The 273,700-nt window shown below is 36.7% G+C and overlaps 2 protein-coding genes and 1 long non-coding RNA gene across 5 annotated transcripts; 1 reads left to right on the forward strand and 2 right to left on the reverse strand.

Moving 5' to 3' along the window:
• Nucleotides 1-34,861: 34,861 nt before the first annotated feature.
• LOC149804689 (cysteine-rich motor neuron 1 protein-like) lies at nt 34,862-175,630 on the forward strand. Of its 3 annotated transcripts, none has more exons than XR_016416460.1 (8): nt 34,862-35,344; nt 81,894-82,145; nt 123,817-123,987; nt 141,059-141,175; nt 151,515-151,769; nt 162,404-162,586; nt 168,257-172,852; nt 172,900-175,630. XR_016416460.1 is itself a non-coding variant. In XM_089943091.1 (7 exons), the coding sequence occupies exons 1-7, from the start codon at nt 35,017-35,019 to the stop codon at nt 168,688-168,690; spliced, it is 1,740 nt and encodes a 579-aa protein (XP_089799217.1). In that variant the 5' UTR covers nt 34,862-35,016; the 3' UTR covers nt 168,691-175,630. The 3 variants fall into 3 exon arrangements, 1 of the variants encoding a protein (XP_089799217.1); XR_016416461.1 differs by having other exon boundaries at nt 172,994-175,630; XM_089943091.1 differs by having other exon boundaries at nt 168,257-175,630.
• LOC149804690 (uncharacterized) lies at nt 70,437-72,572 on the reverse strand. Its single transcript, XR_016416463.1, has 2 exons — nt 71,942-72,572; nt 70,437-70,987 (listed from the first exon to the last, which is right to left on the reverse strand). It is a non-coding gene; the product is annotated as an uncharacterized LOC149804690 (long non-coding RNA).
• An 11,498-nt stretch (nt 175,631-187,128) lies between the features above and the next one.
• LOC149804691 (DDB1- and CUL4-associated factor 5-like) lies at nt 187,129-231,049 on the reverse strand. Its single transcript, XM_089943119.1, has 9 exons — nt 230,717-231,049; nt 224,180-224,323; nt 221,773-221,809; nt 220,601-220,731; nt 217,273-217,402; nt 216,860-217,073; nt 204,295-204,361; nt 197,150-197,268; nt 187,129-192,892 (listed from the first exon to the last, which is right to left on the reverse strand). Exons 1-9 carry the CDS (start codon nt 230,937-230,939, stop codon nt 191,642-191,644), a joined length of 2,316 nt encoding a protein of 771 aa, XP_089799245.1. The 5' UTR covers nt 230,940-231,049; the 3' UTR covers nt 187,129-191,641.
• Between the last annotated feature and the right edge of the window lie 42,651 nt (nt 231,050-273,700).

Genomic DNA, 273,700 nt, shown 5'->3' on the forward strand with positions numbered 1-273,700 from the left:
CTCCACTGAACAAGGAATGCATGAAATTGTTGACGGGAGCTACTGCTTCATCGTCTATAGCACCTCCAGTCTTATCTAGAATTTTGACTTTCAGGTACAAGTAACTGCTGTTCAGATCGATGTAATCTTCGGGCTGTCCTTTGATTTCAAACTCGATGGGAGCGGAATCGGTCAGTGAGGAGACGGGGTGAAATTCCACCCACTGGGATTCTTGCATCGTCATCATCGTGGGGGGCATGGCAAACAGATCCAGTTCCGTCTTGGAACAAGCGCAAGATTCTCGGTGCATCATTTTTTTGTCTCTTTTCTCAATAATCGAAAACGTCTAAGTCTCGAACGGTTCTTCTTTTCTTGGCCTTTCTCGCTTGAAGTCTGGTGAAAGGGTGTTTTCTTCGTCGTCTCTTTCTGCCTTGTCCTTACTGAATGCCTGACTCGGTAGCGTGCATGGCATTTATAGGTGTTTCTCGTTGGCCTAAAATGTCTTTGCCCGTTTGCAGCAAGATATTTTTGCCTGCCCTCATGAAGGCTTCTTTAGGGTTTTGTTTGTCGATGATGACATTTTGGAGAAATTCTTTGCCTTGCGTCAGTGCCGCATCTTTCAAGGCGTGCAATCCGCGTGTCACCATCGGTTTCAACACCGGGGCCACCGAACGAAAGGCCGATTTTAACATATCTCCTAAGCCGTGTCCTCGCTGTCGAGCAACCCCTCGGTACACTGGATACATGACTTAAGAGTCGTGAGAGAACCGTTTTCGAAAATGGAGTTTCACCGTGACTTTTCCTTTGGTGAATGGAATATTTTGTCCCATACCTCCTTTTATAGCAATGTTGACCGTGTCCAAATACGACTTACTGACAGGCAAATAGTGAGGATGTACGAATTCGCGGTGGACGTGGTAAGTGTTTCCACCTTCCTCGTCAGTGTTCGTGGCAGAATCCACTTTGAAAGGAATGACACGCAGTAACGGTACGGAGGTGTGTCCCACCACGTTGTACTCCACCACATCGGAATACACGAACATCAAATTCAGTCCTTGGTTCAGTTCTACCGGGGCACGAAATAACTTGCTAAAAGACTCGTTGTCGTAAACGATGGGTAATTCGTTTTTCTTTAGCATGGCCTTTCTCATGTCCATGTCTCCGCCCAACATGTCAAACAATTCAGGACAAAATAAAATGGATACGATTTTACTTCGTTCAAATTTCATCAAGAAGCGTGTAGCTGTTTTGTGGTACTCCATGGTGACACTTTTGTTGACATGCTCCAAAGCTTTCAGAAACACGACATTAAACCTGGAGGCTATGGTGCTGACCAAATGTTGACCACTAAAATAATAGCCTGGGGGAATGAACAAGTGATAGGTGGTGTACTTTTGTGTACGGGTTTTCTTGTCATATTTGACATTGCTATCCATCCACTGTTGCATTTGCTCGTCATGAACTTCCACATCAAAAAAATTTTGATTGGGAAGGACATTGAGGACTTGGGTCGGGTGAATCATTTCTACTAAAGCCACTTCCCAATGGGCTTCGTGATCTAACTGGATGGCTTGAGGTAATTTGGCCGTGTAACAGCACAACGTGTTGTTGGGAAACACCTCCATGGAACTGTCACTGGGTAAAGTTAAGTAAAATTGGTTTTGGTGACTCATAATTCCAGAGTTCTGTGGCTGTCCGAGGGGATATTACTGGACGTCAGAGGCGTGTCTCCGTCTAAAATGGGGTTCTGATTGTGGTTGAAGTGGTGACTGGCACTGGCACTGGACACAAGGTTCCCGGGGTTCCCGTTCGAGGAGAATTTCAGGGAGGGATTAGGAAGCAGGTAACCGATGCAACTGCTCAATAAAATGGTCCACAATTGTTTGTCTCCTTGTTGCAAACTCAAATTGGCAATGGCTGCCCGATGACACAATACACCACGAAGATTTGGCAGAAAAAGACGATTTGCGTTTTAGGCACACGTTCTCCACACCACACCCACAAGGGTTGTTTTTGTAAATCTTGCACAGAAGAACTAGGTGAAGGAGGAGTGGTCAACGTAGCTGAGTCTGCTGTGTGAAAGGGCATGATGGTCACTTCTTTTTATAGTCGATGACTTGCGAAGCGTCGATCCAAGAATCAAAACTGGGTGGATATCCTTTCCAACGTACTTTGACTTCTTTGACACGTCGTTTGCCCACTTTACGGGTTCTGCGTTCGAGAATGCTTTCGATGTCGTACACGTCGTCTTCTTTTTTGGTGACACGTTGTAACTCGGGTAAGTAAAACGTTCCTTTGAGCACTTCTCCGTTCATGTCTTCCAATTTATAGACGGCAGGATGACGGCCATGCACTCGTCCAGTGACGCGAAACAATTCGGTCGTCCAGTTAGGTAAGTAACCTTTGTCAAAAGTGCGTTTAGTTTTGCCAATGCGCACCCAATCTCCTACGGCCAACATTCCACTTTTCTCGGAGACAGCCCTCGTCGGGGACGTACCAAACAGACGCTCAAACACCAACACTTCGTTGTCGGGAGTCACGTCTTGCGGGGCACGTCCGATGCTTCGATGGTAAGATTGGTTGTACGCTTGCACCAGGTGCGGTAAGATGTCGATGTACTTCAGAGTGTGGTGATGCGTAAAATATTTCCACATGCGTTCTTTCAAAGTGCGTTGAAAACGTTCCACGATGCTGGCTTTGGTTTCGGGATTCTCGGTGGTAAAAAAATGAATGTCGCGTTTCTTTAATTCTTTTTGGAAAGCTTGGTTCAGAAATTCGGTGCCTTTGTCCGTTTGCCATCGAAGAGGGTGACGACCGCTTTGTTTCAACACCCGTTGCAGGGCTCGCACTAACTCGCTGCTCGATTTGGAAGTCAAGGGCACGACCCAGGCAAATTTGAAAAAGACGTCGATGACACAAAACAAATATTTGTAGCCACGATTGTAGCTGGCCAAATGAGAGACATCGGCTAAATCGGCTTGCCATTGATGATCGATGCCTTCCACTCGGGTGCGACTTCTGGCAAACTTGCGTCGAATGGGTTTGTGTAAAGTGTAGGTAGCTTGTTCTTGTAACCATCGTTGCACTTGAGGTAAACGGAGACTTTTCAGTCGCGTTTTGGCAGCACGATACAATTTTTGAACTCCTGCGTAACCTGCAGGATGGGAGGGATCGTAGTAAATGCTGGCTAAGACTTTTTCCATTTTTTTGTGTTGGTTGGTGTGTTAATAAGACACCCACTCTTGGAGGATGCTACTCTTTTTCTCTTTGTGTATTTTCTTGGATTGCAATGCTTTGCGTGTGCGGCCAGCAATAGGTGTCGAAGAGGAGAAGGATGTCTGAGCGGGGGATATCGGTTCTTGTTTCACTTCTGTCTTCACTTCTGTCTTCACTTTCTTTTTCTCTTGTGAGGAAGAAGGGGTGACCATCATCTTTTTAATCCATCCAATTCTGGAGGTAGGTGGTGTTGTTAACTTGCGTACTTTTTCTGGTGGAGTTTGAAACCCTTCCTCTTCTTCTCCTTTTTCTGTCTTGGTCACGGGTACTGGTGGTACTGGTACTGGTACTGGTACTGGTGATGGTGCTGGACTTTTCATCAAGGTCTTAAAATCTTTCAGAGTGGGTAGAGCTGTTTCGTCTAAAGCTTTCTGGTGAAAGAGTTGCAGTCGTTGCAAGAGTTGACCGTACTTTTGCGATTTTTCTGTTTCGGACAAATCTTGGCGATCCATCAAGGACTGCAATTCGTGTTGTAACTGGGACATCTCGCTCAAATTGGGATTGGGAGGCAAATGCGGGGTGTGTTGTTCTTGCCACCGATGGTATTCCATCCATCGTTTGTAAAGCACTAAAGCTAGTTTTCGTCCTTCCATGGGGTTGTCAGGGGTCGATTCTGAGATCTTGGAACTTCCGAGGCCTTTTTATCTTGCTCCCACCAGTCCTCCCAACATGGTTCCCAAGACTCCTTTCAGTATGGGGCCTAACAAGAGAGGTAAAATACCTCCACGTTGCACTAACATCTTCCTTTTTTGACGAATGGGAATTTTCTTTTGAACCATTTGGCGAAGAACGTGACGATGTTTGCCTAAGCATTGTTTCTGGTGTTTGGACAAAGGGATCGTGCCTTTCAAAACGTTCAAACAACATTCGCACCCGGTATTGATGACCTCTTTGGAGGCTGTTTGAATGAGTTTTTTTCGTAGGGGTGGAGAAGCTTTGGACAGGACAGATAACATGTCCCCATGTTTGGCTAAACGTGGTGGCAGTAATTTCCTTTTCTTTCCTTGGGGTTTTCTGGAGGGTGACATCTTTGAGTCTTCAGGAGCACCAAAAAAACACTGATACCGGCTTGGTCACAGGCCTTTTTTATACTGGAACGCGTCGCCACTGATTGTCTTTACGTCGTATTAGTTTGAGGACAGGCATGACACGTCGTGCAGGGGTACGTAACGGACTAAATCGAGCCAGTTCTTGCTTGGACAAATCCAGTAAACTTTGTAACATGCCCGATCTTTCTTGAACTTTGATTTTGGGAGAAGGTACTTTGTGAGCAGCAGCCACTGCCACTAAATTGGAAGGTCTTGCCACTGGGGAAGTTCTTTTGGGGGTCATCAACGGTGAAGTTCTTGGTGTGATCAACGTCTCCAAGTACTCTTCAGTTCTGGGTGTCATTAACGGAGAAGTGGACAAACGTGAAGCTGCCGCGGACGCAGTCACCGCCGTGGCAGGTCGTGGTTTGCGAGTGTAAGGTTGCGTCCTGGCCGAAGTACCTCTCTTGCGACTAGTTTTCTGTGGACTTTTCTTTTTCTGGGGGCTTCTTTTCTTTTTCCGGGGTGGTGGTGGTGTCTGGTCAGAGGAGGGTCCTGCCACTGGAGAAGTTCTCCTTGGGGACCTGGTCTTTTTCTTCTTGGGGCTTCGTTGGACTTTTGTCTTGGGGATAACTTTGGGGGCATTAGGATCCCATCTTAAGAGTGAGCGAATGATGACCCCTCCTAGAGTACCGCTCCCTCCAGGTTTCAAAATGATTTGTTTTTTGGTTTGAGTGTCGATGCGGGGATCGGCCAGTTGGACCAAAGCGACTTTGTTTCGATCGAAAAAGCGTTTGGTTTGATGAGGAATCTGAATGATTCCTTGGAGTAATTGACGTGCCGTCACCGTGAACCATCGTAAGACTTCTTTGAGACTAGCTTCTAAGACACGAGCTCGTGTTTGTGGATCTTTTTCTCGACTGATGCCATACAAGGCACGAATCAATTTGACGGGAAGATGCGACTGAAGGGACGTCATGTTCGCACTGAGAGTGAGACAGACGAAAAAGGGTCTGAGGTTTTTATAGATTTTTTTATGGGGAGTGAAATGAAGTCGAGGACGGAGACGTGTACAGGACAGGCCCTCCGTCTTGGCACCAGTGGTGAAACAAGTGGGTACGAAATCGCAAATCCTCGGGAGTCGTAGGTTTCAAATCGACGAGTAAATAGGCATGTGGAGTTTGAGTGGCATCGTCGTACGCCTGAGTCAACCAAGGCGTTCCTAACTGTTTGGCTAAGACTTGCACTTGCGATTTATCTCGAGGGCTTTTAAACAAGACCACGTAATGCGCATTGAGACTGATGGTGCGATGGGCTTTACTTTGTTGAAACAAATTTTGGGTGATGTAAACGACACTGGCATTACGGTGATGCCCTTTGCGCGTGAACCACAGTTTAATTTCTTCTTCGTCTTCTCCTAACATGTCGTCGAAAATGACCAAATGGGTTTGACGGGAGTCAGAGACGATGCCATCGTCTTCTTTAGGAATGCCTTCCACAAACACGATGGAATCGCCTTGACTTTCTCGCAAGAGGCTGTACGCCGATTGCCACTCTTTGTAACACCACACGATTCGTTGAGGGGGTCGATCGATCAAATGATGTTTATGTTCGATCAAACGTTTGACGAATTCGGTTTTGCCTGAACCGCTAGGTCCAGCAATGAGCATGTTAAAGGGATGGCGAAGATACAAAGCCTCCCAACTGGCACGATCTAAGTGTTCGTCGATGACTTTGACAGTTGAGGAAGAGGGAGCAGAGACAGCAGAGGTAGCCATGGTGTGAGAAATGTCACTTGTGACACGAAAAACAAACAAGACAAGAGTTTATATACTTTTTCAGAACACGTTTATTGAATGTTTTTTTCAAACATGAATACGAAAGACAAAAATACATAAAAGCCAAAGGCTTAAATACAAGAATAAAAGGTACATGATAACCATGAACGTGGAATAAACACAAGTGTCTGTACAACATGTTTTGGGTAAAGTTCTAACCAGTTCTATAGTAGGGGTAAGGTCACACAAGTGTCCTCCCGAAAGGGTCTTTCAGGCCTGTCCACGACAGTCCTGTCCTGGGTGACGGGTTCTTCTGGCACCGTCACTAACACAGGTTGAAAAGTAACTTTTTTCCTTGAATAACTCTCGTGCATACTGGGCCACCTCTTGTGTCCAAGCCTCAAAACCCTGGTCTCGGTGATGTCCAACATTTGACTCCTAACCAATCTGGTTTCTTCTTCGTCAACGACATGGTAAGTTACTTCAATGAACAATGAACTATCGATCTTGCCTAGGGTTCCTTTTCATATACAGACCAATACCGACGTGACCGTACGGTAAGGTGAAGTGATTGGGAAGTCGCACTCGCTTTTGGTATACAATTTGATAGACTTTTTCCAAGGGTCGACTGACGATGTGGTGAGTGGGTAAACGTACAATCTTGTTCGGTTGATAGGTGGTCACTTTAAAGTTTCCATCCTCTCCCGATTGCAAGGCTTCTTTCAATACCCCAAAGTTGACCACTCGACTGGTACGATGATTCAGAGTCAGTCCTTTCACTTTGCACGTCGTATGCACTTCTCCTTGTTTGTCCCGGTATTCGTAGCCGTAATTTTTGGGACCACCACTGACGAAACTTAGAATCTTGTCGTCGGGATGCTCGTCTGTCCAGGCTCCTAAACGGTCTCCTTCGATGTCAGGGTGCTGTTGAATCGGGTGATGGATGTAAATGTAACTGTCCGTGTCAAAGTACAGGACGCGTTCTTCTAACAGTTCTAAAGCTTCGTACAATTTTAAGCGAGCATGAGCTGTCACGTAAGCCGCAATGATGACATTTCCAAAAGAGTCGTCTTATACAAAGTCCAGATCTTCTTCGTAATTGACCAAGATCAAATCCTCTCGAACGACGTCCACGTGTTTCATGTATTTGGTTTTGTCGTGAATCATCTGGAAGTAGCGGGAAGGTTCTGTCAAATATTCCGTCTTGGGTAAACACGGTCGTTGTGCCATTTTACCCCACAAGCAATTTAACATCACTTTGGCAAACGATCGCCTGCCTTCGTTTTTTTCGATGTGGTCTAAAGAGATGCCTTCTTGTAGGTAGTATTTCTCTTTGAATTGTATTTGGTCTTCGGGAGTGTGACACCAGGAAGGATAGCCGCTGGCTTCTTGTTTCAGTTTCAAAAAGGCATCCACGTAGTCGGCGAAAATGCCTTTCTGAGTAGGGTCACCCTTGTGGTACTGTTGTGTCTTGGGAAAGTGGCAAATTTCGTACACTTCTAACAGTTGGTATCCCATGTCTAGAGCTTTGAACAATTCCACGCTGACCCAGGTTCCCGTCAAGGCACGTTCTTCCTGGCTGTGATGGCAAGGTTGGTCCTGGTTGCACGTTTCGGCACAAGTACGGCACAAGGGAAACATCAGTTTGCCTTGACAATGGTGAGGTAAGACGGGATGGTATAGGTTCGTGGGAGGCAAAACTTTACACTTGATCAAGCCTTCGTATTGTCGAATGTTTTTCAGGTCGATGTGTTCCGTGAACAATTGCGGGTGCCCTACAGGAAAGCGACAATATTTGCACACGTAGGGATACAGCGAACACACGTCCAAGTATTTGATTTCTTCTCCTTTCTCTTCGTCGGCTTGGTACAGCAAACAGGTGGCATTGGTCCTTCCTCCGTACAAACTATCCCTCGGGTTCAGCGGGTCCATGAACTGGTAACTTTCCACGAGGCGTTTAAACTCGGGATCGCTTTTCAAACGGTGATCGTACTCGTGTTCCCACATTTCCACCACTTGGTATCCTTGCTGTTCTAACTTTAGGCGTCGCTGACAAGTGTCCTGGTACAAGTCTTCCATGGTTCGTTGCAAAAACTGATTTTTAGTGTCACGGTCAGGGTAACAGATGGGACATCCGTGAAATAAGCAACCGTTAAACTCGTACACGATCTTGGGGTTTTCTAAGTCCCAGCCATCTACCGAATACGTTCCGATGGTCTTTTCGCCTCCTCCGTTGCGGGCATGCTGAATCCATTTGTCTTCCTTGTCGCACAAGTAATGTAACCAACGTAGGGCTTTGACCGAGTATTGACGCTTGACATAGTGGGTCGTTTGAGGACTGATGACAGCCACGGTGTTTTCAGGCATGAATCGTTGGCGGTACACTAAGGAACACGCTTTGGCAATGGTGCAAGCTTCTTTCAAAGGATCGACCCCTCCGTGTTCCATGAACAGTTCTCGAAATTTTCCACAGCAACGTCGTAAAATGTCCACGTCGGAACGACAATACTTTAACATTTCTTCCTGAAAGTCGAAGGGGTCAGAGGCATGAGCCTGGTACCAAGCGTAGAAAGTTTCTCGTTGTTCGGTACGCATGTTGTCGGGGTCGTAATAGTGAGCCTCAGGCAAATGGGGTAGAACGGCGTGTTGATTGGCTTCCGTATTGAAAAAGTGTGGAAAGTACCCTTTAGCCATTTCTGTCATTCCAAACGTTTTAGGCATTCGACTCAAAGGCATGGCCAAGTAACTCATTGAATCTTTAAACTGCACTTGTCCCACTTGCATGAAAATGATTTTGGCTCCGTTCAAAATCACTTTAGGACGTTCGGTGCCATGTTCCGTATAGTACCTCAAAAGAAACTGTCCATCGTATCCGGAGAAATTGTGAGCCATCACCGTGGCATGACGATGACAATCTCCGTAACGTTCGATGTCCTCTTGGCTCCACGTCTTGTCGATGGGGTTTAAGACCCATCGGGCAAAATCGGCTAACGTGTTTGGTCCCCGAAAGATTTTTTCACGCCCTCCGGGAATCTTGCTGCAGTGAGGGCAATGACTGAAGATAGGTTCTTGAATGCACTTCTCGCACGCTCGATGAGCCACGCAGAAATTAGGAATGTGAATGCCGGTCTCTTGCATGCATTCGAAATCGAAAAAGATGAAATTGCCTTTCTTCTTGTGACCGTCCTCTTTCTCTGGTGAGGGTTGGTATTTTTGCACGTAACATTCGTGTTCCAAGTCCACGATGTGGTGACAAATGTGACATTTTTTCTTTCCTCGACATACGTGTGCCTTGGCATTGTTGGTAAGTATGCCTTGTCCACACGTAGGGCACAATCTCAGGAGTTGACAAGCACATTTCTTCTGTGAACCTTGTGTTTTCAAATGTTGCTGGTAACAGGCAGGGCTGACAAACGTGCGCAGACAAGTTGAACAAGGCACTGGTTCTTCGCTCAGACAGGGTGGAGAGGCCAAACGTCCTGGGTATTTCAATCCACAATGCTTTTGTTGCTCTCGATTGTTATAACCATAATCACATCTCTCACAATAATAACTGTATCCCAGGAATCCAGTGATACTGGTAATGGTATCGAAATGGTCATCGTGATAATAAAGGTAAATGTATTTTCCGTCCTTAAAATCCTGGCCTCGAAACAACAGAGACCCGCGCATTTCTTGAGGGTGCACTTTCAAGGTGTAATGTGGAGCTAGGGCATCTTGCAATTTTTGCATCTCAGGAATGCCACAGGGTGTGTCTTTGGACAGGCTAGCTTGTTGCAACAGGAGTTCTGCTTCGTTTCCAGGTTCTTTTCCATTCTGTCGTGTCGTTCTTGTTGGCATAGGTTCGTCCCACCACGATGGCACGGGCTAAACACATCTGGTCATGAGGATTGTGAATTTGGACAAGACTACGCTTAATGCTGCGAAGCTCGTTCACCAATAACATCTTTTTGCGTCCTGTCCCTTGAGGAAGAGAGACGTGGGCCATTTTCAGTGTGGCTTTACCATCGGTGATGTCAAACTGGTCATTAGATTGTTGTACGTGTTGAATCTTGTCCATGATTTTGGAAGGGGTTAGTTCTGCGGGTCTGCTAAACTCGATCCAAACAGGGGATTTCAAACCGTCGTGATCTATGGATAGTGTCAAGCGATCGTCTTCTTTGGGTTGACATTGTCGCTTGAGTGCGGTGAGCAAAGAATCCCACATCTCGGTGATAAACCCTTCTGCTTTCTCCAAGGGTACGTCGGCCTTGAAATCTTTAAACTTCACCGTGTAGGTGTACGCCGTGGTTCTAAATTTTCTAGAGGAGCGCTTTTCCGTCTCTCGAATGGAATAGTACTTTTCAGGGTTGACTAAGGGTGGTGAACTTGGTTTAGAGGGTTCGGATTCTGGTTCACTCATGTCCTCTTCAAAATCACTGGCATGAATTTGTGCCAAGATTTCAGCCCTGGTACGAGGCGATAGATCCGTTTCTGCCTCTTACTTTCTTCTTCTTCTTCTTTCTTCTCGAATGAATGGGATCGTTTCATCTTGAGTGCAAAACGTCAAATGACTCAAGTTTAAACACCATAGACTAATTTATAGTCTTGGCAAACCAGCGTATATAAAAACGGTGTGTCTTGTCCTTTCACTATTCATTTCACTCTCAAACCGAGGAGAACGATGGAAGAGACTACCCAGATGGAACGTTTCGTCAGAGCTTTGCGAGGGGTCATTAGAAAATTCTCTTCAGACCAGCCGACGGACTACTCTCCTTCCTTTCGAGATAAGAGTCAGGATACTTGCTATATCTGTCAGAAGAAAGGGCATTGGTCTTCAGAGTGTCCAGACCGTCAAAAAAGAAAAAAAAACAGGGGCTAAAAAAGACAAAAGTCAAGATACCTGTTATTATTGTAAAGAAAAAGGACATTGGTCTCCAGATTGCCCAAAAAAGAAACAAGAGGAGTCAGAAGAAAAGAAGGATTCTTCAGAAGAAGAGAGGGATTCTTCGAAAGAAGAGAGGGATTCTTCAGAGGAAGAAAGAAGACAATTCTATTTAAAAGAAGCAAAGAAACAGGAGAAGAAAAGAAGGGAAGAAAATGAGGAAAAAACGGTGAAGAAATTCAAAAAACAGAGAGACTAAACAAGGAGAAAGAAGAAGTCAATGAACTTTTAATTAAAGTGTTGTGTTGTGAATTGGATTGTAAAAAATGGATAAAAGAATACATGAATGATATAAGGTAAGTGTCTTTGAGTTTTGATTTTAAAATAAGAAGCTACACTCACGCACTCATACACAGACACGTACTATAAGGGTAAAATGGGTGGGGTTTATTTTTGAGTTATTGGCAAATTGAAATTGTATTTCTTTTCGAGAAATGTGGGTGGCCCTGAAAAGGGCCTTTTTATTTTGGTGTAGGGGTGAGTTTAACCAGTCAACTTTAACTGCCTTAAGCCTTTGCCACGGCCAAGGCCTACTTCTGATGATTGGGTTGAAATCACTAAGGGTGGTACGACAGGCTTAGTCACAGGGTTGGCGTGTTTAGCTCGGGAAGGTCGTATTCTCTTCGGTCGTGATAAAGAAGTCTGATACATTTGTTTCAGACTTCTTAACTCCGCTAAAATGTCCAACAGTACCGTAGCCGTTTGATTTTCACCCTCTTGTTTCTTTGCTGCTACTTCTTCTTGCTGTTGTTGCTGTTGTTTTTTTCTTACCTCTTCTTGTTGCTGTTGCTGTTGCTGTAGGAGAAAAGCTTGTTCCGCTTCCTTTTGTCGTTGCATAAATTTCTCCAATTCTTCTTTCTGTCTCTGTCTAAAATTCTCCACTTGCGGTAATGAAGAAGGTAACGAAGGTTCCGGAACAAATTCTTGCGAGGTAAGAAAATCCACAAAATCCCAATGTACCTCTTCTGAAAGTAAGTCCGGGTTCCCTTGGGCAGTCTCCCCTGCTGGTGCACCCCAATGGATCGTTTTCTGAGTTTCCGTCATGTTGAATCACTGTCGCATAGATTGACTGCACACAAGCGCTAACGAATCTATATAGACCACGTGACGTCACAGGCTGCTCTCTTCGGATTGGATGCGAGCTGACTGAATTTTGTAACGCGTGTTCGGATTGGTGAATGAATTCAATCCGTTTCAATCCTTCCTGTACCTATAAATAAGCGCAGTTCACTTCATTGATTCACTTGTTCTCGTCGCTTCAAGATGTGGACCGATGTGCAATCTTCTACGCTTGTGTCTTCCATGATGTTCCGGACGGACATGCTCATGTATGTCCGATCCAAGTGGACCGTTGTCCACAGGACAAACACCAGCCTGTGGATACGTAGGATCTACGTTGAAAGACAAGGATGCCTGAAAAGAGTGCTGATTTACGGACCAACAGTGAGACGTAGCCTAAGGACAAGAAGAAGACCAATGCGGTACCATTTATGTTAATGAATACATTAACATAAACCCAAAGGCCCTTTTCAGGGCCAGCCATATTTCTCGAAAAGAGATAGCCTTTCCATTGCCTACCCCTTTTTTAAAAAAAAAAAATTTAAAAAAAAAAATCCCATATTCAATTCCCCTTTGTCCCTAAACAACCCCCAAACTCTATTCCCATGTTAAATTCCCCTTGTACGTATATCGGCCCACAATTTTTTCCCATGTTAATTCCCCTTGTACGTATATTAACCCACGATTTTTCGCCATGTTAAATTTCCATTGTACGTATATTCACCCAGGGGTTTCCGTAATGCTAATTTCCATTGTACGTATAGTGCCCCACTTAACTACTTGCAATTTAATTCGTGGATTATTCTTGGATTATTTTTGGATTTGATTCTTGAAACCGTAAGTTCTTCTCCTTTTTCAATTTTACAGAATTTTTCCAGGGAAATATATTATTTGTTAAATTTTAAAAAGCTTGTTGTTTTCACTCTTTCTGTGTTACTGTTTATTCGAGCCTAAACACGTAACAACATATATATATATATATATATATATATATATATATATATATATATATATATATATATAGAGAGAGAGAGAGAGAGAGAGAGAGAGAGAGAGAGAGAGAGAGAGAATTATACATCCATCCATCAATCCATTTTATCATCCACATTCATCATCCATCAATTTCAGTAGATCGACCAATGTATATTTTCGTACATTAGAGATATATCGCTTAAGTGTATCACAAATCTTTTCGGGTTTATCGGAAATAAATGTGTTAGGTAGATTTGCAGTGTGAAATATTTATCGAAATCATTTCACGCCACCAGAGGTACCGTACTTCTTCGCCTAAGTTACTGGCTTGTACTTAAGTATTAAAATCGAGAAGTCTGATTGGCTCATAATTCAAGTTTGAATTTTTTTACGTGGTCTATCAGCTGTCTTGCGTCTAGACGTAACTTCATAACTTGGTCAAAATTTGTCCTGACCCCACTTTAATAAACGTATATATTTTGTCGCTTTATTTGAATTGAAGCAAGATGGCAGATGATATGTCGCCAGCTTTGTTCCTCCTTAAATGTTTTCGCAAACAAAATATGTTTTTATTTGAGTTTATTTGGGTTATAATATGACGTTTGGTTTGAACACCAAAAACATATCAGATCCTTTTTCTTTGGTGCATGTACGAAAAGATAAGTAAGCTCTAATGCACCGCATAACATTTTGTTTGTGCCCCATCTCGCCATCACCTTTCATCTGGACGGTACAGGGACATTGTAATGATGCGCCTAAACATTGCCCTCAGAATCGCGTGAAACCGTCTGAAATCAACCAGTCTTTCTTGCAAACAGACACTTTCAAGCATTCCACAACAGAGTAGCGCCACTCCTATTCACAGTTATCCATTCGCTCCCACTTCCGGTACAACTGATTTTTCTCTTATCCAACCATCGGGGGGACAGGCCTCAAAAGCTTGAGATTTGATGCCAACCATTTACAAAGAACATTACTGTTGAAAGCCATTTCTGATTGGCTGATGGTGGAATTCAAAATCAGGCACAGAGTTTTACAATTCTCAGACCAGGTAAAATTCCTATAAACATTTGTTCTTTATCTCTAACAGTGGAAGAGATGGTATGCATTCAATTCAAACTAATCATAGGACGCAAAAATAGCCTTTCTACTTGCGAAACATGATGCTAATGAATGTGGTTGAATCTATGTTGCCAGTTCCATTTTCGTCGTGAAGATGTGAGAGTACTTGTTTCGTTAATTCACGTTTGTTACAAACTCATAAATACGGTAATACACCTATTTTGACAGGAGCTTTCATTCAGTCGCATCAAAGCTTGAAAAATTAGCTGGCAGCAGGCAGGTGTTGCATTGTGTAAAACTTGATACAGAATAAATACTTGTCTCGCATATCAAAGACGAATTAAATGGTATATCGCCAAATTACCTGAAAGGATAAATATATTATTTGACTTGTTTACTTCACACATCTGACGGAGTGACAGACATAATCTAAATGGATATCAACTGTATGGTGTGGTTAGACGGGCATTCCGATTAACCCCGTCATTCATCCAGCGTTTAAATTGTTAATCATTACTCACTATCTGAAAGCCATTCTCCAAGATACAAAAAATATATTCCAAACCAAAGAATAGATCTCCGTAGAATATAACACCCGCTTCCCCCCCCCCCCCAAAAAAAAATCCAAAACAAACCAAAACACAGACACAAACACACCCTCCATCCACCCAAAAAATCAAACAACATTATCTTTGTCAAACATAGCGTATGCGCATGCGATAAGAACATTCAGTGGCTGAAACTTTAAAAATATTTCGTGTCAAGTAATACTATATATTCTCACCATGATTATCATGTAGTAGATGTTGAAAACAACATTTACGCTATAAAATAATGGCTCTGATATTAACAATTCTCTTTAGAAATTCTAACCTGGCCAGACTGTACTAAGAAATTTCAAACAGAAGACATAAATCTGACGCTTGTCATAAAGACGTCATCTACAATAAAATAAATCTAAGCGAAAGACCTGGACAGTCTCTCTAACACCGATATTTAAATGTCTTCTAATCGTTTTAATATCCACATTTATCACATTGTGCTGTTAAGGTTAATAAAACCCTATCGCTGTCTTCATATTACACACATAGAACGTCACCCTGCAGAGTGACGTTATTACGTCATGTAAAGTAATGACGTAATGTTCGATACATCCAAATATACATTAAAGTTAGTTCGCTACACGTTTTTGGAGTCGTCATTAAATAAAATCTGCTTTTACCCTCTCTCTATGGTTCAACATCCGTCCAGTCCAGTCCGCTCCCTCTGTATGTATTTTTGGAGAGGCACTTAGCTTCTTGTTGTTGTTGTTGTGGGGTTTAACGCCATTTTTCAGCACACGATAGGCTATACATGGCGGCCAGTATTAATGGTGGAGGAAGAACCCGGGAAAACCCCGGAAAGAACCACCGACCCTCGAGAAGCTTTTTCATATACCCACATTGGCTGAATCTTAGACTCGAACCGCCGCAGACAGAGGTGAGATGGCAGTGATCCGTAACGAAGAGCGCTTTAGACCACTTGGCCACTCGGGGCCCCGCACTTAGCTTTTATTTAGTCAGTATGATATATCAAAAATAAAGTGCCTAAACCAAGGAACCAACTTAATGGGATATATGGAATCGTACATCATGTGTGCTAATTTCAAAGAAATTTATTAAACTCGTTAAATAACTTAAATCCTTGCTCACCAAGGCTTGTAAAAGATAAAAATTGTCAATCTCATTTAAAAAATTTCATTGAATTAAGCATTCATGTAATATCCTCTGTGCTGACATCATTGCAGACGTGACCCCCCTTGACCTTTGCTGCGGGTCCCCATGCTATTGTGACCTGCACATTCCATCATATCTTAAAGATCTTCAAGAGAAATCTCTGAGCATCGACTTTTGTGTAGTCATAGTAACGCTTATGTATTTTCACGATTTCTTTGTTCTTTTTAACCTTCCTACATTTGATATTGCAGATAAAGTTTAACGGTGGTCAATATGCTATCCTCTCTTTTCATTCTAATCTGGTGAATAATAATTTCAAAAATGAATTTGATGACATCCCAGAAAGATATATTTAAAATAACCCAAATAAAGTCTGTGTGTGTGTGATTTGGATTTTTAACATAGCTTTCACAATTTTTCATCCTATCGCTACGATGTCTGCAGTGTAGCACTTTATAGGGATGTCTAGCATTGGGACATCATACCACAGACATGTAGCATGATGACCCACCCAGTCACATTATCCTGACACCATGCCGACCAGTCCTAACACTTACCTCTTAGTGCTGAGCGCCTAGCGAGGCAACTGTTAATATCATTTTTATAAGTCGTTGGTATGAATCGGCCGGGGTTCGAATCCCCGACCTATCGCTTCCGGAGAGGACGCTCTAACTAATAGGGTACTAGAGCAGTTCAAAGAAAGTGTATTGGCTGCCAAAATAGTATTTTAGTATTTATGATGGAGTGTGTATGAGAAGATAAGCAATTAAATTACAAACTTAATAGGTTTATTTTTTAAATTTTAAGTTAAGGACAGCAAGGAGAAAAGTAAGAATTCAACCATAACTAATAACACTGAAAAACGGTTTGTTTTTGTGCAGGACACACAAATGACAATTGTATTGAAACTAATAATATGTTCATATGACATAACATGCATTAAGCTATCAACAAAATGGCTTTACTAGAGTATGCGGTAAACTACTTAGTAGAAATTCCATGGTAAATTCAACCTCAGAAAACTTGGTAGCTGACTAGGTTTTACCAACCTATCCAGACCTGAATGTAAATATTTTAACCATCAAACGAAAAACAATCCATTTAGGAGTTGAGACCGCCATAACACAGGAACCATGCAAGTTACCCACTTTGCATGGGGTCAACGGTCTTTGGTAGCGCAGAAGAAGACTCTTGATAATTACCTTTTCTATCTCGAGTCTGTCATGTTTGAGGTTAGTGTTTAACATAACGTTTGGTACAAATCATTCAATGCAAATAAAATTTTAATATACATGGCTAAGCAGGTGTGCGAACAAATTAAGTGTGTTGAAAATAGAAAGTGAACAGCGTCAACAAAACGAATTCATTTCCAATCGCAAATTTCGACTTATCAGGTTCAGCAAAGTTGATTTTTTCGTTTGATTTCAAGTTTTGCTACCAAATTCTATCTGTTTAGGAGATCCAAGTAACACAATCGACGACAAAGCACCCCCTGATAAGTATCATCACAAACTTGTGTGACATTGCCGAATTCGACACAAATCCCATTTTGCTAGCACTAGATACATTATCGTCATTTCTCAGTATAACCTTGTTACAACTATGGATTTCTTAGGTAACAAAGATGATTTGAATTTAACAAGTTTCACAGATCGGACACAATTTCCCCTCTTTAATGTAGGAAACAGTCACTGTATTCAATCGTTACACGAAACACCCATAAACTTTATTTAATGCGTGATTCACTTTGTTATTGTTAGCTCGTCTCTACAACATGGAAGAGATATACTGAGTCAAAGCCGACATCCTCCGCATATAAAAGCATATGCATACATATAACCTCGTTTCATCTGAATCAGTCATTCTGTCTTATAGGACTCACGGTACTAATTCAGTTTCCATAGTAAACCTATGCAAACACCATGATATTAAAAATTTAATCACTTCCAATTGTTTAGTGCTCATGATCAATCCTCTATTTATCAGTATAGATTAAAGCTGGATGTCAGCTTCTGTGTCGAGAAAATGATATGAGCCGCTGCATTTTCTGGACATGCATGTGTTTGAAACGTGCTTTCAATTCCGCACCAAAGAGCCAGGTGCTAATTTTAGTAATGAGTGTTCCAAACTCAAGACCGTTAAAAGACTGAAATTCCATCAATAAAACAATGTCTCTTTTTTTCACTTACAACTGGGATAAGCTCTCAAAAGATTAGTTTTCCTAAAGCATAACTTACATTATTAACCAATCATGGTCAGCCAGACCCATATATACTCTAGTCACCCATTTCCAGGCTGGTTCCCATTAGTACCGTGTGTCCTTAAGCAAACGAGCGTTTGGAGTGGGTTTCATAACACCTACCCATAAGAAGGAGCTAATTCTGTACCTACATATAGAGTATTTGTCTATTCCTGGTTACGTTTTTGAGATTAGCTCAGATGTTTCGCACTCAAAATTTCTTATAAATAGAATCATGAAATTTCGTGAGTGGATCCATCTTGACAATTACAACACCGTTATCACAAAAGTAGGTCATTATGGTGCACATGTCACGCTTAGCATACTTTGCTTAGAATCTTAAAATGTGTGTTATAAGTTTAGCTCTCAAGCTCTGTTCTGTAAGAGTTTTCAAATTAGCATATATATCATACTACACTCTCACAAAATGTCACTGACCAACTTTTCACTTTTGGCTCAATCGTGTTAACATTCTGTAAGACTTTGAATCGTGAACATTGCTTGTGGGATTCATCATTATGATTTGTCACAAAAGTACTTCACTGTAAGCCATAGTTGATGCTTAATGGGTAAATTGCGTGGTTAAGTTTATTTCTCAAGCGCTGTTAATGCTAGAAACTGATTATATCATGTGTTTCTATGAGTGGTACGCCGGTTTTTCTGCACATGTTGGTTGCAAATAAAAGACATTTCGGTCAGTCCTGCAAACATGGAACATAAGTCCTAATAAAAGGTTTTTAGGCCTCGACTTGTCCTAAGCAACATTTTATGAGAAACACAATGACACAGTTGTCTGTTGGAAATAACAATAATGAATAACGAGAATAATTCATTGACATAATTAAGATGATCCACGAGCTTAAAAGTTTATATTTAAAAAATTGAATTTTTACTATTGTCAATAAACACATGCAGCTTTCTATTATACTGGAGTGAAATGCGATGTACAATAAAACTTACTTACTTTCTATTCATGTGATATCTGTTACGTATATTTAATTTAATTATATCTGGTTTAATATATATTTATTTCAATTTAATTGTTTGTCAGTTTTTAAAAAAAAAATTATTTTTCATTACATGATATTTTAATGTAAATTTATTCACTAGAGATGATACTTTTTTCAGAAAATAGTTTGACCCTGACTGTTCGTTTTATAAACACCAGGTGTTGATCTAAATCCTGACCTTGTTTCAAAATTTGTAGCAACCACGTAAACAAATTCTAGTTTTATTTTAAAATGATTGGCTGTTGTCGAGATCATGATGGGACTAAGAGTTTAAGGTGTAAACAATTATTATTTTTATTTCTTATAGTAAAATGATTGGTTTTCGTCAGGGCCACACTGGGTGGACGTGATCACTAACAAGTACCTAATTTCTACGAGCTTCCAGAACATGATCACTGTTTACGTTTTAGAATATGATATATATAACCTTTGTTTTAAAGAATTATTCTCGGTTTAAGCTGTGCTTTTTCTTACACTGGAAGTTGTTTGTTGTGCTGTTTGGAGTTATTTCGAATTATTAAGTTCAAAAGGATTAATTCTTTTTTTCCTGGAAAATACGTGTGCTCATGTGAAATTGTTGAATAAGGACAGCTTTTATATATAAAAAAATGTATTCAGCTTTCCAAAACCTGAGTGATAATTCTTGTTTCTACAAGGAACTGTAGACTTCAAAACTACAGGTTACGGCATACGTCATCGTCTTCCATATTGGATTCTTCGTCGGGATTCGAACTTGAAATCAGTAGAACATTTTGTTATTAGTACTACTAAAATTTTATTCTTGTATTATTCTTGGATTATTTTTGGATTTGATTCTATAAAACCTAAGTTCATATTTTTTCATTTTTACAGAATTTTTCCAGGGAAACAAATTATTGTATTTTTTCAAAGCTTGTTGTTTTTCACTCTTTCTTGTGTTTCTGTTTATTCGAGCGTAAACACGTGACATAAGAATTGGGGACCTCGTCCTAAAGATAATTTTGAATTTTGGATAGAATATTTCAGAAAACTTTGTTTTTTGAAATTTGAATTCCCTAGTTTTTGAAATTTTAGTGAAATCGGCAAGCTTTTTCTAAATTGTCATCAAAAGTAGAAATCTTTCTTTCAAATCCTACCTAGGAACAATTAGACCTTTTCAAAAAAGATGATTTGATTCAACTTGCCAGAAAATACGATCTTTCTGAAGTAAATGCTTCCTTAATGAAATAGGAAATAAGAAGACCGATATGACAGTCTCCATTACATTCCATGTGCGGTGATTCAATTCAATACAGAGCTATTTTTTTTAGAGAGCTCTCAACAGGAAATAGAGACTCAACAATTGTATTAGATAGTTGTATGTATCGATTAGAAAGCGCTATAAATCAACTAGAGTCCTTTCTAATTCAATGAATGTCCTTAATTAGTGATTGTTGCTCTATATACTTAGATTGTAGACCTCTCAAATTCAATTAGAGACTTCTACAAATGAATAAGAGAGAACGTAAATTCAGTTGTAGAGCTCCCAAATAGAATTAGAAACCACTCTAGTTCGACATTGGTCCCACAAATCTGTAAATAAATTAAACAGGTCTTCAGATGATTTAAAGTCCTCTTAAAATCAATTACAGAACCTCTTATTTACTTGAAGAAGTATGTAAGTAATGCTGTCCGATATCCAAGCACAACTTCCTTAAAAGTAAATAATTACTGTTCTCTTTTTTAATTTTATCGCGCTTGAGAGAGAGAGAGAGAGAGAGAGAGAGAGAGAGAGTCATATTGGCGTGCCATTTCTGTCTACGAGTTCATGCAGTAGAACGGCTGATATCATTTTCGAATCGTTTCACCAATACAACATTTTAATCAGTAAAATTACAAGTATCCAGGTGGACTAGATCAAGTCTAAATAAGTTTCACATGTGTACAAACCACAGTAGCAGTTCGGTTGTTTTCCTGATGTTTTCGTCATTAATTAAATTTAAAAAATGCAAACAATATTTGTAAGAGCAATATATTTATGTCCATATGAATCTGACGAGGGTCCGATTGAATCTGAATCTTACATACCCATATCAATCAATCCATAAATCTGAATCGTACATACCCATGCATATCAATCAATCCATGAATCTAACCATCTAGTATACACAAATATTTTATTTTTACATTATTAAATAAATGCAATTAAAAAAGATGTGAAATTAAATGATTTTAATTAAGTAAGTTAATACCATAAATAAATGGATAAATAAAGCCACACAATTTAAGAAAGCTTTAACTTTTGTGTGTGTATATTTGTGTGTGTGTGATTTAGAGTTTTTACATAGCTTTAACAATTTTAGCCAAAAAGCCACTTTATCTGCATTGTGGTAGTTTATATTGTTGCCTAGCACTGGAGCATCATGCCGCAGATATATAGCATCATGTTCCACTCAGCCACAGTATCCTGACAACAGGTCGGCCAGTCCTAACACTAACCACTTAATCCTGAGCCGCAATCGAGGCAGCTGCAAGAACCATTTTTATGTCTTTGTTATGACCCGGCCGGGTTTCGAACCTGCGACCTCCCGTGTCCGAGGCAGAACCTCCAACCATGCAGGCCACTGGAACGGTAGCTTTAATTTATCGCAGCGTCTAAACTATCAAGCATATAGTCGTGATTCCCATAAATAGCATGGGGCGTTCTGGAAGTGAAGAGTACAAGATTGCTCATCTTAAAATGCTGTTGAGAGACCTGACTACATGTATCATTTATATTCCTGACTACATGTATCGTGTATGTCCCTGACTACATGTATCATGTTATCCCTGACTAAATGTATCATGTATATCCTTGACTAATGTATCATGTATATCGCTGACTACATTATCATGTATATCCCTGACTACATGTATTATGTATATCCCTGACTACATGTATCATGTATATTCCTGACTATATGTATCATGTATATCCCTGACTATATGTATCATGTATATTCCTAACTATATCATCATGTATATCCTTGACTAATGTATCATGTATATCGCTGACTACATTATCATGTATATCCTTGACTATATGTATCATGTATATCCCTGGTTAAATGTATCATGTATATCGCTGACTACATCATTATCATGTATATCCTTGACTAAATGTATCATGTATATAGCTGACTACGTCATTATCATGTATATCCCTGATTATATGTATCATGTATATTCCTAACTATGTCATCATATATATCCCTGACTATATGTAGCATGTATATCCCGATAACATGTATCATGTTTATCCCTGACTATATTATCATGTATATCCCTGACTACATGTATTATGTATATCCCTGACTACATGTATCATGTACACGTATATTACTGACTTCGTGTATCATGTATATCCCTGACTACATGTATTATGTATATCCCTGACTACATGTATCATGTACACGTATATCACTGACTTCGTGTATCATGAATATCCCTGACTATACGTATCATGTATATTCCTGACCAAATGCATAAAGTATATCCCTGATTATGAGTTGACCGCATATACGAACAATATAGACCATGATCTGAATGTTTCATGCGCCAGCACGAAAGGGTTTTCACTGATCATTCTATTGATCATTTGTTAATACACTGCAGTAGTATATCTAGCAAAACACTGTTCACAGACAGAAACAAATTATGCAAGTGTGCACAGTAGTTTCCGTTTGGCTTGTGTTTAGTTTCCGTATTACGAAGCCACGAGCTATGTTTTTACTCATTCCGTTCGGTTGTACTGCTTGACGAACATATTTGTAAACTCCTAAAGCATGCCTTTGTAGCAGTAAAGAGACTTTCCACCAACCTTTGCTGTGCTAATACCGTTATCATTTTGTAATCAAATATACATACTTTAGAAGACGAAACGTACAGGTAGAAAAAAATCAACCCTGGAAAATTCATTGGCGATGTCTGTTTTTCCTCTCAAAATCATAAAGTGCATGAAGTCAGTGATATACGTATACATGATACATATAGTCAGGGATATATTTAAGATTCTGATGTTATTTTGCAGTTTTTTAAAAAAAAACAAATTCCTCAGGTGCTCACGGGATATAATCAACCATTTCTTTGGTCCAAAAGAAAGGTCCATTTCGAAATCTTACAAAATAGCCTCTTTTTTCGGTTTGTGTAGCATATTTTTCAACCATCATATTCGAAATGATCCCTTGTTCATGACAAAACATGTGGATCTATATATCTTTTTTCTAAAGCTGTCCCTCTCAATCATGATGTGCAGTTATGTGCCTATTAGTTATGGATTAAAGATTCAAGGTTAGTTGTCGAAAACGAAATTATGATAATGCTAAACGTTAAAATTAGGGGGGTATGAGAAAGAGACAGGGACGAAAGAAAACAGTGGTGGTTTTTATCGCATTAAGTATGAAGAATTTGTTTTTGGACAAAGTTCAATTAAAATTCCAGTACGATAGTGATACTTTGTACCAATGTACCAATTGCTAGAGGAATAACGGGGCGTGCCTGAATCTAACCGAAGGAAAGGGGGTGCATGTGTTTGGTCTGGTCGGTTGTCTTATATAAGGTCGTAAAGGAACATCCACAATGCTCTGTACACATTTATCGAACATTATCAATCGAGTATCAGAGTACTTGAATGGACTAACAACCTAATTTGTTTTGCATATTTGCTGAAACGAACATAAAGGTACTTTAGTTTCACATACGTGTTACGTTCAAACAGGGATTTATTCAAACTTTCGAGTTTATTTTATTTCATTCACATGTATGTGCTTATTTATTATTGAAATTTAGTTCTTAGTAATTTCATTGATGTATAAATTTATATTTCTAACATTGTATTGACCACTTTCTCAGTTTTGTGATACCCATTTAGGGCTGCCACTTACCCTGGCAAGTACTGAACCGGATTATGAACATTACCCTCAAAATATAATCGTTTCTGGCTTTTTATAAAGTAAATGTTAATTCAGATTCATCGAGTCAAAAGGCTTTGTCAGCGTTTCATTCCAGAGGATCAGAAAGTGTAATGGTGCAACATTTTGTAGAATAAGTTCTGAAGTATAACTTCACAATGCTTTCTCTGGTGGTCAGCGTGAAAGGTAAGCATTAACACTGACTTATGGGCTAACCTGCTGATTAATTTGGTAGCTAGTGACAATTAATATTTGGAGCATGAACTAAATTTTAATTAGGACTCTCTCTGTCAACAGTTAGGAACAGATAGAGTTCAATGACAGCGCGAGGTCATAGCGGTAAAACGACCAGAGTAAAGACGAACCAGGAAAGCTCGGGGATATCCAAAACATGTGTCATAAAATTATATTTTCCAGAATAATTATTAATAAAGGCGGACTGGAGAGGATTATTCTAAGTTCGATGGAGTGATAAATAGTTTTGGCGGCTTTTGGCGGGTAAAATAGTAATCCTAACTGAATAAGCTAAGCGAGGGGTTGTATGTTCCCAGACGGAAGACAAGGTTTTCAGATAGTTCCGCTTGTAATATTAATCAGTCTATGTTCGGTGAAATTGCCAAAAAATACAGTAAGTATCTTTTCTTGCTAAAAAGATTGCCTAAAGGACGTATGTCGGAAAATGAGGGACACGAAAAAGAGATTCAGTTATATAACATGAGTGAATCTTGAATACAGCACAAGGTTAGTCTCGAGTGCATGCAATGTATATTCATTAATGTAAGTTTGTAATTATTTGTGAATTTAATCGTTTTAAAATAATACCTCAAATTTTCTTTGAGCTAAAAAATAATCGTGCATGTTATATAATTCATGTGCTATCTGTTGTAAGAATATCATACATTATTTCATACTTGAATGAGTCCGGATTTTAGTTGCTTTGTATGTAAATCACGTAGTGTATGATTGCATGCATTTCTTATGATACACAATTGTATGAATATTTAATATTTATCTTTATGCTGAAAACTGCTTTTCTTCTGTGTTTGGAAATCTGTGACTCTGAATCGCTAATTAGCAAGGTAACGAAGTTAGGACAAGGAATAAAGTCCATTCATTCGTGTGTAATTATGTTGTAAATTTTCTTCAACCAAGAATCGACGGATGTGTGTCGACTGGCGTTGTTCAGCTGGTAAATTTATAATCAAAGCGGGGCAATAATAGTATCAGAGAGGGCTGATTATGTCATAGTTCTCAGATAAGAATGCGAGTAGTGGCTGGCAAGACATCAATCTGTGATAATAGGTTGTTTGTGTATTAAGGGCGGAATGACCATAGCTAGTTCTGCTGAGTTTTGATAGACGAAATCTGATCAATTTTATCCCTAGTTCGTTTTCTATTGTGCGTAAAATACAAAGTGTAAATGTATAGTTCGGTCCTTGCTAATATATTTTCCGCAAACCAGGTTGTACCTGTACATTCCATTTACAGTTTTTAAGTAAATAATATAACAGTTTGCACTTATTTAGTTCTTTACATGAAATTTGGCTATACCATACTCATCCACTCGATGAAACCGGTTTGAAATACCAATAGCACTTCAAGATTGAAAAAACTATCAATATCGGGCTTTTAAGAAGTCTGTTTATATATCACAGGAACCTAAGTTCGTTTTGTTATTGTTTGATGTATATTATGCTCTCTTACAGGGGCCAACGTTTTATTGTCAAGATCACTGTGGTCGGAATTTATTTTTGCTTGATAATTAATGTTTGCTCTGGCTGCTGGAGATTACTAAAAGTTTCGTATAAGTGAGCTATGTGATCTTTGATCCTAGTATAAATTGTTAGTGTCCACGAGTATAGGCTAAGTTACCAAAATATGATGCGTTATTCTCTTGTCTAAAATAATCGCCCATGCCACCTGCGTTGCGCAGATTTAAATAATTAGAGTTAAGACAGTTAATAATCGCTCCGCCAGCTACACTCCAAACTCGTAATTAATTCTACCTATTGAATGTCCATGCTACCTTGCAATATATAAATGGAATAAAGATTTCATACTGATGGGCCAAATCGGATTACATATCCTGGGTGTGGTGGAGATAGGATAGCAGCTAATTAGTGCAGGTTAAGTAATATTAGTTACCACTGAATTCAGAAAGGTGTACTGAATAACAATGTACTTTTATGAATGAAGCTGTAAATAGAAATTATGGAAACAGGAGTACAGCGCTGTTGATGACTTGTGGTGCTACGGTATCGGAGTTGTAAGGAATATGAAACTGCTGGGCGAGTCAAATTAGATTAAAACACGTTATACTGAAAAGTCATACATTGGTATATATAACTATTTTGCAATCAAAATTAAATATCACTAGACTAGCCAGACACGTGTAGCTCAATTAGCAAATAAATAACTAACAACTTTACTAGATTCTGAAGACAATATGTCACCTCTAATTGAAATTTTTGGTACAAAACCAATAAAGACTCCGCGCTACAGATCAAATTTTACTGAAATTAACATAAAATTAGCAATGTCAGTATAGAGAGATAATGCTTATTCGTTTAGAGTTTGGCCGGGATAAACGTCTGGTCAAAGCTAGATGTGTTGAATGATATTGGTTAAGTGAACAAAAGTGTTAACTGGATAACTCCGCATTAAAATGTACACTCCAACGTTTTAGGAAGTGTGCAAATCAACAGATAACATTTTGAGGCGATAACATGCAAAGGTTGCAAAATCCCTGATATCAAGATCTTTGAAAGAATGCAGCATTACGAGAAACTGCATACTTTGTCAAGGTTAATTCCCAAAATAAAAGTGGGCTAAATTAACAGTACACTTTAATGTTGTAGTAAAAGTTATATTGTTCATTGAGAAGGTTTGTTTTCAAAATCAAATTTACTATAAAATAATAAGCTTTAATTATAATCTGTTGGAAGCAAACCCCAAAATTTTCGCCCTCCCCCTTCCAGCTTGCGATCGTACCTTTCGCACTTCGCTAAGACCGCTACTGCCCATATTATTTTATGACAGAGATGGAGACAGAATATCGCAAACAAACAAACCAGATTTTAGATGAAACAAAAACGAAAAAGTTAAGTAACAAAAACAAAAACAAAAAAATAGCAAGGAAACAACCAATTATCCAAACCCCCCCCCAATATTTTTTTTTTTAAAAATGGAGCTGTAGGTAAATATCAAATGTTAATAGGTGGAAAATCAAAGATTGCGGCAGATGTTTATTATTTGTGCAAATACAAATTTGAACCCAGTGTGTGTGTGTGTGTGTGTGTGTGTGTGATTTGGATTTTTAACGCAGCTTTAACATTTTTTCAGTCATATCGCTACCATGTCTGCAGTGTGGCAGCTTAAAGTGATGTCTAGCACTGAGGCATCATGCCGCAGACACGTAGACACCCAGTCACATTATCCTGACACCAGGCCGACCAGTCCTAACACTAACCTCTTAATGCTGAGCGCCAAGCGAGGCAGCTGTTAGTATCATTTTTGTAAGTCTTTTGTATGACTCAGCCGGGGATTGAACCCACGACCTTATGCATCGAGGCGGACGCTCTAACCACTAGGCCACAAAAGCGGCTTTGAACCCAGCATATCCAAAAGATATATCGTCCGCCATAGATGTCATTTTATCAGATGCTTTCAACTGTTCAACGATACCTGCTTCTTATGTATGTATGTATGTATGTATGTATGTATCCATCTGTCTGTCTCTTTGTCTCTCAGTCTCTGTGTCTGTCTGTCTCTGTCTCTATGTCCCTCTCTCTCTCTCTCTCTCACACACAAAATAGCTGGTATGGGTTCCGCAAAATTTCGTGTACAGTGGAATGTGTGCTTGGCCCATTATCAAGTATGTTGGGTTTTTTCCCTTTCGGTATCTTCAAAAATGTTATGGTGGAACTTTCTATTCACAGCAGGTCATATTAAATTGTTTAAAATGAATGCTTTGGTTATTTTTATTTGAATGCATCATCATCATCATCATCATCATCTAAAGGTATCTTATATTCAGATATAAATTTTCGCATATGGAAATAGACAATAAATTTGTGTTTGTTTGAGTAAATTATATTACATTTTTGTCTATTATGATCATTTGGAAATACACCGATGCGATGATACCATCCACACTGCCCGTTTTTGTTAATTTTGCCAAAATATCATTTCACCCATTTATTCCATAAAACTGAATCGCAACACATGGGTGAAGTGGTGCTTTTCTTTGTTTTCTGAATCCGGAAATCTATGATAAGTATTCGCTTTCTTTCCTTTTGTAATTTTCATTTAAACTGTATGCTAAAACAATGTTCTTCTGTACTTCGCATATAAATTTTGCTTTTCTTGCTCGAATGCATTTAGTCTTTATTTAATATTTTTTAACATTCTCGCGTAATTCTATATTCGTTACGTTTCCCCTACAGTGATGCTATTTTACACAATCTTTGCGTCTCTGATATTTTGTATTTCGTTTTTTTTCTTCCCTTTTCTCTATCAGTTGTTTCTCTGTCTTATTAGTGATATTTTACAACTGGTTTCATCTCTGGTACAGATTGCTTCTGAGCCGTTATTTTTTTCAGACACTTCAAAAAGTCATTATACTAGTTATTTCTCTAGTTCAATTCTAATTGCTTCAAATATTAAATTAATAAATTGTGTCTTTAAAGCATTTATCCATACGCCTTTTTTGCGCATGGAACTTTACTACATCCATGTGGTGTAAATAAAACTTCCATATCAACTGATTCTTGTTTAACTTGTACATTTTACACATTTTGTCTTGGACAAATGCGTAATTGATGGTATAGCTTGCATTACTACTCTACCTTTTAAGTGAAATTATGAGTAGTTAAATATTATTTTGATTCGATGGACATTTATGAGGTTTTGATTACCTTTTATTTTATTCATAACCTCGTAGACTAGCTTGTACTCTTTTACATTGTATCTGTTTCCAGACTGATAAAATATAGTTCCATTCAACTTCATATTTTTGGATGTTATTTATTTAATTTTTCCGTGATGCAATTTATTACCCTACGAGTACATTGTTTAGACTGCATTAGCCTTACCACGTGTTTCATGTGAACTATTTTATCGCTTACTGGTGAAGTTGTGCAGATGCAATTTTCTGCTATTTCATCCACTATGCTTGTTTTAATTCCGCCATTATCTCCTCCCCCCCAAAAAAAGTTATCACATTATCGTTATCTTTTACAATCGCAAAATTATATCATTCTAGAATTCGTTATGTTTCACAAACTCAAAATTATCACATTCGAAAGCTCGTTATCTTTCAAAACCTCAAAGGTATCACATTCTAGAGGTCGTTATCTTTTACAAGCCCAGAGTTATCATATTTTAGAACTTGTTATCTTTCACAGACTCAAAGTTATAACATCCTAAATTTCGAAATTCTATCTGTTTCGCCGATTTTCACCTAAATGTTTAAATGTATCAGTTTTCACTCAGTGGAAGAGACATCTCAGTATTTTTTATTGTATTTTCCTACTTGCTTCCTTTAGACTGAATGTTTTTGTTGGTCTGCAACGTGTGCTATTATATACCTCTATCGGAAAATTATCACCCCGTTTTCCTGTTTCATTCTCAGTCAAACACTTCCATATTCGAGCTGTACGATTTTGTTAAACCTTTCCACTATAGATGTCAACTTGTTTGTGTAGGTTGGAAGGTTATCAATGTATTCATATCTAACAAATTCTTACACATTTTGGATATTAGAATTAACTTCATTCATCAAACTATAGGTTTGCTCTTTTTGCAAATTTCTTTAAAACCATAGTATATGTCATCTTTTTTTAACAATTCGATGCCTTTGAATATTTTGAGAACAGATGCATCATTGTTAAAATAAAATTTTATCCATTTTTTGTAAGATTCGTGTAAATGCATGACTACAGTGTGTTCCTTATACGGATGATCCTCTTTGAAACGGAACTTTTCCCCTCTTGCATACTTGTGTAATGTATAGGTAGAATGCTAAGTTATCCACTCTTAAATTCTGCGTATATTCTTTTGTTTTGACCTGTTTGATTTGTTCCCTTAACTGATTGATATTAGTGCAAGCTGCTGGAAGTTGGAGATCTTAGTAAATATATCTTAAATTCTGTCCGACAGAGTGGTATACGTTGTTGTTTTTTTTTTTGCGTCAGTTAAAATGGTATAGAATCGCTACCATAATGCTTTATCCTTGATAATATTTTTTATTGATGTTGTCAGTATGGCGGTGGGATATCCATATAAACAAGAGGCACTTTTATTTTCAATATATTGAAATATATATTCTTTAGTCGTTTGAAACTTAAGTAAAAGTTCAGATTTGTCTTATATTTTGACATATTTATGTTGTATTCAGATTTGTTTTATTAAATTGTTACATATGTTTGTTCGAGTCAGATTTATTTTTTATTTTGACATATTTATGTTAGATTCTAAACTATTTACTTCATATACTCGGTCGTTTTTATCTGACTTCGGTCTCCATAAATTATGTATATGTTCAGACTGAATCGCTATAGATAATTTTGTAAAATTAATGTACTGTGAATTTAGCGGAATACCAAATAAAGTACATATTTTATCCCTTCCTCATACAGCATTGTTTCAACCTCTTGCAATTGGGGATGAAGATGCTTGTTTGATGTTATCATCATTTAAATATAATCTGTAAACCTCGATGTTATCACCATTTAAATGAAATCTGTAAACCAGAATATTTTCTAAAATATTGTAGTTTATATTCTGTAAAGAACGACTTCCAAAAGTCAACATTTGCATTGTCTTGTTTACGTCACTAACCTACGAGTTTCCCATCCAAACCTTTAGGCAAATATTTTATCTCTTGATAGCACGTGGCCGAATAAATACGAATTGTTTTTAACTGTCTAAAAAATAATAAAGCAGGCTCAATTGATGTTAAATAAGTATATAAAATGCTCAACTGCTGCAGAGTTAAATGTATATGTAAAACTTTAAAATATAATCCTGAATACTGGCTATATACCAGATAAAGATGTCATTGTGCCAGTTTATAAAATTAACGGTGACAATACAACATGTCAATTTACAGGCCTATTGTTTTAGTAAGCTGCTTTGGTAAGAAACTTTTTGTTACCCCAATGCTAAATTTAAGATTGTCAGACGAAAATGTTTCAAATGTTATATCAAGTATTTATAACTATATAAATAACGTGTTTGTGTAAATAAACAATTGTCAGTTTTTTTCTTTTTCAGGTGAAAAGGTGTAAGGCAAGGAGAAAATTTCCCTCCATTATCGTTCTTCTTATTCCAAAATTACTCAGAACATTTTTTTCTTCTTCTAATAAACGGATGTAGAGGATGCACTGTACCTTCCAAACATAATGACGTTGTCAATACGTTAAATGCTATGTTGTTTTTACACACTGATGACACTATAGTTGTGGAAGTTAATTTTGCTGATTTGCAATATACTGTTGGTATGTTTAGCAGATATTGCGATAGCTAAACAGAAAACAAAAGTTATCGTATTTTGTTCCAAAAAGAAGCACACATATAAATTTAAGATAAGCAATGCCGATATTGCTATTGTAGATGGATATAAGTACTTAGGTCTTATATTTCACAAGAAAGGAAAGGTCTCCATTGTCCTGAATAGACAAGTATCCATAGCTAATAAATCTATGCACTTACCACAAAAGTGCACACACAATCTAGATTTGATTACTGATTGTCAACTGAAACTGTTCGATCAAATCATTGTACCGATTTTAACATATGCTTGTGAAATCAGGGTATTTGTGAAATTTGATATAGTCGAAAATAAACTCATCTTTATTTCTTCAGAAGCATATTGAACGTAAAAAAAAATGTACCCCTGAATATGTGGTAAACTGCTAGCTTGGTCGTTTCCCCTTAAATATCAACTTTAAAAGTAGGATGATAAACTATTGAGTTAGATCGGTTAGTGGTTGTGAAGAAAGAAAATATATTATCGTATGTATCCTCTCTTATACAGATACCGTGGTGATAATTTCTATTACAACGAATGGTTAGTAGAAAATAAAAGCTATATGAGATGATGTTGGGTTTTGAACTACGTATGGAGAAATCAATGTTTTTTGTTAGTTAAATGATTAATAAATTCGGTAGAACAACGACGCACAGATCAATAAATTAAAGTTTGGGCAGCTAACATCAATACGTCATCAAATGGTCTTAATTACAGGTTATTTAATACTAGTTTGTACGGAGAAAAGATATATTTGTTATTATCAGAAAATATATCATAAAAATGAATTCAGTTTAGAACTGCAGATCATAGATGATAAAAACGTTTTTTTGTTTTTTATTTTACCTCGAAAAACGCGTTTTTTTACGTTTTTTTATTTTTTGCGTTTTTTATATTTGGTACTTCCATTTTTTTTATCGTCGGCCGTACTGGCGGTCCTCTGTCATCCTCTAGATAACAAATATCGATCAATAATGAATCTATGATGCTAGCCTACGATACCTTACGTAAACATGCTACAACATAGTGCTGATATCTGGTAGTGTAGGCCAGGCGTGTATACATTGGAAAATAAGTAAAATATTGATTTTTATGTTGCCTAAAACTACTGGAACGTTTTTTCGTTTTTCATTTATTGAGAAAAAAATGCGTTTTTTTACGTTTTTTTATTTTAATTTTAACGTTTTTAACATCTTTGTTGCAGATCATAGGTTTCCCACTGAAATTTAAGAGATGGGCTAAATTTCCTATAATGAAAAATACTGCACACTCTGTCCGTCGCAAGCAATACGGGATGAATATCATTAAATTCTGTCTTGTTCTTGTTTTCATAATAAAAGACAAATGTATACTTCCTTTTCTATAAGCATAATAAATTAACGAATACGGGTAACGTACGATATTTAAAACAATTTATTTGCTGGATTTTATATTGTGTTAACGAATCCTGTAATACTCAAAGCATTATATAATAATATCACACGCTATGTTCATGTTCTTCTTATATGCCTCATATGTTCTAACCCAGGGGTGGGCAAACTACGGCCTGCGGGCCGCATGCCAAGGGCTTTCATGCGGCCCGCCAAGGGTTTTCATGCAGCCTAGGAACAAGTCATCATTCGCACTGACTCTGTTTATGTTACTCTGTTTGTCAAATAAATGTGCTTCTTTTAAAGTTTAAGTTTTCAAATATTAACAACATATTAACAACTGAAAATTAATTAGATGTTATTTAGAAAAATCTTTTGTTTTTGCTATTTCAAACATTAATTATTTTACTCAATGAACTATGCGGCCCGCGACAAGGTGTAAATTTGTGTATGCGGCACTTGCTCTGGAAAGTTTGCCCACCTCTGTAATCTAACCTGTACAGCCTGAGTGTAATCAAATCTAGTCTTGTCTTGTCCGTTGTGTAAAACTCCTGAAATATTTCCATCGTCTCTTTAAAATCAGGTGAATTTAATACAGTGTAACTTTGTGGCTTAATCATATTGCATAAATGATAAATTTTGAAATTTATGTTGTGTGTTTTACACGAGCAACACAAATCCTGATGAATCTCAAATTTTAATTTCTCGTATACCCTGTAAGGGATTTAAACGAGAGAATTAAAATATATATATATATATATATATATATATATATATATATATATATATATATATATATATATATATATATATATATTTTAGCTCTCTCAGCATAATTATTACCAGTGTGCTATAGCGCACATATTCTCAGCATACTTACTACAAGTATGATATAGCGCACAGATTCTTCACTGGCGTGCCCTGGGTTCGAGTCCAAGGCTCGGCTAGCGCGGGTACGTGGGAAAGCCTGCCAGTAGCTTCTCGTGGGTCGGTGGTTCTTCCCTAGGTTTTCTAGGGTTCTTCCTCCACCAGTTATACTGGCCGCCATGTATAGCCTATCTTGTGCTGAAAAATGGCGTTAAACTCTAGAACAACAACAACAACAACACTGGCGTGCCCATGGTTTTTTTTTTTGTTTTTTTTTTTTAAAGTAAAATTAAATTAGTTACTCCACCTCTTACTGTTTGATGAACCCAATCCCTTGTCTCAGGATGAGTCTGATAAGTCTGCATACCACCTCTTATTGCATCCTATGGTTGACTGGCAGCTATTAAACTGCGAAAGAAGAGTTGCAATGCATTACGCACTTAACGTACGCCATTAATGCAGACAGATTTGATCGCATTTTTCTACAAAACGTACAGAGATTGCCCCCCCCCCCCCGTGGCTCATTAGATACAGAGAAAAACATACGTCTTGAATAGAAGTCTCGAACTTGCATCGGTTTGGGGAAAGCATTGTCAGAAAGCGAAAGTGATGTAACAAGGCTTTAAAACACACACACACACACGCACACACGCGCGCGTCTTCCATCACAAATATGATGTTGCAACCGAATAGTACAGCTACAATAAAGACAACCAGCAATCACCAGACTAGTCGTAACTGGTCTCTGTAGTTCATGTTTAAATATACAAATTCATATGTGCTGTTAGTAAACATTTTTAGAAAGGAAGACTCGCAATATCCTAATACTCGCGAACGTGAGCTTAGTACACGTCTAATTTGTCGAGAGGCATGTTTATTTTATATAGCGTCTAGAGTGCAGGGTGCGACTCATGAATCAAACATTTTCCGCATAGTTGAGGCAAAGCTAGGGTTTCTATTTTTATTGGAACGAAACGTATTATCTTAATAAAGTTATCAGAGTTGATAAGATACGGTATACACGATGAGTGGGCACGATTTATGAAAGTGTTTACTTCATTCAAATCCAGGTCTCTGGCTCCGCCTTCTCACATTTTATTGGCTCCTTCTGATTTTATCTTGTGACATATACGTATAAGCCAATTCATTTCGTTGTAATAGGGGCAGTGTTTGTTTGGAAAGGTGGCGGGGGGAATGTTGGAATTGCGAACCGTAGTCAGTTATCTGCGCGTTTTTAGGGTGTGTGGTATTAAGTAATGATTACATTGCTGGTCTGTGCTGATATTTCTTCATGAAGGCATGACGACTTTTCGCCAAAAAATCCCATCGTCGTTTTATTCTGTCTGGACCAACGTGGGGATATTGTTGCTTGTCACGTTGTTTATGTGGCGGAAATGCAATGCAAAGAATATTTGCACCTCGATAAAATGCCCCGAGGTAACTGCTGATTGCACTAACCAAGTTTTGGTTAACTCGTGCGGCTGTTGTTTAATGTGTGCACGTGGGTTGCACGAGCGATGCGGAGGAAAATGTGACGAGGATGGGGCATGCGGCGATGGCCTCGAGTGTGTCATTCATGCCAAGCCAGGCGATAAGGTCACAGGTCACGAGACGGGCACCTGTCAAAGTAAGTGTCTGCACATATTTTCCGTATATAACTATATGACAGATCTGTTATGCAAACTGTTGTTGCACGTTACATTTGTTAAGTTGCTGCAGTATCTGCACATACATGCCTGTCGTTTTATGGTAATCTGTATAGTTGATTTTTATTTGGACGCACTGTGCGGCAGATCTGCGTTAATATCGCGCTACTTAAGTTAATGTCATTTTCTTACAGATTGTCCTTAACACTGATGGTAATCAAGGACAGGTTTACCGAAAATAAGAGAATCGCATTGGTTCCTATACTATGGAGAGAGAGAGAGAGAGGGAGAGAGAAATTCTGTGAAGAGAGAGGATTTGTTATTTAATTTGTTCATGTTAACACTTGATTCATTGTGCAAACTCTCTTTTAAAAAAAGAAACTTATAAAGTGTGAATAAATGAAAAGTGTTGGTACCAACACTAATCAAATGGTAATTAACAGGAGAAGAAATTTGTGTCCAAAGATATGGTAAAGGATTTATCAGAATGGATCCATATAAAGAGATTATCAAATATGGCCACCTCATTAACTGCTTAGAAGAATGTGACCAATTTGGACAAATAGCATCCTGCCATAAAGTGCCTTTAAATTGATTCATGATGCAAATTTACCATCAGATATGGCTGTTGTAACTAAAAACAGAAATGCTTTTTAAAGATCTTCTGAAGAACAAGCTGTATGATTGTAGCAAATTTGATAGGGCCTGGCATTATGGCATAAAGGTCTTAAATATTTATGCAAACACATGATCTGCCTTAAAATATAGCCACTGTCATTAACTAAAGAATAATATTAAAATGATTTTTCCACAAAAAAACTGCATGATAGAAGTTGAGAAAATTTTACAGAAAACATCCTGGCTTGAAAGCCTTGCATGGTTTTGCAAATGATGCCAATCCAGCATCAGGTATGGCACCCATTTGAAACAGTACAAAATCCTTGAGATTACTTTTCTACTCAGTAGAATTTGATGAAGTTGGCAGAAAGCATCCTGGCTTTATCATTTATACATATTCTGCCAATCCATTATATAATATGGTTCCTATTTGTAAAAATATAAACACATTTAAACAACTTTATTTAAAAAAGTTTATTTAACAGAATTTTACCAATTTTGACAAAGCATCATATTCATTGAGCCACTTCTGTATTGGGCAGATGATGCTGATGTGCCATGGGCACCTGCATATAGACGCAAGGGGTGCTCCCACTCCGCAATTTCACCACTAAACATGATTTGGCCTACATAAAAAATTGAATAGCTGACCACTTCATCATGTTTGCTGCTCCTCCCCTCCAATTATTCTGCAGGCACACGTGTGATGTGCCATCAGATATTATGGATAAAGATACCAAATATAATGAAATGTTGAAATGTTTGTTTTCATAACACACAGTCAATACCAATGGAGTACATTTCTTCAGAAATCATCATACTATGATTTGTTGGTCAGTAAAACACCCCAGACGTTATGTGATCCAGTTGGGCAATCTCTGATCCATATAGGACGTTAAGTGATCCAGTTGGGCAATCTCTGATCCATATAGGACATTATGTGAGCCATGTAGGCCTCTTTTATTTGGCATGCCTTTAATTTTTTCCTATTGAATTAAATTTGTACCTTTTCCCCATGCTTTTGACTGTTTTCATGTCTGTAACAGTAATAATGCTGGTATTTTCAGGTTGTACTTACCTGAATGTTCTCATGTTCCTATAACACCAGTAATATTTGGGCTATAGTTAGAGTTAGGTTGAGTTGCATGTCAGTGAGCAAATGTCTGTTAAATTAACCTCTTCCCTAAACTTGAGCATGTCTCGTATCCTAGGTCTTAACTTGAGACATTTTTTTTAAGTTCATCAGACTTAATGATTAGTAATGAAATGTTGTTACAAAAATATGTCATCATGACCTAATATTGATGTGTAATGTTTGTTTTTGATGCATAGTGTCACAGGTAGTGTAGGAAATTGCATGTGTTGTATTTTATAAACCTAACTTATGTTGGGCATATTATATTATGGTGTATGCTTGTTTCTCCAACTGTGAACATTTTGCTTGGCCAGCCTGTAAATTTGCAAGTCATTTTTCATGCAGAATTACCTGTATTATACATAGTGACTAGATGGCCAGTTGCATATCACTGATTAACTGTGTACCTCCATGATCAAGGTGACATATAGGAAAAGGGTAATTCTTTTACTGTGCTCTTGATTGGGCTGTAATGTGTAAACCACATAACTTTGCTTGGATATATACATTATGACAAAATGGTATATCACATATTACATTCATTACCCTGTCTTAATGTCAAGGTCACAGCAGGGGAAAATGTAACTGTATGGTCTATAAGTTTTGACTACTACAGATACTTTCAAGATATATATATAAAATGCCACAAACCGCTCTGGTGGCCTAGTGGTTAGAGTGTCTGCCTCGGATGTGGAAGGTCGTGGGTTCGATCCCTGGCCGAGTCATACTAGAGACTTACAAAAATGGTACTTTACAACTGCTTCATTTTGGCGTTCAGCATTAAGAGGTTAGTGTTAGGACTGGTCAGCCTGGTGTCAGGATAATGTGACTGGGTGGGACATCATGCTACATGTCTGCGGCATGATGCCCCACTGCTAGACATCACTATAAGCTGCCACATTGCAGACATCGTAGCAATTTTTTTTTAAAGCTACATTAAAAATCAAAATCACATCACATATAATGCCAAAATTACAAGCCTTAATAATGCCACTGTCACACTTACCGAAAACCAAGGACAGGCAAGAAAAAATGTACAGCCAAACAAACAAGAAAGGTGTTTCCAGTTGGCTGACAATCCCAGTTTCTTATTGCCAACCCTAGCACTGTTTTTTTTCCCCATGGTTGGCAAAGCATCATAAAATGTGTACAAATTGGACATCTGTATCTTTTTTCATATTGTGCTCTGTGCCCCAGGTATTAGTCAAATCCACAACATTATCAAGACACATGACTTTATCACTTGGGTGATGTGGCAAGCTTTTCATTGGTCAAGATTACTCTATGTTTTGATAGAACTCATGTGAGCAAATAATAAAGAAGAATGTCTCAATTTTTCACACTAAGTACTGAGGTCCATGGAGGTGATAAATCCTGATCTTATGACATGGCATAGGTACATTGCTTAGAAGTGGAATCTAGCTGCACAGACCATGATCAATGGTCACATCTGAGTCTGAACTGTTTGTTAGAAGTAATTAGTAGAATCAACAACATAGACTTTGATCTGTGATGGTAAATTAGGGTCATTGTTATTTGCTGTTGGACTTATGTGCATGTACATATGGTAGATTCAAGTACTTTGTTTAGTATTTAGAGACCATAGAAAACAGCTGAAGTGAAGTGATTGTTTAGTTTGGTTTTGTGGGGGTGAACACCATAGAAAGCAGTTGAAGGGATTCTTTATTTTGGTTGGGTTTGGTGGGGTTAACACCTCAGAAAGCAGTTGAAGTGAAGCGATTCTTTAATTTTTTAGGTGGTGTTAACACCATAGAAAGCAGTTGAAGTGAAGTGATTGTTTAGTTTGGTTTTGTGGGGTTAACACCATTGTAAGAAAGCAGTTGAAGTGAAGAGTTTGTTAGTTTGGTTTATGGGGTTAACACCACAGAAAGCAATTGAAGTGAAGTGATTCTTTAATTAGGTTTGGTGGAGTTAACACCATAGAAAGCAGTTGAAGTGAAGTGACACATTAATTTGGTTTGGTGGGGTTAACACCACAGAAGGCAATTGAGGTGAAGTGATTCTTTGGTTTGGTGGGGTTTAACACCATAGAAAGCAGTGGAAGTGAAGTTATTGTTTAGTTTGGTTTGATATGGTTAAAACCACAGAAAGCAGTTGAAGTGAATTATTTTGTTTGGTTTACCACCATGTTTCAGCAACTGGCAGGCGTAAAATGCGTAGATCCTAGTACAGTATATTTGAATTGAATTGGAGTACACTTGTTTTCTCCTGAAAATTGAAGGATGAATCAGTTGTACAAAGGAATGAATATACTTTGCACATTCCCATATGCTAATAAAAAATAAAACATGACGTGTTTTGAGTCTCTTTTGTTTGTTTGTTTTCATCCAAATTTTTTCTGAATGCTGAATTTGGTCGAAATATGTTTCACAACATTCTGCTTGACCACTGCATCGGCATAGTGACACATGTCAAACCTGTGATGAAAGGATCATAAATATATATGTAGTATTCATCAGTAATTTGTGCCAGATACAAGGGTTTTGTAAACAAAAGTTATGTTTCCGGACTATTTTGTAAAGAATAATGAATATACAATGTTAATGTCATTAAATTCGTAACAAGATATCCCAGGAAATTCTGTACATTCCTCGCTGATGGAAGCTGCAGACATCATGGTACAGTGAAAAAGTAACACCAGAAAAATACAATAGTAAACCAATATTCCGTTAATACCATTCACATCTAGTAACTATGGTACAAGTAGACACTGTTGTTTTAATTATAATACACACCATGTTGATATTTTTAATTGAATAAGGACCTGTACTAATAATTGATCTAGTATTAATAGGGACCTGTACTAATAATTGATTTAGTATTAATAGGGACCTGTACTAATAATTGATTAGTATTAATAGGGACCTGTATTAATAATTGATTTAATATTAATAGGGACATGTACTAATAATTGAGGGGCCCCGATTGGTCTAAAGCGCTCTCCGTTACAGATCACTGCCATCTCACCTCTGTCTTCGAGGGTTCGAGTCACGGATTCGGCTAATGTGGGTATGTGAGAAAGCTTGCCAGTAGCTTCTCGTGGGTCAGTGGTTCTTTCCGGGGTTTTCCCGATTTCTTCCTCCACCATTAATACTTGCCGCCATGTATAGCCTATTGTGTGCTGAAAAATGGCATTAAACCCAACAACAACAACAACTTATAATTGATTTAGTATTAAAGACAATGACTATATCATTAATGTAAATGAGCTTCATGTTGATGTTCATTATTGTAGTGTAATGGTAAACAATAAGTAAAATAATTGAATGTTTGCAAGGCCTCCATAAATTCAACCAGTTTGACCCTCATGGGACATTTAAGTTTGTCAGAATGTGATGTGACATCACATTTTAACACTTTCATGTACATGGGAAAAGTTCCTTGGCCTGATCCAGTTAATTAAATGCTGAATGTGCCATTCAAAACAAATTATCCAACTCAACTATTATTCCCAATAAGCATAAATCAATCTGTTCTTGATGCAGTTTATGTGTTAAAGAAAAGTTTGTTCATGTGCTTTGCCTCAAATTTGGAGATCTAGACAAAATGTAAATAGAATATTCAGTTAGAATTAAGTTGCAGGGTATACATTGATGCTTTTGTGCCTAATTTTATTATGGAATCCCCAGCTGCATTTACCTGTATTCATCTTCTGTTTAGTTGATGATAAGTTTATATTGGGTTTTCATTGAAGTGCGAGTATGTGTGCGTTTGTCTCTGTTTACCTTCTTTGTATTCATTTTATTGTTATTTCAATATTTTTTTGTTGAAATGAACTTGCAGTGTAGGTTCATCTTGCAATAATAGTTTGTGCCTATACTGTTGGCTGCCTGACCTGGATGGCTGTGATGTACTTTTAAGTGTTTGCTCAATCATGGGTTGAAAGAACTTTCCCAGACTGGAACTCTTTTAACTTTTATTAATATATGTCAGCATGTATTTAGTTCTAAGGTGCTCTCCATTATGGATCACTGCCATCTCATCTGTGTCTGCATGGGTTTGAGTCTTGGATTTGGCTAACGTGGGTATGTGAGAAAGCTTGCCAGTAGCTTTTCGTGGGTCTGTGGTTCTTTCCGGAGTTTTCCCGGGTTCTTCCTCCACCATTAATACTGGCCACCATGTATAGCCTATTGTGTGCTGAAAAATGACATTAAACCCAACAACAACAACAACTTATAATTGATTTAGTATTAAAGACAATGACTATATCATTAATGTAAAGGAGCTTCATGTCGATGTTCATTATTGTAGTGATATGGTAAACAATAAGTAAAATAATTGAATGTTTGCAAGGCCTCCATAAATTCAACCAGTTTGACCCTCATGGGACATTTAAGTTTGTCAGAATGTGATGTGACATCACATTTTAACACTTTCATGTACATGGGAAAGGTTCCTTGGCCTGATCCAGTTAATTAAATGCTGAATGTGCCATTCAAAACAAATCATCCAACTCAACTATTATTCCCAATAAGCATAAATCAATCTGTTCTTGATGCAGTTTATGTGTTAAAGAAAAGTTTGTTCATGTGCTTGCCTCAAATTTGGAGAACTAGTCAAAATATAAATAGAATATTCGGTTAGAATTAAGTTGCAGGGTATACATTGATGCTTTTGTGCCTAATTTTATTATGGAATCCCCAGCTGTATTTACCCGTATTCATCTTCTGTTTAGTTGATGATGAGTTTATATCGGGTTTTCATTGAAGTGTGAGTATGTGTGCGTTTGTCTCTGTTTACCTTCTTTGTAGAGGCAAGTTATTGTTATTTCAATATTTTTTATTGAGATGAACTTGCAGTGTAGGTTCATCTTGCAATAATTGTTTGTGCCTATACTGTTGGCTGTCTGACCTGGATGGCTGTGATGTACTTTTAAGTGTTTGCTCAATCATGGGTTGAAAGAACTTTCCCAGACTGGAACTCTTTTAACTTTTATTAATATATGTCAACATGTATTTAGTTCTAAAGTGCTCTCCGTTATGGATCACTGCCATCTCACCTCTGTCTGCATGGGTTCGAGTCTTGGATTCGGCTAACGTGGGTATGTGAGAAAGCTTGCCAGTAGCTTTTCGTGGGTCTGTGGTTCTTTCTGGGGTTTTCCCGGGTCCTTCCTCCACCATTAATACTGACCGCCATGTATAGCCTATCATGTGCTGAAAAATGGCATTAAACCACACAACAACAACAGCTAAAGTTTTAATGTTGAATGAGCATATGTCCTACATGAAAACTTGATCAATGTGGCCTACTATTCATGATGCTAGCGTCAGTGAACCTTCTTTAAATGTGGACGTTTTCTTAGTGGGGTAAAGTGGTAAGAGAGAGAGAGAGAGTGTGTGTGTCCAGGTATTATATGTTCTTATGGATAACGGCATTCGTGAGTCCTTTTAAACAAGTTTAATGTATTTGTTAATTCAAATTAAATTGTTAATTCAAATTAAATTGTTAATTCAAATTCAAATTGTCCAAATTACTTTTATAGTTTGAAGGATGCATAGAAAATTGGGTCATTTTTAAAGAACTGCTCAATTTGCAAGATGCAAACTCCCATTTAAACAAATGTGCTTTAATCTGGAGCAAGTTTGAATTGGATATCTTTAAAAGCTTTTATTTGTTTCTTAGACGAAACTTGCTATACTTGTGAACTGAATATCCACAGGGTGAACCAAAATGTCCTTCTGGTCTCTTGGTAAAATAAATTGTTTAAGCTGGTCAGAATTTATTTTTTGTTTTCTCATTTTTTCCCCACCTTCCATGTGCCAAAAGGGAACCACAATTGAAGGACCAGTTTAATTTCTTTGAGAGAAAAAAAACTTGCCAGATTTACTCAATAACACGATGCTATACTGTAGATATGCATACTTTATATAATTACTCGAATAAGTCTTTGGTTTGATTTGCTGAATTTAAAGCTGACCACTACTAGTGAACACCATGCAAAGGTGGTATTTCTACCTTGTGTCCAGTAAATGCTTGACATATTGGAAGAAAGGCATCGTTATTACATAATGTATAATATACATAATGTATAATACAGTTGCTTTTGAAGGACGTCAAATCTTATGACAACATTCAGAAAACCTGGAATAAATTTATTTTTTTGGGCAGCAAAAATGTATAGGATCAGTCTAGAAACTGGAAACAGCTATTTTTAGCTTTATTGTTATAGGCCAGAAGAGCTTACGGGATTGTCTGTTGTCCATCCATTGTCCAGCATGCATCCATACATTATCACAAGTTTGTTATCACCTTTTCCCCAAAACTGCTTGGAGGATTACCTTAAAACTTCATACAAACATTCATCCCATGGTCTAGTTGGGCTTAAATAAAAATGGTGCTTCTGGATGTTGATTAAGCCCATCACAGTGGCCATCTTGAGAAGTCTTGTTATTAATCCTCCTGAGTGAATGGTAATATTAGCATGGGGTTTTCATTAAAGGACTTTTAATGATCTTTAGTTTGTCCTAGATGAAAATGATGACCATCTGACATCCAATTTGGCCACCATGGCAGCCACCTTGAAAATCTTGTTTTCACTACTACTTCTCAGTGAATGGTCTTATCAACATGGAGCTTTCACTGAAACACTTCTTATGACATCTGGTTTGTCCTAAATGAAAATGGTGTTGATCTAACATCCAATATGGCCACCACAGTGGCCATCTTGAATATATTTTTATTGCTGCTACCTCTGAATAGATATTCATGTAAACATGGGGTTTCCACTAAGAGACTTCTTACTAGGTCTAGTTAGTTTTCAATGATATGGTACCAATCTGATACCCAATATGGGTGCTGTGATAGTCACTTTGAAAATGTTGCCATTGATACTCCTGAATGGATGGTCTTGTCAGCATGGGGTTTTCGCTAAAAGACTTATTATGATGTTTAGTTGGTCCTAAATGAAAATGCTGCTGATCTGATGTCAAATATGGCCTGATGTTGGTCAGCTTGAAAGTCTTTTTATTGGTGCTACTCATGTGTGGGTAGTCACATAAACATCAGATTTCCATTGAAAGACTTCATGTGAAGTCTGGTTGGTACTAAATAAAATGGTACCAATCTGATGTCCAATATGGCTACCATGGCAGTCATCATGAAAATTGTGTTAGAGCTACCCCTCCTGAATGGATGGTCATATCAGCATGGTGTTTTCACTAAAATACATCTTATGATGTCTAGCTAGTCCTTAATAAAAATGATGCCAATCTGAAATTCAGTATGGCCACCATGTGAGCCATCATAAACATCTTGTTATTGCAACTCTGCTTGGACAGAAGTCATAATATCATGGAGTTTTTTTTGCAACTCTGCTTGGACAGAGGTCATAATATCATGGAGTTTTTGTCAGAAGACTTCTTATGATGTTCAGTTGGTCTAATTGAAAATGGTGCAGATCTAATGTCCATTATGACCACTGCAGTAGCTATCTTGAAAATCTTGTTTTTGCTGCTTCTGATGGAAAATCGTGGATGGCTGTATGAACATGGGATTTTCAACTTCTTAAGATACTTTGCTGGTCCTTAATGAAAATTATGCAAGTAGCTAATTTGAAAATCTTGTTATTGCTGAAGATCATCAGAGATAGTTTCAACATTCAGCAGTTGAAAGGATGATATTGTCTTATTTTGAAATTTTGGAAATTGTTTTTGCCCAGTTGAATGTCAGTCCTTTTAAGGGAGTCTTGTTTCTTGTAGCCTTTGTTGCTTTATATTCTCATAACACATGGAAAATTTTAAATAGCCTGGATCCTAAGATCCAGAGTTGCAAATTGGGTAAGTCCAGGGGACATTCTTTCACCGCAAACTACCATTGTTTCAATAAATTTGACAAATCCACATATCTTGATCATCATAGATGGACAGGGGTAAGTAAAATGTCCCCCTGACAGCTCAGACCCAAAAATTGCACTAGTTTTAAAATTAGGGTAGGCAGGTAGTTTTTAAATGTGTTTTATATATAATTATCAGTATATATTATGTACTAAGCACTTCATGTACAGGGCTAATCCAGCTCAATTCTTAGATGCGCAAATCAATTATGGGAATCTCTGTAAAAAATGTTTTAGTTTTTGTAGAACATCATAGTAATTATAATGATCAGTATAAATAGTGTACTAAGCACTTCAAGTGCTGAACTAAACAGGTTCAGTTATATCCACAAATCAATTTCAGGAGTCTTTCTTTAATTGAATTTTGTAATTTATTTTTTTGCCCTGAAAGAAAACAAGTGCTGTGGTTGGCATTGAAAAATGGGGTGGGTACGTCAACCAGAATCATGCATATTTTTTTGTCTCATCCAAAGTTCTTAAAGCAAAGCTCAGTCTATATGACCTCTACATTAAGATGTTCTCAGTGTGACTACATTTTTAAGTATGTGTATCATAGTACTATGAACTTGGTGAGAATGGAAATATTGACATTATGACATCAGTTTTTTTATAAATAATAAATGAAAAGAAAGAATTCTTGAACAAGTAACAGTTTTGTATCACAGGTAACAGTTTTTACAAGTAACAGTTTTGTATCACAAGTAACAGTTTTTTATCACAAGTAACAAGTAACAGTTTTGTATCACAAGTAACAGTTTTGTTTTACAAGTAACAGTTTTGTATCACAAGTAACAGTTTTGTATTACAAGTAACAGTTCTTAAAAAAGAAAATGATAACTGTCAGTGAAAAGTATACACATTCAAAATATTTCATGAATCCCGATCCTTTATATATTGACCAAGTAGGCTTTCTGTTGTGAAAAATCAGTGTGATTTTAATAATTGTATTATACTGAAAATTTTCACTCACCAACATATACTTATTTGTTCTTGTTTTTGTTAAGAGGCGTCTTAAATCATTAACCTTTAAAATTTGATCCATTTGTAAATACTTCTTGCACTATCATTTGATTTGCAAATTAGTAGCATGTACTTTTCCTATACTTTTTATTGTACTGAGACATACTTGGGGAAAGATCTTGGTTATTGCACAAAAAATATACAAAGGTAAACTTTGTTTTAGTGATTTTTGGATTTCTTGGATCCTTAGCAATGCAAAAATATATTAATTTGTCTTAAAAATTGAACAATTTCAGCATTTCACAAGCAACCATTCTTAACGCACTGGTAGATATGGGTCTTTCCTGTTCCCTAGAAACCACACTTGCAGGAATGGGTCTTTCCAGTTCCCTGAAAATGGCACTGGCAGATATGGGTATTTCCTGTTCCCTAAAATCACACAGGCATGTATGGGTCTTTCCTGTTCCCTAGAAATCACACTGGCAGATATGGGACTTTCCTATTCCCTAGAAATGACACAGGCGGATATGTGTTCTTCTGTTACCCAGAAATCACACAGGTTGATATGAGATGTTGCTGTTTGAGAAATCGTACTGGTAGACATCGGTTCTTGCTCATCACTAGTAATCACATGCTCTTGCTCTTCACTAGAAATTGAACTGGTAGATATAGGTCTTTGCTGTTGAATAGAAGAAATCACACTGGTAGATATGGGTCTTTGCTGTTGAATAGAACTCACACTGGCAGATATGAGTTGTTGCTGTTGAATAGAAATCACACTGCTAGATATGAGTTGTTGCTGTTGAATAGAAATCACACTGGTAGATATGAATTGTTGCTGTTGAATAGAACTCACACTGGCAGATATGAGTTGTTGCTGTTGAATAGAAATCACACTGGTAGATATGAATTGTTGCTGTTGAATAGAACTCACACTGGCAGATATGAGTTGTTGCTGTTGAATAGAAATCACACTGGTAGATATGAATTGTTGCTGTTGAATAGAAATCACACTGGTAGATATGAGTTGTTGCTGTTGAATAGAAATCACACTGGTAGATATGGGTCTTTGCTATTGAATAGAAGAAATCACACTGGTAGATATGAGTCTTTGCTGTTGAATATAAATCACACTGGTAGATATGGGTCTCTCCTGTTTAATAGAAATCACACTGGCAGATATGGGTCTTTCCTGCTCCTTAGAAATCACACTGGCAGATTTGGGTCTTTTCTGTTCCCTAGACATCATACTGGCAGATATGGGTCTTTCTTGTTCTTTAGAAATCACACTGGCAGATATGGGTCTTTCTTGTTCCTTTGAAATCACGCTGCCAGATATGAGTCTGTCCTGTTCCCTAGAAATCACACTGTTGGATATGGGTCTCTCCTCAGTCCTGTTGAATAGAAATCAACTGGTGGATATGGGTCTTGTCGAATAGAAATCACACTGGTAGACAGTGTATCCCCTAGGGTGCAAGACTGAAAGTAAAATATATCCTGTTAGTGTCAGAAATTGGCGGTCAGACTAAGTCTAATACAGCCTTTGATATCAAAACTGAGGGTCAAATTAAAAATATGTGGATCTGTGAAGCACAAATGAGGGTAAAGAGACTTGCCTGACCATATATATGGGTCTTTTTGGCTGAAATGACTCTGGTAGAGATGGGTCTTTGCTGTTTACTAGAAATCACACTGATAGATGTATGGGTTGTTGCTGTTTACTAGAAATCACACTGATAGATGTATGGGTTGTTGCTGTTTAATAGAAATCACACTGATAGATATTTGGATCTTTGCTGTTTACTAAAGTCACTGATATGTTTTTTTTCTGTTTATTAGAAATCACATTGATAGATATATAGGTCTTTGCTGTTGAAAAGAAATCACACTGGTATATATGGATCTTTGCTGTTAAATAGAAATCACACTCAGAAGTATCATCTTTCATCTCCTGTTGCAATATGTGCCATCATATGTGAATCACAATAGTTCGGTTCGGCATTTGAAGTGTGTTAGTTATACTTTCCATTTAAAAATAACTAAAGCTGTAACATTTACCAATTTTATAAACATTCTAAATGGTGTAAAATAACCAAAACAATGGCATTTAATTAAAATGATTAAAACTTCACCTTTCCATGACCTGCATGATAGGCTTATTGTACTAATAACTATTTATATGTAAGTCATTGATTATACACGTGTTGTAGCTCACTCAATTTGCAATTGTTTCATTATCGTTATGCATCTTTAATCTCTTACAATTATGATGGGATTAAGTTTGTAAGGCATGTACTTTTTTAAATATATCTGACAATTTAGGTAAAGCTTCCTTAGGACACACACAAAGAATAAACCCTGCCTTGAAAGACCACTGCTTCATGAGGCCAACTGTCTTTAGACACCATATTCTCAAAAGTACATATTTAATGATTAGATATTGTTATAACTTGTTTTTTGAGACCACCTGTCTTGAGAGACCATATTATCAAAGCAAAAATTGATTGATCATATATTGTTATAACCTGTTATGAGAGACCACCTGTCTTGAGAGACCATACTTTTTTTGGCAGAAGGGTTGATCTTTCAAGACAGGTTCTGCTATGTATATTTATATATAGAATAAAACAGGACTGGACATAACACTGACCCACAGAAAGCTACTGGCAAGCTTTTACACATGTCCATGTTAGTTGAGCTGAGACTCGAACTCAGGTGAGATGTGTGAATGATCTGTTAAGGTGAGTGCCTTAGACCACTCAGCCACCTGAGTAACAACTACCTCTAATACTTTTTTAGACCATATTTGTACCAGTGCAAAAGAAAATGTTTTGGAAGTAATCATTTCAAAGATTGGTATAAGTGACCACTTTGCAATTTTACTAACATGTCAAGATATCTATAAATCCATTACTTGTAGATCTTTTCAGAACTTTGCTACTGTTCAATTCCAGGAAGATATGAAACAGATTCCATGAATACAGTCCAGATCTTTGAAGATATTAATGATGTTTTAGATACTTGGACAGATCTGTTCATCAAAACAGTAAACAAACATGCCCCTTTAAAAACACACAGGATAAAGAAACACCACCAGCCAGGCTGGATCTCCCCAGAATTTTTGAAGCAATAAAGCGAAGAGATGAACTAAAGTCTATAGGAAATCAAGCTGAATATAGAGTTTGGAGGAATAAATTTAATCAAATGACACATCAAGCCATACAACCAAACTGCAAAAAGGGCTGGATGAAAACCAGAATAACCCGAAAGCTATCTGGAAAGTGTTTAGAGTCTGGTGCAGGGAAATGTAAGAGTAAAACTGAAATTTTATCCCTAAATCATGAGGGCATTTATACTGATAATCCAATTGACATGTCAAATATTTTAAATGACTTTTTTGTTCACATTGCTGAAAAATTTAAAGAGTACAGAACTTCATCTGATCAACTGGAACTCAAAACCTTTTGTGCTAAAAATCTCCCAAAAAGTACAAAGTTTGAAATTCCTGAAATTAGTCCTGAACTTATGTTGAAATATATTCAAAAAATGGATGACTGTAAAGCTATAGGACTTGATATGATTGGACCAAGGCTACTAAAGGTAGCTGCTCCGTCAATTGTAGAGAGTATAGCTTTCATTTGCAATGAATGTATTAGTCCTAATAAATTTCCACAAACATGGAAAACTTCCAAGGTTACACCATTGCATAAAGCTGGAACAAAAGATTATGTAAATAACTACAGACCCATCTCTCTCCTTCCTTGGCTTTCCAGATTACTAGAAAAACATGTACATGATTCTCAACTATTGGAACACTTTATTCATGATAATCAGGTTATTCATGATAATCAATCTGGATTTTGACAGAATCACTCCTGTGAAACTGCACTTATATCTTTGATTGATAAATGGCTGAAAGTATTAGATGAAGGAGAAATTGTAGCTACTGTTATGGTTGATTTTCCTAAAGCTTTTGATCTTGTAGACCATGAAATTTTGCTTGAAAAACTAAAAAGCATCAATGCTGTGAAAACTCCCTAAACTGGTTTACTTATTACTTAACCGAGAGTGCAAAAAGTATCATTAAATGGTCAACTTTCTCAGAGTTAAAATATTAATTGTGTACCACAGGGCTCTATCCTATGGCCTCTGTTATTCATTCTATTTACCAATGATTTACCTCTTAAGATTGAACTTCAGTTTCTTCCACTGACCTATATGTAGATGGGTAAAACCAAAATGGTACATGAATACAGAAAAAATGAAATCCCTGCTAATTATAATGCAACGAAAATGAGCAAGGCTAGATGGCGACAAACTCCAGGTTCTATTTGACAATGTGAGCCACAATATGACCTCTCACGATGATGATAAAATTCTTGGTGTATTTGTAGATAACAATCTTACTTGGCCTATTCACATTAAACATGTTTCAAAAAAGGTTAATTCTTCTCTTTGGCTACTGAGGAAAATCAAAATGTACATTCCTCTTCAGTATAGGGTCATCTTTTATAAAAGTATATTGAGCCATATCTGGACTATTGTAATGTAATTTGGGGTAATACCTCTAATTCAAACATAACAGCACTTTTAAGATTCCAAAAGAGGGCTTGCCATTTAATTCTAAATTGGTGTATTGACAGTTTCCAGGATGCAATGAATAATATAACATTTTTAACAATAAATACATGAAAGAATATTTCTTAGAAAGGCCAAATTCATGTATAAAGTATCCAGAAAAGCCATTCCTGTCTATCTAAGCAATATCTTTCACCAAAGAGATGCTGATATTGCTCCAGATTTAAGGTCCAGAAGAAGTAAAAATTACATTATCCCAAGGCCAAAGAAGGAATTGTTAAAAAAAAAAGATTTCAATATACTGGTTCACTGGTATGGAACAACATTCCCAGTGACATAAGGCAGGCTCCTAGCATTTCTTCTTTTCATAATCCATGATTCAAATGGATGAAATCATGAGACATTTGAACAGTTCTAGTAAAATAAATACCACCTGCTTTTCTGTAATTTTGCTTCATTCTCACAGTTGAATTTTTTCAATGCAGGATGATCTTTTATATTTTATATATGTTTATGTGTTCACAGATACCTGTGCATATGTTCCATGCTTGATACTTTGTTTTTTAGAAAACACTTAATTATTTAGTGTCAAGCCACTGATTCTTCACATCATGCTGCATATGCTATAGATATTGTACTAAACAGTAGAAGGCATCAAGGTAGATTAGATCTGTAACTAACTGAGTTACCTTCTTTAAGTAAAGTCTTTATAACATTAATTTTATTATTATTATTTATTATTATTATTATTACCTGGGGCCCCTGATTGAAATTGGCCCGGACTTTATTTGGGTATTTGTTAATAATGCATAATAGACGTCATGTTTATATGTGTAGTTGAGAACATTTTCATGTTAGGCATTGTAATGTTGCCCTCTTAGTAAGAGGGGTGGTTAAGTATATTTGGCTGGCATTATCCAGAGGATGACCTCCCTTGATGTTATAGACCAGTGGGAATGAAAAAGAATAGTTTCAACAGAGAACCAAGCAAGAATACTGGGAATAAATAAAGCAATACGAGCCCCTTTAGACAAGAAAAATAACAAATTTAATCAAAACAAGTTAAATGTGGCAATTCCAATTCAGTCTAAATTATGTCACCAGAATTTAATAGCAGTGTCCAATTTGGATTTATTTCGTCATAATAACGGGTGGTGAAAAGAGCGCAATGTCCACGACTAATTTGCATCACTTTCCTCCTTTGACCATGTATCAGTGTCTTCCTATTTAATCGGCTCCTCTTCTCTATGCGTCGTCCTTTCATGGACATTCTTGTTCTTTATTCAGACCTCATCCTTCTTTTTTTCCTCTGACTTCTGTCTTCAGATTATCTTGTCTCTTTCTCAGAAAGCTTAATGCTGTTCTCTTTCAGAACTTGTGTGTCCTAGCACTAAACCCTGTCTTTTCTTACAAGACAGCTGCCTGGTCCCTTTCTTGTTTAATGAGGAAAGCACTATTCTTTTCAGGTTTCCTTGGAGTCAAAACTCTCTTCCTCTTTCAGGAAATTTTAAGACTAAAGAATTTCGACTATGGTCACTTTAGATTAACATTACTTCTGAAGTGTATGCCTTAATTTATTCTGGCCAGTCATAGGCATTGGTTCCTAAATTTTCCCCTAGATAATAATTCTTTCGTCAGATTTCCTGACAGCATAGAATCTGTGAAGTACGGCATATCAATTTCCCTTTGAAAATGATAATATAACATGGGTTCCTATCAAGCAGTTATGGTTGGTAGCTCAGATGTTTACATTTTCAGGACAGCATAGCAATGCCCCTTGTCAAATCTCACTCAGTCATACAGTTTAGCCTTTCAAGATTTAACACTGACACAGGGAGAAAAGAAGAAAATGTTGAAGTGACCCATCACAAATACTTTTCTGGCTTAAATACAATACAAATTTAATACTCAATGCATTCAACTTTAAAGTTCAATACAATTCAGAATTTGACACTTCACAGGCATGTACATGTTTACAAAGCCAGCAATCCGTTTAAACAATATAAAATGATATAAAATAGAACCTGTCTTGAAAGACCACCTCTTTTGCCAAAAAATATGGTCTCTCAAGACAGATGGTCTTATAACAGGTCACAATGCAATATAATCAGTAAAAACATGCACTGAGAACGTGGTCTGTCAAGACAGGTGGTCTCACATAGCAGTGGTCTGTCAAGACAGGTGGTCTTGCATAGCATTGGTTTGTCAAGGGCCAAATATAACCTATTCTAAAGGATGCTTCTCGTCATGGGCAAAGGCAAGTCACACTGACCTTTCTTTCATGCGTCAGTGATTATGTCAAGCTTATTCGTTTAGCTCTGAAATTTGGCACTTGTACATGCAACCATAAAGGATACATTCATTTATTTCAAAGGAAAGCTCACATCATTGGCAAAAACCGGTCACTCTGACGAACTTTTTACACTCCACCGATCACTTGAAGTTATTGTGTTGAACTCCATTTCTCTGATAGTTTCACAAAGTCATGAATAGAGGATGATGTTATTGTTGTGGGGTTTAACGCCATTTTTTAGCACACGATAGGCTATACATGGCGGCCAGTATTAATGGTGGAGGAAGAACCCGGGAAAACCCCGGAAAGAACCACCGACCCACGAGAAGCTACTGGCAAGCTTTCTCACATACCCACATTGGCTGAATAGAGGATGATAATTTCCTAGCCCATCTAGCCCAGAAAACTGTAAATTAATGTTGGGTAATTTAAATTTCATGACTGAAGTCCAATTTTATATATAAACATGTAGTAAAAAGAACAAAGTCACATTTTTAAAGACCATGTTTTATACATTTTTTATTGCAGTAATTGGTGAAAATTTGAAATCTTTCCCTCTGAATAAGGGCATTCATTTTTTTGTATATCCCCATGTTACATTTTGACCATCTGTAACAAAACTCGTCATTGCTTTCATCTCCTCTCACATTGCTTGAAGAATTTATTTAAAATTTGATAAACCAGATATTTGGCTGGCATAGATATGCAGGAAGATCATACTTCTTTCCGCTGATCCATATTTTGGTACATTTTTTGAAAAAGTGTATAAAAAGTGCATTTTAACATTGACATCTGCTGCCTAGACTTTAAAACCCCTGATTACATTTTGAAAAGTGCAAATGGTGCATGTGTTGAATATAATAATGTGTTTGCATGTGTGTGTTACAGCACATTGAAAATCAAAAGAATAAAGTGAAATAAAGTTACAGAGATGTAAATAATTATGTAAATGTGTGTAAAATTAGTTTGTTTATAGCATTTATTGTTTTAAAACTGTTGATCTTATATAATGCATGAATACATTTGGTCTTTGTAAGGTTTTTATTGGTCTGGCGTACAGGTTTTCATCTCAACTGGTTGACAGGTAGGAAATTCTAAAAAAAGGGTATGTTACTGCATGACATTTGCAGATGTGCAAGAAACAGATCTTTCATTGTACCAAAGATCAAAAAGTTTTGTTTTTGGGTGGGGTGGGGTGGTTGGTTTATTCTGCAAGAGTATGTTCAGACTAACTTGTCTTAAGCGTGGGGATATACAAGTCAGTGACTGTTAAAATTTGGTTAGAACAAATATTTAACTTATAAAATTCAGGTCACAGTGACCAGCTTTTCTTTTTTTTAATGACTTATTCTACAGTAGTTGCACAGAATATTGCATTGGCAGTGAAACTGATCCATTTTTTTGTTGAGTTTTTGTTATTTTTAATACCAAGAAACGGGCTTGTTTGACATAAATACTCCCAAGAGTCTAGAATCTGATAATCAAGTGCAAGTGCAAGTAGCCATGTTGAATCAGTGGTTAGTCTACCAGTCATGTGAGTGAGTGGTGATGGTTTGAAACCTATGATCAGATCAGATCAGGTCAACCACCCTGCAGTGTCCTTGGGGTAAGGCATTTAGCTCCAGTGGCCTTGGCACTAAAGACCTACTAATCAGGTGACAATGACTTTTGTTTACAATTTTATGATAAAATGTCAATGAACCATTGTGGCTACCTTTTATTGGATAAACTCTGAGTGTTAAATATGATTTTCATTACTGTTATATAATCATTTTCATATTGACGGGTAAAATAAGACATTTTAGAAAGGAATCATAAGTAAAACTTATTTTGATGATTGCTGTAGCTTTTTTTTCTCCAGTACAACCACTTGCCAGGCCCTTTTAAATGACAGGTGTAGCATCTCTCCCTCCTAAAGCTAATTGTCAGACATGTGCTTTTGGCTTGCAGACATATATCTGGTATTAAGAAAATCTGGTAATCATGTGTTTGCATTTCCTTCTGATAGAGATATTAGTCATGCTGAAAATTTTTATGGCCTGCCAAGAAGATAGTGTATAACCTGTTTTTGGAGACAGTACAAATAATTACTAACGGTACATGTGTTTGAAATGATGGTATGACCTTGGCAAGCATCTTGGTAGAGACTAGTAGTAAAAACTGACCTAACAGTAACTAATGATGAATCTGGCTCCTTGGCAAATTTGCTGTAAGCTCAGTGTGCTGTATTATTTCTGTATTAATTTTCAGAAGTGTCATGTACTGCAGCTTGGATAAACTCGAAACTGTTGATTTATTGTTTTACTTACATTTTCCCATTTTCACTTGAATATAATTCCATCAATAAGAAATGATTTTTTTAAAACTGTATTCTTTAATTTTTTTGGTAACTTCTAATTATTATTGTTTGAGTCTGTGAATTATTGTATGTACTTTTAAAAATATTTAAATTTCTCACCTGATTTTAAAGGTTAAAAAATGTGCAACTTTGTAGTTAAAATACAAAGTTTTCTGTACACAAAATAAAGCACACATATTTTGTATGATCTTTGTACATTGGAAGGATTAGTGTCGACATTGGAAGGATTAGTGTCGGTATAAATTTTTTCACTATGTACATATATGCAGCAGTAGGAATCAAAATCATGACAATCCTAGGGATGTTTTACTAAAACTGATATATTGAACAAAGTCATGTCTTAACAAACTAAAACCAGCCATAAGGCCAAGTAAAAAAGGCATGTGTTCTGGTTACATAAAAAAAACTTTAGGGCAGGTAGGGCAGAATATACATTTTTTGGTTGAATTTTTGTGTGGGCCCGGATCCAGGATTTCAATGAAGCATAAACTAGAAAAAAAGCATCATTTGTATCCTAAATTTAACTTTGATCCCATTTACATCCCTATGTTAATTGTTTTGTCCAAAAATTATTTCAGTCTTTTTTTCCAATGTTTTTCTGTTTTTGTTTTTTTTTACAAATAATTTAGGGTTGGCATTTAAAGTTGGGGTTTGCTGGGCAACCAGAACCATATAATTTTTGATTTGGCGAAATAACAAACAAAAGATGTACAACAATTAAACAGTTGCAAGCTGAGCAAGGCACCGTGTGCACGTTATACTAGCTGTCAGCTATTCAGTTAGCCTAACAGGTAGATAGGTTGAGTTTCTTATTTTTTGTTATTAAACAGCATCATTTCAGTTAGTGCAAACTGTGTACACATTTTGAAATTTTAATAAATGCTGCAACCATAGTAAAACTTGTCTTTGCCAATGAATGGTGTCATCTCAGTGGATGTCGTCTCTCATTACAACTGAACACATTTTACTGATTAGTTTACTGCATTGAGAGTATGGTCTCTTCAGACAGGTGGACTTTTCATGGTCTCTTCAGACAGGTGGACTTTTCATGGTCTCTTCAGACAGGTGGACCTTTCATGATCTTATCAGACAGGATTTAATGCACTCAAATATTATTGCATTAACTTGGATACAGAATGGGGTGTATGTTCTGTTTGTGTGCATATATTGCAGGAACACAAAAATTCTTTCAGATCAAGTCATTTAATAGGCATTACATAAACAGATGTCTAAACAATGGACGCATTATCCACAAATTTTTCCACGTGTATAAGCAAGCGTTATACTATCTGCACATGCATACATTAGGTTCTGGTGCACTGTATTTTCTTATAGCCCCCCCCCCATGTTTTTCCAGTCGGTTGACCATCCATGTTGTTTGTTGCCAACCCTAGCACTTTTTCCCCTTGGGTAAAAATAAAAAGTTTGTAAAAAAAATTCACAAAATTGATTTGTGCATCTAATTGAGCTGGTTTTGCACAGTACTTGAAGTGCCTAGTACACTAATCATTATACATGTAATATATAATGTTACGCCTACCTACTTACCCAATTTTATAACCAATGCAATAGAAAAACACACACTTTTTGTGTGGCCTTTGTTGTAAATCATTTGCACAGTCTGAAATCTTTGTTGTAAATCATTGGCACGGTCTGAAATCTTTGTTGTAAATCATTGGCACAGTCTGAAATCTTTGTTGTAAATCATTGGCACAGTCTGAAATCTTTGTTGTAAATCATTGGCACAGTCTAAAATCTTTGTTGTAAATCATTGACACAGTCTGAAATCTTTGTTGTAAATCATTGGCATGGTCTGAAATCTTTGTTGTAAATCATTGGCACAGTCTGAAATCTTTGTTGTAAATCATTGGCATGGTCTGAAATCTTTGTTGTAAATCATTGGCACAGTCTGAAATCTTTGTTGTAAATTATTGGCACAGTCTGAAATCTTTAGAAAGATGGTCCAGCTGCAGTTGTAAAATAAACAAATTTCAAAGATGAAGGGTGCAGCAATACCAGAAGCTATGCAGAATTATTTATATGGAGATGCAGTTCTGGTGAAAAAATGCATATATCTGTCTCACCTGATTAATTTTGTGTTGTGGTGCCGTAAATCATGTTTTCTTGATTACATACTTAAACTTGTTTCAGTGAGATAGAAAGGGGGAAAATATTTTTTTTTGGAATAGCATGGAAAACATCTTCATGAGGTAAAATTAATGAAGCACACCCACACAGGATAACTGCATTTTGATTTCTAAGTAATTACCATCTACTGTAGTTTCTTCAAAGAAATTACAATATATACTTTTGTGTTTGTGAGAAAGTTTGTTGTCATTTGATAAGTGTATTTTATCCCACGTTTCTTGTGGAATGCGTGATACAGTATAACATGTTATTTTCTGTCTGTGAGTTTATTTGTGTACCATATATGCTCACTTATAAGATGAGTCCAACTGCAAACTGCACAGACCCAGATCTGATATTGCATAATGCACTGGCAGTTTGTTATGAGTAATGAATAGACCAAAACACAGACCCTTATCTGTAGGCACCTTATGCTAAGGCATTTTTAGATCTGTGTTGTTTGTAGTTTGACTTGTCTTATAAGTGAGTATATATGGCTTTCATCAGAATTTAATTGCTTTTGTTCATTCCACTGAAAATAAATGTCACTATAGTAAACTTAGACAACTTTGCTTGCAAATAATGGGAATCTCTAAATGATTAAAGTTGCGTAAAAGTTTGAAACCTGCTCACAAATGAAAATTTAACTGTTATAGTTATATTTTAAAATATACAGTAAAATTTATGAAAATTAAAGATGCACATTTCTCTAAGTCAGGAATTCGCAAAAATGCGTAAGTGTGGAAACCCCATACAATGTTCACTCCATCACAATTTTTGACATTTTATGTTTTTCTGGCACAACTTGCCTTTGAATGTATGAAACAAACAGACACCAAAGATATGTGTTATGGTTATGTCTTGCTAATTGTGTGACTTAAATACAGATACACAATTACACATCCTGAGCTCTGTAGTGATAGTCTCTGTGACTTTTGCACCACTCTGGTTGACTAGTGGTTAGAGCATCTGCTTCAGATATGGAAGGTCATGGGTTCGAACCCTGACAGAGTCATACCAAAGACTTATAAAAATGGTAGTAACAGTTGCCTTGCAAGGCACTCAGCATTAACAAGTTAGTATTTGGACTGGTCGGCCTAGTGTCCGGATAATTTGACTGGGTGGGACATGGTGCTACATGTCTGCAGCATGATACCCCAGTGCTAGATATCACTATAAACTGTCACATTGCAGATATTCTAGCAGTATGACTGACAAATTGTTAAAATTACATTAAAAATCCAAAATCACACACACACACTTTGTGACTTCCAGATTGTGGTTTAAATGAATGTACTTTGATGTTTCAAAATGAAATCAATATTTTTCAATATGGGTGCATGGGACACCTTGACTGGATCTCCACCTCTCAGTTTTTAAAAATCCTACAGTGATGTTACACAGGTCGAGTACTGTGGGGGATGACTGGATCCTTCTTCCCAATTTTCAAAATCACACATTGTTGTCACAGAGGATGAGTAATACTAATGTGAAAGATATTTGGACCCCCTTTCCCAGTTTTTAAAACTCTATAGCATTGCGACTGAGGATAAGTAATGTCAGTGATGGGTGGACCCCTCTTCCAATTTTTAAAATCCTACAGCATGAGTTTTGTGAAGAAAATAATACGATTGTTGGAGGGACTTTGTTCCAACACATGTAAATTCACAAGACAACATGGAACCACTTCCAGTTGCACGGCGAGTGATACATTCAACCAAGTCTTCAGAGAAGCTGATGAGAAAGTCCTTGGATTTAGCAAAAAGAAGAAAGAAGAATGGATTCAGAAGCCTGGCAAATGATGGCTGAAAGGAAAGATATTAAGGAGATGATCAGCTCAACCAAGTCACCGAGAATCAAAGATCAACTGGAAGGATGATAACAAAGAACTGAACAGAGAGGTAAAATGATGGCATAAGCAGACAAGAATAACTATATAGAAAGTTTAGCAGAAGAGGTAGAAAATGCAGCTGGAAGACAAGACCTAAAGATGCTGTACATAATTACCTAGGTGCTAAATAGAAGGTTCAATAACAATGATGTTTCAGTGAAAGACGAGAAGGGAAGCATCATATCTAGAGATGTGGACAAGAGAGCATGATGGAAAGAACATGTTCAGACCATCCTTAATAGAGCAGAACCCTCCGAAGTTGCAGTGATTGCAGTGGCAGAAGAGGTCTTGGATTAATGTACAAAGAATGAACCCTAGAGTCAAAACAGTAGTCGAGGCAATAAAGAGTGGAAAGGTGCCAGGTTTCAATGGAGCAGCTGCAGAAATGCTAAAAGCTGATGAAAAAGAAAAAAACAGGACTGCTGACAAAAGTATTCAAGGACATATGGAGGAATCAATCAGCTCCAGGAGAATAGAAAACTGGACTTATTATTAAACCATCCAAAAAAAGAGATCTGTCAAATAAAACAACTGGAGAGGCATCACTCTCCTTTCTCCCACGAGAAAGGTCTTCACCAAGATCACCCACAGAAGAGTGGTTTTCATTGGTGCTCAGAGCACATGTTTGTACTGAGACTAATCTCAGAACATGGCCAGGAGTGGTGTGTGTGTGTGTGTGTGTGTGTGTGTGTGTGTGTGTGATTTGGATTTTTAACATAGCTTTAACAATTTTTCAGTCATATCACTACGATGTCTGCAGTGTGACAGTTTATAGTGATGTCTAGCACTGAGGCATCATGCCGCAGAAATGTAGCACAGTCACATTATCCTGACACCAGGCTAACCACTCCTAACACTAACCTCTTAATACTGAGTGCCAAGCGAGGCAGCTGTTAGTACCATTTTTGTAAGTCTTTTGGTATGACTCAGCCGGGGAGCCAGGAGTGGTATGCACCTTTATATAACAATTTTATTGACTTTGGAGAAAGCTTTTGATGGCAAGTATAGTCATGGATTCCAATTTATTATGTGGTAGTAACAAGTATTGTGTCTCATTATAAGGAAGTCTCACCATTGGAGGGCATATATATATATAATTATAACTCTAATAGGATAGTAACAGAGAAGAAAGAAAACCAACAAATTTTGTACAATTCAACAACTAATTTATTTCCTTGAATACAAAGTGAAGATTTAAAAAGAACTTCCAGTAATGTGAATTAAATCACAAATAGTTCTAAATGTTCTCTCACATGTCCAGTTGTAAGTTCCACTTGAATTCCATGGTATCCCAAATATATTCCAATATTTAATGTGTTGCTGTGCCTATAATCTTGAATGTGCTGATGTCCAATGGCCTGGAGTGTGGTGATGTGTTAACAGTCTTTTAATGTATCATAATAATATAATCGAAAATGTCCTTGTCTGAATTCACTATAATTTCAAATTAATGTTTTAGTCCAAGAACATTATGGAACACTTTGTTGTTATTATTATAGGGTTTAATACCATTTTTCAGCACAAGATAGGCTATACATGGCAGCCAGTATTAATGGTGGAGAAAGAACCCGGGAAAACCCCAGAAAGAACCACCGAACCACGAGAAGCTACTGGCAAGCTTTCTCACATATCCACATTGGCTGAGCCTGAGAATCGAACCCATGCAGACAGAGGTGAGATGGCAGTGATCCATGACGGAGAGCGCTTTAGAACACTTGGCCACTCGGGGCCCCGAACACTTTGTAATTCCAGTGAATAATGATTTGAATAAATAAATCCACCCAAAGTGAAAGGATGAATTTTACAATAGGAATGATTCTGCTTTGAATATTAAGACAAAAATGAGTAATTTTTCAAGTTAACAACATTGTTTAAAAAGCTAAGACACAATAATAGAGCCAGGATGTAGGTCAGTCTCCTCTCTAAAACATTCAGAATTGTCAACAAGTTTAGGAATTTGCAAGTGAAAAACAATTATCCTACATCAGATAGAAGTAAACGTATTTACTTCATTGATAATGATTTGAATATTGAATCAGTATCTATAGAGAATTATTAGCTATGTATTGTTTTGTTTATAAAATAAATGGCACTGTTCAGGTGCACCGTTAACTCTATTTTGGACAAAGTTCAATTATAAAATACAGATATACATAACATATAGTCATTGAAAAAACCAACAAACACTATTATTTGTATAAAGTTTAACTGCAGACTGCACTGGCATGTCTGTGTCAATGCATCTAATTTGGAGCATATCAATGTAGCTAATTTGGAGCATTCATTGGAACAAACAAGATGAACCCTGATCTCCAGCACATTATGCAATGGCAGACCTTGGATATATATATATATGAAATTAATTTTATGATTTCTAGACACACACGGAGCTTTATTCTAGTAATAATGCATACAGCAGCATTACTCTATATATGTCTGATGCAGTGTACGATGCAACAGGTGTGGGATTTAGGTATGATGCATTATCTGAGACATGTGGAATTTAGACTGGTATACCACCAGCATCTCAAGGCCCTTCACTGATTAGTTGGATTACTTCCATCTTCTGAGCTGTTTGAAATTAATTAGCAGTACATCTGTAGATACAGGGTCCCAAATTTAGATCAGCATGCAGAAAATTGAGATAAATACTGCAAGGCCATTGAGTATAGAGCAATTAACTTTTTTCATATGCCATTAATTATCAGTTTGTGTTTTTTAGTAAATACAATCGAACTTCGACATGTTGAAGATATGATTTCCAGTGTTAGACGCTCATTTTGTCTTTAATTATGGTCTTAAACTGAGCTATAAACTTATTTCCAATTGTGCAGTTACTGTTAAGTCTGTTCAAGTTGTGAGTCAACCAGGGTTAGAAGCAGACCTCAAAAACCTCAAAAAATCTAAAATTTCATTTTGGTCTCAGAACCTTATAAAAGCTGCAAAAAAACTGAAGAAAAAAAACTAAATAAAAAAGCTTAGATTACAAAAAATGAATAGCTCTACCCTGACCCCAGAATTTAAAAAAAAAAAGATTTTATATTTGGCTATCCTAGCACTGGAGAAAGCACCCAAATTTCTCTCACTTGCAGGTATTTTTGTAAAAAATTATTAATTTTCAATTTATCTGTATTTTCATTTTCTTTAGAAAAATACTAAAATCTTTAAAATACTTTATCAGAGTTGTAATATATGTTAAATGTTTTTCTCACCAGGGAGGTAATCATATAACTTTTGTGTCTTGAATAAAAAAAAAATTAAAACTGTGATAAAACCTAAAACTCCTCAAATTTAAAAATTTCATTTCACTGCTTGCCCTGGGTGACCTTTGAACTCTAGGTTTGTCCAGTTTTTATGCTGTAGACTGCTATTCACTTTGGATGCTAAGTAAAATTGCATACCATATTTACTAGCTTTCAAGTCCATTTAACTGCAGACTTAAACCCTAACCAGTATTACATAATGCACTGGCAGATTAGGGTCTGTTATGTTTTTTTCTGTTGATTACTCCTTACAGACTGCATAGACCCAGATCTGCTGGTGCATTATGCAATGACAAATCTCGGTCTATGAAGTTTGCAGTTATAACTGATTGATAACTGAGTATTAATGGTAAAACTGCAACAAGACTAACTAAAATCAATGTTGGATTGAATCCAAAACAAGGAAAGTGAAGTCAAGGGGTTATGTTATAAGACAATAATATAAAGTAACACTGAAACTGGGATTTCCTTGGCAAAGTGATGCAAAATTCCCTGTTGAGGGGATATTAAATTAATTGTTGTCTGCTGCAAGCCACACAGAAGATAAGTATTGTAAAACTGATTGAGATTTCCTTGCATTTAGGTGTCATATTTCCATCCTGTTTGTTCTCTAAATGGAAGATAATATTGCATCTTTATATATTTCTGTATAAACTAATGTATAAATCAAGTCAAACTGCAAACAGCATATACCCTGATTTGCAGTTGCATAAGGTACTGGCAGGTCACAGTCTATATTTGTTTTTCTGCTGATTACTCAGAACAAACTGCAGAGACCCAGATCAGCTATTGCATCATTTGATAGCAGATCTAAGTGTATGCAGTTTGCAGTTGGATCCGACTTGTAAGCAGGTATATGCTGTACATGAGTCATGTTATTGATTATTAATAATAATAATGGAAATAATGTTGAATACTGTGATGTCATCAAAATGTGTCTTACCGTATTATGTGATGTCATCAAAATGTGTTTTACCATATGTGATTTCATCAAAATGTGTTTTACCATTATGTGATGTCATCAAAATGTGTTATACCATATTATATGATGTTATAAAAATGGGTTTTATCATATTATGTGATATCATCAAAATGGGTTTTGTCATATGTGATGTCATCAGAATGTGTTTTGCCATTATGTGATGTCATCAGAATGTGTTTTACCATATTATATGATGTTATAAAAAGGGTTTACCATATTATGTGATATCATCAAAATGTGTCATACCGTATTATGTGATGTCATCAAAATGTGTTTAACCATATTATGTGATATCATCAAAATGTGTTTTGCCATATGTGATGTCATCAGAATGTCTTTTTTACCATATTATGGGATGTCATCAAAATGTGTTTTACCATATTATATGATGTCATCAAAATGTGTTTTACCATAGTATGTGATGTCATCAGAATGTGTCATAACATATTATGTGATATCATCAGAATGTGTCTTACCATATTATGTGATGTCATCAGAATGTTTTTTTCTCCATATTATGTGATATCATCAAAATGTTTTACCATATTATGTGATATCATCAAAATGTGTTTTACCATATTATGTGATATCATCAGATGTGTTTTACCATATTATGTGATATCATCAAAATGTGTTTTACCATATTATGTGATGTCATCAAAATGTGTTTTACCTTATGTGATGTCATCAAAATGTGTTCTACCATATTATATGATATCATCAGATGTGTTTTACCATATTATATGAGATCATCAAAATGTGTCTTGCCATATTATGTTATGTCATCAAAATGTGTCTTACCATATTATGTGATGTCATCAGAATATGTTTTACCATATTATGTGATGTCATTAAAGTGTGTCTTACCATCAGATATGACAGCAAACTGAAACAACTAGACCAAGATTAGAAAGTATTACTGGCTTTTGTTTCATGGCAGTGAGAAAATGATCGAACACTTAAATTAGACTATTTACTTTGAAGGTCACAACCTGTTTAAGAAAGCCACATGACTCCTATTTCCAGACATAGCTGTGTTAAGGATGTTTGCTCACAACTTCGTAATTACTGTATTGTTATGTCAGTATTATGACATTACCTTTAAGCATAGGCAATTAGCACTAGGATTTGGCATTACTGATTATGTTATCCTGTGTTCAGATGTGTACATGTATATATGTGTATTTAAGGTGGAGATTTTAAACTTTAGGATATGATCAAGGGCGGTCTGCAGGTGTTCATAACAGTTTGAGCATCTGGATCTATCATAGGGTGGTGGAGCTTAATGGGGGCAGGGTAGGGGCACTCATGCAGTGTGTATGCATATGTGTGTGTGTGTGTGTGTGTGTGTGTGTTTATGATGACTGAGAAAACATGGTGATAAGGCAAACTCTTAATTTGACACTGTTGTATTTATTCATGAAAAATAAATATCCCTGCTTAAACAATCTTAAGGAATAGGTAAACATCTTTCTGCTTTAGATTACATGTGTACATGGAAGATATTTTAAAAGGTATTAGATAGTGGAAAAATATATGTTCAAACATTACAGAAAACCATGCATTTTCTACTACTTCTTGCAGTGATTTTTGAAGCATGAAGAAGGCAGTATATTTTCTTATTACTTTTCTCTGTAAGTATCCTTATTACTTTTCTCTAATTATCCTTATTACTTTTCCTTATATGAGTGCTGGCATTTTGCTGAGGCCTGTGTACAATAAAATGGATTTTTATATGCTCACAGTACAGCAGACCATGTTATGTTATGATGTCAATCCATCTGTCTGTTACCACCTTTGCTTCTGTGCAGTAACTAGAGTTGTCCACAATCAAAAGTTGTAAAACTTTGTGGATCTCTTGCAGTTAAGTAACGAATAACCCTATCAGTTAAGGGTCAAAAGGTCAGAGGCCAAGGTGACTGTGACTGAAAAAAGTACTGGTTTATGCATGATAATTTTGAGTTCTCCACCATCATTAATTACAGACGTGGAAGCCACTGAGGTAAGGAAAAACTTGTTGATTTTGATTTCAAAAGTTTATGGTCATCATCATTGAATGAAAGGAAAAAAAACCCAGTTTCTGCACAATAACTGATGTTTTCCACCATCTCCAGTTACCAGACTTTGTTGATGGCACAAACTCAGAGTAAGGAAGAATCTTTTGGATTGTGGGTTCTGTAGAATAATGTAACTTCAGCATATATCTTGGTCAAACTTTGTGGACAGGTTGTACTTAAATTTCAGTCATTAACCATGGACCTACACCAAAGTTTGTGGATGACTTACAGTTTAGGTGAGGAAGAAACCTATTGATTTTGGAGTTCAAAGTTCAAGGTCACTGTGACTAAAGGGGGCGCTCACCAGTTATTATCTACTTTTGAGAGAGTGACATATGTAAGGTGAAGTTGTTTGCATTTAAAACATGCACAGTGGAGAGAATGGTGGCATACCTCTATGCTACATTAATGTAATGTGGATGATATTTCTTTGGGTATTGTACTTTTGAAAATTTTACATGATTTAAACACACTGCTAACTAAGATGAATGCTCCCATGTGCTAAAAAATCAGCCTGAATTAGTCTAAAGTACACTATCCATAGTAGCTATTAAAAAAGGGAAAATGAATTTTGCCAGACTAGACAATACCAGCTTCTGGAAGTCCAATGAATGAATTACCAAATATATAAAATGTAAAAAAAAGTTATCAGCTCTTTTTTTTAATACAATTTATCTGTGAAGTTCAGGAAGTGAAAATGACCAAGTGGAACTAGCACTTTTTTGAAAGGTGCACATCCGGAGTAAGGCCAAGCTGTATACTCTATAACCCATATTACACCCATCAATCATATACCAAAATAAAGGGAATTAAAGGTTCTTTGAATTATACCTAAGATATACAAGGTCTTTTTTAAATAGCGAGTATAACCAGTGAAGAAAGCCAGGGAAATTCTTTTTCTTTAAAATTCTAACCTATGCAAAATACGAAACTGTAGAGCGCCACCAAAGAAGACAAACAGTGTTTGCAAAGAAACTTTAGTTATGGTCCACATACCTTGACTAATGTTTGTGAAGGGCTTGCAAGTAAAGTATGGAATAAAAAGGTCAGGGTCAAGGTCATTGTGTCTTAAAGAAAAATGGCTTTTTCAGGACACCTTTGTTCTATGGTATGTGCCTTGCTCTAACTTAGTGGACCGCTCAGTGGCCTAAGTGGTTAGAACGTCTGCCTCAGATGCGGGAGGTCATGGGTTCGAACCCTGGTCAAGCCATACCAAAGACTTGAAAAAAATGGTACTAAAAGCTGCCTTGCTTGGCACTCGTCATTAAGAGGTAAGTGTTAGGACTGGTTGGCCTGGTGTCAGGATAATGTGATTGGATGGGACATGATGCTAGTAGCTACATGTCTGCAGCATGATACCCCAGTGCTAGACATCACCATCAACTGCCACACTGCATACATCATAGAAATATGACTGAAAAATTGTTAAAGCTACATTAAAAATCCAAATCACATGCACACACAGACACACACACACACACTAACTTTGTGGAATACTTGTACTTAGAGAAAGAAAGAAAGAGTCTCTTTTTTGAAGGTCAGAGGTCAAGATCATTGTTTGTTTACTGGTAATAGTGAAGTTTTAGTTGTCACCAGCTGGCATATATTTATATGTATGCTGTCCTACCTAATTTTCACAAATCTGATCATTCATTGTCAGAGCTAATTGTGTAAATGTCCTTGATTTAATTCCTCCCTAGAGGGTTAAGACAATTGGGATTTTACTTTACATAATAAAATACATGATTCTTTCAATGTTTACCAGATTTGTTAGATTTATAAAGTAAAGTTGTATTTCAAAGACTGTGAACTAGACTTGTTTGCTAACCCACTACTATAGTGCCATGGTCATCTTGTGGACTTGCCAGACCACTGCTATAGTGCCATGGTCATCTTGTGGACTTTTCATATTTAAAATGGATTAGCAATCATGGAGATGCCTGTTTCTGCTCAATGCTTCACAGTGTTTGTACATCTGCTTTAGAAATCCACATGAAGCTGATAATGACATAATGAGTTTTTTTTTCTTCCACCAGTGCTTTCACTGTAGCACACTAGTTACTGCCTGAAAATCTTGTCTGTGGTGTGTGACCAGGGTTAATGGTTTTTTTTATATTATTCAGGATACTGAGGCAGCCTGGTCAATTTTTATTCTAATTAATTTCTTGATAATAATTTTGTATGTGTGTGAATATTTTCAAGTAATTTTGGTAGTTTTCTAGAGCAAGATTTTTTGTACTTCTGGATTATGAATGAAGCTGATATTTAAGAAATATATGGGCCATGTCTGAAACTTGTTTTGTGGGAAGGACAAGTTTTTGAAGATTCAGCAGGACTAGTTCATTCTTAATAGTCCTTTCGGTTACAAGGAAATTAGGTCAGTAATCACAAGTCAACCATACCCTACTGGTACCAACCTGGAGGACAAGTAAACATGGTACGGATTATGTGATGTGCCATTCATGTACTCATGTTTGCATTATTAAAATGATTTGGTTCCAAATAATGCAGAAATTTGGCTTTTACAAATTAGGTCAATAAATGTTATGTGAGTGTTGTTTCCTGAAAACAGGTTTGACTGTATGTGCGTGTAACAAAAATTTGGGAGCCTCCATATAGGGTATATACGTGTGTACCATCGGTTCGATTGTGGACTCGATGTTTGTCTCTCAGATAATGTTTGAAATATATGAATGCACACATTGCAGTGAGTGCTGTTTTTTGCCTGTGATCCCAGAAATGATCAGCCAAGGGTGCATAGAAATTAAAGGTTTTGCATCCAGCATTTGAAATCCAGTACAAAATGTGCATCTAAGCAAAAACTCCAACATTATTTTGAGCCTAATACCAGATTGACAAAACAAGCATGTTATGTCTTTGTGCAGTAATAATTTTGTAATTTATTTGGAGGATGAGGGTGTTTTTATCTTTTGGTACAAAATAATGAGTTATTACAGTATTTCATCTTTGATTAACTCTCACATGGGGTCTGCAGCCAGGTAAATTCTTTGTGACATAGGGGATTTGCTTTATAATTGCATGGACTCGAGGTTGTTTTCTATGGGAGTTTGATTCTGAACAGAGGATGGGGTTTTGCTTGAAATTGCCACCTGACCCAGAAATTTCTTGAAAAGTATTAGTATTTTGACTGGAAAAGTGGGTTGTTGGGTTGGGTGGTTTTGACAATTTTGACTGGAGATGTTATATTTTGACTGAATTTTCCATAACCCAGTCACAATTTAACAGCTAGATCTACCAGTACACTTAAGAAGTCTTTAACAATAAAATTTTTCAACCATTTTATTGGGGGGGGGATGGGTTTCTAGTCAAGATTGAATGTATTCCAAATGAATTATGTGAAATATGATAGATTAGTTTGATTTTGTGAGCGTACTCTTGGATTTTCAACATAGCTTTATACAATTTGAGTCCTATAGATACAATGTCTGCAGTGTGGCAGTTTATAGTCATGTCTTAGCACTGTGGCATCTTGCTGCAGACATCACAGTGGCATAATGTCCCACCCAGTCGCATTATCCTGACACTAGGCTGACCAGTGGTTTGATTTAGAGATGATTTCATAATTGTATTTATTATCTGACTCCGATACTGTGGATTTTGGTGTTCTATATAACACCAATGCAAGTTGGTTATTTAGTGCCAAGGCAGTTGGAGTACAGTGCCCAAGAATACAACATGGTAGCTGACCCAGTCTGGCCTGATTGCAGCATTTGAAGCTGCATCCTTTCGGTCATGAGTCTGGCACACTAACCACTGAGCTACCCCAGTTCTCCTGTATAAAATGGATCACCTTGGGAATAGTTTATTTTAGTAATACGCTAGTGCTTTATTTATCCAAACTGTTCCAAAATATCACTTTATTTATACATCTTGTATTGTGCATTAAGTTTGATAATCTGTAATAGATCAATGAAATCAAAGTCAAAGAACAACAGCATAAAAACTTATCTATTTACTATAAAATAATTGTTTAGGGTTTATAATAAACATGTCATCTGTACAGTAACTTGATCTGGGTGCTTGCGTCGTGTCTCTTTTGATAGAAGGACATTTGGATCCGGCTAGATCTGATGACCACCTGTTATTAAAATTGACAAGATACAGGCACCCAGATCAAGTTACGGATGACCGGTATTTCTTTTACACTTGTCTGTATGTAACTCACAAGAGAGGCCGATATGAAAACTTGTGTCATATGCTCATCTGATAGCGATTTTGATTTCTTGTTGTCAAGGGCGATGTCACCAAACAGTGATTGCATGAAGGAACTGCTACAGTTATGCTATATTTAGATGTAACGTACGGTGTGAATAGATAGATCGAATTAGAGTAAAAGAACAACAACAGCATAAAAAAGTTACATTAATCTTTACCATTGTTTCCCAGATATAACCTAAACTCTTGGAGCCCATATTCAGTTTTCTTGAACATTATTTGTTTCCCCAAATAGTTGGGATAAAAGAAGTTAGCTGTTTTTGTTGTTCCATGAAATGTAATAACTTCATATTAGGAATAAATTAAATCTTTTTCTCAATGATAAATTGTTTGTCTATTTGGATAAATTTCTTATCATATTTTCATTTATTCCTTTCATTTATTCCACTTATTCCAATCTCTTCCTTGCTCAAATTTTTTCTTAACAGTATCAAAAAAGATTGTACATTATTTTTGGGAGCCACAATATCTAATTTGGTTTGAGTGTTTGGACTTGTAAACCATGATTACAGGGTTTGATGTAAATCAAGGCTAGCCCAAGCTGCCTCTGTACACTTCTATGTTTCTAAGCTCCAGATATCCAGTTCGTGATATAGCAGAGATTGGCGGCGCGTCATGTAATGCGTTATGCGTATCACGTGATACACAATAGTGAAAATGTAGGACAAACAATGACAGCGGCTGATAATATAGCATGTGTAAGGAAATACAAAACAATGGTATGGAACTGCATTTTTATTGCTGCTTTTATCTTACAGCCTACAAATATGGAAAATTTATCTCCATAGTGTACAAATAAATATATATATATGTGACAGAAAAAAAGATATAAATAAAATGAAGTAATTGACATGATTCTCTGTTTTGATTTAGTCTATATTGAAGACAGTTTTAATTCGTGTTTTTAGAACATTTTGAAGAGTTAATCAACATGTATCATTTAAAAATAATAAAGTTGTATATTCTTTTAGTGATAATACAGTTGTACACACAAGAAGTTTCAAAACTGATGACAATGTAGAAATGTTTATCATTTAGTAAATAACATGCCATCCTGAAATATTGATGAATCATTTTACTTTTAGATAGAATATCAAAATAAAATCTATTGGTGATGCAACTTATGTCTTTTTTTTTAATGAAGTTTCCATCGTTTTGGAATCATTGTTTTCTTTATATTTTTATTGGCAACCACATCACAGCCATATTAGGTAGTTTGTGTCCCAGCATCACAAACAGGGGTTGCTCTATACATAATGGCCTCTTCTGGTATCTACAAAATGAATCAGAAGACATAAGTAAATATGTTACATATCACAGTTGAATTTTGAATATGTGAGATATATAAGTTTGTTTACTCATATTTTTATTTTTACACTTGAAAAGAAATATCTGAATAAAGGTTCCTACATATTAAATAAGCTGCCATTTGAACAGTAACATTGTCTTACTATGTAATATATAAACTGCACTTTTTGGAAATACATAAATTATGCCTCATGGGCCCCACTACTAGTTTATTTTTTTGTATATAAACATCTTTGTACAGTTTTGTATATGAAGCCTGTAGTAATCTACCATTACTTAGACACCAAGGATAACATTTGAAAATTTATTGTTAAAATATTTTTACGTCTTCTGATATCTGAGTTGATGGTGGGACCCTAAGTACCCCCCCCCCCCCCGGTACTGAAAGGCCTGTATATAATTCTGAAGTATACAAATGAGTGAGGAGGCAGGACTCTCTCCTCTCTCTCTCTCTCTCTATCTATCTATCTATCTATCTATATATATATATATATATATATATATATATATATATATATATATATATATATATATATATATATATATATATATATAACTGGTCTATTATAAACTATGCTATGAAGTTGCTAGTTCAATAAATCTTAAGTGTGTTTTCTTATTTCTGTTGTACATTTGTCTGTGTGTGTGTATGTATATATATATATATATATATATATATATATATATATATATATATATATATATATATATATATATATACTCTTTAAAGTTTGAACTCTTGTGGACTTTTTAAAATTTATTTATTTATCTAGACCCCTCATTTTCATTCTTGGATCTGCCCATGTATCACAGAACTGAAAGGCTTTGCATTACTAGCACATCTATTGATTAAAAACATCCCCCACCCCCGATGTTAATCAAACATGTTCTAGTTTCTAAATAGATGTAAATAACGAACCTGATTTGGTTTAAGCATTGCTGGGATAGGGTCGGGATGATCCGTCGTCAATCTATTCCCACCTGCAAAATGTTTACTGCAGATATATGTCCATCTTGTGATTTTGTCAGTAGTAAAAGTTCCCCTTCCACAAGCATGCACCTAACACCCGCACTTCTCGAGATTTTTTTTGGTTTTGGAAATGGAATCCAAAATACACACGTCATATGTTCACGATCTGAATATCTACTATTGCTGTTACAAGTCCAAAGCAACAATGTCTTGAAGCACTGTAATTTTTTTGCTTTTCAGGGATGGATGCAATCTTTTCAGTGTGTTCTGCTATTTATATTGTAGTACAAAAGCCAGTTTATTTGTCCTATATTCTGCAGCTGAGTCTGCCAGCTATAAAAAGGCATGCTATTTTTAGCAATTAACAGTGTCGGGTCGATCTCTGCTATAGCCTATATTATGTTAAATGTTCCCTAGCCAACAAAACAACCAGCTAACATCATTTCATATGTGCTCAAACTGCTATTTTCTTCATTGGGTGTGTAAATATGGGTTAAGTGCTGTCACCCTACTTTTGTTTATTTAAAGCCCCTGTATTGATTTTTGTTCCCAAAGAAGATAAATGAGCTTTAGGGTTTACATAAAGTTGACCTATCCACAAGGAGTCAAGGACAGAGCAGTACCAGGAAAGTTGTGGGCTGGTTTATTATCTTTGGGACTATCAGGGAAATTAGCAGCAATGCAATCTAATCTATGTATAAATTACCCTGTACCCCAGAAACATACATTTAGGAGGAGTGGGGGATGCAGAGCAATCTATAAGAGTTGCATTCAGTTCATTCTCACTGAAGATTGGAACTCTCAGTGAACTATTGTCAGTACAGACAAATTGTTAACAGGACCCAGAAACTGCATGCAAAACTCATTTTCTCATAGGTTTGCTTCAAAAGAACAAGTACTGAGAATTGATAATGTTGTGCAAGCACATTTATCTGAACTGTGTTTGTTGGAGTGGGGATTGAGTCCAGGCAAGGATCAGACATAGACACCTGGGTTATTTTCACTTAAAACATGACCGAGCTCACACCTTTATATATAAGCTGCCTTTATATAGAAGTCAAATTTCAAAAGACACTTAAACATTTAGTTATGGATGTACATGTACTTGCCATCCTCACCCAGAATTTTGGGATATTATCAGTTTAGTACTTAAACTTTCAGCTGCATGATGTGTAAAGCCTAAATTTTAGTAGGTAAACTTTGATTATAAAGATTAATTAATATGCATATTAGTAAGATGAGCAAATGGTCATGTGACCTCAGGTAGGTGGAGTAATCTTTACACCCAGTGTACTTAACAGAATTTTATTGGATTTTAATGTCACTGATCTGGTGTTTGTATAACAGTGTAACTTTATCATATCTGTTACAAATATGAGTACCTGGGTGGCCAATTTGTCTAAAGCATTTACCTTTACTGATAAGTGCCATCTCTCCACTGTCTGCATGGGCTTGAGTCTCGGGCTCTGAGCTAGTGTGGGGCCAGGGAGAAAGTTTGTAGTTTCCTATGTGTCAGCTTGTAGCTTCCCATGTGTCAGTGGTCTTACCAGGATTTCCTCGTCTTTTCTTCCACCTGTTATATTGACTGCCATGTGTAGTCTATAATGTGCTGAAAAATTGTGTTAAACCCCAAATTAAAACAACAGCAAATGTGAGTAACGGATCAGCCATTTAATGTTTGGCAAGGGGGGTGGGTGGTGGTAGTGGTTTATGTTTTATATATAAAAATCTGGCCTCAAATAGTTTTTTATATATATATTTATAGAAAAAGGTACCTGCTATCCTTTATATACTAGTTAAATTTTTTTAATTATCTTTAAATATAAGAATAACAGTACCTGGCTGAAGAGTAAATCCCAGGTCCCTTTCTCCATAAATAAATGACAGGTCCTTAACATGGGGTCTGTCAAGCAAGAAATACCAATACATTTAAATAACTATACCTGACATTTACTGTATGTTGCAAACAATAAATTCATCTTCTTGCCAAGGCTACTGTAGTTCATGTCAAAATTAATAAAGGTAATGGGCCATTTTCAGACACCAGATTGAACTGTTTGGAAGCAATGTAGCCAGCTAGTTCACAAGTTCCTTGATCTCTGTAGCCTAGGTAATGAGCCGTAAATATTTTTATGCTTTGGATGCTGGATTCAGAGGTAAATGTTCCCTAATCACACTCCCATATCTATAGTTCTTTTCATCTAATTGTACTGTCTGTCATATTGCATTTGTTGCAAGAGGTAAGGAAAATTATTTTATTAGTGTTTTGGGCATGTGTCATCATTTATGTTAATTTAATTTTTGGAATTGCTTGAATATTATTGGTTGTACTCTGCAAACATTAGGTACATCTGGCGGTGACAGGGCTAAGGTGAAGTTGTTTATATTTGTGTAGTAGCGCCTTTCTGATGTCACTGCGCTATGGGGAATTAGTCACAAGCAAGAGGGTTTCTTCTTTTTCTACCTTTAATGATGTATGTTGCCCCTAGTTCTTCATGCTGACTCCCTGCACTATGTTTGACCTGGTTATTTAAACAATCCTAGCGGACTTCAGAGAAAACATTCCCTGAAGACCTATTCTAAACTAATATTCTGGTCTGATTGTGTTAGGTGCAGACCCTTTTTCTAACTCTAATCTACATATCAAAATGCACAGAATCTAAATTTTGTAATCCAAAATAAAGCCATATATGTACTCTCCATACACACTCTTTTCCCACTGATGCTGTGTGTTAGAATTTATAAAAATATTATTTTGAATATGAAATTACTTGTAAACTTTATCCTTTTGAGCAAATTACTTCAAAATTAAACTAAAACTACTCAACTCTATTTTAAGCACCTTATACCTACTAAAAGAGATTCAAATTTCCCTTCAAATGGTCACTAATTTTAATGTTTAAGCATTATGGCAAACTTGCTATAATTGATTTTAATTAGCTTTACAAACACATCTTCCAACTGTTCTACTGACTCCTTTGTTTCAATTTCTCTGGACTGTAACTTGACACCATAGCATTTGAATAGCTGCTGGTAACCTAGTATTGACCCCAAATCTCTGCCTCTAAATCTAACAGTGACTGTAGAGTTACTCCTCTATCCTAGACATACTGTTATTAAATTTATGTAGAGAATTTAGAAAATTTATACACAAATATATCTTTCCTTCTAAAACTAATATAAATACCATAGCACCTGAAATAACTAAATTTAGCCCTATAATATTTGTAACATGTACAGTGAAAAGGATTTTGGCTGTCTCAATAATACTTTCATGTGCTGTGGCTGAAATTTCTTAACATGTTGTAGTTGTGGAAATTGTGCATGACCTAAAAACAACTGATCAGAATGGACGCTCCAATGTGCAGAAAAAATCAGCTTGAACTAGTCCAAAGTAACCGAACTTTAGTAGATATTAAAATAAGGTCAGTTAATTTTGCCAGAGTAAATAATACCGGTTCTGGAAGAACAATGAATGAATTAAAAAATATATAAAAATTATTAAAAAAATATGCTTTTTGTTCTATAATTTACGTTTGAAATTGATGAATTGAAAATGACCATTAAGCGGAACTAGCATTTTTGTTATACATGTACATCTGAATTAAGGTCAAGCTGTATACTCTTTAATCCAAAGTAAACCCATCAATCATACATTAAGCTAAAGGGAATTAAAAGTTCTTTTAATAATACCAAAGATATACATGGTCTTTTTATAAAAAAAATAGCAAGTATAACCAGTGAGGAAAAATTAATCCCTATGAAAAATGTAGAGTGCAGACATGGTCAAGATATAGAGTGGTCTGTAACGATGTAATAAAGACCTTGTCAAAACTCAGATCATGAATTCAGTTTTCAGTAACAATAGACTCCTACTCTTAACGGCCCCTGCTACATTTTTTGCCTGTCCATTACATCTGTTTGCTCTGTACATGACAAATTTAGTTTTTATTCAGTAACACTGGGAGGACTTGATAGAGTATTTTTTATGCTCTCTGACTTGATATCAGCAGGGCCTAAAATTCAACTTTGGTTTTCATCTTTTCCTGAACAAATTCTATTTTCACCACTTTTACTCTCAAAATTTAAGTCTGACATTGATTCAACACATGCATAAGTCAAACTAAGTTTCTACAATGTTACCATATTCAACACTGTTGTAGAAATGAAAATGTGCAGAGGAAATTCCTACTGCCATTTGAGGAAAATGAAAGAACTTCTAAATATAAGAGGGATTTATTTTTAAAAAAAGTAGGGCTTGAATTTGTTGGCAGTTTTCATGCATTCATTTGTTTTTCCATTAGCATGAATTCTGCAGTGTGCATGCAAGAATAGGCCCTGTTTCTTCATTTGGACTTTTTTTTACCAGGACATTTTTCTTGCTGGAGAAACCTGATTTTGGTCCCACATTTTCAAAATTCTGCAGACAGGCCTACTATATTATTTTTCCTATTCTGATATTAAATCTGTTAAAGTAACTGAAGCTGGCAAAAAGCTCTCAACACAAACATTTTTTTAGCATGCATATGCATTAGATAATAATGTTATGGCATTTTGGTGTAGCGGAGGATAAAAACTCAAAATTATTACCAAATTCAGAGAAGAAAAGAATTGCAAATTAACTCCAAATTATCAAAATTACTGACAAAATGTCAACCTATTCTTCAGACAATTACTTGAGAGCAGTTTTTCTACATGTCAAAGGAGAAAAAAAATCAATTACATGCTTGAATTCTTGTGGATCGGTGGTTATTTCTGGGTCCCCCCCCTCCCCGGGGGTTCTTCCTCCACCATTGATACTGGCCTGTACAGCCTATCTTGTGCTGAAAAATGGCATTAAACCCTATAACAACAACAACAACAACAACATCCCTATTTACATTTATATGGTGTAAATTCCACGTTATTTAGTTCATAAGTAATCTTGGTGAACTTAGAGCTGGAAACAGCAGGCATTTGCAGCCTAGATAAAGAGTCATTGTGACATGACTGATACCCCAGTAGGAACAGAATTGACTCCCAGGGGTTTTATCTGTGAAGGGTTTAAACAGCCATTATAACTCTTCTGTTTGACAGTTGAATGGAGGCCTGATTCTAAGACACCCCACTGGGCAACTTGAAAATGAAGTAGTACTGAAAATGTTTAAGTACAGTATAATTGTTCTCTCTTAGTTCATCAGGCAGGTGCCATATATGTTCATTCATACACAAGTCAGATCCAACAGAATGATGCAGATTGCTTGCAGTAATCAGTTGAGCAAACAACATAAACCCTGGATTTCCGAAACATAATGCAATGACAAATCAGGGTCTAACTTGTTTGCATTTGGACTCAGTAAAAGCAAGTATATATATATGGTAATACAGTATACAATCACCTGCTGTATTTAGCTGTATGTTACATGCAACGAAGTGTGAAAAGGCTGGGATGGATGAGTACACCAGTCTGCTGTCCTGGACCTAATCCTTATGTGCAGTAGCATATGATGGATGCAATGGCAGATGGAGGTCCTCATTATTGGTATTTATGGGGTCCTCATTATTGGTATTTATGGGGTCGTCATAATTGGTATTTATGGGGTCGTCATAATTGGTATTTATGGGGTCGTCATTATTGGTATTTATGGGGTCCTCATGATTAGTATTTATGGGGTCGTCATGATTAGTATTTATGGGGTCCTCATGATTGGTATTTATATTTAGGTACAATTTTTACACATTAGAAATGAGCAAATTGAAACATCTTTTTCTTAGAAATTCAACCTGTTCAGGATTAGAAAAGTCAAAATGTATGTTTATATTTGCTCTTGGTGGTTGAGAAAGTGCATTAGACATTTTTTAAGATATTTATTTGATTGGGCAAGGGCATTTTAGGCAGATTGTACAGTGTTGGATGAGTCACACTGTACAGTGCTGGATGAGTCAAACTGTACATTGTAGGATCAGTCAAACTGTAGTGTTGGATGAGTCAAACTATACAATGTTGGTTGAGTCAAACTACAGTGTTGGATGAGCCAAACTGATTCAAGAACATGTAAAAGTTAACATTACTTAGGATGAGTATCCAGGTGGTGGCTCAGTTGGCTCAGTTTTTCTGTGCCCAGTCACTTGGACTTAGAAAAGTTCATGTACATCCAAGACTATCCTTTACATTATCTTAGCAGTAGTGGTATGTACTCCAGGGTGTCAAGAGGTATGTAGTGTGTGTTTGTAGGGATGCTTCAAAGGTATGCCTGAAATATTCATTCAGAACAATTACCAGAATGTGTTGAAAGTCACAGTATCCTTACCCTAAAGTAGTTCCTTTACAGTTTGTTATTGATCCCTTTATATTCCATAACTGTTGGCCTCAGAAATGCCTGTTATGTGCTACCTTTACAGTTGGTGACTGTAATAGGACAATAACAAAACCACTTCCATGCCATTTCCTTTCCTACGTGTAATTTCAACACAGTCCAGTGTTTGCTAATGATGCTGAAAAGATACTTTTTTCAGTCCATCAATAATTTCGATCAGCCAGCTGTTTTAAGTTCCATGGCCATAGATTAAATTCTGTGCACTTGCTGTATTTAAAATCGTACAGTAGTCCCTTAATAGCATTTACTTTAGTTACAATGAGGTGAAATGCAGTCCCAATGCAGTCCATTAACAAATGTTCATAAGCTACATGTTGGGTCAATCCAGTGACATTCTTCCTTAAGTCCAAATGTTTCATATCTTTTTTGACAGTCAAGTGAACAGTCATATACCAGACATGTACAGTCATTATTTGCTGTAACAATATTGAGAATTTAAACATTTACCAATTGAAGAACTCTTGTAATAAAGACAATACTATAATTTGAGCAAATTGCACTAGATCTGTTCGTAGTCTCAATGTGTTTACAAAAATGTACACATATAATTGTGATTTATGATCCAATATACTGAATGTGTGTACATGAAATTTACACATACATTTGTGATTTTAATCCAAAATACTGAATGTGTTTACATAAATGTATACATAATTGTAATTATTATCTAATTTACTGAATGTGTTTATAAATTTACTCAAAATTGTAATTATAATTCAATATACTGAGTGCATGTACATAAATTTACACATAATTGTAATTATAATTCAATATACTGAATGTGTGTACATAAATTTACACATATAATTGTAATTATTATCCAATTTACTGAATGTGTGTACATAAAATTGTGCATATAGTTGTAATTGTGATCCAATATACTGATTGTGTATACGTAAATGTACACATAATAATTATAATCCAGACAACGGAGTACAGTTTGCTATCTCGGTCTTAAGATTAATGCCAAAATGGCAGAATGCTACAATTTATTTGTATTTAACTGTAATTTTAGAGTTAAAATTCTCAGGCAAAGAACATACTTTACTTGTTCCAGAATGGTTATCATTAATAAGCAGACGTACCATCTCCATCCTGAACTAGACTAACTTCAGTGTCTGTGCTACACTGCATATGGGTTAATAAAAGCTGATAAACCCTTCTCTGTTTTTGAATTAGTTGGAACAATCAGCAGTTGTGATGATCATCTTCACTATAGTTAAAATTGTTGTGAACTTTTAGACTGAAGTTCGAGTCGACTACAGCACTAAGATTCAATGAGGATATAGGATTACTGGAAGACATGGTGATATGATTATAAATTTTAAAAACGTTATGGTTTGTAAATATTTATCTGATTGAATTTGCAGTTAGGTATGTAGATGTCATAACTTTGGCTTAATTGTATTAATTTTTCCCCATTTTTTTATATTAATGTACTTCAGTAAACGTGCATACAAGTCTAGCAGACCAGTGCTTGGCTAATTATGTGGGCATGGCAGTGCAAGGTCCTAGTGGTACTGGGTCTGGGGAGTGAAAAACAGATTTGTATGGCTCAGGTTTATGTTACTACAACTCTATTGAAAATTCAGGTTATTTAAAAATAGAAAGTTTTTGAATTGCACAGAACTTTAAGTAAAAATTACTAGTTCACAGAATATTTTTTATAAATGATCATGTGGTCAGTTCAGGAAAAAATGCAGTGGTCTGCAAGGAAAAAAAATACCCATCAGTATTAAATATATAACTTAGATATTGATTTCATTAGTGAACATTAACTTGAGACTTTGTCACAGGAAAACATTTGAATAATATACACTCTGAAGCTAAATTTTTTAAATGAATAGCAAGATTTTTATCAAGCATTTAATTTTAATCACAACTTAATTTACTTAGTTTTCATTGCTTTGTGTCAATTAACAGCATTTAATAATGATACTTACAGTCAAGTCTCATTTATCCAGAAATGTTTTATCTTAAAATGATTTGTCAAAGTCATAAATTTAAACACTTTCTTCAAAGGTTTTTCATAAATAACATGCCCATCTACATGTAACAGTTAAATTTATCAGACTTTTTTAGAGGTAACACTTTGTGTTGTATTAGATTAAATTGGACATTCAATATGGCCACCACAGTGTACCTCTTGAAACCCTGATATCGATACTCCTCCTGAATTTAAACACTTAATGACTTTTTTTGATGTGTAGTTTGTCGCAAATGAAAATGATGCCAATCTGATGTCCAATATGGTGTTGTCTTGAAATTCATGTTATTGTGATGGCAAGTCATATTTTGATATGTAAGTTTCACCAGAAGACTTCTTATCATTTTCAATGGCCCAAGGGCTGCACCATCTTTTGTTATTTCTCATGACACCTTGTGATGCCAATAATTTTGCAGTTGTGGTGTGCTGGGTTGTTATGCCATCACTGTGGTAGGTGTGGGGTTGGGTGCTTCCAGTATTTTATTTAAATTATTATAGAAGTCCCACCCAGGCTCGATTTTGGTTGGAAGTGAAATTATTGAAAGATAGATGTAAAGCTCCGAGCCCCCAGCCAGCAATGCCAACAGTTAAATGATTGAATATGCAAAAGAGTTAAATTCAACAAATAACAATTTAATGACAATTCAATAATCAAATGATTAAAATTTCCCAAGTACTCTTCTTCTTCTCAGCAATCTTCCTAGGTGAGACTAACTTTTTGCTTGTTAGTTAGAAGTTATAATTTGCACTGAAATTGTTATCACACCCTCCGTCTCAGTTCAGAGTGGATGTCACTTTGATTTGATCCAATCAAACTTAGCGGACAATATCCTTCTTGCTATCTGTCCACATGGAGACGGATTTAGAACACGCCATGTTCCTCGCGGGTTTCTCTGATCTTTGTTACACATAGGTGGGAAGTCGCTCGATCTAGCGTTTGTGCCGATCCAAGATGCCATATCTTCTGTCTAGTCAGGGTAACCATTGCGTCAGAGATTAACTCTAGCCTGACAGCCCTCTGGTACTAAGTTTCAGAAGTTTAAACTTAATGGCTGTAGCCATTTTCTGCATCAAGGAACTAGTCTACAAAGTCCAGATTACAATGGGCTAGCTTAGCAACAGACAGGTGTTTTGAAGGGTTTTATTGGTGGGTTAAGTTAGAGGAGAGCAAAACTGAAGTTTAAATTTGTTGCTAAATTAATTGATTTTTGTTTAATGGTACTTTATCAAAGTTTATATAATCCTGTAGTTATTAGAGTAAAATGAACTGCCCAGAGAGGCACTAGAATATCAAACCTGCACCCTTATGGTGTTATTTATAGTATATGAACCACTCAGCCTCACAGTTCTCATGTGCATGGGTTAGTGACTTTTTCAAATGCTTCCTACATCTTTAGATGACCAGACATGATTCTCACAATCTTATATGTTGAAAGTGAGGGGTTACTTTTAGTTATTGTAATTGGTTTAACAATTAGAAGGTACATTTAATACTTAAACAGCAAAAGAAACAGTTTTCTCAGATTAATTCACTTTAAATTTCTGTTTTTCATTTCAGAAGTGCCTGGAAATTGTGCAGACACGTCTTCTTGTGTCTCCATACGATCATACAAATGCCCAGCTGACTCCATTCTTGTATACAATGGTACACTTGGAGAAGACCAGTGTTGTCGGAACACATATACTTGTCAGTGTAATTTTTCAGTCTGCAAGATGCCACACTGTGCAGCAGGGCACATTCCAGTTCTGCAGAAGAGCAGTAGTGGTAAACCTGGACAGTGCTGTGACAAATACCATTGTAAAGTGTCAGGCAAGTAGATAAGAAGATTGTAAAATGATGAGTTTAATGTTTTTTACCCACCACCTAAGAAGGGTATGACTATCTTTCTCCAGTCCCACCCATAGGTGGTTGGGACTGCCAAACTATTAGTGAACCTTTAAAATAGTGATTTGCTCTATCCCTCTTGGGTCTCTCATACAGGTATATAATGTTCTAGCTACATGTAACCAAATCTTAATGTACTTTTGTACATGCTGTGAGTTTCAGCAGGTAAGTGTCAATTATTCTTTCAAGCATGTAAGTGCAAGCCCATGTTATTAATGCATTTATTAGACATAACAGGAATGAAAATGTTTTAACCTTCTGCTTGCTGTGGTGCTCTAGCAGAGTGGCCCACCCACCTATTGTTGAGTTTCTAAAATATTTTACTATGGGAGTATTGGAAATGATATTGATTTTGAAAAATTGCTGTCAGGTTGATGAGAGAAAGAACAAAGTATCTTACCTTGCAGTAATTAGATCACATCATGTGTCAACCATCGATGTTACAGGTAGATGCAGCCCTGAGTGGCCAAGTGGTCTAAAGCGCTCTCCGTCAAAGATCACTGCCGTCTCACCTCTGTCTGCATAGGTTTGAGTCTCTGGCTCTGCCAGTGTGGATATGTGAGAAAGATTGCCAGTAGCTTCTCATGGGTCAGTGGTTCTTTCCGGGGCTTTTCCCGGGTTCTTCTTCCACCATTAATACTGGCCACCATGTATAGCCTATCTTGTGCTGAAAAATGGCGTTAAACCCTATAACAACAACAACAACAACAACAGATAGATGCTCATGTCACATGTGTGACAAATCAGCCAAATCTTTGACCCAAATAAATCTGTCACAGTGAGTTTTAATAACACCAAAATGCAGTGCAGAAATGTGTTAATAATATGATTGCATTGAGCAGATGTTTACTGCTCTCAGACATGTAGACCCTAGCTATCATTAAAGCATGTTTACATTCTGAAACTGAATATTAATGAGCCAGGGTACTGCTGCTTGTTAAATACTTTTATCTTCATTATTTCCATGATTTAGAAACATATTTGACATTGGTGAGGTAAAATGTGTATGGGTTGCTTTATTGTTGCTGGATTTACACCACTGACTGCATTAACAATTGCAATGTATATTATTGTATTGTGAATTTCCATGATGTTGCCTTAAGAATGCTTTACATCTTGGATTGGAGGCTAGTGAACTCAACAAGAGACTGACTGGCATACTTATTTTTAAACATGCCTATAATCTTCATGTTGGTCTCACTGTAAAGTAGGTGCTCACATGGGTGTTTGTTCATGCTGTAGAAGTTGGCATCTGCATCCATGTTATGATAGACATTGACAGTCTAAATCTGAAACAGAAGGCTTTTGGTATCTGTGTATAGCACAACTATCTTTACATCTTGGCAGACCTTGACAAGGCTGTAGTAAAAGTAGTACTTAAGGAGCGTGCTGAGGTCAAAGATCATGTGCCCTGTATAGACTGGGTAGTTTACTTGGGTTGGACATTGTGCAGTGAACCACAACAAGGTTGCTTCTAAACATTTCCTGCATCTGGGTTGGCAATCAGGCCTCACAGGATACATCTGGATCCATTTAAATAGGTTCTCCATGGTCTTCCCAAATACTGAGCAGTTCATCAGCTTGAAGGAAGTTTTTATTAGTTTTGGATGTTGCCTTCATCTAGAGATCATTGTTGTGATGTATGTAGGGGGGCATCCACAGGCTTTATTCAAATTCCAGTGGTCTGAGAACCATGGTTATACACATTCTGAGCTTTGTGTGTAGCTGGAGGTTTCAGCAGCGAATCACCTATCACTGCTGTTTCACATGATTCGAATGAGTTTGGCACTTTTAGTCAACTTATCCACCAGTTAATTCTCAAACCATGCCGGTACATATTCATCCAGTCCTCTTGGACAGTTATCACCTCAGGATCCAGTGGATAGTTGCAGTGTGTGTCATCCAATTACCCAAGGTCTACTTAAAAAATATAACCTTTTGGGTGAATCCTCTGATTGGTGCAAGATCTGGCTGATCATTCCACCGTAAGTTGCCAATTGGCAGACATTGTATCATGGCTCTTTAATACAGATTGTTGACATTGAGGTAGGGTATCCAGCTGTTTGGCTTTCTGCTGTCATAGCCTGCACATATTGGGTTGGTGTTTGCTTTTGTATGATCGTGGCTTGTTATTGAAATGCCTCATTAGATTCCCTTCTTGATAAACAGGTGTATGGCAATGCTTGTCAACAGCTCAAGCTTAAACTCTTTTTTTCTTCACCAGGACATCCCAGCTCATTCATGTTGATCTGTAGTAATGAGCTGGGTCTAGGCCATTGTGTTGACATGAAATGTCACAGACACATCTATCAGCTGAAGCCCATTGGTCTTGAGGATGAGGTCATCATGGTCAGCATTCAAATATCTTTCCAAGCCACTTCCAGTATTTGTATGCATAGATGCTCATTTTGGTGAGGATGTTTGGTGCTGAATGAAATGTTGTTGCTTGAAATGCCTCTTTTTCCTGGCTTTGTGATGTTGTCTGCCAACTTTTCAATGCAGCTGTTCATAAATTGCAGGCTGACAATAAACTGCAGCTGTCCAAATGAATACATATATTTGAAAAAGTTGTTGAAATGGCACTTATCCAGTTTGCTGATGCTATTTTGATGGCCTCAGTGAACAGTTGGCAACCATAGCCAAGTAGATTTTGCAGATTGTGAATTGCACCAGGCACCTATAATTTTTATGTGTAGATGCACAGCTTGAGATTGCATGCTTGATAAGTAACTCTGCTGTGTTTTCCAGAAATGTAGCAGTGGTCTTGAACACAGTATTGGTCAAGTTTCTTTCTACAGACATGCCAGTCATTGGTGCTCTTAAAAACCTTTTGGTTGCCTTCAGTCAACATCATTCTGGGGGGACCTCGAGTGGCTGAGTAGTCTAAAGCGCTCACCGTTGCGGATCACTGCCATTTCACCTGTCTGCATGGGTTTGAGTCTCAGGTTCAGCCAATGCGGGTATGTGAGAAAGCTTGCCAGTAGCTTCTCGTGGGCTGGTGGTTCTTTCTGGGGTTTTCCTGGGTCCTTCCGCCACCATTAACACTGGCAGCCATGTATAGCCTATATTGTGCTGAAAAATGGCATTAAATCCTACAACAACAACAACAATATCATTCTGGTAGGATTTTGGTTTTAGCTCATGCTTAAGGTTCTGGGTGTGTGGCAATACTGGGTCACTGGATATTCCCTCACAGCAGACGACCATGTAGCAGAAGCTAGATGGAACCTGTTCAGCAATTTTCTGCATGCTACTTTTATCTGGAGTGCTGGCAGGGTCTTCCATCAGAAATTTTAGTGCTTCAAGGTCCACATAGATGATGTATGGAAGACACATATGATGATTATTCTGGAAGGTAATGATGACACTTGCTGTAGCTTTCCACATATACATTGACAGTCCCTGGCATGGTCTTCAACATATCACCCTGGCTGAACACATGCTTCTTATTCCTGCATTTGTTGTGATGCTGCATCATGCAGTATAAGTTCTTTATTCAACATAGTGGCTCTTTTCTGCCATCCTGGCAGCCATGTCACCTTCATTGTCTGCCTTGATGGCAATCAGCAATAGATAAATAACATTTAGTCCACCTTCCTTACTGTTGTGTAGCAGGTAAGCCATTTTTCCAACCAAAGACATCAACCACATTAGTTTTACATTGGACACTTAAAACTTTGCAATATCATTAACTGTGACAGGAAAACAATGCCTGTAAAGCAAAGTTCACCCAGGTACTGACAGTATAGCATGGGCTGGTCATTATTGTTACCAGGTGCTAACAGTACAACCTGGGCTTGTCATTATTGTTACCAGATGCTGATAGTAGAACTCTGCTGGTCAGTATTTTTATCAAGTGCTGACAGTTCAACCAGGGCTGGTCAGCACTGTTATCAGGTGCTGACAGTACAACCAGGGCTGGTCAGCATTGTTATCAGGTGCTGACAGTACAACCTGAGCTGGTCACTGTTGTTATCAGGTGCTGATAGTACAACCTGGGCTGCTTAGTATTGTTGCCAGGTGTGTTGGGAGCTGAGGAAATAGAAAATTCAGAGTGGCAATTATCAGAGTACATGTATATAATTTTAGTGGAAACCCTATGTTGATATGAACATTGATGTAGATGGAGTAGCAATAATAAGACTGTCAACATGGCCACAATGGAAGCAGTATTGGACATCAGATCATTATAATTTTCTTTTATGACCAACATTTTCATGTAGGACTAACTAAGAAGACACTTAGTGAAAAAAAAAACATTTTTATATGACTGTCCATTCAGGTGAAGTAGCAATAGGTAGATTTTCAAGATGTATCACTGTACTGGATGTCGTATCAGCACCATTTTCATTTTAGATCAAGTAGACCATGGGCTAAATGTATGTGTAAATTTTAAAGTCAGAGCTCTTGGTTTAGGAGGGGTAACGATGTCAGAATTATGCTAGCAGATGGTTTGATGATGGACAACAGACCATCTCATAAGTTCTTCTGTTCTGTGACTGTTAGAGCTAAAATCAACATTTTCTTTGATATGAAAGATGTTGTGGGCTTAACACCATTTTCCTGCACATGATAGTATATACATGGTGACCAGTATATCTGGCAGAGGAGGGGTGTGGGAAAATCCCAGGAAGAACCACTTACCCACAGGAAGCTTAGAACTGGAAACCTTCTTGCATATCTATATTGGTTAAGCCTGAGACTTGAACCCATGCAAACAGAGGTAAGATGTCAGTCGTGTGTAAAGGCCAGTGCAAATACACTACTTGGATATGAAAATCATGGTACTTGTAATATATCAAGTTGATTAAAAAAGGATTATTTTCTTTAAAATCATTGTTATTAAAAAAAACTGCTTCAGATGCTGTTATTATTGTCCACTTCTAGAATCCAGATTTTACTGAGTGTAAATCATGGAAGCTTTGGAGTGATGGCCAGTAGCATAGCATAGTTCATATATGAGCAAATTACTTTGAACCAAAGCCAGTGATGCATGAACTATGGGACACATTAAAATTGAGTATAAACTAGGAAATGTGGATACTACACAGATAAAATTAACTTCTGAAATTTAATTACACAGAAAAATAGCAGACAACACAATGTCATAAAAACAGGCCAGAGAAGCCCACTAAAATAATGTGTTTGTAATTGCATTTGACATTTCTCAAATAAATATTATTTAAACTAATTGTGTTGTGATATGAGAGGTTGGACAAGAATCGTATGCATGGGTGTTCCGTTTGGAAAATTCTTATCTGTACTGATACAGGATGTGAGAAATGCCAGACGATCAGAGGCGAACCCCACAGATGAAGAATATAGGCATATGGTTTAGTTGGTCCCATGTGAAAATGGTGCTGATTCACTGTGACCATGACTGCAGCTAATTTTATAATCATGTCATCACTCAAGTATATCACTGATGTTTTGAACACTCAGCAGTTAAAAATTAGTCTTATCTCGGGTGCCTGAAAATCTTTTTATCCACTAGAGTGTCTGTCTCTTCAAGGGACTTTTGTTTCCATTTTTTTAAACTTAGGAATGGGAGAAAAATTATCATGTATAATAGTGTAGGATAGGAAAATTCCTCCTTTAGGCTTGTACTTGATGGGTTGAAAATTGACTGGTATTATATAACACCTCTTGTGCATGATTTCCCATGTCAGTACATCAGATAGATTCTATTAATCCTGTCAAAGGGGTGTTGGGTGCATTTGTTTCATGTTGTATCTAGAAACAAGGACAAACTTTGGCATCCAAATGGACATCAAGAAAGGCTTGGAATGACTAGTTTTGACACATACATGTCTCTTCATGACCTTACAGTGTTGCATATAATTATGAAACGAAGCTTTTAATTTTGAGAATTTTCATGCCATTTAGTAAACTTAATATATGAAATAAGGGTAGGAAGATATATATGTAAATTGATAGGTTATTATCTAAGCAGACATCACAAATACCCAACATTATTGTATTTTAATACCACCAAGATTCTTATCAGACCTAAGATATTAAATTTGATGATGAGGAATGCTTATTAAAGTGACATTTTATATATTGGGAATATTTTCTCACCTTTCTTCAGAAATTCTTTTTTGTAGGTAATGTGTCGTGTTAAATTAAAATGGTCATATTCACCTGAGAAGGGACAATATAGCTGTCAGTTACAGGTGTTTGCCTTGGATCAGGTTCACAAAATCAGCCCTAGATTGTATAACTGTATGCATATTTATCCACAGTGAATAAAGAGCGTCTTATAAAATTAACTTGTTAGATGAGAAGATGGGGGAGAACATATGAACCGTTAGGTAAAGCTACATTGTTGGCAGCATTGTGAGTGTCAAACCAATATTTGAATACAGCAATCCATTTGAGTATCATTAGTGAGGGTATTTTTGAAGTTATTGATTGTTTCTGGAATAGTACGGTAATTCTCCCTCACTCTTAAGACAGGCCAAATGATTAAAGGACTGGACCATGCAAGACAACAAAAAGTCCATCTCAAGAGAGGTCACATGATCAAAAGACTGGAACATTCAAGACAGCAAAAGGTCCTTCAAGAGAGGCCACATTATTAAAGGAGCGGACCTTGTAAGACAGAAAAAGGTCCCTCTCAAGAGAGACCACTTAAAAGGTCTGAACCTTGTAAGACAGTGAAAAGTCCCTCTCAAGAGAGGCTACCTGATCAAAGGCCTGAACCTTGCAAGACACCAGAGACAGGAAAGGCCACACGATCAAAGACCTAGCTAGACCAAATAAATTGGTACCATTCTCAACCCTTGAAAGGCCACCCTTTTTATAAAGCCATTTCTTCATGCATAAGGGGGTGGCCTTATAAGAGGGTTGCCACTGAAAGGAGTCAAAGCATGCTTTTCACCCAGATGATAGGCCACCCTGTTTATAAGGCCAGTTTTTGATTGCAGAAGGGGTACCTTTATAAAAGGACCTCCTCTATAATTGAGTCAGTCCAGAAATTTCATGATTTGAAAGTTTGGAGATATATATACACCCCAAAAATAAGAAAGACACAAATTCTTTATATTGAAAGCTCTACATTTTTCATTTCCTTGTCAGTATTGTTAGTTTGCCACAATGAAGTAGAGAAGTATAATACAGTCCCCAACATTGGCATCCACACATGTAAGCATATGGACAAGCAACTTTTGCAGGTTTACCTTTCTGTGAACAAGTAGATTGTGGCCTTTAACTTGAAAGGGCAGTAGCTCTCGTTTTCTCTGAGTGATGTTTACACAAGTGCCATTCATACTTACTAGCGAGTACCATATGGGTGCATTTTATATTTGCATAGAGTATGCTTAAATTTATCAGTTAGGACTGAAACCAGCCATAGCTTATATGGATACAACCAGTGGAATCAATACTGTACAGGTTTAGGCGATAGTTTAGGCGATATCATTTAAATGGTTAAATCAGAATGAATTTTGTTGTCTTGAGGATTGGGTTTCTCTGAGGAATCTGTTATTATCCAGGGAATTTATCTGGGTGGATTGTTTTTTTATAAAGCTATGGCTGAATGGTGAAATGTTGAATACAAAATCAACAAAATGGTCTGCAACTAAACTTCACTGATAGGGAATACTAAAAAAAAAATAAAAAGGGAGTTCAAAGATTTTTGTCTGCAGGAATTTTGTTTGAGGTCAGTGAAGATCAAACAACCTCCTCTTGTAATATATGTAAGAGATACCTGTCAACTGCAGACAAAACCAGTGGATTGTTTGCAGGACAGGTTATCACAAGGAACGACACAGCTAACACATCAAAAACGTGCAAAGCACAATAATACATGTCAGTTAAAATTTGGATATTTGAAAGGCCGCATCTGAGAAAAAAGAAGTTACGGACGATTTACACAGAATGATCAGTAAATACAGTGTGAGCCAAACCATGCGTTACAAAAAGCTGTTTAACACAGCATATGCCATAAAGATAACAAATTGCAAAAAAAAGCTTGGTTGGAATAGGGGCTAGTATTTTTAAGTTCACTTTAGTCATAATTTATTTTCTGCATGATAATTAATGTTGATGTGTACAGTAGCCCGTGGAGGATACTAAAGCTTTGCAGAAGCAAGCTATGTAATCATTGATCACATTCTGTTTTTAACTCCACTAGTCATACACCAGAAGATCTTTTGTGATGGCTTATTGCCCATCACCCATCCATCTGTTGTCCATCTGTTAGTACAAGTTTGTTATCACTTGTCTAAAACTGGGGGATGATTGCCATGAAACTATGCACTTTTCAAACTGAGGCCCCGTTGGGACTAAATAAAGATGGTGCCACTCTGATATCCAATATGGCCACCACATTTGCCATCTTGAAAATTGTGTTTGCTCAACTACTTGTGACTGGATGGTCATATTTACATGGGCTGTTTTCCAATATGGCCACCATGGCAGCCAGCTTGAAAATCTTTTTATTACTACTCCCGTTGAACAGATGGGTTTTCAGTGAAAGATTTCTTTTGATGTCTAATTGGTCCTAAGTGAAGATGGTGCCAATCTGTCATACGGTATAGCTCCCATGGCAACTTTCTTGAAACTTTTGTAAATAATCTTCCTTCTTAATCGATGATCATATAAGCATCTGGTTTCAGTAAAAGACTTTATGATGCCTAAAATTCTCCTCAATGTATGGCCTTAACATCATAATATGATCATCTCAAGTTTCATTATAAAAAATATAAAGTTATTCATATTTTAAAATGATTCTGATGTAGTTGTCTGAAATAGACTGACATCATTCAATTTAAAAATCTTGTGATCACTACTTCTCTTGCATGACTGGTGACGTTAACATAGTGCTTTCATTAAAATGCTGAATATTGGATTTCAGCCTAATTTGGTATGAAGCTTGATTTTCAGGTAACCTTGAATATTCTCTTCATCCTTTAACAGAGTTATAACCCTTGATTGTCAGACTCACCCAAGCTTTGCAGAGTAGCTCCCATAATTATTATAGATTTCAACATCTATAGGCAGCATGATATTGAATAGGCCAATGAAAAGCAGGAGATTTCAGTTCCTGGAAATAGCCTGTTCATTTAAATCTCTGCTTTAAAAAGTTGTGAGTATGTAACATTCACCAGGTCCGTTCTTCTGTCTGTCCATCATTCATCATCCAGGCTTTACATTTCATACCCTGTACTCTGACATCAGCTATATTGGCATCAATCAAATTACTGAATTCCACCAAACTTTCACTTAGGTGCATCGGAGGATTTATGTACCATATTTACTTGCTTATAAGTCAAGTCAAACTGCAAGCGAAAAAGATCCAGATTTGCCATGGTATAATGCGCCTGCAGATCAGGGTCTGTGTACTACTGATTTGATCAGTACTTTGTTCTACTGATTACTCCTAACAAACTACATTGACCCAGATCTGCCAGTGCATAATATGACATCAGATCTGGGTCTGTGCAGTTTGCGAGTATAGAAAGTCTCTTGCACAATTAAATTAGGATATTTGGTTCTTCATTTTAGCATATCTGTTAGCATTTATGACAGGCACATGTACTTAAAAATATTGTGGTCCCACCACACCAGCATTGATGACAAAGAGGGTATATTGTGAGCACCTGCTTAGCCAGGATTTAGATTGCAAATCTATGAAGTTGCAAATCTATGAAGTTAAGAAGTGAGATAATGATTTTACTACTGTTGGATTGTTATCCCGTCATGTAAAATAAAACACATGATGCACCCTGATTGTACAGGGCTTAATAAATCCACTTGCCTGACACTTGGTAAAAGCTGATATTCAACTTGCACAAGCTCAGATTCGCAGGGTGGAGCTCCATGTTCAAGTAAAAATAAAAGTTGAGAGAGAGTTTCAGTTCATAGTGCTTTGTTTTTGGCAAGTTTTTTATTTTGTGAACTTGGCATGGATTATATATCAGCACTTTCATTTAGCATTTACTTATATGTACCCCATATTACTGTTGCATAAATGGCAGCAATTTTGTTCATCAGTCAGTGGATCTGAATGACTGTGACTGTGACAGCTGTGTAGAGAACTTGGAATCTTGTTATAATTCCGACAGGTCAGCAGAGATTACAGACACGACAAGATCAGCACATATCAGTATCTGTATGTAGTCTGGTGAACTAACTTGACCACATACAGATTTCATCAGGAAGAAGGCGTTTTACATTTCTGCCATTGCAGGAAGTAAATTGGATATTTCTCTTGATGATGTTAAAGTCAGAATCAATGGATTCAGAAAAGATTAAAATAATCATGGAGATGGTATTGTAGTATAAGCTAGGGAAAGTCTTGATAACATGGCAGTAAGAAATGGTGTCATTGGATCTTAAACCACTAAATGCATCCAGTATCTTATATTGAGCTGTTTATTGACCCTAAAACTCCAGTAGAGAATGGTGCAAACTTTTTGAATTAGTGTTGGATGAGTGTAATACCAAATATGACAATCTAACCTTGATGGGTATTTTGTTAGTAATGAATTTAAAAGTAAATATTAAATTCAAATGCAGGTTGATTCTGAAGTTATTCCCCTTGGGAGTGGTGATCGTCATGTGTATTCGGTTAGGAAAAGAAACAGAATCAAGCAAATCATTCATATCAGTATTAAAAATCTTGATTTAAAAAACTAGATGAACAAAAATTTTAAAAAAGTCAGGTTACTTGGGGCACAATTAAACTATATGATGATATGAACAATGTGTTATGATTCTGCGGCTTTAAATTAAGAAGTGAAACCAGCAAGTTTTATAAAATTCAACAAATAATTTATTTCCATTGAATACAAAGGGAAAATTGAAAAGGAATGTGCATTATTGTGAATTATTTCCCAAATAATCCTAAATGCTCCATCACAAGTCCAAAAGTGGAGAATGTTATGAATGAATTCCAAGAATCTTCACTGTGCTCATGTACCAGTAGTCTTGATGTATCACAGTGATATAATCCAGAATGTCTTTGAATGAGTCCTCTTTAATTCCAAAGCAGTATTTAGTCCAAAAGTCAGTGAGCACATTGTTATTCCAATTAATAATTTAAATAAATCTTAAATTATATCTGAACTCTAGAGTAATAATTTCAGACTGTTATTAAAATAGGAATAAATAATTGCCCACTGAATTCCTTATATACAGACTGTCACCTGACCTATGATGCAACAAAATTGCCAGGATGTGGGTCATTTTCTCATCATATTTGTAAACAAGATCTCTAACAGAAAATACCAAAATGATAAGAAAAGGTCAGTCCTTGAACTTTAATTCAAGTAAAACAAGAGAAATATCACTTAGACAGTAGAATTTCCAAGGAAAACACCAAGGTACTTAACTCAAATCCAAGTAAAAAAATTTTTGGGAAAGATGACATTAGTCAGGTAGGCCAGAACTCCTACCCTCAATATGAGACAAAAGTCAAGCACACATTTCACAAATTAAATATACATAACAGATCCTTGGTTTACCTTCATTGAATTATATAATACGATTTTATAAGCATCTACCATAGAGAAAATTAAGAATGAAGCGAATTATGGGCATTGGATTTAATATAATCTCTTTTAAGGAAATCCCAATTGGGGGGTTACATTATTTGACTCCCCATGAGACTGTGCTTTTGCTCGTGAGTTAAATGGGTATGGTAGAATGGATGATTTCGATGTTTTTTATTATAACATTTGTAGGTACAAAACACCTATCTGGAAATATGGGGTTAGCATCCATTCTTTGTTCTTTTTTTTTGTACTTATGTCCTCATCTGTCCTTTTCTTCATCTGTCTCTCATGAAACTAAATATTCTAAATTAAGTTCACAGTCATGCTTTAAGGAGATATCTTTGTACCCCCTTCATTTCTGTGTTATTCACCACCTCCCAAAACTTAAAAGTGCATCATATTGTGAAAACATAACTGTTTAATAAGTTAATGGTATGATATGATGATTCAAGCACTTTATGGACGTCATTGTCACTGATGGCCTTAGTGGTTTTGGGTTTGCTTCCTTTCCCTTTATTCTTCGGGTCTTTCTATTAACTTTTTAGGGCCACTGTTGATTTGTAAAATTAAGGGCCATAGACTAAGTTGTGTGCATGTATGTGTGTTAGATTTGGATTTTTAAAGTAGCTTTAACAATTTTCCAGTCTTATCACTACAATATCTGCATTGTAGCAGTTCGGAGGCATCATGCCGCTGACATGTAGCATGATGTCCCACCCAGTCACATTATCCTGACACCAGGCCGCCTAGTGCTAACACTACCTTCTTAATGCTGAGTGCCAAGTGAGGCAGCTGCTAGTACCATTTTTAAAAATCTTTGCTATGACTTGGCAGGAATTTGAACCTGTGACCTGTCCCATATGAGGTGGACGCTCTAACCACTTAGGTCGCCGGAGCGGTCTCTTGTATCTTTGTCATCACAAGTACTGTTCAAAACTTCCCATCATGCCTATTATAAATAATGCTTAAAAGTTTGTTTAGATAAAGGTAATTTTCATAACATAAATTTTTATGACTTTCATTTATGATCATCTCTGCCAAGTAGCTAGATTGAGTGTGTCTATCTTTCTGACTGTCTGTCTGTCTCAAAATGTTTTATATGACATGTTATCCAAGTTGGAGAGACCATAAGTTGCTATGTAAGTGAAGTTATAAGTGAATCATTGTGCGAGACAGCACCTTCTGGTTGGATTGATCACTGGTTAAAGAATATTGATATTGGGAAATTGACTGGAGTTTTATTCTTAGACTTATGTAAAGCTTTTGATACTGTTAATCAGACAGTTTTGCTAAATAAATTGTCAGTATAAAATGTTGCAAAACTCACATTGCGATACCTTACATTCTGTCTCAGTGAGTTGGAGAGGTACTGTCTTGGATTTTGAGAATATTTCCATTGGAATACCATTGGCATAAATTCTAGTCCCATTGTTTGTCATATTTTAATGAGTTCCATTAAGTGCTGGAAACATTCTTCAATGTCTTTGTATGTAGATGATACATTTCCCTATTTTGGTGATAAGAATGCATTATTCAATGTCTATGATGATGATACAATACAATAATTTGGTGATAAAGATACATGTAATAGCATTGTTGACAGCAAACTTAATAAAGATTTACAATGTTCTTGGAAATGAAAACGTATGAGTTTCAATTTACAGAAATTGCAGTAAATGTTTATCTTCTAGACACAATGAGCAGCCAAATGTAGGACTTACAAAGAGTAAATGGTACAAAAATGGAAACTGTTAAATGTGCCAAACTGTTAGATATCCTTAACAATAATATTTTATCTGGTCCAACCACTTTCCAATTTTTTTAAAAAAAAAACTATCCAAGAAAATAGGAATTGTGAAATGAGTTACATGTTTTTTGTCAGATTGGATTATCCAATAAAGGTAAATTACAATTATTTTTTAACATATTATCTACTGATGTATTGTGGGGTGAGAACCTCATAATTCCTCTTACATGCAGTGATAGTTCAGCTTAATATTGTATCTCTTTTCAACATAGATAGATGCCAATTAAGGATTGTATTATTTCTGGAAATCTTTTCTTACCTTCAGGGTCTTAAATAATTTAGCACCATAGTGTCTCAATGTCTTTAAGTTGGTTGGGTACATTAGCACATAAATTGCACAGTCGCGTAAAGATAATGATTTATATATCCTTCAAGTTAGGACAGGGTATTTTAAGAAATCTTTTGTTTACACTGGTACTGTTTTATGGAATAGTTTGCAACACGATATTAAAAAAGCACCTATATATCTGCTTTTAAGAAATTATACTGCTGCAAATAGTTTTTATGGGCAATCTGATTCTGTGACTGCATAACACTAGTACCTGGTAACTGTGGTATATCCATGTGATAACAGTATGTTCACCGTCTTTTGTATATTTTCTTCTATACAGTAGATGTTAACCTTATAGATTTTACATTAATACTGGCCGCCTTGCATAGCCTATCATGTGCTGAAAAATGGCGTTAAACCCCACAACAACAACAACAACAACTAATTAGATGTATATTTTGCTGTATATTTGTTCTAATTACAGAGTCATAATATAAAGTAGCATGTGTCATCCTGGATAAATAAAGAATATTATTATTATTATTATTATTATTATTATTATTATTATTATTATCTATTAGTCCTTTATTTCATGATACAATGACGAAGGCTTCGCTTCTGTCTTGTAGTCATTGTCAAGGTCAGTCTTGCATTTTCTCACCCAGACATGATAATATGATTATTTATTTGAAGCAGATTTGGCAAAGAGGGAATAAATATGTATATTTTAACTTCTTATTACATGTAGTTGCTTCTCATGGGTTAGTGGTTCTTTCCGGAGTTTTCCCAGGTTCTTCCTCCGCCATTAATACTGGTCACCATGTATAGCCTATCTTGTGCTGAAAAATGGCGTTAAACCCTACAACAACAACAACAACAACAACATGTAGTTGCATGGTAATCATGATATTGGTACGTATACCATATTTAAGTCCAAACTTAGGTAGTAGACATGTCTTTTATGTTGTTTTTTTATTAAATTTTCAACTACTGGTACATTTTGGATATTGATGGTTCATCCCACAGCTTTCCCAGGTGCTTCCTCCACCACATATACTGGCTGCCATGCATAGCTGTATAGCCTGTCAAGTGCTGAAAAATTACATTAAACTTTCAAAACACAAACTCATCATTTAAATGAATTGTGTCCCCATATTGCCAAGTATACTGACTTTGGTCGGCACAGCATGACTTGGCATGTCAACCAAGCAGATTTGTAATGAGGAGATCTTGCACGAGTTTAATTTCAAGTGTTTCACATTATAATTTGGATGAGTTATGGCCCCTGATCGCCAGTCCTCCAAAATTCACTTTCCATGACCTAATTGTATGAAAAGAGGATATCATGTATCTTTTACTGATGAAGCCTTGGATTAGTTGGATTTCCAGCATTTGACATCAATGGTTAGAAGAGGTATGGATCCAGAACGCCTGTCTTTTCCAAACTTATTTTGTTTTCCCATAGAATTTCTTGATTTAATGCCCTGCCAAACATTTTATATAGACCAGGTCCTTTTGTCCAGCAGTCATGACTATTGACTGTAGTCTTGATTCAGAAAACTATATCATCTTGTTAAGATTTTGCGGATATTTGTACATAGGATTTGGCACAAAGTTATGATTACTATTTGGTACTGTTGATTATTCTTACATCAGCAAAAGTTGATTTATTAAAAGTTTAGAAGAAATAAAAAAAATTGAATATTATTGTGAAACAATATTACACTTGGGTTTTGTTATCTGTGAATTTTGAAGTGAAATAAATTAAGTAGCAAAAAAACAGTAAAATTGAATTAAGATAATGACCCATATCCTTTCCTTATATGAGTGTCAGCAGTATACAGTGGAGACTTTATAGTGAGGGACCACTTTACTGAGAAAACCATGGAATGATTCAGTTTCAGTTTGGATTAATTCATTTCTATGGGTTATTGAATATGTACTGAAAACTGTATGTAAACGAATTGTTTTGCAGTGGCTGATGACTGGATGATTAGTCCACCACATGAATACTTTTAGTATAAATTCAGTGAGCTATTTATTGTGTGCTTTAATCAGATGAAAACATAAAAATGTTATTTTGTCAATTATAAATTTAACAACATTATAATTTGTAAATTCTGTTTTTCATCTTAACCAGTTAACATGGATTAATTTAAAGACCTTGCCCATCATAAATTCTCAGTGTATAATGAATTCCATTCATGCTTTCTTGTGATGTTACATAATAGTGGTGATGTATGGAACAATGACATGCTGCCATTGAAGTTTTCATAGTGGCAGAAATATTAGCACTCAGTCATGATTATAATGTATCTACATTTTTGTCAGTAATCATGCAGTTATCCTTTTTTACTTATTTTTTGTGACTTTCTGGTTTGATATATCTGTTGTTTTTTGTACAGATCTCTATATTGTACAAAATAGTGCCTGTGATTCATTTTCTTGTCAGTGAAATTGAAACAGAGATATCACTTGGTTAATAACCACTCCCATCTCTACTAACTGCATTGGTTGCTTTACCATTTGCATCACCACTGCATTGAAAATATTTTAGAAAATCGAAGTTATCACATTTTATATTGCCGTCTGTTGATTCCTCCAGTTGCTATGTTGTCTGTAAACAAAAAGTAGTCCTATTAGTCATATAATTAGCAACAGTACATGCAAAGGTTCCGATTCGTTCAGTATAGGAGAATAATCCGGTAGTAACATTGATGCAGAATGAGTGGGAATTCATTTAAGGTATTTAAAAGACTTACCATTTAATTTGGAGGCTAGGGGCCCAGGATGATTTTTTAAATTTTAATTCTTGAGTTAACTTGAAAAATATATTCAATCAATGATTTATGAAGAAAGAACCTATTAAATAATGTATATACTTTTAAAAAATTGATTATCAAGGTAAAAGAAAGAAAATATCCTGGCTCAAAAGAAAATTCCATGCCCCCTCCCCCTGCTACGACAAAAATTAAATAGCTGGTTCATAATAAGTATAGGTTACTACATTTATATGGGAAAATTGAACCTGTTTAATGAATGATACTGCATGATGTTAGGAATGATAAAATGAAATGTCATTTCCCATTCAAATGTAGTAACTTACTGGTTATATATTCACTTACTAAATTTAGAAGTGATTCGAAATTGAACCCATTTCATCTCTGTAAGCAACACATTGAGGAAAAGAGGTATTTATAATTTACATTAGATGCCTCATTTTGACTATCCTTGTTTCTCATTGCTGACTCTAGCACTTTTTCCCCCATGGTAAAAAAATCACATCAATCATGTTTATAAAAAAATAAAAATAAACGACCTGCCTACCCTAATTTTAAAACCAGTACAGTAAGAAACTGATTCTTTTTTTGACCTTGTGATGTAGCATTCTGATATGCTAGTGGATTATTTAAAATTACAATATTGAAGATGAATTATTTCTAGTCACATATTTCATCCAGTATGAACAAAAATAATGCACAATTCCAACAAAGTAAATTTGATGGAAAAAAGAGTAATGAAGAACTGAATCTATCTTTCTCTCTTTCTGTCTCTGTCTCTCTCTTTCTCTGACTCTCTCTTTCTGTCTCTGTCTCTCTCTTTCTGTCTCTGATTCTCTCTTTCTGTGTCTGACTCTCTAACCTTTACTTTCACACACAAATATATATTGTGTACTTCCCAGCCCTTCATATCAATATTGATTATTGACTATTCAATTTTAATTTGATCTTCTCAGGAGAGAAAAATGCAATGAAACTGATGTGAGAAAACACCAGTATATGAAGAACACCTGCCCAGAAAGGACACATTTATGAACACCTTTTAATTTTACATCCATTTAACCCCAGTATAAAAGACCCCTTTCCATAAAAAAATAACCTTTAATTGTTATTGATAAATAGGCTTAGCCATCGATCCAACAATTTCTCCCGTGGTCTTTCTGCGTTCTTCATCCATCATGTACAGGCCATCATGTATAACTCTCATGTGCTGCAAAAATGGCATTCAACCTTACAAAACCAAACCAGACCTGTTTCCAAGAAAATTGACTTATTAAACCTTACAAAACCAAACCAGACCTATTTCCAACAAAATTGATTTATTAAACCTTACATTTATTGCTCTGTGATCTACTGTAGAAAGCTTGCTAGCTAATTGAAACATCTGTGTGAAGTTTCAAATCAAAGAGGCTCATTACTTTGGTCTGAGATTGGTTGTTGGGAACAACAAAAAAACTTCTTAATAAAAAATTTCCCTTGACAGATATTGATAACGTTGCCATTTCATAACTGTAATTGCTTGAATCAATCTGCACTTGTGATAAGGATGCCAATGGGGAAACAAGTTAATTTTCACTTTCAGTCATGCAGATCAGTGACATAAGGCATGTAGCAGTTTTATTTCCCAGGATGAAAACCCCAGACTATCCAGTCCCAGAAACGTTTGCAAACAGTTGTTAGTAAGAGTATATTTTATTGTATTCTTTATAAAGTGCGTAGACTTCCTCTGTTCAAGACATAAGAAGCAGGGTGTAATTCTTGTCCACTTGTCCTTCTGTCTGGCACACAATCATGTTAGTGTAACAAGCCCTGCATTTTCCTTATGAATTACCATGAAACATGTAACATATAATGGTCATTATCTGAAGATGGACATATGGGCAAATCACTTCTCTTCTGCAATTTGTTTTGTTAGAAATATTGCCCTTATTTTGTATTTTAGCCTAATGCAGTGTATGATGCAATTTCTTTCTACTATTCTGTATGGATTAGCATTACACTTGGTAAATATTACAGTTATCATCACCCAAAGATGCACTTAACATCAAGTCACTATATTCTCACAATATACAAGACTTATTGCCCTTTTGTCTTGTTGCCAAATGCATTGTGTGGCAGAATCTCCTAAATGTGACAGCTAGTGAGAAACATTACAATCATGATCTGAAAATGTACCTATAGACAAATCACTTTGCTGCTGTGATTTTTGTTTGATTTTTTGGCCTTTTGACTTTTATTTAATATAGTGTACTGTGTATCAGAATCAAGTGAACACAGTCTCAGTTTTCAGTGGATTGCCATGAAACTTGGTATATTTTGCGGTCATCTTTTGAAAATGCATATGTCACCAAATCACCATTTCCCCGCAATACTATTGCCCTTTTTCTCTTGCAGCTAAATACTGTTTAAACTGTGAAACTTTGTAAATATTATGGTCGTCAGGAAAAGACAGATACATTATTGATAAATCTTTGTGCACTTGATTTTTCAGCTTACCTGGCCATGTGACCAAGTGATCTTATGAGATGGCCATGGATCTGTCGACATGCATGGTCCATAATGTTCCAGCCATTGTCCATTGTCCATCATGTATCATACATCTGCTCATCAACATTTGCTTATGACCACTAAGGAATATATATTTCTGATCCAATTTGAATCAGATTGGTAATTTGGGTGTAGGTCATCAGATTCTTAGATGAATTCAGTAAGATCTGTGCATATTCATTAGGTGATCTTGCATATGATTGGTTAACACTTTCAAGGTCATATTTCTAATCCAGTTTGATTAAACTTAAATTATATGCTTATATAGTGGTCATTAATGTCTTAAACTAATTCGATGAGTGACCTCGACCTTTACCATTGAGCTGATGATCATGCATTTGATTGGCTGAACAACTTGTTACCACACTACATTTCTCAGACGAATTCAATCAGGAGTGAGATCTGTGCATACTAATAAGGTGATGATGCATCTGATTGGCTGAGCTTATTATATCTCTGTAAACTATATTTCTGTCTGATATTGAAATATTGAAATCATCAAGATCTTTGATGGGTTTGAATAGTGAGACCCGTACATATTAATGAGGTGATCTTGCATCTGAATGGCTGGGCTAGTTAACATGCTGCAGGTCATATTTATGATTCAGTTTTGATCAGACTTGGACTATACATATATACTTGTATCACGAAGATCTTGTACGAGATTAGCAAGATGCATGCATATTAATGAGTTGATCTTGCTTCTGATTGTCTAAGTTGTTGCTGCTCCGTAAACCATAATTCCCATTTTGTAAACAATGTATTGTGAGCACACAATGTCAAGATCTTTGATAATGAGCAAGATTCTGGCATGTTATTGCTGTAATCTTGGATCTTATTGGCTGAATTCTTACCCCTCTAGAAGCAATATTTGTGTCTAAAGTGCTCACCGATATGGATCACTGCCATCTTACTCTGTGTGCATGGATTTGCGTCTCAGCTTTGGCCAGTGTGGGTATGTGAGAAAGCTTGTCAGTAGCTTCTAGGGGTGAAACGATTCATTGATACATCAATGCATCAGTGACCATACACATATCAATACAAGAGATGGAAAATCGATACAAAATGATACTTACCATTTGCAAGTTATTTTAATTTTCAGCAGTCATGAATAATTATTATTAGTTTACCTTGTTATTCTTTACATTTAGAATTCATCTGAAACAGCATTTGCAGTCACATGGACTCATAAGCAAGAACGAAAAAGACTATTGAGAATACTTGCTTGTTTACAAATAAACAAAGTGGCAATGTTTGTAATCTGCCCCCCTCCAAATCAGTTCTATTTATTTTAAACCATTAAACCAGCAGCACGGATGCGGGAGGTCATGGTTTCGATCCCCAGTCGAGTCGTACCAAAGAAAAAATGGTACTAACAGCTGCCTCACTTGGCACTCAGCATTAAGAGGTTAGTGTTAGGACTGGTCAACCTGGTGTCTGGATAATGTGGCTGGGTAGGACGTCATGCTACGTGTCTACGGCATGATGCTTCAGTGCTTGACATTAGTATAAACTGCCACACTGCAGACATCATTAGCAATATGACTGAAATATTGTTAAAGCTACGTTTAAAATCCAAATCACACACACACACAGTATAAACTGCCACACTGCAGACATCATTAGCAATATGACTGAAATATTGTTAAAGCAACGTTAAAAATCCAAGCCACCCACACACACTAAGCCAGCAGCATGTTCTGGATATTAGATACATTTCCAAACCTGTTTCACATGTATACTGAAGTATTTTATTCGTCATTTAATAACCACACTTTTACGCAAAGTTTTTATGTTGAATTGTATCTTGTCCACTTTGGTTGACAGTGAAATATGTTATACTGAACTCTCACTGGTGGTTACTGCTCGTTCCAGTCCAAGTAAAACAATAACCACCAATCAGAATTATAATGTAGCATATTCCCTGCATGATAAAAAGGATGTATTGGCAAAGCAGCATAGAAACTTTGCACAAAAGTAATTAATTGATATCTAAATTATTTAAAGATGCTGTTACAGTGTGAATCATACAAAATTTGTACAAATTCACACACTTGGAGAACAGTGATGAGTGAGAACTCCATTAATTAATTGAAAGTCCCACCTAAGAAAATGTGCTTGATGGAGAATACGTTTATTTAGCTGTTCTTGTCATGACATTTTTTTGGGTAGAAAACAGTTAATACCACTAGTTCTTAAAGCATGACATTAATGGTTGGTAAAGGAATTTGATTGGCATGGATTAAGCATTATTGCATATTTTGAACCTTCCACCAAGAAAGTTTTATCAATGCGTGTTTAAAATAGGGGCTACCTAGAAAAACCAAAATGTCAGATTCCCGGAGTGGTTCATTACGTTTTCATTCTGCAAATACTGGTTGTTGATAGTGATGATGATAATAGTATTTAAAGTTATGAAGTATATAGGATCAATGGAGTTTGGAAATCATTAATAGAAATACCAGTGAGTGATTTTGAGCCCAAAAATGGTGTTAAATACAAGTTAGATATGCATGTTGGATAGACAAAAATAGATGACATGATGGCCAGTCAACCTTTCAGTGGTATTTCGAAACAAAAAGTAGACAGGACAGAATAATGAGCCTAATTACAATACAGACGATCTAAAATAATGCAATTTTCTTTTTTTTCATTAATCAGTTTTGCCCTGTGGATCATATACTTCAAAACCATATATCCTTATTAAGGTTAAGATAAACTGAATAAATAAGAAAAAAAAATGAAATTAAGAAGTAAAGACATTTATTTGAATACCTCTGTCTGCACAAGCAGACTATGGCAATGATGAACTAAAAATCCTAATACAGCATAATGGTACAGATAAGAAATCTGGCATAGTAGTCAGTAATCTACTGATTAAAGAAAGTAAGTTTATGTTAGTGAAAAATCCTATTTTGTTACAGATGTATCTAAATATCCATAAGATAATGTATGTGAGCTCTGGAAAATTGTACATAACAACCATAAAGATCAGTTTCCCAACATCTTCAAGCTGACAAAGCTAGCTTTGTATATGCCCCTTCAGAAGGAAGCACAGAACAATATTCATACACAGATAATGAACAGAGCATGCTTAGAAATAATTAACAGATTAATGCTTATACACCTAGAAGTGACATCTTTTTAAAGATTTTGATTTCAGTAGACCTCTGAGAAAGTGCAGCTGGAAGAAAGAGAGCTATTGAAGTATTTATATGTAAATATTGAATTTCAGCCGTTTCCTCCTCCCTCCTTCTTTCTTTATTTTGGTAACAAAGGTGGAATTGGTCCACATAAGAAACTCCTGTCAGTACTACCTTAAATTGTACATGGCGACCAAATTTTGAATTTCTCTTTTGATGCAGAAATATTTAGCCAGTGACTGAAAGTGCCAATGGAATACATACAATTAACACAAAATCAGCAAGGGGGCAGAATTCAAACTGCTCAAACTGATCACCTTGTGTAGATTTTTTTAAAAAACAATTATAGAATAGGACTGGGTGTTATCAGTAGTTTTCCTTCTTCACTACAAATACCTGTGGCTGAAGTTGGATGTTTTTAAAGCATTTCTGCTGGGCGGAACAAAGGACCTGGAGGCTAAAGTGAATTAAATGGTGCAACCATGAAATGGCCTGAAACACTGAATAAAACACAGACAACCAGCAGGTTGTCTACTTAAAAAGTATTTTTGTTATCTTGTCATCAGTGAGAATTCCATGTAAATACATGATAACCACATAACTACATATCTATCTGCATTCTTCATACTGGAAATACAACCAGGATGTCAACATATATAAAATGGTCCAACCTACCTTCCAAAGATGGAGAGACCAAATTCAGCTGTGCTTTGATACATATATCACAGGCTGTATATCATGAATCATATCGAAATGCCGCATAGGTGTATCATTTCACTTCTAATAGCTTCTCATGGGTCGGTGGTTGTTTCTGGGGTCTTAAACCCTACAACAACAACAACAACAACAACATGCACTATCCTCAGAGCAGTACATGCCTATTTTTGCCATAGGCTCATGTGCATCATGCTGTAGGAGTTGGAGGGGGGGTTATATTTATGTGAGCAAATTGCCCACCATTCCTCTAGCTTAATGTGAATTCGATTTGAAGCTTTATGATTTACCATGAGAGAAAATCTTTGGACATTTTGAGGGAATTGGAGTTTATGTAACCAATATTGACCCCAAATTTCAGGGCTTTATGCTTTTTACCTAGAGTTTTTGCTTTCTATACCTTTTAAAGAATTTTTAATGTCTTTACCTTTTGTCATTTGTTTTTAAGCACTTTTTATGTTTATATAAATATGAAGTTTTTAGCTTCCAAAGTAATTTGCACTTTATATTTACAGTTTTAGAACTTAACTTTTAATGGACACCATGTAGACATTATTGTACGGACATACCATTAAACCAAACATTCATCGTGTAGACATTATTGTACGGACATACCATTAAACCAAACATTCATCAAGGAGGACCTTTTATGTGTCAGTGTGTGGAAGGACTTGTAGATAAAGTACAGTAAAGCAACTTTTTGTTTCTTCAGTTTTCTTGATAGTCATCAGTCATGCCAGTTTAATTTGGGATCTGTCACAGCATTCTTGTGTATTCATTTCTCATCCCAACATGTGTTATGTTTGCATCATGGGGTGGTACCCTTGTTCTGAGCTCTGTGACATAAACATAATTTGTGATAACCAGAGCAAGTTGTATTGCAGAAAAGTGCAAAGATGTAGCTCTGTACTGATATCAAGTAACATAGACTTTTATACTAGAGTTGAAAAATAAGATCAAAAAATAAAATTTTGAGACCAGATATTTTTCAGCTGAAAATTATCAGTTCTGGAACCAGAGTTTGTGTCCAGATCTTAGACTTCCTGCTATTAGATATAAAGCAGGTTGGTCTAAACTGCACACAGACAGATGAACCTTTGCAAAAGTAGGTTACTGGTAAGTTTGAGATTTGGAGTAAAAAGGTGCCAGTACACTAACATCATAGATCCAACAAGTTAATCAAAAACTAATTTCATTAGAGGATAAAAGAGCATCCTTCCTATAGATTCTTTTTTTTTTTTACATTTGGTGTCTTGGAGCTGTTTTTATTTATAAAGGCATTGTCTTCACATTTCTATCCATACATCTGTCTGTCTCTCACACTTCTGTTTCCACACTGACATTAAAGCCATTTCTAATTAAGGAATGAAAATTGGTAATATGAATTAAGTTCCTTTTATATGTTTCATTCGTTTACATTTTAATGAAATTAATTGAAGTAGTTATTAGCTCAAATACACCAGGGCTGTCTTACAGTGTTATGCACTAACTTGGACATTAACCTATCAAAAATCAACATTGGTTATGTTCCTTTATTTGGAAATAGATGTACATGTAGTTGCATTTTTTAATGAAATAACAAGATTATTTAGTGCAAATGACTTCACGGAACTGGCTGAATCACACATGTTAAGCCTACTTCATAACCATTGGCTGAATTCAGTAATTCAATAAACATTTTTTTTGTTTTTGTTTAATTCTTTCTTTTTGAGTGTGAGTAAGTTTCTTCACTGTTTAGCAGATCTCCAGGAATAATAAGATTAAATATATATAAATGATTTTCTTAGGGACTACTACAAGATGCAAGAACCAGCAGTTGGATATCTTGAAGATTGCATGCAAGGAAAATGAACACACAGACCCTAAACTACAGATGCATTATTGGATTGCAAACAAAGTATTTCCTTATTATCATTTTAATGCTGTTCATTGGATCCATAAAAATCTTATGAAAGGGACTTTCTTGTACTGAGGTATTTTATACAGAAAAGTACAATTAAACAATAAAATTAGATTTGTGACCATACCCATCTTATTAAAAGGACTGCCTTGTACTGAGATATTTTACACATTACAGTAACAATAAAATGAAATCCACAATGATACCCATCTTATAAAAGGGACTGCCTACTATTGAGGTGCCTTATAGTGAGGGTACATTGTATTGGCCTATGCACTGTGCCTTATAGTGAGGGTACATTGTATTGACCTATGCACTGCAGTTTAGTGCACATCATACACTTGCACATACTGTACATGTTATTTGAATAAGATTCCTTTACCCAACATGAATTTCAATAATCCTGGTTATACTTTCATATAGTATATTAAAAATCTAGAAAGGCATCAGACAGTATTATAATTTATACATCTAGCCATGCATTACAAAATATACATCTAGCCATGCATTACAAAATATATTATACATCTAGCCATGCATTACAAAAAAATTATAATACATCTAGCCATGCATTACATAATAATTAGACATCTAGCCATGCATTACAAAAAAATTATAATACATCTAGCCATGCATTACAAAATATATTAGACATCTAGCCATGCATTACAAAATATATTAGACATCTAGCCATGCATTACAAAATGTATTATATGTCTAGCCATGCATTACAAAATATATTATACGTCTAGCCATGCATTACAAAATATATTAGACATCTAGCCATGCATTACAAAATATATTAGACATCTAGCCATGCATCACAAAATATATTAGACATCTATGTCACAGAATTGTAACCGAGTGGGTTTTTTGACTAAATGAACAAGCCAAACACAGTGTGGGAAAGATGGAAATTTATGAATGAATTAATAATGATAAATATATGATGTAAAAATACAATTGAAAATAAACAGGTATTAAATAAAATGAGGTGCAGATCCAAGAACCCTCATGGACTGCACATACCCCTTAAACAGTATTTTGTTCAACAAGATATTCACACAATCTCGAACAAAATTTTGAAGATTCAAAAATAATCTTACACAAGATTCAAAATACTCTTGACACCACTAAGGTTCAAAATAATCTTGATACAACGTAAGATTCAAAATAATCTTTGATACACCTAAAGATTCAAAATAATCTTTGAAACAACTTAAGATTCAAAATAATCTTTGACACAACTTAAAGATTCAAAATAATCTTTGACACAACTTAAGATTCAAAATAATCTTTGACAACTTAAGATTCAAAATAATCTTTGACACAACTTAAGATTCAAAATAATCTTATCATGACTAAGATTCACAATAATCTTATCACGACTAAGATTCACAATAATCTTATCACGACCAAGATTCACAATAATGTTATCACAACATTCAGCGTTGTTCTGGAAGCTCCAGATGACTCCAAGAAACTTTAGACGGCTTCGTACAGCTTCGGACCGCTCTAGTCCTATTCACAATAACATTTCATAGACATTCACAGCTACAAACATGGTCAGCTACCATAACAGTCAGCTATGAACACAGTCAGAAACATCTTCAAACACAGTCAGAAACATCTTCAAACACAGTCAGAAACAGCTATAATAAAACCAAATTGGACATAATAGTTTCTGTATAATCTCTAGATATATGATAATACTTTAAATCTGCGTTGTAATAAACACATTATTACGCGATAACACAATACAAACTGAATAAGCTTCGCCTATCAAATAAAAAGAATGTAAATTTAACACTTACCCCTATGGCTGGAGAATAAAGGAGAGTGTATACTCCTTGACGTGATCCAAAAACGACCAGTGTGGTTTTTCGTGATTCGTCTTACTTAAATCCATAGGAGAGTGAGTACAAGTCAGGGTAGAATACCTGTGCATATCATGTTAGTCATGATACCTGACACAAGTAATCTGTGGTTAGGTACATGTTAATACAGTTGCTTACCTGGAAAAACACATTCATCCTATATAACGTTGTACACATGTACAACGAGAAATAGTCTAATTGTTTTTAAGACAAAACCAAGTTATTTCTTTGCCTAATTCTGTGACAATCTAGCCATGCATTAAGTTGTTTACTTCTCTCTCTGATTTCTAAGTCAAGGCTGGGAACTAGGCCAGCTTTAGGTGTTTACAACTGAAGAGTCAAGGTCAAACTATTTTCTGAAAAAATATGGAGTTCCTAGTAATCAAAACTAGATTATTTTGACATGTAATCAAATTAAAAAAAGATTTTTAAACTTAGAACTAAATTAAATCAAATATAAATTAAATATACATGACATGTCCCTGCATAAAGAAAAAGAATGATGTATATGATTTAACATGGATTAATTATACATGAGGTTATAAAGAACTCTTATAAACTACACACAGTGTACATGAAATAATACATTGTTATACATGGGAAAGTGCATCTCTTTTCCTTTGATGTACCTGATGTCAGTGTTATATTCCTGTAACAACAATCTCGACCTTAATAGTTTCTGATTTTTGGTTTTCATCTTGCCTATAAAAGTAAGAGGGTTGTAATCACTAAACACAATAATCAGAGGAGGAGCTGAACTAATGTAAACTTCAAAGTATTTTAATCCAATATGAAAGCCAAACATTCCTTCTCAGTTGTGGAATAATTTCTCTGGTGCTTATTTAATTTCTTAGAAAAATAGCACACTGGATGATGAATGCAATTTTTATCTTCTTCAGTTAGTACTGCTCCAACCCCAACATCACTTGCATCAACAGACAATTTAAATGATTGGCTGAAATTTGGAGCTGTTAGAACTGGTGCACTCTTTAAGTATGGCCTTTAACTTATCAAAGGCCTCCTGACATTTTTCCGTCCAATGAAACTTGGTTTTCTTACTCGATAAATTTGTCAGGGGTTCAGCGATCATGGAAAAATTGGAACAAAATTTCCAATAGTATCCAGCCATAACCACAAATTGCATCAGTTACTTTTTACTGATAAGCACAGGTAATTCAGAGATAGCCTTGACCTTAGCATCTATAGGTTTAACTTGTCCATGTCCCACGATGTGTCCTAGGAAAGTTACACTAGCATGGCAGAACTCACTTGTAGGTAAATTAATTGTCAAACATGCATCTGTGAGTCTATCAAAGAATTTCTGAATTGTTGCAAAATGTTCCTTCCAGGTGTCATTGTAGATGATGAAATCATCGATGTAAGCATCATAGTTGTCTAGACCAAAGGTAATCATATTCATGAGACATTGAAAAGTTCTTGGTGACCCTTTCATCCCAAATGGCATTACTTTATATTCATAAAGTCCATCTCGAGTCAAAAATGATGAAATTTCCTTTGCTTCTTCTGTTAATGGAATTTGCCAAAATCCTTTCAGAAGGTCAAATTTGGTGACATACTTGGCATTTCTGATCTCATCAATACAGTCATCGATTCTTGGTAATGGAAATGAATCTGTTTTTGTCACACTATTCACCTTCCTGTAATCAGTGCACATACAGAAAGTTCTATCTGATTTTGGAAGAAGTATGCATGGTGAACTCCAGTCATTTTTACTGGGCTCTATAAAATCATTTCCCAGCAAATATTGAATTTCTTATTTCAAGTATTCCTGTTTGAGAGGGTTCATCCTGAATGGGTGTTGTTTCACAGGTTTGGAATTTACAATTTCAGCATCATGGAAAATTTTGTTTGTTCTTGTAGGAACATCTGGAAATAAGTGCTCATATTCAGCTAATAACTTTTAAGTTCATTTCTTTCTTGCTCTTGCAGATGTGAAAGTTTCTGGTCCAGAGCTTTCATAATTTCTGAATTCCGAAGATTTGTCACTCCAATATCAGATGATATTCCTTCACTTAAATCTTCATTGAGTGGGACAGGTACAACTAAATTAATTGCATGTTTAACCTGGCTATCTCTTTCATTATACTGGTACTCCTTTAACTTATTTAGATCCCAGAAGCACTAATATTATAATTTAACTCATTCATTTTGTTCTTAACTTTGTAAGGCCCATAATATCTAATTTGAAGAAAATTGTGATGAATGAACAAGAGAGACAGAACTCTATTACCAGACTCAAAAGTTCTCTCCTTTTAGTTCTGTCAAACCATAATTTCACTTTTGACTTGAATTGCTGAATGCCAAATTTAAGCATAATAGGCTGAAAAGTTCCAGACCTGAAATTTGTCCCATGACCCGATTGAACAGATTTGGGAAGGCCAAATTGAGTAAAAAACTTTATTAAAGCTTTTACTATTGTTTTAGATTTAATATTCCTCAAAGGAATTGCCTCTGGAAATCTTGTTGATGCACACATAATGGTCAACAGGTATTGGTTTTCTGACTTGGTCTTAGGTAATGGACCAACACAATATACCAAATGATTCGTCAAAGGCAGGAATAGGTTGTAGATGAGCCTTAGGAATTTTCTAATTTGGTTTTCCTACCATTTGACAAGTATGACAAGATCTGCAGTATTTACAAACATCACTTTTGATTTTTGGCCAATAGAAGTGAGTCAAGATCTTGTCATAAGTTTTATTGATCCCTAAATGACCAGCCAATGGAGTTTCATGGGCCAGACTAAGTATTTCCTGTCTGTAAGGTTTTGGAACTACAATTTGATAGTTTACTGACCATTCGTCATAAGCAGGTACCTTGGGAGGTCTCCATTTTCTCATAAGAATTCCATTTGTAATGAAATAACAGATGGGAACTTCAGTAGATTCAGTTTCACTAATGGCCCTTTGAACAAATAGATCTCAGGATCTTTTTCCTGTTCGATGACAAGTGCTTGTCATTTATCACCCTGATTAGAATAAGGAGAATGAGTAGTTAAAAGAGGGTCACTGTGATCAATACCTTCTGATCAGTCCAAACAAGGAGTGAAAGTGACCTCATCAAAAGCCTGATGAATACATGTGTCAGCTAAACAAATAATTTCCTTATCATCATTATTCTCAAGAGCGGTAACTGCACAAGCTGGAAATACATCAGGGAATTCTGGTAACCAGACAACCTGGGAATGGGGAATAAATCTGGGAATTCTTTTTCAATTGGGTCGACTTTCTGATTCAAACAAGCCTTGTCAGTTACAAGTGGATTAACCACAACCTTGTCTCCAGCTATGTCATTGTCATAAATGAATTCCCTCAGTGGGTAAAACACACACTGTGCCGACTGTCACGGGTCCTGAGACTAAGTCTGATGACAGATTTACACAATGGAGATGAACATTAACAAAGCCGCACTCTGCTTCCTGAATAAAAACACTCTCATTAGAAGAAGACTTCTCAGAAAAAGGCAAAGCACATGACAATAAAAGACACCGAGTAGGTCCGATGTCCCTTAAAATTTTAATAGGAATTGGATTGGCCAAATCACCCAAGAGTGATATAAAACCCTTTGATATGAATGGTTCATAATTCTCCATAATAAAATCAGGCTGGGGTTTATTAGACCCAACAAAAGAATTGCTTTCAGTACATGACCATGACCTTGACCTCTTAGAAATAAGAGCATTTGGAATAGGTCTGTCTTGATTTTGATGCCTATTTTTCAATTTGTAGCAATCAGAAATAATGTATCCTTTCTTCTTACAATAGGTACACATAGGAAGAGACAAGGATCTTTGGTCAAGCTTATCAGAAGCTTGATTTTTAAAAGTTGTGCCAGATTGAGATTTAGAAGGGCTTGTATTAGGCTGAAATACTTTTCTGCCAGAAGACTGTTGAGCGGAAGTCTTATTTACAAAATGGACTTGATGAGTTAAAGAATACTCATCAGCAGCACAAGCAGCATTTTCCAAGGTTTCAATCTGATGCTCGTCAATATAAGACTTAATGTCACTATGTGCACAGTTTTTGAAATCTTCTAGTAATATAAGTTGTTTAAGACGTTCATAATCTTGTTCAACTTTCTTGGCTAAGCACCATCTATCAAATAACTGCTCTTTTTCTCTAGCAAATTCAACGAGTTTGTCCAGCTTCTTTTCTATAGTTTCTGAATTTCTGCCGATAAGCTTCAGGGACTAACTCATAACCCCATAAGATGCATTCCTTAACCTTATCATAGTCACCACCTTGTTGAACTGACCGTGAATGGTAAATATCACTAGCTTTACGAATTAGTACACATTGTAATAACTGAGTCCAAAGCTCCCTGGGCCATTTAAAATTTGTAGCCACTTTGTCAAAATAAGGAAAATATTTGTTTACATTTTTTTCTCTAAAAGTGTGCACTAATGTAATATTCTTTGCAACATTGAACCATGCATTACAAAATATATTAAACATCTAGCCATGCATTACAAAATATATTAAACATCTAGCCATGCGTAGCAAATTATATTAGACATCTAGCCATGCATTACAAAATATATTAGACATCTAGCCATGCATTACAAAATATATTAGACATCTAGCCATGCATTACAAAATATATTAGACATCTAGCCATTCATATTAGACATCAAGTTATGCAGCATACACTATATTAGACATCTAGCCACGTGTCTATCAGTATATTAGACAATTCATCTGTTAGACATTTAGCTATTTGTCTGACAATACGTTGGGCATCCAATCATGCTTCATACAGTATATTAGACATTTAGCTATGAGTCTGACATTATATTAGACATTTAACCTTGTGTCTGACAACATGTTAGACATTACGTCTATGTTAGACATTTTGCCTCATGTCTGACAGGATGTTATACATCTAGTTATACATCATGCAGTATATTAGACATTAAACCAGGCATCATACCATACATTAGACATTCAGCAATGCATCTGACAGTATGTTAGACATCTAGCCATGCATTTAAGAGTATGTTAGATATCTAGCCATGCATTTAAGAGTATATTAGATATCTAGCCATGCATTTAAGAGTATATTAGATACCTAGCCATGCATTTAAGAGTATATTAGATATCTAGCCATGAATTTAACAGTATATTAGATATCTAGCCATGCATTTAAGAGTATATTATATATCTAGCCAGGCATCATACCATACATTAGACATTTAGCAATGCATCTGACAGTATGTTAGACATCCAGTCATGTTTCATGCAGTATATTAGATACCAAGCCATGCATCTGACAGTACAATACATCTGTTAGATACTTTGCCATGAGTCTGACATTATATTAGACAAGTAGCCATATGTCTGAGAGTTCATTGGACAATACATCTATGTTAGACATTTAGCCATATGTCTGACACTATTAGACATCAAGCTTTATGTCTGGCACTATATTAGAGATCAAACCACATGTCTGACAGTATATTAGACATCAAACCATATGTATGACACTATATTAGACATCAAGCTATATGTTTGACAAGTATATTTGACATCTAGCCATGCATCATGCAGTATATTAGACATTTAGCCATATGTTTGACACCATTAGACAATACATGTTAGACATTTAGCCATGTGTTGTGCAGTATATTAGACATTTAGCAATATGTTGGACAGTATATTTGCAGGGTTACCATGCTACCGGGAAATTGGGAAAAAGTAGAGAGAAATTATTTTTTTCTCGACTAGGAAAACCCCGGGAATTTTCCACTGCAACTTGATGCCCAAAACAATTGCATAATTGAGTCGTAAATGAACTGATCATGAGTTAAATTTATTGAGTTCTAACCAGATAATTAGGAGGTTACAGTAAGGATCATTTGGGTGCTTGCCATAAATATATTTGTTGAGACAATCCAGACTCTCAGTGGATTCAGCTAGTAGACTTTTTGTTTCACAGACAGCTCGATATACGTATCTTTTTCTTTATGGAAGGTATGAAAACCAGTATAGCATCACAAGAGGCCAACATGGTGGCATTAAAGCATATCTGCTTAGGGGATGATTTAGCAAAATTAAACATTGTTAAATCAAATTATACCTGCATGAAATCGATTTGAAAATTATTTAATTTCTCAGAAATTTGCAAGTATTAAAATCATTCTATGTTTAATCTGCTTGAAAGACGATAAAACTAATGAGTTGATGAAATTTGAGCTGGCACTAGCAATTTCAGTTGCTAGTGGCATGAGCACACAGAATCTCACAACCATAATTTTCAAATATTGAAGAAAAAAATATTAAATGAAACTGGTTGTAATAAAAATACAAAAACGAAAGAGCAGAAAATTCTCTGTATTTATTCCGAGACCAACTTCTGGAGTTTTGTTTTATCACGTGACTATCACGTTGACATGTACTATCTCAAGCAGAGAGCATATGAAGCAGGGAACCAGACTACTCTGCTTGATTCATGTATTGATTACTTGGATTTACGTTGTGTGTGCCCAAAATGGCATGTGCAACAGGTTTGTTCCTGCACAGCGGGATGCTAAATGTTCCTGGGGGAAGGAATTAGTGACACATCCTTCAGGTGTTTATGTGCTCAAGGAGCACTGCTAATTTAGCCGTCAGGTCGTAGGACTATATGTCTCTAACGACCTGAATGAAGGGTTTTCATGAGTGGGAATGGGCCCAACACACACTCATGTTAACAAAGAGTTGATTTCAGTCCGTTATTGACTGTACTAGGTGTCGACCCAAGCAGTATGTAACGCCTGTTGTGATTGGTCACATTGATGACGTCACATTGGGACACCTAGCTTTAGGCTGGTGGAAATTGTTCCACATCTCAGCCATTATATGATGTCCGAGAGAGGCAAGAAAGCAAGGAACTTGGCAAGCCAGCCATATATGTCATGCACTCCCAAAAACGCCAGCCTGTACTTAGTCAGATTTAGTCTAGTTGTACTAATGGACAATATAAATTGACAATAATGTGATAGCCACCTGTGCAATTGGGTCAAATCAAAACAAGTTGTAAAATTTTCCTACGTCCTAACAATCAGAAAAATTCTAGTACATAGTGTACGTTGTAGATGCCTTACAAATTTTTGATAACTAATATGTCTGAGCAACATATACAAAGTTTGATCACTGTTAGGTCATAAAAGGTTTGAATTTTGAAGTGGTGGATTGAAGGATCAAGTTAGTGTACATAATAGTTTTATCAAAATGGGATACCAAAGCCAAAATGGTTCCCTGGATAAGAGGCAATATTGGTAGCCCTTAGAAGGGCTTTTTAAGCAAAAGTTTCCTGTTTTTCTTCTGCTTCTTTACATTTCTCTGCAGTCCTTTTTCCTCTCAGGTAATTTCGGGGAAATGGTATCTGTGTAGCGAGAAATGTAGTTAGCTGCTTCTACTAGCTGCTGGACTGGTTAGTTTTTGTAGGCCTCTAAATAGAATTGTGTAAGGATTCTGACACCATAGTGCCACTCGCTATTCATTTATTTTTGCTTTTATTTATGTTAGGTTTTTCTTGTGCGCGTTGCATGCTTATTTGTGTCTGACTGAAGCAAGGGAGGAAGTGACCAGGAAGGCAGGCGACCATCTGCAGGCAGGAGTCCGCTCATTCCAGGGTACCGGTCTAAATGGATGTACTTGCACGAATTTTGAGTTTTGTTTCTTGTGTCTGAAATTGTTCTAAAGATGAGCTAGGTTGGATTGGATGGAAAACTCTGTGCTGTTTTATTGTTAGTATGGTCTGTGTCACAGAAATAGGCTGCAGTATTACCTGGGCTGTTTTTCATGATAGGGCTAGGTAAAGAGCAGAGAAGAAGATATTTTTTTTTTTAAATATTATTTTTGTTGAATTTTAGGGACATATTTGGGACTTAAGAAGATGAGAACCTTTGCTGAGTATTCAGGTCCCTAACGATGTATCAAAAGTGCCAGTCTGTCTGTGTATATTAATCTGGTTTTAGAGAGTATTTGGGTGGGTTATGTATGTTTTACAGGTTGTTATTTTTGAGCTAGAGGGACACCCTTGCTGAGTACTCAGGTCCTCCAGGACATGTCAGGGGTGCCCATCTGCTAGTGGAAATTTATTTTTAAGTGCGGTCGGGTTGTTTATTTTTACTCTGCTTGATGAATCAGACTGGCCAAGTTTCTTGTAGTTGTTCTCGAAATAAATATGTTGAGAATTATATGTTCTTTCTGGTTTTTATAAAAGGTATCAGACTTTTATTTAATATAATTGAAATTTTGTACAGCAACTTCCGATGTCATTATTTGAGATTTGTGAAGCCATGTGACTTATTAAATTAACACAGATGGCTTGTACCAGGTCAAATTTCATATATGCCAAGTTTTGTCTAGTCTTTCAGCGGATTAAAGAAATAACAATTACAATTCTTGCCATATTTGGGAAAATAAATAATTTTCCTATCGATTTCATGCATGTATAAGTCAATATAACATAGTTTATATTTGCTGGGTCTGCTGGTAAGCTATCTTACGGTGGTGGCAGATTCCTAAATTTGTATGTGATTGCTCTGAATCCACACTCCGTCCTAAATGTCCAAATGTGAAAAATGGGGTTGGAATATTTTGGAGGAAACCCAGATTAGAAAAATTTCGAACCTCTGAGCTGAACTTTGGTGCAAAACACAGTGACATGCAGCTTGAAGCACTGGTTTCAGATCTTAAATAGAATGCAGGAGAAATGGGAAATTGTCATCTCTTTTATTATATATTAATTAAGAAACGATAAGAGCCCATGTATCAATACAGGTTTGGGGACTGGTATATTGAACTACAAGAAGACAAATTGATTTTACAGAAAATTCAGTCCTTGTTTATACAACATTATATAATTTTGAAGGTCTTGTGTCAAAATTTAAATCAACCCTTTTGTAAATGCCTTTATATGATGGAATTTTTAGCCAAATCATTCTAAGGAGTTTAGGTTGGTTGAAAAATCCTGTTTGAGATTTTATTGGAAAACATAAATTCAGGGTTAAACTTTTTTCGTAACAAGATAAGATTCTAATACTTTGCATTTATTGGGTTTCTTTTCATTCTCTGATAGGAAATGTTTACTTTGTATAACATGCACATATATTGCATTAGAATTCTTTAGAATTAAAGGTTTGAAAGGAAACAAAATAATTTATGCTCATTATGTTGTTTCCACATATGAACATAATGCAAGTCAGCAAAGCAAAGCTAAAATTTGTAATCTGTACATTGAAATGGCTTTAAATGCCAATATATAGGAATATAGTCAGATTTGTTTCGTGTGACTCATTTTGTGGTCTTGTACATGATCATCTTTTCTGACATATATGTTTTTGAGAGTCTTGAAAGAGAAACATCTTCAGATTTGGAAAATGCATGTTTTATAATCCAAAGAGTACTTTAATTCCATTCAGTAATGGTTATATGTTAACCTTGAAAAAATTAATTTCATCCAGGAAAAGACCTGGAAATTTATATTTAGGGAACCATGTATTTGGCATCTAGTCATGCTTCATACAGTATATTAGACATCTAACCATGTGTTTTGACAATATATTAAACATCTAGCCATATGTTTGACAGTATATTAGACATTTAGCCATGCATCTGACAGTATATTAGACATCTAGCCATGCATCTGACAGTATATTAGACATCTAGCCATGTGTTGGACAGTATATTAGACATGTAGCCATGCATCTGACACTATATTAGACATCTAACCATACATCTGACAGTATATTAGACATCTAGCCATGCGTTGGACAGTATGTTAGACATGTAGCCATGCATCTGACTATATTAGACATCTAGCCATGCATTGGACAGTATATTAGACATCTTGCCATGCATCTGACAGTGTATTAGACATCTAGCCATGCATTGGACAGTATATTAGACATGTAGCCATGCATCTGACGCTATATTAGACATCTAACCATGCATCTGACACTATATTAGACATCTAGCCATGCGTTGGACAGTATATTAGACATGTAGCCATGCATCTGACAGTATATTAGACATCTAGCCATGCGTTGGACAGTATATTAGACATGTAGCCATGCACCTGTACTATATTAGACATCTAACCATGCATCTGACACTATATTTGACATCTGGCCATGCATCTGACACTATATTAGACATCTGGCCATGCGTTGGACAGTATATTAGACATGTAGCCATGCATCTGACACTATATTAGACACCTAACCATGCATCTGACACTATATTAGACACCTAGCCATGCATCTGACAATATATTAAGCATCTAGCCATGCATCTGACACTATATTAGACATCTGACAGTGTATTAGACATTTATTCATGCATCTGGCAGTATATTAGACATCTAGCTATGCATCTGACAGTATATTAGACATCTAGCCATGCATCTGACACTATATTAGACATCTAGCCATGCATAAGCTAATGATGAATGTTACTGTTCTTTCTTGCAGTATTCTCTTGCGTATGCTATGCAACCAACTGTAAACAGCACAGATCCAGATCTGCCATTTATAAACCACTTTATTTTATTAACTCTGTTAACCTATATAAAATGGACACCTGTCTACAAAGGACTGTCCTTTTTAGATAGGATGTCTACATATATATCTCTCTGTATGTCTGTTGGTTTTGGAATCAATTGATAATTTTAGTAATTTCATTGGTTGAAACCAATGATAGCAAGAAAAATTGTCAATTAAACTGATTTCTAATATACTGTCAGACACATTACCATATATACTCGCGTACAAGCCCATTCACGTATAAGCCAACCCCCAAACTGATCCGGTATAAACACTAAAAGTGTATGACACACGTATAAGCCAACCCACAACGCCAAGACATCTCAAGATGCATGAGGCAAGTTCTAAATGCATTTATTTAGGCAAACTTATATTTAAAGAAAATTCATGTATACTTATCTTGAGGTTGGCATGCATGATTATTAAAAAGAAATGGTGTAAACTTGTTTGTAAGTAATTTATTTAATATTCTGTTTTCTTATTGTTTCTGCCTAATTTAGATTTGTGTATAATTTGATCAAATGATGACGAGAATTTAGCAATCAGGAGTTGTTGTAACACTACCTATCCATTTTGACTCGATTATTTGTTTATGCATTATTGCATTGGACATTTTATATCAGTGCACCGGTAATTATGTTATTACTTTGCTTTGAAATTGTAAATACCTAACTCATTAAAATGTAATCCCAGTATGACAACACAACGAACAACAACATGGTTCGATTCAACACTCGCAAGTAGGTTGCTGAATGTCTTTACATAATGGCACCACCGCATGTTCATTGTAGGTTTGATTACACACTGAATTAAGTACTTCCTTTGGAGTCTTATCAGGGGCACCATTGCGCTAAACTTTTATATCTCCAAAATACAATAATGAAGTTTCAGAAATAATGCTTTGAAAATTATGCTAATACTGTAAAAGCTGAGTTGTAAGTTTGCAATGATGTAAGCAACCTTACACCATACCTGTCAATGTTCACGCTGTGATAAAGAAAAAAAGCTCCCGATTTTTGGAGTCGCTCCACGCCTATCTCCCGATTTCATAACATCTTCCGATTTTTGCAGAGAACTACTGATTATTACATTATGTCTTCGATTTTCATTTCTTCTTAACAAGAAAAGTCCCGCATGTTATGTTGTATCACTTGTGAATTATTGCTGTGACGAAATAATTACTTTACTAGAAAGAATTCATTTCTTCACTAAATAGAATGTTAAGTTTAAACATTATTCACATAAATTAATTGTATTTTTTTATTTTTTTACCTCTGCAACAATACAAAAATAAATAAAAAATAAACAAGAACAAAAAAATAAACCACAACAATAAAATCATCCACAAATAATTTCAATCCCAAGAATGATCACTGCGAGTGGTGTAACTTCATATGCTATAGTGTCATTCCCACTAAAGAAATTTACACGAGTGGACACCTGGCAATTTTATACCATATATACCAATGTTAATTACCATCATTAAATTAAAAGAAGGAATAAAAATACATACCACGCAGAAAATGTGTCCTCAAAAAACTAATTCATAATATTTTTTTTTATAAGGGAATAAGGTCAGATATACAATGAGGGGAAAATAGTTGCCGCATGTACATTACCGTGAGGCTGCCTGTTTAGGTACCTTTAGTTTAACAAAAAAAAATTGGAAATCCTTTATTTGCCAATCAGTTGCTGATGCTTGAGTAACACACAATAGTGTAGAACGTGGTTTCTTTCAATTACAACGAAGGGCCAGTCATTTTCACAAAATAGTTGTATCAATAAGGATTAAATTTTAATTAGTCATGCTGACTTTCTTAAGGGACAGTCATTTTCACAAAATAGTTGTATCAATAAGGATTAACTTTTAATTAGTCACGCTGACTTTCTTAAGGGACAGTCATTTTCACAAAATAGTTGTATCAATAAGGATTAACTTTTAATTAGTCACGCTGACTTTCTTGCTTGTTTATTAAAGACTAATCTTTAGCTATTATGCAGTTTGACCACAGCTGACCAGAATATGAAAATAGGACATATCCTGGGGGAAAATGGGGCATGTCACAGGGAGAAACGGCGAGTCTTTTTGCGTATTTCACGCATGTTGGACCAGGAAGATCAATCAATATTTAGTGAAAACAAGGCTTTAAAAATGCCACCAAAAACCTCCCGATTTTAGGTCCCAATCTTTTGTTTTTATTCAGTCTCCCATCTTGGCTTTTGATTAGTTCATAGGTATGCCTTACACCCCATTTTACAAAACTACGGTAATCATGCTAATTACATGGAATAAAAGGCAATTACACATCAATGTACTGGTATAGTTGCCAGTCAAAATTCCCTCTTAACACAAGCCAGTTTCAGAGTTTTAATGATTAACTGGCCTGTACTGCTGTCACAGAATGAAAGAGAAATTCATCAACTATCAACGTAGGAGACGCCGAAACATCAAGCTTTCCATTGTGTTGAAAGTTATGATGCTTGTTTAGCCAAAACAACTAAAATTGATTGTTTATCATAGTTGATCTATATGAGAATTTTAGCCTTTATTATTACCACTCTTTGTTAACATGTAAATTATGCTGGTTATGTGCCTTGTACAATTAAACGTGCGTACCTTTTTAAAAACATTACCTCAATTTGTAGGATTGCTTATATTGTTGAAAATAAGTAACTCGTGAGTGCATGATTCAACATAAATGAAGTAGCTATTAAGGAGTAGCTGAAATGTTATCTGGAAGAATGCAATTTGGTCGAAACAATAAAGCAAAATCTGCATCAATATGTTTGTTGTTGTTGTTGTTGTTGTTGTTGTAGGGTTTAACGCCATTTTTCAGCACACGACAGGCTATACATGGTGGCCAGTATTAATGGTGGAGGAAGAACCCAGGAAATCCCCAGATAGAACCACTGACCCTCGAGAAGCTACTGGCAAGCTTTCTCACATACCCACATTGGCTGAATCCGAGACTCAAACCCATGCAGACAGAGGTGAGATGGCAGTGACCCATAACGGAGAGCGCTTTAGACCACTCGGCCACTCGGGGCCCCCAATATGTTTGTAAATAAATAAGGATTTAAGTGATGCTATGAACACTTTGCACTATGTAAGTACTGTACATTATAATTCAGCATGGTCTCCCTGGTAAACTCAACCAGCCAGCAAATTATGAAGTCATTATTTACCTTTATTTGATTTCGAGTTGGAGAAATCAGAAGATATGCACATGCAAAATAATAACAAAATCAGTCATAGTACTATATAACAGTTTAATAATTGTCGGGTTACCAAAAGTTATTTCTTTTTACATGCCTATGTCTTAGAACACAGAAAAAATAATTTTTTTATGTCCCAAGATTTACAGCCATTACAGTAGTCAACAAAAAGACCTAAAATTGTCAAGTTTAGACATTGGCCTTCAGATAAGCCGACCCCCTTTCTTCCAGGCCTTTTTTTCCCTAAATTATTTGGTTATACGCAAGTATTTATAGCATACTCCTGGAAAACAGTAACAACTGATCAGTTATACTTTGTTGTTTTTTAAAATTTGCATACACCCACCATAAGTGCATTTGTTCCTATTTTATTTAAACACAGTAACTGAAGAGTTCTCCACTATGTACGATAACCAGCTTTTGTCAATTGCATTTGGGTAAAAAAAAGAAGTCTTATCAATTCTTACTTGGTCAGATGTCAAGATTACAGTGACATAAAGAAGAAAAATGGGTTCTGTATAATATCTCTTGTTCCTTGTCGTGTACTTTAACCAAACATTATGGATGGCATGTATTTGAGATAAGGAAGACATAGTCAATAGGTCTTAGGTCAAAGTAACAGTCAGTACGTCTTAGGTCAAGGTAACAGTCAAAAGGTCTTATGTCAAGGTAACAGTCAGTAGGTCTTATTAACAAAACAAAACAAGGAAGAACAATTTCTACAAAACTACTTAAGTTCTGCATCACTTACCTTGGCTAAACTTTCTAGATGGCTTACATTTGCAACAAGGAAAACATCTTTTGATTTTTGGTTTTAAATGGTCATGGTCAGAAGGACTCCAGGAAAGAAAACAGCTTTCATAAAACAATGACTCCAAGAAGAAAAAGTTTCCACAATATAATTTAAGTCCCATGCCACAAACCATGACCAAACTTTGTGGTTGGCTTGCATTTGAGACCAGGAGGGTGCCTGTTGATTTTGGGGTCAAAAGGTGAAAGGACAGGGTAACTAAATTGACTTGCATTTAAGACCGGACAGACACAATTTGATTTTGAATTCAAAAGGTCAAGTGACCACCATTGAAACATGGTTTTACATAAAAGAAGTTAAATAAAAGTAATAACCACAAGACACCTGTAAAATGTACAGCTGAGGTATGAATCCATTAGTTTCTGTATTTATGCAAGATAAGTGAATAGAATGAGTACACAGATTGATACACACGTAGATGTAGAGGTTGTAACAACTGTAGAATATAATTATGATGTTTGGGTTTTTCTTTTCAAACAGGCTGCATGTCAAGTAAAGGAGAATTATACAAAAATTTTGAGAGCTGGAAGGAAGGTGACTGCATTACATGTCTGTGTATTGAAGGCAAGAAGAGGTGTACTTCTGAGATGTGTGCCAAGACGTGTCACAATCCCCGCATAGTGCCAGGTTACTGCTGTCCAGCCTGTGATGGTAGGTTTATATTTATAATATTTACCTGTGTCTAAGATGTACCTAGCTGCAAAGAGTGCATGTATATAGACCCAGATATCTGTCACTTAATGCACTGACAGATCAGGGTCTTTCCTTTTCGCTCTAAATTATGTGCTTCACATGCACATTTATTTAGGTGTTTTCACATATGCCCTTGTTTCAGTATTATTTAATGTACCAAACTGAATTCTACAAATCCCAATTTGTTTTGAATTGCAATCAATCTGTGTATCTGAAAATATTTAAAAGATTTAAAGAGGAGAGTAGGTAACAAACACAAAATTGCATTTGTTTTTGAGCTGGAGAATGGAAACTTGTTTGATATGTTGTATGAATATGTCTTGACCTAACTGCCTTGATGTATTGTGAAGTTGTACCAAACTTGTTCTTGTGCTGACTTGGAGTAAAACATGTCTACACTGTGAACGGTATAGTTGACAGTTGTAGATCTGATATGTCTGCTCTAAACTCGTTATTCAACATCAGCAGCTTTGTTACTTATTAGAATTTAATTGAACTGACAGTCACAGTTCTGGTCAGATAATGTAACCTGTATGTTTGTCAACTACAGAATTTAGTATAATTGATGACATTTGACCTAATTGATATATAGATTCCCATTGGTCACTTCCCAAAAACTTGTTTTGGCTGTCTTGTATAAGGTATTCGCCTTTCAGTAATGTAGTCTGAATATGTGAAACCTGAATGTTGAACTATTAATGCGAATCATGATTTGTAAACAAAATCAAATGAATTTGTATTGATGTCTTTTGTCACTTAAATCTAGCCAAAAGTATACTTTTAAAGGCAACCACACTGTTGTTTATGCACATTTTGCTGTACAACATAAAATATTTTCATACTTAATACATAAAGAGGGATGCTGTAGGTGGCTCAGTTGTGTTAATAACTTGTATTGATCGGTCATTGCCATCTCATCTCTGTCCATGTGGGTTTCAGTCCAAGGCTTAGCCAGTGTGGGCATGTGAGAAATCTTGTCAGTAGGTTCCCATCAGTCAGTGGTTCTTCCTGGGTTTCTCCCAAGTTCTTGGCCACCATATATACTGTTTGCCATATATAGCCTGTCATGTGCTGAGAAATGGGGTTAAACTGCCACAACAACATAATACATTACTGACATCACATACCTGTCATAGGATTTTATGAGCCAGTAAGGTGAAAATTTTTTTGTCTTTCATTTAAAATTTGTGTAAGGGTTCTTCTAGTGTGATGGACATTATAATCAAAGCAAATATTACAATTGGCAAAAGTGATGTGCCATTTGCTTTGTAATTTATGACAATTAGGATAGATGGACAGTGCAGAATTATTCACCTGCTGATGATTTGGTGTGAAAATTAGAGTGGCTGAAAGGATGCAGCTCAGAACTCGGACATCTTATTGGCTAATATCAAAGAACTGACCAATCAGATGATAGAATTGTGAGATGAGCCTAAGTTTTAGCATGAGAATATGCTTATAACATCACACTCCACAACCCTAGAGGGATATAGTGCCCTCTGTTGAGCTATAGCTTGGTAAGGGCTGATTGTGAGTTGAGCCCTCCTCCCTCCCATAATGGACGGAACAGCACCCTTTCAGTCCCAAGGACCCGTTGTTGGTGATCTAGCCCTCTGAAGATGGGAGTGCTCAGATCCATGTTGATCAGATCTGAGTATATGACTCGTACAAGAGATCTGAATTACCTGCAGAGTCCTTGCCCGGTGCCTGGCTCCCTCCTTCCTGCAGACCATTTATCTTCCTTTGGTTCCTTCTGGCACCAAGCTAAATGTCTTTTCACAGGCTTCGTGAGGCATAAAAGTCAACATTAGGTCCTTTCTGTCATTAGAGATGGTTAGCAGCTGCAGTCCTCCCCCATTTGCTTCTGCCAGTTTAATCTGACTCAGTTAAAGGAAGAGGTCTATTCCTTTCTTTGGAAGAGTGCAGTAGAGAGGATTTTTCAAGACAGTTCTCTGGCCTACTATTCCTGGTTTCTGAAATGGGGGAAAGTCTAGTCTAATTATCGACCTTTCATCCCTAAACAAACTTCTGTTGGAGGAGCCATTCAAAATGGTGACCACTGCCTCTTTCATGAAGGTCTTAGGACCTGGTGATTAGTCTCTTTTTATCATTCTTTTGCTGTTTGGAATATCCAGAGCTTTTACCATGGTCATGGGAGTAGTGGCAGCCCATTTAAGGTCATTGGGTATCCCAATCCTTCAGTATACTAAATATTGGTTGCTTCATAAAAGCAATTTAGAGTCCCTCAGGCTAGACCTGTCCTGCTCATTATCCATGGTAAACATGCACCTTCTGTCTGCATGGAGGACTGGAATCTTTGCTGGACAGCTACAGAAGGAATATTCATTGGAGTACACCATATTCCTGGCAGGAAGAACTTTTTGGCAGAGTCTGTCAAGGAAATGGAAGATTATTCATATGGAACTGTCTCTCCACTGATCCATAGCAGAATCCCTGTTCCATCTTTGAGGAAAATCTGTCACAGAATTGTGTGTCAACAAGCTGAACAACAAACTCCCCATTTGTGTTCCCAGAATGACTTCAGCCTCATCTGGAATTGTTTGTTTGCTTATGCTTATGCTTTTCCAGCATTAAGGATGATCTTACAGGTCCTTCACAAAGTCTGGCACTCCATGGCTCGACTCATTTTGATTGCCCCTCTGTGGCCCAGTGGTTTTCTTGATCTACTGGTGGACAATCGCAAGACCTTACCTCAGATGAGGGACCTTCTGTTGCAGCACTCTCCAACACAAAAGCTCACAGATTCTCCACCTTCATGTTTGGCTCATCTCAAATGATCTCTCTGCAAAGACAAGTTTTCAAGCCAAATTGCCAAGTGCATCATTCAGTCCTGGAGAAGATCAGCCTCTAAGGTATATGATGTCAGATGGATAATTGTTTGTGATTGATATGAAAGAAAACATGCCAAACCTAGCTGTTCGTCTCTGGGCACAGTGGCTGATTTTCTTCTCCATTTTTGAAGAGAAACAATACTTAGTTTCTACTATTGTATTAAGAACTATCAAGCAGCCCTTTCCAGTGTCTCGCTGTCTAATGCCTAAATGGAATCTCTCATGTCTTATGGTCTCAGCCATATAGTGCATCTGTGATGAGGATGACCAAGATAGACTTTCTTGTCCAGTTAGAGCTCTCCATTTTTACTTGGCAGCCTTCACAAGGAGACATATGGGTAGGAAAGATCCTTTAAAAGTTCAGCTGATATTTCAGCTTTCCACCATTTCTAGTCGGGTTGCATTAATTATCAAGAGATCTTACCAGTTTCTTATTGGTAGGGACCATTCCTTTATGAAAATTAAAGCGCATTGATACATCATGGGTCTGTCTAATTTATTCATCATTGGAGGATGTGATGAGAGCCACATTTTGATATACAAATAAATTTAGTTCAGTAACCCTAAAATACAGGATAAATGATTTCACAAATGATTCAATAATGAAAAGATGAATATAGTTCACTCAAATAGTAAACAATGCAAGTGTTTACACATAGTAAAAAAAATGTATTCGCTCAGGTAGCGAAATTATGTCACTAAACAAGAACGGATATACAATCTATCCTTCCAGTCCTGAATAATACACTGGGTCTTACTAACCCAAAATTAGCATACAGCTAAAAATACATGTGTTGAGATGCACTCCGTCACCCGTGCACCTTATCCGCTCCACACTCCTCTGAATCAATTTCACAACCAATATAGACTCCGGACCCTCGGAATACTATGATCACTTGAAATATTAGACCCTCCGGACACTTGAAATATTAGACCCTCCGGACCCCCTGGTCCTTTGACGGCTCTACAGCTGGGTCACCTTAGTCCCTCTGGACCCTCCGGACGCTAGACATTAGACGCTCCGGCACCTTAAACGCTCCGGACACACGGACGTTTCTACCCTCGGACAACACCGGACACCCCGGATATTCCTACCATCAAAACCTCACTCACACTCAGCCCTACAGCTGGAGTTGTGCGAATCCTTTTAGCAGGCCGCTTGCTGACAAAACCATTAGTATTGTAAAGGTCCTTTACATGTAGTAACGTATTTATACCTTTAGAATTTTCGTTATTCTTTATCAAAGGCACCTTGCACGTGTGACACAGGACGAATCGTACTCACGATTTCGAAATACATAGACCATATTATAACCACCCTCGGGGATCGTTGTACAGAGAAAAGAAACGAAACCCGAGTACATGTATTTAATTAAGAACATTTACACCATTCCGTGACAATACCTCCCCCCTAAAAAAATGTGGTATCACTTTTAGAACAATCACGGAATGTGAACAATGAAACATTATTAAAACTTCCAATTTTCAGACCGAACGAAATGATTTGCTAATTACACACTACTTAAAAAATCAGCTCCCACATTTTCTGACCCTCGAATTGCCTCGATTCGAAAACTGTATGGTTGCAAAGACAACGCCCAACGCATCAATCTTGCATTGGTGACCTTTGCTTTATTCAAATATAAAAGCGGCTGATGGTCCGTTTGCAAGGTAAACTCCCTCCCAAAAAGATATGTATGGAATTTTCCTATTCCCCATACTAAACCTAGGCACTCCTTTTCAATCACAGAGTACTTTTCCTCTCTAGGGAGCAATTTCCTACTTGCATAAGCAATGGGCAATTTCATCCCCCCTTGCTCCTGAGCAAAACAGCCCCAAGACCTGTATCGGACGCATCAGTCCTCAGTACAAAAGGTTTATCTATTTCCGGCAACTTTAAAATTGGTGCACTTACCAGTTTGTGTTTTAGAGTGTTAAACGCTTTTTCCTGGCATACACCCCATGAAACTTTATTCGGTTGCCCCTTCCTAGTCAAATCCGTTAATGGGCTGGCAATAGCCGAAAAGTTGGGGACGAATTTCCTATAAAACCCGATTAGACCTAGGAAAGACCTTACTTGTTTTTTTGTCTCTGGTCTAGGGGCATCCCTGATTGCTCCTATTTTATCTGGATGAGGTTGCAACTGGCCTAGTCCACTTACCAGATGTCCCAAACATTCCAGACTGGAATACCCTATGCTACACTTAGTAGGCCTAACTGAAAGGTTTGCAATGTGAAGTCTATCGAACAGATCCCGTAATACCTTAACATGTTCATCCCATGTATGCGTGTAAACAAAGATGTCGTCTACGAAGCTGTCGACGTTTTCCGTTCCGTTTAATAATTTGCGCATGAGACGAACGCACGACGCACCGGCGTTGACTAAACCGAAAGGCATAACTTTAAATTGAAACAGTCCTTTGGGAGTCGCGAATGCCGTTAACTCGCGGGCATTATCGGCGATGGGTATCTGCCAATATCCCTTGCTTAGATCTAATTTGGAAATGTATTTATGACCTGCCAATTTTGAAAATACACTTTCCATATCAGGCATTGGTTCTGCGTCAAATACGGTGATCTTGTTTAATTGCCGAAAGTCGATGCAAAACCGGTTGGTCCCGTCTTTCTTTCTGACTAACACCACGGGGGACGAGTATGGGGAGTTTGAAGGTTCGAACACTCCCTGGTCTAACATTTTCATCACTTCTTCGCTGATTGTCTCCCGTGCATTAAAGGGTATTGGATATCCTTTAATCCTGATAGGCTCAGTGGTATTCAATTTGATCTCGTGTCGAATTAGACCCGTACAGCCTGGTCTGTCCGTGAACACATCTGGATATTTGGACAAAACCTCCATAATCTGTGTACGTTGACCCTCCGATAACTCAGGGCATACATTTATCTGGTCAATACTTTCTTTACCAACGTCCATGGGGTATTCAAGGGGTATTTCTGTGCTGGGGACGAATTCCGCTTCGTCACCAGACCTATCCTCTATCACCGCAACGCATACTACATTCAAAATCCCTTTATCAATCGTTTGTCCAGGTCTCGCTACGTAGAGTTTAAGCATATTGGCATGAAATGTCTTGGACTTCCCCTCCATATCAATGATATAATCCATTTCGCCTTTCGCCTGTCTGACTTGCATATGGCCCTTTCCATTGGACTAGCAGCTTGTTGTTATTCGTTGGGAGAAGCACCAACACTTGATCGCCTACGTCAAATTTTTTACTCCGAGTTCCTCGGTTGTAGTACTTGGCATACCTACGACTAGATTTCGCGAGTTCGTCTTGCGCCATTTGACAAGTACTTTCTAATCTTTCGCGCAAATCAACTACGTAATGGTATGTGGTCTTAACTTCTTCGTCCGCGACCTCGTCTGTCCACAGTTCACGAAGTATGCGCATAGGACCACGAACTGTCCTACCATACAATAGTTCAAACGGGGAGAAATCCAAGCTTTCCTGAGGAACCTCACGATATGCGAACAGAAGGGCGTTCATATATCTATCCCAATCCTTCGGTCTTTCCGCACACATTCTCCGCAACATTTGCTTCAATGTGCCGTTGAATTTCTCGACCAATCCATTGCACATAGGATGGTAAGGTGTTGTGCGTAACTGTTTAAGGGACAACAACCTACTAATTTCTGCCATAAGATCTGAGGTGAATTGCGCTCCACAATCCGTAAGAACCTCTTCGGGCACTCCGACCCTGCTGAACATGTCTACGAGCGCTTCGGCTACACGTTCGGTTTCAATTGATGGCAAAGCTATGGCTTCTGGATATCTGGTAGCGTAATCTACCAGTGTCAAGATGTATCGGTTTTTCCGATCTGTATGCGGAAATATTGGTCCTACAATGTCGATGGCTACTCGTTTGAACGGAGTATCTATCAAGGGCATCTGACCTAACGGTACTCTAGTTACCCTGCCTTTAGAGATCGTCTTCTGGCAAACGTCGCACGAGCGACAGAACCGCGCTATGTCGCTATTGATGCCAGGCCAATAAAATTCTCTTAATACCCTATCCGTTGTTTTCTTTACGCCTAAATGACCTGCCATACTCGACTCGTGCGCGACCTTTAATACATGTGCCCTAAATTTCTGGGGAACCACTAATTGCAAGAACTTCCTATCCGATGTAGAGTATTCCCTGTACATTAAACCCTTTCGAACAAGGAATTTAGAGGAACCCCCGTTCTTACACTTTCTCACGGTACCCGTTAATGCCTTCTCAGAGGTTGCACGTAAAGACGCGTCACGTTTTTGCTCATTTTGAAATTCTTCGCAGGATATATCAGTAATGGCTTCCGGTACTTTTAACTTACGCAAAGGTTTATTTTCCTCCTTTACCTGAGCCCTAGTTTGCACTGCCTGGATGATAGGGAATCGGAAATCTGCTATGGTTGGGAGTCTAGAACACGGTACGTTGCCAATCGTCAGTTCATAGATCGGGTTGGCTACGCATAAAGCTTCCACAGTCCCGGTCAAAAAAGGTGTATCTATCATTATCCTTGCAACTGGAACGTGGTCGATTGTCTGGTCAAGCAACATGCAAGGTGATTTAAACCCAAGCAATTGATCATCGCGGACTAAGCTCCGTTTCACGACTACAGTAGTGCATCCCGTGTCTTGTAGAACGGTGACTTCTTGTCCGTTAACAGTGCCATTTGCGGTCGGCACCCATGCCTCTGGAAAAATACACGTGCCGATTGATTGGATCACATCGCGACTGGTCTCTGAACGCACCACCGGTTCACGCACTGCTTTCCACTTAACTTGCTGGGAAACATTAAGTTTTCCATTTACCGATCTTCTGCCTCTAATAGCTACCGCTACTTTCTGGACTGGTCCCTTCCGCTTAGGACAATAGTGGGAGATATGACCCACTTCCTTGCAAATGAAACATTGCATGTCACTCCGCTTCCCCTGGTTACTCCTACCAGATTTTTCAGGTTCCCTGGGTTTTCTGTCGTTGACCTGATTCCCACCTTTGACATCTCGCGTGATGACATTCTGTGAACCTCCCCGAGCTTAGGCGAACAAATCCGCCTGTGTGGCCATTTCATGTACATTTGTGAAGGATCTTTCCTTCAAGAATAAATATAACTCCTTGCCACAAGTTGTTAACAATTGGTCACGAAGCAAGAAATCGACAAGACCCTCAAATGTCCTGACGACTTTACCACATTCCACCCATCGCTGCAAATAATTGCAAGTCCTACTGACGAACTGTGTGAATGTTTCGCCTCTATCTGGTTTACTATACTTAAACTTCTTGCGAAACCCTTGCTCGGTTAGTTCATATTTCTTGAGAAGTGCCTCTTTCAACACGGGGGTAATTGAGCGAATCGGCCGTGGATAAACGCGAATACACGTCTAACGCTTTACCTTTCAATAACGCGCTAAGATGGAGCGGCCAATCGTCTTTCTTCCATTTTTGTACCGTAGCATACCTCTCAAACCTATTTAGATAACTATCCATATTATCTTTATCGTCTTCAAATGGGGGCAATTTTGGACCTCTCAGTTTAACATCATGTTCCCCCTCTTTTTTAGCTTGCAATAGCTCAGAATTTCTTAGATGTTCCCTCTGCCGATTTCTTTCTTCCATCTCTAAAGTTTCTAACCTTACCTGTTTTTCCCTTTCTAACTTCTCCCTGTCTGCTTCCCTTTCCCATTCTATCCTTTCCCTCTCAGCCTGTTTCTCTAGTTCTATCTTACCCTTCTCTAATTCTATCATTTCCTTCTGGGTTTCCCTTTTTTCCCTTTCTAATTCCCTCCCAGCCTGTTTCTCTAGTTCTATCATTTCCTTCTGGGTTTCCATTTTTTCCCTTTCTAATTCCCTCTCCTTTAATCTTTGGTCCCTCTCCCGGGCTTGTTCTTCACGAACGAAATTTCTAAGGGACTCCCCCTCATAACCAAACTGTTTCCCCAGTTCTACCAGTTCTTTCATAGAAGTCATTTCAAAAGTTTGGTGGTGACCAACCTTAAAGTGCAGTTTTATACAAACCACGTAATTACCACAAACCGTATTTTCTTTCACGAAATGCAACAAAAATATTAAATACAAAAAATAAAGTAATATTAGGTATCTACCTAACCTTGGTGCTTTGTCAAACGCATCTGAAACACACAAAAAGCATACAAATATAGTAAAACAATTTCAGTGCTCTGTTATATCCGAAATGATCCCACTTCTGACACCATTTGTAACAAGATAACCGGGTGGGATATTTCGGATTAACAACAGAACACGTTTTGACGACACAGATATATGATTTAATGTGGCGATTTATATGAATAATGGATTATGAAGATGTGTGCGTATTTATAATCCAAATATTGGATCTATTTAACATAAAAACGCACAGTTTCAAAGATGAAAAAAATATACAAATAAATTTAGTTCAGTAACCCTAAAATACAGGATAAATGATTTCACAAATGATTCAATAATGAAAAGATGAATATAGTTCACTCAAATAGTAAACAATGCAAGCGTTTACACATAGTAAAAAAAATGTATTCGCTCAGGTAGCGAAATTATGTCACTAAACAAGAACGGATATACAATCTATCCTTCCAGTCCTGAATAATACACTGGGTCTTACTAACCCAAAATTAGCATACAGCTAAAAATACATGTGTGGAGATGCACTCCGTCACCCGTGCACCTTATCCGCTCCACACTCCTCTGAATCAATTTCACAACCAATATAGACTCCGGACCCTCGGAATACTATGATCACTTGAAATATTAGACCCTCCGGACACTTGAAATATTAGACCCTCTGGACCCCCTGGTCCTTTGACGGCTCTACAGCTGGGTCACCTTAGTCCCTCTGGACCCTCCGGACGCTAGACATTAGACGCTCCGGCACCTTAAACGCTCCGGACACACGGACGTTTCTACCCTCGGACAACACCGGACACCCCGGATATTCCTACCATCAAAACCTCACTCACACTCAGCCCTACAGCTGGAGTTGTACGAATCCTTTTAGCAGGCCGCTTGCTGACAAAACCATTAGTATTGTAAAGGTCCTTTACATGTAGTAACGTATTTATACCTTTAGAATTTTCGTTATTCTTTATCAAAGGCACCTTGCACGTGTGACACAGGACGAATCGTACTCACGATTTCGAAATACATAGACCATATTATAATCACCCTCGGGGATCGTTGTACAGAGAAAAGAAACGAAACCCGAGTACATGTATTTAATTAAGAACATTTACACCATTCCGTGACAATATGGGCTGTAGGGCTGTGTTTTGATGGTAGGAATATCCCCATTTGTAACAAGATAACCGGGTGGGATATTTCGGATTAACAACAGAACACGTAATGACGACACATATATATGATTTAATGTGGCGATTTATATGAATAGTGGATTATGAAGATGTGTGCGTATTTATAATCCAAATATTGGATCTATTTAACATAAAAACGCACAGTTTCAAAGATGGAAAAAATATACAAATAAATTTAGTTCAGTAACCCTAAAACACAGGATAAATGATTTCACAAATGATTCAATAATGGAAAGATGAATATAGTTCACTCAAATAGTAAACAATGTAAGTCTTTACCCATAGTAAAAAATGTATTCGCTCAGGTAGCGAAATTATGTCACTAAACAAGAACGGATATACAATCTATCCTTCCAGTCCTGAATAATACACTGGGTCTTACTAACCCAAAATTAGCATACAGCTAAAAATACATGCGTGGAGATGCACTCCGTCACCCGTGCACCATATCCTCTCCACAGCTCCTCCGAATCAATTTCACAACCAATATAGACTCCGGACCCTCGGAATACTATGATCACTTGAAATATTAGACCCTCCGGATACTTGAAATACTAGACCCTCCGGACCCCCTGGTCCTTTGACGGCTCTACAGCTGGGTCACCTTAGTCCCTCTGGACACTCCGGACGCTAGACAGTAGATGCTCCGGCACCTTAAACGCTCCGGACACACGGACGTTTCTACCCTCGGACAACACCGGACACCCCGGATATTCCTACCATCAAAAACTCACTCACTCAGCTGAAAATATACCCGATACAGTGTACTAAACTTGATACAGACATAACGTAAGGACGTTATACATGGTAAGTTAAAAAGATTATATTATAATGGCAATTACAAAACAGAGGTTCAATAGTAAACCTAACCCTGCTTGATAAGACAATAGTAAACAATTCTTTTAAAAAATGTAGCTTTACATTACCAATATAAGTCCTGCACTACGTCGCAACAAGAATAAAAAATGCACGCATTATGGTATGTAAAGAAAACTATAACAAACATGCAAAGGCAAATATGGTAATACACTAGTTATCACTTAAAACCCAAAACATTACCTACCCCTACAGCTGGAGTTGTGCGAATCCTTTTAGCAGGCCGCTTGCTGACAAAACCATTAGTATTGTAAAGGTCCTTTACATGTAGTGACGTATTTATACCTTTAGAATTTTCGTTATTCTTTATCAAAGGCACCTTGCACGTGTGGCACAGGACGAATCGTACTCACGATTTCGAAATACATAGACCATATTATAATCACCCTCGGGTATCGTTGTACAGAGAAAAAGAAATGAAACCCGAGTACATGTATTTAATTAACAACATTTACACCATTCCGTGACACTCACACTACTTTCTCCTCCTTTTACCTTTGCTTGTTAGCCATCAAAGTAAAGATATTTTCTTACTGACCCCAATGGTCATTCGCCAAAAAATGACCCTTATGGATTTCATCCCGCAGCAGTCTACTACTCTCCATCAAGAGAGTGTATTCCTTGTGTTTGTTTTTTATTTTATTTTTGGGGATATCAGACATCTCACCAAACTGCCAAATTCTGCCATCGAATAGCAGCAGGTAAGATATTACAATGTAGATGTTTTGAAAACAAAATTCAATGATGTAATACTTACCTGTTGCTATTGCCAGTTTCCCTCCTTCCTCCCTGTACTGATGTCCTACTTTAGGCTGCTCCTTAAAATATATTAGGATCTTTTGTACATGCCCGATGTATGGTCATCTCACACAGAGCTTATTCAGTGACTGGAAGATTCTCATTCACCCTATTGGGAGGATGGAATTTATGTTGTTCAGTTGATATTTTCATCCCAGAAAAGTACTGGTTATGCAATAGCAATATGTAAGTATTACATCATTAAATTTTTTTTACCCCCCACTAAAAAATTCCTTATTGTATCTTTCTCATTATCTAATTGATCAATCCATTGCAAAAAAAGCCCAATAACAAAAAAGAGAATAATTTTCATTGAAATTCTTATCTTTTAAAACTAGGATAACGATGCTTTCTTATTAGCATTACCAGTATGTCATCTAATTCTTACTATTATTCTTAATTAATTTCATGTATATTGCTCTTTTGTCAAAATTACATTAATTATAATGTGTTTTTTTTCCATTTAAAAATAGACTTTAAAAAGTTTCTTGGAGAGGTTGAGGGTGATCATGCTACATTTGTACATATATGGAGCTGAGAGAGGAAAGGGAGTGGTTGAGAGAGGTGTAAGGGCAGATGCAATAGTAGACTGACACACACTGAGGTTGAGGGTGATACGCTAAATTTATACATTTATATGGAGCAGAGAGAGAATTTAAGGGTAGCTGCTGCAGGATATATATATATATATATATATATATATATATATATATATATATATATATATATATATATATATATATATATATCATCAATATTAATTCTGCCTACTATTATCAAGCATTCTTCCATAGAATCCAGGGATAACACATTCCATTCTGTCTGGTGTATATTTATAGTTCTCTATAATTAATTCCATATACTGTACCTTGATTTCTTTCATAGGAATCCGGAATGACTGTTACAGATAGATTTTAATTAATTACGAGGTTTTCATGCAAGTGTCTGCGACACATGACTGCATGTAACACCAATTAAGTAGCATCATGTTTGGGTGATTTATGCTTGGTCATGAGGGAATATGGGCTTGTGTGTGCAGGCAAGGCGATGAGTGCCATTTACCCGCACACCTGGGTTCAAATCTCCGCAGTTTTAATGAGAAAAAAATTCTCTAACCTGTATTAAATATTAATACTGCCAGCTATTATCAAGCATTCTTCTATAGAATCCAGGGATAGAACTTTCCCGTCTGTTTGGTGTATATTTATAAATCTCTCTCTCTGTTTATATATATATATATATATATATATATATATATATATATATATATATATATATATATATATATACACACACACACACATACATGCATGCATGCATACATACATACATACATAATACATACATTGAGGGGGATGAAATTCATTGATTTATTTGGAGTGGAGAGAGAGAGAGGAGGGTGTAGCAGTAGATGTGCAGACAAAGATTGCATGTGATTATGCCAAATTACTACATATACAATGAGAGTGAGAGGGGGGAGAGAGGGGGCTGATAGGTATAAGGGGAAATGCAGCAGTAGATGGTCAGATAGACACTGAGACTCAGGGTGGGGGGGTGGGGAGTCCTCAGTTTATGTACCTTAATTTATTTTAGTGCAGATCGGTAGTAAAAGTTTTCTTACATTAACATTACATGGTAAAATGAACAAAACTTTGGTGATAAACATAGTGAAGAAGAAATGTTTTTTATGAAAATTAAAATGATCGTGATTACTGAATTGAGCAAGTTGACAAAATAAATCACAAATTTCATTATTATTTAGATACAAATGTACTTGTTAACAAGAAAATAATGACTTTGAATAACATTAAATATGAGAAGTATCACTTTCATCATTTTTTTTGTCAGACACTTTTTTGTACTGTACACAAATTGCTTTTTCTGTCATCATTTGATGCTGGACACTTTTGTTGGTACTGTATGCAATTTGTCTTTTCTCATCATTTCATGTCAAACACTTTTTTCTTCTGTATACAATTTGCCTTCTTTAAATATAAATGTAACTGAAAATTACACTCCAAAAACTTCATTGTTTGGTTTTGTTGCCAGATAGTGAGTGATATGACATGACACTTGACACTGTCCACATTTTTGCCCATTTCTGGTTCATAGGACACAAATTCTGCACGTAAGGGAGATAACTCTCCACCCCACAAATGAAGGTCAACTATCATATTTTATTGTGATATTTCTCAGGAAGGCTGGTGACATGACATTATTCTACACAACTAGTAGTTATCTGACTAAATTGCGGTTTTTGGAAAATGTTTCCTATTGTTGGTTTCACAATATTACATTTATCATGAAATCCCAAATAACTGTAATCACAATAATGATTTCAACAAAACTGGAACAGTTACTTTATATGATAACAAAATTCTGGCTGCATTGGCTTCATTTGTTTATTAATTGTGGTGAGCAATCCCGTAACTATAGAACTACTTGTACGAATATAAAGAAATGTTCTACTCTTATATAGGGACTGCAAAATGCTTTCTTTTTCATTGTCCATCAAAGTGGTTGAGCTTCTGTCCATTGGTGGAGGATGGGAGAGAGGTCAGAGGTCATGTTTCTTATTTTTATATACATGTATTCTGTTTCTATTCAATGCACTTTTATTATCTTTGGAATATTGCATATAGCAGATAGTTAACTTTTTATATGCAACATTTCTTTGGGTTGTGCCCCTGTATCTGTCCTTGTTAGGGTCCTGGATGATGAAGTCCGAAGAGCCCTGTAGTAATTACATTATTCAGCTGTCCATCAACAGCTTGGTTTCTGCAGTATAACTTACTGGGAAGTGTTTGATTTTATCCTGATTGGTATGTAATTATATTGTTAAAAATTTAAAGGTTTGAGTTAGATTTTCCTTGTCATCATTTGGTAGAAATGGGGCCCCTGATTGCCTGTCTTCCTAACTTTTGCTGCCATGAGTTTAGAAAGGATTGTTGGATTTCAACCAAATCTGGCATGTAGCTTTACATTAGTGAAACCTTGAATGCTGTGATTTCTAGCTTTCCAGGACACCATTTACAAGAGTTGTTTCCTTTGATATCCTGTCTTCTTGACTCAAGTTTTCACAGCATTACTATAAAAGGGATGTTTGTATGTCAGCCAAACTTTTGCATGCATCTTTATATTGCTGATACCATGACTTCATTTCGAGATACCCACATTGTCAAACAAAGGAGTTATGCCCCCTTCTGACTTTGCGGCGTTATTTTACAAAGCCTTGTAGGATTACAATGTAAAGAATTGTATTAAGAAGAAAATGGTAAAAAAATTGAAAGTCTTAAATGTGCCATACATTTAGGTATCCTGTTTTATATTTTATCCTGGTCCAACCATTTTTGAAATGTTCTTTGTAAAAGTATCTAACAAAAATATTAATTTAAAAAAGGGTTAGATATTTTATGTCAGATTAGATGATCCTAAAAATGTACAATACAGTTGTTTTTCTACTGCTGTATTGTGTGTGGAGAACTTCACTATTCCTGTTAAATGAAGAGACTGTACATCTTGCAGAAAAGGGCAGCCAGGGTGATTTTGAATGTCAAGGACATATTAACATGTGCATCATTTCTTTTAGATGCCAATTAAGGATTATTGGTAGATGACAATTAAGGATTATTGGTAGAAAAATGCTGTTCTTACTTTCAAGATCTGAAAATAATTTAGCACCTGAAATATCTTAGTGTTAAGTTTGTAAGAAATGTTAGTATAAGGAGCACACAGTTGGTTGCAAAGAATGAGTTATATGTACCAAAAGTTAGGAGTATTGTAAGAAATCTTTTCTCGAATAGATTGCAGCATCATATATTCAACAAGTGCTTACTGTTAAAGCTTTTAAGAAACTATGCTTCTGTAGAAATTTAATGAGCAATCCTGAATTTAAGACACATAAGCATTGTAAATGGTAGCTGTGTTACATTTATGTGTTAACAGTGTATTAACCTTGTATAATTTTGTATTCTGTTATGTTTTCTTTTATGCAGTAGACGTAATAACCTTGTAGACTTTCACTAATTTCATGTACATTTTTTTTCTGTATGACCATTATGTAAACTAATTATGTCACCCTGGATTATTATTATTATTATTATTATTATTATTATTATTATTATTAATGAGACTTGAATGAGTTTCCTTCTCAGTATTCCACATTATAGTTTATCCCATTGTCCAAACTTGTCTCTTCAGCATAACTTTAGTGAGAAACATTTCATCCCAATTTACCATGCATCTTTTATTGACGACACCTTTGAACTAGTTGGAATTCCAGCATTCCACTTCATCATTATGGGGAGTTGTGGCTTCTGAATGCCCATTTTCTAACACATATTACTCTGTTTAAGGCATTGCTGCCAAGGAATTTGCAGTGAGTGGAGATAATTTCTTATGTACTTGTCACCAATAGCTTCACTGGAAATCCTTCGCCTGAAACATAATTGGAAAAATATTGAGATATCCACCATACAAGTTTAGATGCACTTTCTCAGCATGAAAAGGTTAAGCTATTTGTGTGACCAACATTTGCTCTTGGTCTCTTCGTCTTCCAGGAACTGACCCTTTGGTCTTACATGTAACTTGCAAACTTTTTCATACCCCACCCTAAGAGTAAATATATACTTACTTTGCTTGATGAGGAGAATTAAGTTATGCAGTCAGCATGCATGGGTTCCTTGATTTGTCCTTAGCTCAAGAGTCACCACCCTATAACACTGTACTGTATGTACTCATGTGGTCATCATTAGTACCCTTTGGCATGACTTCAAAACTAATCCAAACTTGTGCCTATAGGTTACTTGATATGAAAAGGGGTATTTTGACTAACTGACATAAAAAGAAATTAAAGAGATGGGTTATTAAGAAAGAGTTTTAGAGATCCTCACAGTAAATATTGGGCCCCTGTCATGAAAAAAGATTTAAAAGAATTATCAATTTTTTGAGACTAACTAACTACAAATTCTACATCACCTTAAATGGCTGGATCAGGTCATATTTTGCAATCACCCTGGATAAACCTTTGTTAAAATACATGCCAGGATCATAGCTTTTTTTCATTTTAAGCATAAGAATTTTGGTGAGATATTATGAAATTGCTGTAATATAGACTGTTTTTTGGGTAAAAATTATTTTAATACTTGTAAACCTTTTGCAATTTTATTTGAATTTCAGAGCCAAGTTATCTCCCTTTGCCAGCTCATTGTGCCAACATGAGTCATTGCAACCTGACATGTGTAAATGGATTGTGGCCAATGGCTAATGGGTGCTATCTCTGCAAATGTAAGCCTGGTAAGTATTGCTCCAAACAGTAATAGTTTTCTGCTGTATTTATTAAAAAAGACTCAACAGAAAGCAAAGGATCTTTTGCTCAGTTGATTAAGATAAAAAGAACACACAAGTCGTCTAGACTAGACTTCATCTGTTTATAAACCTCACTGCAGTAAGGCATGCCAGCTATTACATCTTTTATGTCTTGCACACCATCTTCCCCCCTCCCCCCACATATCCCATCTTCTGACTGAAGTTGCAATGGGATATTATATAGCAGTAAAGATGTCTATTTTCTGTAGGTAATCCATGGATAAGGAAGCAACCTTTTCAGTTGTACAGATAAAGAAGTTCAAGTATGTTTTGATCCATTTGCTCAAAACTTAAAGGTGGACAGCCCTTGATTATATGAGGAACTATACTGATCTTTATAAGGTTAAAGATAAAGATCATTGGAGCCCAACAAATGATTTCCACATTATTAATCAAGTTTCATCAGACTTAATTGATAGACCACACTTAGGTTGGGACAGCTCCTGATGATTCTGAAGGACAAAAGATCAAAGGTCAAGACTGCAGGACCCAACATGCGAAGTTTAGCTTCAGCATGTGATGTCTGTTTCCAGCAGCCATTTTCTTTCAATCTCAGACGGACTTAACTCAAATAGTATGAGCACCTTAATGATTTATGAGTCATTTTTTATTTGCATGCAGTAAATAAGCGTTCCTCTTTTTAATTTGTCATGGACTTCATATTTAGTATACTATTCATGGGTAAAAGTAGCTTCCTCTTGAGGGGCCCTGAGTGGCCGAGTGGTCTAAAGCGCTCTCCGTTACAGATCACTGCCATCTCACCCCTGTCTGCGTGGGTTCGAGTCTAGGATTTGGCCAATGTGGGTATGTGAGAAAGATTGCCAGTAGCTTCTCGTTGGTCGGTGGTTCTTCCCGGGGTTTTCCCGGGTTCTTCCTCCACCATAAATACTGGCCGCCATGCATTGCCTATCATGTGCTGAAAAATGGTGTTAAACCCTACAACAACAACAACAACAAAGCTTCCTCTTCATTTCATGTTCAGAGGTCAAGATCATTGGGTATTAAGTTAAGAATTTTGGTTTCCATGATAATATAAAACTTCTACAGCCGATCTTGATCAAACATTGTAGACAGACTCTGCTTACATAATGGCTGCACCCTTTTTATTTGTAAGTCAAATAGTCAGTCACTACAGACCAAATATTTTGTTAGTTTTTACCAGAAAAATTGAGTTTCAAGGACCCAGTTCTCATAAAACCTCACAGATGGGCTACACTTGGTATAGGCAGTGCCCAGTTGCTTTGATAACTTAAAAAATTATGGTCACTAGAACTCCAGTTGTAATTTTTTGTTCCACCACTACAGCAATGTTTCACCAAAACTTTTACATGCACTGCACCTGAGTAAAAGCTGCAAGTACCACATTATTGATCAGAAGGGGGATTAAAAGATTATAGGTAATTGTATCCTTAACAGCCAATAGTGGTCAAACTGAATTACTCTTTACTGTGGATAAACATAGATGTTGTGGATATAATAACTATCTCTGCCATGGTTGCCATGGTGAAAATCTTGTTATAGGTATTTCTACAGAGCAGAAAGCAATATATAGACATTGTGTTTACATTGATACACAAATTATCATGTCTTGTTTGCCCTAATTAAAAATGGTGCTGATCGATGGTGACCATCCTGAACATTTTGTTCTAATGACTCTTCCTTAATCGATGATCATATCTACATGCGTTTTCACAAAACACTTTTCGTCGTATTTAATTGATTCTAAAAATAATTTCAAAAATCTTTTGAATATGTTAACACTAAATTTGCTTTGTTGGAGTTCTCAAGCATATCAGAAATAGTTTAAATACTCAACAGTTAAAAAGAATGCAAGGTCAGAAGAATTAAGCAGTTTTATCCTAGAAATTTTTACACCCGGTAGTGTCAGTCCTTTTGAGGGATTCTTGTTTCAATTATTACTTGCAAACAATGTGCCTGGAGTGTGCAAGAATTTTGTTTTAACTCGTATGTCATACAGTATATTTATAAAAAATACAAATAAACAGCATTCCTAATCAGATACTTCATAAATTTTGTTGAGCTCACCTTGGCATATTTGTGAAATTGTGCCAATTGTATTGTCCATGTGAGGCCATCGATACATTCATCCATTTATTCATTCATCTGATCTGTAAATCAGTATATGTGTCACCCGTAGATTAACATTAGTTTTTACTGTGTTTTGTTAAAATTAGGCTGAATAATTAAAATTTTGTACAAAGCTTCTATAACAGACATTACTTTGAGTTTTTAAAACCTCATCCTATGATGCAGAAAAATATGAAGTTATTAGTTCATAAAACCAGAAAGAAACTATTTCTGTATTAATGTGCAGTTTCTTGTGTGCTTAGAAAATATTTATAAACAACGGTTAAAATGTACTCTTGTTGTTTATTAATTGAAATTCAGCATTATTGTTTTAGCTGTTTGTAATTATAAGAATTGAAATTCATACTTTAGAGGATTCATAAAGTCATGAAGTTTATACACCACTCCCTCGATAACTCGCACCCTGATAACTCATGAACCCGCTTATAATGCAGGGTCAGGAGTGGATCCCATTTTTTAAAGCAGAAAATACCAAAAAAATTATCCCTATTTGTTGAACTTGAAGAAAATCGTGATAAAAATTGGGAATGGAAACTTTGATGTATTGCTTGTTTTTTCGTCAAATACAGTAGATATGACCTGGAAATTTTAATCAACACTATGAAATATCATATTTAAAAATAGATCATACAATGTTTTACATTTTCTTTACAAAACAACATTCCTAGTACACAACAATTAACGATATGTAAGGAAATTTGGATCAATGAAAATGTCACTTATGCCGAGTGGAGGCAGTACTTTAATAAATAAATACAAATTAAATAATTTTTTTTGTCAATTGAAATTTGTTCTAGTTCTCTCTTTTAGTTCCTTTTAAGTATAATCATCATAAATGCAATGTGACCTCTTGTAATTAAACATAAAATCTACCATAACAGCTATGTCCGCGAGCATTTTTCTGAGAACCTAATTAAGTGCCGACCGTGTTTTGATAATTGTTTTCTGGAAGTAATTGTTGTATTGTTGCACTGAATTAAAAACTGGCCTACTTTGTATTATCACGTTAATTATGTCTTTTAATTCAAATAATGGAGGTAGAATAAAAGAAAAGTTAAAAGACACAAAAATCCTACAAACTTAAAATCTAGAGACCCCAGTCGTATGTCGGGTGAACTCATTTCATTTGATCAATTGAACACTTATAAATGTTGTTGTGTATGTAACATAAACTACCTTAAATTAACCGACTCTTTCATAACTGTGATCAAAGATAACAAGGCAGCCAAGTGAAATGAATACTTCATAAAATAAAGAGCTTGATTTCACAGATATGGACCATTGTGGGCAAGCGAGTTTCAGAGAATTCTTGAACTGGCACTTAGAGATATCCTCAAGGATGATAAGAAGTTTCATTATTACTTCAATGAAATTATGACATCAATACAGTAATACCTCGTGCATTCACGTTTCTGGATTCATGAATTCATGGATTTGTGAAATTTTCATTGGTACCCTCTACGTACATGTTTTCTTTATTTTATTGAATTGTACCTTCATTATATGACTTCTGTGACATATGAAGTTTACCTAGTTTACCTTCCTGACAATGACAAAGAAAACGTCAGTTATTAAGTTTACAGTCCCATTCGTTACTTGGTTTTACCTTACTGTGAGTGCAAAAGAAAACAGCAACCAATGAATTAGTATAGGGGTAATATTAGTATACCATACTGTAAATGCGCTAGTATGGCAAATACCCATTAGGCGATACTGTACTCTATTTTTACGTCAACCATTTATTTCTCTTTTTAAGGGTAATGTATTAAGCTAACTTTTAAATGAAATTAAAGTGCTTTGGGAGCATGATTTGGGTCATAATTAGGGTTTAAACCCTAGAAATAAGCATTTATTAGCATGTTTAGTGACTCGTACCAAACATTCACGATTCCTCCTGATCCGCAACTGGTTTTGGAACCTAACCTCGCGAATGTTCGAGGTATTGCTGTATTGTACTAATTGAAAAATACAAAAATTGAGTTTCGATGTAGATGATTGTCTCATTAAATAAATGTTTCATGTTTTTGAAAAAAAAGGAATCTTGTTTGGTGGTGTATCAATAGTTAGTCTAGTTCCCTGCTCTGGGGTCTCCCGATTTGGCAGCATAATGTTAAACACCACTACAGGAACCAGACTCATCAAGAACACAAAAAGCAGTGATGTAATACACAGATTTTTTTCGAGTACATGTGATTGTTGTTGAAACCAGTTGGAACGATCTTTCATTGTTGGACATTTTGAAAATAAATGTGATTTAAACAGAATAATGAACAACTTCATTAGAAAAGGCGTGTTATTAAAAATCATTATTGACGTGATTGTAAAATGAGGATTCAGTCAATAAACAGCCGAGTTCCCTAACTCCACTCCCCACCCCACCCAGTTTTCTCGATGTAAAAGTGCTTTTTTTTCAATTTTTGGAGGTCCCTTGGTAACTCCCGCCCTGCTTATAGTGTGGTCTTTGTTTGTGGACCCCATTGTGCACAAGTTATCAAGGGAGAGGTGTAATTTGAATATAAAAATAAATTAGTGACTATGGCTTTCATTACATGCATTTCATTATAACCATAGCTTTGATCAGACAATGAATTAATGGCTTTGATCACACACACACACACACACACACACACACACACACACAATGTATTAATGGCTATGGCTTCAATTATGCACAAAGAATTAATGCTATGGCTTTGATTACACATGATTAGTTAATTTCTATGGCTTTGATTACACACATTGAGGTAATGGATTTGTGTTTAATTACCCACAATGAATTAATGGCCACAATACCTACTATTATACACAATAATTTAATGGCTATGGCTTTGATTACACACAGGGAATTAATTACCATGGCTTTTATTACACACACTGAATTAATGGTCATAACTTTGATTACATGCTGAATTATTTGCCATAGCTTTGCTTGCACACCATGAATTAATGGACATAGCTTTGATTATACAATGAATTAATGGCTTATTCTCTGATTACACACAATGAATTAATGGCCATGGATTTGATTACACAGAATGAATTAATGGCCATAGATTTGATTACATACATTGAATTAATGGCCATAGATTTGATTACACACTGAATTATTGGCCATAGCTTTGATTGTACACCATGAATTATGGACATAGCTTTGATTAGACAATGAATTAATGGCTTATTCTCTGATTACACACAATAAATTAATGGTCATGATTTGATTATACACAATGAATTAATGGCCATAGATTTGATCACATACAATGAATAAATGGCCATAGATTTGATTACACACTGAATTATTGGCCACAGCTTTGATTGCACACCATGAATTAATGGACATAGCTTTGATTAGACAATGAATTAATGGCTTATTCTCTGATTACACACAATGAATTAATGGCCATATATTTGATTACACACAATGAATTAATGGCCATAGATTTGATTACACACTGAAATAATGGCCATAGCTTTGATAAGACAATTAATTACTGACCATAACTTCAATTAGACAATGAATTAATGGTTTGGTTCTGATTACACACTGAATTATGGGCCATAGTTTTGATTACACACAGTGAATTAATGGCTTTGGCTTTAATTACCCACAATGAATTAATGGCCACAATACACAATATTATACAAAATAATGTAATGGCTATGGCTTTGATTACACACAGTGAATTAGTGACCTTGGCTTTGATTACACACTGAATTAATGGCCATACCTTTGATTACACGCAATGAATTAATGGTCATAGCTTCAATTAGGCAATGAATTAATGGCTTTTGTACTGATTACACACAATACATTAATGGCCATGACTGATTATACACATTATTTTAATGGCTGTGGCTTTGATTACACACAATGAATTAATGCCTGGCTTTGATTACACACAATGTATTAATGGCTATGGCTTCCATTATGCACAAAGCATTAAAGCTATGGCTTTGATTATACATAGTTAATTAATGGCTGTGGCTTTGATTGCAGACAATGAATTAATGGCTTTGGCTTTAATTACCCCCAATGAATTAATGGCTGTGGCTTCCATTACACAAAATGAATCAATTGGTGTGGCTTTGTTACATCTGTTCATGCAATATGTAATTGTTTTTCAATCTTCATTGATTTATAAATCCTGTAAAATGAAATTTGAGCAATCTTTATTGCACATCATAATTGCAGGATGCATCCAACAATTTGTAGGCAGCATCTTTTATGGAAATGATGCATTATCAGATTTTCAATCCAGTTAGGATATGTTTTTGTATTTGTGCTTGAAATGATTTAAATTTGTACTTCTTGTCTTCCACTATTGCTCTTAATTAAAACATTAAAAAAATCATAATTAGCTGCCATGGAGACAGAATAGTCTTCTTAATGAGATATTTTACAAATTTATTTTTGAACAAAATGGCATTCGTCCAGCTTATGAATTCCTATTGATATTTGTGGCCACTGTGCAAGAACCTGTAACAAGTTATTTAAGTACTTCTGATAGAACAGATGTTGTCTTGGTTTTGGTAGTCTTTGATGTGGAGGAAATTGGAAAAGTATAGTCCTTTGATGTGTGTTCATGAAACGTTCCAGTGTTGACAATCTGGGAAATTAACTGGACACCACAGAGATGAAAAACAAGTGCTATTATACTGTCAAGGGCCCAATTATTATTTATTATTATTATTATTATTATTATTATTATTATTATTATTATAATTATTAGTGTTAAGTGTATCAGTGTTGACTGTTTTTCTAATAATATTTCAATGCAAGATGTGTTCATACAGTCTTCTTTTTGTTTAGTTGTATTCTGTCATCATGGAAAAACATCAACATTCCTATCAACTTAGTGTTCTTTCCATCAGCAAACATAACAGTTTTATTCTTTGGCAATAAATCTCAAACTGGATCTAATAAACCAGGTTTCACATCTTGTTTTATTTTTTGTTTTCTGTATTGCACATCAAATGTCAGGATAATAGTCATTTGCTGGCTAGGAGCTGGAAAATTAATTTTCAACTGCAGTAGATTAAAACTCCCGTTTACTGCTTCCGCATTTGTCATCTTGTATGTATTTTGAGGTCCAACCACATAAGCTGTAAACTTTCTTTGATATAATTATTGTTTATTTTCTAAAATCTTTTTTGTTTCTTGTGTGTGCCTTATACTAGGGTGTTCTTCAAGCTGAAGAAATGAGAGGTCTTTAGAAATAAATGTAACAAAATGTTATCAGCCAAAAAAAACAACAAATATGTGTTTTCCCTATTGCACAGGTTTTAAAATTAGGGTAGATAAGTATTTCTTTTTTTAAATTAAAATATTTTATGTATATTTTAATGATTAATATATATATTGTACTAAGAACTTGCTTAAAGTACTCCAATAGATGCAAAAATTAATTATGAATTTTTGTTTCTTTTGAATATTTGTGAGAAAAAAATTAAAAGTTTTTTTTTACCCTGGGTGGAAAAAGTCCCAAGCAATGAAAACTAGAGATGGTTGGCTGACTGGAAAAACATATTTTTGGGTGTTCACATGGGAAATCTGTCCATGAAATATTTCTAAAACTGGTCTAAGAAGGTCATGCTGTTTAGACAATTTTAAGTAAATGTGGGATTCATCTCGCCAGCAGTCATTACATTGATACTGTATAATTCTGAGGTTCTTATACTTGGTGTTTTCATTAACACAAGAATAGTCTTTTTCTGTATTGTAATTCTTTTTGATCATGTTGGTTTTGTTTTTGCAAGATTGCTGGAATTATTACTCATTTTACCTGTCTTTCTGAAGAACTCTGGATACTTTTTCTTTTTTATACATTCAACCATGATAAATGTTTCTTTGTCACAGCATATACACCAGCTCTTAAAAATAAATACCATTAGTCAATAATAGAAATGTTTAAAATGAGTTTAGTTATGATTTTGAAAGCTTTAAGTAGCATAAAAATACAGTAAAACCACAGAAATCACTATTTGGGTGTACATGTAACATTACTAATGGAACATATAGTATCCAAAAATTTTTTGGCCAATATCATTTATTAGTGTCAAATAATATTCAAAGAAATCATGAAAATTTACTTTACAGGTCTGACCAACCTCTGCGTTCAGGTATTTTATAATTATTGCAACACAGTATGTCTAGGATGTGCAAAAATTAACATATTTCATTAGACTTTTCCTTTAATATATATCAATAACTTCAAAACTAAATAAGTTATTAATGTTATAATTTTTTGGTACATGAAAAACAAAATATAATGCAATAAAAAGTTGTGTTTATTTTTTTATATCCTCTCTTTAAATCAACACCACATAAATTTGTAAATATTCTGAAAAAGAAAGATTGCTGCATAAGAATAGCACAAAGAGTATTTACATGTACTTTCCATTATTTTCTATTTATAGCATGTATAGATGACGCATTTCCAAGAAAACAGTAGTTCATCAAATTCAAAACTTGTCTTATAAATTAATATATCTTAGTGATATATTTAGTTAGTGGACCAGTGTATACTTTAAAAAAATGGCATCACATGTTGAGCAAAAGAAGGCTTTATTGATATGACTAATGGAGGTTATATGACTGAAAAATGTTTAACATGTCAAACAAGAGAAGGACAAATCAATGACACTTTACAAATTTAAATGAAAAATTATGTGATGTAATACAGCACTCATATTGAGCACATCATCATCTGCACTTGTATCTATGCACACAGTTTTTATCTAAAAATGATGCATATACTTTATAATATTAAAGCTGATTGGTTTAATTAGTGTATTGTCATTTAATGATAAAGAGAGACTCTTTGCAGTTATGTGATCAATATAATCTCAGTATTTATACGACATACAATTTGTGAAAACCATTTAATATTGCAGTATATACTACTTGCTTCAGGAGCTAGTATGTAATATCATTCAACTTATTTCTTATTAAGTTTTAACTGATATACATCCACTTTACATGGTGGGCACAAGCTTCTTGTTTGATATAGTTGGTAAAAGTAATGTTTTCCAAATAATGTACTTTCATAGTAAGATTTTTAAAGCATCCATACATTGCATACATGATAAGTACTTGAGTAAGATTTTACAATCATTTACATCAAATGCATTACATCTTGTTTGTTTTTTTGGAAAATATCCTTTAAGTTGCCCACTATCAAAATCCCATAGGTTGCCCACTTTCAAAATCCCATAGGTTGCCCACTATCAAAATCCCATAGGTTGCCCACTATCAAAATCCCATAGGTTGTCCACTATCAATATCCCATAGGTTGCCCACTGTCAAAATCCCTTAGGTTGTCCACTATCAATATCCCATAGGTTGCCCACTGTCAAAATCCCATAGGTTGCCCACTATCAAAATCCCATAGGTTGCCCACTATCAAAATCCCTTAGGTTGCCCACTATCAAAATCCCATAGGTTGCCCACTATCAAAATCCCATAGGTTGCCCACTATCAAAATCCCATAGGTTGCCCACTATCAAAATCCCATAGGTTGCCCACTATCAAAATCCCATAGGTTGTCCACTATCAATATCCCATAGGTTGCCCACTATCAAAATCCCATAGGTTGCGGGATGATAGTGGCACTATCAACATCCCATAGGCTGTCTACTTTTAAAATCCCATAGGTTGCTCACTATTCAAAATCCCATAGGTTGCCCACATTCAAAATCCCTTGGGTTGTCCACTATCAAAGTCCCATAGGTTGCCCACTATCAAAATCCCATAGGTTGCCCACTTTTAAAATCCTATAGGTTGCTCACTATTCAAAATCCCATAGGTTGCTCACTATCAAAATAAGACCTTTTGAAAAGCTCACATGTGCAATTACCTCAAAGTTGACAGGAATAAAATATAAAAGGTTCCATCCAATTAACAGTCAGATTTTAAAATTTAGTACAAATTTGATTTTAAGCCAATTTGTAGTCTCATTCTCTTATTTGCAAACTAAATATACCAGAACAGATAGTCTGGTTCCATAGCTGACAAATAATTAGTACTATTAATGGGTTTCATTCTAATATATGGGGACTATTATGTACCACAACAGGTAGGCTGATTCCATAGTTTACAAAAATAATGACTACTGGTTGACCACATCCTCAGTTCACACAAATTTTATTTCAATTTCAGATGACTGCTACAACTACTGCAAGTTTGGGTACCTCCAGAGCAACGAGGGGGCAGAGCAGTGTGCTTGTGATAGGCCCCCCTTTGTCTGCCCATCCATGACCCATTGTGACAAGAAATGTAAATATGGCTTCAAGACAGCCCGTAATGGTTGCCAGAAGTGTCGTTGTAACAAGTGTCCTCCATTCACATGTCTGCGCTCCTGTCCTTATGGCTACAAGAGGGATGACATGGGATGTGACACTTGTACATGTAAAGGTAAAAATAGATTGATTATATACCTTGTACCTTGCAGATCTCACATGAGTGCCCACTATGGCAGATCTCACATGATTGCCCACTATGGCAGATCCCGTAGGAGTGCTCACTATAATAAAGCAAAATATTTTCATTATTATTTTCATCAAACAACTTGCAAAAAGCTGCTTTGTTACTTCATTAATGTAAATATCTGGACATTAAGAAACAAATACTTTTCTCTGTTCAGATAGTCTACATGCTAATGAAAATTATTTTTCTTGAATAACTTGTCCAGGAAAATGATATCAGATTTGTGTATTGATACATGCACTGAAAGTTCTTTGTGTGTTGATTACATGCACTGCAAGTTCATTGTGTATTGGTAGATGTGCTTGAAGTTCATTGTGTATTGACTTGCACTGCAAGTTCGTTTCTGTTCTAAAGTTGGATAGGTATACTTGGTCACTTTATATCCTTGCTTGCCAATAATGCTACTCTATCTTCACCAAAAGATTTCTTACGCTGTCAGTAGCAGGCTTGAAAATCTTACCACTACTCATCCTGAATAAATTGACGTGAGATTTCATGTGATGTTAGCATTATATATATTTAACGTGATTATTGTGATTTTTATTTTGTTATTGTTTTCACACAAAAATTTACCATGGGGGGAAAAAAGCTATGGTCAGCAATGAGAAACAGGGATGATCTGCCAACAAGAAACATGCATATTTTTTTTTGGCCCAATATATTTTGTAATGACATAAATGAATGCTAATCTTGTCTGCAACACAGTATATCAAGATCTGGTGATAAATATAGGTAAAAACAAGTAAGTGGCATGAGCAGGTACTGGTGACTGTTTGTCTGAGTGAATTAGAAGTTACTGCGTTCTAGAAACCATACAGGCTGTATGTTAAATGTGCCAGACTAGTGATCAAAAGGAAATGGAATCCTACCATTAGATGAGGCCCAGATTAGCTACTGTTCTTTGGCAAGGCATTATACTCAGATTACCTCTGCATTTTAAAATAACCTATTTGTGTTGCTGTGCTAGAAGATACCAGACGACTTTTGCATCATTGGTCTTAGTCTGTCTGGTTATTGCTGTGGTTCCCTTCATGTTTATTTGTTCTTGTTTACACTGTTGTAATTGGTACCACGGTTCTTTTGCAGGATTAACCTTTGGTCAGCTGCAGATGCTGTTTGAACTCAGCTTTTCATAGACCAGGCAGATTTATGTGATGGGCTCTGACCATCATCTGCCATCTATTATCTGGTGTTCGTTGTTGATTAGTTTGTCATTACTGCTTTTCTTTGACTACTTGGAGGATTGTCATCAAACTTTACATGTGAAAATGGTGCAGATAAGAAACGCAAATTATTGTCATTGCTCCTAATTTTCATTTTGATGATACATCAACATGGAGTTTTCACAGAAAAGACTTTCTGTGTTGTCTTGTTGGTACTAATTGTAAATGGTGCTGATCTGATGTAAATCTTGGTCACCAATGTGGCTATCTTGAAAATATTGTTATCACTACTTCTCGTTAAAGTGAGACCATAATAATCAATGGTTTTCACTTAAAAAATTTGTATCATGTATAGTTGGTGCTAAATGAAACTGATACTAATCTGACATCCAGCATAGTATGGTGGGTACTTTGAAAACCTTGTCATTGCTACTTCTCATGAATGGATGATCATATTAACATGGGGTTTAGATTTAAAAGACTTGTCCTGAACAGATAGTCATAGTAGTGACATGTTTTCACCAAATATTGTAACAGAAACACTTTTTTAGAAATGTCCACATGATACCGATGCAGTACAAAAATCTTCGTCATCGCCATTGACCTTGAACCAGATACATGTATCATGAACATAATGTCAATGAACTTGTCTCAGACAAGTCAATACACCAACATACCAAACTGGGTTAAATCAATTATTAATATTTTTGGGAGGTGGCATCACAGAAGCTATTCTTCCACTCCCAATTTACAAATATTCGACTTACCCACATCTTAAATTTATGTGAATATTAAGACATTAGTAGAACAATACACTCCAAGACATGTGACATACACATACATACATGAACATGTAGCATGGGGGTCCCAAACCAGGACCACCAATTTTTCATGTGTTCGACGAAGATGAAGATTCATCTCCTTATTTATGGATGGGTTTGAATTTGACATAGGCGAGTTTTCTCAGGAATGCAATATATGCATAAATCAAAAGGTTTCTGTATCCATAAACACAGTTTGATAAAAATTCATTCACACTTGTTTGTGTTATGCTCATAAGTCAGTACAGATTAAAACCCAGTAATGTCCATTGACCTTAAAACTCTACGAGTACTGAATATCAACATGTTCACTGGAATGCAAGCACTGGTAAATACAAAGTTCAGTTGTTGTTGTTGAGTTTAATTATAGTAGCGTTCGCACAATTGTGCATGTGCCACTTTTTTCTGACTGCACCGCAGCCTGCTAGTTGTTCCTGGGGAAGGGGATGGTGCCACCTCCCCCAGGCTTTTATGGATTCAAGGAACCCTGATAGTTTGGCCTCAATCTGTGGGTCCATAAAGGTCAGTTAAAATTTACTTGTATATGTACAAGTCACTGTGTTCATAAACTCAAATAAATAAATACAAAAATGCAGCAATGACCTTATACCTTTACAAAAGGTCAGTTAGTTCTAGTTTACAAAACCTTTACAAACATGTGAATATAGAGATTGTCCGATATGCATAAGCTTCATTCTGAACCAATGAAATACACTAGAACCTGTCTTGTAAGACAACCCCTTCTACCTCAAAATATGATCTCTCAAGACAGGTGTCTCTCATTACAGGTGATAGTTCTATATAATCAATCAATCTGTGATTTGAGGACATGGTCTCTCAGGACAGGTGGTTTTTCATAGCAGTGGTCATTCAAGACAGATTTAACTGTACCTACTAAACTGTTTAAGTGAAAACCAAGTGTTAGTGCCACCCTTCATGCAAGATGAATATGTAGTGACAAGAAATGCAATATAGGTGGTGCTCACCAGATAATATGTACTTTTGAGAGAGTGACGTATGTAAGGTGAAGTAGTTCGCATTTAAAACATGCACAGTGGAGAGAATGTTTGCATACCTCTATGCTACATTAATGTAATGTGGATGATATTTCTTTTGGATATTGTACTTTTGGAAATTTTACATGATTTAAGCACACTGCTAACTAAAATGACTGCTCCCTTGTGTTAAAAAATCAGTCTGAATTAGTCTAAAGTACACTATACATAGCAGCTATTAAAATAGGGAAAATGAATTTTGCCAGACTAGACAATACCAGCTTCTGAAAGTGCAATGAATGAATTACCAAATATATAAAATGTAAAAAAGTTATCGGCTCTTTTTTATACAATTGACCTCTGAAGTTCAGGAAGTGAAAATGACCAAGTAGAGCTAGCACTTTTTTGAAAGGTGCACATTTGAAGTAAGGCCAAGCTGTATACTCTATAACCCATAGCACACCCATCAATCATACACCAAAATAAAGGGAATTAAAGGTTCTTTGCATTATACCTAAGATATACAAGGTCTTTTTTAAATAGCCAGTATAACCAGTGAGGAAAGCCGGGGACATTTTTTTTCTTTAAATTCCTAACCCTATGCAAAATGCGAAACTGTATAGCGCCACCTTAAAGAAAATAAAAAAATGTTTGCAATTATTTTTTTTTATTTTCATATAATTATGTATGATGTTCTGAATAAAATGGTACATTCATATTGCATTTAAGCATGAAAATAAGCTAATTATGATCATTTTTCTCTTGCTTACATAATTTGCCATGAGGTATGTTTGTGTGAGTAGTGACCTTAACTATGGGGAAATTAGAAGACTTAGAATATAGGAATAGAGTCAACTTAAATTTAAAACTGTTGCAATAAGTGACAGAAATATATGGTGAAAATGTTTCTTTTCATTTATTTGCAATGAAATAAAAAATAAATGAAGAGAAAGTGAATTCGTTTCTTCCATATTAAACAATAGGCAAATATTTTACACTTTGACCTTTGACCTTTATGAAGCTGATGAGTTACCTCCCTTTTCTAATTGTAAAATTCATTGTTGATATCTCAGAAATAATTCTGGCTAGTTTCATGTTCCTATCATTCAGCATAACATTGGTTGCTATGTTTACAAAATGTAATGTGCATTCTTAAAATGGCTCACTTTTATCATGGAGGGGGGGTAGGCTGTACTTGTTAGAGACTCTGACACTCATAAATACTGTTCTGTGGGGAAAAAGGCAGGAGAATTATTCATAAGGATTGTTTTGATGCTTTTGACTTAAATGTTTCAGCCATATAAACATAATTAAATCATAAAAAAATAATACCTACATCTTCTTTATGGTGGCGCTCACCAGATAATATGTACTTTTGAGAGAGTGACGTATGTAAGGTGAAGTAGTTCGCATTTAAAACATGCACAGTGGAGAGAATGTTTGCATACCTCTATGCTACATTAATGTAATGTGGATGATATTTCTTTTGGATATTGTACTTTTGGAAATTTTACATGATTTAAGCACACTGCTAACTAAAATGACTGCTCCCTTGTGTTAAAAAATCAGTCTGAATTAGTCTAAAGTACACTATACATAGCAGCTATTAAAATAGGGAAAATGAATTTTGCCAGACTAGACAATACCAGCTTCTGAAAGTGCAATGAATGAATTACCAAATATATAAAATGTAAAAAAAGTTATCAGCTCTTTTTTATACAATTGACCTCTGAAGTTCAGGAAGTGAAAATGACCAAGTAGAGCTAGCACTTTTTTGAAAGGTGCACATTTGAAGTAAGGCCAAGCTGTATACTCTATAACCCATAGTACACCCATCAATCATACACCAAAATAAAGGGAATTAAAGGTTCTTTGCATTATACCTAAGATATACAAGGTCTTTTTTAAATAGCCAGTATAACCAGTGAGGAAAGCCGGGGACATTCTTTTTCTTTAAATTCCTAACCCTATGCAAAATGCAAAACTGTATAGCGCCACCTTAAAGAAAATAAAAAAATGTTTGCAATTATTTTTTTTTATTTTCATATAATTATGTATGATGTTCTGAATAAAATGGTACATTCATATTGCATTTAAGCATGAAAATAAGCTAATTATGATCATTTTTCTCTTGCTTACATAATTTGCCATGAGGTATGTTTGTGTGAGTAGTGACCTTAATTATGGGGAAATTAGAAGACTTAGAATATAGGAATAGAGTCAACTTAAATTTAAAACTGTTGCAATAAGTGACAGAAATATATGGTGAAAATGTTTCTTTTCATTTATTTGCAATGAAATAAAAAAATAAATGAAGAGAAAGTGAATTCGTTTCTTCCATATTAAACAATAGGCAAATATTTTACACTTTGACCTTTGACCTTTATGAAGCTGATGAGTTACCTCCCTTTTCTAATTGTAAAATTCATTGTTGATATCTCAGAAATAATTCTGGCTAGTTTCATGTTCCTATCATTCAGCATAACATTGGTTGCTATGTTTACAAAATGTAATGTGCATTCTTAAAATGGCTCACTTTTATCATGGAGGGGGGGTAGGCTGTACTTGTTAGAGACTCTGACACTCATAAATACTGTTCTGTGGGGAAAAAGGCAGGAGAATTATTCATAAGGATTGTTTTGATGCTTTTGACTTAAATGTTTCAGCCATATAAACATAATTAAATCATAAAAAAATAATACCTACATCTTCTTTATGGTGGCGCTCACCAGATAATATGTACTTTTGAGAGAGTGACGTATGTAAGGTGAAGTAGTTCGCATTTAAAACATGCACAGTGGAGAGAATGTTTGCATACCTCTATGCTACATTAATGTAATGTGGATGATATTTCTTTTGGATATTGTACTTTTGGAAATTTTACATGATTTAAGCACACTGCTAACTAAAATGACTGCTCCCTTGTGTTAAAAAATCAGTCTGAATTAGTCTAAAGTACACTATACATAGCAGCTATTAAAATAGGGAAAATGAATTTTGCCAGACTAGACAATACCAGCTTCTGAAAGTGCAATGAATGAATTACCAAATATATAAAATGTAAAAAAAGTTATCAGCTCTTTTTTATACAATTGACCTCTGAAGTTCAGGAAGTGAAAATGACCAAGTAGAGCTAGCACTTTTTTGAAAGGTGCACATTTGAAGTAAGGCCAAGCTGTATACTCTATAACCCATAGTACACCCATCAATCATACACCAAAATAAAGGGAATTAAAGGTTCTTTGCATTATACCTAAGATATACAAGGTCTTTTTTAAATAGCCAGTATAACCAGTGAGGAAAGCCGGGGACATTCTTTTTCTTTAAATTCCTAACCCTATGCAAAATGCGAAACTGTATAGCGCCACCTTAAAGAAAATAAAAAAATGTTTGCAATTATTTTTTTTTATTTTCATATAATTATGTATGATGTTCTGAATAAAATGGTACATTCATATTGCATTTAAGCATGAAAATAAGCTAATTATGATCATTTTTCTCTTGCTTACATAATTTGCCATGAGGTATGTTTGTGTGAGTAGTGACCTTAATTATGGGGAAATTAGAAGACTTAGAATATAGGAATAGAGTCAACTTAAATTTAAAACTGTTGCAATAAGTGACAGAAATATATGGTGAAAATGTTTCTTTTCATTTATTTGCAATGAAATAAAAAAATAAATGAAGAGAAAGTGAATTCGTTTCTTCCATATTAAACAATAGGCAAATATTTTACACTTTGACCTTTGACCTTTATGAAGCTGATGAGTTACCTCCCTTTTCTAATTGTAAAATTCATTGTTGATATCTCAGAAATAATTCTGGCTAGTTTCATGTTCCTATCATTCAGCGTAACATTGGTTGCTATGTTTACAAAATGTAATGTGCATTCTTAAAATAGCTCACTTTTATCATGGGGGGGGGTAGGCTGGACTTGTTAGAGACTCTGACACTCATAAATACTGTTCTGTGGGGAAAAAGGCAGGAGAATTATTCATAAGGATTGTTTTGATGCTTGTGACTTAAATGTTTCAGCCATATAAACATAATTAAATCATAAAAAAATAATACCTACATCTTCTTTATGGTGGCGCTCACCAGATAATATGTACTTTTGAGAGAGTGACGTATGTAAGGTGAAGTAGTTCGCATTTAAAACATGCACATTGGAGAGAATGTTTGCATACCTCTATGCTACATTAATGTAATGTGGATGATATTTCTTTTGGATATTGTACTTTTGGAAATTTTACATGATTTAAGCACACTGCTAACTAAAATGACTGCTCCCTTGTGTTAAAAAATCAGTCTGAATTAGTCTAAAGTACACTATACATAGCAGCTATTAAAATAGGGAAAATGAATTTTGCCAGACTAGACAATACCAGCTTCTGAAAGTGCAATGAATGAATTACCAAATGTATAAAATGTAAAAAAAGTTATCGGCTCTTTTTTATACAATTGACCTCTGAAGTTCAGGAAGTGAAAATGACCAAGTAGAGCTAGCACTTTTTTGAAAGGTGCACATTTGAAGTAAGGCCAAGCTGTATACTCTATAACCCATAGTACACCCATCAATCATACACCAAAATAAAGGGAATTAAAGGTTCTTTGCATTATACCTAAGATATACAAGGTCCTTTTTAAATAGCCAGTATAACCAGTGAGGAAAGCCGGGGACATTTTTTTTCTTTAAATTCCTAACCCTATGCAAAATGCGAAACTGTATAGCGCCACCATAGACACCATGGTTCTATGTTGGAGGTCAGATGACCAAATCGATCATAACGAGCTGCAAAAAGGTGAAAACTCCTGATCACATGACTAGCAGCCATGATCATTCAGCTGACATAGGTAAACAGCTTGATCATTCAGTTTACATAGGTAGACAGCTTGACCATTCAGATTACATAGGTAGACAGCTTGACCATTCAGTTTACATAGGTAGACAGCTTGATCATTCAGTTTACATAGGTAGACAGCTTGACCATTAAGTTTACTTAAGTAGACAACTTGACCATTCAGTTTACTTAAGTAGACAACTTGACCATTCAGTTTACATAGGTAGACAGCTTGCCCATTCAGTTTACTTAAGTAGACAACTTGACCATTCAGTTTACTTAAGTAGACAACTTGACCATTCAGTTTACATAGGTAGACAGCTTGCCCATTCAGTTTGCATAGGTGGACAGCTTGACCATTCAGTTTACATAGGTAGACAGCTTGATCATTCAGTTTACATAGGTAGACAGCTTGACCATTCAGTTTACATAGGTAAACGTAAATGGTGCTTGACCATTGAGTTGACTTAAGTAGACAACTTGACCATTCAGTTTACATAGGTAGACAGCTTGCCCATTCAGTTTACATAGATAGACAGCTTGACCATTCAGTTTACATAGGTAGACAGCTTGATCATTCAGTTTACATAGGCAGACAGCTTGTCAATTCAGTTTACATAGGTAGGCAGCTTGACCATTCAGTTTACATAGGTAGACAGCTTGACCATTCAGTTTACTTAAAGTAGACAACTTGACCATTCAGTTTACATAGGTAGACAGCTTGCCCATTCAGTTTACATAGGTAGACAGCTTGACCATTCAGTTTACTTAAGTAGACAACTTGACCATTCAGTTTACTTAAGTAGACAACTTGACCATTCAGTTTACATAGGTAGACAGCTTGCCCATTCAGTTTACATAGGTAGACAGCTTGACCATTCAGTTTACATAGGTAGACAGCTTGACCATTCAGTTTACATAGGTAGACAGCTTGATCATTCAGTTTACATAGGTAGACAGCTTGACCATTCAGTTTACATAGGTAAACATAAATGGTGCTTGACCATTCAGTTAACTTAAGTAGACAACATGACCATTCAATTTACATAGGTAGACAACTTGACCATTCAGTTACATAGGTAGACAGCTTGATCATTCAGTTTACAAAGGTAGGCAGCCTGATTATTAGGTTTACTTAAGAAGACAGCTTGACAATTCAGTTTACATAAGTTGGAAGCTTGACTATTCAGTTTACATAGGAAGACAGCTTGACCATTCTGTTTACAATGGAAGACAGTTGCAGATAATCATCATGCCCTGCACAGACACGATTTCAAATTCTCCAGCTCAGAGTTTTTACACACGTTTTTCTTCTTAGTTAAGGGTTGTGGACATCATGAAAGTTGTCATATTGAACACCCAACATGTGTAACAAGATCTTTTATTGGTAAATTGATTTTGACTTGATATGGCAGTAATGCTTTCATTTGCATGAGGACACTTACAAGTTTAAAATACTTTTTTTGGCTTGCTATCTATACCAAGAGTCAGTTTGGAATAAAGTAGATGGACATCCCTTTGATAGTGAAGATGAATAATGTCTTAAGCACTGAAGGGATACCTCAGTTTTGTTAGCTGTAGTATTTATAGACCAGAGGAGCTTATGGGCTGGGCTGTTGTCTACCGTCCATCTATCCATTAGTGCAAGTTTGTTGCTACTTTTAAACTATTTGGAGGATTGCCATGAAACTCTTCAAAACAATCATCCCAGGATCTTGTTGGTCCTGATGAAAAGAGTTTTGCTGAAGCAGCAAATTTTGTTTTCATTACTCCTGAATGGAAGGTCATGTCAGAATCGATTATTCCTTAAAAGACATTTTATGATGTCTAGTTATTCATAAATGAAAATGGTGCCCATCTGAAATCCAGTATGGCTACCTCAGCAGCCATCTTGAAAATCTTATTGTCACTGCACCTCCTCAACAGAAAGTCAAATCAGTTTGGGTTTCATCAGAATCCTTTTTATGCTGTCTAGCTGTTTCATAAATGTAAATGGTGCTAATCTGATCTATATGATGGCCATCTTGATAACCTTGTCATACCCTCTTTAAGAAAGAAACATGTTGGCATGAGATTTTCATTAAAGGACTTCTTATAATGTCTAGTTGGTTTTAAATGAAAATGGTACTGATCTGATGAATGCCATGTTGTCCATCTTAAATATTTGTTGTCACTGTTGAATGGATGGTCATATTGACATGTGGTTTCACCAAAACGATGTCCTAATTAAAAATGCTGCATATGTTCATACTATATGAAAATGGGACCACTTAGACATCTAATCTTATTGTTACTCCCCATGTAAGGATGGTCATATAAACATGAGGTTTTCACAAAAAGACTTCTAATGATGTCAAATTGATCCAAAATGAAAATGGTGCCAGTCTGATATCCAATATAGCTAGGGTGGCCATCTTGAAAATTATTTTATCACCACAGCAACCAATTTGAAAATCTTGTTATCACTCAAGAATATCAGAGATTGTTTCAGCAGTCAGCAGCTGAAATGAAGGTCTTGAATTCCTGAGCAAGCCAGGTGACTGAGGTTAATCATTTAATCATATTCATTCACCTGATTCACCATGCCATGGAAATTGAACCATTAGAGGGCTTTGGAAGAAATGTTTTTAACATTTTACCATTGCTATCAAGTGGTGTTCAATTGTTTTAGATTTAAATTTATTTCACATGCCATTTATTCATTTTTCTCCATTTCTTTCAAGAATTTCCATTTGTTTGCAGCTGCTACAAGCTGTGTGTATGAGGGTACAGAGATTACTCTGGGCACAAGATGGCAGATGAACAATTGTACGGAGTGTTTATGTTCCAATGAAGGACACGTCTTATGTGTCCCACAATCCTGTCCCAAGTTAGTCTGTCCTTTCCAAGTTACAGAACCAGGACAGTGCTGTCCTACTTGTTCAAGTGAGTATATATGTATTCTTCTGTATTCTTAGAAATAAATGTTTGTAGAGATATGGTCATAATACAGATTTATTTGTATTCCAAGTGCCTTTGTCCGTATATTATTTTTTCCATATCTGTTCAGTAAAGTTGATTTTTGTCAATTATTATACAAGACGTTTCAAGAAATTGCATGATCGGGATGGATTAAGTGACGCTGGTAGTTTTATTGACCCATATAGTTTCATTAGCCCAGTCCAGATGATGATAGTTGGTCATTATCCGCAAGATTATAGCTCTGCAAGTGGTTGAATTAAGCCACCAACAGTGGATGGTTTTCCACTTCACTTGCATGTCTGTGCCCCTGCTAAGGATCAAACGCTGGTTTACATCGGTGCAAAGCCAGTGGTATAACTCGTAACTTGTTATTGTAGGAAAGAGTAAGACTCGGTTGATTGCAAGGCATTTTGACATGAATTTGGATCAGTATTGAGTTCTGTATTGTTAGGGTGACCATACATGCAAGGCAATAATCACTGGAAAATTAGGTCAGAATTAATTTCCATATTGTCACGGTGACCACCCCAGAGGATTTTTCTACAGGTTGAGGACTTCTCACCAACTATGCAGATATGCATTACATTTTGCAATTTTGCTGATTTTTCAAGGCAGTTTTACATATTAATGCTTTATGACATGTTCTAAGTTCTTTTGGCCAATAAATATGAAAGTTGCTGACCTTGGTGAAAGAAATGCTGCTGGGATGTGATATTAAGGTACATGTAGATAATGACTGATTGCTGGCATTTTTAAATGTTTTTGGAGAACAGAAATTTGTATGATGCTCCTGTTCTTAAAAACATGAATTTTGCTAACAGATAAGCTTGAGCTTTTATAGATTCTTTTTATCCCACTTTGATGGAAAGGACAACATGGCAATTTCTTTTCCAATAGCAGCAGAAGTGTTGTTATCAATAGTTTCTTAAGGTTTTTGTTGATGTTTTGCATATTTTTCCTAAACCCCTTGATGGATTTTCTTCATATGTAGGATATCTCATCAACTAAGACATTTCATGTACACTTAACTCCTTTGACTATGGGATCAAGATCACATAGAACATTTTCTTTGAGATTTTGAATAAAGAGTTTTTATTGCTTATATTTCTTAAACCCATGATAGAATTTCTTTATACTTACATTTTGAGCTGCAGAGACTGGTGATTTGCTCACTTATGCCAAAATGCAACCACTTATGTATTATATGATCCATAACTGTGAGCTATTGAATGAAGCTTTTTTCAAGAATTTTATGCCCAGGACTATTTTCTTGCTCTCATTTACTCAAGACCAGGAAGTGAGCTAAGCTAGGTTAGCTAATGTTCAGCAGCAATTATGAGTCATTATCTCTCCTTAGCATCCACAAGACAAAGAAGTGAGCTTTGTGCCTTGTCTATTGAACAGGGTTGTCTAAGGTTCATTGGCAATTACGAGTAATTATCTCTCCTTTGTCAGCAAGGTTTCTTAACCAGAAATATGCTACCTTTGGTAGTACCACTTCCTTTGGAGATCCATAGTCTCAGTCACATCTGAGCTGGTTATGATCATAGATAGACTTTTATGCCAAGTTAGGGCATTAAGATTCAATTTGGCTGCTTCTAAAAGGAAAAGAAAAGGTTGGAAAAGTGATTTGTGAGGAGCTTTTGGTACGTCTTTGGCCTGTCTAGCTCATTCATAATTGGATGATGTTATGAAAGCCACATTTTGATGATTGCCTCCTCCCCTTTCTACCTTCGTTCCTTGGCACACTGGAGGAAAGTCATTTATTCTTTAGGGCCCAAAAGCTACTTTCGCTACCCCCTCCTAAACAGAACGTTCTACTGACATTGGGTTTTGCCACAAAGTTTCTTATGGTATATATTTGGTCCTAAATGCCTATCTGAAATCTGGCCATCATGAAAATCTTGTTATTTCTGCTCGTAAATGGATGGTCATGTTGAAATGTGATTTTTATCAAAAGACTTCTAATGATGTCTAGTTGGGCCTTTTTGACGACAGTGTCAATCTTACATCTTGTCTTTGATCAACCTATCAGATGTAGTTTCAATACTTGGCAGTTAAAGTGAAGAAATGATTTTATTTTGGTTTAATGGAAATTTCTTTTGGTTTAATGGAAATTTCTTTTTGGCCAGTGGAACATCAATTCGTTTGAGGAATTTGTGTAAATGTTTAGCTGTTGTATTTGACACACTGTAATACATACTGTTTATACTTGGAATCATGAAACTTGGTGACAGGATGCACCTTGATGAATACTACACTTTCAGCATCAAAGCAGGTCACTGTCACCCATATTTCATGTTTCATCGTCTTTGGTACCATTTTGTTTGAACTAAATGATTATATTTGTCTTTATTTGTATCAGACTTAACAACAAAAGAATGTCACTGTGACCTACATTGCACTGGCTTAAGTCAAGTTTTTGCATTGAGTTCATCACCAAATAGGTTTTTGGTACCCTTTTTGCATCCTGTTGTATCTAGAGTCATGAAACTTGGTGAAGGGATGCATCTTAACAAGTACTACGCTCTAATCACAAAAGTAGGTCACTGTTATCTGTGTATCACACTTTACTGTCTCAGATTCAGTTCCATGTTTTAAGCTTATTTTTAAAATCTAACCATACTGGAATCATTAAACTAGATGATTACATGCATCTCTATTAGTAATACATCAACACTACTCTGTGGCCTCACATTTAACATTTTGCTGTCTTGGGTTCTTTCTTCATTTAGCTCATGACCAGATGGTTTTTATACGATTGCCATAAATCAGAGCATTTTATTTTGATGATGTCCATCTGTCTCTCTTTTACTAGTTTTGTTTCCACAAAATATCTAGAATTCTTCACCCTATACAGCTACCAATCTTTGTAGATAGTTTGCACTTTGACTAGGGTAAGAAGGGAGTTACAAGGTCAAGGTCACTGACTGTAGCAACTAAAATGGTTTGTGCACAGTTGGTAGAGCATCAGACACATAATCCAAAGGTTGCAGGTTTGATACCCACCCAGGGTCAGCTTCATCTGCATGTCCTTGGGAAAGGTGCTTAGCTACCATTTCCTATGCATAATATAGCTGATTGCATGTTAAAAAGTGCCATTCAAAGCAAGCCAACAGACATCAAAGACATGGATCAGACATTTTGGCTGGCTTGCACTTGGATAAGGAAGTTCCTTATTGATTTCCAATTCAAAAGATCATGGTCACTTTGACTAAAGAAGAAAAGGAAATAATTTCTGCAAAGTAACATTAGTTATACATCTCATATCTGGACCAAACATTATGGATTACATTGTACTTGCACTTGGGGGTCAGGAAAAAGCCATTTGATTTCAGGCTCAAAACTTGAAGTTACTGACACCGAAAAGAAAAAATACCCCCCATGGCTTTCACATGGTAATATTAATTCTATATCTCAAACCTGGGCAAAACTGCTCCAGTGGCCTACTGGTTAGAGCGTCCACCTAGCATGCGAAAGGTCATGGGTTTTCGATCCTCGGCCGAGTCATACCAGAGACTTAGAAAAATGGTACTAACAGCTGCCTTGCTTGGCACTCAGCATTAGTGTTAGGACTGGTTGGCTTAGTGTCAGGATAATGTGACTGGGTGGGACATCATGCTACATGTCTGCAGCATGATGCCCCAGTGCTAGACATCACTATAAACTGCCACACTGCAGACATCATAGTGATATGACTGAAAATTGTTAAAGCTAGATTAAAAATCCAAGTCTCAAACACACACACATGCATGCACACACACACACACATATACTTAGGCAAAACTTTGTGGATGGTTTGCACTTTTATTAAGAAAGAATCCTTATCATTTTAGGGGTCAATAGGTCAAAGATCACAGTCACTGAATGAAAGATGACAAATAGTTGGCAATGATTTGCATGTTGGATAAGAAAGAAGTCTATTAATTTTGAGGTCAAAAATCAAGGCCACTTTGAAAGAAAAAACAACAGATTTTGTTGCATAATGTATTGAGTCCAAGACCTTGACCAAGGTTTGTGGGGGCAGTTTTCATATAAGGTATGGAAGAGGCATATTATTTTGGGCTTAAAAGTTCAAGGTTGTTGCACTTGAAGGAAAAATGGGTTTGCAGAAAGTTCCTTGACCAAACTTTGGGGATGACTTGCAGTTAGGGTAGTAAAGAAACCTATAATTATAGGGTATAGACATCAGAGGTCATGGTGGAAGTGATATAAATATAATGGTTTCTGTACAGCAGGTTGAGTTCAAGAACATGCATCTTGACTCATGGTCGAGGTCATTGAGACACATTAGTCAACAATGTCCAGAGTCTGCGATATGACTAGTGGTAACAAGGAGCACAATTAAACATGGGACAGGCATAGTTTGTGTTGTTTTAAACATTTTGGTCCTAACAAACTTGCAAGGTCTGGGCTGTCATTCTGATAGAAGCAAGAAAGCCCTAGTAAGCAGCCGAAATATTGTTTACATTGACGCCTGTTTTTGACTCTCCTGGCAAAACAAGCCCATTGTACTGCTGTTTCCACTGATATATTGTTACAGTGATATAAAGTCAGTATTGGCTGGTTCATCGCTTGAGCTGTCTTCCTGATATTATTAGCAAATAGTTAATGATTGGCAGATATTTAACACCCATTGGATGTACGTCATTGTCCCAATCCATATATTCATGGTACATGCATAATGACAGAAATATAAATTTGACCACAATTATATGGTTCCTCAATACAGAGCTTACATATCCATAAATATATAGCTATTATACTACCAGGGTTAATCTCGATTGCATATTCTGTACCAAGGGGTCATTAATTGCGCCATTAGAAGCCTCATTAAGTTCCTTCAGGTCAAACTTCACATCCATATTATCGCAGAGAAAATAATGTTTTGGATACATCTATTTGTTTTGTTTATCTTGAGCTATCTGCAGATCACCAATATGCATTTTGGACAAGTTTCAATTCAATATTACACGTATGTGTTTCTATTATTATTTGTGGGGAAAAAAGTGAAGTTTTGGGCCATTTTCACTCATATATAAAACAGAAGTTTTGAATCAATATATTGTGTTCTGCAAACCTTATAGTATAGATACCTGTCAAGTGGTTATCAAAATGTAGCGTGAATTCAAGTGACACAGGAAGTAAATAACATGTCTTAAATGCTTTTATGATTCGTTCATACAAGTGTAAATTCACCAACACAAAACACCAAATTTCTATGGCTTGAAGCTACTTAGAGCCTATGACTCTTTTTTTTTTTAATTGGGACACCAGTCCATCACAGGTTTAACTACTTCAAGGATGCTAGTACAGCTGGATGGACTTGGCAAGCAAGGCTCTGTTCTATTGCCATCTTTTGATTCTTTGCCTGCAATGCTAAATACTAAGCCACATTTCTTATGTAAGTAACGTTGTGAAATTTATTTATAAAAGATGCTCAGGCAACTACAAAATCTTGTCCTTGGTGAACAGGCATCATTTATATACAGGTTAAATATATATATACAATTAAAGGAATGGACAATTCTTAAATATTATTGTCATTTATGAAGATGTGTCCTTTTTAAAGATGTGTGCTATAGGAAGATTTCAATGCAATTATAAACATCATGTTGACCTCATATTTTTCAGATACCAGAGACCTGCCTGGTGCATACAGTTCAACAGAAGATTCCAAATACATCATACCACTTTCTGTAGCGGGAGTGGTTATCATTCTCTTATTGGTGCTAGTATTTGTATTGTTATATCTGAAGCTTAAACAGAGACATACAGCACACTGGACTCTCCCCCCAAAAGAAGAGGATCACTGCACATGCCCACTGTATTCTGACCAATCAAAATGCAGCAAGTACACTTTGAATTCAGACAACAGCAACAAGTACTTTGATAGCATGATGATGCACCACCCTTGTATAGAAATTGCATTAGAATCTTCAGAGAAGAAAAACAAAACATTTCTTCAGATTGCTGCAGAGAAAGATCCCCAGTTTGACTGTGATAGAGAGTGTATTCATGTAAAAAATGATTATAATTTCACAAGAGATAGTTGGTCTTCTTTGTAGATTGAATTCTGTGATGTTTGAAAATTGTTGTGCCTGTAGATTTTGAAATACTTATTTATTCTTCATATTCACCATTGTTCATATTGAATATATATATTCTATTGTTGTATTTGTGGATGCCATAGAATGTTCACATGTAATACAAAGATCTTATTGTTTAAACTTGTATGTAAATAAATGACAGTTAAAGCTGCACATATTTTTGGATGCATACTGTACAGATGGAAAATATTTAAGACTCTGTACAGATATTGTTACGTGTTTAAGCTCTTACAAAACATAACAAGAAAAAAGTTAAGACAAAAAGCTTTGTAAAATTTAATAAATAATTTATTTCCCTAGAAAAACAAGGTAAAAATGAGAAAAAGCACTTACAGTTTTACAATTCAAATCCAAAATTAATCCAAGAATTAAAAAATAGAAGTCCTAGTAATAAAAAGTCCTAAATGAAACTGAGTTCTAATCCTGATAAAATACAAAATGGAAGACGATGACATCTGTTGTATTCTGTGAAGTGCAGCGGTGTCAACAGTCTCTTGTATGACAGAAAATATTATTCTAGTTTTTTAATTCTGTATAAATTTCAATAAATGTCCTTGTCCAAGAATTAATTTAGAACACTAGTATTTCCAGGGAAAAGAATCATTTTTCTTGAAAACAATTTGAAGAAAATAAAATAATTATCCCAAAACTGGTCACAACATAAAACAACTAGACTTCTCAAGTGTTAAGGCACTACTGACAATTCTTTTTCAAAACATAGATCTAACTACAACACAAAACAGATTCCTGGATGGAGGTCAAGAGTTCATCCTTCTAGGAAAACCTAAAGTTTGTAACAATAAATATGTTATTTGTCACATACTCCAAATATGGCCTTGATACCACTTTATGAATCTTACTCTGAGAAAGAATACACATTTGTTTTTACAAAATGTTGTTTATTAAAACCTTTACTGGTTTTGAATCAAGGTCAGGAACTAGGGCAGCATTAGATACAAAGTTTCTATTATTAGTTGTTTACTTTGAAAAATAAAAAAATCAGTCAGAACTGAACTCTATTCCAGTAAATAAGTTACATTACAATAACATGTAATGGAATTTTACAAAATTAAAACTAACAAACAAATAATTAAATTAAATCAACTATAAATTAAATCAGATATACATAACAATATATGTACTTCTAAAATACTTAGTAATAATAATTTGTTTGTGCTTTGATCAAAACATACCTGCCAACTATTATGCTTTTGGCATAACCATTATGCTTTTTTGACATTATTACGTCTCATAATGCTTGCCTGTATATGGATTATGCTTTATTGGTACATTATTAAAAAAAGCAATACAACATTGTGTTTGTCATATTTACTATCTCTTTAATCCCTTATGTTGTATAAATTTGAGAATATTCGAGAAAAGGAGATTGTCACTTAAGCAGATCATAAGGTTACATGTTCATTGTTGATCTACATGTACTTTCCTAACACTATCATTATGTTCTTTTTACAGCAGGTTTCTTCAATATGAAAATCTACCTTTCAGATTCATTATATTAATGAAGAGAATTGAGTAGCAGACCAGTGAATACTTTATAAAACATGGCACAAAATGTTGAGCGATACATGCTACCAGTATATTCATGTGACCCATGGATGTTAAATGTTAGATGAGAGGGACAGTTTTAAACTAAAGAATATTTCGGATTAAAAAAAGGACAAATCATTAGTGCTTTACAAATTTTTTGAAAAATGGCTATGGGTGCAATGTAATACAGCATTCAAGTTGAGCACATTATAGTGCTTGTTGCAGAATTTGTGGAGTTGATTTTATGATCTTTCAGCAAAAGTTAGACATCTTAACCATTTACAGTGTGTTTTGTAGATATAATTTGCCAGTATGTTTTTTGTATTCTGGTAATAATTGACATAGACTTTGCCCACACTGTGACAGGAATTTAACCAGGTTAATAGCAAAAATAAATGTACATTTTTCGTACAGTTATTGAAATTATAGGTTAAAATATATGGAGTACATTTTTATGCTTAGATTGTGCTTTTTTTGCCATTTAGATTCTACTTACGCCTCTCTGGGGGTTGGCAGGTATGGATCAAATAACAGAGTCGTTATAAGCCTGTTTTTGTTTTTACCTCACCTGGTCTCAAGACTATGTGAGCTTATGGTATGGTTGTGCATCTGGCACATGTCATCTATAACCAATAGCTATTTCAACCAAACTTCACAAAAGAGGTCATTTTGTTTTGTTTACATGAAAAATCGTTAAGTTAAGGCTTCATTTAGTTTTAAGACTACAAAGAATTTGAAACACAACAAAAAAGGTAAGAATTATGCTAATTCTAGTATGAAAGGTAAATGCTGTTTTCTAAAAATAAAACTAGCCAAACAAAACACAAACACCGATTGTAAATCAAAGACAAAGATTTTGATATTCTTGGAGGTAATTTATCTTGGATACTATGTTTTAAATGGGTGGGAACAAAAGTGTTGTTTTAAGATTTTGTTTTAATTTTTGTTTGGTAGATAATGATCATAGACTGAGGTTAGAGAATCTGAAATATTGTTTTTTTCTTTGACATTTAGTGAAATTGGTTATGTTCATTGTTGTGCTTTGCAAATATGTTACATATTTAGTGTTGCATTGCAAATATGTTACATATTTAGTGTTGTATTGCAAATATGTTACATATTTAGTGTTGTATTGCAAATATGTTACATATTTAGTGTTGTATTGCAAATATGTTACATATTTAGTGTTGCATTGCAAATATGTTACATATTTAGTGCTGCACTGTAAATATATTAGATATTTAGTGTTGTACCAGTGTTTCACTTGATAGATATCAAGCCTTCATATATGCACATTTTTTGAGGCCATAATGTCTAAAGGACTGGATTTGGATGCAGTATTTTTGACAGCGCAGATGGGATTTTGTTATGGCAAAATATAGGGCAAAACTTATATGTATAGGATATTGCATATATTTTGTGTTAGCAACTGTGAAGATTATTTTCACTTGATTAGGGAACAGATCTGAATGAATGGAAACATCAAGTTTTCCAGTTTTATTTTACATTTAATTTGAATTACTAATTTGTAAAGAAATTATAATTTTTTATTTATCTTTCAAGAAAAAAAATTCTTTTGTGAATTTGCAATTAATTTATCAAATTTTTCATGAATTTTTCCATCATGGGACAGAAGGCATTTTTGTTATTCATATCACAGTGTTTATTGGTGTTGTAATTTTCAAGAGATATTATCTCAGACAATATTAATTAATATCCATTTAAAATGACATAACATTGCATTGCCTTTAACATTGCATTGCCTTAATTGTATTACATGGTTCACTTTCCCTTCTTAGATGCAAAAAACTTTGACAAGATGTTTTGATAACATTGCAGATCCACTATAAAATATAACCAAAATGACTTCTACCCAAATGTGTGCTGCATAAACAATATCAATACCTATGTCAATACATATGCCTGCATAAACAATGTCAATACATATGCCAGCATACACAGTGCCAATACATATGCCTGCATAAACAATGTTGATACATATGCCTCCATAAATAATGTCAGTACATATGCCTGCATAAACAATGTCAATGCATATGCCTGCATAAACAATGTTAATACATAAAACATCTAGGTATGTAGGTTCATGTTTAATAACATCTGACATGACATAGTTAAATACTGCATATTATGTTTAACATGAGTAGGTCACATGTCCAACAGATGAATTACAACTGTGAGACCCTGTTTTGTTAGCACTGACATCATCATCATGCAAGATTAAAGTCTGTGTCAAATCCATTGACATCAATCAGTGCTATGCCAGATTAAGGTCTGTGTCAAATCCATTGACATCAGTCAGTGTTAAGCCAGATTAAGGCCTGTGTCAAATCTGTTGACATCAATCAGTGTTATTCCAGATTAAGGCCTGTGTTAAATCCATTGACATCAATCAGTGTTATTCAAGATTAAGGTCTGTGTCAAATCCATTGACATCAGTCAGTGTTATTCCAGATTAAGGCCTGTGTCAAATCCATTGACATCAGTCAGTGTCATGCCAGATTAAGGTCTGTATAAAATCCATTGACATCAGTCAGTGTCATGCCAGATTAAGGTCTGTGTCAAATCCATTGACATCAATCAGGGTCATGCCAGATTAAGGTCTGTGTCAAATCCATTGACATTATTCAGTGTCATGCCAGATTAAAGTCTGTGTCAAATCCATTGACTTCAATCAGTATCATGCCAGATTAAGGTCTGTATAAAATCCATTGACATCACTGAGTGACATGCCAGATTAAAGACTGTCAAATCCATTGACATCATTCAGTGTCATGCCAGATTAAGGTATGTGTCAAATCCATTGACATCAATCAGTATCATGCCAGATTAAGGTCTGTATCACACACCACTGACATCAATCAATGTCATGCCAGATTAAGGTCTGTGTCAAATCCATTGACCTATCAATGTCATGCCAGAGTAAGGTCTGCATAAAATCCATTGACATCAGTGTCCTGCCAGATTAAGGCCTTTATACAATCTATTAACATTGGTGTCCTGCCAGATTAAGATCTGTATTAAATCCATTGACATCAGTGTCCTGCCAGATTAAGGCCAGTATACAATCTTTTGACATCAGTGTCCTGCCAGATTAAGGCCAGTATACAATCTTTTGACATCAGTGTCATGCCAGATGAAGTCTTTATCATATCCATATTAAACTATTTTCTGTATCTGAGATACCCTCTTTCACACAAAACATGTCATAATTTAGAGATTTATGATACATTTCACATTTGGTCAGTTTGATGTCAGAACAAAGTTGGTTTCCACAGGTACTTGAGTTGTCCACCATCTACAGTTACGAAGCTTTGCAGATAGCTTTACATGGAGTAAGGAGGAACTCCATCGATATTGAGTTCACAAGCTTAAAGATTAAGGTCACTTTCACTAAAAGACTAAGCATGGTTTATGCACTATAGCCTGGGTTTTCCACCCTCTACAGTTACCAAACTTTGTGGACAGCTTACACTTGGGTTAAAAAAGAACGCTATTGATTTCACAATTTAGAAAATATCAGGGTTATTTTGAAAGGAAAAAAATGGTTTCTTTGCAATAACTCAAGTTCTCCACCATCTTCATTTATAAAACATTGTGGATAGATTGTGCTTGGAGTAGGAGGAATAATGAAGAACCCTGTTGATATCAGGCTATAAATGTCAAGGTCACTATGAAAGTGGAAAAATGGTTTATGCACCTTAACATTAGTTCTGCACCTGGAGGACTATTCAGTACGGGATGGACATGGTGCTATTGTTAAACATTTAATGGTTGTTTACACAAATGTAACATTTAGGTACTAATATTTGAAAATTAAATATGAAGCATTTTGTATCGGTTTGAACCAGTCCAATAAACTGCAGTCACCAGTGAATCCAATTCACCATTTCTACATGCTTACAAGTTGAGTCAAACTGCCAACAGCAAATATCCTTATCTTTCATAGCATAAATGAGCCTGCAGATCAGGGTCTGTGCTGTTTGTTTTACTGATTACTCCTAACATACTGCACAGACCCAGATCGGCTGGCACATTATGTGATAGCAGATCTGGGTCTGTGCAATTTGCATTTGGACTCATAAGCAAGTATAACCAGTAGTTAAGGAATATTTTTATCTGTGAAGTTCCAAACTTGACAGCACAAATAATAGGGAATGGACTTGATAAATTTATTTGCAATGCCAATGGATGCCTCACTGTATGAGTTAATTTAAAGAATAATTTGGGTGTTGATTCAAATGTGCCAGAAAAATTTGAAATACACAAGATATGCAAGAATTTGGTTCTGCATTACAGTAAATGAAATTTGTACAAAAAGCACATCTAAAATTCTGTTTTTATAGCATGCATTCACAGAAATCAATTTTAAATGCTTTTTACATGCTGATCTCTAATGTCTTGCAGTGACAGACAATGTATATTTCCTTATGTGATGCATAGATTGGTCTGTACATGAGGAAAGTCAGGGAATTTGTGATAGAACACCTTTGAAGTCATTTCTGACGTTGTTGTCTCCTGTGTTTAATAGGCTAAAAAAAATTCTGTATTTCCATTTGTTATTTGCTTGCATATAATACACACTTAAATGCAGTTGTGATAAACCCAAAAAGATCTGCCATCCAATAATGAACCAGCGGATCTAGGTATGTCTGTATTATTTTCTTTACTTATGACTATCTAGACCCAGATCTGCCATCTAATACCAGTAATGTGCTAGCAGATCATGGTCTGTGATGTGATTTGGATTTTTAATGTAGTTTTAACAATTTTTCAGTCATATCACTGCGATGTCTGCAATGTGGTAGTTTATAGTGATGTCTAGCACTGGGGCATCATGCCACAGACATGTAGCATGATGTCCCACCCAGTCTTATTATTCTGACACCAGACCAACCAGTCCTAAAACTAAGCTCTTAATGCTGAACGCCAAGCAAGGCAGCTGTTAGTACCATTTTTGTAAGTCTTTGATATGACTCAGTTGGGGATCGAACCCACGACCTCCTGCATCCAAGGCGGATGCTCTAGCCACTATGCCACTGGAGCAGTATATTGGTTTGTAATGGTTTACTTAATGGTTACCTAATAGGTATGGGTAATAATAATAATGTGACACCAATATTCCAGACCAAGATCTGCTGGCATATACTATATTGTATAGAGACCCAGGTTTGCCAGCATATCATGGTGGAACAAGGTCAATACTAGTTGTAGTCACACACGAGTATATAATATTTTAAAAAATTGTTCATCAGTTGCTAAGCAGTGTAAATTTAATAATATGTACAAGTCACTAGAGCAGATCTTTTCAAAAATAAATGGATATCCCAGATTCATTGCATTTGTTGTCTATATGTAAAAAGAAAGTGAAAGTGGAGAAGAATTTTGTCAATGTTTTTAAGAGCATGGACAATGAAATATGGAGCAGACAAAAAAAAACTAAGTTGAATCACTTTTACTTCATAGAAAACGTGCATGCATATACATCTATAACAAAGAACTCAAATAATATCCTACATTTCTAAGACTGTAACTGCTTGGTGAAGAAAGTATTGGTCTTGAACGTTAAAAACAGGTTCCAGTGACCTAGTTAGCTCTACTGGTCATAGATTAGAAAAGCCCATAAGATGGCATGTTGTCCATCCATTGTGTATCTGTCCTGTACCACAGGTTTCCATCTAAACACTTGGAGAATAGCCATGAAACTTGATGCACACATTCATTCCAAGGTCTAGTTGGTCTTAATTTAAAATGAAAATGGTGCCATGTGGACATCCAATATAGCAGCCACAGTGGCCATCTTGAAAATCTTTGTTATCCCTACTCCTCCACAGATGGTCATATTGACATGGGGTTTATACTGAAAGGCTTCTTATTATGTCTAGTAATGAAAATGTTGCAATGACATCCATTATGGCCACCATAGGAGCCATCTTTAAAAGTTCCTATTTGCTACTCCTGTATGGAAAGTCATATCAACATGGGATTTTCACCAAATAATTTTTATGATGTCTACTTGGTCCTGAGTGAAAATGGTGTCACTGAAACATCCAATATGGCCACCATGGCAACCATCTTAAAATCTTAGTATTGCTATTCCTGAATGGAAAGTCATATCAACATTGGGGTTTTTCACCAAATGACTTTTTATAATGTCTAGATGGTCCTTAATGAAAATGCCAGTATGACCGCCAATATAACCATCTTGAAAATAATTACCATCTTGAAAATATTGCTATCAGTACTCATCCTGGATGGTTGGTCAAAATGACACGGAATTGTCATCAGAAGACTTATGTGTCAGTGAGCTTAATTGTGATTGTTACTTCTCTTAAACAGAAAGTCAGGTTTTCAACAGAAAAGATTGCCTATGGTGTCTAGTGGGTGCTAAATGTTAAAAATAATGCTATTACATCCAATATGGCTACCATGTTGCCATTTTGTTGCTATGCATCCTGAATGGATGTCATATCAATATAGGGTTTATGAAACCTAGTGGGTTCTAAATGCAAATTGTGCCAATCTAACATCTAATATGGTCACCATGGCAACCATCTTGAAAATGGTAATTCATTATCTGTTACTATTGCCTTGCTAATTTTCCAGGCAGCCAAGCCACCTAGTCCAAGCTCCAATTGTATGCAACATTCTAGAAATCTAGAACAGAGAGAAACCAGTCTGACTACCAAATCATTGTCTCATGCAGGATATATTTTGTGTTTTTAATAATAATAATAATAATATAAATAAAAATATTAATAATAGTTACTTTATTTAAAGAGGGTCAAACAACTAGCTGAAGAACTAATCTACTTTGAGGCCCTCATACAAAGGAATTTATTTTAGCTGCATCTCTGAAGCCACTGGATATATTGGGTTTGGAAGAAGGAAATAGAGTGGGCATTTCTAATCTCAACTGGAATACTATTCCAGAGCAAGGTTTCAGAGTATTGGAAACTTTTCTGAATAATTCCTTATTTGGTTTGTGAATTTAATACTGTTTCGTAGGCATGAATCGCTGGTGGGGAGTATTGCCAGGTAGCCTATACTGGAATAGTGATTGTAAATATTCAGGAGCACTATTATTCGAGGACTACTGTACATTAATTTGGCTTTTCTCAAACGGATTCAGTCTTTAATAGGTAATTTTTTTAACTTACCAGCTAAATTTTCCTTGCTTTCTTTCTGGATTTATATTAGTCCAAATGCTTCTTTTTGAAGCTGTGCCAGCTTTTCTATGTTTTTATTATTTTAATTACCCCATACTATATTACAGTAGTCTAAATAGGGTTGTATGTAACTCTTATAAAATAGTTTTCTTTGCCTTTCAGGGAGAAAATGTCTTATCCTACTGAGAAGCCATAAACTTGAATTGACTTTTTTACTGATACGTTTGATATGTTCAGTCCATGATAGGTTATTATCTACCAAAACACCAAGTAGTCTATCATGACTGACCATTTTCAAATTTTTATCCTTCCATATCATAGTTCATCACTATCAAGATTTGTCCTTTTTTGCTGTGTTGAGATGAGTAACATTTTAGTTTTACTAGTATTTACCACCATGCCATTGCATGTGCACCAGTTGTCCAGTTTGTTTAGGGTATCCTGTAAAGAAATTTTGAGTTTATGCTTTGGTTTTGGATGTCTGACAATGTTGTGTCATCTGCATAGAGAGCTGTAGATGATATTGAGTCCCTTAGTAAAAGTGGTAGGTCATTAATAAATAAAATAAATAGTAATGAACCTAGAATTGAGCCTTGTGGTACTCAATATCTAATTGTTCCAGGTTCGGACAGAACATTATTTATATGAACATGTTGTGTTCTCTCACTTAAGTATAAAGTAAACCATCTAATTGTGCTTTCAGCACATTGGCAGATTTTCAGTTTCTTCAAAAGGATTTCATGATCCACCATGTCAAAAGCTTTCCTGAAATCTACAAATACAGATCCTATTATTCTACCTTGACCAAGTGCTACAAGATGTTTATAAGTTAGGGAGGTCAAGGCAGTCTCACAGGAATGTTACTGTCTAAAGTCTGATTGATTAGGGCATAAGAGCAAGTGTTTGGTTAAATATGACATGAACAAGTTATGGACATGTTTTTCAATCAATTTTGACAAGTTTAGTAGTATTGAGATTGGCCGGTAGTTATCAGCATCATCCTTAGAACCAGATTTGTTAATAGGCATTACTTTTACAGTTTTCCATATTTTGGGGACAGCTAAGGTTGCAATACTTAATTGATTGTGAATGTTATGCTGTCTGAAATAACTGAGGCAGAAGATTTAATGAGTCATGTACCAATCTGATCCAGTCCTGCAACTTTCTTGGTATCAAGTTTACTGGGACATTTTTTGACAAAGCTTTTTGATATTGGTGGAATAGAGAAACATACTTCCTTGGAGATTTTGCTGCTGCAGAACTTTTTCACTTTATTAAAGTTGTTCTATTGCTGGTTCTTTTAATTTTGTGGTAATGTTGGTGAAAAAAATCAGTGAAAACATTTACAACATCAGTGACTATGGTGTCATTTATCAGAAGTGAGTGAATTTCATTTGTCTGATCTTTGCGTGTTCCTCCAGTGAGTTCATTCAAGACTTTCCAAATGGAGTTTGTGTTGCTCTTTTTGTTTTCAAGCAATGATTGATAATTATTTTTTTTAGCTTTTTTAATCATACTTGTTATTTCTCCATACTTTATACATGTATTGTGCTTGGTTTCCCTTAGCCTTGAATTGGTCTCATGTTTTCATAGCATTTAGGATGTCAGGAGTAAGCCAATTGGGTTGGATTTCATTCTTTATTTGATGTACTTTCTGTGGTGCATGCTTAGAGACTACATCCATAAATAAGCCAGTCCAAACCATCAGAGCTTCATCTATGTCATCCAAATTTTGGACCATATTCCATGGAACTTTATATAGGTCATTGAGAAATTGTTCCTCATTAAAATGTTTGAACGATCTGTAAGTGATCGTTTTGTGTGTATTTTTCTTATTTTTCTTGCATTTAACCTTTCTTGTCAAAAAAAGTAGGATAGTGGTCACTAAGACCAACATTCGGTACATTAACATCAGCCACATTGTCTGGTAGGTTTGTATAAATGTGATCAATAAGAGTGCTTGATTTTTCTGTTACCCTTGTGGGCTCATTTACCAGCTGGACTAGGCCTAATGATTCAATAAATTCCATCCAGTTGTTCCTTATTTGAGTATTGAGAAGGTCCTTATTTATATTGCCAAGTACATATATATGTTTCTTTCTCCTGTGCAAGAACATTTTCCATTTGTTTCAAAAAGTTATCATTCCAAATTGCTTTGGAGGAAGGTGGCCTATAAATGAAACCAACTAGGAATGATTTTACATTATTTTCATAAATTTCCACCAAGATATTCTCAATTTCATGTGACTCCAAGTCAAGTCACCTTTCTGTATTTACATCTTCCTTAATGTATACAACAAGACCTACCCCTGCTGTCTCTCTGACCTTGTGTAATGGTTTATTGTAGCCTTGACAGTGAAATAGATTATTGTGGTTAGCATTTAATTTGGTTTCAGTGAATCCTAAAACATGTATATTATTTTACTTGGAAGACAACATTAACTTAATTTGGTCTGTTTTTCACACTATACCTTGTACATGTAAGTGACCTATGTTAAAACCTTTTGTATTTAGTTTCATATCAATTATATGTATGTCATCATGCAATGCGGTACTCAACTGAGATTGTCTCCATACTACTTTTATCATTCTTACATCCTATTTCTATATTTAAATGTTCATATCTATTAGCGTCTTCAAAGTCGCATACAGCCCCTGAAAATCTGTTAAAGTTTGCATTTACAATAGTGTCCAATGAATAGTTAGAGTCAAGAATCTCACTATGTACATTTAGATTTGTTGTAAATGAAGCATTGGCATTCTCCTCTTTGCCAGCTTCCTAGTATGTATAATACAGTAGTTGAGAGGTTCCTTTTCTACTTAAATGAATTGTTCTCTGTGGTAGAGGCTTAGGTCGACATCCTGGTTCTGAAGAAAGATGTGCATTGTGGAATGTACTGTAGGTTGAAGTCTTTGCATAGGTCAGTTATCAGATCATTGATTTCTTTTACCAAGGTGTCCACATGAGGAGGTAGTCCTGATATCATTATTTTATATGTATTTTGGGCTGCAATACCTAGCAGCATACAGTAAAATTTGAAAATCTGTTCTGATTTGATTTAGTGAATTTCCATCACTGGCATCATTTCCACCTACTAAAATAATAATTTGGTTGTATTTGGTAAGGTTACTATTCATTATTCTGTCCATGATGTTGTCGATTTTTGCACCTCTTAGAGTCTAGTACATTTGTTTTAAAAAGTCTAATTGGTATTATACTTTTCAATATTGAGGAGCCAATTATTAGAGTCCTATCTTTTCTGGCTTGTGATTTCATGTGTTGGACTGTGTTTCAGACACATGTCTTGGAGGAAGGGGTGCTGAAATTGGTGTCTCAGTTGTGTGATCTAATCAAGCTGATGTTGACACATTTGTCTGAGCACTTGGAAATGTAGTTGTTGGTGCAGGCAACAGACTCGTCTGAGCTGGGGGCCATGGGTGTACACTTACTGCTGCTGCAGTTGTGACACAAGACTGAGAGGGGGGTACTGTTGTTTGCAATGCAGGATTACTTTGGATATCAGTTGTTACTTACATGGTCATTTTACATTTTCTTTTGGCTAGTATTGGGCATCTGATATTGTTTCAGTTTGGGAGTCTGTCTGAATTGCTATTTCACATGAGGTTACTTGCTCATTAATCCTTCCCTGTGCTAACTTAATAGCATGTAACATTAGTTTTAATTCTTCAATTTAGGCCTCCAAGTTCCTAATTGTTTTTTGATGTACACACATGGAGAAATCATTATGGTTTAAGCCATCACTGTAATAGTCTTGATTTATGGAGCTTGTAATTGCCTGACACCCTGGAGGGGTGTTAATTTTATTGCCTGAATCGTCTAGGTCAAAGACTTTAGGAGCTGTATCAAGATTTGTTCTTTTTTGCCTTGTTGAGATAAGTAATATTTTAGTTTTACCAGAAATTACCACCATGCCATTTGTGTTTTGGATGTCTGACATGTTGTGTCATCTGCATACAGAACTGTAGATGATATAGAGTCCCTTAGTAAAAGTGGTAGGTCATTAATAAAATAAAATAAATAGTAATGGACCCAGAATTGAACCGTCTGTACTCCATATCTAATGTTTCCAGGTTCAGACTGAACATCATTTATATAAACATGTTGTGTTCTGTCACTTAAGTATGAAGTAAACATCCTGTCATCACACTGGTAAATTTTAAGTTTCTTCAAAGGATTTCATGATCCACTTATCAAAAGCTTTCCTGAAATATACAAATACAGATCTTATTTTTCCACCTTGATAAAGTGCTTGTAGCCATTTATGAGTTAGGGAGATAAAGGCAGTCTCACATGACTATTTCTGTATAAAGCGTAATTGATTAGGGTGTAACAGCAAGTGTTTGGTTAAATATGACATGAACAAGTCATGGACATGTTTTTCAATCAATTTTGACAAGTTTGGTAGTACTGAGATTGGCCAGTAGTTATCAGCATCATTCTGAGAACCAGATTTGGGAATAATATTAGGCATTCTGCAGTTTTCCATATTTTGGGGACAGCTGAGGTTGCAATACTTAAATTGATTGTGAATGTTATGAAATCTAAAAAGCTGAGGCAGAAGTTTTAATGAGTCATGGACCAATTTGATCAAGTCCTGCAGCTTTCTTGGTATCATGTTCACTGAGACATTTTTTAACAAAATTTCTTGATATTCATTTTTCTCAAACATGTTTCCCATATGTGTTAAATTTGCTCTCAAAAATTTACCTTCATTTATGTGTTTAAATATATTTTTGGCCAATTTAATTTGCACGTTTTAATTCAGTGATTATCCTCTCAGTACTTGCATTATTTAATCAGGGTTTTAGTTCTCTTGAAAATTTAGGGGACTTGTTTTTGCAGTGTTCATCTACCTGTGCTCTTCTGTTCTTCCCTTTATCTTTCCTGTGTAAAGTAATTCATGTGAATCTTTCTATAATTTTATTTTCGTACTTGCTTCAGCAGGACTGCATTATATTTGTGTGTAGTACAAGTATTACCACCCTTTTCTTGCTCCAGAATTTTTATTCCCCTTTGTTTCTTCAGTTTTAGGAAATTAATTAATGGTGCTTGCTTGGGTAGTGCCCTTAATTGTTTTATTAATCGATTGTGGAAATGGATTAATAAGTACTTACTTAAGCAGTACACTCAGTTATTGCAATATTTTATTGCACTGTATTGTCAATACACTTTCAAAGAAAAACTTACACAATGCTAATTTAACTATTCCAGCAAATAATTTTATTACACTACTTTTGAAATGTAGTGGCTAAAGCAAAACAATTTTAGACTATTGCATGAATTTGCATTTCCATTGCTTCAAAATCAAATATTTGCATATAATTTTTTCTTTACGAGAGTACTAGTTTTGGCAGTACATACTATTTTTGTTAGGAACATCCCAAAAATGGAGATGTAGGCACAAGAAGGCTTATGGAGTTTTCACTCATATATTTATCTGGTACAAAGGGCATACAAACAGTTTGTTGCATTTTCTGTTGTCTATGGCCTGACAATGTTTGGGACCTGGTCAAGAGTCTATGATACGGCCCTTCTTCACCCATGTGTTCTTTGATCCTAGAGATATGGGATCCTTAAATCATTGACTCCTGGAGTGTAAGGGATCATTCTTTTCTTTTGAGAATATTACTGCTCCATTGGAGCAGTTTCAAGTTTTACAGGAATATAACTCCTCAGTCCTGGATAGTATGGGACCAATCACTCCTCAGTTCCAGGAGTATATGGGAAGAGATGCAATGCTTCTGAAGAATGAGGAACTCTATCACGGTAGGCACTTTTCAACCACAGGAGTCTGTCTCTCAAAGAATAGAAATATTAAATGCCCTGTAGCACCTCTTTTATCTTCTTCAGCAATGGTGCCAGAGACCAGATCACATATCCCTGAGTATGGAAAGCATTATCACGATGGATTGTCTGATCATTATTTGACAGGTAACTAGGTACCAGTCACTGGTCACCAGTCAATAGAGTCACATTAGTGGTATGGGGACAAAGAGTGGGTCAACACCTCCCCCATATCCATTCTATCAATCAATCTGTTAGAGGTAGGTGTAAGTTGGGGAAGGGGATCAAATCATCATCCCCCTTTTCTTTTTCCTTTCAATCCTTACGGAAGACATCCATTCTAAGTAAGTGAATCTTCCAACTCATTATTGGCACCACTGGATGCCCATGCCTTGACCTACATCTTCTGCTCATGCTGAGCCAACAAAAAGGATGGAGACTGATCCTTCCACCAGAAGATTGAGGGACAAGAAGCATTTTTCCACCATACCCCCAACAAGTCTGCAAGAAAAGGGTAGTCCCACCATTCCCAATGAGCAGTTGCAGGATGAAGATAACCAGACTCTCCAGCCACCCTCTCTTCAGTGAGACACTTGCTTATTAAATCTCATCTCCACTGAGGAACAGGAATATGACTTTAATTTTGGTGGACTCAAACACGTTCATCAAGGAACCAGCCATGATGGTCCATCTTCCTCCAGCCACTCTGTGAAGGTGGAGGAGGAAGAAATAATATGATCTTTTGATTCATGTTCCAAATCTTTGGGGGTGGATGACAAGAAAATCCTTCCCAGAGACTCTTGGAGGCTGTATCATGGCCAGATTTTTGACTATGGTAAGCAAATTTTCTCCGTGGTTCTCAAGACACTAGGAATTTGCCCAGCAGCATAAGAAGTGGTCCGTTTCCCACCCCAATGCTGTGAGTGCTGGTAAAAGTGTCCAACTATAGGGTTCACTCTATTGCTTAGCTTCTTGAGCCACCCTCTGCCCTGGTGATTTTGAATGGGACCAAGGCGTACCTAGTCACAATGATGGAGGCACTGGAGCTTAAAGCTTGTATGCTAGCAACTACAGCCTCACATTCCAATTTTTTTGCAGCCTCCCTCACTTTGCTGCAGCATTTGCTTAAGGTCACTGTGAAAACTTCAAGTAATGCTTTGATAATATTGGCAAGGCTGCTACACCTCTGCTGCGACACTGTACTGGACATGTTGAAAGTTTTCCTGGATCACATAACTTTCTTAGGACTGTAGGCACAGACTCTTTGGTGGTTTTATTCCCTCCATGGCATCCCTGGTCCTGAGTGAAGAACAACACTGGTCCCTTACAGCTGCTCCTAGCCCTTTGATATCAAAAGTAAGTTTTCAAATCCTGACAGCCTCTTGTGGCCTTCCTGAAAGTTCTTTAAAAGGATGCAGTACAGGAAGTAACACCAATTCAAGTCTCCCTCTTCCCCATCTTCAACTAGACAATTGTCATAGAATGAAGCCTGTATGCTCCTCCCCCTTCCCAAGGGAATGGAGGGAAGAAGTGCTAGGGACTCCTACTTAATATTGCTCCCCCTTCCCAAGGGAATGGAGGGAAGAAGTGCTATGGACTCCTACTTAATATTGCTGTGCATTCCTCTTCCCAGGATCCCAGTGGCTCTTGGATAGCCCTCCTTCAGAGCTTTGGTCAGGCATAACAGATGATATTAGGGTACTTCTACACTAAAGGAAAGATACCAGCTTCATTTCTTCTTGCAAGGACACCCATTCTTTTCACCATTCAAAATGGGATCAATGTGGGGAAGAGATGCACACATTTCTGCAAAATGGCAGAGAGGGTGGCAAAATGACCAGTCTCCTGCTTTCTACTCCTTGATTTTCAAGGTGTCTTCAAAAGTACAAAGTTTCACTCTAAATATGGTGTTTCATTTGGAACCATTCAAGATGAAAACTACCATGTCATTCAGTTGTTGTTGTTGTGGGGTTTAACACCATTTTTCAGCACATGATAGGCTATGCATGGCGGCCAGTATTAATGGTGGAGGAAGAACCTGGGAAGAACCATTGACCCACGAGAAGCTACTGGCAAGCTTTCTCACATACCCACATTGGCCAAATCCTAGACTCGAACCCACGCAGACAGAGGCAAGATGGCATTGATCCATAATGAAGAGCGCTTTAGACCACTCAGGGCCCAACCACCTCAGTCAGACCTTCAGGATGAGAACCTTTACATCCCATATTTTACTCATCACTGGAGATACTGGTATCGGCAGTTTGCCTGGACAGGGAGGTTTTCTGATTTTGAACCCTGCAATTCAGCCTTGCTGGCACTCCCAGAGCTTTTAATGGGGTAATGGGAGTTACTGCCACTCACTGGAGGGCTCTAGGGCCCCCAATCCTCCAGTGTTTTTGATGATTGGTTGATAAACAATGGCCTCAAAGAGTCCCTCTTCCCTCTGTTGGTCCACAGTGACCTGCTATGACTTATTCTGAACCAAAAAAAACAAATAATCCCTTCTCAGAATTTTGTTTACATGGGAATGAATTTATCATGTCCAACTGGACTAGATGAACAGAATCCTGGCTCTAGATTTTTTTAACATTCCATATTAATAGGAGGCTGGAATTATTAGGGGTCTATTCATCCCAAAAAAGTAAGCTAGGCAATAGTGACAGGCACATATTACACATTCAAAATTAGTTTTACCCCCCTCCCATACATTTATTTTATCACTCAAGAAAATCAGAAATGGTTTGAGTACTCCGCAGCTAAAAGGAGAAATGGTCTGATCCTCGGTTCCTGGACATTCTATTTTCAGCAATAGGATATTAGCCCCTTCAAAGAACTTATTTGGGAATGATAATTATCTGTCCACAAGCTACAGCTCATGCTTTTTATAAATGTATGGGAATTCATGTTCACGGAAAAACGGACCAGGCTGGTCCATCTGGGTGGATAACAGGTATGAGATTTGTACTGTAAATCCACAGCCTATGCCAGTCATCAGGGTAAATACCAGATACATGATTTGCACTATAGATCCATCAGCCATACTGGCCAGTCTAGGTATATATCATATGATATTCCAATGAATGGCTCAATACCAGTGTAAATCCATGAGCTATGCTGGTCAATCTAAATTCCAATGAATGGTGGTTCAATACAAGTCTAAATCCATGGCCCATGCTGGTCAAAATCAGTCCTATCAAGATTCCCATAAATGGTGGTTCAATACTACTGTAAATCTATGGTCTGTGCTGGTAAATGTGAGTGTATATCAGCCGAGATTCCCACTATAAATCCATGGGCCATGCTGGTAAACATGTGTGGTGATGTGAATGGTGGTTAGATACCACTGTAGATCCATGGGCCATGCTGGTCAATTTGGGTGGATATCCGACATGAGATTCTGATAAGGTGCGTAGATAACACAGTAAATCCATGGGCCATGCTTTTCAATCTGGGTGGATATCAGAAACAAGATTCCAATTAATGGTGATAATTTACCACTGTAAATCCATGGTCCATGTTGGTCCATTGGGAGGGGGGATATAACAACCATAGCTGCATATCAGTGGTACTGAGGGGAGGTAATGGAAACAGATAGGAAGATGTTTCTTCTCTTCATCTATATGGTATGTATAAGGGAAGCCCAATTTATTTTCTTTCCACTGTTACTGAATTATAGAGGAAGTGAAGCTATTTTCTATAATTTGAATGTGATTGGAGAATATATTCAAAGGGGAAATGCAAACAACATTCCCTCTACTTGTCATTTTCAAGTAGATTTGCTCTCAAACATTTAAATTCAAATGTTACTTTTCCCCCACTGGTAGGATGTAAAGTTTATAAACTAAGACAAAACATATTTTCATATTTATTTAATGCCAATTAACGTGCAGATATCAGATGTAACATATGTATCAAATTTTAATGTTATGGAAGTAATACACTTATGTTTATAACCCTAATAATGTGTACTTAAAACGGATTTTGTAACGATACTTGACGTGATAAACCTACTTAAAATGGATTTTGTAACGATACTTGACGTGATAAACTTAACCTACTTAAAATGGATTTTGTAATGATACTTGACGTGATAAACTTAACCTACTTAAAATGGATTTTGTAATGATACTTGACGTGATAAACTTAACCTCATGTTCAAACATCAAGTCTCACAGTTTATTAAAGTCTAAAATTGCTGTTTGGTCTATTAAATAAAGTGAATATATTAATTACTCCCTATATAAATATCTTGTACAATTCATAAAATTTGCATATGAGCTACTGCCCTCATGAATGACAATAAATTTTTAATTTTTCATGTGTAAATTTGTTAATTTAGAAATTCTCTCTATTGTATGCCCTTTGAGCATCAGTTAAAAGAAGCCATAGCAACGGTGCTGTTGTGGATATTTTTAATTGCAGCCACACCTGGGCAGTCCTGTACTCTAACTTTTGTCTTGTGTGTATTTATTATTGTCGCCACACCTGGGCAGTCCTGTACCCTAACTTCTGTTCTCAACTCCAGTGAATGAAGAGTGAAATAAATATATGGAAAGCAGACCAGAAATAGAAGCAAACAGCACATACATCCATGCTTGACCAACTGCATTAATGAGTAAAGAAGCTTTTGTTTTGTATTAAAGGAAAACAAAAAGTAATTGTATAAATTTAAATTTAATAGTTATTCAGGACTGCATGATGGAATTGTTATATATAAGAAAGACTTTTTAAATGCATGTATCTTGGACAAGGAAAAAAAGTCAAAAGATCATGCACATCACTTCCAAGGTAGTCTCCAAATTAATCTTTTGATTCAAATTGCCACTCCCTAATAATTTTCTTAACATTTTCATTTTTATTAACCATAACCTGCAATTCACAACAACTTAAGTATATGTAAGCATTTTGCTGATTTATCTTTCTTTACAAAAGATAAAATCCAATAACATATTAAGTTTCTACACCCAGAATGCACATGAATGTTCATGAAAATGGATTAAAGGTCATTACATTATGAACTGGATTTGTTTTATATTTAAAAACTGGTTAGTTATCTGAACTTCAACAATATGAACAACTTGCAGTCCAAATATGATTTAGAGAACTGTTTTTAACCAAGTTTCTCAGACACTAATGCCTGCAGAGTCCAGTAAATTGGTATGTAGACGTGTCCAGAGGTAAAAACTAGTTCACCATGACTTGTATTTTACATGCATTAAATTGTACTGTCTTTAAAACAATATAAAAAGCCGTCATTAAGACTACTACCTGCAGTCATATAACTCATTCAGCAACATACTCAGCAGACATGATTTTGGTCTTCCATAAAAAAAGCTGAAAAAATGTTAAGGATGGTTGGGGGTCCTCCTCCAATGGGGTCTCAAGGGGCAGCACCCCTGATCTGAGGTCATGGAAATGCGTTTTACATTCATAAAAAACTGCTCCTGGTGCAACTTATGTTCATAAAATAAACTAAAATAATCATTTGAAAAACTAATAAACTTACCAAAGTGTTAAAATTTACTTCAATAATTTCACAATATTTATAGTCACATGAATTTGTTCTCCAATACTATTGGTGCTTATGTTATTTGATGTGCATGTCAGTGTTCACATCGTAATTAAGTCACAAACATTTCTCAATTTTTGTAGCAAATAGATTATATTTCTCTCTTTCATAACAAATCTGTAAAATAAACACCCAAGTACATCAACTATATACAAATAATCAAATACATTCACTTGTCTTTTTCTCCAATGGACAAAACCTGTTGATACTCCAGTTGAGCTCTTTGTGCGGCTTTGGCAAAGATTTCTTTAGCCTGACTTTTTTTTGCTCAATGTGCAACTGTTTCTTTTCCTTCTCAGTAAGAGCCTTTTTCCTTTCAAGCTGGTGTTTGTATTGGCAACATGCAGTGTGGATATTCTGACAGAGGGCTACATCTGTTCACTCATGCAAGAAATGTTTCTTCTTACAGTAATTAATTTAACTTTTTCCAGATGCCTTTTGAGATTAGATTTTTTTATGTGCAGCTTCTTTTATAGGTGCTGTTCCAAACTCTTCTAACCATGATTAGGGGCAATCCATTTAGTACGTACGCAAAAATTGGGCAAAGCTTGACACACACACCCCGTACACATGCATACTTTTTACAACCCCCATCCCCCGCATACGTATGCTTGACGCACCCCCACAATTTCTATAGAACGGCCTATATTTAATCCAAGCAGAAACCATAAAGGATTAATAATATTAACGTGTTTAATAAAACAGATAGTCCACTGACGTGAAATGTCTGGCTGCATCAATGAAATAAACAGGTTACATATTAGACAAATTATTTTTGAGGTTTCACACTCACCCCCATTTTCTATGCGTACATTCATTATCAGCAGACTCCCCCCATACACAAACATATTATGCATTTGGGTTAACCCACCACCAATGTGTACATACTAAATGGACAGCCCCTTACCGTAATTTAGATCTTTCTTGCAAAGGTCACAAAATGCCAGTTCTCTAGCATTCAGTTTTCTTATAAATTGAACAACTAAATTTCTGTAAACTTTTCACTCCCGCCATTCCTATTTCCATGTTTTTTAAATCCCTGGCTGAGTCATACCAAAGACTTACAAAAATAGTACTAACAGCTGCCTCATTTGGCCATCAGCCTTAAGAAGTTAGTGTTAGGACTGGTTGGCCTGGTGTCAGGATAATGTGACTGGGTGGGACATCATGCTACATGTCTGCGGCATGATGCCCCAGTGCTAGACATCACTATAAACTGCCACACTGCAGACATCATAGCAATATGACTGAAAAATTGTTAAAGCTACGTTAAAAAATCCAAATCACACACACACACGTTTTTTAAACCTTTATCTAAACTTTTCGTGTCATGCTCTCTCTCAACAACTTGGGATGCCATGTTTTGCAAGCATGCTTCTTCTTTCATCAGTTGCCATTACACAAAGATTCACTGGATGAATTTAAACCTTTGACCAATCAGAATACTCTTTATGAGAGTTGTGTGCTAACTAATATATGGAATGAAAAATTTACAAGGGTCATTGCAGAATGGGACCAGAAAGACCATTTTAAAGAAACCAGATTGGATATGATATAAAAAAAACAGACTATATAAAAAAAATCTGATTCAAGTCAGGAGAAAGGCAGAATTTCACTTTAAAACAGAGAAAAATCATGTCTGACTCAGTCAAAACCATGTCACTGTGATCCAAATTTCATGCTCCAGTTATCTGCATTAACCTTTGTGTTTAGTTTCTCAGACCAGCAGTGTGATGTAACTTGGTACAAAGGATGCATCATAATAAGCACTACATCATTAAGACAAAACAAAGTTTTGCAATTTTGTTTTACTTCCTTGTCTATTTTCATGTCCCTGAATTAGGTACTAAATAAAATCTTTAATATAAATATTTAAAGAACAGCATATCTGAAACAAGCAACATTAGCACTGTTTTCTGGAGCACAAGTATTCATGTTCACAGGCAAAGCACACCAAGTTTAAGTAACATGCAAAAAAGCAACCTCCTTTTCCCAACCATTCCATATTTGTTAAAATAACTGTCTGACAGATACCAGATGCTTAATCAGATGTGTGTGCAAGTAAAAGAGGCATTATGACCAAGTATTTGGCACCAGTAATATTGGCATCTAGAGGATGCAAGTTTGAGTCAACCCACGATAATACCCTTCTGTCCTGGGTCTCTGTGGATGACATTTGTTGTTTCCACCATTCCAGGCAAAGAGGTATTTACATCTGCAAAGGCAGGTGGAGGATCTGTTCAGGATTGGAAGTTTAGACTGCTTCCCATTCTAAAGCTTCTCAAGTACTAATAGTTGCCTGATGTTACATCAACATATGCAGTTGTTGATTAATGTTGTCCATCTATCCAATAGTACACTATACAAATAATAGATGTACATAATTGGTTTTCTATACAAAATGAAATAAAATTAGGTAGTGAATGTTAGGGATGCAAATCTAGATGAACATTATATTTTCAATTTTTATTTTTTACAAAACTGCTAGGAAAAAGCATGTGTTCCATAATAATGGACTGTGGCATATGAGAATGTGTTTACTGGTAAATGTGAAATACAGTGCTTTAGATTACAACTGTTAAGTCTTAACTGCTCTTAATATCTAATAATTATACCCTTTTTTCAAGTGGCATTTACCAAATCTATACAAAAATATACCGTATATGAGGAATTTCATTAACGAAGTTATTTGATGCCATGGATTCCAACAGCATTCCTTGCTATTGAGCACCATTTAACCCCGTCGTTCAGAAAATTTGAGAAAGCAAGAACACACATTGCCACACTGCGTATTTGTCAATCCTCATCACTGTCAGTTTTGGTATGATTTTGATGGTGATTACGATAACGTCTCCGAGCTCGCTCCATTTTATGTTTGAATCGTTTGAACTCAGTCCAGGTTGGATGAGAGTCTGTTGAAGTGCTGGGTTGGTTGGAAGAGTCCTCATGACTAAGGTGACTTTCACTGGTCCCAGCACTAGTCCCTACCACTGTGTCACACACAGAATCACACGATGCATGGCTTGAATCTTTCACACTGTCATTATCACAGAGCTTCGGCAACCCCTGCACAATATCTCTACCATGATGTGAACAAGTTGAGGAACACTTCTCATGAAGGTATGGACCTAGATGTTCTGGACTTCTGCTTTGATCTCTCTTTGGTAGATCACACAAATCACTGACTGTTGTCTTCACCAGACCAGTTGAAGTGGAAGGCTGATCTGAATTGCAACAGTTGACATTTTCATGGGAACTGGAATTATTGTCATCACTTGACTCTGTATCACTTTCCAAAATTCTACTCTTCATCGTTTTAAGTCTTTTCAACATTCTTTGCCTCTGTGCACTGATTTTATTTACAATGGACTCATTTGCATTGGTGGACGTGGACTTACTATTCCTATCCTCATCGCCGCTACTACTACTAGTGCATGTGTCTGAGGCTGTAATGGCTTGAAATTTTCGTTTTTGTCTATTTTCTATGATACTTTTTAGCTCATGCCTTTTCTTAGCAACAAGCTCCGATATGTGTGTCCTGTGTGAATCAGAATGCTGTCCCTCCATCATTCCAGCACCGTTGCCAATATTTGCACTATCACTGGACTCTAGTCGATCCTCGGTATTGCTCAGTCTCGGGAAATGATCATTTCCCTCTATGGCCTGTGTGGTCATAATGCTAGCAAAAGCAATGGTAAAGGGACTGAATGAACCATCCTCTTCAGATGTCGAATTGATGCTGGCATCATCAGTGTCTGAAACTGAGGGAGAAAAATACCCCATGGGAACAAGAAAGTCATCATCATTACTAGAATAATCTTCATCACTGTTTCGTCCTTCCAGCTCCCTCTGAACAAGGGAATCAAAAAATGCAATCATGCGGGGATCTTCCTCCATCGACTCATGAGAATAGTCATGTGTGGTGATGTGACCCCCATTCAGCACAAGGTTTATATACTCTTCATGTGTGTAAACCTGACGCTCCGTCTCTTGCTGGATTTCCCCAGTATCTGCATTACCACTTTCCTGATTAAACAAGGTCCATACCTAAAATGAAGCAAAAAATTCAACCTTATTCCACAGCTTTAAAAATTCAAGGAAAATTTTAATTCAAATCTGACTCGTCTCCGTTATGTAAATCTTACAGCAAGTTCTTACTGGAGATATTTAATTCTCTCTTTGCTGCAAGATGTGGTATTTGCAATATAGAAAACTGATAGTAATAACAAATGTTTCCAGAGGACATGGATGCCACCTCAAATATGATGAAACGTAAGGGGAAAGATTTCTATTAACCAGGGCGCATAACTCGATTAAATTTGCTTTCTACCACTAGAAGCCAGATTTTACCAAAGAATACCTCATGCATGAGTCATTACTGTGATTAACCACTACAGACGAAACCTCACATGCAATCCACTCATTTAATTTCCATACTTTTTTTACACATATACAATACAAAGTAAACCTGTTGAGAATATTCTAACACAATATACAATGTATAATCATTAACACTGACAGATTACCACTGAATAAACATATTGATTCTTACTTTCAAAGGAACTGGTCATAAAGGAGCTTCTGTGTAGACTGGAAGGAAATAGCATGGAAAAATATATGTGGTCATGAGACTTAACCCATCTTAGTAAATCGTATAATGTAGATCACAGTGACCTTACTGATTTCAGTTTTGCAGTGCCATCAAAGATGTATCCAATTATCACGTTTCATGATTCTAACATAAACCCAATAAATGACCTTTAAACACAAAAACTGAACAAACCACTGGAGAATGAAATTCAAGCCACAGAGACCTCTTTTTGCTATACAGAGCAGCACTCATCAAGATGCACTGACTCATCAAGTTTCATAATAAGAAGGATAGTTTGTATATAGCATTATGACCAGGTAAGTTAAAAATAAGACACTATAGCATTATGGCCAGGTGAGTTAAAGATAAGACACTGATTATTTTTTATTAGTAAATTTGAAAATAGGATGAAATAGGTCACATGACACAGAGTTCTCAAAGCCGTATCTATGCATTCTACAATAGCCATGCTCCAGGACATGCAATACACAGCTTGTATTCTGTATTTTAAAATAATAAAATCATGAGTTAGATAGGTATCTATCAGTATGTATCCTTTTCCAAATACAGCAAATGTAAAAACATCATACCAATGCAGATTAAACAAAAATGCAACATGCAGCATGAGAAAATAGTACACCTGCAAACTGACTGTGGTAGAGATATTCTTTAATTTTAAAAAAGTACCATTAAACGGTACATTATATCCTTACCCTGTTTTAAATAGTAGCATAGTTGTAACCATTAGTGGGATTGCACCAGCTGCTGCATGAATCCAGTTATTGCATGATTGTTAAGCAGTTAAATATTAACACAAAAGAAAAATTTGGCATCTGTAGCTTACAAATATTTGCATAAAACTCAGAATAAGCAAATAGTTCCATGTGACAACTAATGCACACATTGTAGAAGCTGATGCAGAAGCCAATATAATGTTTGTGTATTTCTGTGCCTTGATGTTTACCTTTCTTTCTTGAAGTGCAAACCACAGACGACAGTTGCTGATGTGGAGCTTAACTCATCACACAAAATAAATTTCATCTTTGGCTGACAGTGAGCCTCACCTTTACTTTGTAACATTTAAAGTATCTGTTTCCTTCCTTGCCATATTAGAAAATAATTTATGAAGTTTGTAAAATGATGGTGTAGTGCACATGTCATCACACAGACACCAATTTTTCAGTTTTATTTTTCTATGATATTTCTGACTTTTCAACTTCTGAGTCAAATTTCAGTACTTATTTCTTTGTTATAACATCAAACCATCCATGAAGCACTGTACTGTAGAGGTACTGTAATGACAGCAAGTTTTGGGACTGTACAAAAATAATATTTTTGGTGTCCCTTGACTTGAATGTATATAAGCAAATAAATTCTTCAGTGTCCCAACACTTACACAAATATATCAATACAAAATTAGCAAGATCACCCTAAGACAAATAGCAGTGACCAGCTTTTGTTCAATTACTGTGTAAATAAAAAAATCTAAATGACTGATTGATTTTATGTATTTTATTTTGCATGTGGACATTTTTTATTTCTCCAAGATGAAATAAAATAAAGGCAAATAAGACTTCATAATTCAAAGGCCGGTTAAACATTACCAGGAGACTTGTATTATTGTGTCTCTTATACCCTAGTTTATTCCTAAAAATATTAGATGCTGATTTTGCTTTATTCATCCTTTTTACCAAATCTCATTCTTCCAGATCATATTTTAGCTAAATGTCCATTTGCTTTGTTTCACACTCATGATTAAGTGTTTTTCAGTGATATAAATAATCAGCATATATTTATGAAAGAATGTCAATAATATAGGTTAAAATTTGAATATAGATTGACTACATCCCCATTGATTCATTTTAGGTTCATGTTTTGGTTTAACACAAAATTATAATTTTCCACATTCATTTCACTTCTGATTTTGGAAAGCAGGGTGTTTCAACAGCTTCTTTTGATTACAACTGCTGGGTTTGTATTTTGTTTTCTGACAGAATCCTAGGCCAGTTAATTGTTTCAATCCTAAAACAGGCTTGAGTAAAAAGGAAATTTTGTCTGGCAGCAATTTCAGTACGCCTTTGTTCTACAACATTAATCCTGTGATGGCCTTTCGCTACAAAACATTAACAAAATTACAAAAGCTTAGTGTACTTACTTAAGGTCACTTACATTAAAGCAAACAACCATTACATTATTGCAATTATTTTCAAAGCATTATTTCTGAGACTTCAATAACATACCTTAGAAATATTACTGAAGTTTAGTGTAATAGTGCCTATGAATTGAGACTAAGAGATGTACTTTATTCAGTGTAAGTTAAAATCTTCAATATAAATGCAGTCATGCCATGATGTAAACTGACAATAATAAACAGAGCAAAAGCTGGAGAAGTTACTGTTAATATGTTTACAACACTGTGCTAACACAATGCTTGTCTTTCTCAAAGGAAATTATATATATTTAAAATTATAAGAAAACTGAGTTAAGTTAAATATATGTCTTGATTTTGTCAACAAATTATATTAATTTATAACATTCCCACTAATAATTAAAGATGATAGTTCCTGAAGAATAGTTGTCTTTTTTATATAATTATTTTTTAAATAATGTTATGATTGAAAAAATATGCTAAGCAATCAGTAGAAAAAAATGTCTAAGGTAACCCAAGACTTTAGAGTACATGACAAATTGCTGTAATATCATGTCCCAACTTTAAAGGTCATACAAAATTATTTTTGAAAACACATTAGAGTGTCCAAAGACTTATAGAGTCCCAAGACTTACTGTCATTACAGTATATGGTCTGTAATTCAAATTATTGTACAGGATCACACTACCTTGTTTCTATACCACAGCGAAATTAGTTTTTAACATTTCACCCCCAAACTGATACATTCCTATTCTGGTCAATTTATGAATAAATCTTGTGATTGCATATTGATTATAAATGATGTTATCACACAGAAATCACATCCATTTTCCAAGTCACCATGAACTTTGACCTTTTTTCCTCATGACTGATAGGCTTCTTTCTTCAAAGGCAAGTTATCCACAGTTTAGTCAAGGTAGGTTATCATGCAGAGATAAAATCCCAAGATATACATATGGTCAGCATCATGATAAACTGATTTACACATGTGCATAAAAATTACAATAAAGGTTTTTATTAATAATGAAGAGTATCGTCTTTGCTAGCCAAGGTTCCAATAACCCTATCTACACTTTGGCATATCGAGCAGATATTTCTGTGCTTTAGATCTGTGAATTTAATTGGATGCAGTGGCAAGCCAATGCAGCCAATCAAAATTAAGCTGTTCAAATTTGAACACTGTTCCTACATGACTGATACAAGGGGAGCACACAATTTGAATGGACTGATAAATAAGCAATTTTTGAGTGACGTACCTTGTTTGCACAAATATCTTTATCTCAAATACACCTGTAATGGCTTCACTTTAGTACATATTCATGCTTTCAATGTTACACTTGCAAAGTGTCCTTTATAGGTCAATTGTCACCACCATTTTCGGCAAATGTACAATGCACAGTGCTATTGGTTAGTTGGCATTACATACTAAGGAAGGCAATACATGAAATCCAATAGATGTCACTAAAACAAAGCACCAATATAACTGTTCAATCCACTAAGGTGTAGATAGGATTATCGGAACCTTGTCAAACGAAGATGGAAGAGTATAAGAAAATAAATGTACCTTGACAATTTTTTCTACACCTGAGGAAACAATGAGGTGATTTTGTGGGTTAAAGCGCACCTGGTTGACAATTGATCTGTGTCCTTTGAGGACAAGGTGGGCACTATGAATGTATAATCCTAAAAAGATAATAAAAGGAAAGATGGTTAAGTTTTATAATGCATATCATACACCCCACTTGAAATTTAACTCAGCTCATTTGGACTTGTATTAAACAAAGTCTATTACAATGTAAGTATAAGGAAAACACTGTTTAGAATAGCAATTACAATTATAATGCATGTGTATCATTTATATTATTAAAAATACAGCTCTCCTTCACTATATCACACTTCGTTATAACATGATTCTGGATATAATGTGGTCACCCCATGGACCCCATCAGAAAATATTTAAACAAACAAATGTACATCTCCCAAATTCATTTCCCTGAGGATTTATGAAGCAATTGAAATTGAGATAGACACTGTCAAAACTTGTTGCTACAATCTTCTTTTGTTTGTCTTTAGTCACTACTGTAACTGACCTTGGTATAAGCTACTGCATTTGGTAACAAGCTACAGGAAGCCTAAAACTGCAGTCTGTACCATTCAAATTTGCCAGGACAATTTGTCATTGTTGAGCTCCATTCCAATCACATGATTTCTGAGCATGCACTAGGTGGTCCCTTTTGTGGCATTAAACAATGACCTATTAGATCAAAAGGTCTTCAACTTACCTATGGTATTTATTCACTTATAAGTCAGTTCCAATTGCAAACAACATAGATCCTGATCTTCCAGCACATTATGAAAGACAACATATTAGTGTCTGTACTGTTTGTTCTTCTGATTAGCCTTCCCAAACCAAACTGACCCAGATATGCCAGCACACTATGTAGCAGTAGATATGGATCTATTCAGTTTGCATTGAATCCAACTTACACGCAAGTATACAAGGGGATCAGATCACCACCATTTTTATAAAGGACCAACTAGGCATCTTAAGAAGTATTTGAGTGAAAGTCCCATGTTGATATGAACATCCAAGCAAGAGGACTAGAGATTAAATTTTCAAGATGGCCACTGTGGCAGCCATATTGGACATCTTATCAGCAAAATTTTCATTTAGGCTCAATAAGAAATCATAACTAGTCTTTTAATGAAAACCCCATGTTCATATGACCATCCATTCAGGAGGAGAAGTGATAGCTGCTATAGTGGCCATACTGGACACCAAATTAGCACCATTTTTATTAAGCGCTAACTACACATCATAAGAAGTCTTCAAGTGGAAACCCTATGTTGATATGATCATCCAATCAAGAAAAGCGGCGATATAAAGATTTTCAAGATGGCCACTGTGGTTGCCATACTGGATAAACAAATAGCATCATTTTCATCTAGGACCAACTAGACAATGTGATGAAAGCACATATAAAGTTTCATGGCAATCCTCCAAGCAGTTTTGGACGAGTAGCAATAAAAGAACAAAAGACAATCCCATAACCTCTTCTGGTCTATGACCAGTAGAACTAAAAAAGAAAACTAAATGCACAATGTCTGTTTTTGATAAAAAATTTAAGACTATAGGAACTGCACAAAATCAATCTTTTTTTTTTACAGGAAACGAATCATTACACTTCTACATTACTGTCAGTTCATTCTAGAATTATGTTACACATTACAGCAAAACAAACTTTAGCCAAAAGAGGTAGTGGAACTAGTAAGTTTTGACACTTAAACATTTCATTAATTATAATGGCAAATTTTGGGAATTCAGTTGGAGCAAAATTTACTGGAGAAAAGGATTTTTAATCAAAAGGTTTTAAATATTGATGTTTTCACGAATTTCTTCATAAATGATCCTTCAGTGCTCAAAGAATTTTTTTTTCGACACAGACCCAGTGCTGGTGACTTAAAATGACAAGCCCTAACTGAAATTCCACAAGCCTGGACTCCAATTTCCACATGCCCAAAACTTCTTTTTAATACTGTCACACAAAGTTGCAATAGCTACAGTTTAACTATAAATTCAATAGGGTTTAAAGGGGTTTGAAGATAATGTCATCAGTGTTCATCACTACAAAGGACTGGCTGGTCCTGGTGTTCAAACTTCTCTGCTGTATTCTCTGAGTGAATCCTGGTCAGAATTGAGTTGACATATGTTGCAGCATGTGCAAAGAATAGCACTTCCCCCTTAACTTTTGGTTTTTGCTGCCATACTTCACAAAGTAAAATTCCATCAGCCAAGAGTTCTGAAATGTATTTTTGTTGGGCTTGCTGATAGTTAATTGCTTCCTAAATCGGCATCAATAATGAATTACACTTAATGGGAATGATCATGCTTTGCATTCTATATATGCTGTAATATCTGACTTCAAAGAAATGCTGCTACTTTTCACAAACCTGTCAAAAATATATTACATATGGCTTAAATATTCTCATTCAAGGTACTGATTTGTAATAACTTTTGTTCTTGTACATGCATCTAGCATCTCTTTGCTTTACCTAAAATGGGTTGTTCCACTTCCTGATCCTACCTATGCAAATTAGTAGAATGGGCTCATCCACTGCAGCCTTTAAACACATCTTGCTAGCTATTGTCTGCCATTAAGTAGTATGTGAAATGGTGGTTTATACCGGAAATCTCTGCATTTAATTGCTGCTTTTTAAATTGCCTAAAGGATAGCTTTACATCAGATCTAATATTGAAAGTGGTGGATTCTTTTTCCCTCCATTTTAGAGGATTACTGAAAATTGTGTTGTTTCAGGGGGTTTGGAAGTACAAAATCAGATCTCAAATTTCACATAGGACAGTGGTGATCTGAATTAGTTTGATAGGTATGTCAACATCTTGATAATACATTTATACATTTCATCAGTGCAATCAAAGTTTCCTCAGGTAAATTATAATCTTTTTCAACAAGCCTGACGTGCATCAAAATTAGAATAAAAAAAAGGGGCTTAATCTAAAATTAGAGAGACCCCGGGTGTCAAGCTATCAGATTTTTTTAGCAGTGTCCATAAACCCTTTAACTCAACTTGTCTATGCATTCTATGCAATCCTCCAAGTAGTTTTATAATGTACCTATTAAATAGAATTAGTCCTATAGGATCTCAATGCAAGACTGCCATGTATAAAAATTCTGTAACTGCACTGACAGTTTATGTGCATGTTCACAGTATATACTGAATGCTGGGACAAGTGAATTACACAGAAGAAAGCCCATATGTAGAGTCAGCTCAGTTCACTGTCTTAAAGATACAAGGCTGCAATACAGATGTAGATGTAAAGGTAGTTCATTTTTATATCTTTCATAGTGCAAGAAAAAGTATTTCTAACACAGAGAAACTGATTTTAAAAATTTTACCTAATGAATTCAACTGGAATGGCTTCTCATGGCCCAAGTCAGAACCAGATTACAATCAACAATAACTGAGCTAATAATAGAAAATGCTTCTCATGTTTTGTATGATTATCTTGCAATATGGACCAACTTTGAGTATGAGGTTTCGGATTTAAGAAAATAACTCAAAATTACAATAGATCTCTATATTTAATATATACGTTTTATTTGTTTGAGGGAATAATTACCACAATGAGACAGTTATGATGGTTTGACATTTTCTTTATCCATGCATATACACCAACCTACACACCCAACACCAACACCTGTACACCTTCACTGACATTTTGATCTATTTCTATTTCATATGAACAATAAAACTAGTTTTAAAACTGATGATCAGCATTTTGAACTTGGGATGATTTATCTTGATCATTATTTAAATGTGAACAAATTCTAAATTTGATTTATTGGGCACTGCCTTCTATCTCTACTACAAGTTCTAAGTTAAGCATTATGAATAAGTAGGTGTGTGTGTGATACGGATTTTTAACGTAGCTTTAACAGTTTTGTAGTCATATCACTACAATGTCTGCAGTGTAACAGTTTATAGTGATGCTTAGCACTGGGGCATCATGCCACAGACATGTAGCATGATGTCCCACCCAGTCACATTATCCTGACACCAGGCTAACCAGTCCGAATACTAACCTCTTAATGCTGAGCGCCTAGCGAGGCAGCTGTTAGGACCTATTTTGTAAGTCTTTGGTATGACTCAGCCAGGGATCAAACCCACAACCTCCCCTTTCCGAGGCGGACGCTCTAACCACTAGGCCACCGGGGCGTAGAATATGTAGGTAAATGCCGATTTAAACATTCTCAATTTCAATTCAACAGCTAAGATCCGAGCTACAAATAATGGTTGTGCCAATTCAACCAAGTTATTTAGCACCTTTTTGTCTCTTTACGTTACCATTAGCAGTGCTGAAACAGCTCTTGCCTGGTGTCATTGATTGCATGGTGTCATATACATATGACCTTTAGCAGGGTCAAAACAGCTTTTGCCTGGTGTCAGTGATTTCATGGTATCATATACATATGACCTTTAGCAAGGTCAAAACAGCTCTTGCCTGGTTCAGTGACTGCAAAGTATCACATACATATGACCTCTAGCAATGTCAAAACAGCTGTAGCCTGGTGTCATTGATTGCATGGTATCATATACATATGACCTTTAGCAGGGTCAAAACAGCTCTTGCCTGGTTCAGTGACTGCAAAGTATCACATACATATGACCTTTAGCAGGGTCAAAACAGCTTTTGCCTGGTGCCAGTGATTGCTAAGAATCACATTCATGTGATCATTATGAGAGCCTAAATAGCCTTTGCCTGATGTCAGTGATTGCAAAGTATCATATATATACTAAATATGCCCCACAACTTATATTGGAATGTGTAGAATATAGAAACTCGGAGCTCAAATGACTCAGAATGTAAGGTTTATATTTATATGCAAGCTATGTTTTTAAACAATAAGTCTACATTTTCTCCAAGAATACTTACTCAATCACATTATGTTAGGACTATTAGCCTGATACATCACGAATCCAGCCCCGCTAAAAGATGAAAAAATCTTTTCCTGTCTATCTCACATAGACAAAGAGCAATAACTCTTGCTCATCACCTCCCCTTGCCACTGCAAGTTGTCACTAGTTTTTAGCTGAGCAATATACTAACGAGGATGCTCACATGGCAGGGTGGTTGGGAGGGTTTTTAAGTAATATGATTGGGTTAAGTATTCTCGGATGAATACAATTACTGGAAAATTTGCTTTCTCCTTCCAATACGTTCCTCTATCAAATTACATTAGGAGAATAGGTAATAGGAGGAGGGAATGATGAACATCTGAGCTCTACCTCAGGTATCTTTCTAAGGAATGATGGCTGGATAACCCATGAAAACAATAACCCATTCTTCTAATTACATAAGCAACACAACACATGATCACTTGACCTGTGACCCTTAAATATGGTTATGAAGATAAATATTGAAATCTCCTTACCTACAGAATTTCACTGGTGAATCCAGTGAAGCTGATAAGCTGTGCAGATTGTCTTAATTGGGTCTGGTGGCCATCTGTGTTGCCACCACCAGACATACAAGACACAAGGTCCGAGGGGCTAAATCTCTGAGATAAAACTCAAGATGGTTGACTCTGCATGTCAGCCAACAGCTTCTGTTATATGTTGGATCAAAACATTATGTTCTAATGCGAGGCTTGAATACATGGCTCAAGTCTAATGAGTGGTAATCTCCATGATCTTGTATGACCTCTGAGTCCGCCGAGCGTAAATACCCATTTCAGCCACAAAGCAAGGGCTCAAGGGGTTATATCCGTCTTCCCAGCTTTCACCAGAATGAAGAGGCATTTCACATGCCAAGATACTTGTCTCTGTGTGTTTCAAGCAGAGCTTGAGTATGCGAAGAGGATTTTGCATGGCTGCTGCTCTCTACTTGTCTATGGAGGACAGCGAGCAAATGTTGACTCTTGGGTTACCAATGGACAGTAACCTATTTCTGGCTACAAAGCCTGGTTGTATCAAGAGGATCACTCAACCATCCAATCTGAAATGATGAGAGTTCAGGTCGATGGAAAGGCATGTAGTTTGCTTACCCTGGAAACATGTCTTGTATCATAGAACTTTTGAAAAGTCTGGTCTAGAGGCTCGAATTTATTTGAATTGAAATTCAGCATTACTGGAACTGCCAGCTTGTTTGCCTGGCACATGATCGGTCTGGATACTGGCAGAATAGATGATGGTTCAGCTATCACCAGTACTGTCACTCCAAAGATCTGGCTGGATGGACAGATTTCTCACTGAAATCTCCAGCATAGTAATGGTTAAGTTGCCGACAGTGTGGCTAGAAAGATGGATATGTTGCCACGATTCTTGTTCTAGTTGACTGGATCATTTCAATAAAAAGGTCCCCATGCTTGGACAGCCAGTGACGACTGGATGGCTGGTGGTGACAATATAGTGGTATTATGAATTGGATCTAATTGATCCAGGATAAACAACATACGCCATGATTTAAATGTCTGAAGGCCAAAATTATGCATTCATGCCTTTAGTTAAAATTTCTATCAAAATGGCACCAAATAAGAAAACCATCCATAAAATAGCAATGCAGCATATTATAAACTCACTAAAACTATCTGTTACTAATGGAGTAAGCAAAAATAGTCAAGGAGTAAGCAAAAATAGTCAAACCACACTAACTCATTAATGACAACATCAATGATAACATAATGTAACATGGTCTTAAATAGATGAAATCAATAAAAGTGACAAAATCACTCAAATTAGGCCGATATTGTAAAAATAATGTGCACAACATGCAGCAGAATTATTCTACATAATAGATCCAAAAGGACGCTTGGATAGTTCGATTTAAATGCAAAAATGGCTTTGATTGTTGAAGGAAAACTGTACAAGGTTATCAGTACAGCAGCAAAGCTAAAACTTAGTGACACTAAGTGGTGGCAAGGAGAGGTAATGAGCAAGAGTTATTGCCATTTGTCTATCTGAGATAGGAAAAGATGATTTTCGTCTTTTAGTAGGATTGGATTTGTGAGGTAGCAAGATAATATTCCCAAGGTAATGTGAAGGGTAACGCATTTGAAAGAGAAATTTGTTGTGCAATCAGGAGAGATTCTCCAGAACTTACATAAACAAGGATGTGTTGGACTTAGAGCAAATTCAAAAACTATCAACTGATGCCAGTGTGCAGGTTACTGATGTCTGCCAAATACTTACTTTCTGATAAGTCATCTGGAATCCTCCACATGTATAGATTAAATTCATCTGACCCAGACAGTATGTACTGCAAAGAAACCATACATATAGTACATGTAAAGGACAAAAAATTACATAAATATAAATGTTTAAAGACATGTCAAATTACTGCATACAAGTTTTGATTAAAAAACATTAAACCATGAATTCCCATATCTATGTGTGTGTGTGTGTGTGTGTGTGATTTGGATTTTTAACGTTGCTTTTAACAATTTTTCAGCCATATCGCTACGATGTATGCAGTGTAACAGTTTAAAGTGATGTCTAGCACTGGAGCATCATGCATGATGTCCCACCCAGTCACATTATGCTGACACCAGGCCAACCAGTCCTAACACTAACCTCTTAATGCTGAGCACCTAGCGGGGCAGCTGTCAGTACCAATTTTATAAGTCTTTGGTATGACTTGGCTGTGGTTCAAACCCGCGACCTCTCGCATCCGAGGCGGATGCTCTAACCACTAGGCCACCGGAGTGGTCCCATATGTAACCTTGCCTTTTAATGAACCTTAGAATGTACTGTAAACTAGTGTAAAATTCATAGTTTTGAATGATGACAAGTGATTTTTACAAAGTGCGTCATCTAGAGAAATTGGTATTAAAACTGACAAATGCTGTAGTTTTATTCTGAATGACAATATGTACAAATTATGCACATCCAGTAAGGAGATAAGCATGATTCCACATTCGTCAAGAATTGAGTATATGTCAACTATGATTTTGTTCTATCAATTGACTTTGTCACCAACATGTGGTCTCTGCTTGACAAATCTGGCTTAATCCAGATTGCTGCAACACTGACAGGTTTCTGGTCATTGTTCTTAGAATAATTATGTTGAGATTATAAACTTTCGAGTTTTTACAAACATTATTTGACTTTCATTTAATATTTGCCTATTTTTGTACAACATTGGAAAAGGGTTTACTGTTGATATCATGTGACTATAGGACTTCTGATGGCATGGGCATCTAGGCTGTGAGAGTTTATTTAGTCATGTGACTAACAATGCAACTGTCAAGTAACAGGTCAAATTTCATCAACACTATAGTTGTGTTTTGTCTGTTAGCAGATTAAAGACATAACAATTATATACTCACAATTTCTCAGACAATAAATGATTTTCCTATAAATTTAATGCAGGTATGACTATGTAATACTGTTTAAGTCTGCTAGGCCAACTGTTAAGTGGGTACATTATGCACCTCCACAAGGTGGTGGCAAATATCAACTTTTACATAGGCAATTGAATCTGACCCCATACCCCCAACATAAATGTCCAGATATAAAAAAATGGGTCGGGAAGGGTCAGATGAAATTTGGATTATGAAAATAGGTGACAGCTATTGGAATTTGATTCATGTACATATGCTTGCTTGTAATTCTACATTGTGTGGAATCAACTGAGGAATTCCAAGAGGTGTACAATAGACTGGTATACCACCAGTAATTAATTTATCCTACCAACTCGTGTAGTTTTCATTAGATGCATGCAATCACTTAATACCAGAAATGAATTCCAACTGTCATGATGCAGTGGAAAATTCAAGAATTTTTTATGTAAAGGTAGCAGAACAAAAAGTTTTAGAGAGGCAAATTTTGACGGGCCGCATGATCTGACAGAAGTGTTGATGAAAAGTCTCTACTGTTTGGTTATGATGTGGAAAATGCTGATTTGGTATCAGAGGCATCAGTGTGTCACTTTCTGATGGCCTGAGAATCTGAAATCCAATGTAAATAGTTGTTAGTGGCCAAGTAAAATAATGAAGAAGAGTCTTAGTATTTATTCCTCTTAATCAGTATTTTTGACAGCAAAACTGCTGCATAAGTGGCTTTTTAAGCTTGTCAAGTACTTCTTAAAGCCATCAGACTTCCCTGAATTTGCTTTAAAGAAAGAAAGGATAGTTTTTCTATACTCCACCTCTCAGGGAAAAAGGTTATAGCGCATACACCACTCCCTCGATAACTCGCGCACATCGGGGTCCAGAAACATTGACCGTACTATAAGTGAGGTGCGAGTTATCGAGGGACCTATAAAATAAGCCCAAAACCAATAAAGTGATTGACGACATAACGGAGAAATGGGGGGGGGGGGTAGGCAGATTATACTGTTGAATACTCACTTTATAATCGTTCTGAGATTAACTGTTAATAAATATCTCTTCATAACGGTGTACTTTATTATTTCCTCATAGGACAACATTAATTTCAGGATAAATTACAGTATATTGAGGCGATCATCGAAAACATTATTCCACGTGGTTTCCGTTCGCTTAACATGTGTACCACTTCACACATTGTGTACTACGTCACTAATTTTTATGCTGAATTGGATACATTCTAGTTTTATTGTTTGATCCAAATTAGACGTTTTTTTATATACAAAAGATTGACTCTTTTCGAGAAACAGTGTTGATCGAATGATAGATAGATAAATAGATTTGAATATGATAGAAGTAAAATGGAAAACAAAAAAAAAAAACAAGGGTTAATCAGCACTAACATATTTAATTGGTCTACAAATTTAAAACAACGTAAATTAGAACAAGTTAATACTTGCCGTTTGTGCCACGCTTGACAAATATCAATTCACTTTTTGAAAAAAATCAGTTATTTTGTGTGTGTGTGTTACTCCTTGGTTTCTCTGCCGCCGAGCAAAATCCCTCAGATTTCTCACCTGCACGAGCTTTACGTAGTCAACATTTTGGGTCTCCAGCCACCTTATGGCAATATCAAAATATCTGATTGCTTCCTGTGCAGAGGGGTGGGGGGGGGGGTGCAACATCTGCGTCTGCATCACTTTCAACACTTGTGTTACTCCAGTTAGAATTGTCTTCTGCTGCAAATTTGTTCACTATAGGAATAATTATAGTTTCAATCTGACATGTATTCGGCTGTGGGGCGATCATTGTCAGCACAAATCCACTCCTCCATATCATCAAGAGAAATGCCCATCTCAGGACCATGAGTCTGTACGAATTTCTCCCAAACAGCCTCGGCATTAATGACATCAGTTCCACTGAAACTTTCGAAGTCACTATCATCGTCGTTGTCTCTGTTACTGTTTTGTGTTACGTCAAAGACAGCTCCAAGACCCATAATCCAGCACCCGAGGTCTCTTGTAATCGATTTTTTTTTAATGCAACAAACACTTCCCCAAGTTGTTGATCAAAACAAAGCCGGCATGTACATGTAATTAGGTTCTCACAGAAGTACTCACGGGTTTCGATGTGACGGTCGATTGACTCTTTTCATGTTTTCAATGAACAGAATATGTTGTGATTATAATGTTTACACTGAAACGGAATTAAAGGATTAGAACGTGACTTTCACACAGAAGACGTTTAATTGGTGTTTATTTCATTCTCTGTTGCCACCTGTTAGCATTTACCAGAAGTTTTCATTGATCGCTATTTCACCAGACTGTTTATTTACAGTATACTGACAACTATTTATCATAAAACCTTACATAATATATGATATCTTTAAAGAGAGGTCTCGCTAGGATTTTAAAACTGGGTCTTTCTGCCTCTGAATTCAGTCACTAAATATCAGTACATTTTCTCACTTGGCCGCTAGTCAAAGCCTTTGAACTAGCTGCCTAGCTGTTGCATCATATTCTTTTTTTTTTAATGTACTCTTATAAAATGGCAACAGTACATCAAAGAGTCTTTCAGTCACTGAACTCTGTCATTGTAAAAATCAGCACAGTTAACTGATCAACACATTTTCCCACAAAACAGGTGGCTGAAACAGGACCGGCAAATCTTTGAATTTTCCTGCGCACCTATTACATGCGTACGGTGGACTCCCGCCTCAGTGATTTTCTGCGTCCCAGATCAACAATTGGCGTCCAAATACGTGTAATTAAGCGTTTTCGAGATCTCTGAAATTAATTCTTCTTTAGAACTTGCAAATTTCAAAATATGGATTATATTTTTACGGGCATTAATCACCATTTTCGATGATAAAACGAGCAATGTATCAAGGTTTAATTTATCAATTCTTATCGTAATTTTTTCATGTTCAGCATATTTTAAAGATATTTTAAATACATTTTCTCTGGAAAAAATCAGGAGCCAAGACGGACACCGCATTATAAGCGGGATCACGAGTTATCCAGGCGCGAGTTATCGAGGGAGCGGTGTAGTAATATTTTGTCAAAGTCTTCCATGAATACAGCCATTTTTGAAATTTCAAAACTTTTGACTCCGGAAAGTTTACCATTGCTGACAAGGCTGTATCCTTCTAGACTGTCACCATCACATGCTATCCACCTCAAAGATGAAACCAATGCCAGGATTGCCAGAATAAGTGTTGCCTTCAACAAACTATGCACAACTAAGTGGGAGTTCAAAGGCATCAGTCTGTAAACAGAACTGAAGGTCTACAAAGCGAAAGTGTTACCAATCCTGCTGTGTGCATGTGAAACCTGAAGATATACAGATGCCATGCCAAGAAGATGAACCATTATCATATGAGCCACAAGAGAAAACTAATGAGGATAGGATGGCAGGACATAGTCCCAGACATTGAGGATCTCACCTAGGCAGGGACTGAACTCACAGATGCGATTGGCAACCACATGATCAGGATGTCAGATGAATAACCACCAAGATCTTCTTCACTGAGCTGAAGGACAGAAAGCAATCTCAAGGAGGTCAGATGAATAACCACTAAGATCTTCTTCATTGAGCTGAAGGACAGAAAGCAATCTCAAGGAGGTCAGATGAATAACCACCAAGATCTTCTTCACTGAGCTGAAGGACAGAAAGCAATCTCAAGGAGGTCAGATGAATAACCACTAAGATCTTCTTCATTGAGCTGAAGGACAGAAACAGTCTCAAGGAGGTCAGAAGAAAACTTCAAAGACCCCTTCAAGTCATCCATTCATGAAACACTTACAATAATAACCTTGAGTCCTAGGAAGACCTCACACAAGATCATTTCCTCCTGCATAGATACCTAGGCTATGTGCAATGTCCTTCATTCTTTTTCAAGACCTAGCTTAAACTAGTGGGACATCAATGTAGGGTGGGAGGAGGGAATATGGTAATAGCAACATGTAACTATTGCAATATTAAAATTGACCTAACCCACCCCCAAATAAATTGTGACATCAGTAATACAAAACCTACTGATAATGTGTAGAGGAATTTGTCAGTGTAGTGAGAGCTGGCGATCTCACAACTGGCCTGTAAAATGGAAGACAACTGCCAGATGGTATCCACATGGGTCTCTTTTTGAACTATGACAATGAAACCCAAGGAAAATATTCCTTTGCTCTGGAGAGCCAGAGTGATGTTAAAAAGGGAAAGCAGTATGAAATTGCAAACATGCAGCTTGCAACATATCCTCCAGAGATAGATCAGTTAGATAGGTCCACATGGTAGCAATGGCTCTAACTTCATGGGTTTTAATTTCATGAATGAAATGTCCCTCTCACTAGGGACTGATAAGCTCCCCTGATAGTTACTGCAATCAACTTAAATTGGAAGAAGACAAAATATCAGCTGGACCCTTAACTCATTCAGCCCTGATCCCATCTGTAGGCATGATCCGGTTTCTGCATTCAATGGCCGATCCAGCCTGTAGTTGTAATTTGTTTACTGCATTCAATGGCCGATTCCGTCTGCAGTCATGACGAATATGTGTTAGATGCAATGTCTCTGATTGGTTACAAATGTTTTTTTCCCAAGAACTAAACAACTATTAAACCAATCAGAAATGATTTTACTTTCAAATGTGGAAATTTGAATTGTTCAGAAGGCAATGGTAACTGTTTGAGAGCAGTTTCACTACACATGTTCTGTTCATGAAAATCATAAATGATGGCAGCTGTAAGATTTTTGATGAGTGCAAAAGTGAGGAGTTCCTTGGGTTTGATCTTGAAAATATTGAGCAAGCTGAAGAAAGATATGTTCGGCAGTTGGATATTTTGCAAGATTTAGATTTGGACGTACAAGTTTCTGAGATTAAATCGTCAGAAGATGAGGATGCTGACAGTGATGATGATAAGAGTTCTTGTGGATAAATGTTGCACATAATTTTGTAAATAGTGTATAAATACTTTGTGAAAGACTTGGACATATGGAAAAAAAATGCATCATTGTGCAGACAAATTCATTTGGAATAATAAAATTAAGGTAAGAGTGAATGCATGTGCATGATGTTTTCAAAAATTTTCAAACAGGTAAAAACTCAGGGGCACAAGCAGCTGACACAGCTTAGTGCTTCTGGGCCATAGCAGCAGAGATACTGATAACAGTGCTGGGGCTGAATGAGTTAAGGGGGAGGAAAAGATGTTTCCTACCCTTTCTTCACCCTTATAGATGCAACCTATGGAAGCTGGGTGGTGGGGGGATTGTGCTAAAAACCTGCTTGGCAAGGGATAGAACTGGCTCATAATTTCCACTAAACCTCAAACAATCTGGCTCCATGGATAGACAATGAAGCTCATTCCTTCATCATAGAAATGCTAATGAAAGCAAGAAAACAGGCTTGTGCATAAGGTTCTTGAAAGAAGCTTCACCCAACAATTCACAAGGGTTATTAGTTTAGAGATCATAAGACACCTTGGATTCCATCCAGGTATTGGCAAGTGAGACAGTAGTCTTGGCAGCTCAAAATACCATAACAGGTCTGCAAAGTGAGAATTTGTCCCAATGGCCAGTTTTACCCAACAATTCATAGTGAGTTTTAGTTAGAGACCATAAGACACCAGAGATTACGTCAAGGTAGTGGTGAGCGAGACACCGGTCTTGGCAGCTCAAAATACCTTAACAGGTCTGCAGAGTGAGAATTCTTCCAAATGGCCAGTTTTATTTTTTTTAACTACCCACTTTTTATGCTTTCAGTGTTGGATAGGGGTGCCCTATAGCCCTTGATAGCAGAAACAAGGTGTTGGTTCTCTTCAAAAGGGAAGACAAAAAAAAAAAAAAACAGCCACTGTACTCATCAAGGGACAGCTAGGATTTACATGTTTTCTACTGCACCAATCACCCAAGTTTCTCCAACTGGCATCAAATGGCATAAATTTCTCCTGGACTGAATAATGTACTTGGTAACTTGTTTGAAATTGGTCCTGCCACAGAACATTTGAAATAAGCTGACCATAAATGTGATGAATATGCAGGCTGTTGTGTGACAGGTATCCCCTGTTAAACAAAAGAGGTCTCTCCAATGTTCCCTCTAAGCTGCCCATGCATGTCCATGCAGCTGCTCAGACATCCCTGCGCAGCTGAATTGTTCTCTGTGCAGCAGATCAAAATTATCAAATATTCAATCCAACATTAATGCTAAAATCTATCCAAAATTACCATGTTTATCTCTCTTTGGATTTACTTTCGGGAAAATGATTATTCATTGAGCATCGCAATCGACAAAGGTCAATGCAATTAACACTAAAAAGTTCATTATATATCCATTAATAGTTATCAGCTCAGTGGGTATGGGTTAACATTGTAAACTCCAATAGAAGATGCCAGTTGGCTCTCTAATCTAGAGTGTCACGCCTGATGTATGTTTATCTGAAGCTGGTCTTTGCAGACAATACGATAGCAATTAGCAACTGTGTCAACTGAACTGACAGTCACAGGTGCTTTATGAACGATGGAATTTCAAGTCAGGATGCACCACCGTCTCAATCCATACCCTCCAACAGATTTAGACCAGCTCATGGACCCGGCATAATGTAAGCTATTCTAGCAGCAGCAAAGGCTGAATGTTGTAGGCATGCCAGATAATCTGTGATCCCTTCCTGTCCAGATGTTAATTATCTAGCCCCCCCCCCCAATGACCAGCTACATGCTCCTAATCAGCCTCTATTTTGACACATACATATCTATGATATAGGCGGCTCATTACATTCTTAGTCCAGACTCCAGTCACTCCATCAGTTGGGTAGATGTTCATTTCATTCAATTCGGATACTTGCATTGAATGATTGTTGCATTTTAATTTAAACAATTGATTTTTATTATATTTTTTACATCATATTATAATGTCAAAATGAAAATGTGAAGATAGCACAGATACAATGCATAAAAAAGTGCCTGCTAGTTTTAAATCAGCATGGTTGAAACAACTTGTTGAAACCGAAATGGTATAATCAAAAATTTTTGCAGCACGTGGAATTAATTTTTTTGAGGATGACAGTTGTTTGTAAAGTATGTGCCGAGGATAAAGCGAGTGGTGATTTTGTGACTGGATAGTGGAAATTGGATTATCTAAAGAGACATTTGGACTCGATACCGAAATTAAAAAGAAATTAAGCTGGAGCTGGAATCAACAGCTTGCTGACGAGTCAAAGGATGATCAACAGATGCGAATCAAAGTGAATGATTGCCAATGAAGTAAAGATGAGCAAGTGAAGATTCTTATTGATAATGTCTTGTTGGCCCTCTCAATGAATGCTTCGATGCTGTCAGTAATGGATAGTCATGATTACATGGCTAAATATTTTAAACTTCCTGAAAGCCGGTGAAGTAAAAATTATGCATTTGAGTTTGTTGAATGTATCGACTCAGTTGTCAAAGAGGTATATATGCAGGAAATTTGAGAGTCTAAATTCCAAACACTTATTAATGATGAAAGCAAAGACATATCTGTAACCAAAATGCTAATCATATCCATTAAATATTGTCCTGCAGGAACGAAGTGTAACCCAACAGATTCTGCTGGCATGGTAAAACTGACAGCCTGCGACAGTGGGTTTATTTTTTCTGCAATCAAGGAGTTTTATATGACGGACAATCTTGATTTTAAAAAGATGGTCATGTTTATATCAGATGGGGCATTCGTTATGCTAGGAAGAAATGGCGTGGCTGCACTGATCCGTGCTGAGCTTCCACATCTTACTGAGCAGCATTACGTGGCATACAGAGAAGATGTTGGAATAGATGACGCATGGGGAAAAGATTCTCTAATGAAAAATATTGAGACATTACTCTGGACAGTTTACACTGTTTTTAGGTGACTGAGTGTAAAAGAAAGCAGCATTTGAAGAGCTTGCTAACGTCTCCAAAGAAGATGTCTCTTTTAGGCCACTGATTGAGGTGAGATGGATGTCTCGACATTTTGCTGTCAAAGCTTTGGTGAAAAACTACACAATTCTAATATTTTCAGAAGCAGGTCGAGGAAGATTATGATCCAATTGCAAATTACTGTTTAAAAGAATTCCAAAACCCTCAAGTTCATGTCGCTTTAACTGTCTTGAATGAAGTTTTAGCTGAATTAGCTGATTTACACAGAATCTCACAACCGTCATTTTCAAATATTGTAGAAACAAATATTAAATGAAAGTCTTATACTGGTTGCAATAAAAAATACAAAAACGAAAGAGCACATGTGCTCTCTCACATAGGTTGCATAAGAAGCAGGTACCAGACTAGCAGTATGGTTTTCTGCTTCGTATGCAACCTACAGGAGAGAGCACATGTCAACGTGGTAGTAACGTGATACATCCAAACTCTGAATTTGGTCTCGGAATAAATATAGAGAATTTTGTGCTCTTTCGTTTTTGTATTTTTATTGCAACCAGTATAAGACTTTCATTTAATATTTTTTTCTACAATATTTGAAAATGATGGTTGTGAGATTATGTGTGCTCGTGTGACATGTTAACAAAATTGCTAGTACCAGCTCAAATTTCACCAACGCATTAGTCTCATCATCTTTCAGCAGATTAAAGACATAAAGATTTTAATGCTGTCTCAATTTCTGAGAAAATAAATAATTTTCATATTGATTTCATGCAGGTATAACTCGATTTAACAAAGTTTAACTTTGCTAGCCGATCTGCTAAGCAGCTATGCTTTAACACCACAATGTTGGCCTCTTGTGATGCTAGACTGGTTTTCATACCTTCCGTAAAAAAAAAATACAGATATCGAGCTGTCTGTGAAACAAAACGTTTACTCGATGAATCTAATCAACTGAGCGTTTGGATTGTCTAAACATATATATGTATGGCAAGCACCCAAATGATCCATACTGCAACCTCCTAATATTCTGGTTAGAACTCGATAAATTTAACTCACGATCAGTTCAGTTACGACTCTATTACGTAATTGTTTTGGGCGTCACGTTGTAGAGGAAAATTCCTGGCTTTTCCCCCGACTGTTGTCAATATTTGCAAAATTCAAGGACTAATCATGGTCAGGAACAAAATTATAATTTCTCCCGACTTTTTCCCGATAGTGTGGGAACCCTGGAATGATGTTAAATTTGAAAGTGCAACATGGCTCCTGGTGATCAAACAGCCCCAAGTAACATCTCCAGTCCAGTGTGCTACAGACAATTCAGGGCACATATAGGCCTGATCAGCCACTCAGGTATTCACAGAAACTAAACCAATCAGTTATGTCATGGTTATCTTCAAACTCAAAAGATGAACAATATTTCTTACAAAAGTAATACTACGACAAAAATCAATTTACCTTATAGTATGATTATTGGATGTTAAAAATACAATAACTACACGTTTTATTCCAAGTCTGAGAAACAGGGTTAGTAGCAAACGTCATTCAAAATTTTCAAGGTTCAAAATCGTGTTTTTCAAAGTGCATTATTACATTAATTCAAAGGATACATAAATGAAACTGTATGTAAGCACAACACAAGTTAATAATTACTATTACTCCATACAAGGAACATTTCTTGCAAATTTGTTTTTAAAGAAACAAAATAAAACATGAAGTAAAAAGTATGATCATTTAAATCCACTCAAACAGACACCCTATGAAGTGAATCCATTAAAGCTATACAAATGGACACCCCCACCCCACCCCAAGAGTGAATCCATTAAATACAGACAAATTATACTGCATGAAGTGAATTCATTAAATCAGGACAAAGTGATATCCTATAAAGTAAATCCATTCAATCCTGACAAAATGACACCCTATGAAGTGAATATATTAAATTCAAAACAAACTGATATCCCATGAAGTGAATCCATTAAATCCAGACAAACTGATATCCCATGAAGTGAATCCATTAAATCCAGACAAATTGATATCCCATGAAGTGAATCCATTAAATCCAGACAAACTGATATTCCATGAAGTGAATCCATTAAATCCGGACAAAATGATATCCCATGAAGTGAAACCATTGTATCCAGAAAAAATGATACCCCACGAAGTGAATCATTTAAATTCAGACAGACACACCATGAAGTTAATCTGTTAAGTCTAAATCACATTAATAAGTGAATTCACAGTAATTTTGCAGCAAAATAATTTCATGCTTCAAATTTTAAAAGGGGGCCCGGAGTGGCTGAGTGGTCTAAAACGCTCTCAGTTACGGATCACTGCCATCTCACCTCTGTCTGTGTGGGTTCAAGTCTTGGATTCGGCTAATGTGGGTATGTGAGAAAGCTTGCCAGTAGCTTCTCATGGGTTAGTGGTTCTTTCCGGGGCTTTCTCGGGTTCTTCCTCCACCATTAATACTGGCCACCATGTATAGCATATCGTGTGCTGAAAAATGGCATTAAACCCTACAACAACATCAACAACAACAAATTTTACAACCATTTTTCAATGCATTTTGATTTATCACTACTATCCCATATACATTTTCTCTTAATTTTGATTTCATGCTACTATCCTTTGCACATTATTCCCTTGGCATTGATTTCATGCCACTATACACTGTACATTATTCAATTCGTTTTCATTTCATACTAGTATCCACAGTACATAATGCCCAGAGTTTAAATTTTCGTGCTACTATCCACTGTACATTATTCCCTGGGTTTTGATTTTATACTAATATCCCCATTACATTATTTAGTGGGTTTTTATTTCATATTAGCATCCACTGTACATTATTCCCTGGGTTTTGATTTCATACTAATATCCCCTGTACATTATTTAGTGGGTTTTTATTTCATATTAGTATCCACTGTACATTATTTAGTGGGTTTTTATTTCATATTAGTATCCACTGTAAATTATTGTCTGGGTTTTGATTTCATACTAATATCCACTGTACGTTTTTTCCTGGGGTTTTAACTGTAATATTTAATATTTCAAGAAATTCTCAATCTTTTTTCAAAGTGTTTTGATTTATTACTATCCCATGTACATTATTCCCTGGGTTTTGATTTCATGCTTCTATTACTGTACATTACTCCCTGGGTTTTGATTTCATATTACTATCCACTATACATTATTCCATAGACTGACTTCATGCACCTATCCAATGTACATTGTTTCCTGGGTTTTTAACTGTAATATTTAACATTTTAAGAAATTCTCCCAAATGTTGTAATTCTCCAGGAGACTGAATGATTGCATTAAATATAACCGTAGTGAAAACAAAACAAAACATCCAAAGGAGTAACATGCAATAAAGAATTCAGCTTTCTAAAAATTTGAATAAGCATTTAAACTTATTACCACCAAAAAAATAGATCTTACAAGATATGTCAGTAATTTTGAGAAGGCTAAGTGTTCTTTAGGCCAAAAGCTTATAACCTCACAACGTATGTATAAAAATTACAAACTGCGATGACTTGACTGACCTGGTCTCTATCACCAGCAAAGCAGCAGCTCTTCATGGTACAGGAGTTGTAATATCCACTGTGGTCAAATTCACATGCTGTGAGCGGGCTGTTGATCTTGTAAAGGACTGGTGGTAGGCGACGACGCAGGGCGATAATTTGATCTCCACTCTGATTTATCCTCACACTCATACAGCTCTGCTGGACAAAACTTCCCCCATACCTCAGCAGGCAGCTGAAAAACGAGGTGTCATGTAAGTCATTCTCAACATGGCTGAATACAAATATAACTTGATAGCAGCTTCTATCAGCATTGTTTCATATTAAAAAAAACGACTTTTGTATTTAAATTCTATAAAAAATTATACGCACTTGCATGGACAGGAATCGCTCATTACAATATTATCTGCAAAAATGCTCATATAATGGCTTACCTCCTAGGTCTGCGAACATCCCATAAGCCTACTCCTTCCTTGGCATTAGCAGTAGCCAGAAGCCGAGGTTCCATGGGGTTGTACATCACAGACTGCATTGAAGATGTGTAGTTGGCAAGACAAAAGGGATCTAGAAAAAGAGTTATCATGTACTGCAAGATAAAGAATGGTTTGAAATTTCAACTTAACAACCTTTATGCCAATTGTACAACTAGTCTGACACATTTAAAAATTTATTCTAAGCAACTCCAGTTTTGTTTCTCACAACCTCCAATGTTTGCTGGTTTTTCACGAAAGAGGAACTAGACAACTATGAGGCAACCGCAGTTATTGGATGGGCAACGAGCTAAAACTCTGAACTGATCTGTGATCAAACAATGAAAAACAATCATATTACTCAAACTGTCTCCAGGCACCCTTAAACATGGTTCATGAAACAATTTCTGAAAATTACAATGAGTGATGAAGATACAATGAAGCAAAATGTAAATTTTATCAACAGGGTCAATAAATTTGTAAAATTCATAGAGACCGGCAAAAATCCCTAATAGACATATCAGGATTCATTAGTCTTCACTGCAAATTGCATCAGGTTATGTTAAATGGTTCTGTGCGATATAAGGAACCACTACTATGAAAAAAAGGCTAAAATTCTGTTTAAAAAAAGGTACATGTTCATTCAGATCTCCCTTATTACAGCATGGTAGCTGGACTCAAATTTACAGGCACTGCAACTTATCTTTCTCATCAGAACAGTGCGAAGTGGTGGTGGTGGTGTGTGTGTGTGTGATTTGCATTTTTAACGTAGCTTTAACAATTTTTCAGTCATACTGCTATGATGTCTGCAGTGTGGCAGTTTATAGTGATGTCTAGCACTAGGGCACCATGCCACAGACATGCAGCATGATGTTCCACCCAGTCACATTATTCTGACACCAGGCTGACCAGTCCTAACACTAACCTCTTAATAATGAGGGCCAAGCGAGGCAGCTGTTAGTACCATTTTTTAAGTCATTGGTATGACTCGGCCAGGAATCTAAACCCACAACCTCCCGTGTGAAGTGGTGGTAAAATAAAGATCAGTAAGTGTATATAGAATGGTCTAAATTTGAAATGTTAATTAATTGTTTCTTAAAACTGATTTTACTAAACCTTAGGGTCAAATAATGTTGTTGTTGTTGTTATAGAGTTTAACGACATTTTTCAGCATAAGATCAGCTATACATGGCAGCCAGTATAAATGGAGGAAAAAGAACCAGGGAAAACCCTGGAAAGAACCACCAACCCATGAGAAGCTACTGGCAAGCTTTCTCACATACCCATACTGGCCAAGGCTGAGACTCGAACTCATGCAGACAGAGGTGAGATGGCAGTGATCCATAATCGTGAGCACTTTAGACCACTTGGCCCCTCAAATAGCGTAAAAACAAAATAAAAACTTGTGAAACTTAATGAAAATATTTTAAATCTTTTAGTCTGACTGAACAAAATAAATTATATAACTCTGTTATTGCTAACAAAATGACTTCAAAAATAGGTTACTATTGAAAATGGGTGACAGATATGGAAGCACAAGTCTTTTCTTCTTATTATTCAGGATAAAATGCTAAATATTTTTTTTAATAATATTAAAAATTAACATAAAACCTCATTACAGTAATTTACTTGTGGCTGCAAATCAGTCACTCCTGCACACTATATCTATGATTTTTCAACTGTAATCTTGTACATCATAATTGCAGATGTAATTAATCATTCAACACTGTTTAGATTATTTTTAAATTGATCACTAAACAAAAAAAAAGACTCAAGAGTTGATACTGCATTCAGAATACCAAAGCATTTAATGGCCTGAAGAAACAAAAGGGAAAACTGGAGAAACAGTTAAGTCAACTTTGCTTTTTTCATGTATATGGGTGAAATGACAGGCACTGGAGTTACTACTTTGCTATGATCACACTGACCCCCCCCCCCCCAGCATAGACCCAGAGATTAAAGTTTGTATGTGTCAACAATATAAAGTCACACATAATTGTTATTTATCATACTATTACAGACATTTTCCTAATTAACAATGCATATGCAGATAGTCTGTGAAATTAATAAACAATTCTTAAAACCAATTTCTAAATGCAAAAGTCATACATTTTAAGTTGGGAATCACAGCATTGCAAAATGCTTTTAAATTTGTAAGTTTAAATTTTTGTTTAAATTTCATTATATGCTATGCTATTATATGCTTGTCTAAAATCAAGTTCAATTTGTACATGACCTAAATCAATGATTTTTTTTAAAATTCTGTAAACAAATGATATAAAGCTAAAATTTATCTGCAAGCATGGGTTAACTATTAGGATTATTATCTTTGCCCAAATCTAGGACATTGCGATTACCATGTTCTTTATTAAAACTTCTAATTAAAACTAAGATTTTATGTTGTAAACATTTGGAACCTTCCAGAATTAAATTTTCCATTAGGCAATGTATTTTTTAAGAAAATGTTAACTGTGACCAGATGTAACATAGAGAACTATATAATCTTGTTTTACTAGTAATTATTTATTTGTGCTGTAAGATCACAGCAAGTTCAGTTATATCATTGTTGTGTCCAGTATTTAACTGGGCTGGAATTTATTTATTCAAATTATTTAATTCAAGTTAAATAGAAACTTGGATTTTTAGTGAAATTTAAATAACGATATTTTCTTGGATTGTTATATTGTAATTCAACAAAAGACAGTTGGCACAACATTATGACACAGGCTTCAACAGGTGAATCAACAGTTCCAGCATTGGATTTATTTTGAAATATCACTAAAGTTTATTCAGAACTTCAAATATTTAGAAAATCTAGGATTACTTGGGATTTAATTTGCAAAACCTTAAGTTCTTTTCACATTTTTCACTTTGTATTCTAGGGAAATAAATTATACAATTGGCTAAATCCTCTGGAGTAAGGATACAGCAGGGGGATATATATCAACTGTATATCTGAATTCATCTTTCACGGCTGAAAACTTGTGCTCATACGTTTCCAAACAAGGAGCTACGACACCAAGTGTAATGAACTGTATCTAAAACTGTTGGAGAAAGTGTCAGTCAGAAGGATAGGCAGGCAGACAAAGGTGATTACAATATCCTATATGCTTTTTTAAGTATGGGGATAAAAACTGCTTTCACAAAATATGACAATAAAATTTGATTGTGTTCTGTCCCTTTACAATTTGTAAGAGGTAACTCCTGTGAAAAATCTTGATCAAGCAAGTGTGTGTGTGTGTGTGTGTGTGTGTGTGTGTGTGTGTGTCAGTAAGGGTTGATGTTGTAATACCTGACAACCTAGTGTCATAAATAAGAATTCTGCCATCATCACAGGCACTGGCAAAAACATTACAATTGACTGGATCAGTACTCAAACCATACACAGAATCTTCATGGAAGAACACGTCTTTTGTCTGGCCTCTGCAAAAGATAAACACATTATTCTTGTCAAGTCATATTTTTAATGTTTATATTTATTACATGATGTCTCATATATACACATATCTGACACTTTGTATATTATATGAATGACTGGACCTCAAGCTTATCATTTCACCATGGACATCATGTTTAATGCTCCATGCTTCCAGGGGTAATTCAAGGTCAATTCTGTGGTTATATTAAACAAAAGCAAATCAATGCTTTTGTTATGTGATATAAAGAATAGTACATTTGAGCTCCATGAAAGTAAAAGTCTTAAAATTTATTTAATAATTTCAAGTTTTGACTTGCAAGCCAGAAAGCATTCACTTCATTTTATAAAAGTTGGTGAAAACTAGTTCCTTGGATCGCAATGGAAAATCCCTACACTATTTATTCCACATCAACCTCCCCCACACCCAACTGTAATGATCTAGAGTTTACCACATTAGGTAACCTTCTGCCATGAGTCCCAAAAGTATTTAAACTGCTACTCCACATTCCTAATATATGAAAACATACTAATACCAGCAAGTTGAATCCAACTGCATTTGATCAGCCATTGTATATGCACCTGCAAATCATGGTCTATGTTGTTTGTTCTACTGATTACTCTTAGTAAACTGCTGAGACCCAAATTTGACAGGTCATTATGCAGCAGCAGATCTGGGTCTGTGCAGATTTCAATTGGACCCGACTTGTAAGTCTAGACAGTATGCACAAAGTTTGATTAGTTTCAACCCAGTGGTAAAGGAAGAGGTGGAATTAACAGACAAACAAATGGAGGGATGACAGACGAATGGTATCACTATACCCCTTTGCTAATGTGCAGCAATAAGAACTGATATAATAATTTCTACATGTGGTCAATTAAGGTCCATGTTGTTTGCAGTTGGGCTCAACTTATATGTGACACATGTTGCTAGTGTAGGATCCGAGAGTCATAATTGATGGTGTCTTACACTTTCTAGTAACTATCATACGCTTTCTAACAACTACAATTTAAGACCAGGAATTAAGTTAATAAATCTATGTACTTACGTCTCTATATCATGAGAAATTACTTGCTTGTCATTTCCTGCAAGAAAATAACTTTTAAAGCAACTGATCTATATGGACTAGACATGTTATGCAATAGAATGGCGGCTCAACAACTTTCATCCTTTAATGCCGATCAACAATGACATCTGTGTACATAAACTCTTTACAACTTTTAAAATTGCAAAGTTTTTACTAAGTCTGAACTTTGTCTAAATGCCTTTTACTCACATACTTTGGAATTACTTAAGGAAAAAATGACATTTTAACAAATAATTAAAATATAGCCCATCTTCTGTTTAAATTAAAAAGATAGCAATACTGAAAACATTTTGACTATCTTGAAAAAAAATACAATGTGTCAAGCTTACACAGCACTATTTTATTCTAGCCTGCCATTGCAATCTGTATTTATGATCACTAACATTTATCTTCCACTAGGTGCTATACTACTTGTGGCTGACTGAGGTTTATCTTCCACTAGGTTCCACACTACCTGTGGTTGACTGACATTTATCTTCTTCTAGGTGCCACAATATCTATGGCTGACTAAGGTTTATGCTCCACTAGGTGCCCTGTCTGTGGATGACTAAGATTTAGCTTCCACAAGGTGCTGTACTGTCTGTGGTCAACTGATGTTTATCTTCCACTAGGTGCCACACTATCTGTGGTTGACAGGTTTAATTTCCACCAGGTGCCTGTCTGGTTAACACCGGTTTATCTTCCACTAAGGACCACACTGACTGTGGTTGACTGACATTTACACTTCACTAGGTGCCACACCATCTTTGGTCAACAGGTTTATCTTACACTAGGTGTCACGTGTCTGTGGTCAAATGAAGTTTATTTTCCACTAGGTACCACAATGCCTTTGGTTGACTGACATTTATCTTTCACTAAGTTTCACAATGAATTTGGTCAACTTATGTACATCTTCCATCAGGTGTCACACTGTCTGTAGTTGACTGAGGTTTATCTTCTACAATGTGCCACAATGTCTGGTCAACTTAGATTTATCTTCCACTAGGTGTCACTGTGTAGGGTCCACTAAGGTTTATCTTCCACAAGGTGTCACAATGTCTGCAGTTAGTTGAGGTTGTCTTGCTGTACATGACTTAATGGCTCGTATGTCCAAATGCCAACATCACCAACTGTGATTTTTTCTTCTTCTAATTTTGGTTGCAAAGATGTGAATTTGGTGATCATCTGCAGCCTTAAAATGGGCTTGCTGAATTTTTGAGTAACTGTTCAAAGAAGGTGGCAGTCTGAGTGAAATGGTGGCCCGTTACCTTGAAATTTCACTTCAACACACTGGGAAGGCAAAGTTAGCTTCATCCTGCCACAAACTGGTGCATACCCCCACCATAACCATTTCCCCCAATTGAACCCAGTGTTGCATCTGGGATCCCAAGTGCAGGGGACATTTTACTGGGACAAAAGAAAATAGTACTTAATACTTAATCCACTAGTAGTGCTACAAAAACTTATTCTTATTTAACAATTCTGAAACCATAACTTTCTGTCTGCATTGTAGAATCATCTTACCGCTGAACACTCACATCAGGGTAATAAATGTTTATCAGGTGCTCAAAAAACTTTCACATTTTTTTCATTATTTAAATCATATATTGTCAGTGATATTGCTGACACAGGCAGTGAGAAGCAAAATCATCAATGTACTCAATGACCTGACAAAAACAACAAATTTCCAGACACATCAAAAGAATAATTTAGATCCAAATTGTGGTGATATAAGAAAAAGAATTAGTGCCACTTATTTTAGGATATATAATAAAAACAATAACAAGATTTCAGAAATTACTGTGAGCCTTGGAATTAATCCTCTTACTAAATTTGTATACAGACAGCAAACATAAAAAACGATGTAACATTAAACAATTTGTATGGTCTGACTGACATATGTCAAAATGAGAAGGTAGCCCAGTAGGCTAGCAGACACAAAAACCAAAAATGGTCCAGCTTAAACTCAGAAAGTCGCATAGATAACCTGATATAAAAATTTGCTTTAAATCTTCCCTTGTTTTATTTGCCACAAGTCATTATTGATTTTTCTCCTTTGTGAAATATTTGTATATATATATATATATATATATATATATATATATATATATATAGATATAGATATAGATATTTTTTAAATTTATAGACAGAAAATTGAACAATCTAGTAGCTCACTGGGCTACCTGAACTGAATATATGGTAGCCCTGACCTAGCATTCTGGAAGCCCTGACCCAGCATTCTGGTAGCCCTGGGCTCCAATCACAAGATCAGTTAGACCATGTTCAAATATCAATTCAAGCCCTGGAGGAATTTACTTTGTAAATGTTAAAATGACCTAATATTTATGATCAAAAGTTAATACACTTATTCTGTAAACAATTTTATTACCTCCTGAAAATATGGTTTTGTTTTGGTTATCGAAAGCAAGGCAGAAGATGTTGCTGTTATGTTCTCCCTTCAAGACTGCTGGTTTTCCAATATTGGATATGGCCTTTTCAACATTCCAAAGCAGCACTCGCCTGTCATCTCCACCTGGGAAAAGATAATAGAATTTGCCTGTTCAGTTCAGCCTAAATACAGTTTTGCAAGTACTGTTATTCTTTCTTTGATTTTGAGCTAAAGATGAATGACCTATTTCAAGCATATTTTTAATATGATGTGATCCAAGTTTTCAGGTTAAATAAAAACACCTTGCATAGATAAATGGCCATAGCTAATGAAAATGATCCCATGCCAACTAAACTTCTATATAATATGCTTGAACTCCCATAAAATTTTTGTCCTTGAATAACTCAGTTAAGGAAGCTTACTTCTGACTCTAACCTAATGGGCCATGGGCATGAAACAACTAAATCAATTCACAGTGACCATAATGTTCATGTTTTTCAAAATTACTATACATTTGTACTAAGACTGGGAAAACACATTTGCCTCCCAAGCATGATCTATTCAAGAGTAAACATTCAGAACACTGAAAATGATATTCAGTGCAGCTCATTTCTGAGTAAAATACCAATCTAGATGCCAACTAAAAAACTCTAGTCTGGTGAGATCTCCCCATTTATACTTCTATCTAGCAGTACCTATGTGGTGATAGCAATAAAATGAAAACGTCTCTCAGTTCAAGTTCACTACTGCATATAATTTACCCCTATGTAACCTTCTTCCAAACAAAATTATGTTTGAAATTCCAGTAATTATTGTCAAGCTATCCATGACCTTCATCCTTCTTTTTATATAAATAAGCTCATAAATAAAGTCAGAATTTACTTTCGTAATATATATTAATGGCCAAAAATATTTCTCCTCAGAACCTCAGTTTTCTCACAAGTACTGTTTCTTTGATATCAAGGAATTTTGTGTCAATCTGGGAGCCAGATGAAATGATATAATGAAAACATTTTCCACAAAAGAATAAAATTTACAAGTCAGGATGCACTTGAACATGACATTTGTTCAAGATGGATCCACAAGACATGCAAAACAGGTGATTTTGTTTATTAGATATATTACTGATGCTATCTAGCAGTATATTGCCAGAACAAGATTAAACAGCTTAAACAACAAAAAAATCCAGCATTTCCAATAAAAATTGATTAAATTTATGGAAATATAGTTCATAAGTAGAATACAGAGTGGGAATCCTGGCTCACTTGATCTATTTTATGATCATTACTTTCTTCTAAGACCACACACATTTCTTGTTGTGGAATGCCATTCATCTCATCTCCAACAACTTTATTGTTATGTAATGGCAATGAATATATTTGATAACTTTTGTGATCACCTGTGTCATAGAACTGAATATTTTCTTTCTAAGTTATGTTTTAACATTAATGCACATAGAATCTGTAACAGTCATTTGTCACTATACTTATTCTTCAGCTTATTGCAATACAAGCCATACTTCAAAGACTAAGAGCATTCATAAACTTGCTTGTTTAAATTTATTTTCTTGTTCTTTAAAAAATTCAAGGAGAATTATATCATTTATTTTAGATGATCTTGATCCAGTTTGAAGTACTGTAGGATCCTGGCCCACCTCATTAGTTGGGACCTTTGCCAATGAGTGACCTACTAACAACATTCAAGCTTTATGTAGCAATTTAATTAAAAAGCTTAAATAAAAAATATTGCTAGTGAATCCTATTTATTTGACATTGCCACCATTCTGGAAAAAGAAATACAGGATTAATGCCTGCCTCGACAACTGGGACCATTACAACATGGAACCTATTAACTGTGTCATCTAAGATTTATGTAGCAATTAAATGGTACATCATTGGTGGAAATTTATTATAAACTCTATAAAAGATTTACAGTTTATAAGGGAAAAAAGGATTCTAAGTAATAAATCCGATTGCTAATGTTTAGTAACAAATAAGATTTTGTTGTAACAAATGTATTTTAATCTTTTCCTTTTAAATACCTTTAACCTCAGCCCCATTTAGTTCCATAATTTTTGGAGTTGGCCAAATAAAACTATCCAAGCTGTTATCTCGGACAAGTGATATTATCCAATTTTAAAGCAAGCAGGACAAGCACTAATATTCACACTTTAATTCTTTCATCTGCCTTTATTTGGCCATTCATGACATCTGGGCATAGTACATGCTTGAATTTAACCCTATTCATTCTTTATATAACATTATCAAGTCTAAGAGCATTAAATTTTTACTCTTCAAAAATAATAATAATCAACTTGTGTAAGCCTGAGCGGAAATTTTGTCAGATGTAAGGACTTTCAGCAGCTGCCTAAGTAGACAAGAAAATAAAAAAAATTATTCATCCATATATTGGCCCAAATTCTTCCTAGGACTTGGAATTGTATAATAATTTAAATAAATAAGGAAAATACCATTACACCACTAAAATAGTTAAATATCAGAAATACATTAGTAAGGGTACTGAATTCAAAATTCCTGACGTTTTTCTTCCATCCCTTTTTTTATACTTGTTACATAAAATAAAATTTAATAATTATATATTAAAGATGGAAAATGAATTATAATAACTTTGTGCATATATAAAACTGAAAATGTATGCATATTACTTCTGTAAATAAAAACAAAAGCAATATTGCATGATCTGAAAATAAAAATGAAAGCATAAATGATATTAATGATTACTAAAACCACCTGATATGTTCGGTCATTTGCATGCATAGCTTACATGTTATTTAACCTTTAGTATGTAAAAAAATATATACAATTTTAAAGGTCGTCTACGGCACATAACATTCTGCAGATGACTCTACCACTTTTGAAAACTGTAGGAATATTTTTAGAATTTAATATAAAATAACAAAAACAGTATTTTTACATGTTCTATAAATACACAGAAATGAACCACAACCAGTCTACTGGGGACCAAAACATGTGAGATGAGTGGCATAGCAATAGCATTTGAATTGTTCAAGAACAGCCAACATGTGCAAACAACTGTTAATTTTTTACCTTACTGTTGGAACATGGGATGTTTAAGGGTAAATGCTCTGTCTTTTGAGGCATTAGAAGTAATAAAGAAATAACACGCAGTCATGATGTCTTCTGAGCCTTTGATGAAAAACAGCAGAAAATTTGGTGGAAGGGAGATAAGACAGAGTGACCATGATAAATTATTTCAGCAAACACATTAGAGAAAGTATTTTTATTTTTTTGTTGTCATGTTTAATTGTTATTGTATTTTTCAAGTTGTTTTAAGAGGAAAGTCCAAGGGAAGCTCTGACATTTTTTGTTCAGTTCATTGCAAAATGCTGAAATGTGTGCATGCTCCTGATGCTAAGGAACCACTAGCTAAGCAATATTATAAGTTCAACAGTGCTTTGATATCAGAGTTTAAGTGCATGTAGGCAGCAAAGGTCCTGAGTTTGCATTGTGTTTCAAAGGTGTGAATCTTATGTATTTCATAAATTATTAGAAGTTTTCATGCACATAAAGTTCAATTCCTAGATAAAATATATCAGTTAACAGCATACTACAAGATAATTAAAGTTAAATATTATTAATAAAAGCATAAATACATTAGTTAGCTTTTCATTGTTTATTTAAATTGTTTATTCAAAGTCTAAATCAACATTTATTGCTTTCTTATTTACATTGGTGAAACCTGCCAACAGATTTTTTTATATCTATGCCATTATGGGGAAAGAAGCATTTGAGGATGAGACACATGAATATTTCTCAAGTCCAAGTCATGAACTTACTCCATGGAGTGAACATAACTTGGAAGACTAATGGTGAGCTGTCAGCAAAATTTCAATCCCAACAAGAGGAACACTGAAGCTAGAACTTCTTTGCTTGCCAAGTATAGTTGTCATGTCATTAAAATATTTTAATAAGAAGACATTCTCCATTATTTGCAAAACACAAAGTGATTGAGGAGGAAATCTAGACCGGAGAACTACTGACAGTCTGTTAAGTGTGAAACTTATTAATCACAGTGAATGTCATCAGTGGTCACTAGACTGTAATCTTATGAGGGAAACTAATGCTATTGGATGTTATTTAAAAATCTTTGCAGTTATCAATAAGATAAACAACTTTCTCTATCACTACCTGACAATATAATCAATTAACTATTATTAATTAGTACAGTAACACTGCCATCAGCATCTAAATTTATGCTCAAAAACTTGTTGCTTTAATATACTATGAAGAAAATAAGTGTTTTGGGCAAATATGCATTTCTTTTGTTTTCAGTCCATTTAAAGATCATAAATTGTATGCTAATAATAAATATACTGGTTTAGAAGCCATTCTAGTGATCAAATTTTTTAACTCAACTGGTTCAAGATCCTGGTTCTGTCTTATGTAAGGTACAGTATGGGTGGTTTTCACAGACATCACGATTGAGTATGCATATACCCACAATGCAACGTGCATGCACCTTGCGCCACCATCTTGAGTCCCTAACAAACCTTTGTCAACATTAGTCATCATGTATATTCAAGATAATAATCTGATTAAACTGTCAATAAGGACATTTACTTCATCGAAATGATACATAGATTATATTTAAAATTAAGTGCCCTCTAGCACAAAAATGAAAATAAAGCTGGAAGTTCCTTTGCTTATATTGAAAGAAAGAATAGTGAAGCTTAACCGTGATCGTGCATATTGCTATGAAATAGAAATGCAGATATTGTTTTTTCACAAACAAACAATATTGACATTTTTAAAGTGTTTCGTATCATATCCCTATGCTTGTCATCTTGAAAGAGTATTACCGGACAATGATTTTCTGGCTACAATATCACTTACGAATTAAAATTTTATAGCATGTGTTCCATGCCAGAACTTTTATGTACAGATACTTTTTGTGTGAACACGTGTTTGTGCCAAAGACAGCTGACAAACCAATTTAATTAGTATGGTCTGATATTGTACTTGTGGTGGAGATGATGGACATAGGATGATACTGAATGAAAGCGATAACCATTCAAAGAAGTTTTATCTTTAGAGTGTTCAAACAAAACACATGCCTAACACAATATGACTTTGTGTCGAATGTCAGAACGAAGTATTCCACAAATACTTTTAGAAATATGAAATTATATATGAAGAATTAGCTTTTTAACTTGAAGGATAACCAAATTATTGATTTCAACCCATGAAAATTGAAAATCTTTACATGTTTCTACTTGTCTGTGTATCCATTTGTGTATGCGTTTATTTATTGATCGATCTATTTGCTTATGAATGAATAACAAAAATGGTTAAAATTTAAATGTTTTACTTGAAGAAAACAAGTAGAAAAGTCACGCATTCGGTCTCGTGCGGTTGACAGGCACAACAGAACATGATGTATTATTATCTTAATTATACAGGAAGAACAATGTTAATAGGTGCCGGTTTGTGGGGCTAGGGATTCAAAATGGCAGATATGGAAGTACACACGTTTTGTGACGTCACGTAAAAACAATGGATAGTTATAATATTTGCACACCATCCCATTTGCTTGTACCTTCCAACTGATTTTAAAACAAAAGGAATAAAAGTTCAAAGAATGCACAGAACTCGGTCATGTTTCATTCATCAATTAATAATTTCTAACCGGACTGACACCAGAGGGTACTAAACACTGTCAATTTGCTGATGTTTTGAATCAAACACAAGTTTCTTTAGTATTACAGTTGCCATACATACATGAGTTGTTGCCATACATACATGAGTTGAGTCTGTTTTCAACCAACAGTTCACTGTCCTTGCTAATTTCAATAACTCTGTAAATTTTGGAGTTACAGAGTTAATCATTTTAATTTGTTCAATTTGTTTTATAAATATTAAAGCAAGTAGTCGGAAATATATTGGATGTAGATGACATAGGTTTTACTTAAGTGGCCAGTGAGCAGCATGTCTGCTTGTTTATATAGAGAACATCCATTTGGTTTGAACCCCCTGGCAAAAATCTGGTTAGAAATTATACACTGACAAATGAAATAACTAATTTGTATGCATTTTTTAATTTCTGGAATGCCTCTCCATTTTAAAATCAATAGGGGTCGTAGTTCAAACAAATAGGAGGGTGAGCATATTTAATATAAACCTATTATACCTGGTGTCAGTCGAAAGAAATGACACATTTGACATTTTTTTCTAACGTGTCAATATATCTACACAGTTGCATGATGACTGCATGTAGTCTGGTAAAGATGTCATGAGAATAAATAGCACACTTCATTCTGTACAATGTACTGCCAATACATCAAACAAGTCGGTTTACAGTTCGATGAAGGTAAAATTGACCTTCAGAAACAAAAAAATACACATATTCACGTACAAATTAAATGGACTAAACTGCCAGGAACGATATGTATTTGGGACAAGATGCAAGAGGAAAAGTGCTACGAGCAGAGGCGGGGGGTGGGGATGCCCGGTCATGACTAATGTCTGGTGAACCTTCACAAGATGATCTCGGTTGTACCTGAAGCTAAAATTTCTCCATTTCCGTTACTGAATTCAATAGCGTTGACGCAGCCGAAGTGACCCTTGAGGTCCTTGCTGTACAACGTCTCAGTAAGGGCCAATCTTTCCCTCAAAAGGTATTCGGTACGGTTTCCTTCATGAAAATGTTCCCGACGATGCTGAAATGTCAGAGGCCCGTGTGGGAAATTCTGCAAACGTCTTGCCCACAAAGAAGAAGACATTTTTCATCAAGCTATAATCACTGTGTGATTAGCATAAGACACTTTTTAAAGTTTCTTTTGTCAATTGGTGAACCTGTATGGCATCTTTGACAGATTCATGTTTAACCGGATGTTACTAATATAGACTGGTTCTTGAACACGACTAAGTAGCCGAAGAAGTTCAAAGTTGATACGGCATGACCTCACCTTTTTCCCTTACGAGACGAAAACTACCGCGCGATCGGAACATTGCTCGGCCATTTCCGTCAAGTATTGAAATAAGTCCGGAAATACTTACAGGAATAGACATCAATTTGATGAGCTTGGTGATTCACCCCATCTATTATACCTGAAATGCCTAAATATTTCAGATTGTGACTCTGTCTCCTTCCGCCTAAATAGTGTTACAAGTGTACGAAAGTAGTTCATAACATAATTCAAAATGCCGACGAATTACATCACTGAAATTACCGAGCAATATTCTGATCGAACTAAAGCGATATTCACCAATGGGGAAACCTCTAGGCTTTTCCGTCAAGAACTATATTCTGAACTACTTCTGTTCAGATGGAACCATATGGCGGCGTAAGGAAATAAAATCACAATTGGACATAGAACACAATTAATTTTACTGTATATTCTCTACATTTGTTTCTCAGTACTGACCTTTCCACTGTGTGACAATCAATACAAATCATATGTTAATCTAAATACCTTCAAAGATGACTTCACGGTGAAGTTCTTGTCAAAGGTTCACCTGTCTTTTATTGAGAGGCTGGACTGTAAACAGAGCAGCATGTAAACAGAACACAGATTTCACTTCCAGATCACCACCAAGGCCTTATTACTCACTGTGAACTGTCGCTGAAATACAAACGGACAACCACACCCTGAGCTCATATTCTCAAGAATAAACAATTACCTTTAAATCCCTACCAAAAATGCATAAATCTAACTCTTCTATCACCATCAAAATGAGTGAGGAAAAATGTTCTAAAAATAGAATAGAACTAGGTTACTGAAACGGAACCGTCAATTGTGATCTGATTCCAATTGGAAAATCTTCTTCCTTTGCTGTTTTGTCATGCTTGGCTGTTCGCCAGAGGCGAATGGCCTAACATATAAAATCGATGTGTATTCCTACAACTGCTTCCGATGTTATTTCATGAGCTGACGGAAATGACCGAGAGATGTTTCAATCGAAATAATCGTGAGTAGTTAAGTGGGGCGATTCAGCGTCAATGGGAATTAGCATTAAAAACTACCCTGGGCCTGTTTAGCGTCTATGTAAATTTAACATGGAGAAAAATCGTGGGCCTGTATAGCGTCAAGGGAAATTAACATGGGAAAAATAATCTTGGGCCTGTTGAGCGTCAAGGGAAATTGAACAGGGTGGGTCTGTTGAGCGTCAAGGGAAAATGGAACATGGGGTATAAATCGTGGGCCTGTTTAGCGTCAAGGGGAACTGAACATGGGCAATAAATCGTGGGACTGTCTAGGAACAACACACACACACACATATATATAAAATAAAAATTTGGGGGTAGGCAATTGAAAGTAGATCTCTTTTCGAGAAATTGGAGTGGCCCTGAAAAGGGCCTTTGGGTTTTATGTTAATGTATCCATTAACATAAAGGGCACCGCATTGGTCTTCTTCTTGTCCTTAGGCTGCGCCTGACTGCAGAACCGTAAATCAGGACTCTTTTGAGGCATCCTTGACGTTCTACATAGACTCTTCGCATCCACAGACTGGTGTCTGTCCTGTGGACAACTGTCCACTTGGATCGGACATACATTAGCATGTCCGTCCCAAACATCATCGAAGACACAAGGGTGGATGATTCGACTGTGGTCCACATCTTGAGGCGCCGAGAACAGGTGAATCAATGCAGTGAACTGCGCTTATTTATAGGTAGAGGAAAGATTGAAACGGATTGAGTTTATTGACCAATCCAAACACGCGTTACAAAATTCAGTCAGCCCACGTCCAATCGGAAGAGAGCAGTCTGTGACGTCACGTGGTCTATATAGATTCGCTAGCGCCCGTGTGTAGTCAATCCATGCGACAGATTAACTGGGGTGCACCAGCCGTTGAGACTACACAAGGGAACCCGGACTTACTTTCAGAAGAGGTGAATTGGGATTTTGTGGATTTTCTTACCTCGCAAGAATTTGTTCCGGAACCTTCGTCACCTTCATTACCACACGTGGAGAATTTTAGACAGAGACAGAAAGAAGAATTGGAGAAATTTATACAGCGGCAAAAGGAAGAGAACAAGCTTTTCTCCTACAGCAACAGCAACAAGAAGAAGAGGTAAGAAAAAAAAAACAACAAGAAGAAGCAGCAAAGAAACAAGAGGGTGAAAGTCAAACCGTCACGGTACTGTTGGACATTTTAGCGGAGTTAAGAAGTCTGAAACAAATGTATCAGACTTCTTTATCACGACCGAAGAGAATACGACCTTCCCAGCTAAACGCGCCAACCCTGTGACTAAGCCTACCGTACCACCCTTAGTGATTTCAACCAAATCATCATCATCAGAAGTAGGCCTTGGCCGTGGCAAAGGCTTAAGGCAGTTAAAGTTGATTGCTTAAACTCACCCCTGCACCAAAAAAGGCCCTTTTCAGAGCCACCCACGTCTCTCGAAAAGAGATACACTTTCAATTGCCAATAACTCAAAAAAAAAAACAAAAAAAAAAAACAACCCATTTTACCCCTATAGTACGTGTCTGTGTATGAGTGCGTGAGTGTAGGTTCTTATTTTAAAATCAAAACCCAAAGACACTTACGTTATATAATTAATTTATTCTTTTATTAATAGTTACAATTCAATTCACAATTCACAACCAAACACTCTAAAAAGTTCATAGACTTCTTCTGTTTTTTTGTTTACTCTCTCTGTTTTTTCAATTTCTTCACCGTCACAGTCTTTTCCTCTTCTTCCTCCTCACTTTCTTCCCTTCTTCTTTTCTTCTCCTGTTTCTTTTTCTTCACCTGTCTGCTTTCTTCCTCCTCTTCTTTCTCTTCTTCTTTCTCTGAAGAATCCCTCTCTTCTTCTGACTCCTCTTGTTTCTTTTTTGGGCAATCTGGAGACCAATGTCCTTTTTCTTGACAATAATAACAGGTATCTTGACTTTTGTCATTTCTAACCCCTTTTCCCCTTTTTTTCTTTTTTGACGGTCTGGACACTCTGAAGACCAATGCCCTTTCTTCTGACAGATATAGCAAGTATCTTCACTTTTATCTCGAAAGGAAGGAGAGTAGTCCGTCGGCTGGTCTGAAGAAAATTTTCTAATGACCCCTCGCAAAGCTCTGATGAAACGTTCGATTTGGCCAGTCTCTTCCATCGTTGTGCTCGGTTAGAGAGTGAAATGAATAGTGAAAGGACAAGACACATGCCCTTTATATACGCTGGTCTGCCATGACTATAAATTAGTCCATGGTGTTTAAACTTGAGTCATTTGACTTTTTGCACTCCAGATGAAACGATCCAATTCATTCGAGAAGAAAGAAGAAGAAAGTAAGAGGCAGAAACGTGATCTATCGCCTCGTACCAGAGCTGAAGTCTTGGCACAAATTCATGCCAGTGATTTTGAAGAGGACATGAGCGAACCAGAATCCAAACCCTCTAAACAAAGTTCACCACCCTTAGTCAACCCTGAAAACTACTATTCCATTCGAGAGACAGAAAAGCGCTCCTCTAGAAAATTTAGAACCACGGCTTACAAATATACGGTGAAATTTAAAGATTTCAAGTCCGAAGTACCCTTAGAGAAAGCAGAAGGGTTCATCACCGGGGCGTGGGATTCTTTACTCACCACACTCAAGCGACAATGTCAACCCAAAGAAGACGATCGCTTGAGACTTTCCATACAACACGACGGTTTGAAATCCCCTGTTTGGATCGAGTTTAGCAGCCCTACAGAATTGACCACTTCCAAAGTCATGGACAAGATTCAACACGTACAACAATCCAATGACCAGTTTGACACGACCGATGGAAAAGCCACACTGGACATGACCCACGTCTCTCCTCCTCAAGGGACCGGACAACGCAATAAGGTGTTATTGGTGAACAACTTTCGCAGCACCAAAAAGAGCCTCGTCCAAATTCACAACCCTCAAGATCAGATGTGTTTAGCCCGTGCCATCGTGGTGTGACGAACCTATGCCAACAAGAACGACACGGTAGAATGGAAAAGAACCTGGAAAACTATTCAACAATCCGACCGAGCCAAACAACGAAGTGAAGCAGAACTCCTGTTACAACAAGCTGACCTGTCCAAAGACACACCCTGTGGCATTCCTGAAATGCAAAAATTGCAAGATGTCCTAGCTCCACTCTACACCTTGAAAGTGCACCCTCAAGAAGTGCGCGGACCTCTGTTGTTTCGAGGGAAAGACATTAAGGATGGAAAATACATTCACCTTTATCATCACGATGACCATTTTGATACCATTACCAGTATCACTGCATTCCTGGGATACAGTTATTACTGTCAGAAATGTGACTATGGCTATAACAATCGAGAGCAACACAAACATTGCGGATTGAAATGCTCAGGATGTTTGGCCTCTCCACCCTGTCTGAGCGAAGGGCAAGAACCAGTGCATTGTCCTGCTTGTCTACGCACGTTTGTCAGCCCTGCCTGTTACCAACAACATCTGAAGACGCAAGGTTCACAGCAGAAATGTGCTTGTCAACTGCTGAGATTGTGCCCTACGTGTGGACAAGGCCTACGTACCAATAATGCCAAGGCACACGTATGTTCAGGAAAGAAAAAATGTCACATTTGTCACCACATCGTGGACTTGGAACACCAATGCTACGTGCAAAAATACCAACCCCAACCAGAAAAAGAGGATGGACACAAGAAGAAAGGCAATTTCATCTTTTTCGATTTCGAATGCATGCAAGAGACTGGCATTCACATTCCTAATTTCTGCGTGGCTCATCGAGCGTGCGAGAAGTGCATTCAAGAACCTATCTTCAGTCATTGCCCTCACTGCAGCAAGATTCCTGGAGGACGTGAAAAAATCTTTCGAGGACCGAACACGCTAGCCGATTTCGCCCAATGGGTCTTAGACCACATCGACAAGACGTGGAGCCAAGAGGACATCGAACGTTACGGAAATTGTCATCGTCATGCCACGGTGATGGCTCACAATTTCTCCGGATACGATGGACAGTTTCTTTTGAGGTACTATACGGAACATGGCACCGAACGTCCTAAAGTGACTTTGAACGGAGCCAAAATCATTTTCATGCAAGTGGGACAAGTGCAGCTTAAAGATTCGATGAGTTACTTAGCTATGCCTTTGAGTCGAATGCCTAAAACGTTTGGAATGACAGAAATGGCTAAAGGGTACTTTCCACACTTTTTCAATACGGAAGCCAATCAACACGCCGTTCTACCCCATTTGCCTGACGCTCACTATTACGACCCCGACAACATGCGTACCGAACAACGAGAAGCTTTCTACGCTTGGTACCAGGCTCACGCCTCGGACCCTTTCGACTTTCAGGAAGAAATGCTAAAGTATTGTCGTTCCGACGTGGACATTTTACGGCGATGCTGTGGAAAATTTCGAGAACTGTTCATGGAACACGGAGGGGTCGATCCTTTGAAAGAAGCTTGCACCATTGCCAAAGCGTGTTCCTTAGTGTACAGGCAACGATTCATGCCTGAAAACACCATGGCTGTCATCAGTCCTCAAACGACTTACTATGTCAAACGTCAATACTCGGTCAAAGCCCTACGCTGGGTACATTACTTGTGCGACAAGGAAGACAAATGGATTCAGCATGCCCGCAACGGAGGAGGTGAAAAGACCATCGGAACGCATTCGGTCGATGGCTTGGACTTAGAAAACCCAAGATTGTGTACGAGTTTAACGGTTGCTTATTTCATGGATGTCCCGTCTGTTACCCTGACCGCGACACTAAAAATCAGTTTTTACAACGAACCATGGAAGACTTGTACCAGGCCACTTGTCAGCGACGCCTAAAGTTAGAACAGGAAGGATACCAAGTGGTGGAAATGTGGGAACACGAGTACGATCACCGTTTGAAAACCGATCCCGAGTTTAAACGCCTCGTGGAAAGTTACCAGTTCATGGACCCGCTGAATCCGAGGGATAGTTTGTACGGAGGAAGAACCAATGCCACCTGTTTGCTGTACCAAGCCGACGCAGAGAAAGGAGAAGAAATGAAATACTTATAAGTGTGTTCGCTGTATCCCTACGTGTGCAAATATTGTCGCTTTCCTGTAGGGCACCCACAATTGTTGACGGAACACATCGACCTGAAAAACATTCGACAATACGAAGATCTGATCAAGTGCAAAGTTTTGCCTCCCAAGGACTTGTACCATCCCGTGTTACCTCACCATTGCCAAGGCAAACTGATGTTTCCTTTGTGCCGTACTTGTGCCGAAACGTACAACCAAGAACAACCTTGTCAGCACACCCAGGAAGAACGTGCCTTGACGGGAACCTGGGTCAGCGTAGAATTGTTCAAAGCTCTGGACATGGGATACCAACTGTTAGAAGGGTACGAAATTTGTCACTTTCCCAAGACACAACAATACCACAAGGGTGACCCCACGCAGAAAGGCATTTTCGCCGACTACGTGGATGCCTTTTTGAAACTGAAGCAAGAAGCCAGCGGCTATCCTTCCTGGTGTCACACTCCCGAAGACGAAAAGACATTCAAAGAGAAATACTATGAACAAGAAGGCATCACTTTAGATCACATCGAGAAAAACGAAGGCAGGCGATCGTTTGCCAAAGTGATGCTAAATTGCTTGTGGGGTAAAATGGCACAACGACCGTGTTTACCCAAGACGGAATATTTGACAGAACCTTCCCGCTACTTCCAGATGATTCACGACAAAACCAAATACATGAAACACGTGGACGTCGTTCGTGAGGATTTGATCTTGGTCAATTACGAAGAAGATCTGGACTTTGTATAAGACGACCCCTTTGGAAATGTCATCATTGCGGCTTACGTGACGGCCCATGCTCGCTTAAAATTGTACGAAGCTTTAGAACTGTTAGGGGAACGTGTCCTGTACTTTGACACGGATAGTTGCATTTACATCCATCACCCGAGTCAACATCACCCTGACATCGAAGGAGATCGTTTAGGAGCCTGGACAGACGAGCACCCCGACGACAAGATTCTAAGTTTCGCCAGTGGCGGTCCAAAAAATTACGGCTACGAATACCGGGACAAACAAGGAGAAGTGCACACGACGTGTAAAGTGAAAGGATTGACTCTGAATTATCGTACCAGTCGAGTGGTCAACTTTGGGGTACTGAAAGAAGCCTTGCAGTCTGGAAAAGATCAACACTTTAAAGTGACCACCTATCAACCCAACAAGATTGTACGTTTACCCACTCACCACATCGTCAGTCGACCCTTGGAAAAAGTCTATCAAATCGTGTACCAGAAGCGAGTGCGACTTCCCAATCATTTCACCTTACCGTATGGACACGTCGGTATAAAACATTGTTTGTAAGAGGATAGTCACCCACCAGAAGCATGACTTCGCCACAGCAAGAATCAAGTGAGAAACCCGATGAGAACTCCAAGTTCAAACCCTACCCTTTTCCAGTCTTCTTACCTGACTATTGTGATTGTGCCCGTCGATTGGACACGTTTCAGAAATGGCCTACGGATAGGAAAGGATTACCTTCTTCGCATGTTTTAGCTAGAACAGGATTTGTCTACTTGGGACCTGAATCAGGATTGGGATACGAAGTACAGTGTTTCGCTTGCGGACTGAAGTTACGAATGGATCTATGTATCTACAAAGATTCAGCTATTCTGGAACATACTCGATGGTCTCCGCACTGTCCTTACCTTTCTATGGCCTTTCCACCCATGACACTACGGTACAATGATGACGGCACCTTAGAGACGGTACCTTCCACAACTAGACATAAAAAAACATAAAAAAAGGAACGATGTACAAGCTTGAGACTGCATTGCGACTAGTATAAAAAGGGACTATGGTCAAGATCGATAGTTCATTGTGACTACCTACCAAGACCGAGCGAACAAGATGAATACTTTCAGAGAAACACACAACAAGTTCAGACAGGCACAAAAAAATTCAAGTGTGGGACTTCGGAAGTGGAATGCGATTGTGAGCCTTGCGATGGGAACGATGCTGTACGCTGTGACCTTAGCGATGCCTTTAAGCATCATGGGAACTTTGTTCTCACTACCCCTATCATGGAAAGTGATGCTGTGCGTGCCAAACCTGAGAGATGCGAAAGCGATGCCGCTCGTCCTCTTGGACACTTTACTGGGTTTCGTTTTAAAGGGGAATGTTCACCTTCACGTCTACCCCCCTACGGATGTCATCCAGCCCTGAGCAAACTCCTGTCCATGTCACCCAACCCTCATCGAAACGAACCTGTGAAAGACGAATATTCGTTTCCTGTGCGTTTGTTGGAATACTGCGACTTTGAAAATCGTCTTCAATCGTTCAAAGGAAAATGGCCTAAGTATCTGGGAGGACCGACCCCCGAAGAATTAGCCAGAGCCGGATTGTTCTAATTGGGCGAAGGAGATAAAGTCAAGTGCTTCAGTTGCGGTGTGTCACTTCACCACTGGGAACCACAAGATTCGGCATACGTAGAACATGCTCGATGGTCACCGAATTGTCATTACTTACCCTTAGTGGGACCGAGACATTGAAGTAACTTACCATAATCTGTTTATGGATACTTTACAAGAGAACATTCGTGCTTTGCCTGTGGAGTTGAGAGAACGCATTTACCGAGAACTGGTCAAAATACAAGTCAAACGTAAAGAACAGTTGCATCCGTTACGTCACCAGATCTTTAACCACTGGTACCTGAATGGTATAAAAGAACTGATTCGTCAGAAATTGTTTCAGTGGTCAGACATTGTTCAAAATTTTGAGGTCGCCAATGATCGACATGTTCATAATTTTGGTTACTTCGAGATTCACCTTGTGCAACGCATTGAGGAAGACAAATTAAAAGATTACCAACATATTTTACGTGGAATCTACTTAGCGGAAGAGGAAACTTCTAAACAAACTCTGACGTTTCGGTTACAGTATGGAACATTTAGATTCCCCACTGGAGAACGAAGATCTCTGGCTAGAAAGTACGTGTATTGCATCCGAAAAAAAGAGAATATAAAAACAGGCTGCCATGCCACGACTTATGTCACATGTAATTGAACAGATTCCGTGGAAGGAACTCAATGACCATATTCAAACCGTGGATCATTACCATCGATTATTACAAGAACTGTATCCATTCAATTTGGGTCGACAAGTGGTGTGTGTCTTAGTGACTTGTTTTCTAGGATTTCGTTTACCAGCCGATTCTTTGTGGACTCTTTACGAACAGTATTTACCACCCCATTCAACATGAAAGTGGTGCCTTTAAATGTTCACGAGAGACTCCTTTTTCTCAAAGCCTTACGTTTTCATCTGGATACTTCTCGACCTCTACGGGAAAAAAAGATTCGTCAACTTTTAGCTACCCAAGACATGTATGACGATGTGTGTGTAGCTTGTGACTTACACCCCAATTGGACAGATCTCCGTGCCTGGAAAAAATGGGATTTTGAGGCTTGGACCCAAGAAGTGGCCCAGTATTCTCGAGAGTTGTGATCCTTCCTTTCAACGTCCAAAGAAAAAAGTCACTTTTCAACCTGTGTTAGTGACAGTACCAGAAGAACCCGTCACCCAGGACAGGACTGTCGTGGACAGGTCTGAAAGACCCTTTCGGGAGGACACTTGTGTGACCTTATCCCCTATAGAACTGGTCAGAACATTACCCAAAACATGTTGTACAGACACTTGTTTCTATTCCACGTTAATGATTTTGATCTGCCTTTAATCCTTATACTTAAGCCTTTGGCTTTTATGTATTTTTGTCTTTCGTATTCATGTTTAAAAGATTCAATAAACGTGTTCTGAAAAAAGTATATAAACTCTTGTCTTGTTTGTTTTCGTGTCACAAGTGACATTCCTAACACTATGGCTACCTCTGCTGTCTCTGCTCCCTCTTCCTCCACTGTCAAAGTCATCGACGAACACTTAGATCGTGCCAGTTGGGAGGCTTTGTATCTTCGCCATCCCTTTAACATGCTCATTGCTGGACCTAGCGGTTCAGGCAAAACCGAATTCGTCAAACGTTTGATCGAACACAAACATCATTTGATCGATCGTCCACCTCAACGCATCGTGTGGTGTTACAAAGAGTGGCAATCGGCGTACAGCCTCTTGCGAGAAAGTCAAGGCGATTCCATCGTGTTTGTGGAAGGCATTCCTAAAGAAGACGACGGCATCGTCTCTGACTCCCGTCAAACCCATTTGGTCATTTTCGACGACATGTTAGGAGAAGACGAAGAAGAAATTAAACTGTGGTTCACGCGCAAAGGGCATCACCGTAATGCCAGTGTTGTTTACATCACTCAAAATTTGTTTCAACAAAGTAAAACCCATCGCACCATCAGTCTCAATGCGCATTACGTGGTCTTGTTTAAAAGCCCTCGAGATAAATCGCAAGTGCAAGTCTTAGCCAAACAGTTAGGAACGCCTTGGCTGACTCAGGCGTACGACGATGCCACTCAAACGCCACACGCTTATTTACTCGTCGATTTGAAACCTACGACCCCCGATAATTTGCGATTTCGTACCCACTTGTTTCACCACTGGTGCCAAGACGGAGGGCCTGTCCTGTACACGTCTCCGTTTTCGACTTAACTTCATTCCACAAAAAAATCTATAAAAACCTCAGACCCTTTTCGTCTGTCTCACACAACGTCAACATGACGTCCCTTCAGTCGCATCTTCCCGTCAAATTGATTCGTGCCTTGTATGGCATCAGTCGAGAAAAAAATCCACAAATACGAGCTCGTGTCTTAGAAGCTAGTCTCAAAGAAGTCTTACGATGGTTCACGGTGAGGGCACGTCAATTACTCCAAGGGATCATTCAGATTCCTCATCAAACCAAACGCTTTTTTGATCGAAACAAAGTGGCTTTGACCCAGCTGGCCGATCCTCGCATCGACACTCAAACCAAAGAACAAATCATTTTGAAACCTGGAGGGAGCGGTACTCTAGGAGGGGTCATCATTCGCTCTCTCTTAAGATGGGATCCTAATGCCCCAAAACGTCTCCCCAAGAAAAAAGTCAAACGAAACTACAAGAAGAAGAAAAAGACCAGATCCCCAAGGAGAACTTCTCCAGTGGCGGGACCCTCCTCTTACCAGACACCACCCAGTAACAAGAAAAGAAGCCCCCAGAAAAAGAAACAGAGAAAAAGTCCCCAGTAAAAAAAAGTCCACAAAAAACTAGTCGCAAGAGAGGCACTTCGGCCAGGACGCAACCTTACACTCGCAAACCACGACCTGCCACGGCGATGACTGCGTCTCCGGCAGCCTCACGTTCATCCACTTCTCCGTTGATGACACCAAGAACTGAAGAGTACTTGGAGACGTTGATCACACCAAGAACTTCTCCGTTGATGACCCCAAGAACTTCCCCAGTGGCAGGACCCTCCAATTTAGTGGCAGTGGCTGCTACTCACAAAGTACCTGCTCCCAAAATCAAAGTTCAAGAAAGATCGGGCATGTTACAAAGTTTACTGGATTTGTCCAAGCAGGAACTGGCTCGATTTAGTCCGTTGCGTACCCCTGCACGACGTGTCATGCCTGTCCTCAAATTGATACGCCGTAAAGACAACCAGTGGCGACGCGTTCCAGTATAAAAAAAGCCTGTGACGGAGTAGGGGTATCAGTGTTTTGGTGCTCCTGAAGATTCAAAGATGTCACCTTCCAAAAACCATCCTCTTCTAAACAACTCCAAGGAAAGAAAAGGAAAGGACTGCCTCCTCGTTTAGTCAAACATGGGGACATGTTATCTGTCCTGTCCAAAGCTTCTCCAATCCTACGAAAAAAACTCATTCAAACAGCCTCCAAAGAGGTCATCGATACCGTGTGCGAATGTTGTTTGAACGTCTTTGTCCAAACACCAGAACACCAGAAACAATGCTTAGGGAAACATCGTCACATTCTTCGCCAAATGGTTCAGAAGAAAATTCCTATTCGTCAAAAGAAGAAGATGTTGGTCCAACGTGGAGGCATTTTACCCCTCTTGTTAGGCCCCTTACTGAAAGGAGTCTTGGGAACTATGTTGGGAGGACTGGTGGGAGCAAGATAAAAGGCCCTCTGAAGTCCCAAGATCTCAGAATCGACCCCTGACAACCCCATGGAAGGACGAAAACTAGCTTTAGTGCCTTACAAACGATGGATGGAATACCATCGTTGACAAGAACAACGCACCCCACATTTACCTCCCAATCCCAATTTCAGCGAGATGTCCCAGTTACAACACGAATTGCAGTCCTTGGTGGATCGCCAAGATTTTTCCGAAACAGAAAAATCGCAAAAGGACGGTCAACTCTTGCAACGACTGCAACTCTTTCACCAGAAAGCTTTAGACGAAACAGCTCTACCCACTCTGAAAGATTTTAAGACCTTTTAAGTCCAGCACCATCATCACTACCACCACCACCACCACCACTACTACCATCCCTAGGGGTCACCAGAGATGCTACCCCACGAAGACCTGAGGACGAAGAGATGCGAGAAGTGTTTCAAACACCGTCAGCAGCTTCCATTTCAAGTAAGATTGCAGCATCCTTGTTGACCCCGCCCCCCACACCCCAACGAGAAGAAATGAAAGCTTGGGTTAAAAAGATGATGTCCACTCCTCCTTCGACAGAAGTGAAAAGGAAAGAAGGGAAACCAGAAGTGAAAAAAGAAAAGAAGACCAAAGCCATTCCATTGCCACCTCCACCACCACTACCTTCGACTTCTACTCCCGAAGCCCATCGGACACGTAAATCCGTTTCTAAACCACCCTTTCGTCCCACCCAAAGTAGCATCACCGAAGAGTGGGTGACTTATTAACACACCAAAAAAAAATGGAGAAGGTGTTAGCAGCATTTACTACGATCCCTCCCATCCTGCAGGTTACGCATGAGTTCAAAAATTGTATCGTGCTGCCAAAATTCGACTGAAAAGTCTCCGTTTACCTCAAGTGCAACGATGGTTACAAGAACAAGCTACCTACACTTTACACAAACCCATTCGACGCAAATTTTCCAGAAGTCGCTCCCGAGTGGAAGGCATCGATCATCAATGGCAAGCCGATTTAGCCGATGTCTCTCATTTGGCCAGCTACAATCGTGGCTACAAATATTTGTTTTGTGTCATCGACGTCTTTTCCAAATTTGCCTGGGTCGTGCCCTTGACTTCCAAAACGAGCAGCGAGTTAGTGCGAGCCCTGCAACGGGTGTTGAAACAAAGTGGTCGTCACCCTCTTCGATGGCAAACGGACAAAGGTACCGAATTTCTGAACCAAGCTTTCCAAAAAGAATTAAAGAAACGTGACATTCATTTTTTTACCACCGAGAATCCCGAAACCAAAGCCAGCATCGTGGAACGTTTTCAACGCACTTTGAAAGAACGCATGTGGAAATATTTTACGCATCACCACACTATGAAGTACATCGACATCTTACCGCACCTGGTGCAAGCGTACAACCAATCTTACCATCGAAGCATCGGACGTGCCCCGCAAGACCTGACTCCCGACAACGAAGTGTTGGTGTTTGAGCGCCTGTTTGGTACGTCCCCGACGAGGGCTGTCCCCAAGAAAAGTGGAGACTTGGCCGTAGGAGATTGGGTGCGCATTGGCAAAACCAAACGCACTTTCGACAAAGGTTACTTACCTAACTGGACGACCGAATTGTTTCGTGTCACTGGACGAGTGCATGGCTGTCATCCTACCGTCTAAAATTGGAAGACATGAACGGAGAAGTGCTCAAAGGAACGTTTTATTTGCCCGAGTTACAACGTGTCACCAAAAAAGAAGACGACGTGTACGACATCGAAAGCATTCTCGAACGCAGAACCCGTAAAGTGGGCAAACGACGTGTCAAAGAAGTCAAAGTACGTTGGAAAGGATATCCACCTAGTTTTGATTCTTGGATCGACGCTTCGCAAGTCATCGACTATAAAAAGAAGTGACCATCATGCCCTTTCACACAGACGCAGCTACGTCGACCACTCCTTCACCCAGTTCTTCTCTGCAAGATTTACAAAAACAACCTTTGTGGGTGTGGTGCGGAGAACGTGTGCCTAAAACGCAAATCGTCTTTTTCTGCCAAATCTTCGTGGTGTATTGTGTCATCGGGGCAGCCATCGCCAATTTGAGTTTGCAACAAGGAGACAAACAATTGTGGACCATTTTATTGAGCAGTTGCATCGGTTACCTGCTTCCCAATCCCTCCCTGAAATTCTCCTCGAACGGGAACCACGGGAACCTTGTGTCCAGTGCCAGTGCCAGTCACCACTCCAATAACAACCACAATCAGAACCCTATTTTGGGCGGAGACACGCCTCTGACGTCCAGTAATATTCCCCCGGACAGCCACAGAACTCTGGAATTATGAGTCACCAAAACCAATTTTACTTAACCTTACCCAGTGACAGTTCCATGGAGGTGTTTCCCCACAACACGTTGTGCTGTTACACGGCCAAATTACCTCAAGCCATCCCATTAGATCACGAAGCCCATTGGGAAGTGGCTTTGGTAGAAATGATTCACCCTACACAAATCCAAAACATCACTGAAAAGCAAAACACTTTTGAGGTCGAAATCCTGAACCAACAATTGCAAGAAACCATGAATGAAATCGGGATTTTCAGGCGACGTAAAACCAGCCAACAATCCACTCTTCAGTATATACATAATGAAAATTCCGGCAGGGTTTTATTTTAGTGGCCAACATTTGGTGGATACCATTGCTTCCAGGTTCGACTTAGCCTTTGGCAAAACCCTGAACAGAATCAAAAAAAGTGTCACCCTGGAGTACCATAAAGTGGCTCGTCGCTTACTGATGAAATTTCAGGATACCCAAACGTTGTCCATCAGTTTTAATCGTGACTTGTTTGATATTTTAGATGGAGACAAAAAAATGGCTCCAAATTTTAAACCGAAGATCACAGCAATATGGAATTTTACAAGTTTTTTCGATTCCCTGTAGAACTGAACCAAGGACTGAATTTGATCTTTGTGTATTCCGATGTGGTGGAGTATAACGTGGTGGGACACACCTCCGTACCGTTACTGCGTGTCATTCCTTTCAAAGTGGATAGTGCCACGACCAGTGACCAGGAAGGTGGAAACACCTACCACGTCCACCGCGAATTTGTACATCCTCACTATTTGCCCGTCAGTAAGTCATATTTGGACACGGTCAACATTGCTATAAAAGGAGATCTGGGACAAAATATTCCATTCACCAAAGGGAAAGTCACGGTGAAACTCCATTTTCGAAAACGGTTCTCTCACGATTCGTAAGTCATGTATCCAGTGTACCAAGGGGTTGCTCGACAGCGAGGACACGGTTTAGGAGATATGCTAAAATCGGCCTTTCGTTCGGTGGCCCCAGTCTTGAAACCGATGGTGACACGAGGATTGCACGCCTTGAAAGATGCCGCACTGACGCAAGGCAAAGAATTTCTCCAAAATGTCATCATCGACAAACAAAACCCTAAAGAAGCCTTCATGAGGGCAGGCAAAAATGTCTTGCTGCAAACGGGCAAAGACCTTTTGGGCCGACGAGAAACACCTATAAATGCCCTGCACACTACCGAGTCAGGCATTCAGCAAGGACAAGGCAGAAAGAGACGACGAAGAAAACACCCTTTCACCAGACTTCACACGTCTAAAGCTAGAAAGACAAAGAAAAGAAGAACCGTTCGAGACTTAGACGTTTTCGATTATTGAGAAAGAAGAAAATGATGCACCGAGTCTTGCGCCTGTTCCAAGTCAGAACTGGATCTGTTTGCCATGCCCCCCACCATGATGACGATGCAAGAATCCCAATGGGTGGAATTTCACCCCGTCTCCTCATTGACAGATTCCGCTCCCATCGAGTTTGAAATCAAAGGACAGCCCGAAGATTACATCGATCTGAATAGCAGTTACTTGTACCTGAAAGTCAAAGTTCTAGATAAGACTGGAGGTCCTATAGACGATGAAGCAGTAGCTCCCGTCAACAATTTCATGCATTCCTTGTTTAGTGGAGTGGACTTGTACTTGAATAACAAACTAGTCAGTAGCAGCATGGATACTTACCCTTATCGCGCCTACCTGGAAAATCTCTTGACGTACGGAATAGACGCCAAGAACACTCATCTCAATGCCTGTGTGGTATGGGAAGCTGACGAAGCAGGCCAGTTTGAATTATTGGAAACTGATACAAAGGATAAAACTAAATCAACAAATGAGGGATTTCTAGAACGAAGAAACAGAATCATGGGAGTCGACACAAGTTTAGAACTGATGGATCGTTTGCATTTGGACTTGTGGTTGCAAGAGAAATATTTGCTAAACGGTGTGGATGTCCGCCTGAGACTGAATCGTAGCAGTACCGCTTTCCATTTATTGGCTGATAGTGACGGTTACAAAACCAAAATCCAAGAAGCCAGACTCTACGTACGCCGCGTGGAAGTGTTACCTAAAGTGGGAAACGACATCAGTCAGACGTTGAGCAGAACGACCGCCAAGTATCCGATACGACGCGTGGAAGTGAAAACCTTCACCATTCCCAAGGGACAGCGATCCATGATCGAAGATCATCTGTTCCAAGGACAGTTACCCAGACGTTTGATCGTTGGTATCGTCGAGAATACAGCCTTCAACGGAGCTGCCAATAAAAATCCTTTCTACTTTCAACACTTTGGCGTGTCCAAGATCGAAGTCAGTCGCGATGGCAAGACCTTGTGTACCCGACCTTTCGAACCCGACTTTGACAAGAAGAATTACTTGAGGTCGTACTTGTCCCTGTACGAAGCTACCGGACAGTTAGGAACCAAGACCAGTCATGGCACATCGTACGAAGATTATGCAGGAGGCTATGCTTTGTGGGCTTTCGATTTCACTCCAGACCAAGGCAGCGACGAGGGACATTTCCACCCTATAAAATCGGGCCAGATTCGTGTGGAAATTCAGTTTGCAAACCGAGTCCCTGATGAAACGGTGAACGTCATCCTGTATGCAGAATTCGATAATACGATAGAAATCAACAGTTTGAGAGAAGTCATTCTAGATTATTAGAAGCCATTGAAGACTGTTATCCCTCTTTACCTAGTGGAGAAACTTTGGAGATGGAATGTGAGGAGACCGTGGAAGGAGAATCCCAAGACAAAGACGATGAAGTTATGATGAAGTCAAGATGGCCAGAACAAGAAGCCCATTTAGTCTCCTGTTTTGCAAAACACTTGGTCGAAAAAATGACGGAATTGATCAAGAAAGATTGCTATGGATGTCAAAACGATCATCCCAGTCAAATTCAACACGATAAATGCCTGATGCTGAGTCAAGAAGAAAAATTGGACGAGTATCTGGACGAAGCTTGGAGTCTTATCTCGGACGAAGTCGTGTTGCATCAGTGGTATAAAGACTTGCGTGAACATTCTTGTCCACCATTAACCACTCAAGAGATCCATCGTATCGAAGCTCTCCTGAATCAGAGTGAGGAGACGAAACGAAGAAACGGTTATTTGTCAGACATTTTCAAGCAAAAAGTCAGGATCGAATTGATGACTTATTATTACCTGTGAAGAAGAAAAAAAAACAAAACATGGATACCTGGGAACTTTATTACCTTTTGAACCACAGTTCGTATACGGCTTCTTGGAATCCTGTCGTCTGTGCTAAAGATGAACTCCCTCATCGCAAACCTCAAGACCATCTAGCTTATGTCATCAACACGGACGAAAGTCATCCCAGGAACCCACTGGGTAGCCGTCTACTTTGCTCAAGAAGGATGTGTGGAATATTTCGATTCGTATGGATTGCCCCCTTTGGAAGACGATATCATCGACTTTATGAGAAGAAATGCTCAGACCAGCCGATTCAATAATGTGAAATTACAAGGCACAGATTCCTTGGTGTGTGGACAGTACTGTGTGTATTTTCTGCATCATCGCAGCCTGGGCTATTCCTTAGAATATTTAGTGACTCATTTTGATCCTCGTTCTTCTTCTAGAAACGATGTGAAAGTAGATCAATGGTTTTGTGACCATTATGCTTATCTTTTGTCTCTAGCTAGGAAACGTAGTGTCCATCAATGACCTAATGACTTCCAACAGTGGAAATCACAATTTCATTCACAACGTTGTCAGCCCTGTTTAAAGTAGAGTGTTAATTGAAAAAAATGTTTGTGATTTGAAAAAAATGTTGGATGTTATATTGTTGGATTATTGTTTAAAATGTTAGAGTTGTTGGTTAGTGTTAAGTGATTTTGAATAAAAAAATGTTGTGTTTTTAAAAAAAATGCCTTTGTCTTTTGTTTGGCTATAGGAATCTTGATTCATGCCCTTTGACTTCTTACTATCCCTCTCATGACACTCATTGAACGTTGCGGCTCGAAAACCGTAGAGGGATGTTTTCCTTCACGTCCGCGCTTTGACTTTAAGAACCGGGGTAGTTTCCAGTCTAACCATCCGTTGTCGACTCATCCTCCTACGAAGATGTGCTCCAAACTAACTAAGCTAAACGAAGCCTACGTGAATTTGCATAGGGTCAGACACAGTCTAATACCGAAGCCAGAAGAGATAGAGAATGTGGGAATGTTAAAAGTCACTGAAGACCATTATAGAAGAGCTCTTCAGAGAAGAAGTGAACAGGGAGAAAGAAGAATGGACAGAGAAGTACAGACTTCAGAAACAGCAGAGAGAACAGCAACAGCAACAACAGCAGCAGGAACCTGAACCTGAGAGAGGCTTTGTCGATTGTCGTATCGACACCAAAGAGTTCTTCTTCTCTTTCCGAAGAAGCAGACCTATCGTCAGAAAGTCTATCCTCAGAGGACGTCGCATTCTTAGAAACTAAAAGATTGCCATAGCAAACAAAAAACAGCCCTTTTCAGGGCTACCCAATACTCTAGAAAAGAAATAACAATCGATTTGCCAATGTGTGTATGTAGAGTAGTGTGAATATAAACACTAACTCTTTTTTATAGTGTGAGTGTATGTGTTTGTGTATATGATTGTGTGTTTGTAAGTGCTAACGTAAGTTTGTGAGGATAGTAGATTATGATAATGTTTCTTTGCTGTTGGTCGTGTGGGGAGAGTAGATTTGGGGTTTGATTGCTTTGCGTATGTGGATAGTATAGTGAAGTGATTAATGAAAATTTTTAAATTAGTAATGGGTAGTATAAAAAAGTGAGTGAGTGTTTCTTTTAGGTCCGCGCGTTGTTTGGTTATGATCTAGGTAAGATCAATTTTATTTTAGGGGGATGTTTTCCATCACGTCCGCGCTTTCAGTATAAATTAAAAATCGTTCGGCAGTCTAGCTACCTTGTTGATTGATCAACACCACCAGAATGAACACCAGACTAGCTAAATTGCTTGAACTTCATGTACACCTGGAATATGCCAGGCGTATAGTGAATGAGCTGGCTGCAGAGGCCATCGTAGAAGAGGGAAAGATGAAAGAGGAGGAGAGAAGAATCAAAGAAGAGGAGGAGAGAAGAAACAAAGAAGAGGAGGAGAGAAGAAACAAGGAAGAGGAGAGAGGAAATTTCAGAATCCCAGAGACAGAAAATTGGGATTCTGAAGCCACTTATCCCACCTCTGCTCTCCCCCCAAAAAGAGTGAAAAGAGACTGGGGAAGAAGATGTGTGTGTGGTGCCAGGCCTGGAAGGTGCCATCATTAACCAGGTGTCATGGAGTTAAAAAAAACAAACAGCCCTTTTCAGGGCTACCCCAATCTCTAGAAAAGATATAGTAATCGATTTGCCAGTGTGTGTAGGTAGAGTAGTGTGAATATAAACACTGACTCTTTTTTCTAATTGCGAGTGTATGTATTAGTGTTTGTAAGTGATCAAGTAGGTTTGTGTGAATGGTAGATTATGGGTTTTGTAAGCGCTCACGTACGTTTGTGTAGATAGTAGATTATGGATTTAGTTTTAATGATTTGTGTGTAAATAGTAGATTTGGGGTTTGTTTATTGCTGGTTCACGTATGTGGATAATAGATAATATGAAATGAGAAAAGTAGGGGATGTTTTCCTTCACGTCCGCGCGTTGTTTGGTCATGATCTAGGTAAGATCAATTTTGTTTTAGGGGGATGTTTTCCATCACGTCTGCGCTTTCACTATAAGAGCTCACAAAGTTCGTCGTTCGCACCATTCTAAGGAATAAAAAAAAAGAAGATGGAAGTGTCCCAACTGTTTAATGATTTAAGGCATGTTTATTTTTGGATGGTGGATGGTGAATATGGAGTTGAAAGGATTGAAATAGATTGGAGGTTAAGAACCAGTGTGCACTACGTGAACGAACTAAAATTAGCCAGGGAGATGATAGAAGGATTAATTGAAGAAGAAGTGAAGAGATTGAGAGGGCTAATAAATCCCCCTTATGTCAGAGTGGGGACATTAAAAGAGGCCCTGGAGAAGGTAGAAGAAGTAAGAAGGTTTTTGGAAGAGATAGAAAAAAGGTCAGATGGCCCTTTGTCAAAAGGAGTGTTGAAAGATTGAAAAAAGGGGAAGAAAAGATGAGAAAGGTGATAGATGAAGAAGTGGAGAAAATAAAGGACAGGTGGGCAAAAGATAGAAAAGAAGAAGAAAATAGAAAGAAAAAGGAAGAACTAGAGAAACTGAACGCTAACTGGATAAAAATCCAACAGAAGTTCCAAGCCATGGGTCACCCGGACTGGATACCGGAAAATGAAAAGAAGAAGAAGAAAGGAATGATGGAAAAAATAAGGGGATGGATAAAGAAGTGGACGAGTTAAAAGAAGAAGAAGAAACCCAAAGGCCCTTTTCAGGGCCACTCCAATTTCTCGAAAAGAAATCTACTTTCAAATGCCTACCCCCAAATTTTTATTTTATATATATGTGTGTGTGTGTGTGTGTGTTGTCCCTAGACAGTCCCACGATTTATTGCCCATGTTCAATTCCCCTTGACGCTAAACATGCCCACGATTTATTCCCCATGTTCCATTTTCCCTTGACGCTCAACAGACCCACCCTGTTCAATTTCCCTTGACGCTCAACAGGCCCAAGATTATTTTTCCCATGTTAATTTCCCTTGACGCTACACAGGCCCACGATTTTTCTCCATGTTAAATTTACATAGACGCTAAACAGGCCCAGGGTAGTTTTTAATGCTAATTCCCACTGACGCTGAATCGCCCCACTTAACTACTATCGTGATTAAAAACTTAGTCTTTTTGTACCGTCAGGTCGAGTAAGATATTCAGATATGATTCCACGCCATTGAGAACTATGTTCAAAACTACTTTTGTTAATTTGGAAGAATAAGGCAGCGGAAGGAGACAAAGAAACAATCATAATTTTCGGCCTTTTCTGTCGCAATGTATGTGATGCATTCCGCCAGAGGCGAATCAACTAGCGCACTAGATTAATGTATATTACTCCAACAACTTCCAAAGTTTTCTTACGGCAGGACGTAAACGGCAGAGCGACGTTCCGATCATGTCTGAAATATCCCCAAAAGTAGTTGTAGATATGCACATATATTTGATTGTGTTTGGTGATTCGCCTCCGACAGAGCACACAAAATATATGTTACGACAGCAAAGGCTGATGATGCCGATTATGACTTTCCGCCACCGTATTATTCCATGTGAATAAAAGTAAAGAATAGTTCTCCATGGAAACGAATTAGATTGATGTTTCTTTCTCCAAGTGACGAAAAGGGACGATTATGTTCGAAGTTGTCAGCATCAGAAAACCCAGATAAGCAATAAGAGTCTGGTCATGATCCTGATTTTCTGATGCTGAAAATATATATTATTGGAAATACAGATTTCCTGATGCTGACAAGAATACTTGAACTAGCAGTCACTATCGAATTACTGTGATAATTATATTTTTTATATACTCATCAATTTCCAGACTAATTAACTGATAAAATCCAAAACGTGCATGAATTAATAAATTGCTAAAGATTTTCAGTCTTTCTGGAACGAACTTCATAAACCGAATTTAAGTTTTCTAACAGCTGCTATGCGCATGAATATCGTCTTTAGGAATGAAACGCACATAACAACGTTTTGACTACTGTCACTGTTAATAACACGAATTCTTCGACGCGTGGGACCAGCAGTCCTATATATGTGATTTACAGGTACTGTGAAGATGTCTAGTTTTGAGTCACGAACTTTTCACCAGCTGAATAGCTAGGAAATTTTATGTTCGAGGCTCGGCGAATAGCCTATTAAATGTCTTGGGTGGGACATTGTGAGAGACTTCTAAGGGAGCTTCGTATGGGAATGACAGCATTATTTCGACAGTTATTTATGGAGGGTGATTGCTGCCATAATTCCATACAATTCATTTTCTATTTTTCATTAATGCAAATTTTAAATGGCTGCTTGCAAATGGTACTTTCGTAATTGTATCCAAGCATGTTCTATTCTTCATTGATGTTAACTGTACATGACAGTTTGTACGTACGACTTTCCTGCTGCATTATTGCAAATGGCTGCTTGCGAGTGCTATTTTCATATTTCTATCCATGTATTTTAACAGTTGCGTGCAGCCATTTACAATTTTCATCAACGAATAGTCGATAATACGTGCGTATAATTAAGGCTATAATCCCATTCCATAGCTATCTACAGCGGGATTGAACAAATTGTTGGAACTTGACGACACATATTTGTTAATAAGAACGTTATTCATTTCCATATTTATCTTGTTTTCACAAGATGTGATATTACGGCATAGCTGTAAACGCTTTTTTACGAGGAAAAAGTAGTTTTTGTCTCTTTTGACGGTATCATAATACGGAATTAGACAACGACAGTATCGTTTTCCTACTATTCGGACTTCACGTTAAAATTCCGGTTCATTCAATGATAGAAAATTGATAGGTATATACTAATGCATAGTACTGAACTACACTACTTGCTTCAATATGGGTATATAACAATGTATATTATTTGACTACACTACTTGCTTCAGTATGGGTATATAATAATGTATATTATTTGACTACACTACTTGCTTCAATATGAGTTTATAATAATGCATATTATTGGACTACACTAATTACTTCCGTATGAGTTTATAATAATGTATATTATTGGACTACACTACTTGCTTCCGTATGAGTTTATAATAATGCATATTATTGGACTACACTAATTACTTCCGTATGAGTTTATAATAATGTATATTATTGGACTACACTACTTGCTTCCGTATGAGTTTATAATAATGCATATTATTGGACTACACTACTTGCTTCCGTATGAGTTTATAATAATGCATATTATTGGACTACACTACTTGCTTCCGTATGAGTTTATAATAATGTATATTATTGGACTATACTACTTGCTTCCGTATGAGTTTATAATAATGCATATTATTGGAGTACACTACTTGCTTCAATATAGGTATATTATAATGCATATTACTGGACTGCATTACTTGATTCAATATGGGCATTTAATAATGCATATTATTAGACTACATTACTTGATTCAATATGGGCATGTAATAATGCATATTATTGGACTACACTACTTGCTTCAATATGATGTTGGATCACAAGACCAGATGAATCGGTCGTCAACAGATTATCTTAACGTTAAAATGGTGAAATAACTAGTTCAAACAAAATATGCAGTCACAGCAGTTTGTTGAATATTTTCGGCGTCGTCTTTGTAAGATTGCTTGTGTGCTCTGTGAAGCCAAGAGTTAGGGGCCCGGTTGTCCCAGTGGTCAAAGGCGCTTGCCTCAGCCTCTGTCCGCATGGGATCGACCTATGTAGGTATGCGACAAAGATTGGCTATAGCTTCCAAAGGGTCGGTGATTCGTTCCAGGAGTTCTCTTCTTTGCCTAACGGAAATTCTCCACTCAGCTCGATTCATTGATCGTAACATTGCTCGGCCATTTCCGTCAGGTCGTGAAGACGCATTATTACGTTGGAATACGCATTAATTGTATGTGTTTGGTGATCCGCCTCTGGCGGAGTGCACGTAAGCTAGATTGTTCCGATTGTGACTTGTCTCTTTCCGATGCCATATTGTTCAATATAAACTAATATAGTTTAGAACATAGTTCTCAATTGCGACCAATTACATCCGAGGTTTTTTTCCTCGATTTAATGGAAAAGATCAAGGATGTTCCAACTGGAATTAACAGGACCTGGCCGAACGACGTTCGTATCGCTCAATTCAGAAAGATTTTTTCCCCCGTCAAACGGTAGGAAAAACTTTGGAAGTAATTGTACCGATGCTTCGCAGATCATTATGTTTCGGGCGGACGAGCAACAACCTAGATGAACAATGGCGAACTGGACGGCGCTATAAACATTGACTAATGTAAATTAATTTAATTACAGCATGCTATTTCACGCTATAAACGTAAACAAAAGAAAATAATATAAGTAAGGAAGATTATATCAGTTTAGTTAAATATATGCCTAACATTATAACGCCATAAGCCTGAATGATCTGACCGCACACAGGTTGCGACCATTTTCATTCGGATATTACCAAGACATTTCTTATTTGCTTGTGCCCGGCGACTCGTCCAAAGATAACGCCCATTCAAATATAACGCATTAGATACGTCGCAATGTTGTACAATACGTCACATTATGAAGTTGTTATTTAGATTTCTAATATCAAAGCTACGTTCCCTGTGCTTACGGGTTGCTTTATTTGCATGGGAAAATATAAACGAGGATCTTTTTTATAGGAATAATTCACAATATCAGGAGTTCATTACAGCTCTGTAAACAAAATAAGTTCATATTTTCGTACAATGCAGTAACTTCATATCATTGTATTACAAGAAAAGAAATTACTGAATTTCTTCTTGATTCCAAAGTAAGTACGCAAACGTAGTTGAACCAATACACAATAACAGTATTCATGCGCCCGTTGCACCGCCCATACACCTTTGAACTTGGTAGTGTACCGCGCATTCATTAGTTCGTTCATTCGTTCGTTTCAGGGAACATTTCATTTTGGTCTACGTAAAATTAAAAATAAGAACTATATTGTGAATGACTGCACCTTGGAACAACTTTTCCAGTTGGTCTGGAATGGAGAGGATCTTTTTTTGTCAACTAAATTCTGATTATCTAGTTATGGACTGGAGATTCTAGCAGAGTCGGTTCAGCACTATGTGCGTGTGGCTTGAGAGACTGGCCTTGAAACAAGCATGTGTTTCTGTTAAGCCATTGATAGCCTGGAAACATAAGGCAGAGAAATATTGCATTCTTTTAAATGAAATTCACAAGATGATGCAGGATTAAACTTTGTTTGTTAAGAAATATTGAAGTCATTTCTTTTTGGGGTACAGTTGATTCTTCGTTAGAATGTGGTTTCTGTTGGAAATGTAGTCTAGATGGCAGTACGACTTTGTGCAGTGGATCAATTGTTGGAACCCATGTAATTCAAATTAGCTGACATAACTAAGAAAATGCATTTGGAGGAATTTCAAGATGCAGAAAGGTAAATATAAGTATTATCGTTGCTATTTCTAGCTATAGATGACATTTGTATGACGTTTCACTTTTATGATTTTTGTTGGAGTGGCCCCAATTGCATGACCTGTAGCGTGACTAGTATTATAATCTAAATATTTTCTTCAAAACGTGAAATGGAAAATGGCAGAGCAACTGGGATGTGAGAACGGAAAATATGGCTTCATCAAAATCCTGGCTTATTGGCTCCGGGACTCTTGCTTTTCTACCAAAATCCGTCTTCTTCAGTTTCATTTTATTTTTCAAATTTAGTGTTTTCACTGACTTGTAAAATGGTACGTATCTGGGAGAGACGGGATGGCCCTTGGCTTCAATATGCCTTTCTATGCTAATTTTATATAATTTGAACAGCATGGTTTATAGTCTTAATCATTTGATCTGCGAATCGGTACGGACATTTATCATCTCTGCTTTCAGATGCTTTAATTCATTAACCCTTTGAGGTTTTTGTCGTTTTCGCCTTAAATGCGAGTAGGAAACACATGGGGGGGGGGAGGACTATTTCTGAATACATCCTAATATATCGACTTCGAAGAGATTTTCCATTAGCCTAATGCCTAGTTGTGTTAGAAACATCGTTTTCCATTGATTCCAAATGCCCACCTTATCGTACTTTTTGTAAAGGTTCACCTGTCTGTGTGCAGTTTAGACCGGTCTGCCTTAGATCTGAGGCCAAAAAGTCTAAAATCCAGACACAAAATCGGATTCCAACCACGAGCGAATTTTGGATGAAAAAAAAGGTCCAAAAATTAGGTTTTTCCCTGTGTATTTTGTAATGCATCTAAAATGTCCAGATTATTTGGTATCATTGTAGAGCTACATCTGTCTACCTTTCTATAATACCACCCTCTTTAGTGTAATTTACATGACATTGACGTTACAGAGCTCGACAGTAGGTACTATCTCCTGACACGTAAACGCAGCGCCAGGGGTTAATGAGTTAAACAGCCTGCTTAGTTAATCTCCAGACAAATCATAAAAATCAAAAGCTGTGGCGACTACTATATGAGTGTACCTTGTTTGTTTACAATAGAAAGTAGTCCCTAACACAAGATACTTTTTATTAGACACACGTGTAAAGTATGAAGCAGTGCAATATGGATAAATGCTGCAAGATTCTAACAATGAAAAAAATGAATAGAGAACAAAGTAGCATAAAATAAACACCCGCTCACTACATTGATAAAACCTTCCGTATACTGTATATTATAAAAGTAAACGTTATTAACGCCTGTGGGCCTTAACGGTGTTGACATATTTAGCCTTGAAGGCTTGAACAGTGTAAGGACCGGGTGTAATGAAAGCTTGATCATAATGCTAAATATTACACCCTTTGCAAAATTTATACTTTTATCATAAAGTGTTGTGGAGATCACTTATCACAACTAAATTTCGTTGAAAAGTTGTATATTTTCTCGTCATATAACTCCAAGAAAAGTGTTTATGTAACCGTGTTTGCGCGAAAGTTTCGTATACAGCTATAGTGGGCAGGGGTCAGATTTATGTAAAAATTTAATGTAGCATGCACATGCCTAATATAAAAATTCATAAACAAATAATAGATGAGTGAGGTCAAAAAGGTCCATATTTTGGATAGGTATTATGAAGTACACCATAATCATATCACACACTTGACCTGACAAGTCTACTGAAGTTCTTAGAACTTACATGTGTATGTACCCAAACACTATTTTATATATGCATTTTTCACATACGAACGCCATTTTTGACAGCATGTGGTGCTCACAGTGCAAACATAAGCCCTTTCCCTGGGTGATAATTTTGAAAAACATTGTCTACTAAATAGCTTGATGCAATTCAGAATAGTTGTCATCCAATTCGTTTTGAGATCTTCTGCTTGCCTAGAACCCATGTGTCTACTGCTATGGGTGGCTAGCTCAACTTCTCTGCCGACTATTGGTATTTCAGTGGCTACATGCTGTGCAGTGACTATGGGAGGTGGACATGCCTCACGTCAATTTCAAGAAAAACACAAGCCCGAAACATCTAGTTCACAAATATACCGTCTCTTTAATTATTACACAATAATAGCTCAAAAACTCCACCATAATCTTAACTTAAGACATTTGCCAGGGACCAATATGTGAAACTGGTCCCTGCCACCATAATCACATCCATGGCGGATTTCGACCACTGCAGAAAACTCGCCAAAACTACTGCTGTTGCCATTACTTTTATCATTGCTGCTGTTATTGCTATTGTTATTGTTATCATTATTATTATTATTATTATTCACGATGATGATTAGAGTATAAACACATGCATTGGAATCTCCATCGGGCAGCCAGATTTCAGCCGTTCTCTTTTCACATTGCTATGAAGTTCCCAAAGAAACAACCTGAATAAAGTGGCTCTTAAAGTGCGCATACTTAGGTTGAAGTTAGCTATAATGGCGCTATGTTGGAAGACAGTTTATATTGTCAACTTTTAAGTTTATTAAGTTTTCATATCTTGCTAATACCATAGTCACTTCACGACCCACATCAAAAAACTTTTTCCCTCCATTCTGAAACATTTAATTGTTTAAGGGTTTTTTGTGTGTTTGTTTTGTAATTGTATGATTGATGGTGATAAAGTGGAAATATCTCTTTTGATTTGCTTTTGTTAACTTTGATTTTTAATTTTGTAGTATCAAATTGGGTAAATTAGATCAATTATTGAGTCAGAATTAGTAGCCGTGCATTTTTCAACGGTTCATTGTAGATCAAGCTTCTAGAGTACGTGAAATGTAAATGCATACAACCATCAGTCATCTCAAAATCAGCGTATATTTTTGTGATTCCGAATTTACAGTACATAAACTAACACATCATTCTTGATAATAAATATGGATATTTATATACGATCATGATTATTTGGTTAATGATTTAATAACCTTTGATGGAACATCATCAATACATGAAACAATATTAGGGCCGATTCGATTCGAATAATAAATAAATTGTGAAAATAATAATATTTAAAATCGAACTGGTTAATGTTCTTTTTCTTCTTCTTGACATTTTTCAGCGTAGAATAGTATCAAAAATGGCGGCCAGTATAAATGGTGGAGGGAAAGCCAAGGAAAACCTCAGTAAGAACCACTGACCCATGGGAAGTTACTTGCAAGCTTTCTCACATACCCGCATTAGACAAGCCGAGATTTGTGCCGACGCGGACACACGTGAGATGGTAGTGATCGATCTAGGCAAGCTCTTTTTACCACTTCTCCACACTGGACCCCTCACTTGTTATTTAAATTTACTGAATTATCATCCTCTGATATACCACTGAAATACACTCCATATGTGCATGTAATCTCAATAATATACTTGATACCATCCTCAGTTACCGTATAAAAACAAAAGCACCGTTATATACGTAGATTCGACTACTGAACAAATGGCCTAAATACGCGGTCTTCAGAAACGTATGCTAGAACACACTGATATATTAAAAAGAAAACATTATCATACTGACGTGCTATTAGAAATATTATAAATACCGTAATGGAATTGATACAATGCTATAATTGTAGTATTCCAAAATTAAAGGTCTATACGGACCAAATGAAAACTCGATACCGACGATGCAAAGGCTGGTCAGTTACGAAACAGATTTGGCGATATCAAAAGAGTATATCCTTGCAGAATTTGATGGTGACACTGTTATGTGGTATAAATATAAAATACGGGTATTTCCATCAGCATGATATAAATATACACATAATTTGAACAAATAAATGAAGAATACATTAAAAACACGACAGGAAAAGTATATATATATATATATATATATATATATATATATATATATATATATATATATATATATATATATATATATTACAAAGTCCTTGTCCAGCTGGAGGACAATACTAATGAGGAGTTTTACATAACAGAGGGTTCTTATCATGCAACACTTTTCTGACTGGTCATGTGAGATAACTTCGAAATCATGAAATATATTATTTTAGATAGAGATAGTGGGTATTAACTCAGTCCATCCACATGTGATACTCCTGAGCATCAGAAGGAGATACGGTGTACTATCCCAGTACGGTCCCATTTTGCATCAGACAAAGGATGCGTATGTTCTGAGAAGTTGGACATCAAGAAAAGAAAGATGAGGCAGAGCTAGTTCATGCAGACTGGCTTTGTTATATTGCAACGAGAAGGAGAAAATGTTGTCAGCTATGCATCGTCAGGGGACATTGATAGTATTCCCATACATATTTTCCCCGTTTCATTGTATTTGCCTCGAAAGGATGACAGCAATTTCAAGAATCTTGTCTATGTCGTCATCAAAAAGCCTGGACGTGCTGGTAAGCTCCATATCTACAACATCACAGGAATCGTCAGGGCTATTGAAATGAGATATAATGAAGACAAAATATCGGCGATTCTGTCCTTCAATTTCATCTTGGGTGGTAAAGACTTTATTCCCAAATTTTAAGGGATCTCACACGAAAAGTGGTTGAAAGGAATATTTGAAACCGAAAACCTTCCAGAAAAATCTCTTAAAGATCCGCTCAAGACCAGACTCTGGCCATCTCAGTGTAGCCATTGACCTGGGGGTTTACATAAGTTTGCTGAAGAGCCTCAGTAGTATATGGGGCCACCCTAGCGACAATGGGAATTAGCATTACAAAACCCCTTGGGCCACTCTAGCGACAAGGGAAATTTAACATGGAGAAAAACCCTGGGTCACTCTAGTGACAAGGGGAATTGAACATGGAAATTGAACATGGGAATGTCACCTGGGGATCAGTGGGAATTAAACATTGGTAACGTCATAGGTTTATAGGGTCAAAACCTTTTATAGGGTGAAATGTATTTGTAGGGACAAAGGGTTGATAGGGACAAACATAGACATACAGAAACAAACAAATACACATTGAAACACACAGAAAAGAGGACAGAAATATTCTAAAGAAAGACTCACAGATCGAATAGAGACTCGATAAAGAAAAGTCTGTTGTATGGGTTCAAAACATTTATTCAAGTACATATATACATGGGGTCTCTGGCCTGTGCTTTGGTCTAAGCACTATCCATTAAATACATAAACATTTGAACATAAAAGAAACATATTTACGAGTTGTTTAGTTATTGACTCTAGTAAACTAATGTTTAAAATTAACGTTCACTCCTTTCTAAAATCACTTCATATGCAACGAATTTACATTAAATGTTCGTTTATAAGAAAAAGTCAAAACAAAACAAGTAACAAACAATCAAATAAGAGAAAGTTCGTGTTTGTCTCTCTATCCGTTATACACGTTGTTTAATATCTGGTCAGCTACCACTTGTGTCCCAGCATAGATGTTTCCGATCTCGTATTCCCTGTCAGTCCTAAATCTGCTGTTACGTCCATTGTGCTAGGTACACTTATCGGTAAGCAGATCAAGAGTAGTGATCGTCTTCTTCCCATGGAGGTGCAACATATGCCATATGAATAGTCACTTTTCCATCGGTGATGTCAAATTTTTCTCTCACCGACCGCACGTCTTCAATAGCCCTCAAAAGTTTGGAAGAAGTTATTTCTGCAGGTGTGCTAAATCCGAGACATACAGGCGAGTTCAAACTGTCGTGATACATAGATAGGCTCAAACGACCTTCATCTTTGACTTGGCAATGACATTTGAATTCCTCTAACAGTGAGTCAAGTAGATCCGTAATGAAACCTGATACTTCCTCGGCTGGAACGTCAGACGCGAAGTCTTTAAATTTCATCGTGTAGGTGTAAGTTGTCGTTCTAAATTTTCTCGAGGTCGCTGTCTGGGTCATTTGGATGCTAAAATACTCCTTTAGGTCTATTGAATCCTTTCCTTCTTGAACGCACTTTGCTGTGACGGTATGGTGGTGAAAGAGGTCAATGATGTTTGTTCCTTCTCTTTTTTCTTCTGCGTAGAGTTATTCATCTTTCTCGTCGCTTGTCCTCGCAATGAAGTGTCGTTCTTGGAAGTCGTCCCTTTTTATACTGGGTGATATCAGCATGTCCATAAGGTAAAGTTTTGTGGTCTGGAAGTTTCACTGGTTGCACGTAGTTTGTCATGGCATTAGTACATAACAACTAAGATGTGGTATTGCATTGGTGATGTGATCGTGAGGCATAGAATCACACCCGAGTTTCTCGTTGGACTTGAGTCTTACGCTCTATACTTGCTGTTTGAAAGGATTCATTTTTGTCGATTGGTCTTGGTAGTGACAATGAACTATTGGTCTTGGACGTTGTCCCTTTTTATATGCTGACCAATATCGATGTGACCGTACGGCAACGTAAAGTGATTGGGAAGTCTCACTCGCTTCTGGTACACGATTTGATAGATTTTTTCCAGGGGTCGACTGACGATGTGGTGAGTGGGTAAACGTACAATCTTGTTCGGTTGGTGAGTGGTCACTTTAAAGTTTCCATCCTCTCCCGATTGCAAGGCTTCTTTCAATACCCCAAAGTTGACCACTCGACTGGTACGATAATTCAGAGTCAGTCCTTTCACTTTGCACTCCGTGTGCACTTCTCCTTGTTTGTCCCGGTATTCGTAGCCGTAATTTTTAGGACCTCCACTCGCGAAACTTAGAATCTTGTCGTCGGGATGTTCGTCTGTCCAGGCTCCTAAACGGCTTTCTTCGATGTTAGGGTGTTGCTGACCCGGTCGATCGATGTAGATGCAACTGTCCGTGTCAAAGTACAGGACGCGTTCCCCTAACAGTTCTAAAGCTTCGTACAATTTTAAGCGAGCATGAGCTGTCACGTAAGCCGCAATGATGACATTTCCAAAAGGGTCGTCTTGTACAAAGTCCAGATCTTCTTCGTAATTGACCAAGATCAAATTCTCTCGAACGACGTCCACGTGTTTCATGTATTTGGTTTTGTCGTGAATCATCTGGAAGTAGCGGGAAGGTTCTGTCAAATATTTCGTCTTGGGTAAACACGGTCGTTGTGCCATTTTACCCCACAAGCAATTTAACATCACTTTGACAAACGATCGCCTGCCTTCGTTTTTCTCGATGTGGTCTAAAGAGATGCCTTCTTGTTCATAGTATTTCTCTTTGAATTGTATTTGGTCTTCGGGAGTGTGACACCAGGAAGGACAGCCGCTGCCTTCTTGTTTCAGTTTCAAAAAGGCATCCACGTAGTCAGCGAAAATGCCTTTCTGACTGGGATCACCCTTGTGGTATTGTTGTGTCTTGGGAAAGTGGCAAATTTCGTACACTTCTAACAGTTGGTATCCCATGTCCAGAGCTTTGAACAATTCTACGCTGACCCAGGTTCCCGTCAAGGCACGTTCTTCCTGGGTGTGCTGACAAGGTTGGTCTTGGTTGCACGTTTCGGCACAAGTACGGCACAATGGAAACATCAGTTTGCCTTGACAATGGGTGAGGTAAGACGGGATGGTATAGGTTCGTGGGAGGCAAAACTTTACACTTGATCAAGCCTTCGTATTGTCGAATGTTTTTCAGGTCGATGTGTTCCGTTAACAATTGCGGGTGCCCTACAGGAAAGCGACAATATTTGCACACGTAGGGATACAGCGAACACACGTCCAAGTATTTGATTTCTTCTTCTTTCTCTTCGTCGGTTTGGTACAGCAAACAGGTGGCATTGGTCCTTCCTCCGTACAAACTATCCCTCGGGATCAGCGGGTCCATGAACTGGTAACTTTCCACGAGGCGTTTAAACTCGGGATCGGTTTTCAAGCGGTGATCGTATTCGTGTTCCCACATTTCCACCACTTGGTATCCTTCCTGTTCCAACTTTAGGCGTCGCTGACAAGTATCCTGGTACAAGTCTTCCATGGTTCGTTGTAAAAACTGATTTTTAGTGCTACGATCAGGGTAACAGACGGGACATCCGTGAAATAAGCAACCGTTAAACTCGTACACGATCTTGGGGTTTTCTAAGTCCCATCCATCTACCGAATATGTTCCGATGGTCTTTTCACCCCCTCCGTTGCGGGCATGCTGAATCCATTTGTTTTCCTTGTCGCACAAGTAATGTAACCAACGTAGGGCTTTGACCGAGTATTGACGTTTGACAAAGTTGGTCGTTTGAGGACTGATGACAGCCACGGTGTTTTCAGGCATGAATCGTTGTCGATACACTAAGGAACACGCTTTGGCAATGGTGCAAGCTTCTTTCAAAGGATCGACCCCTCCGTATTCCATGAACAGTTCTCGAAATTTTCCACAGCAACGCCGTAAAATGTCCACGTCGGAACGACAATACTTTAGCATTTCTTCCTGAAAGTCGAAAGGGTCCGAGGCGTGAGCCTGGTACCAAGCGTAGAAAGCTTCTCGTTGTTCGGTACGCATGTTGTCGGGGTCGTAATAGTGAGCCTCAGGTAAATGGGGTAGAACGGCGTGTTGATTGGCTTCCGTATTGAAAAAGTGTGGAAAGTACCCTTTAGCCATTTCTGTCATTCCAAACGTTTTAGGCATTCGACTCAAAGGCATGGCCAAATAGCTCATCGAATCTTTAAACTGTACTTGTCCCACTTGCATGAAAATGATTTTGGCTCCGTTTAAAGTCACTTTAGGACGTTCGGTGCCATGTTCCGTATAGTATCTGAGAAGAAACTGTCCATCGTATCCGGAGAAATTGTGAGCCATCACCGTGAAATGACGATGACAATCTCCGTAACGTTCGATGTCCTCTTGGCTCCACGTCTTGTCGATGGGGTCTAAGACCCATCGAGCGAAATCGGCTAGCGTGTTCGGTCCCCGAAAGATTTTTTCACGTCCTCCAGGAATCTTGCTGCAGTGAGGGCAATGACTGAAGATAGGTTCTTGAATGCACTTCTCGCACGCTCAATGAGCCACGCAGAAATTAGGAATGTGAATGCCAGTCTCTTGCATGCATTTGAAATCGAAAAAGATGAAATTGCTTTTCTTCTTGTGACCATCCTCTTTATCTGGTTGGGGTTGGTATTTTTGCACGTAGCATTGGTGTTTCAAGTCCACGATGTGATGACAAATGTGACATTTCTTTTTTCCTGAACATACGTGTGCCTTGGTACTATTGGTACGTATGCCTTGTCCACACGTAGGGCACAATCTCAGGAGTTGACAAGCACATTTCTGCTGTGAACCTTGCGTCTTCAGATGTTGTTTGTTACAGGCAGGGCTGAAAAACGTGCGCAGACAAGCAGGACAATGCAATGGTTTTTGCCCTTCGCTCAGACAGGGTGGAGAGGCCAAACATCCTCGGCATTTCGATCCACAATGTTTGTGTTGCTCTCGATTATTATAACCACGGTCACATTTCTCACAGTAATATCTGTATCCCAGGAATCCGGGGATGGCGGTAATGGTATCGAAATGTTCATCGTGATAATAGACATGAATGTATTTTCCGTCCTTAAAGTCTTGGCCTCGAAACAACAGAGGTCCGCGCACTTCTTGAGGGTGCACTTTCAAGGTGTATCGTGGAGCTAGGGCATCTTGCAATTTTTGCATCTCAGGAATGCCACAGGGTGTGTCTTTGGACAGTCCGGCTTGTTGTAACAGGAGTTCTGCTTCATTTCGTTGTTTGGCTCGATCGGATCGTTGAATAGTTTTCCAGGTTCTTTTCCATTCTACCGTGTCGTTCTTGTTGGCATAGGTTCGTCCCACCACGATGGCACGGGCTAAACACATCTGGTCTTGAGGGTTGTTAATTCGGACGAGACTTGTTTTGGTGTTGCGAAGGTCGTCCACCAATAAGACCTTTTTGCGTCCAGTCCCTTGAGGAGGAGAGACGTGGGCCATTTTCAGTGTGGCTTTACCATCGGTGATGTCAAACTGATCATTAGATTGTTGTACGTGTTGAATCTTGTCCATGACTTTGGAAGGGGTTAGTTCTGCGGGTCTGCTAAACTCGATCCAAACAGGGGATTTCAAGCTGTCGTGATCTATGGATAGTGTGAAGAAATCGTCTTCTTTGGGTTGACATTGTTGCTTTAGTGTGGTGAGCAAAGAATCCCACATCTCGGTGATAAACCCTTCTGCTTTCTCCAATGGTACGTCGGACTTGAAATCTTTAAACTTCACCGTGTAGGTGTAAGTCGTGGTTCTAAATTTTCTAGAGGGTCGCTTTTCCGTCTCTCGAATGTGATAGTACTTTTCAGGGTTAACTGGTGGACTTTGGTTTGGAGTGGGCTCTCTATGTCTGGTCGCAGACGTGGAAGGTGTTGGTTCAGGTTTGCTCATGTCTTCGTTTTGAGCGAACACTTCTTTTCGTGTGTGAGGCGATACGTCACTTCGCTGCCTCTTACGTTCTTCTTCTCTCTCACTGAAATCGTGCGATCGTTTTATCTCGATTGCTGATTCAGAAATGATTTGACCAAGTTCATTCTCTCCATATATACCCTCTCTACCTCTTGTTGTCACAATGACTTGGTATATTTCACAAGGGCAAGTGAAAGCCAAGCATATAGGAGCCCAACGACAGCGGTGCGTCTTAAACACCTCATGCATCTTGATGACCCTTCGATTCAAACCCTACCACGAAAGAAAAAAGTTGCAAGAAAAAAACCCAGACAGTTGGTGTCTTCAAGAGAGCTAGAGACGCCGGCACTGTGTCGCTGGGACACGTACGTACTCCAGAAAACTACGCCACTCGACAACGTTGTCTCCTTCTCTCAGTCACTTCTACTTTGTCGCTGAATACATTCTACCAACTCTGTTTTAACACACGTTTCTTCATCTGATATTTTTAAAAAATATACTAAACGCATTTTTAAAAGAACTACCCTTTTTCGACAGCAGTGACGGCGTCTCCTGCTGCTGTTACCACTGTTGCTGCACAAAGATGATCTTTCCTTAAGATCAAAATATGAGACAGAGCAAGTAAGTTGTGAAGTTGAGCGGAGGTGTCTAAACAACAACTGTCAAGCCCCTATGTTCCATTTCTGTTTGTGATAATAACTTGTGATACTTCACATTTTCTAAAGTGGAAATCTTTACAAACCGTACAAAAGTTATATGACTTTGGCTTCTGACAGTTGTACAGACTCTTCACTTTATAAGTGTCACGAGAAAATAGTGTATCCAAGTTTTACCATTTTCCAAAACACCCACACACTTGCAACGTGACCAGAATCTGTACTTCTTTATTTGTGGATATCCAACAGACCCGTCCCAGCATATATAGCTGGTTAAGAACTGTAGGAATATCACCTCATTTTTTTTTCAGAAATATCAAAGCTTTTATGTGTATCTTCCCTGTTCCACCCTTTATTAGTGCTTAGGTATATTCCCTAAACAACACAAACAATTTGGAACAAAATTAAATTTTGAATTAAGGTTTCTCTCTGTTTATACATTTTTTTTTTCAAGTTGTTGGTACATGGCATATGACATCCAAATACTTTCTCAAACTGAGAGGCATTTCTACACATGTCATTGCCTTTGTTAAATTCGGTTTTGTTGGTTAGTCATCGTTAATCTTTAATTCTATTTTTATGATGGATTTCTTTTTTGCTAGAAGATTTAATTTATTTATGTTGTTTAGTCTGCTGCTGCAAAAAAGAAAATGCATGTATCTATAGCAAAGTGTTTAAGTTTGTTCAGTTTTTTATTTCAAGCTCTACAAAAGGTACCAAGTTTGTCTTGCAAGGGGATTGAAACTCTAAGTTACGCGGACGTGAAGGAAAACATACCTTTGTTACTACAATTTGCTGTCTTTGTGTTCGTTCTAATCATGCTTGCCTTATATCTTTTTGTTTTAGGATCATATTTCTTCTGATGTAAATACATACATCAATGGATAGACAGCTTGGGTTATCATCCTTGAGGTTCACTGTACTTTTAGTTTCTTTACTTCATACAAACCCCAAAATCACTAGCTTGAAGGGAAAAAAAATAACAAAAAACTGACACCTGGTACTGTAACACATCTGTCTCTGTTGATGTGAGTGTGCTTGACAAAATGTTTGAGTAAGATTAAAAATGTTTGTCAGTTTCAAAACTCGAACCAGTACTCTGGCCGTTTAATATTTTCATGTGGCAAGAAGAAATGGTACAATACGCAACAAAGGGATTGTACATTTACACTCCAATCTGTCTGCACTGCAATGGTAACAACGCTCTTGCGTTGACATTATTTTGCCACACTACCTAAGAAAAAACAATTCATCACTCATCATAAACGATTTCATTGGCTATACATATTTTCTTACCGCTTTCGCTTCGAATTGACTTCAGTACCTTTTCGCACAGTGACAAGATCGGACGTGTTTTTTGCTTTTTTTTTATTCTGCGGCTGGTCGCTACACTACTTGCTCTGAATTTACAACCAAACATTGTGTTACGCATTTTAAGTGACTTCATTGGGCCAACCGATATTTTACACTTCTGTCTCTATTCATATGAGTGTGCTTGTCAAAATGTTTGAGTAAGATTAAAAATGTTTGTCAGTTTCAAAACGCGAACCAGTACTGTGGCCGTTTAGTATTTGATCTGGCAAGAAGAAATGGTACAATACGCAACAAAGGGTTTGTACGTTTACACTCTCCAATCTGTCCGCACTGCAATGGTAACAACGCTCTTGCGTTGGCATTATTTTGCCACACTACCTAAGAAAAAAACAATGCATCACTCATCATAAACGATTTCATTGGCTATACTTATTTTCTTACCGCTTTCGCTTCGAATTGACTTCAGTACCGTTTCGCACAGAGACAAGATCGGACGTGTTTTTTTTTTGTTTTTTTTTTATTCTGCGGCTGGTCGCTACTCTACTTGCCCTGAATTTACAACCAAACAATGTGTTGCACATTGTAAGTGACTTCATTGGTCAGTCGATATTTTCCACCGCCTTAGCTTCAAATTGGTTTCACTTGTTATTGGCACCGCGAAATAATCAGACGCGTTTTTCTGTACCTGACCATCAGTCACTTCACAAACAATAAAACTAACACACAAATGATCACGCCATGGGCGACTCATGGAAATTATGTTAGTCATGTTACGAAATATATCACGACTTGTTTGGATGTACTTTTCTGTGGTCACTCTTTAATCACATGCGTCTTCAGTTCACTCTTGTCATGTCTTTTAAAGGGTGTATTTTTTCTATGGATGTGATTGTTATGTTCTATATGTTCTTTTATGTTTTCAGTGATTTTACTTTATATCTGTATTTTAATTTAGATGTATAGACTATGTAGTCTGAAATAAAGAATTCTTATCTTATCTTATGTAAGTGGAATGAGCGTTTCTTTGAAACTTTCATAAGGCAAATATACCGTAAAAAAACAAACGTACGTGTCGTGATATTTTTAAAGTAGGAATACACGCTTTCTCACTCTCTCTCTCTCTCTCTCTGGTTTTGATTTATACCCTAATGAAATATGTTCCCGTTTGAAGATACCTCTCCAAAATTGTGATCAGTGGTCACCATAATTACGCGAACTGTTCGTTTGTCATCTTATTTTTTTCAAAAGTTTACACTCTAAAAAATTGTAGAACGATTTTTTTTCTTCCATCAGTAAATCTTTGGATAAAATAAAAGCTTGAGTTTGCACAATTCTGGTATCTTAACTTTATCCTATTTTGGAACTGAAACATGTCACGGAATTTTTTTTCTTCTAACATTAGATTTACAGTTTTTCAGAAAAAAAAGACAATCACACGGCTTTTTCAAGAATGAAGCAAGCGACATTGCACTGTATAACCCTGCCTATGGTTAACTCTGAATTCTAAAGTCAAAACATGGGTTCAGGAAAAAATGTAACAATGTTCGTCCTATCCTCCTAAGACGAACATTGTTACATTTTTTCCTGAACCCATGTTTTGACTTTAGAATTCAGAGTTAACCATAGGCAGGGTTATACAGTGCAATGTCGCTTGCTTCATTCTTGAAAAAGCCGTGTGATTGTCTTTTTTTTTCTGAAAAACTGTAAATCTAATGTTAGAAGAAAAAAAATTCCGTGACATGTTTCAGTTCCAAAATAGGATAAAGTTAAGATACCAGAATTGTGCAAACTCAAGCTTTTATTTTATCCAAAGATTTACTGATGGAAGAAAAAAAATCGTTCTACAATTTTTTAGAGTGTAAACTTTTGAAAAAAATAAGATGACAAACGAACAGTTCGCGTAATTATGGTGACCACTGATCACAATTTTGGAGAGGTATCTTCAAACGGGAACATATTTCATTAGGGTATAAATCAAAACCAGAGAGAGAGAGAGAGAGAGTGAGAAAGCGTGTATTCCTACTTTAAAAATATCACGACACGTACGTTTGTTTTTTTACGGTATATTTGCCTTATGAAAGTTTCAAAGAAACGCTCATTCCACTTACATAAGATAAGATAAGAATTCTTTATTTCAGACTACATAGTCTATACATCTAAATTAAAATACAGATATAAAGTAAAATCACTGAAAACATAAAAGAACATATAGAACATAACAATCACATCCATAGAAAAAATACACCCTTTAAAAGACATGACAAGAGTGAACTGAAGACGCATGTGATTAAAGAGTGACCACAGAAAAGTACATCCAAACAAGTCGTGATATATTTCGTAACATGACTAACATAATTTCCATGAGTCGCCCATGGCGTGATCATTTGTGTGTTAGTTTTATTGTTTGTGAAGTGACTGATGGTCAGGTACAGAAAAACGCGTCTGATTATTTCGCGGTGCCAATAACAAGTGAAACCAATTTGAAGCTAAGGCGGTGGAAAATATCGACTGACCAATGAAGTCACTTACAATGTGCAACACATTGTTTGGTTGTAAATTCAGGGCCAAGTAGAGTAGCGACCAGCGCAGAATAAAAAAAAACAAAAAAAAAACACGTCCGATCTTGTCTCTGTTGCGAAACGGTACTGAAGTCAATTCGAAGCGAAAGCGGTAAGAAAATAAGTATAGCCAATGAAATCGTTTATGATGAGTGATGCATTGTTTTTTTCTTAGGTAGTGTGGCAAAATAATGCCAACGCAAGAGCGTTGTTACCATTGCAGTGTGGACAGATTGGAGAGTGTAAACGTACAAACCCTTTGTTGCGTATTGTACCATTTCTTCTTGCCAGATCAAATACTAAACGGCCACAGTACTGGTTCGCGTTTTGAAACTGACAAACATTTTTAATCTTACTCAAACATTTTGACAAGCACACTCATATGAATAGAGACAGAAGTGTAAAATATCGGTTGGCCCAATGAAGTCACTTAAAATGCGTAACACAACGTTTGGTTGTAAATTCAGAGCAAGTAGTGTAGCGACCAGCCGCAGAATAAAAAAAAAGCAAAAAACCACGTCCGATCTTGTCACTGTGCGAAAAGGTACTGAAGTCAATTCGAAGCGAAAGCGGTAAGAAAATATGTATAGCCAATGAAATCGTTTATGATGAGTGATGAATTGTTTTTTCTTAGGTAGTGTGGCAAAATAATGTCAACGCAAGAGCGTTGTTACCATTGCAGTGCAGACAGATTGGAGTGTAAATGTACAATCCCTTTGTTGCGTATTGTACCATTTCTTCTTGCCACATGAAAATATTAAACGGCCAGAGTACTGGTTCGAGTTTTGAAACTGACAAACATTTTTAATCTTACTCAAACATTTTGTCAAGCACACTCACATCAACAGAGACAGATGTGTTACAGTACCAGGTGTCAGTTTTTTGTTATTTTTTTTTCCCTTCAAGCTAGTGATTTTGGGGTTTGTATGAAGTAAAGAAACTAAAAGTACAGTGAACCTCAAGGATGATAACCCAAGCTGTCTATCCAGTGATGTATGTATTTACATCAGAAGAAATATGATCCTAAAACAAAAAGATATAAGGCAAGCATGATTAGAACGAACACAAAGACAGCAAATTGTAGTAACAAAGGTATGTTTTCCTTCACGTCCGCGTAACTTAGAGTTTCAATCCCTTGCAAGACAAACTTGGTACCTTTTGTAGAGCTTGAAATAAAAAACTGAACAAACTTAAACACTTTGCTATAGATACATGCATTTTCTTTTTTGCAGCAGCAGACTAAACAACATAAATAAATTAAATCTTCTAGCAAAAAAGAAATCCATCATAAAAATAGAATTAAAGATTAACGATGACTAACCAACAAAACCGAAATTTAACAAAGGCAATGACATGTGTAGAAATGCCTCTCAGTTTGAGAAATATTTGGATGTCATATGCCATGTACCAACAACTTGAAAAAAAAATGTATAAACAGAGAGAAACCTTAATTCAAAATTTAATTTTGTTCCAAATTGTTTGTGTTGTTTAGGGAATATACCTAAGCACTAATAAAGGGTGAACAGGGAAGATACACATAAAAGCTTTGATATTTCTGAAAAAAAAATGAGGTGATATTCCTACAGTTCTTACCAGCTAATATGCTGGGGACGGGTCTGTTGGATATCCACAAATAAAGAAGTACAGATTCTGGTCACGTTGCAGTGTGTGGGTGTTTTGGAAAATGGTAAAACTTGGATACACTATTTTCTCGTGACACTTATAAAGTGAAGAGTCTGTACAACTGTCAGAAGCCAAAGTCATATAACTTTTGTACGGTTTGTAAAGATTTCCACTTTAGAAAATGTGAAGTATCACAAGTTATTATCACAAACAGAAATGGAACATAGGGGCTTGACAGTGTTGTTTAGACACCTCCGCTCAACTTCACAACTTACTTGCTCTGTCTCATATTTTGATCTTAAGGAAAGATCATCTTTGTGCAGCAACAGTGGTAACAGCAGCAGGAGACGCCGTCACTGCTGTCGAAAAAGGGTAGTTCTTTTAAAAATGCGTTTAGTATATTTTTTAAAAAATATCAGATGAAGAAACGTGTGTTAAAACAGAGTTGGTAGAATGTATTCAGCGACAAAGTAGAAGTGACTGAGAGAAGGAGACAACGTTGTCGAGTGGCGTAGTTTTCTGGAGTACGTACGTGTCCCAGCGACACAGTGCCGGCGTCTCTAGCTCTCTTGAAGACACCACTGTCTGGGTTTTTTTCTTGCAACTTTTTTCTTTCGTGGTAGGGTTTGAATCGAAGGGTCATCAAGATGCATGAGGTGTTTAAGACGCACCGCTGTCGTTGGGCTCCTATATGCTTGGCTTTTCACTTGCCCTTGTGAAATATACCAAGTCATTGTGACAACAAGAGGTAGAGAGGGTATATATGGAGAGATGAACTTGGTCAAATCATTTCTGAATCAGCAATCGAGA

Source organism: Sinohyriopsis cumingii, chromosome 2, assembly GCF_028554795.1.
Source record: "Sinohyriopsis cumingii isolate HCF-2022 chromosome 2, ASM2855479v2, whole genome shotgun sequence".
NCBI classification, from domain to species: Eukaryota; Metazoa; Mollusca; class Bivalvia; order Unionida; family Unionidae; genus Sinohyriopsis; species Sinohyriopsis cumingii.

Excerpts from the sequence above, each read along its gene's own strand:
- LOC149804689 (XM_089943091.1), top strand. The coding sequence starts at position 35,017 with ATGACGACTTTTCGCCAAAAAATCCCATCGTCGTTTTATTCTGTCTGG. Across the intron at positions 141,176-151,514 it reads TCTCTGCAAATGTAAGCCTG|ATGACTGCTACAACTACTGC; the intron begins GTAAGTATTGCT and ends TTTCAATTTCAG. Across the intron at positions 151,770-162,403 it reads TGACACTTGTACATGTAAAG|CTGCTACAAGCTGTGTGTAT; the intron begins GTAAAAATAGAT and ends ATTTGTTTGCAG.
- LOC149804691 (XM_089943119.1), bottom strand. The coding sequence starts at position 230,939 with ATGTCTTCTTCTTTGTGGGCAAGACGTTTGCAGAATTTCCCACACGGG. Across the intron at positions 224,324-230,716 it reads TGGAGAAATTTTAGCTTCAG|GTGGAGATGACAGGCGAGTG; the intron begins GTACAACCGAGA and ends ATCTTTTCCCAG. Across the intron at positions 197,269-204,294 it reads TCCAGATGACTTATCAGAAA|GATTATACATTCATAGTGCC; the intron begins GTAAGTATTTGG and ends TTATCTTTTTAG.